Source organism: Limanda limanda, chromosome 12 (genome assembly GCF_963576545.1).
Source record: "Limanda limanda chromosome 12, fLimLim1.1, whole genome shotgun sequence".
In the NCBI taxonomy this organism is placed as follows: Eukaryota; Metazoa; Chordata; class Actinopteri; order Pleuronectiformes; family Pleuronectidae; genus Limanda; species Limanda limanda.
In genome coordinates this window covers 16007806-16240914 of record NC_083647.1, presented here as the reverse complement: position 1 = coordinate 16240914, position 233109 = coordinate 16007806, and the positions used below count along the sequence as shown (strand labels likewise).

General features: G+C 41.4%; 13 protein-coding genes across 13 annotated transcripts; 6 read left to right on the top strand and 7 right to left on the bottom strand.

Moving 5' to 3' along the window:
- The first annotated feature begins 4617 nt into the window (after positions 1-4617).
- Positions 4618-15543, top strand: ncmap (non-compact myelin associated protein). The gene is made up of 4 exons (XM_061083266.1): positions 4618-4867; positions 12458-12561; positions 12980-13064; positions 14420-15543. Exons 2-4 carry the CDS (start codon positions 12471-12473, stop codon positions 14691-14693), a joined length of 450 nt encoding a protein of 149 aa, XP_060939249.1. The 5' UTR covers positions 4618-4867; positions 12458-12470; the 3' UTR covers positions 14694-15543.
- Positions 15544-16034: 491 nt separating this feature from the next.
- tmem234 (transmembrane protein 234) lies at positions 16035-19101 on the top strand. Its single transcript, XM_061082900.1, has 5 exons — positions 16035-16053; positions 16345-16496; positions 17364-17430; positions 17920-18012; positions 18291-19101. Exons 1-5 carry the CDS (start codon positions 16041-16043, stop codon positions 18398-18400), a joined length of 435 nt encoding a protein of 144 aa, XP_060938883.1. The 5' UTR covers positions 16035-16040; the 3' UTR covers positions 18401-19101.
- A 1117-nt stretch (positions 19102-20218) lies between these two features.
- Positions 20219-25870, bottom strand: dcdc2b (doublecortin domain containing 2B). The gene is made up of 13 exons (XM_061082146.1): positions 25584-25870; positions 25405-25456; positions 23210-23280; positions 22408-22539; positions 22197-22331; positions 22026-22065; positions 21754-21819; positions 21458-21626; positions 21259-21368; positions 21060-21132; positions 20868-20932; positions 20407-20462; positions 20219-20273 (listed from the first exon to the last, which is right to left on the bottom strand). Exons 1-13 carry the CDS (start codon positions 25868-25870, stop codon positions 20219-20221), a joined length of 1311 nt encoding a protein of 436 aa, XP_060938129.1.
- A 1106-nt stretch (positions 25871-26976) lies between these two features.
- iqcc (IQ motif containing C) lies at positions 26977-30177 on the bottom strand. The gene is made up of 5 exons (XM_061083312.1): positions 30119-30177; positions 29128-29271; positions 28712-29045; positions 28030-28151; positions 26977-27212 (listed from the first exon to the last, which is right to left on the bottom strand). The coding sequence occupies exons 1-5, from the start codon at positions 30158-30160 to the stop codon at positions 27177-27179; spliced, it is 678 nt and encodes a 225-aa protein (XP_060939295.1). The 5' UTR covers positions 30161-30177; the 3' UTR covers positions 26977-27176.
- Positions 30178-30465: 288 nt separating this feature from the next.
- Positions 30466-52799, top strand: LOC133014929 (Fanconi anemia group M protein-like). Its single transcript, XM_061082145.1, has 5 exons — positions 30466-31219; positions 31369-31541; positions 32328-32405; positions 32510-32668; positions 52629-52799. The coding sequence occupies exons 1-5, from the start codon at positions 30526-30528 to the stop codon at positions 52797-52799; spliced, it is 1275 nt and encodes a 424-aa protein (XP_060938128.1). The 5' UTR covers positions 30466-30525.
- Positions 35403-45466, bottom strand: soul3 (heme-binding protein soul3). Its single transcript, XM_061082233.1, has 5 exons — positions 45217-45466; positions 39751-39845; positions 38019-38160; positions 37687-37870; positions 35403-37578 (listed from the first exon to the last, which is right to left on the bottom strand). The coding sequence occupies exons 1-5, from the start codon at positions 45464-45466 to the stop codon at positions 37410-37412; spliced, it is 840 nt and encodes a 279-aa protein (XP_060938216.1). The 3' UTR covers positions 35403-37409.
- A 267-nt stretch (positions 52800-53066) lies between the features above and the next one.
- fancm (FA complementation group M) lies at positions 53067-71399 on the top strand. Its single transcript, XM_061083410.1, has 19 exons — positions 53067-53188; positions 53326-53418; positions 53624-53728; positions 54244-54416; positions 55243-55449; positions 55546-55786; positions 55882-56030; positions 56765-56929; positions 63377-65225; positions 65332-65420; positions 66044-66109; positions 66254-66373; positions 66594-66759; positions 66911-67014; positions 67108-67607; positions 67686-67773; positions 68300-68642; positions 69587-69881; positions 70769-71399. The coding sequence occupies exons 1-19, from the start codon at positions 53071-53073 to the stop codon at positions 70893-70895; spliced, it is 4998 nt and encodes a 1665-aa protein (XP_060939393.1). The 5' UTR covers positions 53067-53070; the 3' UTR covers positions 70896-71399.
- Positions 71400-72057: 658 nt separating this feature from the next.
- On the bottom strand, positions 72058-78892 carry LOC133016093 (mitochondrial basic amino acids transporter). The gene is made up of 4 exons (XM_061083411.1): positions 78495-78892; positions 76618-76661; positions 75464-75547; positions 72058-74664 (listed from the first exon to the last, which is right to left on the bottom strand). Exons 1-4 carry the CDS (start codon positions 78526-78528, stop codon positions 73903-73905), a joined length of 924 nt encoding a protein of 307 aa, XP_060939394.1. The 5' UTR covers positions 78529-78892; the 3' UTR covers positions 72058-73902.
- Positions 78893-81034: 2142 nt separating this feature from the next.
- On the bottom strand, positions 81035-86020 carry LOC133015934 (tryptophan--tRNA ligase, cytoplasmic). Its single transcript, XM_061083227.1, has 11 exons — positions 85925-86020; positions 85521-85638; positions 84300-84522; positions 84081-84189; positions 83848-83967; positions 83576-83758; positions 83290-83390; positions 82707-82819; positions 82135-82308; positions 81897-82037; positions 81035-81713 (listed from the first exon to the last, which is right to left on the bottom strand). The coding sequence occupies exons 2-11, from the start codon at positions 85626-85628 to the stop codon at positions 81555-81557; spliced, it is 1431 nt and encodes a 476-aa protein (XP_060939210.1). The 5' UTR covers positions 85629-85638; positions 85925-86020; the 3' UTR covers positions 81035-81554.
- Positions 86021-86322: 302 nt separating this feature from the next.
- wdr25 (WD repeat domain 25) lies at positions 86323-106725 on the top strand. The gene is made up of 7 exons (XM_061083122.1): positions 86323-86391; positions 87072-87788; positions 92954-93101; positions 100980-101110; positions 103016-103186; positions 104254-104394; positions 106156-106725. Exons 2-7 carry the CDS (start codon positions 87084-87086, stop codon positions 106375-106377), a joined length of 1518 nt encoding a protein of 505 aa, XP_060939105.1. The 5' UTR covers positions 86323-86391; positions 87072-87083; the 3' UTR covers positions 106378-106725.
- Positions 106726-111151: 4426 nt separating this feature from the next.
- LOC133016087 (brain-enriched guanylate kinase-associated protein-like) lies at positions 111152-131895 on the bottom strand. Its single transcript, XM_061083404.1, has 6 exons — positions 131825-131895; positions 129787-129948; positions 128538-128604; positions 119132-119239; positions 115872-115955; positions 111152-112687 (listed from the first exon to the last, which is right to left on the bottom strand). The coding sequence occupies exons 1-6, from the start codon at positions 131893-131895 to the stop codon at positions 111152-111154; spliced, it is 2028 nt and encodes a 675-aa protein (XP_060939387.1).
- A 48186-nt stretch (positions 131896-180081) lies between these two features.
- On the top strand, positions 180082-188028 carry LOC133016123 (protein delta homolog 1). The gene is made up of 5 exons (XM_061083450.1): positions 180082-180133; positions 180319-180379; positions 180852-180982; positions 181716-181857; positions 187242-188028. The coding sequence occupies exons 1-5, from the start codon at positions 180082-180084 to the stop codon at positions 188026-188028; spliced, it is 1173 nt and encodes a 390-aa protein (XP_060939433.1).
- An 11468-nt stretch (positions 188029-199496) lies between these two features.
- Positions 199497-200285, bottom strand: dio3a (iodothyronine deiodinase 3a). The gene has a single exon (XM_061083228.1). It carries the CDS (start codon positions 200280-200282, stop codon positions 199497-199499), a length of 786 nt encoding a protein of 261 aa, XP_060939211.1. The 5' UTR covers positions 200283-200285.
- Positions 200286-233109: the final 32824 nt, after the last annotated feature.

Below are 233109 nucleotides of genomic sequence, written 5' to 3'. Positions count from 1 at the left end.
GGCACTACAGTGAAGCTGTCATGGTTATTGAAGCAGACTGCAGATCGGTGGAGCTGCTGAGGTGGATTATGAGGAAGAGGAAGCAGTGGGACACTTGTGGAGGTTTTTTTACTCTGGTCATGGTGTTTAAAACTGGGTGCATTTTGGTCACAGAGGAAATGAAAAAATGTATATTTGTGTACATATGCCAAGTTTTTTTGTTGCTGAGGCCAGTCCCAGTGTGCGGTTTGTTACGGCTTCTCTTTGCAATGTTGTAACGGGAAAAAATATGACATAAAAAAGTGTAACAATAAGTCCTGCTCGATCAAAAGCAACTGTCATTGTGTTGTGTTCAACAGTTCGACATGGACTCAGTTTGAAGGTTTCTTTTACTTTCGGGGAACGTCTACTAAAAAGGTCAATAATACACTTTGTCACTGTTGTACTGTTTCTGTTGAAATATGAATATTGTATCTTGTATTGTAGAATTCCAGAAAACAAAGTAGCAAAACAAGCAATAATTTACAGTTCTATAATACCGGTATCTGTATTTTCATGGTCTGTACTTACTTCTCAGAGATGGTCTCTGTCTCTTACAGTATCTGCTTCTATTTGTGTAGTATAATAGTCCTTTGTTTCACATACAATATACATAAAGACTTATTCTTAAAAGCCATGTTTTGTGTGGTTTATTTTAGGGCTTTCGAGAAGAAACGAGTGGAAACAAAATCTCGAGCAACAATGTCAACATTGGCTTTAAATGAAGACTTATTCCCCTGCAATTAATGTTCTGATTGCATAAAAATATATTTGCTAAGAAATGGATCTTTTTTGTTATATCAGAAGTTCTTTAAAACCCTTAAAGCTGTTTTAATGCATTTCCTTTTGTCATCAGAAATTAAACAAATATAGACTTTTTGCTATAAGCCTTTCCATCAGTTTGTATCTAGATCTGCATGTATGTACGTTATTGTCCACTATTTAATATATACATAAAACCTTTTATACTTTGTATGTTGTATTAGAAAAGCAGAGATAACACTTCCAGCCCCATCTTTATTTGAGCTAGCAAATGAAGTCTCTTGGAAAAGTAGGATAAGAAAAACAATGTTTAGTATGGAACTAGAGGAGTTTTAATTTGAATCTCACTGTTGATTGAAATCCAACCAAAACTGTAATCGTCCTATCTTATGGGTTTTTGGCCCAAAAATGCTATGTTCCTATTGGCAAATTCGTGCTTAGCTCTACTTCAATGTTGGCATGCTTGAGTAAAGCTTTACATCAGGACAATCATAAAAATAACATGTAATAAGTTGGTGACCATTTCAGACACAGTGCATTTCCAACCATTTATAATCTTCTCATCCCTCCTTAAAAAGTGTTTGCATTCCTTAAAATTTGTGACTGACTTCCACACAAAGCTATAACAAATACTTACCACTGCAATGACATTGATTTGAATATAATTATAAAATAGAGGAGTAGTACAGGCAATGGAAGTTGGCTCCTGATGTTAGGGTTAAAGTTTTGTCCGGTCTTGTTTCAATTAATGACTCGTTCAGTGAGCCATACATGACCTGGCCTGCTTTTCAGCCGCCTTTTGAATTTCACGGCTGCAGTTTCCTCTCGTCAGTCAAACAGAACCGACGACTGCTCGTGAATCCTTTAACAAAAGATTTCTCTCCCCCTGACAAGCTGCATGTCATTATTGCGTGAGGAGGGAAAAAACCAAAGGCGAAACAGTCGCACACTCTCGGCTCAGATTGCACAAAAAGATGTTTTGCAAGCGCAGGTTCGACCACAGAGGAAAGAGTATCTGTCTACGTGCTGAAAGACACAAATCACCTTGGTTTCAACTTCAAGCTTAGAATTTTTGCAAGTCATACTTAATGATTTTGTCTGTGTGTCAAACATGATCCACGATCATACATGTTACCTGTGTCCCTGTTAAATGATCTACAAAGGTCAAAACAATGGAGCACTGTCAGAGTGCGTCAGGTACAGAGGACTGATTAATGGCTGTGAGATGAGGCCTGCTCTGGATCACCCTGTGCCTTCTTCTCCGTGACACAAAAAGCCCTCTCTTCCTGGAGAGCAGATGGGGGAATTCCTCCTCACAATGCCCCTCGCTGTTGAACTTGACGATACTGTACGTGTGCAACTCGGGGCAGCAGATCAGGTTCTCGTGGTCCTCCAGGGTGTTAGTGGAGCCAGTGCCTCCAGATTCCTTTTAGACCGGTGCTCTCCAGGATCACACAGCACCAACGTCTCTCTTGCAGGAATGTAAAGTGATGCATTAGTCTTGAGCGAACAATACAGCCAGGTCCTTAGTAAAGTGGACCCTTAAAAGCACACACATATAGTTGAGTCAACATGTGCTGTTCTTAGATAGAGCTTCACACAGCTAATCTCAGAATCATTTAACCAGACAGGTAAAGATTAGAAGTTGTACATATAATTTGATTTGTGTAGACTCAAACTTTACAATTCATTGATTCAAAATACTGAAATATATGATTATTGACTATTGTACTGTTACTTTCACAATAAAACTTGACATGATCGGGACACTGTTTGTAAAAGGTACTTATGCAGACTAAGCTTGGTCTTATTTTCAGATAAGACATAAGATCAGAATTGCTGATACTTTTCCATCCTTTCTAAGGGAAACCTTTCACCCTTCACTGTGCAACCAGAGTTAACTTACCATGATTGCCAGAGAAAATTGATCTTGAAAATGACAATTAACAATTCGAAAAGCCATATACCACTAGTTATAATAATAATAATGATAATAATTTGGCTCTACAACAGGCCCCTTGACCCTCAAAGGTTAAGCGGTAAAGATAATGGATGGATAGATAGATTTTGGTCATGTAGTGCTTTTAACAAATGCTCAAAGACATTGAATATAAGTTTAAAATAATAAAAGCACATTAAAAAAATACTTCCTTAACCTCACATAACAAGAAAAGCCAATAAAAGTAAATAACTAGAAATGTACAGCACAAATCATTTATCACACATTAAAAGCAGTTCTGAACAGGTGTTATGAGCAATGTTTTGAAGGCTACACCCACTGATTAATATAAAATGTTGTTTTCAGGGATAAATCAAGCTGATTTATTCCCCTCATATAAACTAGGCACTCAGAGTAAATAGCCCTGCCAAGGACCAACAAATCCCTCATAAAACCACATGGGTTTTTATTTGGATCTGAACCAACAAACATTAAATAAATATCGTAAATATTTTGTGACTATCTTGCAAAGTTAGAGAAATTGTAAACAAAATTTGAATGGGTTCCCATACCCCATCCCTTCACCAAGTTAAGTCTATAATCTATTCAGTGCTTTTTATAAATAAAAATATAAGTAATCCTGTTGAATAGCACATAGACAAACAAACAAACCCAGACGCAAACATGAATTCCTTGGTGGCTCACCCAAAAGGTAATTGGGTGAACCACCTGTTGTTTAACCCTCCCTGGATATTTTAGCACACGGGTTGTTTACTGTACCACATTCACAGTAGACTGAAACCAACACAATGCCAGGAGGCCATTATGAAAGGTTGTATTCTTCTTTATGAAACCTGACCCTCGGTATTCAGACTGCAGCAATCGTCTTCCACTACAAGGAACCACAGGGACACGCATGGGGACACCTGTTCCTGTGCAAGTGCTAAGCCTGTAAACAGCCCCTTCAGCCCACTGGGCCCAGCTGAGCACTGTCTGCGTTTCCCAACACATGAAGTCTGGTTACACGTTCTCACAAAGCCACAACACTGACTTGCTTTGTGGTCGTGGGCACCACCCGGCCCCGGGAGGAAACATGAGGCCCGGTCCTGACGACTTGTTCGCACTGTGTGGGGAAAGCCTACCGGGGCAAGTGTGTCACAGGAGCCTGGGTGCCACAGAAGAAGAATGGCATGGATACTAGGACAGTTGGAAAGATGAGCAAAATATTACCAGTGAGAACAGTTGTGTTTGTTCAGGAGAAAAACTTTCACACAAACTTTATCCTTCCCATAAACACACCCAGTGCCCTTTGAACGAGTGCACCGCAATTCACAGTTAATCATCAACCACATGGATAAAACGCAGTTTTAAATACCTGAAGGGATTTGTGATGTCATGCTTTGTCCACAGAACAACACAAAACATGCACACACATTATTCATCTCCATCAATAGGAGGTAATGATTGGATTGTTTTCCATTTTAGTGACACACAAACCCAGAAGTGTAGCATATCCACTGGATGGAATTATCTTTTTGAGTTAGTTCCGTCTCTTTTTGACTGAATGCACAGGGACAAGTCCTGAGAACTCCATGTGAGACATCCTATCAGATGCAGACTAACAGATTTCGAGAGGCAGTAGTCATGGTGAGGGGCCGAGCGGTGGAGGCAGCTCTTTGATCGGCGGCGGTGTGCATGGCACGCCTAAGGGCCTGGCGGAAGGACCTGAAAAACCAGCTGCCTGAGATTATTACTCTTAGCGAGGAGCAGCGAGTGAACAAGCGTTGAGCCTCCTCCTTTTCCTCCTCAACCTCCTCCTCCTCCTCCTCCTCCTAGTCCTCCTCCTCTTCACATAAACACTCTGATTCCCACAGACACCACACACACATACACAGGTACAGAGGAATCTCTGCTTGTTTTTGGAACCCTTCTGTTTTTTACCTGTGGGACTTCAGCAGCACCTGGGACTTTACATTCCTCCCCCGGAGCAGCTCACACACTCTCCTCCCTCCCCACACCTGCTGTGATCTGTCGGCCCACCACCAGTGGACTATGCCCCCTTCTGTCAGCTGAGGGTGGGGGGGCGCCAAGCTGCTCAGGGTCCTGTCTGGAGAAGGCTTGGGCTGAAATCAAAGAGGAGACGGTTAGGTAAGTCACAAGGTTGATCACTGCCTCTGTGAGTTTCCCTCCACACAGTGGTGCCTATGAGTGTGTGTCACTGCAATGTGGTTGTATCAGGGTGTGTGTGTGTGTGTGTGTGTGAGAGAACGTATGCTCCTCCAGACAACATGGCAGGTGAGTCGCAGGTGAAAGGGAATAGTTCACATTCCAAAGAGCCCGAGGATTAATAAATCTCTTCTTACTCTGTGAACCATGTGGACCGACACAGATTTAAGTCAATTCCAGATCCAGATCTGTCTGTGTGTGTGTGTGTGTGTTTCTCTTAATGATAACAGACTGTCTGATGGAGTGGCTGCTGTAATCACCCATGTCATCAGTAGCCACGTAATAGGAAAATATGACTGCTATTTGTACAGTGTCGCTGCTGTAATTCAAAGCTAAACAGTGTCAGTAGACAGAGAGATGATGGTTTTAGGCTCTTAGCTCAGGTACAGCTGATTCCTGACAAATTGGCAGATTTCTCTGTGTAAGAATAGAAAAATGACTCGTTCTTCTATGTGTTTTACTCATTAAATTAGGCTTCAGGGACTCACTGAGCTGCACAGACGCTCCAACATTTGGCTAAAAATACAGTTTGGATCACTGTAAGATGTGTCAGTTTGAGTTAGGTAAAGTAGTAAGATTTTATTTAAATGCCTCTTTCATTTTATACCCCCTATGTGAGAGCTGTGGCCAGAGGCATTATGTTTTCTGTCTTTCCCAATATTGTGAGAATTAAGTCTCAGGGACCCTTTGAATGAACTTCTTGAAATTTGGCACAAACAAACTATTTTTAATTGTATATATCGCCAAATCATATCATACATTATCTCAAGGCACTTTAAGGTTGAGACTTTACAAAATGATTCTTAAAGTTTCCAGGCTGAACTGATTGGATTTCAGTTGTTTAAGAGTCACTGTGCCATCACTAAATCCCCTCTAAGACTATAACTCAAGAATTCATCAGCAAATGGTCATCACTACATGTGTTAAACGAGTCTGAACAGACATGAGACGTTGACAGAGGCGTACAACTGCAAGGTGGAAATCCTAGTTTATTATCTAGTTATTAGCATAGATGTTTTCAAGATGGACCTTAGGCAAAAGCTGAGTTTTTCAGACATGCACTGAAGTCCACACATTTTCCTTAAAATATTTGAGAACGCAAGTATCAGAGTCATCGCTCTGGACATTTTCTGGTACTATTCCTGTCAGCCCCCCTAGTAAAATTTCCAAATGACCCCGATACCGGATGTGCTGTAAAGAAACGTTACGTCCAACCTCTTGCATGCTCAACCCAGACACCACCCCCTCATCTTGACATGTTGTAAATCTTGTGAATGCGTCTGAACCGGACAATCTCCGGCTCCTTTCTTAGATCTTAGGTAAAAGGCAAAGTCCGAAGAAGGTTCAGACCCAATTTTCTGGACATTTCCTGGGGTTCCTGTCTGAAAATGGCGAGATAGACAATTGTAAAAAAGCAAAAGGAAACCCTCCAAACGATAAAAACCTTAAAGATTCTAAAAGTATACTGATGGGGATAAGTTTAATAAACAAACTGTTCCCTCTGTGAAGGTTTAATGATATGATAAGATCTCATTTTAATGAAAAAAGGATTCCTTTAAAGATTTTGTAAGCCATCAGATACAGGGTTTATCACAGCCCAGCCCTGTCTGAGACGTCTGAATGAACTGCCCACTTTCGCATGAAAGAGAAAATAATCTTCTGTCTCTCTCAGTCGCTGGGGAACACGCAGCTTCTTTGTCGTAATGACAAAGTGGATTTCGTCAGTCCTTTTTCATTTTAAAAATTCTTTCTTTAAACTCCACCAGGGATGTTATGTTTTTTTATCCAGGGGAGAAACCAGGGGGGTGGGGGGGCAGGGGGCACTAGCTCCAGCTGATATCTGATTGGCCGCTGAAGTACGCCTGTCCTGTCACTTTTGTCTACAAATAAAAATCTAGTGAATTCAAATGTGGATTCTTAAGGGTACTGTGAGGTACATGTTTTTTAAGTTGAGTTAATTGAGTTTGGTGTTTAATTATTGATAATAGTTATGCATTGAAATCATCATCTGGATATTTGTAAATCAGTCAGGGCAATGCAGGATTTACTTTAACGCTACATGCTGAGTTTAGTGCAAGAATCAACACTGCTCCTTCCAAAAGTCACTCTCACGCGAGCTGAGACTCAGATGTATCACAGTTTTACAACACACGTTTTATTAGTTAATCTCTGATATCACTTTGGTCAAATAAAGGCCGATGCATGTGGTGCCAAGCAATGTGAGTGCTGCTGCAAATCTCTCAGGGATTGACTGAGGTTGATGAAAGACGTACTTAAATGTCTCTCTAATGTGACGTCTGGAAAACAAGTATTAGCGTTTGGGATGTTTACATCTGACGTGATACAGACAATGCGTCCCTGTTCTCCCGGGCAGAGCCCACGTAATTGTCCCATCCGTGTCTTATTAACCTGTTTCAAATTGACTGCTCAAATATTGACTCCAAACCAAACGTCATTCGGCGAAGGTCAGGCTTTGAACGTGTTTACGAACAGGAGACCGTGTTTTCTGATGTGTGGAGAGAAAAGGTGCGGGGGGGGGGGGGGGGGGGGGGATAGTTGAGCAACTTAACAGCTTTGTCTGGTGTTTCCTCATATAGAGAGGGGGGGAAAAGAGGAAACTAAATTGTTCCTGCTCTCTCGACTCTCTGAACAAACCAATAAATGATTTGTTTACTGAGGGTGGAAGAGAGGATATTGAATCTGCGGTGCAGCTGAAGATCTGTGTCTCGTAGAACAACAAACCGACGTTATTACAGCGAAGAAGAAACAGACATCAGAGAAACGGATTGAGGCCACTTTGAGCTACAACTCCTTTAAAAGTTAGGCTAAATTAGAAAATAATAATTTAATCAAATTATAACTTAACCAGTAGATCCAATAGAATATATATATAAATATGTATATTTATATATACATTTCAATATGTATATAATCTAAATAAACATACATGTAAACAAATGACTGATTCAAGAATAAAGTCACATTTACCACATCATATATACTCTGCTGATTGATAGAAACATAGCAACTACACATATATAAAATCTACAATATTCTTCATATGTACAATACTGCCAAATCATAATCAATATGTCTGACTTCTTGGCCAGTGCAGTTACATTACAATATCAATACCCTGCGTTTAAATCTCAGTTTCCCATATTAATGTTGCTACTGGTTCTTTCTCACCTTTAGAAGTTATTACGTTCCATTATCAACGAAGCCATAAGGCTTTAGTGTCATATTTCAATTTCCCTGGTACTTCTTTGTTCCCTCATTGTGACAACAAAGAACGGGATTCCACCGCTTCCTGCGAGTCTGTTGCCGCGCTACATTTTTAACAAACCACAGAACGCTTTGTTCCTTTTAAAGCAATTTGTGGAGTGAAAATAAATAAGAAAAGACATTGATACACCGCCGGTCCCTCCATGGTGTGTTTTCTCAGAAGTCAGAGCTTCCTTAGAGTAGGATGGTTGTTTCTTTTGGCAGGTTTAGACGTCAGACGTCATCTTCAACAGACGTCTTTTACATGCTGAACCAGCTCTTTGTGTAGATTTGTGCAAGAAAGTATCGATGCCCACCTTTGCTCACCAGCAGAAATATTTTGTTTGTAATAATGTAGTTTGGCAGCAAGGTGAGAAGATTCTCTATATTTGAATCTGTGGCGTTACAAAATACCAGTTGTGTTAACTGTCCTGGAGGTGGGGTAAGGTGAGGGTTACTCGATCCTTATTGACGTGTACCACACCAAAGCTACGCCTAAATATGACCGAGAGTCAATTGGATGAATTACCCACTTCTGTTTGAACACGCTGTCCCGTGGGAGTCGACACACCCACCCATCCCTAATATGACGTCTGCCTTTGCCAAGGCCACAGTTAAATGTATCTCAAGCATCTCTACCTTTTTCCAACCAGAGCATTTCAGTTAAAGTATCTATTCAATATTTAATCTGACATTTTACCGCCTGCTCCTGCAGCAGTTTGTTTGGTTTGAACCTGTGTAGGCTTTGAAAACAAGTCTCACTCCGATCATGCCCTCACTTGACTGGCGCACACACATAATCCCTGTTAGATGACAGTGATTCAGAGGCATCAGTGCTGCATTGTTGTCATAGCACAATCTCATGTTGAATTGATACAGTTTCCAGCTGACATGATGTGATGTGTGTTGAAGCACAAAATTGTTCTTTCATCCATCTATAGTCTTCATAACCAAAAGGTTTTGCAGAAAACTAATTCAAATAATAAAAAACATTTTTAAATATGATGATATCATCTTTGATCTGCCCGATCAGCTTGAAAAAAATGCTAAAGACAGGTAGCCTACAGTACTGTCCACCATAAATAATAGTAACATATATCTTGTGCACTTTAATGTTACAGCACAAAGGTACAAAGTCCCTCTCATAGGGTCTCATCAGGTCTCATTAATGTGGTTACTTCACATTTCAACATGCTTCTTTGTTTGGATTCAATCAATGTTCAAATTCTCCCCTTCTCCTGTTAAACCTCAAATCTCTACATCTTCATATTGACTGACTGTACATTTGGTACGTTTAAGCTGATAACTGTATAGTAAATGAATACACATCACTTTCCACCGTATTGTGCAAAGCCCTTTGAGCATGGCATTGCCCCAGCACGCAGTAACCAAAGCAATGGTGTTATCAACCTCACACAGATCAGTTGGCCACTTATCAGGAGCTGTCACCTCTGCAAACAGCAAACCTGATATATGTCCGTGCTAATCTCTGTGCTTAATAGTCTGTCAACACAGGTGAGTTAGCTCTGTAATATTTGCTGTAGAGAAGGAAGCTGGATAAGATGTGCATGACACATGACGGGCGAGTACCGGCTTCGATTGTCCAGTCAAAATCCCTGGATGAGGTTGTAAAAAGGTCCCTACACAACGAGAGTCTATAGGGAAAATGTACACCTTTAGGCTCCATTAATGGCCGAGTCCATTACATGTTAAACACAATATCGTGATTATCATCGAAAGAGGAGTCTGAAAAAGAAATGTAATCTCATAATAATCTAGTGGATAGGCTATTTAAAAGCATTTAACACAAAGGGAAGCATGATTTTAGAAGAATTATTCAACATTCAAGCAGGTTAGCTAAGCTTAGCATAAATATTTGAAAAAGGGAAGAAAGTCCACTTACTAGCAACAATTATGCAATAAGATGGCCGACATGTCTGCTCTTCCTCCCACTTAATATATGATATATGCATACATAATATACCTAATATATGCATAAATGAAGCCAAAATATCGCAAATATGGGGACTGCCATATTTGCGCTGTTAACGTTGTCTGGAGCCATTGTCAGTATCTGTGTATTATCGGGAAAATAGCACTTGAAAATACATAAAAATTATTTGTAGTGTAGCCATCTACTAACGTGGAGTTCTAGATTGGTGATATGTACTGAAACCAGCCACCAGGGGAGCAATTTAGATGTTCACTTTTTTTTCGCCAACTGTCATGTCATACATCTTAAAACTGAACAGATTACCATGAAACGGATGTGGAAGGATGCGTTAGGGGTCAGGGAAGAGGACATTCAATTTTTTGCATTATGAGATCAGGTGTTTTTTAACATTTTTACCGTTTTCCCTAAACCATGCAGCTTCATTTGTTTTAAGGGGACCGTTGGGCCTCGGCGGAGGAATGCGCTGTTCTAGTTGTAATGTGTTTTAATGCTTAATAACCAAATCAGATTGTCCACCATAAATGCAAAGCCTGTTTTTCTCTGACAGCACCAAGTCTACACCCTGCATGATTCCAGGGTTAGTCACTGAAGCATTTACAGGAATAACGAAAACGTAGAAGCAAAAAAAGATAATTTCAGTAGTAAATTGTGATTCTAAGCTGAGCGATCAGGTCATATAATTAAATATAATTATGTGTGCCTTCGTTTTAATTTGATGCTTCTGCACTTTGTTTACCGTCACGTCGCGTGAAAAAGAGGATGAGGAACTCCGATAATTACGCTTGTGCAGTTCTGGCACATGAGAAATGAGAAACCTTTCTGTACACAGTGGAAATCTAAACATAATCACATGTAGGCATTGAACACAAAGTGACCGCCTGTATATTCATTTTATGGGAAGTTTGCATGACTTCCCGTCTATTTGCATGCAAGAAGTAACAGTAGAGGGGAAGGGGAAGTATCAGTTACTGGGACAGCCCCGACCCACAGCTCTGTACAGATCGTTTTCTGTTGAATATCAGGGATCCTCCATATCGTGAGAGGAAACCATCATGACTCATTACAATTACAACACAGCAGATTAGATGCCGATCTTGTAGATTTTATGAGTCAACCATTAAACACGTTATCAGGCCTGTGACCTGCCCGAACCCGACCGGCTCTCCCAGGCCTGGGGGGGCGGGAATCCTTCTCCAGGCTCACTCTGTCATGTTGAATACAGCAGCCCACTTCTTCAACCGGCTGTTAGAAGGAGCCAACTTCCCCTTGTGTTACCACCATGTTCTCGTGGATTCTCTGTAGCCGATGACACCGAGCAATGACTTGACATTTTCACCTGATCTAGAAATACGACAAAAGCCACTTACTTTAAACTTTCTGCATAATCACCAGAGTTGAATTTCATGTGCAAGTAACAGGAGCTGCATAATCCATCTCCTTCTACCTTAGGCCACAAACCTATTAAAAACCCTACCTAGTGTACAGTATGAGGTGTGACGCGATGGTGGTGATGTCAGTAATGATTATTGTTTCATACATGATCTTCCGGTGAGGCTCCACATTCTAGTGGTTTCTATAGAACCTAAGTGACCGGTGCCTCTCCCTCTGCTACTCATCAGAGTGGTGTCGCACAGCTATGTTTGTCTTCAAATAAATTATTCTCGTTTCCTTATTACCTTCGCCAAGGAGGTTACTTTTTTGTCTGTGTTTGACTGATCGTTGGCGGGATTACACAAATACTACTATACAGTCTACCACAAGACTTGGTGGAAGGATGCGCTATGGATCAGGGAAGAACCCATCAAATCTTGGTTTTTCTTTCTTCTTTCTTTCTTTGTTATTACGAGATAGGAAGAAAAATATCAGATTGTTTAATCTGTAATATGACAGCTTGCTCTTGCCTCCGCCGAGGAGGTTATGTTTTCATTACTGTTTGTCTATCTGTTAGCTTGATTATGAAAAAACTACTCAACCGAAACATTCAAAACATGGTGGAAGGGTGGGGTTAACCTTTGAAGTAGATTTGATTACGGGGGTGGACCCAGGATTTTTTTTTCACCTTCTTTCAGATTTAAGTTGAGTTTTTCTACATTTTTGTGAATTTCTCATGAAATGATGCTGACATCTTTCTGGAAAAAAAAACAACAATATCTAGGGGACTGATATCTATGAGTATTTGCTTTTTGATACAGGTTGATTGAATCAAAAGGGACTGTTGGACACTATTCTAGTGCTTGAGCCTCGTGTTTAACTTTATTTCACTAAAGTGGCTTCTTTCTTTTTTGTCTTTGTAGGTTATTGCTGAAGATGCAAGCCTCAACTGTCTCACCTGTGACCAACACTACTGCACTTTCAAACACCACCGTCACAAAGTCCCCAGAACAAATCCTCATCCAGAGTAAGGATACCCCACATTGCGTTCATGTCTGTGTTTTGTCTTCTTCAGTTGCATATTGATAAGACGACCATGTGAGGTGTTAGTTATATCAACCATCAGAGACGCATCCTCTCCAGGAACTTTAGTTTAAAAAATGTTATATGATAAGCCAAGCCTCTTAAATAACAACCTGTTGCATCATGAAGCCGTACATGGGAGCGGCACTCATGCATTTAATAAAAACATTAAACATAATTTGATGTTCCGTTTGCCTGTGCGTAATCTCGTTGCTAAGCATTGCTTACTTCTTCAGGAGTGTAAACAAAACAAGCTGCCTCATGTGGAGCAGTTAGATCGGAAATGCAAATTTTAAGAGGGATAAAAAAAACTAAGGCTCAACTTTTAAATGACTCATTCCTCCTCTTTCTGTGTCCGTCAGGTTCTGGGGCTATGATCGCTATCATCGTCATAGGTATCATCATCATTCTCGCCATTCTACTGATCATCCTGAAGACGTACAACAGGTAGAGGCGCATTCCTGTTCGACACCACAATTCCTGCCCTCTGAATGTCACAAGCAGTACAATTCCAGCCATGCTATTTTTATCGGAGGACAATGAACAGCGTTTGTATTATTATCTTTTCATTTGGCTCCGTCCGTGAGACCTAAAAAAATTAAATAAACATCACCCATTTTGTTAAATTGGTAATCACTCTATCATATTGATTTATATGTTTTGATATGTAACCTTTTAAAAGTAAACAGTCCTCTTCACACCACTCACATGAAAACAGTACCGCCAAAGAGGGATGTTCCACTTTTAGACTGTTAAGTCTGAAAGTTTAGAGAAAAGTCGTTGGCACATATTTTTATCTTGTTTTGTTTTTTAAATCATCCTCCAACCCCTTGGATTTATCTCATGACACCTTGAGTTGTATTGACCAGCAAGTCGGACACTTTGGACTCTACTGATCCATGATGTGTCATCGCTCATGTCTCTTAATCTAAAGGCCAAAAAAAGTCTAAGAGAAGAACATATGGCAGAAAAAGTTTGAAAGCAGTAGCATTCAATATAAAAAGATTTCCTGAGCAGATGAGGAAATTGATTCTTAATTCAAATTAAAGGCCTATATTATAAACAAAGTTTACTAAAACTATCAAGTCAATAGTAGAATAAACCTTGTCAGTTAATTTATGTGATGAATTTTATTTTGAATTCTAAATTCTTATTATTATTATGAAGCATTTTATTGTGTACTTCTCACAGTTTCAGCTGGTTATATCTACTTTCTTTTATGTCTGTATGTGTAAGTCATAACAATTCCTCATTTACGACAAGATGACAAATGTGTAAAGTTGTAAAGTGAAAAGTAACTAGTAACTCCAGCTGTCAATCATTATGTTTCGTAAAATGGAAAATGCTTGTAAAAAGTATCTCCTATCTTTTATTACCGTAGTTGTGACAAATGTAAGGAAATGGGCTCTGTAATGCTTTGCCACTGTAAAGCTCGGGGTCGGGAGCCCCCAAGGGATTGTATAATTAATCTAAGGGGTCACAAAATGATGAATGAGAATAGAACACAGTAACACATGTTAATTAAGATTGATATTAGGGAAACACACGGCAACAGTATATTAATAAATATGGATTATTTTATTCAGTTTTGTTTTACCGTTGTTTTCATTCCTATTTCATTTTGTTTTCCTTTCTTCAATTTTTTCGATGACAGATGTGTTTGGGATCTTTTGTAATTTTTCCACTAAAGTAAAAGGCCTACTTGCAAAATCAGACTAGAAGGCTTTCAAATATTTTAAAACAATGTCCTGCTAGATACGAGCGATGTGAGATCTATTCTAACATGACCTCATTGTTTCCAGGTGGACCCATGCATCCAGAGTCCTAGGAGGGAGCACCAAACCTCGTCCCAAGATGTCACAGTCCACAGTGCACAGCAGCGTGCCGCTAAGCACCCTGGGAATCAGCTCTGTGTCGAGCAGCATCCCCAATTCCATCCCAGCCTCAGAGAACAGCTTCCATCTGCCCAGAGCGGAGCTGACCAGCGTGGAGGAGAACCACTTAGAGCAGTTCAGCACCACCAGCAGCTCCACCGTGGTTACCATACATGAATCTCCGTCGTTAGGGAACACATAGCACCATGACTGCACTCTAGTCTCACAACAGGCATAGACTGCTGCGCCGTCCACGTCCGTGACCACCCACGGTGCGTGTTGACTGAATCCTGTGGAAACTCAACCCGTGATGTCAGAGTTATCACTGTCAATCCTCACCAACTGAGCCACTGCTGGTCACTACAGGGATACATGTCATTTTGGTGTACAAAAACACACAATGTGAACAAAATGGTACCAGACACAGACGAAATGTATCACATGAAGGATGTTGCATGAAGAAAGCGTGTTAAGAGTATAGACACCTATACACATATCAAGTTTCTTACTGTTTGTACTGTTTGTTGATGTTCTGTCAGTACTAAAACCATGAAGAATATGTATAGTAAAGGCTGTAATGGCTCGACAATGCTGGTCATAAGTGTGTACATTTCTGCATAAAGGAGAACTCTATATGTTCATGAGTAAATGTAGAATTTGTATAACAGAAAATAAAGACAGTGTGCTGGATGATAATCATTACCAGCCCTTTTCAGGTCATATCTTGATAGAGCAGATATATATCTATAAAGAATATTCTTTGATTAAACTGGTTCACATGACATCACACTGTCTTTGTCTCCTGACCCTCAGAATCTCAAAGATTAGTTTTACTTCAATGAATCTCTCAAATGTCAATGAATTTTATTTTTTACTATGTAGAATGAAGAGACCACAGAGAAATAGCTGAACACACTGATGTGAGTTCTCTGTTTTTCAAAGTTGGCACCAAAAGGACTTTGCACTTTATTTTCATTGTTCTCTGTGTTTGTATTGTTTGTGGCTCTTTAGTGAAAGAAAAGAGATGAAATAAAAAATGTCATATTTCTAAATGTGGCTGCTTGTCATTTGTGTGGAAGAAAGTGTGAAGTGAAGCTTGGGGTGAAGATTAAAAGGATGTAGTAAGCACAGCAGAGAAAAGAAAAGAAAAAAGAGAGGAAAATAAAAGAAGTAATGGTTATTAGTATTATTGTTATTTTTGTATTATTATTATTATGTTAATTATTATGATGGTGATTATTATTGTTGGTATAATTCATATTTTTCTTGGTACCTTTCATCCTCGTACTTTGAAAGGTTGCGAGGCTGCATTCAAGACAACTAGACGTGTTGTAGAATGCTACATTTCTAGACGAACTCTTCAGTAAAAGAAGTTCTGTAGCTTCATTCATTTGAATTTCTTGTTTATATAACATAATATATAACATTACATATATATTATATCATATGGATATAATTGAGGGTGTTCATTATTTCTACGAACGTTGAAGTTGACTCACAAACACGGAGCGCTCTTGAACGCGACCTCACAGCGGCTGTTTACATCACGATGGTGACTGTAGGTGAGTGAAGCTAACAAGCTAATTCATCCTCATATTCACTATTATCTTTAAACAACGTGTGAGTTCTGGTTGGGACCAGTTTCCTCTTCATTATCAGGCTTAGTGACGCAAAACGAACCAAACAGGAGCGAACACTATGCTAAGGAAGTTAGCTTACTCCTGCGAACGTCTGTAGCCCAGATGCTAACCTCAATGTGTATGCTGTTAGACATGGCTAAGCTAACGTTAAACCGATATGCTACACCACTAGCAGGTGATATTAGTGGTGACTGGTGTGTGTTCCCTTTCCAGTGGAGCTGCTCAGCCTGCTGCTGGTGTCGGTGCTGTGGGGGTGCACCAACCCCTTCCTGAAGAGGGGCTCCGAGGGGATAGAGGATGTGACCCGCTCAGGCAGAATGAGCCAGCTGCTGGCCGAGGTCAAGTTCCTGTTCCTCAACACAAAGGTAAAAGCTGACACCAGTTCAGTGCTGCACAGGTCGACTCAGAATGATCTATGTAGCAACTGGAAATCAGATAGATATATAGATACGTAATGGATCCAGAATCAACAGGTGCTTTACAAGTGTGACAGAGGAACACGAGCATGGAGAAAATATAAGATGAACATTGCTAGAAATAACAAATCTAAAAAGAGGCAGATACAAGAAAAGGCAGAAAAGTTAAATGGTCTGTATTAATCTAGTGCTTTTCACAGTCTGATGACCACTTAAAGCTCTTTACAGAACAGCTTTTCAGTCGCCTATTACCACACACATTCATACAGCGCATCTATGTGCAGCAATTTGGGATTCCGTATCTTGCCCAAGGACACTTCAGCATGTGGAAGACTGGGATCAAATCACTGCTGACCTTCTGGTGAGAGGATGACGGCTCTGACCTCCGAGCCACGAAATGATAAGCGTGACCAGAATCATAAAACAGACTCAAGCTAGATGATAAGCGAGATTGAAAAGGTTGGAGTTGTTATGACGATGACCTCAGTGAGCTGGGGGCAGGATGTGGAACCAGAGAGGACTGGGATGTCTTTATATCTATCTAGTGTTGGGATTTTTTGCTATATTAATTGAAACATTAGATGTAGGAATGTCTATCTATGTGAAGTCAACAACTGACTGACAAATCAAAAAAGTTAGAACAATAACAAAGCCTTTTGTTATATAAATAAAGTGCATCTTGAAAAGTGTGATTTAAGAAATATAATTAAAAAAGGGTTAGGGTTCTCAGCTGGTAAAAGCTACCTGTCACACGTGTGATATCGATGCTTTTCCTTAGAATTGGATTAATTTCACTCTCTCTGCCTTCTCCATCAGTACCTGGTCCCTTTCCTCCTGAACCAGTGTGGCTCTTTGGTCTACTACTACACACTCTCCACCGCAGGTGAGCCAGACACTCAAGGTTTTACTTCTTCACAGTCCTCTACTACAGCCCCTTCTCTCTAACAGCAGATGTTTTGACATATCACAGTAGAAGAACAGTTAGAAATGACTAATACAACAATATTTGCACTTATCCAGCCATGACACATTAGTACGTTTACATGGACAGCAATCTTCCGACATTAAACCGATTGAACCAAAGTCTGAATAAGACCGTGCAATGCAAACAGTATTTTCTGATTATCTTAACCTGAGACTCGGAATAAGCAATAATCAAATTAAGACATGTGGAGTATTCTGACCTTTAAAACATTACATGGACATGTTTATGTGTCAATCCCATCATAACGTCATACTGGAGTTTTAGTTCCTTAGTACTAAATTAGATATGTTGTGAAAAAATCTGTTTAACAGCAATATTGATCACTTTATGTTGAAATATTTTTGTTAGCAAATTGCTGCATCTAATATTCTCCCACTCTTTATCCAGAGTTATCTTTCGTTGTTCCTGTGGCCAACTCGCTCACATTCCTTTGCACTCTGCTTACCGGCAAGTTACTGGGTGAAGAGTTCGGAGGCAAACGTAAGTCTGAAATGTCGCTGATACTCATACAGAAGCTTGTTTTCCTGTATCGGGCCAGTTACACAGATCTAAGAATTAAGACACTCCAAGACACAAACTTTGGAAAATGTCTGGAGCAATCAACTCAAACATTTGCATACAGCCCCTTTGGAAAATATCAGGCAAATGTTTGTAGTTCAGAGCATGTGTGAAAGCAGCTTTGCTGTCCTGGTTTTGTTATAACTTCTCTTTTTTAACTTTTATGTTCTGTCTATCCTTCCCCTCCCCTCACTCCGCAGAGGCTGTTGCCGGGATGTTTCTCACCATGGCTGGAATCACTATGTGTGTGATAAGTTCCATCGAGGACAAAGACGCAGGGCAGCAGAATATAACCCAGTCTGTGCACTGACGGAGATCAAAATTGGAGCAAATTCTTTCGAACCTTCAAATGTTTCCTCGGCAGGAAGTGAAGAAGGCGTTAGACGCTGGAGCCAGACTGAAGGGGCCAATTTAGATTCAGAAAATGTCTCCTCGGAGCGACAGTTGTGTTGAATTGTGCCTAAATGAAGCTTCAGAAGACCTGGTCAGAGACTCTCAAACGGAGTTGGACGGGGACGTGAGTTCATGTGGAGTTCACCCCGGAGCTAGGTTAGATTTATGGTGCTCACATAGAGATCGGTGGTTGGTGGTTGTTAACTTTTACTCAGAGGCACCCTGCTGCCCCGCCATGGGACTGGCATCTGCATAAAAATAGAGAACAAATTCAAATAAGGGTGGTGTTTAAAATGGACCAAAGAGATGTCACCTCCTGGTCTAACTGGGACATTAACTGCTGAGCAGGAGGATAATACAGTTCTGTAATGTATATATGATTTAATATTGAAGTGAAGGTACCACTGTTACTGTCTCAAGTTCTTTGTGAAGCAGTAATAAAGCCCAACTAAGTACTTTGAGTGTGAGGGACCTTGTTTTCTCTTTCAACAGTATTCAGAAAGAATTCACATGTATCTTAATGTTTTTATTTTCACAGTTCATTTTTAAATTGACACAGAGCACTGTACAGATGACTGTTGCATCTATTCAGCTTGTCATGTAGTTGAAATAAAATTAAAAAAATGTTAGCAAAACATAATTTTTCATGTTTGTTCTTCACATATCAGACACAGTTAAGACTTCAAATGTCACAAATATTGTCTCTTATGTACACATCGTAAATTAATGCCATCTACTCACATCTAAATCAGAATTTCCCCCTGTAAAACAGTGTGGTCACAATATCATCTACACTTTTCAATATAATGAAATCAAATGCAAATCCCTGTAACAAATACAACCCAAGTGAAGCTTATGGTGTTAAGTTTTATATTAGCCATGCTAGTAGTGTGGCTCTGGGGATGACAATTTATTTACAACCGTTGGATGAATTGCTTTGTCAAATTTTATCCAAAACTATCACAACGTCAAAATTTCAGTTTCAACACTGGTTTATGTTACATCTTCCTCAGCTGTTTGCTGCTAGTCAGGAAGTGTAACTACTATCATACTAACACACTAAACTAGGCCAGTGAAAGCACTGTCACGAGGAGCATGCTAACGTGCAGAATTTGGCATTTAACACCACTGCGCCTGGGTACAGCTTGAAAGAGGTGCTAGCATGGCTGTAGTTCTAAATAAATATATCTAAATACTCTTTCGAAAAGACAGTTTCTATCATTATAGGTTTGTTCGAGTGCTCGTGTTTTTAATATTTAATTGATGCTTACAAAAACAAAATGACTGACGTCTGGCTTATTTTTGACCTTTGCCATCTCTATGCTCGAATGCACAAGATGGCAGCATTCATATCCGGGATATTTTGGCTTCATTTGTGGATAGTGGGAGGAAATGGAGATGTGATATCCATCGTTAAACATAGTCTATGATTTCACACATGATCATTAGTCTTTGCAAATGTATCGTACAACACTTTCTGATATTGTCTCCACTTCCTGTTGGGTTTGTTCTAATTACGTTTGAGCGAAGTCACATTCTTGTCTCTCTTTCTAAAACAAAACAACATAAATTGATGTTACTCGGCTCATCACCACAGTTTAAGTACTATTAACTATAACATTCATTCAGCTGCATAGGTTCTGTTGAAGCAGTAACTGCCTTTTTATCTGCTGTGGGTCAGGGCTCATTATGCTTTATGCTGACGGGACCTTGAATCCTCGGTGCTCCTTATTCACTAGTTGTCCTCCTGGTGGTTCTGTTCTGCTGTGTTTGATGGGACGTCCTGTGGGTTAACCTGTTAGAACAATTCATTAAAACAGTGAAAGCATCTTCACTGGGTCTGGTCATGGTGATGATGACAATGTCATGTGATTACATTGTGAGGTCGGTACACTTACCTTTTCTTCCGTGTTCTTTCCTTGAGAATCCTGAGAAGTGGATGATGAAGGTCTTGGAGGTGTGTGCTTCAGCTCAGGTTCCTTTAGAAACAAGATACAAGGTGACTGCTGACTTCTTGTGTCCATGTACAAATAAATGTAAGAAGTTACTTATACAAAAGTTATATTTAGCCCCTGTCCCTTTGTTAGTAAGTTAACTGGAAGGATGGAACATGTGCCAGGAAGGAATCCATTCAAATTTGGGGTGGATCTGGACAAAGGGCCAGATTCAAGGAGTTTTCTGACTTTCTTTAACATTGTGAGATTTTTTAAATAATGTTAAAGATTTCCTAGGGAATAATTCATGGGTCCCGATGAACAAAATCAGGCATATTTAGGGGACTTACATCTATGAGTGTGTGCAATTTGGTGCAATTGATTTCAAGGGGACTATGCCCTCCACTGAGCGGCATGATTGTTTCTTCAAGTGTGTGTTGCTCTGTGTACCTGTATTTCAGCAGACTTCTCCGTCCAGTTTTCTGTCGCTTCTACACCATTTTGTTGAGATGACTCTGCCTTCTGGAGTAAAAGAAAATATACAAACCCAATTACACAGAATAGATGAACTGAACCTGTTCATTAAGTGAATGAATGTAAAAGACAGTGATTTGGAGCAAAATTAAAATATATAATTGATGCTAACCTGCCGTGTGCTTTGCAGAGGATCATCTCTGTGGTTCCCTTCTTCATCCTCCACTGTTTCTGCCACTCTCTTTGAAAAGGACACAAGGGACAGGTTATTGTTTATTCGTCTTTCAGTGTTATAATATTTTCCCTTGTGCAATATTAACTATCTTTTAACTGCAGCATTGTGCAAAACACAGAGATGAACGTTAACCTGGTCAACAGGAATCTCTGTAGCTGTATTCTCATCCTCCTGCACCTCCTCAGCTCCTCGCACCTCCTCTCTCCTCTTCCGTGCCGCTCTTTTAAAGATGCTGGGCTGGACTGTGATAAACAGACATCAATATTACTCTTATTTTTACTTATTTTGAATATGAAGACATCAGACTATATATTAAGTCAATATCTGATACAGTTCCTGACCAGATCCATTAGTCTTGTCTGACCTCTGTTCTTGCGGATCTTCACCGGCCTGGCAAAGAATACAGACATCTCATCTGCTCCCAGTCTCCTGCTCCTCTGCTGGGAGGCTTGTGGAGGTCCAGCTTCGTCTCCTGTTGACTTTACCCTCCGACCATCTGACTGAGTATTACACATAGAGGGGGGGAAAAAGCCTTCTCACTTGTGTATTCATAGACACCAAACCAATTAACAGTTCCAATATAGATCCTGTAGTGTCAATAAATTCAGAGGATTGAATTGTTTTTACCTCTGGGGAGTCGAGGAGAGCAGAGTCGCTGTACTGGTCTGCTGGACCACTTCCTGTTTTCCTGTTCTGAGAGAGAAATATAATATACATACATATAAATAAAAAAGACGTGACAGATTCGCTTTTCAGTTAGTTTTTGGAATGTTGCTGCAGTAAAACAATGAAAAGAATAATAATCATTGGTATAAATGCAGATTCCAATGTGTTTAACAGTGCACAATTAAAAAAAGGAATAGACAATTGGAATGCTTTAAAGTGTTAATTGATTGTACCTCAGCTCTTCTCATCAGTCTTCTCTGTCCTGGGTAATATCTACATAATAAAGTGTGAAAGAAGTAAGAGATAAGAGTAAATACTATCTTTTTGTTCATTTTCGTTTGCAAAGAAGCTCATAAACATACACGCATACAAGGACTCGTATAGAAGACCCTGCATAACAATACCTGTCTGCAGAGTTTGAAACCAGCAGCTCCACATATGGAAGTTTCTTGAACCTCTCGGTTCCCACGGCAACGTAGCAGTGGCCGGTCTCCAGCTCCCCAGCTGAGGTCACAGTCACTCCCTCCAAAGAACACAACCTGATCACGCAGTATAGAGCTTTGATTTAGTGCATTTCTACAGACGTATACTTATAATTCTGTCAGTGTCACAGACCTGCGCACGGCTCCTGTTCGCAGACAGACCTTCTCTGTGACCAGACTCAGGACCTGCTCCAGATCCTGCTGCGTGCTCCGGGGAATGATGAACCGAAATGGCGGACATAGGATATCGCCATTACGGAAAACACTGAACACAAGAATCAAAGCAGAAGTTTGCGTTTTGTCTTTGAAAACAGGACACAGGAAGACTTTTGGTCTGTCAGTAATTCTTCATGTCTGTATTGACCACGATGAGATGTCCTGTGAAGTCCAGCCAAACATGACCTAATGATGGCGCTAGAGGAAAGGACTGATGGTCACCAATGTTACTACCAATGGGTCCCTACAGGCTTATGTTGGGTATCCACACTGCTTTTGATCCCCTGACTTGTTGATCACCGGGGCAAAGTTGTGTGAAATATCTAAAGAGCTACTTCCCCGGCACAGAACTGACACATTCATGGTCCTCAGAGGATGGCAACTAATGACTTTGATGGTCCATCCTCCGACTTTTCCTCTAGTTCCACCATGGGGATGACATTTACGGTTTTGAGAGAATTATCTAGACAACTATTGTATGGATTGCCATGAAATCTATTACCTAGTATCTAGTTCCCTTAAGGATGATCGGTAAAAACAATGGTGACCCTCAGACCGTTCCTCTAGCGCCACCATCAGGTCCAGTTTGGCTGAACTTTATGATGCATTTTTCTACTAAACTACAAAATACATATGTACATGGACATCCTATTTTAAGTCACTCTGAGATACAGTCTTCATGTTCTAATGTTCATTATGTGTGTGTCTGTCCAACTCACTGTATAATGCAGGGCAGAGGAATAAACTTCCTCCATTTAGCTGAAACATTTGGCCTCTGTGCTGCTTTAGCCTGGAGGAGACATTAAGAAAATCAGATGCGTGGTACGGCTCAACATCATAATGTCATCATTTCTTCAGCAATATTGAACATTCCCTCATTGGATTTACATCATCCATGTCCTGCACAGCAATTACACCGAACGTCCATCACTGCAAAATCATTTAACCCAAATCTGTAATGACTGACTAACTATTCTGCTCATGTCAGCACGAACGCTGCTGCCATGGAAACTGACGTCACGCTGCCACTTCTGCAATGATACTTTAACGAAGCGTATCTGATCCTCTCGGGCTCCGCTCGTACGTTGTCTCATATCAATGAAATCTGCTGCCAATATCCGTGTCTGCTTAGCCAGAATAGCTGGAACAATTCAACTCAGAGCAAAGCTTGTCATTGATAATCTTCCCTTATTGTTTTTGCTTTGAAGGGGCAGCGATTTAATGCATTTACAGTGTCTCCGAGCAGAGAGGCCTGCCCAGACATGCACGCGGCCTGATAACATTGTCCGGAAGTATTAACTCTTTGTTTCGCCGGCAGGATAAGACGCTCACTTATACGGACACACTTCCTGCATTGCTCCACAGCAACCGCAACGCAGGCATGTGAGACTTTAAAACCCCCATGACTCCAGATAAAACAAATCTGCTTTCCACATGGCTGTCACCCAAGGCACACACAATTACTCTGTACTCTTTTATGTTCTGCAGAAAAAGTAACACTGACGGTTTAAGACTGAGAACACAATCTGCGTCTGAAGAACCAGGCGGATGTTGCTGCCAGCTGGTCAGAATACAAAGCGAGCACTTGTGGACTTGAGTGGCTCTGAGTGTGTTCTTGTGTGTGTCGCTCTGAAATCAATTTGAATTTGAAGAGAGCTTACGCCGACAGTAATGCTACATCTTCATCATTTCTACTGGCAGGGAGGTTATGTTTTCTGTCTTTGTCCAAGTGATTGTTGGTTGATTGGTTTGTTTGATTGTTAGCAGGACAACTCAAAAACTACTCCAACAATTTCCATGAAATGTTGTGGAGGCGTGGGGCATGACCCAAGGATCTGGATCCAGTGCATGAGACTCCCAGAGACAGATCCGAATATAAATCTGGATTTAGGACATTTTATAGTGTTTCATAAGGTGAATGTATGCGCCATTTTAGTTAGCTGGAAGGACTTCATATCCCATCTGTCCTAGGAACGCCACGGGATCCCCCAGGAAGAGCTAGAAAATGTGGCTAGTTAGAGGGACGTCTGGGGTACTCGTCCTGGCCAGCTACCTCCACAACCTGACCCCGGATAAGGGCATAGACAATGGATGGATGGACTTTCTTTTACATTGTGGGATGTCTATTTGAAAATTCATTTTCACCAGTTTCCCAGCAAATAATTCATGGATCTTGAAGTCAGGCACATTTAGTGATCTGATCTATAAGTGTGTGCACTTTGTTGCCGCTACATTGAATTTAAGGGGACTGTTATCTGGAAGTTTGCACTCTGCTGAGTGCCATGAGTTGAGTTCAGATTCAATCAGTGAATTAAACATCTGATAATCTCTAGGATTTTCTGATCTCTGTCAATATCCAACAGAAAAACTATTGAAAAACTATTAGAGACATGGGCTAAGAAAGAATACATTATATTTATATATATGAATCCAAAATTCATCCCTTTCTGTTACATTATGAGATTTTTTGACTCAGGGAATAATTCATGTATATTAATGAAAGAAATCAGGCCCATTTGTGGGACTGATATCTTTGAGTGTGTGTCGGTGGGTTTCAGTTATCTCTGATAATCTCTGGGATCTCTGACGATAGCCGACTGTAATTACTGCGTCTAATGTCTCAAGAGAGGCTTGAAAGGCCACCACGGACAGCACAATCATTAGCCTATTATTAACGCTAATTTACATGACAGTCTTCGACACCAGGGGGAAGTTACGAGCAAAGAGTGACCTATGAACATGCACAAAGAAATGTAACTCGTGTCTCCGCCTTTACAGGTAATTGGAAACTTTTATCTGTAATGGAAAATCCTGCTGTCTGACTGGTGGCGCATTCCTCTTGGTTAGACTGGGATTAATGAATGATGGACTGTACTATTAAAAGGAAGTGGCCCATATGAGAAAATAAACCTACCTGGGGTTCTTCACGGGTGGCCGGCTGCTTTTTTGCTCCTACGCTCAAGTAGCTGTTCACAAAGACAACAGATATGATCAAGAAACAAACACAACAATACTTAATCTTTTTTACAAACAAGAAAACATCTGGTTTAAAGACTGTAAGCCTTCTATTAGAGAAATGTCTTCAGTTCTCACTCCAGTTTCTTGAACCTCTCAAAGCCAGCAGCGACGTACTGGGATCCCGTCCGAAGGTCCTGGAGGTCGGCGACCCTGTGGCCCTGCCTCGGGGTGTACAGGGTCCTGATGGCGAGCTGGGCACCGATGTTCTGGGTCACCTCGTTCAGAAAAGCCTCCATGGTGCCCACTTGTCGCTGGTTGACCACGAACCTCCGTCCACTGTAGAAGGGGTCACCATTCCTGTACACCACCACGTTCTTCACCGGAGGCAGGAGGGCGGCGGTGGCTGCAGTGCTACCAGCCATCTCTGAGCCAGCTGTGACACACACACACACACACACACACACACACACACACACACACACACACACACACACACACACACACACACACACACACACACACACACACACACACACACACACACACACACACACACACAGTTCAAAAGGCTTTTGAGAATTGTTCAGTCCACGCACACAATTGTTAAGTCATTTCCAAAGTGGCATTCACTGACCATTTCCACACAACAGATACACTCACACTCTCACCTTTTGGGTCAAACTTGTGCCGAACAACTCATTAATACAAACACATGATCTCTGATCCGTACAGAAGCAGCTCAGTCGGTCACAAGCCGTTGAAGATGAAGGTGGAAGAATAACCAGGGAGATCGCAGGATTGAAGGCAAAGGTGAAAATTGGTCCCCTCCTGTTGTTGTGGAGTGTCTGGACTCCCACTCACCACGTTCTGCTCGTCGCTGTTCCCTCTAACACACTCTCACTCACTACTCCACTGATGGCGGTGAGTATTTCCTGGTTGCCATGGCAGCGTGGCCAGCAATGACTGGCTTTGCGGGTCAAACCATCGGCAGCAACCACAACAAAAGACACAGATAGAGGAGGGGAGAATGGATGGGTGGCTGCGTTGTTAGCTCACTTCAATAGAAATATATCATGGACACAAGCAAGAGCAAGAACCAGTAGGGGACAGAGCCATTACTTTTATTTTGAATGAATGATTGTTGTAGTCTTTTTAAACTAAAACAATCAAAATAAGGCTTCTTTTGGAGGAAAGGGCATCTTGTGATATATTTTTAACCTTTAGTGATACTTTTTAACCTTTTAAGACACTAATAGCATATGAGAACAGCAGTTTAACAGGAGCCTCTGGTGTGAATGAGCGCCCTGCGATGAGTGAGGCGCTCATTCATTGGAGTCCACCGTCTACATGGGAAATTTGAGACTAAACACAAAGTTGTTGCTCATGGGATCCTCCCATGAGCTCCTTTCACTAGAGCTTCTTCCTACACAATAGCTAAGTACCTTGGCCTCTTGCAACTCATGCTACAAGGACAATATAAGTTAAACTAGTGCACTGACAACTAAAAAATAACACCAAAGAGAAACTGTTTCAGAAAAAGACATTTTGTTTTATTTACATTAACAACAAACACGTTTAATCAAACACACGACAAACTTTTTTATAAATAATTTCTTTAAATAATTGTAATAACAGTTTAAACTGCTGATATCACAGTGACTTCTGGTGATGGACAGATGTCCGGCCTATAGCCCCATATTATTAACTTCATACAGATGACTTGTGCTGTCAGGATATGGTCAGTCTGTCCTTCAGTGATAAGTACTGGAGGGGAAAAGAAAAAGGTAAAAATTATCATTGAACGGTAGAGTCCCCACCTTTCGTGCTGTGCTGAACTACAACTAAAATCATCTTGCTCTCGGGAAACAAATATTTCTAAGTGTCATTATTTGTAATTCTAGATTATTCTGTAATTTGTAATTTATGAATTTTACATTTACACTGATAAGTACCTATTAGTATTAAATAGAGCTAAACAAACATAACACAAAAACTGGTGTTCTTTTAAGTTAAAGATGGTGAGCAAAACACTCAAAATACATGACCAAAAATCTATATAGGTTTGGAGTTTACAATTCATATCATTACATACATAGACAAACATGTTTCACTGTGATTTTTCGTGTAGAGCTGCATAATTTTTTTTTTCAAACACAACATCCTGTTTTAACTGATTGCAAATCTAGAATACAGTGAATGTTGTCTTTGTGTTTAAATAAGTCTCATAACCTCTAGAGCGAATCAGACAAACACAAAGTAAACTTCAAGTCCTGTGCGGGTCCTAATAACTTTTGATTATTGATGGTATTTATTGTTATGGTGTAAAGTTAGGGCAGGTCAGTGGGGGAGGGGGGAGTGAGGAGAGAGGGCATGCGGCAACCCGACAGTTCGTGAACGCACGCAGTGGGGAAAGTTTTAACAGAATGAATGCTATTTCTTCGACCTTTTGTCCTGACTTATCTTCTGGGGCCACTGAATAAATTCTGCCTTGCACAGTCGAGGTAATTTTCTTTCAGCAGGAGACTGCCACTGCTGAATGACCGTAAGGAAACACTACATCTCCCCCCTTTCTCCGTCTCACCTTTTTCCTGCTTTCAATGGCCTGTTGAAGCCACACCAGCTCCATGGTCAGTGTGTTTCTATGGAGACGCAGGGCCTCCGGAGTGCGGGGCACCTCCTGAGCCAAGCAGTACTGCCGGGGACCTGAACAGGAGATGAGAAAATTCCAAATGACTGGTAAGGTCTCCTCACTACACCAGATGTGAAACAAAATGTGAAACTACACACAAACCATACAATTATTATGGTTAAAATCTTTACTTCTCCTCCTGTTTTTTTGCTCCACTAAACAAGTGAAAAAAACATCACACTGTGCTGAGACATCCGAACATGTTGACAGTACTTTTTTCAGTGTTTTGGTCAATTTTCTTGAGGCTATTTAAAAATGTAGACTAACTGATCTATGGCATACTAAACTATTCAGGTATCTATTTTTCCAGTGCTTAGACAAGATTTGTGTTGTTACTTTATCAAATTATTAGTCAATATAGACTTTATTTTAAAATGTTCTAGCTTCTAAAAAACTAAAAGTTCTATGCTTTTCCCTTTTATATCTTTGTACATTGCAGATCATTGGTTTCTGTTCTTTTGGCATAATCAAGCAATATGTAGACATCTCCTTGGGTTCTTAAACTGTGCAAGCTTTTTCCTCACACATTTTAATATTCTATACGTTTTTGAAAATAATGAAGGCCAACTCTCACCCTGGTGACAGTGACTGTTGTTCTCATCCAGCTCCAAACTGCTCCAGAGGGTGGTGGAGTCTCCTATGCTGTCCCCTGCCTCTTCATGTTGATCTCCCTCCTGCTCCCTCGGTCCAGGTCCCTCTACGTCTCTGTCACAGTCACTGGAAAGATGGGCTTGGCCTTTGGTCTCTGACCCATCTCTCTCAGCTTCTATCTTCTTCAAAAGGAGAGTCTGAGCTTCCTCTCTGTCCCGCGATGGTGCTGCTGTAGATCTCGGAGGACAGGTGCCGACATTGAGTCCTGGATCTGAAGCCTCGCTGGCATCGCTGCTAGGTCGTGGGAACCGGTCATCCTGATGAAACATGGACATTGAAAGTTTGAGAAACCAATCAAAAAGCAGATGAACGCCTCTTTCATCATGACATGTTACTTACAGTGTCTGTGAAGTGAGGGATGGGGATAACCGTGCTCGTCCACTGCAGGTGCTTCAGATCTCCATCGATCTCTTTCACTATGTCCTCAAAGTCTTCACGTGCACGACCTACTTCCCTTCTCACCAGGTATCCACGTGCACGCACCTAATGAGAAGAGGAGGGGAGAGCACAACTTCAATTTAACATTCACTTCACTAAGGGCCCCTATAGTTGTCCATGTAACTGCCGTTTTAAAAATCTGATTTTCCATGTTACGCAACAGGACATTATTTGTGTTACGAAAGTTATTTTGCTGTAAATACTAATAAACTAGTTTTGTGCATATTAAAACCTAATATTAATAAAGTCATACAATATAATGCCAAGGCAGTTATTACCTGCTCCAGATATTTCTGGTTTATTTTGTTAATATGTAAGTTTAATGCTTCACCTATGCTACGGTCACAACGCAGGACATTTTGCGTATTCAGCTTAAAATATAATCAAAACATAACAGATATTTCATACAAAATCATAAGTTTAAAACAAAGTACCATCATATGCATCACATCCATGTGTTGTTTAAGTGGTTAAATGCATCTAAATAAACATTCACACTTAATTACAGAAAAATCATGCGTCATGTAATCCTCCCAAATACAAATACATGTGGATCGTGTTGGTGATCGTTGCTCTCTGAGGTTTCTACGTGTTCACTGTCAATAGTGTTTGTTTTGGTAGTTGTTCCTTGATGAGGTTTAAGAACTGATGATGTTTCACCTCGTTAAGCCCCATGAGACAAAGTGTGATTTGTGAATATGAGCTATACAAACAGAATTTGACTGATGGACGAGTGATAGCTACAGACACTTGGTGCTAAAGCAATAGCTAACACCAGCAGCTGATTTCAAAGGTTAGCTTGAGTAGCTAAGTACAGCAAGATGTCCGGAGGTTTAAAGACGAAACTCGACTTTAAAGCATGTGAGTAACTTTACGTAGTTGACGTTATTACCTGAAAGTGTGTGAGTCTCTTCTCCCACTTCCTCCTCTCCATTGCTATGGTAACGTGGAGGAGCGTGCTACGGAAAGCGGGAGAAGAAGTCAAACTTTTGATTTGGTTCCGGTGTCAAACTTAAAAAATAAAAGCACCCCGGTGCGGAATTTAAACGTCTGCGTAAACCGGTTCAGTATTTAGCTCAATTTATCGCCGTAAACACAGTGAAATTACAGATTTACGGTAAAAACTGTATTCAATTGACCGAAATTACTCCAGAATAGGACCGTTGTCATGTACGTGGTGCTTTATTTTGGAAAACTGTAAGCGGAAGTGACCTCGCGTTTGTTGTATATTGGGTTTGTGATGTTGCTGCTCCTCACGTGTCGCTTTAAGTTAAAGTTTTTCGCCTCAAGTTCACAAACATGAGCTCCGGCTCCAACCAGAGGACTCTGTTCCAGACCTGGGGCTCCTCCGCGCCCCAAAACAAACCCGCTGCACCGAGGAAAGATGGCGTGAAAGCCGCTGGACGGCGCAGGACTACCCCGAGCAACTCCTCCCAGGTCCCCGCAGCACGTCCTCCTCCGAACCCCCTGTGGACTGAGGTGGGTCAGGGGTCCTCACACCCAGTGAGGACCCCCGCAAGGACAGAGGAGCCCTGTGCAGAGGAAGATGATGATGATGATCTCATGGTGGTGGCTGTCTACGAGGCTGAGAAGAGCCTGCGACTTGACAATGCGAACTCTCCCCAAGATGACAACCCTGCAGGAGCAGAGGTCAGTACCCGGTCTCCAGACCCCTCAGCCGGGCAGACATACCCGGAGCTCCCCGGCTTTGACAGCTCCTCAGCCAAAGTGTGGATCTACCCCACTAACTTCCCCCTCAGGGAGTACCAGCTGAAGATCTCCGAGGCGGCCCTGTTCCACAACACACTGGTGTGTCTGCCCACTGGTCTGGGGAAAACCTTCATAGCCTCGGTGGTCATGTACAACTTCTACCGCTGGTATCCATCGGGGAAGATCGTGTTCATGGCCCCCACCAAGCCCCTGGTGGCCCAGCAGATCGAAGCCTGCCATAAAGTGATGGGGACCCCACAGGCCCACATGGCTGAGCTGACAGGTATAACATGTGTTAATGTATCAAATGCAAACATCAATATTTGTGGACTCAAACACTTCACCCACCACCTCTATCGGCATAGTGGATAATTTTTGGGTGAACCATCCCTTTAAGGTATAACTAACAGAACAGGCTCTACCTACCCACAGGCAGCACAGCAGCCAAGCAGAGACAGGAGGTGTGGAGGTCCAAGCGCCTCTTCTTCCTCACCCCTCAGGTGATGGTGAACGATTTGTCCAGAGGCACGTGTCCAGCTCAGCAGGTGAAGTGTGTGGTGATCGATGAGGCCCACAAGGCGCTGGGCAACCACGCTTACTGCCAGGTACGCACGCTTCCCACTGATGAGCTCAGCTTTCCTTTCTGTTAACTGTCATGTCAGTGCTGACTATATTATTGTTGTATTTTACTCTCAAAGTCCAATTTCATAGTGAACCTGAAATAAACTCACGTGGAAGTGATAGTTCTTCTTCAAGTAAACCTCACTCTTGAAGTTTACATGTTGTCAAACATCTGTGGAAGCTGATGTCAGACTTATGGGGCAGATTTTAACGATCCATCCAATATCTATACTTCTTAATATCCAGAATTTATCAGTGGGAAAAGCATCTTGAACTCATTGTGAAACTTTTATTAATATATAATAGGATTGGGTGATGTTTGCCAGTGAAGCTTTCCCTGTATCCCTCTAGCATATATTTTTATGCTACAAGACCATTGTGGAAAAATGTAAATCAATGGGCTGGACTATCTACTGGCAATAATACAGAGTATAGTTTTTTTCATCAATGTAATTACTTACTTTAATTTGTCAGATTTCTCTTTCGTTTGTTATCAATTCCACCAGCTCATGTTAACTTTCTGGTTACTTTATCATGAACAGATTCTTAATTGGTTTTCGAGAAAATGCACTGCACTATGATTTAATGTTATATTGGGAAATAAAATGACACATACCATATTAGAGGACTTGAGCTACTTGCCAACTTGTGTTTTTGTTGCAGCGATGCCTCCTCAGGTTTGCATTGATACACTTAGTTTATTAAATCTTCTGTCCATTTATAAATGATGCCGGTAATGTCCTCTACTTACTCTTCTCTCTGAAACTCAGGTGATCAGACAGCTCGGCAGCCAGACTCTGCAATTCCGCATCCTGGCCCTGAGCGCAACCCCAGGGGGGGATACAAAGGTAAAAAGAATCTACAGTTATTTTATTGTTTTTTTGTCTCTCTCGTCTAATGTGCTGTAAACAATAATTATTAAATTAATTCCTCTTTTCTTCCATCCCTGCAGTCGGTGCAGTCGGTGATCTCTAATTTGCTCATCTCCCACATCGAGCTGCGTTCAGAGGAAAGCCCCGACATCCGGGCCCACTCCCACCAGCGCAGCGTGGAGAAAGTGGTGGTTCCGCTGGGAGAGGCCCTCTCTGTTCACCAGGCTCGCTACCTGCAGGTAGGCCCACACCATGCAGCTTCATATTAAGCAAAAGCAAAAGCAAAAGAAAACACCTGCATTGTCAGTCCAAGTTTAGAGAAAATAAATGGCAAGAATCAGCAAGAATTCAAAGTTGAACCTTGAGTATAGTCCATGATTCAAACGTTCCCCTGTTGGATTTACCATTGTGACTTTTGTTTTTTTGGTGCTTTGCTGCCACTTTGTGGTTAGTGTTTGCTGGATTCTGCTCTGAAAAATAATTTTCCCTGTTTTACACGTCTTCCCTCTCACTTAATTGGTTGTAAACTGTGAACTGGTGCCAGATGAATTGATTTGACTCGAAAGCGACGTCCTGTTACATTTGTTGTTGTAGCTCTCTGTGTTATTAGACCACTTGGATTATTAATGCACCCTGCAAACTCTCTCTCTCTATATATCTCTCTCTCCTCTCTCTCTCTCTCTTTCCCCCCCCCTCCCTCCATGGGTCGGTGCACCGCCTGATGTAGATTGTAAACGTGCAGCTACACTTTTAATCTGTCTCAGATGGTTGGGCAGCTGGAATGTGACGCCTGCATTCGGGAGTTTAGACCTGCTTTACATTCTTCCCTCCTGTCTGATTCCTCTCGGATCATTTTGTAATAATAGTGGGAGCTCGTCCTTTTCACTCCGCGGTCGCTCTGTCGTTTCATTGTTTTTTCACCTTCTCTTCATGTTACCTCCAGACTGGAAGGTGTCTGCGCCCTGCTCGTTAACCTTCATGTCTCTCTGCCCTCCCGTAATTCGACCAGACAGATCACAACACAGATATAACGTGTGCTCAGGTGTAAAATGAGCATTACTGTCGTTATTCAGGTGGAAATTAATGATTGGTGAGAAGATTGGAAAAATGAGCCATTCATGCAGAGAGGTTATTTGGGATTAGATTTGTGTTTTTCCTCCAGTTTGTGGCCTATTTTATCACAGCCATTATAGAGGAATTAGTGTCTGTGCATACAATCACTAAAGTAGCCTCAGCATTCTGGTTTTGATTGAGCGTCCATTGATCGAAAGTTCTTTTTATGTAACTAAACATATCCCCATGCCTCCGATACCGCCGATAAATGCTGGGTCAACTTCTTCACCTTTCTAAAACAGAAGTTGCTCTGCACTGCCACTTGCCTGTACTGTTTTCAGATTGGCAAAGAAGTAATTTCCCATCATGTGGCTTAAGGGTTCAGTGTGTAAGATTTAGGTGAAAGGATCTATTGGCAGATTTTCAATATAAAATAATCCTACTTATGTTTTCACTCGTGTGTTTCATTTAAAGTGTACAAATTGTGGTTTTGTTTACGTCCTTTTTTAAGTTTTGACGTCACACTAGATCATAAAAGAAGTTATAATTGTTTCCAAAGGGTTGAACCTGAGCCAGACCAAATAACATTGCTATCAATCGTCATTTCCATACAGCATACCGCTGTTAAAATATACGTTTTATAAGTTCTCTTCATGAATGCACTGTTATCGGCCGAGGTCCCGATATTGGAGACAGTAACAGGAGGGAGAAAATGGTTTCTACATGCAACTAGGTCAAATGTTTCCAACAGTGTACTGAGGTATGGTTAATTTTACACCCTGTGTTGTGTTGTAATGGAAACAGATGTTGTAACTTAGAGCTTAAGTTGCAGCTGTATTCAGTGGGTATTGAAAACAAACACGTTTTAACACATACGTTCCATATTAATGCTGTCACACATTTATTATTTATTCTCTTTCTCGTTTTCCTCTCGCCTCTTCATCAGATACTGTATACAGTGTCCTGTACTGTACAATGAGCATCACTATAGAGTGTGTTTGTGTCGATCATGTGAGAGGTCGTCATGTTACTGTGCTCCGGTAACTGAGCACTGGCTCTTCTTGTGACATGGGTAACACAACATGTCTCCAAACAAAGGAGGGTGTGGTCCCTTATGGTTTGACACATTTGATCCCTACACACGGATCTGTCTGAGCTACGCTCGTCTCTGCTCTGACACTGTATTTCAGTCGCTCTAATGTTTGGCGAAAATAGAGTGAAAGACAAAACGGGTTATATAAAATTTGATTTTTTACCATTATTTTATATTCATATGTACTATTTTATAAAGGGCCCGTATAAAGATCAAAATATTTATAGAACAAGCTATTGTACACAATTACAACCTTAAAAAAAAAATATATTGTATTGCTGGAGGTTCTTTCTTTTTTTCGTTTATTTTTACAGGTTTGTTCTTCATTTTCGCAGACAAACTCTCAGGCTGCTTTATGTACGTACTTCATTGTTTCTCTTTTGGATGAAACAAACTATGATTCACACTTATCGTGCAATCATCCCAGATTGCAGGGCCACCAGGGGGCACCCCAGTTGGCTCACTAGGAGGGGCCGCTCTGTTTTCATTCATATTTTCTGCCAGTTTTGTGAAGCTTTGACTTTCGTTAACCAATTTCCGATTTGAGTAATGTGTATTTTCAAAAGAGGTATAATGAATTCAAATATAAAAACCCATTTCAGCTTTAGGGCGAACTTTTCTCTTAAACCTAAGGCTCAATGTCAAATTATTATTAGTATTATATCATGCTATAAGCAAGTGCCTGTTAAAGACAAATTTAAGAAGACATATTTAATAAATGCTCTTCGACCCAAGAAGGTTAATAAAGACTAGGAAGCTAAAACCCCCTTTTTGTTTCGAACATGTGTGTTGTGTGTAAAAGTCCAATAAAATCCAGGATCACAGTAGATTTTTCAAAAGACAGGAGACAAGCACATTTTTATTTAACAAAGAAAACCACAGTAGCTCTTGTTGTTGCACTTGAACGTTCACAGTACTGCACAGTGCACACGTTTGCAAAACACTAAAAAAAATTAAGCAAAAGAAAAAAGGGAGAAACAAATTAGATCCTCACACTTGATGTTCCCATATAACCAGGCTCTTAAAAGGGAGAAGAAACCTACATGTATCATGGCTTTGTCAGTGTTTGCACACTACAGTTGTCACAGAGCATCATATTGACGCTTTAATCATTACATCAAAAATAAATTCTGTTTTGGACTGTAAAAGGAACTTTCCCAACTCCAATATAAACGTTCTTCTCTGTCAATTTACAAGTTTGTTGTTTAAATTAGATAAAGCAAGATTTCTCTCAATTTGAGTTTATTTTTTTTTTATTTGACACATTTAATAACATTTTATGTTGCTTTCTTTTTTTTTTTTTTAAATGCTCACACAAATAGGATTTGGTGTTAGTTGACTTCCAGTTAAATTTCATTGGCACCCAAGCAGTAACTGAATTTCCAAAGCAGAAACATTCTTGTATTACTGTGAGCTCTCGGTGTAGCTGGTTTGATGCTTTTGCATTCTTGATTTTTTTTCTTTTTGCATGTTACTGGTACGTTTTATTTCAAAATATAGCAAAGATAAACATACATCTTTCACTTTGTCTTCTTATATTGATGATAGAACATTAAATACAGCTTGAACTAAAAACAGAATTCAATGGCTGTCTATTTAGTAAGAGTATAATCACAGTAGAGGTATTCTTTGTGCTCTAATTTTCTTGGTAACACTGTTCCTACTCAGAAGCAGTGGCATTTGCAATACAGTAGTGAATGCATACTCACTAACATTGACACACAGTAGCAATAAAAAGAGCATGATAAAGAGGTACATATTTATTCCTGTGTGTGAATGTGCCTTGAAGCATGAGGAATGCATTGTTTTCTCTGAAGAAAAGAATGTACATATAATAAGTACTTAATGATTGTCATTCAGCAGTAGGATCAGTGAGTGTTTCAGCATTTGGTTTGGTAGAAGTGTTGCCAGAAGTGTTGCGTTTGTCCTCGCCCTCTCTCCCTGTAGCTATACATTCATGCACAAAAACACATGACCACGTTACATTCACGTGTGCGTCGCCTACATTGTTGTCAACTTATTGTGTGTGAGTGTATTTCTGGTTTAAGCCACCGGTTCTGTTCCCAACCCACAATACCTGCAACTGAACACACCCTTAAAAAGGGCTAGGTCAGAGGCCCAGGAACTGTTGTGACTAGCTTGTTTTTGCTGGTTGTCTTGTAAGTATTGCACTTATTGTTAAAGCAATAGTGTAGTGAGTTTATATCTGTAGTCGATCAATAGTGTCGGAGTTGAAATCAATTCAGAAAGCCTGAGAGCGACAGAGAAACATTTTTTTTTTGTGAATAGAATTTCACCCCATATGACAAGACATTGTAGCATTGCAACAAACAGAAAAGGGGGTATTAATAAGGCTGCATATCCACTGGGAGCCTGTTTCCGCAGTGGGAGAAAATAAAGACATGCTGCTGTTACATCTTTCTCTCGATGGTTACTATGTTCAATGAGTGCTAAGAGCTGAAACTGTTAGAGCGACTATAACGAGAGAGCACTGTGCTTAGGAAAGGTTCTAGTCATCTCTGAGAGAGCGGGAGATGAATGCTACACTATGTCCATGAGCGGATGGCAGTGGTTTAGTTCAGCTGTTAGAGGTAAGATGAGGACATAACTAAATGAACGTGACTGGAAAATTCCCTGGGGTTTGAGTAAGGTTTGAGTTTTCCTTTTTATATCAAGACTGGACTGCTGTGTAGTGGGATGGGCTGGTGGTGGTTTCACGTAGCAGTGGTGGGTTTTTGCACCTGAGGCTGTAGCTGGGTTGGGGGCAGTGTTAAGGGAGTCTTTATTAGGCTCAAGGTCACGGATACAAGGATGCTGCTGCGTCCTCCCGTACCTCAGCGCTCCAGGAACCAGATCTCGTTGGAACGGTTGCTGTGGGCAGGGTTGGTGTAGCCGGCCACAATGAATGAGTCGTTGACACACAAGTTGGGAGTGTCTAGCACCTCTACCATAGCGTTGATCTGGTAAATGATGGTCACTTCATTGGTGGGACCGGTGAATGGCCTGGAAGCAGAGAACACAAGCTCACTGTTAATTGTCATTGCTGATTATTAACGTGAGGAGGGACTGAAAATAGTGGAGCTGGCCATTTTCATTTCACTCTTTACTGACCTTGTGTACACCACAGTGATGGGCCAGCTTTCTATGATGATCTGGCTGTCCTCAGGTTGTGGGGGCTGGGCCTGATGCTCAATAGGAAGGTAGTACGCCACGGTGACGTCATGGGAGATCTTAGAGTGGGTCTGATCTGTGCGTACTATCGTCACGATGGGGAGCGTCATGCCCAGGTAGATGCCTGCATGGAGAAAATAGCAGATGTCATCTCTAACGGTTGGGGATGAGTTGAAAAAGTGTTGGTTTTGAAATGTTGTCTATAAATGAAAACACAGGAAAGCCGGGATTCAAAAGGCCGCTATGATTGCACGAGTTGATTGTGGACTTACCTAGAGCATTCTGCTTGCAGATGTATCTCATTATCTTCATAAAACCATAACAGATGCTCTGTTCGTAAGTGTCCTCATGCATTGTTATACAAGCCCAGTGACCCTTTTCATAGTGGCGTTTCTCGTAGAGCAGTTTTCCGCACTGAAAAGGTAGAGATGAGAGACAGAACGTAAACACTTGATGCAAACTGGGTTGAATTGAATTAAGTATCTTTATGAAACAGGTTTACTGTAACATTCTGCAAATTGTTCTGTTCTAAGAGGAGAGTGTTTTTTTAAAAGGTCAGTGAATGTTCTGTCTAATGGGAAAATAATTAGTCTATTAAACTTATGAACACTTGTACCACTCACATGTGGTACACTGTGTCCACAGCATATTCAAAAGGCGTAATGACAGAGTCTTAACTTGGTGTCTCAAAAATAAACATCATGACTGCTGCGCACTCACTGGAAATTACTAGTGCAGCAGGAAACTCGAATTGTTGCCGCGAATAAAGCTTTTCGCACCGAAGTTACATTTTTTTTCCTATATGTAAATGCTCCTTTTCACACCAATATGCTAATTATGCCGGCAAATGTGCCAAATACATATCATCCCTCCTCTACTGCACTTTGCACCAAATTGAAAATATGATGGTCAACCTCCCTCCGTCAACTAAATAGCCAAGATTGTGGCTGTTGAGTGTGAGAACTGTCCATCATTTTACACACGTGTTTAAGTCTTCAGAATAGCAAGAGTGAGTATGGAAGTTGGTAAATTGTGACCTTTGAACTAACTCTATTTGGACAGCCTACATTTAATAAATGGTGTAACGTAATTGGTAACTGGTTTAATTCTGTAAATGTATCCCGTTTGAAATCAACAAAACCAGCAAGGTTTACGTACTGACAATATTATATATTTTGCTCTACGGTTTTATTCGGTTATTTCCCCCCTACAGCTCAGGTGTATGACCCACTGATTCTGTACCGTTTGCCAACCACGTGCTTTTCCTTTTAACCAAGCACTGTAACCTGCTCCAAGAATAGAGTGCCATGATTGTCCTTTGTTCAACCGGGGTGTCCAGCCAACTTTTAATGGACTAATTAACTCAGGTTAAACCAATTAGCCCTCTTTATTTATACAGTCCCCTAAGGAGTTTAAAAGGCTTTGTGTTGAGTCACATGATCATCTTGTCAAAAATAAATAGCTGCGCCATACGCATACAGACGACCTTTGTGTTGATCGTAGACTGACAGAGATTATGGTCGTGTCCTCGCTCTAATGTTTATCAAGAGGCCTGATCTATTTGATGTGTGTGTGTGTGTGTGTGTGTGAATTAGAGGGTGTTGAAAATCATGGCGATGCTAGACTAATGTAATATAATATGTTCATGTACAGGTAATGTATGACATCAAACAAGTTCAATCAAATTTAACTGGAATGGCTGAAAAAAAAGAGTTTAAAAATATTGAATCTCATCATAACGTTATTTCTTTCTGCTTTTTGACTTATGTAGCTCAAAGTTGATTTTTATGGGCTACTGCATTTGGATATTGTGCATTGCTGAGAGCTTCTTACATCCAGCAGTTGATTGTTCTAGTATTCCAGTCAGATAGATCAGATAGATCTTTTCAAAGATTGGCTTTTTATGCAAGGTCTTAATTTGCAGATCTAGCCCCAAGTGCAAGGATAGTTGTCTGATCTTTTTCCTTTCCATATAAATGAAAATGTGCAGTAAAATTCAGATACCTTTTCTCTCTGTGCAAGCAGAGTGAATGGGATGTGTTCTCTGGTGCTGCGTCCTTCATTGTTGCTGGTCAGCTGCTGAATGGGTTCTGCCATGTCTGTAAACAGAGAGACAAACAGTACGTGGTCAGTTCAAACTGTCGGCCAAAAATAATGGATTGCTGTCTTGAGCAAAAACACATTTTTATTGTCTTGATGCGAAAAAATACTTTTGCCTCTTTGTTTGTTTACTGACATCCTGGTGTGTTTGTGTTGGACAAAGGCAGCCAAAACCATTTGTTAGGAATGAGATACCAACTTGGGCTGCTTGAGAGGGAAAGCAGATATTTTCAGACATTAAGAAAATGCAATAATGATTATTTTATTTTTGTTATTTGTATTGCCTTTAATGGATAGGACAGAGTAAGCTTGTGAAAAGGGGGATAGAGAGAGAGTGGGGGAAGACATGCATCACCTGTTTCCCAAATAATTATTCAAGAATCTAGTAAATACTGTGTTTTTTTGGGCTTGAATGTTAATACTTGTATTAAAGACAGTTTTCACAGGTTTTCGGAACATTGCACTTACTCCCATGCAACTCAGTTCCACTCACATCATATGCACAGTACCGTTGGAGTTCCACGTCTCTGTATAAACCAGCCTCACTTCCAGTAATCTGCTGGCAGGTGAGGTCTGTAGTTTGAGTGAGAAAAGGCTGCCAGATGGTTAGGCACACCACTGTTCCAGGATGTCGCAGAGAGTAATTGTTATTAAAGCTGATGGAGTGGACACTGACAGAAGCTGCCCAAGGCCAGATATAGACTGGCATTAACAGAGTGGTACCACAACAGCAGCCAGTCATAGCTGGGCTGTATTTTATATTCCTGCTATGTAGCTTCTCCCTCATTATCTAACCAGGAGGCATTTAAAGGTGTTTCAGATTAAATAACAGATAAAACACCAGCATTTTGTTCTGTTGTTGAAGTGACAAACACGGGGCACTCAAGGTAAACCCAATTCAATCACATTGTGTAACTCAATATCATTGAGGACAGCTGGCTCAGAGGAATCTGTGGTGTTTGGGTTATCAATATTCTGATCACGAACAAAGCATTGAGTTGCGGTGCGAGTGTATTTGTCTGAATTTGCTTAGCAGCATCTCATTAAATCAAGGTTACAATGCAAACTGTTGATTGAGGAAGTTGCTCGGGTGGCTAATAAGCTTGTACATTTGACCGTAAAACACAAGGTTCCTGTTAGCGTTCAGTTAGCTTCACTGAGAGTGACAAAGTTGTTAGCACACGCAGGCACGCACTGCATGCACATGAGCAGGCAGCACCCGACAGCAGCTTAGTGCTGTCTTACAGCGGTCACCAAGCCCAAGTTGACACATGCACCTGTTTTTATGTGTTGTTTTGGCCTGAAGCCACATACACGTAAAGTCTGGATCCTGTTCCACTAACCTGTTTTTTTTATTTGAATATAAGCAGCCTCAACAACTAAAGCATCCAGTGAGGTTTTCACTTTTCCCTGAAGACCATTTTTACCTCCGCTAGCACCACTGTCGAAGAAGATTGTTTGCTGTACAAACATCATTTATCGCAAAAATTTGGTGATAAACAAGGTTTTTAATTTCAGGGGAAATTTGGAGAGAATCCTTAGACTTTGAAATTCCATCTATGTTTAAACAGGAAGTTGCCTTTCATTTAGAGAGATTTTGTGCAAAATATGAAAGACCAGCATTGAAAAATAATGATGCTAAAATACATGCTAGAGCTGAAGTTTAGTCAAACAGCAGTAACCCTTGGCGCAGAGTTCAACTTTCCACAATAGGTAATGAGTGTGTATTGAATTTGTGGCCTTTTCTTATGTGTAACATTGTGTCTTGTCTTGCAGTGTTATGCACAGTTAAATACGTGTGTGGAAGTAGGAAATTATGTAAGAGCTACTGCACTACTGTCAATAAAAACACATCCACTCACACATGTACCAACTTTAGATACATTGCTGTGTAGACGAGCTTCAGGCAGGGACTTGTTCTGAATTAATTTGTCTCACAAAGTGCAATGGAAAATTGTCAGGATGGTCAGCATGCAGCCGAGTGGCGTTTTTCATTTGGCATGAGGATACTGCTCTTTAATTTGTCTGTAGTTTCTATGGTGTACTGAGGCACGGCTGTGGCTGAGGGGTAGAGTGGTCGTCCTCCAACCTGAAGGTCGGCGGTTCGATTCCCAGTCTGAACCATGTGCATGCCGAAGTGTCCTTGGGCAAGATGCTGAACCCTCAATAGCCCCCCATAGAATAACAAAGTGCTGCAAGTAGATGCACTGTATGAATGTGTGTGTGAATGGGTGAATGTGAAACTGTAAAGCGCTTTGAGTGGTCTTTTCAGACTAGAAAAGCGCTATATAAATACAAATCCATTTACCATTCTAAGCTGAAGGGCAGTTTGGTGCATCAAGTGTTAATTAGCACCCTTGGCCAGAATTTCTGGAGCGATGAATCCCATCTTGTTTTCAAGCTACGAGGGCTTCATGCACCCAGTTGATATCTGTCCTTTGACCTCCTTTTACTTTACAAAGAGCCCTTGTGGATATCCCTAGCAAATAATATCATCTTTGTTTCCAATAAACAGCTTTACTGAGAGGGAATGGAAATTGGAATCTGCTAAGGACTTGATTGCACCTCAAGAGTCAATTACAGCAGAGATGGCTTTTAAGCGTCCTAGATTTGCAGTCAAGACAAGACATGTTGCCATGGATACCGGTGACGAAAGTTGGTGGAATAAAGTAATTTTCTGTAAAAATTGTGGTTGTTAATGCAGCTCATACAGCACCATGCACTCGGCAGCTTGCAGTATTTGTGTATGACGGGCTGAACACGAACCCCGACCCTGCTCCACCTGACTCCATTCCAATTAGGGAGTTTACTGTAGCCAAGACCCGCGTTCGGAGTTACAGTTTGTGGCTCAGGACTTAGGAGCAGCAACCTCACTGCTAGTGCAGGCGAGGCAGCTAATCCCCCGGCTGAGTGACAAAGCCCCAGTGAGTGATTTCATACTAAGTCATCAATTAGTGCGGTGGTCTGAGGACGGGGGGTGTGTCAGTGTGTGTTTATTGAGATCTCATTGGGCAGAGCTGGACTTCAGATACCAGATAGATTAACCCGCCTAAAATGGAGAGGGGAGAATAAAAAAACTACATCTTCTTCACATTTTTATTTTATTTTATTTCCAGCATCTAAAAAGTATTAAAACCCAACAATTTCAGGAATTACCGAAGCAATAGTTTATGTTTGTATAGTCAATGACAGGTTACATGTAGATAGGGCTTCATGTTGAGGTGAGCCAAAAAGGTTGAAGAACTATGGCTATTACAATTAACATTTACCATTCAACATGTTGCAATAAGAAATAAGGCTTTTACATGTATTTGTCTTTGTAATATTTCCTTCAATGCAAAGTTAGATATCTACATGTGACCAATTTAATATCTACGTGTTTTGAAAACTGTGTTTTATTGCTTTGAATTGGAAATTAAAATGTGGATGCTTGGCTTATCACAATGGGTCCATTGTCCAGGTCTGTGTGCCTGAGATCTGTGATAAGTAGTAATTAATTAGATAAGGAAGTTTCCAGTGTCAAAACAACTGCTGATGCAGAATCCAGCTGTGCACAACCACTGGACTAGTGTGGAAAAGTCATACTCCTGAAGTAATACGTCAACAAAATCGATCTTTGAGTGAAAGCACAGAAATAAGTTTCACGTCTCGTGATTTCAGATACTTTGGAACTATTTGTCAAAAAGATTGCAGAGAAAGTGTTGGAATTGTTAGACTTTGGAGTCGACACCTGGAAATATCAAATGAGTTGTTTTTTAGGTTTCAGGATGAACATTTACTATTTATTACACTGTAAATAAAACTGTTTGTGAAAATAGAGGGAACACACCACAGACATATTTTTCATGCTCCGACAGTGATGCCTAGGGCTCAACCGCATGCTGAAGTCAGACTCGGACGCTAGACCGGACCAGTGGCCATCTTTTCTTTTCCGTCCAGTTTCCAAAGCAGTTCAATGTTGTGAAACCCGGACCACATTCCACTCAGCTTGCAATTAATAGAACACACATGCACCCTGACACACACAGACCCCATCTTCCCAGTGATAAGGATGTGTATGGAGCATACATCAGGCAAAATATCGTTGCATTCCTCCGTGATCCCTGTGTCATCCACATGAACGAGTAGATCAAGCAAAGTCTGATCCACCTTCCTATTTTTTTATTTTAACAATGTAGTAATCAGATCTGGGATTCTCTCTGATGTTCACAGGGCAATAATTGAACCTTTAAAGTTATAAATCCAGTCAATTAAAAAATAACAAAAACCTCATTCAATGCTGCCCCTGAAGCTGCAGTCCGAGACTGAAATAAAAAAACCAACATGATCCCAAATGTAGTCAAACAGAGCCCGCCATCATGGGAGGGGGAGTTTCCATCTTTCAGTCAATGTGACTTTACAAATTGTAGATCTGTGCTACCAGTGATGGTCTTATTGTACCATATTAGGCTAATATGCTTCCATGTATGTTTTGTTTTTCTGTGTTTTAGTATGTTTGGTGTGTTTGTGTGTAATTAGCCCCTGCATGTATTTATATTTTATAACACTTTTTTTATTTCAATGCTGCCTATCTTGACCAGGACTCCCTGGCAGAAGAGATATTGTATCTCAATATGTCCGTTCTGGTCAAATAAAGGATGATAAATACAGATGCTGTGAAGGTCAGTTATGGCTCTTTATGCATTTGTTTGGATATGAGCCAGATCTTGTTATGTTACTCCAACATTAACAGCACTACTGTAATATTATAATGTCTATGATACTGTGCTGTTATAGTGGAGTATTGTAATTTATGAGGTAAAATAGACAAATGCTTCCAGATTGGATCTGAGTGAAAGCTGCTCCTTAAAACCCTAAAATTCGAGCTTACGTGCAAACTAAAGGCTTATCCCACTATGCACTAGTGATCTCATGCTTTCTGTGCAACAGTGTTTTCCACTTTTTCAGACTTATTGCATTGATAATAATAAGAGGTATTTAACCTTTACACGTCTTTATGGAACCAACCAGGAAATCCCTCAGACCTTTTTTATATTACAGGCTGTCTAGATGCTGCTCTTCATTTTCCAGATCTGTGCTCCAAAGTTGTTTCGCCTTGTGTTCAATGCATGAATATGGATGTGTTGACCTGAGTGGAGAACGTGTGCCTCCCTGGAAACTAGGTCAGTGTGTAGGTTGGTGTGCCTTGAGGAAGTGTTGCTAAAGTAGCTGTGTGTCAGAAGCTCGTTGTTTGCCTGTTCTACTCACTTTATTCAGCGTGTGTGTGATAATAAGTCAAAGAAGACTTGCATGTGTTTGTTAGCCAACTACTCGGTCCGTGTTTAGCTTCTTGTTGTTGTTGTTTTTTTGGGTTTGTTTTTGTTTGTTTACCTTGAGCCACATCCACCTGGTGCCCCCTGGCCACGTCCTGCCAGTACTGCAGCATCTGGTCCGAGTCCTCGTCCTCCTCCATGCCCTCCGCATCGTCGTCCTCCAGGCTGGTTGACAGCTGCTCCTCGGAGAAAGACTCCAGGTCCTCCAGGGTGATCATGCCTCCTCGCTCGGGCCCGTCTACACCTCCACCTCCTCCTCCTCCACCTCCTCCTCCTCCTCCACTCATCTGGCAGCCACCTCGGTCCATTCCCCCCCCCCCCCCGTGAGACGAACCACAAACACGACTTGAGGCTTCGACTTGGAATCACTTGGTTTAAAAACAGAACCGAGCACCACCACGCGTGGATCGGAGCTGGTTTACGCCTCCGTTACTTTCCGGTCAAGCGAGCGGGCTGTGCGACGCTGTCCCCGCTGTTCCCGCTGTTCCAGCCATGCTCCCCGTCCCCTTGCTGTGCTCAACCCACAGGAGCCATGCTGCTCCGCTGCTTCGCTCCGTGGACTTTGAGGTCGTTCGGAAAAACAAACTGAAAGAGAAGAAGCGACTCTCTCCTCCTCTGTGCTCCCCTCGCTGAGCGGGGCAGCTCGTCACTCGGCGGCTGGAGCAGGAGGTGCCTGCGCTGTGTTTATAGGAGAGGAGGGCGGAGCATGTGACGCTGCGGCCTCACTCCCTCCCTCCCTCCTCCCCTGCTCCTCCAGACGATAAATAGAGACCTGAGACGTCCACCAATCCCCCCCACCACCTCCATCACTATCACCACCACCCTCATGAATACCTCCCACCACCTCCATCATTATCACATCCACCTTCATTAATACCACCACCTCCATCACTATCACATCCACCTTCATTAATACCTCCCACCACCTCCATCACTATCACCACCACCCTCATTAATACCTCCCACCACCTCCATCGATACATCCACCTCCACCAATCCCTCCACCATCACCTCTACCTCCGTTGATACCTCCCACCACCTCCATCACTATCACATCCACCTTCATTAATACCACCAACTCCATCACTATCACTTCCACCTCAATTAATACCACCAACTCCATCACTATCACATCCACCTTAATTAATACCACTACCTCCATCACTATCACATCCACCTTCATTAATACCACCAACTCCATCACTATCACTTCCACCTCAATTAATACCACCACCTCCATCACTATCACATCCACCTTCATGAATACCACCACCTCCATCACTATCACCACCACCCTCATTAATACCTTCCACCTCCTCCATCGATACATCCACCTCTACCATCACCTCCACCTACGTTGATACCTCCCACCAACTCCATCACTATCACATCCACCTTCATTAATACCACCACCTCAATCACTATCACATCCACCTTCATCAATACCACCAACTCCATCACTATCACATCCACCTTAATTAATACCACCACCTCCATCACTATCACATCCACCTTAATTAATACCACCAACTCCATCACTATCACATCCACCTTCATTAATACCACCACCTCCATCACTATCACATCCACCTTCATTAATACCACCAACTCCATCACTATCACATCCACCTCAATTAATACCACCATCTCCATCACTATCACATCCACCTTCATGAATACCACCACCTCCATCACTATCACCACCACCCTCATTAATACCTTCCACCTCCTCCATCGATACATCCACCTCCACCATCACCTCCACCTACGTTGATACCTCCCACCAACTCCATCACTATCACATCCACCTTCATTAATACCACCACCTCAATCACTATCACATCCACCTTCATCAATACCACCAACTCCATCACTATCACATCCACCTTAATTAATACCACCACCTCCATCACTATCACATCCACCTTAATTAATACCACCAACTCCATCACTATCACATCCACCTTCATTAATACCACCACCTCCATCACTATCACATCCACCTTCATTAATACCACCAACTCCATCACTATCACATCCACCTTCATTAATACCACCACCTCCACCACCATCACCTCCACCTCCATCAATACCTCCCATCGCCTCCACCACTTTCACCTCCACCTTCAATAAAACCTCCCAACACCTCCATCAGTACCTCCACTAACTCCACCAAACCCCCCACCACCTCCATCACGTCCACCTCCCCTCCACCAACCCCTCCAGGCTGAGCCCAGGTGGCAGCAATAACAACACTAGTATGTTTTTTGGAAAACATCCTTTGTGTGTGAGCGCAGACGCCTGTAGTTATTGTGACGCTGCAGCTATAATTCTATTTTCATGATCATTTTTTTCTCCTGTGTTTAATTCATAAATTGTTTTGGGAACAATCTCCCCGAGGAGGTCCTTGTGGTAAACGCCTTATCATCTTTCAAATCTCTCTCATCAACAGTAGATCTTACCTAATATTTAATGATTTCGTAACGTCTTATTTCCTCTTGCTTTGAACCTTTTGTCACCGTTGCCATTAGTGAGTTTAGTGCACTCGCAGTGTTGTAATATTATTACTTTCCACAGTTGCGTTTAAAGCTGATTTCCACCAATATTCGGCTATTAAAACACCACTAGTTTGCCCCAGGAGTGTGTGTTAATCATAATTTGATAAAACATTTTTTTTTTATTATATAGCCCCCTACGCTCCAAGGTGATCCTGGTGCTAGGGCTGGTTCGGAGTTGCTTCACCTTGTGAATCTTTTAAGAACCAGTTTACTATTCCATAAGATGGTGTCGCCATAGAAACACTTCATTGCGTCACTGTATTCATCACAGAATCAGAATCAAGGTTTATTGCCAGGTAGATTTTCACATACAAGGAATAAGCGGCGTTGTGTTTGCATTAGCAAAAATATCAAAAATAGGAAACAGATACACATTTTATAAACAGGAGAAAATATTTTGCAATATGAAAAATAGATATTTATATATATTTAGATATTTTTTGAGATTAATGCAGTTTGTCTGCAACACTTTGTTTCATGGAACAATTTTCCTTGATGACAGGACACCAAGTGGTAGAGGGGGGTGAAGAATGAGTCGGGGTATATGTGCATGTACTATAGACTGTATGCATTGACACATTTCCGCCTTTGTATGTACAACACGAGACAAAAGACCAACAGCAAAATACTGTAAAATACAAAATTTCTCTATTTTCTTTTTTTTTTTTCTCTGCAATTTTTATTATCTTTCATAAATAGTATCCTAATGTGAATAAAGATAAATGAATATTTTCCAGACAAATAGTAATGAAACAAATCTGAACTTGTCCTCTCGGGGACAGACTGATCGGATCTGGGTCACTGCAACAGCCAACCACCATGTTGCACCCTTCAACATGCACGTAGAGGGAGGCTGTTATATAATACTGTGTGAGTGTGTGTTTGTGTTTGTGTTTGTGTGGGTGTATGTATGGATGTCTATGTATGTGTATCTATGTTTGTGTGTGTGTGTGTGTGGGAGTCTCCCATGTATGCACACAATGTATACATACAAACACATACTCGGCATAATCTCCAGGGAGGTGGACCCAATGGCCCCCTGCATGGATGTATCCACCCGGGGGTCGTCTTTATCCTCATGTCTATTCCCTGTAAATCCACACAGACGGTTGTATTATCACATGATTTAACGTGATACGCTTTGAGATTCGAAATGAGACCCTTCATTTGAGCATAGCAACCTGCTTTTCCATCTATACCTGTATCCGCATACTGATGGCTAGGCAAGCTTGACCCCCCACCACATGCACATTTAGGTCCTCTGTATTGTTGACATACAGGAGGGAGAGTTCAGCTTAGTCTACTTTCAGTTATTAATAGCTGCCTACAAGCTTTTTTACTGATTCACCACGTCACTTAGCTCCATGCCCCCTCAACCAATCAGCTGCTGGCCCCTGCTGAGCATGCTCAAGCTGACGATGTTGTCACCTCTCCTCTCCTCTCCTCTCCTCTCCTCTCCTCTCCTCTCCTCTCCTCTCCTCTCCTCTCCTCTCCTCTCCTCTCCTCTCCTCTCCTCTCCTCTCTTCCCAACCCACATCATACCTCACTTTATTTGTGCAACAGTCTATTATCATAATTTTTACATTACCATTATTAGTGTTGACAAATACAAAATTATACCCTCTATCCCTGTAGTATTTGAAAGTGCCCCCCCCCCCCCCACACACACATAAGAAAACCAGGTTAGCTGTACCACTCAGACACAGGCTTCTGTAATTATTAACTGTGAAGGAGACGACATCAGTCCCTCTTTGCAGCACTAGGGCGTTCTTTACAGGGGGACGTTTTTTTAATCCCACTCAAGAATAATTTTGTTTTATCTTAAATTATGAATTATAAATAGTGATTATTACTAAGGTTTATAAAGCGATTATTCACTGGTAAGAAATACTAATTTAGAAAGTACTGGTAGACGAAAGCCAATGATTTACAAGCAAGAGGAAGTACCAAAGCTCCCGTGGACGAGATCAGTGTATTCGACAGGTGTCAATCTAAGTGTCAGAAACAAGTTAATACAGGTAGAGAAAGAACTTGTAGTTGTAGCAGTGCACAGTTTTGTGTCTGCACATTTTGTCATTTCATTCCAATTAGGCAAAAAACGCGACCTCACTAATCTGGTTGTTTATAATCTTATAATCTGGCCCTGAACGGAGTGCTGTACACACGTTCCCGTATTGTGCACCACCTGTCAATTAACTAGCGAGAGAGGAATGAGGGTTACTTGGTTTTTGTTGAATTTCTTTGGACCCGCTTTGCACTTTGTAATGTTTAGTTTTTTTCTTCTCTCACTTTGGAAATGTTAACCGCAACCACGAAAAATGTTGGCTGCGATCGGCACATTCAAGAAGATGTGTGCGGGTTGTTAGAAAAGGATCCTTCACAATAATTGATTGGATCTGATACCTTTGCCTTTTTGTCGCTCTCTAATATTTTGCCTCAAATCTAATGTTTTATGGTCTCAATTCATCTCGGAGCTGGTCAGTTCTGTTTCCAGGCTTTGAACACTCATTTTTTTGTTTTCCTGAAATGTCAAAGGAAAAAAATAAATGGGAAATTTATAGAGGCTGGTAGCCGTTCCGCTCTATTTCTTCTCCAGATTTCATTGCAATTCATCAAGTAGTTCAGTCTGAGCCACAGTGTTAGACGAAAGGAAAAATTACCCACATTACATTGGTGTCTCTAATACCAGGCTGCCAGTGAGGCTCAAATGAAACCAGTTCAAGTATTTAAGAGAAATAGGATGAACCCGTAGATTAAGCCATTAAACCTGCAGTGTTCATGTGTGAAATCATCATTGTTTCAGTCCATGCTAATTTAGATTCAGCTCATAATTTCTCACGTTGGTTCGTTGATGAAGAGGCAGTGAGATAAACATTTCCTTTCAGCAGCAGGGACTGTGGAACAGGTTTGAGGAGCATCTGCTTGTTGCGTCACAGGTTTTAATTTACACCTCAAGCTTCATTTTTCCATCTCAGCCACCCGACTCAAACGTAACCACTATCAAACGTAACAGAATGTAAACAGCTGTTTCAATATATAGTTTGGTTTAATCGCCACTCCTTCCTGTGGTTGTGAACACGTCTCATGCTGCATTCTGTACAATTCTGTGCAAAGCAAACTCCAGAAGCTGTCGGGCTCTTTTTTTAGAGTTCATGTCTGAAAACAGCTTACGACTGATACATCACGTAACTGAGGTGTTTTAATTGGCCTAGAAAGAGCACATCAATTGGAATATTTAAGAATAGAAAAATATTATTTAACCACAAGATAAAAATGAAAACATGGATTGAGAGAAAACAAAAATAGAGGTCGCAGCTTACATGCCTTTTGAAAGTACTACTCGTTATAGCTCTTGGTTTTCCAATATCCATTTTGTTAAATTAACTATTGTAGGTTCTGGTCAGGTCAGGAACATATTGATTGATATTAGAAATTTAATAAAAAAAACTCTCCATTTAGTCAAATAATCCTCTTTTTCTGTTCATATTCTAAAAGTTTTGCTGTGCTATATAAGTTGGTGAAGGTACTCCATTGAAAACAGTTTAAATGAAAAAAAAACTTGAAATATTTAGAATAATAACATTGTTCCTGTAGACTTTTTAAGCTCTAGTCAGTTCCTCACTTATTCAATTTATCTCCTCTGGAAATCGCCTCAAGCGATCTGTCTTCAGGCTTAAACCATATCATGTGTACTGAAAGGCAGAGCTAGGCAGAACATTTAGGGCTAGGTGATATAGCTGTTGATGTTTTCTGAAAGGTCAGTGGAATTAAACGTTGTTATATAACTCCTGGCTTTTGTCTTCATAAGCTGAGTGAGGCAAACTCCCATTTCACCTTGGAGAAACACACTCCGCTCAATATATTTTTTAAATCAGATTCTACTATTGATTATTGTCATTTGCTGTTCCACTGGTGATGGTGAAGGTGTTTAACTGTAAAAATTGTGTTGTGACATAATAGGTTAACAACAGCGCCTTTTATCATTAATGAAGAAAATATTGACAACTTTTCACTCAAATTACCCATTTCTATTTACAATTCTTCTTCTTCTTCTTCTTCTTCTTCTTCTTCTTCTTCTTCTTCTTCTTCTTCTTCTTCTTCTTCTTCTTCTTCTTCTTCTTCTTCTTCTTCTTCTTCTTCTTCTTCTCCTTCTTCCTCCCCCTCTCTGTCTTCTTCTTTGTTCTTCTTATTCCTATTCTCCCCATCTCTCTCCGTCTTCTTTCTCTTCTTCTTTTTCCATTTCTGCCTCATTTTCTTCTTCCTCTTCCTCCAGCCCTTCCGTCTCTGTGTTCTTCTTCTGTCTTCTTATTCCTCTTCACCTCACCCCCTCCTTTTTTTCTCCTCCTCATGCTTCCTCTCCTCCTTTCATCTTCTTCTTCTGCTAATTAAGTTTTGAGTCCATTTCATAACACAAAATAACACAAATCAAAACAACTAAATAGCCTCCTTCTTTTTTCCAAGCAGCCTTTTATTCTCTCTACTTATAGAGCAGCACTTCCACACGGCCCCAAATTGAAATTGTAATGACCCTTCCTCCCATTATCTGTGGTGCTGAGGATGAATAGATATTGCCAAAATTGGCTGTTTGATAAATTGCTTCTATCTCTCCTGCCATTATTAGGAGACAGGGAAAGAAAAAGAAAAAGCAAAAAAGAAAGAATCCAACACATAATAGCGTTATTCTGTGTCTCTGGCTGAAATAAGACGTCTATTCAAGTCTTTAATAAGAAAGGAACACATGGGTGTGTGTGTGTGTGTGCACACTGTTTCAGTCTTATGTAGTAAGGTGCTAGCTGCTCCCTCTGATGCATTACCCCTTAACACAGGAAATGGCCAATTACTTACCTGTGTTTGTGTGTTTGTCTCTCTGTGTGTGTTTGTGTGTGTGTATGTGTGTTGCTCTTCCTGACAGGTGCTGGAGAAATTCATGTCACGCCTGGTGCAGAACCGGGTGATGGCTCACAAGGACTTGAGGACTCTCAGCAAATACCAGCTCATCCTCGCCAGAGACCAGTTCCGCAAAAACCCACCCCCGCAACTCAAGGCACGGACCTGTGGCTGCTTTATGATTGGCCAGTGTTAATGTGACAAACTGTGTATTAAGTACCCCTGGTAGGCTGTTTTAGATATGAATGACAGAATTTTATTTAACTTTTAGAAGATACCATCATTTAAATTGCAAATGGAAATTCAAATTTGACTGCATTTTTAAATGGAGTAGAAACAGGATAAAGGATGATATTGTTACAGCTGATTTATTTCTCCAGCTTGTTCGGCACATTTTTGACCTCGGTCTCACAGCGGTGACATGGACTCCCCTGACCTATTGCTCTCCACAGGGTCCACAGCAGGGGATGCTGGAGGGCGACTTTGCCCTCTGCATCAGCTTGTACCACGGATACGAGCTGCTGATGCAGATGGGCCTGCGATCGCTCTTCTTTTACATCCAGGGAATCATAGACGGATCCAGAGGTCGGTGAATTAACCTCTGGGGTCATATTTGTGCTGTAACAGAAAACCTTTTCTTTTATCCTTGCCATTAGCAGCAATTCGTACACGATAATATACAGTTTATGATTTGTAACACATTTTTGCGATGCTTGTGTCAGAGATGTCCAGGGCGAGGAATGAGCTGCAGAGGACCCCCACCTTCATTGACCTCTACAATGAGATGAAAGGGATGTTTGTGAAGCCGTCTGCTGGTACCTGAGCACTTATTCATATCCTATCTGTCATATTTTTTAACTTTCCTTAATGGATGAGCCTGTGTTGTTTTTGCTTTAATCATAATGCCACATTTCTCCCAATCTAGAAAGAAGAAAATGCTTCAATGTACAAGTTGCTCTAAATTTTATCTATGAAGACACTTCCTTTTTGATTGACATCCACTATGATTCATATTTCTAGGTCCAGATGAGCCGTTTGTTTATAGTCACCCCAAACTGGAGAAACTGGAAGGGGTCGTGCTGCAGCATTTCATACAGTGGGCTGAGAGCTCAGCACACAATGATGGTAATTTACTTGTTATAGCAGTCGTATGCTGTGACTCATGTACGGAATGATTGTTCTGAATGAGGTCTGAATTTGTAATTCTATTCATCCTCTGAATACAGCAAAACAAAAGCATCTAGCGTTGCACTGAAGTAGTTTAATCCTGTTCTTATGAATTAAAGATGCAAAGTTGGGGTTTTATGTTTTTTTCCTGGTAAAAATACAGCACTGTGTTGTCCATAAAATTCTTCACCCTCAGATATGTGCAAACCCCTTGTCTAGAGCTCTTCTACATAAGCAAAAGCAGTGAAAATATCCACAATAGAGTAATTTTGTGGAGATATTCAACCTCATTTGGATCCTAAGCAAAAACCAAAACAAATTTTGATAAAAGTGTGTTCACTTTGAGTTTTATAAATCTGTAGAGGTTCACAAACCAATGATTCCAGCCTCTGAATCATACTGGCATATTATGAGTTCAAGCACCCTAACAAATAAGCCGTCACTGTTTCTGTCTAATTATTGTCCCGTTTCAGCTCTTGGGGCGGAGAGCACACGAGTGATGATCTTCTCATCTTTCCGGGAAAGCGTGCAGGAGATCGCCGACATGTTGAACCGCCAGGCTCCGATGATCAAGGTCATGACCTTTATGGGCCAGGCCTCGGCTGGGAAGGGCGTCAAAGGCTTCACCCAGAAGGAGCAGCTGGAGGTACGGCCTTCTGTGGTCCCAAAACTGCAAAGTGATGTGTCACTGAGGCTACATCCATACTACTTCATTTCATCCATACGACCGCTTTGGCTCCATATCTGTTTTAATACCCGTCCATAGTAACACACCTGAAAAGGTTATTTCAGAAGGGGGTATTGTGATGGGAGCCTGAAACCAGCGAAGGCTACGTCGTGACAAAGAGGCCCAGCCAGCAAGTGGTTGTGAGCATCTACGTCATCGTTTCCAAACATCTCAGTTTCGGCCTGTCCAGACTAAAATGCAGCCCTGTAGTTTTCAAACTAAAACGGACCTAGCGGCTCTTAAATTCCGGAGTAGTGTGGACGCCAGGCGTATCTGTAGCTGAGTTGATGCGTTTTCAAATGAAAGGTAGTAATGTGGATGTAGCTTTAGAGTTTCTGAACTTAAATTCTTTAATTATTTAATGAAACACATGAATGACCTCAATAAACTTAATATAAAGTATAGAAAAGTGAATAAGGAATGGAAATACTTGAGGCTTCTTCTAGTTAATATATAATAATATATATAATTTGTGGGCAGTAGAAATAACTAATCATGATTTGTAATTTTAGCCAGCTCAGTTGGTAATGAAACTATAAAAATAAATTAAAAAAATATATAGATTCTCTGTACAGACGGTATGTGCAACCTCCTTTGACTAAATAATGCAGGAATGGTGCTCATAATGTACATGTACATAGTGTCCTGCTGACTGCTGCACACACTTCATGGATTTAAAGTAGACCAGACACTAAATGCGTTATTAAAAGGGCCTCTGTATTTATATCTTTGTTGCATGTTTTAGGTGGTGCACAGGTTCCGTCAGGGGGGCTTCAACACGCTGGTGTCGACCTGCGTGGGGGAAGAGGGGCTGGACATCGGAGAGGTGGACCTCATCGTTTGCTTCGATGCGCAGAAGAGTCCGATTCGCCTTGTGCAGCGAATGGGACGTACTGGCCGTAAGCGGCAGGGACGCATTGTTGTCATCCTGGCTGAAGGACGCGAGGAGAGAGTGAGTGTGATCCCTGAATTAAATTTGAGTGGAATTTTCCCGTATCACACAAAATTCCATAAAAACGACCCAAATTTGAACTTTTCTTTCCCTCAGACGTACAACCAGAGCCAGAGCAACAAGCGCAGTGTGCACAAGTCCATCACTGGCAACCACAGTGGGTTTCACATGTATCCCAACAGTCCCCGCATGCTGCCGGACGGAGTGCACCCCACCCTGCACAAGATGCACATTACCTGTGGCCAGTTTGACCACAAGGAGAGCAGCAGGGCGTCAGTCGGGGGTCGACGGTCCCACTGTGAGAGACAGACCTCCCTCATCCACCCTCAGAACTTATGTAAGCAGCAAGGCAGGAGTGCACAGTATTTAGATTATTCCGAATGGGGATAGAGAAAAACTGATGTCTGAGTTTGTGTGTGTCCAATATTCTAGTTCGACAGAGCAGGACAACATCCGACGGGTTTCTGAGCAGTGCAGAATATTCCCTGTGGGCGTCCACCATGAGGCTGCAGGATGATGAGGCTCATCCAACCCTGAAGCAGTCGCACTTCCTGTCCATACCCAGTGATGTACCTCCTCAGGTTCTCTTTCTATATGTTTATTTCCGTCTTAGAGGTAGGGAGGACAATGTAGATTAAGATAAAGGAGACAATTTTTTTTTTGGACAAGAACGTGAAATTTTGTCTTGGTATACAAACACTAACTAATATTTGAGGTTACCACTCGTTGCTATTTTGACAACTCTAACAATTGGCTAATAGTCAAAATTACAAATGTTATCATGATGTCGATGATAAAACAAAACAAAATAAAATATGAGAAGAAGACAAACCTGGGCAGCAATAGAAGCAAAGCAAAAAATACACTAGCCAGAAAGAACAAGGCAAAATACAACCCAGCTTTTCATAACAAACATGAGTAAGAGCGGTTAACTTTAGATAAGATCAGAATGAATTTTTACTAAAACAGTTCCTGTTCTAAACCGGCCTGTCTTGAGATATGTGAGCCACAGACAGAAATTCCTGGTAAAAGTATTAGGCGTTTGTTTGCACCTTTCGTAAGAATCATCCCTAAATCAATCATACTGTGGTTCCAGTTTTCAGCAGTGTGTGGAGGCCGTCCCTGAATTTGCCATTACATCAGTGAGAAAAATCTTCTGCCCTAAGTTGGAAAATTACATATGGAAATGTCAGGAGTTTAAAAGTAGCACATGTGCAGGAACCATCATTCCGTCTGTGTGTCATCCATTAGTGGCTTGAGAACAACACTGCTATTCTCTACACCTTATATTTGTATGTGATTTTATGTCCCGAAGGAGGAACGTGACAATAGTGGTGCCCCCTCCAGAGTGCTGTCTTTGTGGGAATGGAGACACTGGCAGCACAAGGTGTTGCCCACCCATGTGGTCGATCACTCCCTCCGCTGCCGCCACTTCATCCAGGTGATGGAGCTCGTAGACGGCATGAAGGAGGAGAACGAGGTGAGCAGAGGAGCCGCTACTTAATGTGTGATCCCACTGTTTTGTGTTATCAAGCATCGAGGCAGAAGTGAATGGACTGTGTGACATGAATGAAAAAATATCGGAATTTAAGCCCCAAGTGCGTCATCAGATTATTAAGTTAACCAGATGACAGTGTAACCACGTCTTAAGGCTGTAGATCAGTTCACCAAAGTTCTCTGGTGTTCGCTAAATGGTTTAGAAAAAGAAAAGGCTTCAAACATCTTCAGAAATCTCTGGCTTGGTTTTGCAAAAGAAAGAAAGTACTTATGATTAGGCAAGGGAGAACCAAACCTAATAAAGTCACTCAGCTAAAAGGAGTCAGCTGAGGTGCATGTGAAAATATGATTGTGATTTGTGTTTAGTTATTACATTCATCATTTTGACCTGGAAAGCAAATTCCTCACATGAAAAACAGGCTCAATGGCGGAATTGTGGTTTTGGTAAAAAAAATTAAAAATACTACTTGTATTCAGTAGTGTGCGTCCAAGAGGATCCTCCTCTAGTCTCCTTTTAAACTCGATTTAACAAATAACTAAAATTTTACTTTTATATAGACACTAACTAGCTTTTCTTCTTCTTCTTCTTCTTTCGTCTCTTTTTCATCTCATCCCCCATCAGTTTTTTTTTCCTGTCTGCGTACCTAATAGCAGCCCGGTTCATGGTCTTAGCCATCTTGTTTTCTGTGGTTGTTTGTGTGGATTTGTTATATTAGCAAGGTTATCAGATCTATAGAAGTCACAGCAGTGCAACAACACTGTTGCTATGTTGCGCTTTAATAATATCTGAACACAAGGCCCCCTTGTCTCACCATCTGCTCCTTCACGAGATTGTCATCAGTAAGACCTTTGAATTCGACTAAATCCTTGAAATTGGGTCTGAGATTATGGTAAAACTGACGATTGGCTGAACTTTCGAGAGAGTTCTTATTACAATTTTTTTTCCACCGTGAGTCTGACCATGCAAGGGAAAGAAGAGAATTAGCCCACCTTCAAAAACAAAACAGGATTACAGGGCGAGATGATAGCCAACGTCTCACATGCCTCTGTGGATTAATTCAGGTCATGAATATACCAGTGAACCAAACCATGCTAAGTTTCAAAAATCGAATTTTACATGGAAAAAACAGCATTACTCAGTGTCCGAAAGTAAAAAAAACAAACAGTATGCAGTAGAACACAGACAAACACAAACCTGAGGCGTTAGGCAGCTGCGCTGCAGGGGCCCGGCTTGTTTTATGGCAGCGGGATGATGAGAATAATATTTTCAATCTGCAGTTGTTCGGCACAGTTTTTCTATTCAAGTTTTGCACTCTAGCTTTATTTGACATCCTGCCGCGCCTCTATTTCTCCATATAAGGACATCAGTTTATGAGACACATGTTTAATCCTGCCACACAACAGGAGACGTGACGAGCACATTCAGGAAATTGGGGTTAAAGTGACTAGAACGATACAGAGTCATGATCTGACATCAGCAATGACTAATTAAATACATGTGATTATCAGTTTGTGTGTAAAGAGTGACCAAGATGAGCACAGATAGCATAAGTTAACAAAATCATTGTAGTTTATTAACTATTTTTGTAGAGTTTTCATATATTATTCATCTAGTTAAAAGGGTGTTTACATTTTCCAGGACAGACAGTCCTTCATAATTTGCTCATACCCATGATCCGAGAAGGTTCTAAATTTGTTTGTACCCTGCAAACAAATTAAGGTAAGAACAAATTAATGAATCCCAGATTTGTGCGTCAAACTTTCATACGCACGGTTTAAGCTTAGTACAGAACCGTACTTTCCATACAAACAATGTTTCAAAAAGGGCTTTCCAGAATAAAAGCAATAAAAACAATATATATCTTGTCCGCACCCCCTCCACCCACTCTCATGGCAGCTCGGAGCAAAACAATAACAACAGGAACTGAGGAAATGCTATTGTAAGTCTCATAAAATTGCAAAGAGGAAATACCAAAGGCAGGTAAACAAAGAGACCCGAAGGAATGAAGATGAAATACTAAAAGAGAAGAGAAAAATATAAAGATGAAATAATACACATCACCAAAACAGACTTTTGAATACAGGGTAAATGGTTTAAAATGATCATGTTTATCATTCAACATTTCCAGGCAAAAGCCCTAGTTACTTTTTAATAGTTTAATAGTCTGCTTTGGTCTTTGTTTTTTCTTTATTTCAGTATTTTTTAAAGCCTGTTGATTTTCATCTGAAAATTTAAAACATATTTGTCTGCTGCTTCGTTGTCTTTTCCCTGAATTTGACAAATCCACAATCCTGCAAAAAAACTGAAACTTGAAAGTCATGGTTTGACATTAATTCTCCATGTCCCACATTCATCTGCGCCATATCAGGCACTGTTTATACTTGCTCGACCTGTATTTGCAGAGAGACGTTCTGACCTTTTCCTCAAGTTGCTCAATTAAAGCCCAAATTTTATTTTTTTAATCTTGCACACAAAACACACAAGCAACCTCATTTTAGGGTCATTTTGTGTGTTGAGGAGAGTTCAAAACCGTGCCGTGTTCTTCACTGTTCCGCCACCAGGCCGGTCTGATGAGGAGACACACGGCAGGCACGCCTCCTCCTGCAATTATGTAACGCTTCCATGAACTGTTACATAAATCCAGGAAGCTGGAAGTAGGTCAGGCTGTAATGACCTAGATGTAAAGTGTGCTAGGCTGACGTGTGGTGAGCCGCAGATCAGGAGCTGCTGTAAAACAAATAAAACAAATAGTAGAGGAAGACAAATACAAAGTAGCTTGATGAGAATGAAAGAAGCCCAGTTGTAGGGTTTTCATTTTCAAATGGATGTTTCACATATTTTCATGTTAGAAAAGGAATAAGATTGTGCTCGCGTTGTTTAAAGTGCCAAACAAAGAAAGACCTTTACTGCTTATATTTCAACTTCTGCTGAGTTATGATTCATTTATTTTACTCTAGAAAAAGAAAAAACACATCTAATAAAGTTGCGTCATTGTCTGCTTGTGGATTCTCCTTTCCTCCTAGATTTGTTTAGTTATACTCAGATTCCAGGGATTCTTCTCATTGAAAAAGCCGAAATTCATATGTGATTTCACACTGTTTGCAGACTGTGAATGTAGCTGATTCTACCATGTAACGTCTTCATAGCAACTGTTATCAAAATGCCTCAGTGTCTGCAGGAGAGCATTCGTTCGAATTAGTGCGGCTGTCGCTGCCGGTCAATCTGTCAACCGATCCGAGCACAGAGAAAACGCCTCTAATTGTCGACCTGTGCCGGAGCTTGTTTTGAAACAAACTCAAGCGGACTGATTAATGAGGATGAGGTTTTCTTTGTTCGTGTGCATGAGCATCAAATCTGTGTAATTGTTTCGATGCAATGTGTCTGTGTGCCTGTGTTCCATTTTTCATTGGGATTTTTACATTTAAAGTACGTGCAGTGCAACTTGGTCTTCGTGCAGAGTGGACAGCTATGAGCAAAGCTGTGTCTGAGGGTCACAGGAGTTTTAAGGATTGGTTTTAAGATGGATTACCCTAAAAAAAAACAAAAAAAAACAGTGATTTATTTCTCAGCTGTAGGGTGAAAAAAATATTTTACAAGTGCAGTCCTGATGCGTCAGAGAGCCTGAGACATTTTGTGAGAGTTTGTGAATGAAGTACCCGAACTTACTTACTCCTTTAAACCATCAGAAACACCCGGTAATGACGGCAGCACTGCAACACAAACTTTTTACGTGCACTCACATTTTTTTTGCTCCATCATTCAAACCTCGTCTCACCTCAGTCAGGTCTGTGTTCCACGGCCTGTATTGACTTACTACAGCAAGTTACACCCCAGTAATTATCCAATATTTTCCTAGTAATTAAGGCCAATTGTCTTGATTGACATTTGGACTTGTGACGCAGGTAAAACAACATGTTCCTGGAAACATTTAGAGGGTTCTGCATAATTTAAGTTACCCAGAAAGCCAATGTACAGTGAGTGATGTAAATAGAAGGAAGCGTCGGTGTCAAAATTCAGAACCTATGACTAGAAGATAGATGTTGAAATACATAAATAATATAGCTATTAATAATTATGAGTATATTTACCAATGCGTCTTTTGATTAAATTAATAATTAAAGACACAGTGCTGTCATTAAATAAATAAAGTATAATGATCTTCCAAAAAAACACAATTTCTGTGTGAACATTTTTGTAATTTACGTGATCAATAAATACAGTTTGGGACTTGAGTCATAAATGATTGAATCTTTAAATGTATTAGGAAAGTGTAAACTCTCCTGTAAACAGATCGATATCTTTCACAATGATCAGCTAAGAAAAGTACAAATTAAAATTTTGTATATGAGTATGTACGTACTTTTCATCATCAAAAAAACAAAAACTAGACTTAGATGTGAGTAATTCATATGGTGAAATACTTTAAATGTTTTCCCTCAGAAATTGATAAAATAGAGATTCTTAATGTAAACTATTCTTAATAATTAACAGATTATGTTTCATACACATGCATTTGGAAACAAGAAGAGCAACCTCTCCTTTAATCTCCCTGTACTTATTAGTTGTTATATGAGAATTGTTGAATTGATATGATGTCTGAAGATGACTGCAGGTGGGTTTGCTTTTCTTAAGTTTTCTATCATTTTTGCTCTAAAACGAACTAAAGCCACAGACCAATTAAAACCTCCTGCTGATTATTTTCAAAGCAGAACCCAGAATTTAGAAATGTAAACAGATGCCATATTTCAGAGGAAAGTATTCAGCCCCCTGCTGGAGCTGCTGAGTACTGTCTACAGCTCTTCAGGGTTTTAATGATCTCCTGCAGGCGTGTTTGTCTCAAGAAAAATAATTAAATTAAAGGAAGTCGCCCTGCAGACAAATATAATAATTGCTTTCACTTCTGACTGTTGATTTGTGTGTTTGTGACCTTGATTACAGAGAAACTACCAAACTAATTACCAAGAAACTTGGTCGAGGGATATTGCACAGTTCTTTTATTTATTTTTTTACACTAGGACTAAGTTTTATGACAAATACATTATTTATGTTATGAGAACACTTTCTTTTATAGTTTTTCTACATAATGGGTAATTGTTTGTCCTTGGCAGAAGTACTCGTCTATCCATCTTGTACATGGTGAACAATTGAAAAGCAGTTTCTAGGTATTTTGGCAAATGCTTCCTGGATCACAACAGAGTGCTAATTATACAAATTAGGTTTGTAATTTTAGAAAAACTCCTATTCCCTTGTATGGTCCTTAAGTAAAAAGTTGTAGGGGTTGTGTGTTAGCGATGAAAACAGCTGTTGTTACTTGTGTTGAACCTTTGGTGCCCGAGTGTTTCATTCTGGGTCAAAGTGCACCACGCTGCTCAGTGTGTTTAGTGGTTGAGGAGGTGTTTAGAGTTTTGCAAAATATGACTGAGATTTGCTAAGTGTCTTTAAGCAGATGAGCCTTGTTTAGAGATTGGTCAACTGTTTGATTGATTCGGAAAAGTCGTTTTGCCAGTTGACAGTTTGTACTCCGAGAATGGGGGGCAGTGTTTTGGCGATCGATGAATCTGTTGTATAAAGACACAGCGAGTGCCTTACAAGCTCCATCTGGATCAAATGGCACGGTTGGCCTGTCGTCAGTTTTATAATAGTGTTACAAGGAAAAGGGGAAACCTTTTTGGTGTGACCTAGGACAAATCTCCTCACTGCAGGAAGGTCTTTTACGCACAGTGTCTCATTTTTAGCACCTCCAGGGGCCATTTGTTCATATTTAAACCATGCCCACTCAAGTATGAAGCTTTATGTAATACCGTGAAATAAGGGCTGGTCTCAGTCCTGTTTATCACCCTCTGCTGAGACAAAACCACTTTTTTGCTCTCCATGAACATTCTGATTCTACACCAGGTCTTTTATTTGCTCATGGAGCGTCTTCGTCCTGCTGCTCACAGGTTCGATGACACCCTGCTGGCCCAAGAAGGGTACCACTTTCAATCAATCATTTCCAGGTCAAATGTTCTGTTGGATGGTTGCGATGTGTATCCGCTTGAGACAAAGTTAGAGAGATTACATGATTTTTTTTTTCTAGGTTTTATTCCTAGTTTTAATGTCTAATAAAGCTGTTTTCCTGGGAAACTTTGAACAACATCTAATTGTAACAAGACAAAGTCTGTTTTCTTCCATGCTTTACCAAAACTAATTCGGGAAATCAGACTTGTACGTGTGGCTGCCATGTGACGTCTCATTGGACACTTCTGATTATATTACAGTTTGATTGGGGAATTGGCCGGGATCATCACAGCTGATGTAACAGGCTGGCATGGATGATTGCAGCTCCTCGACCTTGGTTCTCCTGCTGTTAGATCTTTCCTTGTATAACTCCCTCTGTGTGTGTGTGTGTGTGTGTGTGTGTGTGTGTGTGTGTGTGTGTGTTTGTATTAGGGGGAGTGCCATTACGAACAGGAGCTTCTTCCTTACCTCCACAATGCCAACACAGGTGGTGACATGAGAAAAAGACAGAAGAAACAGAAGAGTGTAAAGACCAGCGTTAAAAAACCCAAACCGTCTCATTCGACATCATCTGATCTGGAATGTCTTGAGGAAGTCGAGAGCAACTTCACAGATCCCCCAGGGCTTGACGCTGTTTGTCCTCTCCCTTCAACAAATGACTGTCCAGAAGCTGACCTGGACGATGATTGTGTCATCATTAAAGAAGGTGTCATAAATTCCGACATTAGTTCCCAGCTGAGTGCAAACGTTGATGAGGAAGATGTTGAGCTTGAAGCCATGTTCTACCTTCCAAAGTGGGATTCAGCTCCTCCTGCCTCCTCGGCTGAGCTCCTGCCAGGGCCATGTGAGAGTCTGAAGGTCATCCTGGCCAACGTAGCCGAGCTCCTCTCTCGACCTCCTTCGTTGCCGCCTGCGGAGCTGGAGGCCGATGTGGCAGCTCTGTCACTTCCTCCCTCTCATCAGCAGCTTCATCAGCCATTTCATGTCAGCTTTACGTTGGATATAGACGACGACGAGGATGAAATGATGATGAGCGATGCCGACGATGCCGACAATGCCTCTCCGAGGACGGTCTCATTCCAGCATCCAACAGGTGAGGAGGACAGTAAAAACTGCATTGATCCCCCTCATCAGGAGGAGCGGCCTGTTCGTGAAGCAGCCAGCAGTCCCACCTGGGACGAGGTGTTCGGGGAGGAAGAAGACAACATGGAGGCAGACGAGGAAATGAACAATAACTTCAAGAAGCAACAGATTGGCGAGGAAGCTGAGAAGAGCAGGGACATTATTAATAACTCGGGCAACACGAGCGAGGAAAAGGTCAGCTGGGAACATGTGAGGACTGAGGAAACGCCACACTCGACGGTTGGAGGTGTGAGCGTCGACGGGGCGTCTCGGTGCAGCCCTCACATGGACGACAGCTTGGATCTGTTTGGGGACGACGAAGCCTTCCTGCAAATGACCATCCCAGACATCCCCACTCCTGGCGTCACACCCAGGAGGTCCACTTCTTCCGGAGACGTTTCCGACAGCAAAGAAAGGAAGTCTGACGCGTCACAAATGCAGAACACGACAGACCTGTTTAGCACGGTGGCCACAGGAAACAGCAGACAAAGATTACACACAATGCAAACGGATGATTTAGAATGCACAAAGCACGTTACACATACTCCGCATGACAAGCAAAAAACTCATGATGCAGCCGCTTGTAACAATACAGATAAGATCATTTCAGCTCACTGCAAATCTCCCACAGTGCAGCAAAACGCTGAGTCATGTGATGGGTCCCATGACTACTTCTCGGTCAACTTTGACCTTGGTTATTCCATGGAGGACTCAGAAGACGAAGCAGACGTAGAGGCCGTCCCTGCCTCGTGTAGGTTGTCCTCTCCGGAGCCCAAACAGCAGGCAGCTGACTCCCCAGCGTCGTTGAGGACCGTTTCCAACTCCTCCACTCCCTATAACAGCTTCACTGCACAGAGAATCCCCGCACAGTGCCGTGAATCTAAACTGTCCACGCCCCGAAGGTTTTCAATGCAGAGGCAGAGAGAAATGTCGCCTCTTCTGACGTTTAAGAGTGGCGCTCTCCCCTCTCCCATCCCATCACTGGGAGCGAGGAGGACGCTGGTGCCCGGTCCATTCAGGCCTCAAGCGACCTCTTTGCTCTCCAGCTCCAAACATGGACGACCGGAGGGATGCACCGCCGAGTTCAGAGGAGGGTCAGGTGCGGAGAACAAGTCATTTCAGGAATCGATTTTGGTGTCTGACTCACCCCCTCATCCAGGTTGGTTTACCCTCAAAAAATATGATTCACGAACGTCGATTTCTTTGTATTTAATCTTTTAGTTTTGTAAACCCGGTTGCATTTCCCTGTGTCTCACTTTTCTTAGAGGGATCCAACAGCGACAGTGAAGATGAAGTTGTGGTTCTTAAAAGAAGACATCAGAATGTATTCCACAACTTGTCGTCCCCAGAAGTGGTTAGCAATGCCTCATAATTTGTATATTATCTGATCTTATTTAATTAATCTGCTACCTGAATCATGTAGGTAGGTCAGTTCATGTGTTTGCTCAGTTAATTGATTCATTATTCAGTCTATAACTATTTTGTAATTGTAAAAAAAATTCAAATCAGTTTCTTGTATCCTGTGACCTTTTTCTAAATACCTGTCTGACCGACCCGGTCTAAAACCCAAAGATCAGGCTAAGACATTTAATTTGCCAAAATAATTTTATTTTTTATCAGTTCAGATTAAAATGTGGCTCTTTTTGATTTTTGCTCGATCTTTCATGTCAACAACACACGCTCACACATTGGTAATCATTAGCTCGCCTCATCCGTGTGATGCCACAAAAAACAGCAGCCTAGACAGGAGATATCTGATTCAGACGACCCAGGTTGCCGCTGTCCATCATTTCCAAAGGTACATGCAGTTGTCATGGCAACCAGTCTGTAAGAAGTTATGTGACTGAAATGTCACAGCAAAAAATATCCTCATTAAGGAAGAAACAGAAGCATTCTTATCATCAACAGTGATAAACGTGCATTGTTCGAGAGTAAGAAAATGTATGTATGTATGTGATAATGTTTTTTCTCTTTTAGTCCAAGATCAGTGATGTGGACTCTCCGGTGGTTGTGAACAGGAAACGTGCAGCTCCTCTTAACACTGTGAGAGTTCTTTTTGATTAGTATGATTTGATAAATTTCTTTCAATCCACATATTACCTCCACAATATTTTCTGCACGTCTTCATGTGCAGCATCACAAAGCATTCACTGTTTTCACTAATTTGCTCTGCTCCTTGTCCTCCAGTCCAGTGAAGCAGAGGGCGAAGCTGCTTCTGATGATGATTTCCAGAGCGAGAACGTGTTTGCACGCAGAACCCCGGCGCAGGGAGGCGAGAGGAAACGAGTCAGACGGGCTGAAGCCAAGGTCTGTGCAGCCACAGGTGGCTCAGTGTGAAGCTGTGACCGGAATCTGAAGCTCGTCATTTCCTCGCAGCTCCATGCAGTGAATGACACGTTTTCTGGCTCCATTATCAAGCCCAGGCCTTGTGTCTTTTTCCAAATACAGTCACAGCAAAGTTTCTGACGATATTTGTATATCTGTTGACACCTCCAGCATTGACATTCTCCATTGTTTCTTTAATCAGCAAGCCGCGTGTCGCAAAGGGCGTCAGTTCCTGCAGGAGGAAGCGGAGCTGTCGGGGGATGAGGAGGGTGCGGACGTGTCGTCTGATGAAGAGGATGGAGAGGACCAGAACCAGTCTCTCGATGGATTTGTGGTCGACAACACACACTTCTCCCAGGGACTGAATGGTACAGCACCAATGAATGTTCCCTTCGCTATAACTGTAGTGGATTATTCAAATCAGATTCCCTGAGCTGTGCCTGAGGGCTTAAGGAAGCTGTAGGAGTCCTGCTGTGACATTTCACACTTGTGCTTCCTGTCTATCCTCCTTTATATCAGACTCCGAGATGCATGGGGTTTACCTAAAGTCAGTGAGAAGCCCTGCAATGCACGGCAAGTTCAAAATGTCTTACAGAACCCATCGCACCGACATCTTCTCCCAGGTATATTTCATATTTTATACCCAGCTTTTTTATACTCAATGCAGTTAAAAACCTCCAAACAAACAAGCTATGCCCCTGACCTCTTCTGCCCAGGTGCCTGAGCAGGATGAAACGTATGCCGAGGACAGCTTTGTGGTCGGCAGTGAGGTGGAGGAGGTGGAGAGCAGCGAGGAAGAGGCCGAGGACGTCCAGCTCATGCCCGAGGACTCGTACGTGGACGGAAAGAGGCAGTACGCCACCAGGAGGCGTGTTCTACTGCACAACGTCAGAGCGAGAGCCAGACCCGGAGGTAAGACCGCGGCCGCAGCTTCTTCAGAGCAGACAGCTGAGGAGAAAACCAAGCGTTCCCGGATCATACGCGTGAATGATTCCAGTGACGAGGAGACGGGTGAAGTTAGCAGAGAGCGTCTTACAGCAGGGGGCAGTGTTGCTGTCACCTCGCGGCAAAAGGCAGCACAGCCGGAGGCCAGCAGGCATCACCATCATCAGCAGAAAGCCTCCTCATCCTCCTCGTCAGCAACCATAGCATCCAAGGTCTCACTGTTGAGTAAAGGACGAAGGAGCTCCGAGAGTGAAGAACAGCTAAATGAGAGGTATGGAAACCGTTTGATAGCTGCAAAGATCTTCAAACAGTTAGCAGCCATTTGAGAATTGTTTGTGCTTTCCTGCAGGTGTCGCCAGAGGTTAGAAAACCAGCATCTCCTCTCCGATGAGCTCGACTTTGAGAACTCAGTGTTAACCTCCAAGAATCCACCCAAGGTAAAATCAGACAAAATGAAACATATACCACAGATTGCAAATAAAGATGGACGACGTGTCTCCACTTCCTCCCATTATCCATAAATCAAGCCAAAATATCCTGAATGAGAACGCTGCCATCTTGCGCATTCGGAGCCAGAGAAGGCGGAGTAGCGATCGGATGATGGAGCTGCAGTAGTGAGCTCCTGTCGCAGACACGCTCCATTAATCACGAGACTGTCTCAGTTGTCAATCATGATGTTTCATCCTGTTTTTATAGCATCAAATAAATAATTCAAACCAAACTTACTGGAAAAATGAAAACTTGAAGATCAGTGTGATATGAACTACTTGAATTGAAAGAACCAATCCTTGAGAATAATTGATTTGAATTTTAGTTTCATCCATGTCTCATCCAAAACAGATGGTGAGCGCCTTTGGCTTCGCTTTAGGGCAGCTGTCATGTCGTCAATCTCTATGTGCAGTTTATGGTAAACAAACCTTTCCATAGGGAAGTAAATATCTACATTTGATTTCCTTTGTCCAGGCCCCACCCTCCACCTCCTCAGCGCCTCAGCCCCGGGGGGCTGCATCAGTCAGCGAGGCCCCTGCTGCTCCCGGGTCTGTTTGCATTCTGGTGGACAGTCGCTGCATCAGTACCGGAGTGGAGTTGATGACCAGCCTGCGTCAGCGGCACGCAGCCACCGTCCACGTCTGCTCGCTGGACGGCAGCTACTTCATCGTCAGCAACCGCATGGCGGTGGAGAGGCACAGCCAGTCGGATCTGTCAGCCGTGCAGAACCGGAAGCGATTGGTCGAAAGAGTGAACAGCTTGCTGGGATTGTTTGAGCGCGTTTGTCTGATCGTGGAGAAGGACCGAAGTAAGCCAGGTCAGTTTGTGTTTTAATACTATATAATATAATATATATAAATCTGACTTGTACTATTTTCAGGCTTTTATTCATGGTTTTTCAGAAAGTATATGAAAGCATGTTTATCTACACTTTATTCCATCCACTCCACAAGACAAGGCATGCCAACTGATGCTCCCACAAACTTTTTACTCACCTCCCTTCTTCGTAAGGAATAAAGGGCGTGAGTCAAAAAACGTTTCTTGGGATTATTTCTGTTAGTCTCAACTGCTGTGTGGACATTTCCTGTCTTCTTTTATTTGTGGTTTATAATGGAGAACTAAATGTTTAAAGCACAAGTTTATATGCTTTTCTACTAAGAGTTAGTTGAAAAGAGTGATACAACTCTCATTTAGTTTTACCAATTATGAAGCTCAGCTCTTGTTTGTTTCGTCTGTTTAAATACCCAGATGTAGCTGTGACAGTTTGTGGTGTTAAGGGAGGTTTAATGCTGTTTCTCAACCCTTTGTCTCCTTGGAAGCCTCACAGTCCGGCACATGACTCGCCGTAGAACCACAACATTTAGTTTTTAACATTTTTGTACAAATAGAAGAAAAGGAAATTGAATGTGCGAAACAGTGAGTTGTTGAGGTGCCGATGGGCAGGTGTTGTTACAATCAGACGGAGCCTGACTAGCTGTTATCTGCCGTTTCCAGGCTTGATGCTATGCTAAGCAAACTAGCATCGGGCTCAAGCTTCGTATCAAACACACATATGAGTGAGGTATCAATCTTCTCATCTATATGTCAACATGACAGAAAACTGTTCAAGCTATTAAATAAAGTAGCTTATTCCACAAATTTAGATAAACGCAGTAATGAAAAAGTATATGTTTGATACCCACGGGTAAAAAGATTAATAAATAAATTAACATGTGGTATAATGATTGTTTCTCATCTGTATGATAACTATCACTGTCTCAGGTGAAGCGTCACGTCCGTTTCAGCGCACACGTTTCTACGACGGCACGTTAGCGGGGCTTGTGGGCACCGGCGTTCGCCTGCTGTGGAGCGCCGGCGCCGAGGAGAGCGCCGGCCTGCTGGCGGACCTGGCTCGGCTGGAACAGCGTAAAGGTCAGGGCATCAGTGTGCCGCTGGAGGTCAGAGGGCAGCACAAGCAGCAAGCCCTGCAGCTGTACCTGAGCCTGCCTTCAGTCAGCTTCGTCCACGCTCTGAACATGAGCCACAACTTCAGCTCCGTCGCACAACTGATGAACAGGTAAAAGAAGAGCGGGTTCATCAATCGTGATTAGGGTTGCAAAATTTCGGGAATATTCAAACTTGGAAACTTTCCATGGGAATTAATGGGAATATACGGGAATTAACGGGAATTAACTGGAAATGTTGTAGGTAATTTATACTAACTGTTTTTACCTTGTCATATACAGACATAAATATAAACATTTGTTTTGTCATAGGCTGATTTGAGCCCTGTGGAAACTTTGGGCACTTGACTATATGCTTCTGCATCGTTGTGTCATTCTTAACATAGGTCTTTGAACAGTATTTGCAAATGTACACAGCCTTTCCTTCTACATTGGATGGGGTGTAATGTCTCCACACATGAGATAGTGCACGTGGCATTGTTCGGTAGAATAAGATGAGAAAAAAGTTTGTAAAAACACACTAATGCAATGCCAGAGATATAAATAGTTAGCCAAACAATTGGAATCGTCTGTAAAAATATTTTACAATTGATGGATAAATGAATGGAAATAGGCTAAATGAACAGAGGAACAATCCTCAATCAGCATGCTAATATATTTTCCCCAGTAATATCATCGATACTAACCTGACTAGTCCTTCACTCTACAGCAGGCCTCAATAGTGCTGTAGTGTGAAGGATGCTGGGAATGATCTGTGCATGTGATGGAAGAATGAACAGTGGAGGGTTTAAACTCAACATGCAACGTGTGCTGCATTCCATACATCTTTAAAATAGAGTTGTGAATGATGTTTTTATTGCTCAGCGTTTAATTTGCTTATTATAAATTTTTTCAAAAGTTTCCGAAAATTTACCGGAAACTTTCCGCCCCTTTGCAACCCTAATCGTGATGCCGTCTTTTCCTTCTGGTTTACTCATCATAACATCTCCTCTTATTGCAGCTCCATGGAAGCCATACAGAAAGGAGGCTGTATGAGCACGTCCCGAGCTGAGGAGATCTACCGCTTCCTGCGCTACCCTTGTGACACTTTCCTCATGAACGCATCAAAAGCAGGAAAAAACAGTTAGCAGCCTGGGGGGAGGGAGACTGTGGGAAATCCTTGACTGAAAACCATCTCCATCATTAATCACCATCAAGCTCCTTTTCTTCCTTCCCCCTTCTCCACTTTGTACAACATCTTTCCTTTCGGCCGTAGTATCTCAGTACTCACCAGGGACCGGAGGACACCAGTGACTCGGCTGCGTACAGTAGCCGCTTTATCTGTGGTTGGGTCTGAGTGAGAGAAGAGCCTCAGGATACTGACTCAACATTTTTGCACAAGAACTTGAAGGGGAACCCCGCTCAACTTTATAAATATAACTTTATATACCACAATGGGACATACATAAAGCACACTGTCTACTTTATGTTGTCGTACTGGCAGTAGTCCTGTCAGACAGCTTGAGGCAACACTGTGATCATAGGAAAATAAATCTGCATCTGACACTTGAATAACTTATTGTTTTTGTCAAAATAATGGACTCATACAGATATTGTGATGAATTTGTTAAATAAACAGTGATATTTTTGTATGCGATTGATTTTTTTATGCTTGAAATATGAATGAAAGAACAAAACTGAGTAAAACCTGTGATATTACCACCACTACAGTCCAGCCTTTTGTTACCTCATTCAAGAACGTTGTGTTTTAAGTGGTGTTTGTTACATTTCTTTGTAGGATTACGCACACAAGCTACTGAATTGATGTCCATGGAATTTTGTGGAGGGGTTGGACAAGACCAAAAGAATAACCCATCAAATTTTGGAGGGAATCCGCATCAGAGGGGAAATCCAGTTATCTTTGTTCTTTCTTTCCCGTGTGGAAAGAGGATGTTCTTCTTGTCGTATTCACCCATCTAGTTTGTTTGTCTGAGTTAGCTGGATTACATTATTTATACAAAAATGATTGGATGGAAAATTAATTTATTTTTTACACTTTCTTTTACACTGCAATGTTGAGTTCTCAGAGAAAAATGCATTTTGCATTTGGTGCAGATCCAAATAAGAACTCATTCAAATGTGGGGACTGGTTGGAAGTATACACTTTGAGTGCCTTTCACTTATTTAATGTGACATGTGGATCGGAGCATGTTGCAAACATCCATTAATTCTCTATTCCTGAGATCTAAAAACTTCCAAGGGTTAACATTGAATTGTATAGCTGCACTAAGAACAGTGTGATTCAGAATGTGAGGGGGAAAGTGGCTTTTATTCCAACATTCAACAGAGAGAACTTGCTGCTTTGGTACAAGACGAGCATAATTAAAGCAGCCTTTTCACAAAAATATCAGCAATCATATCATCCACCAGTAAAGTCAGGCAAACCCAAAATATATACACATTTAGTCTTAAAACAAAAATACAGAAAAGGAAATAAAATCAAACCTAAAGTTGAAAACCAAGAGATAATGAGAAAAGAAAGAAGCCAAATTCACAGTATGTACATTATTTGACCAACTCCAGAGCAGTTTGATCCAACAGGACCAGTGAGAACATGAATATGTGCAGGAAGAGTAAGAGCTGCTACAGTTCTGGTCTGTGTGGCGCCACCTGTAGGCAGGATGATGTCCGCTTGTCTTTTATTTGTCTCATTTGACATTTTTAACCTGCATGACGTTTTCACTTTTCAGTATTGCAACTGTTTACCGAGTAGTTCACAGAGTTCACACTTGACCGAGGGACACTGTGTGTGTGTGTGCCCTTTGTCCTGTAGGTTAACATGGAGAGGAAAGCAAAGGGGTCTCGGACAGATCTTAGTTGAAGAAGCCAACAGAAAACAGAATCATTAGAAGAGTCTGGTTCCGTCCTTGGTGCTTGAAGCTTTAGACTTCAGTTGTTTTGGTTTTGTGGCAGATGATAAAAAGTTAATGACAAGTGACAGTCTCTGAGGGTGAAATGTTATAATAATGTTACAGGTTCATCAATTTACAGACAGAGGTAAAAGATTAAAATCAGGTTCACGAGATGAATTGTATTTATACTTGACTATTTCATATCCTCTGGATGTGTTTGATCAGTATAATTTAGCTGACAGGTGGTAAAACTGTACTTTCATACACAAAGAAAAAATAGGCAGAAATTCTGAGCTCAGTCTTACAGGGGCCATTCCTCTGCCTCAGGTTAGTGTGTAGACACCACCCCCTAGTGGACAACAGGGCGCCTGATAAACAACAATCTCCAATCAAGGGGAACTTAAAAATTTAAAGGATTGTAACATTTTGCTCATCACAGATTCTTGCAAATATGACTGTCAAAAATGTAACCGTATAACAGTATCATACCATAAGGTACAATCTCCGAAGTAACAAGATTCAAAAACTGCAGATTGTTTCCAATAATTAACCATTTTACAGACATTACACGTTTATTCTGTATCCGACTTCTTCTCGGTTTGTGTCATACTGCAGTGAGTCATTGTCAGAGCCCTTAATATTTTCTGTATAAAATGTCAGAATCTAAAAGGTAGATTATTAAAGTAGACAAAGAACCGATGTAAAAAGATGGCTTCTGATTTCATAGCAAAGTTTAACTAAATACGCAGTTGTAACTTCAGAATATCTACATTTATGTACATGTATAAGCTCTCTATGTACATGTAACCACTAGAAAACAATGTAAAAATGTGTAAAGAGTAAAGGGGACTAATTGACCTGGACGAAATAGATGAGGAATATTACACCAGTGGTTGAATTAAGATCTAGGTATGAGTAATTTTGACCTGAACACTGCATCAAAATGAAAAGTGTTTCCTTGACTCAAAATATTTGGGACATCTGTAAGCGCCATTCTGTAACTGTCGAGTTTCCTGACTCTCAAGACTCCAAGGATGTTTTAAAAAGAGGCCTTATTTACAAGTGCAGATTTTATCTTAAAATACACTATATATTATTAAATACTAGGTGGACACTTTGCAGTAGCTCAGTGCACAGATGTGTTCTTAGGACCAGTTCATGTTTGTTGCTATGGAAACCAGCTGAGGGATCAGACCTGCGAGGAGCTGACAGTTCCATCTATATTTGACGGATGAAATGTGGCTCACAGGCTGGTCGGCAGGGTCTGTGGCTGCAGCTGGACGGACTGGGGCTCCGGGTCCTTGATACGACACTCTTCTCCCTCGCGCATGTATATTAGAAATAGAGTCACGGTGGCAAACGTGGTGGCGTTCACCGGAAACGCGCGGAGCAAAGTGGACGTGAGCCCACGTGTGAACACCCTCCACCCCTCCTTCTTCAAGCTCTGTCTCACACAGTCTCTGATGCCGCTGTACTTGTAGACTCCGCCCACCCCGTCCGCCTGGAGGCGTGACTTAATCACGTCCACGGGGTAGGTGGAGATCCAGGAAGCGATGCCCGACATTCCTCCGGCGAACAGCAGCTTGGGGATAAGGTACGGTTGTTCCGGCTCGCAGTCCAGGGCACGTGTCAACATGTCGTACGTGAGAAAATACACGCCGAAACCAGGTGTCTCGCGCATCAGGGTGGTCACCATGCCGCGGTTGATCCCTCGGATTCCCTCCCTCCTGTAGATTCTCACCAGACAGTCCAGGGAGTTCTTGTACAGCTTCGACTTCGACTTCTTCTCTCCAGTCCCCTGCAGCTGCATGCGTGTCTTGGCCAGCTCCATCGGGCAGCAGATGACACACTGGATGGTTCCTGCTGAGGCTCCCGCCAGGAACTGGTTGAGCGGCGTGTCGCGGCCCAGCTTGCGCATGGCGTTGCCCTGGACACCAAAGACTATGGCGTTGATGAAGGCCAAACCCATCATCGGTGAGCCGATGCCTTTGTACAGGCCGAGCGTCTACAGACACAAAGACACGTTACTGGGACCACCAACATTATAGAGACACCTTTATAATCATTTAAGTACACAAATTAGTAACTGATACTTTTGTGCACATACTTATGATTAAGATATACAGTTCATTGAATTACTGGTTGAAAGAGTAGGTAAAGCCCCTTTTCCACTGGTCAAAAAACCCAATACCAGCTAACATCTGGCTTTTGTCAGCAATGGGAATGGAAACAATCGGCATCAGAGTTAAGACAGCAAGGTGAGAGAGCGCCTCAGTTTTCAGTGCATTTGTGATGTTGAACTAAGCTGATTGTGTTGGTGTCTGATACATGTATTCACAGTTAATGCTTTTGTTGCAGTCACAGGAACAGATGCTAGAAATTATGATTAAATCAGTTTTCAAAGCCCTGATCCCTCTATCATCAAACCTTCAAGTTAACAAAATAAACCATTTAAGAATTTTTATATTGTCTTGGGGGAGGAAGACAAGATGACACCTCCATGACAAATCCACCAAGACCAAGCGCACCACACCACCTAGCTCAAATGGCAGGAAGTCCAAATCTTAATTTAGCCCACGCAGGAGTATGGTTATTGCTGACCCTGGCTAACAGACGCACCGCCTCCTCCTTTCACCCCTAACTTCCCATGTTAGGAACGCTGGCTGGTGCCGGGCTGATGGGACAGTAACTGGACACTTACACAAGTGCAGCCAACCCGTTTGCATAGTACAGTGCCCGGTGGAAACTGCACACAGGTCTAAACGCAATCCAGGAATCATGTAGTGTAGAGTACGAGAGCTTACCGACTCCTGGCGTATGATGGACTGGAAGCAGTGGATTGTTCCACGGTACAGAGGTTTGTCCACATTTTGAACTTGAAGCCGCACCTGTGGATGACAGCGCTGGAATTAGAGTCGTGCGACGGAGTAAAGAAGCCTAAGACAACGACAACACGCCACATACTGTCATATACGTTACTAACAAAGGAAACAAACGGGCAACAGTGTTTTGAAATGGTTTCAGTTCAGGGTTTAATAAAAAGGATGCTGGAGGGGGGTGGGGGGGGTGCAACATGAAGAAGTATAATTCAATTTAAAAAAAAATTCATTACATTTCTATAGCTCAAGACAGGACATAGGGTGAGAAGAAGAAAGACCTGGACCATACTTACTAGGTCACATTTCCGTGGAGAGGTTGTTTATTTCTCTCTCTCATCTACAACACAGTGACACTGTTGCTGTTAAAGACAGCCGCCCCCGGCCCCCACACACACACACACCAGCTCAGGCAGAAATGACATTTAAAGCAAGGCATAAAAGAGCTACGACCAATCACCGTCTTTGTGCTTCTAGAAAGTGAAAGCTGCAGATTGGCACAATCCTATGCTGTATTTAAACAGTTAAAAGGTCCCGGCCTTTTTAAAACTAATCACGTGGGTGAAAACAGGGAAAAAATCGAAAGAAAATCTTTCTGTAATGTTTATTTTTGACCTAAACACAAGGATTTAATGCCTATGACACTTTCTTTGCGCTGCAGTTAGTTGAAAGTGATGTCAGCATCGGATTAGGCTCTAACATCTATAAGGATATCAGGTGCATGTTTAATAATAAATAACAGCTAAGTAACAAGTATCTATTAGGAGGTTTTACTTTCTCTCTAAACGATATAAACAGAAGATTTGATCTGTTTAGTCATAAAGAACCAGAAAATATAAACACAACTTAAAAACACATGTACATTATTTAACAGTTCTACACATTTGTCCTGATGTTGCTATGGCGATCAGACCACTAATTCCTCTTGCTCAACTATGCCGCTCCTGTTTGACTGTGTAACTTTAGGTGTAGCTTAATGTGCTAACCCAGGCTGCCACACAGAGTGGGCCGATTTACAACAGTTTAACAGCACGGCACCGGATCATGTCGTTGCCCAACAGAAGTAATTAATTGGTACCCACCTTCACAGTGTCAAATGGATGCCCGACTAAAACACCAGCAGCACCTGAAGAAGAGAGGAGACTCGATTTAAAAACATATTCAGACTGGGATGATCCTCAGTAGAGCACGTTCCTCCGCCGAGGCCCAATCGTCCCATTCAGTTCAATCAAGCTGCACTGAATACACTCATAGAAGTCAGTTCCCTAAATTCAGCTCCATTGATCGTTCTGTGGGGAAATACTGAAAATGTTGAACAATGCCCAAATTGTTGAGAAACACCTGAATCTGGTAAAGTAAAATATGTGGAGAAAGAAAAAAAAAAACTTTCTGGATCCCATACCACATCTTTCTACCAAGTTTCATGGAAATCAGTTTGGGGGTTTTGGGGTAATTTTTCCTTACAAAGATGAAAACATAACCTACTTGGTGGAAGGGAAAAAAAAAAAATCATATCATATCTAATCCGTCACTATCTTCTTGACCTGATTATAGCACTACAACAATGTCGTGCATATCTAACACCACAAATTGTGAATGCAATGCAGCCCGATGAGCAAGCCATCACGCCAACACAGTGTGGTTTGGTTTTAGGGAAGGAACACATCTTATGATCAAGTGAAGGAAATCATCTCGCAACTATCGACAGCCCGCCCATCATGAGACGAATCAGCTGGTCACTGTGCGCGGTGATGAAAGCTCAACGGTGAACTGTCCTTGACTTTTTTCCAGGGAGTCAAAACTCCACTACACGGCAGCACAGTGTCCTGATAAATCCTAGAAAGATAGTGTCTCATTAGGTCATATTAGCCCAGAATCATCAGAGGCCGCTCTACACATGTAGAGCTCGTATTCTTCTCTGTTTAATGACATGTATGTTTGTATCATTATGGCAGATTTCAGCCCTGTAATCCATCTCGTCCACACGTTTACTATCTCGTCCGTGACCTGACATCTTGAGCACACATACCTCTGCAGGCCTCTGTGGTTAATCATACTGAATACACTCACCAGTGCACCTGCAGGTTTGGAATGGTATATTTTAATTTTAGTTTGTGGCAGTGCTTTAGTGAATCTAGAGAATTGTAGGGTAAATATATTTGTGACGATGATGAGCACAAATCAGGCCGTGCTGCACTTAAAGAGCCTGATATTTAGTTATAAGCACCATCGAGCTCCAGAACTCACATCTGGAGGGTCTTCACTTGGTTGAAATGAGACCGTGCAAACTTTAAAAAAAAAATGAAAATACAGTTACTCTTCTCTCTGGAGTTTAATCACACACCAGGAGTAAGTGGCTCTTATCCGTGGGTCCATGGGGTGTTCGGGTTTGGGAAGACGTGGCCTTGAGCAGAGACAAAACAGGTGACAAGTTTCCCAAAGGGTCTGTGATCAGGTTCTTACTGGAAACCACTGTGGGCTCCATTCAAACAGGAAGACGTGAAGTAATCCTACTTTAAGTAGTTATTTAGCAACACAGGTAATAACTATGAAACAAGATGATGCAATAATCTGCTCTAGTTTTAGGTTTTAACACCAAAACATCACTTATTTCTTTCCTTTTTTCTGCTGGAGGTGAACCTGGCTAACACACATGGTCCTGCAGGTTTCATTCATGCAGGTCCCACCACTCCCTGTGTGTGAGGTGAGGAATGTAACTCCACTAACTTCACCTTACATCCGGGATTCTACACGTGAATAACTGCTGCTTAAATCTCAGAGTTTGACCTTTGTGACCTGACACGTTTCATTTGTTTCTGATGCTTCACCACGGGGGCGATCGGCCACTTTTAATATCTCCGCTGGGTGGAAAAGTACAGGAGGGCAGCTAATGCTAATGCTACCTCCAGCTCGTTAACCCGTGGGGCTGCTGCTGCTGCTAACGTGGCGAGCGACTTACCTCCCACGCAGCCCGCGGCGAAGTCCAATGCCATTCCCCCCCAAGAGACACCCTCACGGCCGGTACGGGTCGAGCTAGCTCGGCGGTGGACAACCTGTGGCTCGGGAAGTGAGGATTTCAGACTAATGGGGGGGTTTTGATAGACAGAGCCCCGGCTTGGTGCTTGGTACCCTCCCTCTCTCTTTCTCTCTTTCTCTCTGCGGGCGTGGGACGGTGCTGGTGCCGGGCAGGCGGAAGGCGGAGGGTGGAGGGTCACCGGCGGAATGTGGATTGTCTCCCCGGGGCTCGGAGCTCGGGAGCAGGCTGACAGGTTTATAACTCTCCGCCGATGTATCGCGCTCTTTCTCCCGCAGCCGGAGCTCTTTTTTCTATTTCTGTACCCGCGGCGGTGGAGGCGGGGGCTCCGGGGGAAAAGAAGGAGCGTGCTCGGCCTTTTTAAAGAAGCCCAATGGGGACACTGGGTGGAAGACAACTCCCAGCGCCGGCTGTCCGCCCCCCGCGCCCATTGGCTGCCGCCGCCGGGCCGCTGCCGATCGTCAAAATCAACAGTGTTATCAACGGGTGGTCGTCATCGGCATGTGTCACCGTCCCACTGTCCAACTGGGAGACTGGCTTCACTTTCCACGGCCCAGTGCGGTGCCAAGTTCAGGACACAACACCACAAACCCCTCTGCAGAGTGGGGCAACTCACTGATCTTTTATCTTTCTCTATATTTTTATTTTATATATTGGTTATTTTTTCTCTTATATGTGTTGTATTTATTGTGTTTTTATGTTTTTATGTTCATTGTATGCACCAACAACCAGACCAAATTCCAAGTAGGTGTAAACCTACTTGGCAATAAACACATTCTGATTCTGCTTCTGAATGGTTGGAAGAGAGATGACTTGTTGTGTTAGTGGTTTGTCAAAGCTGGATCTCCTCCTGAGTGAAGTGAGAGACCAGCAACCCCTGTGCAGAGTGGGGCAACTCATTGATCTTTTATCTTTTATATATTTTTATTTTATATATTGTTCATTTTTTTCTCTTATATGTGTTGTATTTATTGTGTTTTTATGTTCATTGTATGCACCAACAACCAGAGCAAATGCCAGGTAGGTGTAAACCTACTTGGCAATAAACACATTCGGATTCTGATTCTGATTGGTTGGAAGAGAGATGACTTGTTGTGTTAGTGGTTTGTCAAAGCTGGATCTCCTCCTGAGTGAAGTGAGAGACCAGCCAGGGGCCACTGAAGCTTCAAATTGCTCCACATCATTTGTTTATTTAATTTCTTCATTTCACACAACTTAAATGTAAAATGCACAAATGCAACGTAAAGGTATCTGTGATCAAACTGTAACAACTGCACCAATAGCTGATAAAGAAGCAGGGAAGGAGGAGGTGCTCCAACATTTTGTATCATTAACTTTTCTACTTGAGTAAAAGTGACTACTTGCTTTTTAAATGTACTATAAGTATTAAAAGTAGAAGTACTTGCAGATGGTAGCCTATTCCCTAATGCATAAGATTACTGCATCATTAACTGGGCCTAAAGTCTGTGTAATGCATTCATAATACAGACTCATATTAATAAAGAATGCTGTAGGTGATGCTACCAGTTACCTGCCCGTTCTGATTGGATCATTGGGCCAATTCCCCTCTTGTTATTGATTATTTATATTTAACACAATGCATGGGAGTAGAAAGTACAGATATTTGCTGATAAAAGTAGTGGAGTAAAAAGTACCTGAAAATAAATCTACTCAAGTGAAGCAAAGATAAGTGTCAACTACCACAGGTCCCCCCTCCTCCACATTGAGTCCTTGTGTAGGAAGTCTGTGTTTGTTTTAGTTCACATTCAGCTGTTATTAACATTCATCTCTGTGTGGACACTGGTTTAGAATGAATTAGAGGCAGTTAAAAGAAAACAGGTTTTTATAAAGCTAACACAATAGATTCTTGGAAGTGGCTTTAATATGTGTCTGCTTAAAACGACTGGAGGATAATTTCCAGCAATCGAGTGCGCACTAAAAACCTGTTCAGTGTCATTTGTGGTATACTTGTTTTTTTTATTGCAAATTTGTCCTGACTTGTCTTGTAATCTAAACTAATCTAATTAAATCTTTTTTTTCTGTTTCATAGGGAAAAGAGACCTGTTATCTCACTAGTTATTGTATCACTAGATGCTTGTTTAATATACTTGATGTTTGGGATAATGTGGGGAAAATTGGTATTTTTGATGTTTGATCATAGAAATATAAAGAAAACTAGAATCACCACCTTGCATTCGTCCGCCTCACAAATCCCATTCTGCTCCAGAGTTATGATGTTAAATATTGGCCATGAAAAGGGATTTTGTAGAACATTGATGATGTCACAGCGACTATTTAACCACTAACCTTCTGGACCTTTGAACACCAAAATCTCATCAGGTCTTCCGTCAGTCCAAGTGGACATTGGTGCCGGATGTAATGAAATTCCGTCTGAGCATTACTGAAACATTCCTCTCATGTGGCGAAACCCTGAATATCAACTAGCTTTCAAAAGAGAGAGGAGCTTTAGGTTTTGAAGTGCAGTTTAATGTTTAGCCTTAGACAAAGTTTAATGAAAAGATTTGACTCAGTGTCACTTTTGCTTTACTTCTCTCTGTGAGGAGAGATGAAGACTTAATGGAATGCACTCAGACTCTTAAGTGATGAACTCATATTTCATTATCATTCTTCTAAGTCAGCACACCTTTTTTTCATAATCACAATGTGATGACAGTTATTGTTCTGTGATGTTACAGCAGCACCGAAAATACAAACACTTCATGATCGGGTACATTTAACAGGTGGCATGACGATTAGCATGAAGCTGCAGACAACGCCATGCTTAGTTTTAACACAGAGGAGCACATCATCTCCAGTAATTTACATTTACACTTTTCTCCAGCTCTGATGCAAACCATGAGCAAATGTCCACCTTCCATTTCGGAATGATGTGGATTTTAAATGGGAAACAGATGGATGCATTATTTGTTCTTGTCTTGAGATTCCCAAGATTAAGACCCCAGACATTTCGGAAGGTCAAACAGGCTAGATTTTAAAATTTAAAGGTCTCGGTGTCATGAACTGCTTGACTGTCTCGTCTGTGACTTGTTTGCGTCTCTCTTGGTGCTGGGTGATGATGGGCTGTAGGGTCTCAATCAAAAGCTTCTTCAGTTCTCCTGTGAGAAGATTTCCACTTGTGTAGTCCTGCAGCGAGAGGGGACGGGGTGAGTGTTGGAAAAGAAGTAGAAGAGCGGGGATGGGTGAGCGGAGGGTAATGATTAACAAGACGAAGAGGTAAATGAAAGACACAGAGAGCTTGTTGTACAAAGAACAGGGAAAGCAAAACACAGAAAAGAGTGTGATTAGCAAAGGAAACAAAGCCCTCACCTGTCTGATCTTCTCCAGCTGCTCATCATCTTCAAGGAAGAAGGTCAAGTACATGAAGGAGACGTCTACGTCTGCGTTTCCACCGTGCTTCCTGTGCTCTTCCACTGTGTCTTTCCCTCCAGAAAACGCATGTTTGTTGATCTGTGAGTATAACGTACACAGGTCAGATCAGCCATTCATTAGATATTGGTCATCTGACTGGTAACTTTTGACTTGTTATAACGACTAACAGCAGCACCTTGTTTTTGATCTGCTTGGGTGTGTCCGTGAGGAAGATGGAGGAGTTGGCATCACTGGCGCTCATCTTGGTCTGCGCCCCCTGCAGGGCGGGGAAGAAGGTGGAGTGCAGCAGAGCGGGTTTGGGATAGCCGATCCTTGGCGCTACGTCACGGGTCATCCTGAAGTACGGGTCCTGCGTGAGAGGGAAGATGGGTCCAAACACATCATGACATTGTAAACCATGAATATCAGTAAAGCTGCTTTCAGACATGCTCCTAACTCTGGGTAATCTACAGGCATTCTCCGGATGGGCGGAATGTAGGAACACTAGTGTCCATGTGAGATGCTCTGGACTTTCTCAGGCCTGCTCCTTAGTAAAAACTCTGGATAATGTCAGAATGTGTCAGAATGAGTTTTGAGATAATGAGAATTGTTGCAAAACACATCTGAGCACAGAATATCTTACTGTGTTCTTCATGTGGAAAAGGCTCCAGTAAATGTCCAGATCTAACTGTGCGTACATTCTCCATAGTTCATGTCTGAAAATGGCTTAAGTAGTACTTTCATGTATTAGTGCAACGCTGTGCTGACCTGGTCGATGGCACAAGGGATGAGACACTGAATATCCTTTCTGCCTCCAAAGATCTGTGGGAATGAGTTACTGAACGACGGGGCTGCCTGGATGGCCGGGAAGCTGATCTTTCCTGGGTGGATAAAAAATAATAAACATCATTAAAAACAAACGAAAATAATTCATACAACCACACTTCAGAATCAGGACATAATGGAGTAAAAACCTCAAATACAACGTTATACTGACACATTGTAGCCAAGTATAGGTAATAAACCTTTACTGGTACTTTGTTACATATATGCTGAGACTCCTTTATTTTTCTTGCTAAAAAAATCAGCACTTTGTAATATGTCCGACACTAACCTGACAAAGAGAATAACCTGAAAACACCTCTATAACCACTGGCAACTAGTTATGTTTAAATCATTAATTAAAATAGAATTAATGGGAACATGATGCAAAGAGACGCAATGGAAACTGTTATCCCTGCATCAAACTGTTTATTACATTTGACTTCCTCTTTCCAAAGTGATGAATATTTGAATGACTGTTCAAAGTCATATGGTTTGTTTATTTTAAGTCACTTTTCACTTGACTTACCGATGCAGTCACTGTCTGTAAAGCCAAAGATGCCTTTGACCTGGTTGAATGTAACGTGCTTCTGGACCTTAACCACGTTCCTGTAGAAATCGGACGATGCACTGTGGAAAACAAATGGAAATTAACAGATTAAAACACAAAAAACACTCCAATAAGATATCGTATGCTCACTCAGGTTACATGAACAAATATGGGGGATCATTCATTGCTAAACATTCATCCTAAGAAGCCTCAGCAGCAAAGTCGACCAGAGAGGAATGTGAGATTGTATTCTGTCACATTTTACCCCATGTATTCGAGGTCAGAGAAGATGAATGTCTTGTTCACATCGAAGCCACAGGCGATAATGTCCTTAGCGTTCTCCACAGCGAAGCGGTGGCAGTCCTCCAGTGAGAGATCCTTCCACAGATACTTTTCATCATCAGTCAGCTGGATCACCAGCGGGATGTCAAATACATCCTGAAGCCACCTGGAACAAGGAAGAAAGAATCAGTAAAAAGCCCACAAGTGAAATCAGGTGCAAAATAGTGAAGGATGAAATGAGGATGAAGAACTCACTTGGTGAAGATGAAGGGGATTAGATGGCCGACGTGCATGGCTTCAGAGGACGGACCTCTGCCCGTGTAAAGGTAGAAGGACTTTTGTTTCTCATAAGCATCCAGCACCTGATTCATGTCTCTGCCAAAAAACAACAATAAGAGGAAAGGGATTTATTGATGAGTCATTCTCCCACAAACTCTCTCCTTTCTGTCACTGGATGATGAAATATTTCCAGTTCCTATAATACTGACCTGTGTGAGAAGAATTTTCCTCTTCTTAGAAAGCGGTGAGGTTTCTGTCCAGAGACTTTCTCTACTCTGTCCACCAGCTCCTTGTCTATTTTACTGCTGCCAAACCTCACTGAAGAAAGACATGGGAAAGATAATGAGTCAGAATTATTCATATCAACTTCAGCTCTTTAAGTGAGAGCCAAACTTTGTTTTTTATATACGAGAGTTTTTAAATCTCACCGATGAGTTTGTCGTAGTCCACCCCCTTGGCATTGGTGGTGGAGACGTTCCACGGGTCAACCGTGTCGTCTCCGCCGGCGCCAACCCCACCTGCTGCTGTCCCGTTGTCAGTGACGGCAGCGTTTTCTGAGGGCGGACATCCTGCTTTGTAATCCTGACCCGTCGTCTGTTTGTAGTCCACTTTCAACTTCAGCAGCATCTGGACAGCAGCCTCGACTTCAGCCTGGGGAGCACAAACACACTGCAGTCAGAAGAACCCAGAGAATATAAAGCAGCAAAGCCCCACCAGAATCAAATATCATTTAAAACGGATCAGTTTTAAAACTAAAAACTAAATTTTTTGGAGTAGTGGAAGAAAATCCAATCTTATGTTTATCTCAAAATCCAAACTGGGTAATTACTAAAATTGCACATAGTAGATGTAGTAGTTTTTCTACTGATTTTTTGTCTTTTGAGAAACCTATGGAACCTATGGACTAGTCATATCTGCCTTAATACACGCGTGTTATGGAAAATTCCACTGACCAGTGTCTAAGGTAGTGGGAATCCCCTGACTAGGTGTCTCACTGCTGTGATACTGTCTACCTGACAGGATGGAACCCTTATTTGTTGATGTTTTTCTTCCAACTGGTACCGCAGACGGATGGACACAGCAGATAGGACATAGCTGATGATCTCATGTCTTTGATGTCTTTGATGTCTTCTTTTTTTCATAATATCTCTTGTGTAACGCCTCTTTGTATAAATTCTGGCTTTTGTGAACTTGCGTCCAGTTGTTCCATTTCGAGCACCCGTGCTTGTTGTAAAAACTCTGCAGAGCTTACTATTATGAAGACTCAAAAGCAACTCAGGTCTGAGAATATCATTATTTCAAATCTCAAGTTGAATTTCCATCACACACATTAGAAATAAATGATCGTCATATCATTTAAAGTTCTTTTCCAGCTCCACATTTATAAACTAATATTGAAAAATAACATCATCCTGACTGACTATAACAGTTGCAAAAAAGCCTATATTTTAAAATACTTTTTGAGCTGTTGCTGAGATACCAAGACTTGAAGAGGCATCACATCACTAACTCCTTAAGATATTGTTGAACAGCAGTCAGTGATCAGTACATGTTCAGACACATGCAAAACACCATCAAACTAAAAATACAACATGGGTGGAATCATCATTTATTCAAGGTTAATGTTATAATCAGCTTATTTCACTTACTTTCTCAGCTTTGGCTGTTTTCAAGCCTCGGACTTCTTCTCCTTGAGCTGTCAGTTTCTCGTACAGCTCCATTGGACTGGTCGCTGCTCCTCCCTGACTGTCCGTCATCTTCTTCACACTATGCGAGGAGACGAAATAAAAATGATTAGCAAAGTAAAGAGGGACACAGTTGAAATAGCAAACAGATCCAGGTGTCACGTTATCAGTGAGACCGGGCTGTGACTCCTTCCCCTGCAGTCTGAGAAGAATCACACATGTGAACACACAGCTGCTAACTTTAGCTACTGAGCAGCTAAGCGCTACATTTATCTACATTTATCTTCATCGCAATAGTAACCAGACATGACAAGGATAGAAAAACTTTACAACTTATTGAACGGCTGCCATAACAGGAAATAAAATACCGTAAAATCCTCTCCACAAAGACAGACTGACAGCTTGCATCAGCCTGAATGAAGTAGTGCTCGGATCAAATTGTTCCCCGAGAAACCCGGCTCCCTCAATAGTTCCGCTATGGATTTGATGTGCATAAAAAAACAAAGCACCACTTTTAAGCTTCATTAATTAAAAATAAATCTTCTTGTATTTTATCATATTCACTTTAAATTGAACCAAACGGTAGAATCCCACGTAAATAAAGCTAAAGCTGCATGTCGGAAGTGAGGGACAGCTATTGTGTTCCTACCGGCTACTTTCAAAATAAAGCTATTCACGCGTCAAGTGACCCTGGCACGATTGGACAAAACGGAAACATTGCTTTATTTTGAAACGTTGAATGTACTCAGGTGGCTCTGCGGGATGTTGTTAGCAGCGTGTTACTGATGGAAGTTGGACAAATGGTCGGTGTTATTCCGGACTGCAGGTGTAACAGGTACAAACACACTCACCGGGTAACTGTACTCTGCTTTTAGCATTAAATACAACTTGGAGTCCGAGAAGCTGAAGACCAACGTTAGCTTAATTTGCTACACTGGTAGCACTTGCAAGACTAATGTAGACGTATGGTTAAAGTTAAAGTCAAGGTTTGAAGTGACAGTCTCAAGTCTTTACGTTCAAATGTGAAGTAAGTTAAAAACTGACGGTATTAAACTAAACAACGATAGCTGCAGCTGTTTGTTTGGTTTGTATGAAGCTAATACATTTACCTAGCTGGCTTATCTGCTCTCTTTCCGCTGTTGGCAGGACAACTACGCATGTAGCGTTATAGCGTTTATTGCGTAGCTCTAAATTCTGCTCTCTCACAACAGTAATGTTGTCCTTAATGTTATTATTTTGATCCCAATCAGCACATAGTGGGGTTTCCTCTTTATATTTCAATCATCGGAAGTTGTACACTTCCCCTCATAAGTGACACTAAATCCCCAAAGAAAACATTAACACATTAGTGGTTAAACCTCCAGATCAGATCGTGTGTATGTCAACAAATCTACTCTAAAGTTACCAGTGTGTCTGCTGCTTGTAGGTGCAGTTGTCCAAGCCACCACTAGATGTCACCTTCGGGTATCTAATGGAATAAGTGCCCCTCACCTGTTGTCTCTGTGTGTTTGACAGAGTCACTAGAAGATGTCTTCATTAGTGGCCTACGACGACTCGGGGTCAGAGGATGAATCCTCAGCTTCTGTTCAAACTGGATCTAGTGAACCAAGCCAGGACGTTGTGTTGTATAGTAACTCAAAGGTGACACCCAGCGCTCAGGGGTTTCACCCAGCCCCCGACTGGACATCGTTGGAACATCATGGAAATATCTCAGAACGAAGCAGCTCCTCCCTGCACCCCCATCAACACCACCATCAGAGGACGACATATTGCAACAGCAGGGCAGCACAATATAAGCAGTTTGGAGATACTGCAGCTCCTCTGAGTTTACCTGCGACTCAGGAGAAGATCTCTCTGCTCCAGTCTCCTCCTCACATGCCACAAAGCTTTGCTGATGGATTGAACCAGGCAAAAAGACACCACAGTGTCCCGTATGGTATCAGACCGTACGTCCCCAAGAGACAGAGACTCGCCACTTCAGTAGAGACTTGTGACCCAGAGTTATCAGCAGAACAGGTCCCAGGGAATCGGGCCGGGGAAAGCCAAGTTCTCTTAGATGTGTCGGCAAGGGTGAAGCCGTATCTCACTCAGAAGCCCGACGCGGCGGGGATCCCGAGGAGGCTTCTGATGAGACTGGGAGGCCACCAGGGCCCAGTCAACACTGTGCAGTGGTGTCCTGTGCCTCATCTCAGTCATCTGCTGCTGTCTGCCTCCATGGACAGGACTTTCAAGGTAATGACAGCTCCAGCAAGGGTATCACTGTCTTTCATAAATGTTGTGCATTGATTGCTTAGACTGATGCAAGCCCAGAAAGAGTGTTTTCTGTAGTGCTGTTATGTCTGCACACTCGATTCTAATTTCATTCGAACTGGCTTATCCAATCCAAGTTTAAGTTATCCCTCTGATGTCTTTTTTCTTTGTGATAAAATCTTTGCGCATGCTGCATAATACGTGTGCATGGTGGTCTGGAACACGGAAATCTATCTATCAGCACAGTGCCAGGTAGGTGCCAAGTGCATCGGGGGAGGTCGAAGGGGATAATCACTTTACCTGACATACATTGTAATTGACATGCTGTTACAAGCAGGAGGATAATATCTGCCCGGCTGCCTCCATTTATAAGTGTACCATAAACCACTTTTTTAAAGAATCATATCTGTCACTGTCAGTTGAATGTATGTCAAGACCCGTGGGACTTCCTGTTTCCATCTCTCTCCTTCATTCGGATTCCCTCTCCCCAACTTCCTCTTCCTTGTCTTTTTTTGTATTTCACACCAGGAAGCAATCCATCATTTCCCTACTGCAAAGGTCAAGCAGTGCAGGTGTCTGCCTGTGACTACATTTTTCTACCCCAGTAGGAAATCTCCCAACCCTCCCGTATCCTGAAAGGAATCTGAATAATTTAAAAATTTAAATATTCACCAGATCATTTGCATAATCATACAAGTGCAGCAGCAGCATGGCAGCCACCTCTTCCCCACCTGGAAAGGGCTGCTTGGAGCAGATGGCGGAGACTCCTAGAGAGGGGAGGGAGAGAAAAGACTTGGTTGTTTTTATGCAGGGATTTCTCTTCTTCTCTTTCTCAAGCTGTGGAACCGGTGCTCTGTGAAACCAGGGCATAGGGGTGCATGTGATATGCTCTTACTTATCTGTGCACATGTCTCATGAGGTGTTTGCTCATTTTAAGTAATGGGGTTTTCAACAGGTAATTTTAGTTCTCCTCTTAAAGTTCAGACTGCACTCAGACTTTGAAGTTTCAGTTGTGAAAGCCCCTTCAAAACCCACATTTAGCACAGAAAATACAGTACAAGAAAGTGCAGGTTACCATGGCAACAATGTTGTAGCTTCTCACTGTGTTAACCATAGACTGTATATCAAGATGGAATACACGTCTCCACTTCTTCCCTCTATCCAGAAAAAAAGCCCAAATATCCTGGTTACGAACGCTGATATTTTGGATGGAGCCGCGGTAGCGAGGTCCTGCCGATGCATGCACTCGACCAATCAATATGTTTCACCCAGTTTTAATAACCAATTAAAGCCAAATTTACCAGAAAATTAACACTTGCATACTAGAGTGATAAGAACTTCCTAAAATGACAGAAACAATCTTTCAGAAAATTCTATTTCACATGTATTTTTACTTTTTGGTTTGGTCGATGTCCCCTCCACTAACATGGATGAGGCAGGACTTATGACCTATACTGCAGTCAGCCACCTGGGGGCAATTGAGACGATTTGGTTTCACTTTGTTGGAGCAGTCATGTCATCCATCTTTATATACAGTCCAGGGCCGGGTCTAGGCAGGGGCAAGAGGGGGCCTGGCCCCCTCAAATAAATGTTGTGCCCCCTCAAACTTAATCCCAATTTATAATAATAATAATACAATAAAGCACAATGCCCCCTCAAGATTTGTGGCTGCCCCCTCATACATGCCTGTCTAGACCCGGCTCTGATACAGTCTATGGTTGAAACCAGTAAACTATTAATCTAACTATTGACTATACTATAATAGTATACAATACTTAGAAAAAATGTAGAGCTGCAACTAACAATTATCAGTATTATCTATTATTAGAATATTAATTAATTATCTGATTAGGCAGTGAATAATGTCCGTAACATTTTCTCAATATCAAAAGTTTCTCAGCTAATGATTATTTACATAAATTGATTATTCTGATTATCTACACATTATATTCTTAATCACATCACAGCCCATGAGGACATGTCCAAACAGCTTGTTGGTCCTGATGGGCCACATCTCAAAGATATAGTGTTCTAACAACACTATGGAAGACTGGGGGTTAGTGACTGTTTTTCATTTTGGCTTGAACAATGACATAAATTATTCATTGAGTATGGTGTATTGATGCTTTTTCTATTCAAGTAGTTTTTGCAGTTCTAGTCGTATTGTTTCTATTGTACAACCTATTGTCCACAAGTTCAATATATTGAGTTTTCAAATCCTCACAAATGAAGAGTATTTCACCTGAATAAGTTGGACAGTTGATAGATATTTAAAATGGGTACAGATGAGCTAACAGTCTAAGATGGAAAATAAATCCAAATGTACATTTACACATAATTCAAAAGCAATTAATGTGTTACTTTTGGAAGGAGCCCTAGTAAGAGTCTATTAATGCACTGCTATGTCCTGGTACAGGAAAATTCTGGTCACTTGTGCAAATGTCACATTGTTTTCTTGCATCACGACATCTTGTCATACATTTTTCTTTTACTATCACTTCATAGTGATAATAATTATGTCTTTCAGAGAGCTGACACAGGCATTTCTGTTTCTTCTGTTGTGCTCGGCTGCAGACGGAAGAAAAGCGGGGGGTACACACACACACACAATGAAATCTTAACACACTCGCCCATGTGCTTCTTCACTGAAATCCTTCAGGCTTCAGAGTCCTCTTCTTCCATCCTGTCAGTCAGTCCCTCAGAGGCAGAGGCACACTATTATTATTCCAGCCTGTGTGCAGCCTCATGTCGCCATGGCTACGGCAGGTGTAATGCAGCGGGGTTTAGGTTGATAACACGAATACCAATTTAGTTTTAATTACCGACAGTCATTTAGGAAACAGATTACCCCAATGAGTCGGCGTCGAGGATCCGCTCTGTGTGTCTGTTAAGTGGCCGGTGAAATGAAGGGGGGTGCAAACAAACAAGCATTCGTTCACACCCATACACAGGTTTCATGTTGTACAGAATTAATGTGATTGTGTGCGCATTGAGTGGTGTTGTTCATGGTGTGTATTGTTTTTTTGTCATCATTCCCAGCTGCCTGGAGACTGTGCAGGCAAAACAACAAAGTCTGTGTGAAGTTCAATGTTTGTTATTTTGTGAGGATAGATCTGAGCATCAGTTGCTGTTGAACAGATCTCTATGTTACCTTGAGGTGGCAGCGTTTCCCCAAGATCAGACAATGGAGAGTCCAATTTTGTTCCAGGATGAATGGAAATAGTTTTAATAGATGAATCTCCCTGATATTTATCTTTTTAGAACTCTAAATTTTTTACTCTCGGTCTCTGTCACTTCTCTTTTCAGCCCGGAGGCATCTCAAGCATTCTGTTTGTTAAACCGCTGCCTGCTGGATTGATATGTCACTGTCCCCTCCGTCTATCTCTCACTCCTGTCGGTCTCCAGTGGGAGCCTCAGCACTTCTCTGTGTATTTCATATGCTGCATGGAGGAGTCGTCTTTAATAATGAAACACAGAAAAAGGCAGAGAGGGATCTGCTGCAAAAATCTTCAAAGTTCCTCTGCAGCCGTTAAAGCAAAAAAAGAAAAAGAAACGTCTTCATTAGTGTAATATCTCACATCTCACCACAGCGGGTACCGGACCAGACCACCCACTGAATTTCAGGGAGAATCTTCTGTGTTTTATGTGACAGAAAATAATTTATCTATATCGGAACAAAGTCAAATATTGACCAGCTTGTTTGCAAAATAATTGTTTTTTTAAACATTGTGGGGAAAAAAACCTGCCACAGCAATGAATAAATCTGAATCCAGCAGAATGACCCTCAAAAGAGCACATATCTCTGCCAAGGCCCAATAAATGGGCTTCGGAGCAAATTGCACACATCAGTTACCTAGGTTTGCCTGATTTGTTTTCCTCCAGATCCAAGAATGAATCCTATCTCATTATTGAAAACATTTCTTGAATCTTCCCCCTTATCTAGATCTGCACTAAAAAAAGAATGGAGTCTTCCTTGGGTAATGCCCAACACCTCCACAAATGTCATGGAGTGACAGTTATGGATGTCACAACGACAGAAGGCAGCTGGCTCCTTTTCTCCTCTGCTCTTTATGTAAAACCGTTAAAGCCATAACACTCCACATGAGGGGGATTTAAAGTGACATTCAAATGAAATTAGTTAAATACTTAATTACAAGCGTTTCTTTTGCTTTCAAATCTTTTTAAATATGTCTGATATGTATAATAACAACATTTTATTAGACATCTTACAATACATAATATGGGATAATCCACAGGCTTCAGAATCTACATGATTGAACTTGGATAATGCTAAGAGTGTGAAAAACTATGGCTGTGAGGCACAAGATCCCAATTTCTGTCAGCAACAGCTATATTTTTTTAGAGTTGGAGAGTCAGTCAAAAGCAATGACCATGAAAACCTCGGTCATCACAGTTATTATCAATTATTTTGTTTTATCAAGAAGCACTTTTGCTCAGTATTTTCATTTTCCTTCATTACAGTGGACTTCAGGAGAGGAGGGCTCATATTGAAACCTCCTCAGCTATCAAAACCAGACATCCTCTATTCACTAGTTCTTCGATTCAGAGGTGGAGGACACCTTGTATGCATCATTTGTGATAGATCGGTAGAAAGTATTTATTTATTTATTCCTTTTGTCTCTGTTCCCGAGCGGAGAGCAGTGGTTGCCAAGTCTGACCTCCGCGTGTGAACTGCCTTGAAACCTCGACCAGAGCACAACAGTCCTTTCCTCTTGTTTATGAGAAGAAAAGCTCAGCATGTCAGTGATCTTTCTGCTCTTTTTCAATGCTCTTATGTCAGACTGCACGTTGTTACATCAGGTGTCAGGTTGTCATATAGTTATATAGTTGTTTCAGAAATCTTAAAGCACATTTTCTCTCACATGAGCTTTGAAAACGGTATCTCACAAAGGCTAAGAACAAATTACTTTAATAATCCTTTGAATTATCTGATTGCTGATTTAGCAGCGGCAGCTCCTTTCAGTTGAAGCACACGCTGTGACTCCGTGCAGTGGAAGCAGAACAACAAAATCCTTCTTCCAGAACTACTCCAGCTTGTGCACCGTCAGTACAAACAAAACAAATGACTTTGTTGCCGCTGTCGATGTTTGTTTGTGACTCTGGCTCGATGTGTCTGTGCCTGGCAGGTGTGGGATGGAGCGGAGAGCGGACGGTGCCTCAGGGTTTACACCTGCCATTCGGGAGCCGTGCGCGACGCCTGCTGGACCCCCTGCGGGCGACACCTCCTCACTGGGTCATTCGACAACACGACTGGGATCACAGACGTGGAGACGGGTGAGCGGCATCACTCTTCTTTCTGCAGGTCTCTAGAACAAGACGTAGCGAAGCACTAGGTTTACGTTTTGAAGTGTGTCACTGTGACTTTGTCTTAAACTTAACTTGACATCGGACCCAACAATGCATGTGTCCACAGTCCATGGCTTCTCACCTGTGCGTATAGGTACAGGAAACCAGAACAGCTGCGACGGGCCTATATTCTTCAAATAATGAAAGTTAGAGTTTTACATATATTTCATTTAAACTCAGCTTGAACAAACATTCTCCGAGCAGATTGCCGTTATTTTGGGAAAGCAGAACTCCTTGGCAACTTTACTTCTTGCAAGTTTTAAGTTAGTTTAGTAATTTATGTGTGGAGTGTCTTTAAATTGCCTTGGGTCACAAAACTTGTTTAAACCTATTGTATAAATTGCAAAGCTCTCTCTCTCTGTAGCCATGACCCATTTCAGGCACCACCACTTTCTAAATCCACATTTCTTAAGTGAATACATCACAAAGACTGAGCCAAGAAATGACAAATGCTTTTCTCTAAATGCAAAATTTCTGTTACGATTACGATAAGATATGAATATAAAGATGGTAGTATATATATAAAGGTATTTACACCATGCAGTTGTATTTTAATTTCTTCATTTCATTGTGTGCTGGAACGACCTGAAAACAATCCAGTGACACTATTGGGAGTTGTCTGTCTCATGTAGGGAGGAGCCTCTAAATGAGGTTGGATGGAAGCAACATGTCTGCCTCAGTGGAGATGGACCCTAAATGGGCCACATCTCTCTCTTTCTCTGTCTTCTTCTGTGTCCCACACTTTGCTTTCTGAAAACATTTACTTTGTGACATTTTTGTCAACACAAATTCCCCTCAGAGTCAAATCCACAGGCTCATTATGTTTGCTCATGCTTCTGTGTGATCATAACAAGATTTTTCAAGGTGACATGAGATCAATACTTTGTTTGGTTTGTAAAGCATACAATATTCGAAGATGGGAGCATTTCATACGGACAATCAACAATTTTATTTCTAGACACCTTTAAATGCAAAATTGATCAGATTGAAGATCCACCAATATAATATACAGCCTCGTGTTTGTGCAGCATGTAACGGTGACAGTGGATTCACACACAAAGAAAAACCACCGCAGAGAAGCTCGACAAAACGAGCCCGACAGCACAGAACAGACCTTGTTTTGAAGCCCTGTGGCATCTACATCTCCAGGGTCAACACGATGCTGTGATGACTTGCTGCCGTTTGCACTTCCCCTCTCAGCACGTCTGTCAATACTGCCAATAAAGCCTACGGATAATAGCTTGGCCAGCCCATTAAACACACAGGCAGCTCCAGGAAGGAGATCAATAATGGATACATCACCACGGGAGCAGCCACTATGACCTTATACCGCCATGTCACCTACTACCACCATAAACAAACAAAGTGTTTATTTTGGGCTTACACTTTGGTAGCTGCCAGTGCTTTGCTCAGCACAGCAGGACGTCCAACTAGGCCTAGATGTACAGCTTTGAAGTAAAGTCACATGTCTAGAAAGCCCTTACAAGTAAATCACGCAACAGTCCTTTTATCATAACAACATTTTATTATTCATACTCCTGTTCCCTCACTCTGCCAAGGAGGTAATGTTTTGACACTTTAAATCCCAATCATACTCAATGATTTTAAAGAACCCAGAGGCCAGGCTAGATGCATAATTAGTTTCATCATAATTTGAATACAGACTAACTGTCCCTTCTTTCTAGAGCTATTACATTCTTAACAAAAACGACCAGGCTCTAAGGTGTTGGTGTAATCATGGATATTTGAACATTTAATGAAGCGCCCGACATTAATACAGCACATTTGTTGTCACTCTCTCTACCAAGCTTGATGGGACACTGATCCGGCTGAGTGTTAGCCAATGCCGAAGTGTAATCAGAGTTAATGGGATCTTTACACTCTTCGCAGTAATGTAGAGTCTCTCAGGTCTAACAAGGAACGCAGCTTGATTCCTGTTCTGTTCACGAGAGGCGGCAGGCCCTTTAATGATCAGCAGGAGTCTTAGTAAGACACCTGACGCCTTATTTCACCACAGAATACCCAACTAAATGCTGCGTCACTCAGTGTGTTGAGACATGATTGGAATTATTTGAGACCAGAATAGTGTTTGTATCTCTGGAGTTGTCCCCGTGTCCACTTTAGTTTGTAGAGTCTTATTTCCACTGCCTGCGGGCCACAGGTAAACTGTCAAAGCTGAATAGCAATTGTCGAGGGAGAGGACGATATAGAGAGGGAGTGCAGGTTAAAAGGAATAATGCAGAGAGAGAAAGGAAGGGGAGAGCAAGAATGCAGGAGGAAGAAATCAAAAGAGGCAGAATAAATCCAGAGAACGGGAGACGCGGAGAGTAGGAGGTGGGGAGTGGAATAAATGAATTTCATCTGTAGGGCATTAGTGTGAAGTGGCAGCTGTTGTCCGATGCTTTCCCTGCTGTCCTTGGAAAAGCTGATTGGTGGAGGTTGGCGTAGGAAAATATGCACATATACCCCCACGGGCTCCCGCAGTTTGGCGTGTCAGATCATGTATGTGTATGCAGGACCCGAGTCCTCTATCCAGATCCCTCCAGGCACTGGCAGAAAGAAAACTGTCCTTGCTCTTCCAAAAAATCCAACCAAACAATAATACACAAAGATGGTGGCAGGGCTGGAGCGTGCATTAGCCTTCCACCTCACTTTACCCCTGCTGAATCATATTTGATGAATGTTGCAAAAGGCTTTAACAATAGTTTGGTTTTCAGATAGAGCTTGCAGTGCATTGCTTTGAAAGATGAGCCACGAGCTGCACATGGCAGCTGCACAAGGGCAAAACAACAAATCACAGTCTGGTGTGAGTCTGGGGTCATTTCACAGAAAAAGGTTTGTTTAAAACATATGTCGGAGCCGGCTGTGCAATGCATGAGTTGCTCCTTGCTTTTCCAAATAAAACTCCAATTATGTTAGAGTTTGCACTGTATTTCTTATTATGGACACCTCCGGCCTCTCGTGCAATAACTGGGTCAGGGTTTTGCTGCACTTATGTCAGATGCAACACCATAAAAAAGTATTTGATACTTAATCGTTTTTTATGTTTTTTTTATAGTAACTACTGCCGTGCCCGTTTTAAACTTGTCTGCTTGGAATGAACTGTTTGCTTTGCCTGTGCTTATTCCTCAGGTCCTCAACAATACACATTACAAGTGAGATTAGATTGATAGATTGCTCAAATATAGTAGTTTTAACTTGCACAAACTAAAGTAATATATTCCTGTGATATAATTATCTTAGGAGGGACATAAGTTTAGTCATTTACTGTGTAATATTTTATCAACAGGAAAATGTCAATCTTGGGATTTTGTTGTCTCCCAAACTTGCCACCTGTATTTACAAGAATGATTCAATGGTTAAAGTTTTTCCATCCACTTTTTTCCACATCCAATAAAGTTTAAACAATACTTTTCATAAACACTGCAATAATACAGTGTGCACAATGAATGCATTTTCATTCCCATTTTTCATTTTGCCTTATCCCCACCTTCTGGCTGTAAACACACAGGAGAATTAAGCATAGCTCACCGGGAGACGATGCAGCAGCAGCTCACACACAGAAGCTTTTACTCCAAATGCCACCGGCAAAGCAGATCTGCATTGTGACCTAGTTCGAAGGCTTCGTTTGCAATGGTTACCTGCTCGGTTGAAACAGCTCTTACCCTGTTATGTGACAGAAAATAGAAGCAGACCCTTGTTTCAAAATGATGATAGGTTAATTTATAAGTTACATTAGTGCCAATCATCGACAACAGAGAAAACATGTGATCCAAGAAGCAGCCAACATGATATAGAGGAGGTTCTCAGAGGTTTATGTATGCAAGGTTTTTTAGCTTTATTTATTTTTTTGTAATGTAATTTCTACCTTTCAACTGCTCTGTCTCCCCACTGCCTCCAGGAGGTTTCATGTGTTCAGCACAGAAGTCTGTCAGTAGTCCCGTCTGTCACCCACAACTCTGGGGAAAAAAGAGTGAAAAAATTCCTCATATACATTTTAGACTTGGTTTGCTTGTTTTGAAATTGAAGGACACAAATTAAGCTCATGATAGTTGAAAACTATTCAAGCTCAAATAATCAAGGAAAAGATGCATCCATCTTTAGGGTGTTTATGATGCTTTGACTTGACTTTTGGTGAGAAACCAAGTCGTCCATCTTTACATGCAGTCTATGTTTGTGATCATTAGCCATAAACAGACTCACTGTTGCTACGAGTCGTGAAGTTTCCTTGGTTTATAAAACCTTCTGTAACCTTCTCTAACAAAAATACATGATTAGAAATATTTCTTATCCTCTCGTTTACCAGGCACAAACTTATTGTGGAAAAAATTAAAAAAATTACTTACAAACATGCCTTATTAAACCAATTTCCAAAAATGTTTGGATGTGGCTTTTCAAAAAATACCAAGTTTCATGCTCCCAACCTTCCTCTTGTACTGTGACAGCCCAGTGCTTTGGTGGATCTGGTAATGAGGCCGAATATCATTTCATCTGCTTCCCTCTGCTCTGAGACGCTCATCCCTGCTGTCCCAATCACCCTTAATGTCCTCGTCTCTGTCCTCCTCCGCTGTGTGTCAGCGCTGCAGTGTGATCACAGCTCTTTCCCCACTACAAAGTCAACTACAGCGAGGGAGGGACAGATCACTGCAGTCTTCCCTTATCGCCCCTCTCAAGCAAACTAATTAATCTTACTTAATTAAAACATGACAAGGCCCCAGTTATTATGGGGGGGGGACTGTTGGCTTCTCGTCATCTTGCCAAACATGAGTTTAAAAACTTGTGATGACAGATCTTCCCCGCCATCGCTAGGGCTAAGCCAATTAAGCAGGAGCCTGATGAAATTACACATTATAACTTTGGATCAATGCAGTTGAATCTGGGAGCGAGCTGCTCCGCCATTAAGCAAATGAATGTCCATTTCCGCCGTATCTTATTAACAGTGATTCGTTTTGTCCTCGTAACCAGACTTGGATGGTAAATCCTGGAACAAGTGTGTAATAAAGTGCATTTTAGGCGCGGCCTCAGACTGTTTTGGAGGTTGTTTCATCGAAGAATTAATGATGAGTCGTGGAGCCCTGAGGGTTCCTGCTTTGCATAGCCCTCGAAAGAGCTGCCGGCTCGGCGTCTGGTTTCTCGTGTAGCCGTCTTTCCGGCTTCCCACAAAACAAATTTTTTGGTCGCACCCTGTCAGGCCTAATTATATTTAATCCCCTTACTCTTTTTGTTTTGTTTTTAAGTGTGGCATCCTTTTAATTGATTTAGATAAAGCCGCCTGTAGCCAAAACAGTGGTTTCTTCGTTTCGACGTCACTGTGTCAGTTTACATTATCATTTTGTACCTGAGTGGAGTTTAAGGCAAGTTGCTTTTCAGACGCTGCTGTCCATGAAGTTCTGCTGTCACCCACAACTCCTCACAGGAAGAAAGAGTTACGATTCTTGTCGCTTACACTTTTTGGTTTGAATAATAATCAACCACATTATAGTTCAAACCTATTCGAGCTCAGATAATCAAGGAAAAGATGGATATACGTAGGTTGATTTGAGTTTGTGAAAGACCTAAGTGTGTGTGTGAAAACCACAGACTGTATATAAAGGTGCAAACATACATCCCAACCAATGTGGATTTATTGGGGCAGATAATTATACTGAAAAAAGTATTTTTCAAATACTTATGACAGAGAAATGTAATTGGGGCTTGATATTTTGAGTGTTTTTGATTTGAAGTCCTTCGATTGATTTAAATAAAGCAGCCTTTAGCCAAAACAATGGTTTCTCTCATTGACGTCATCGTGTCAGTTTAGATTATCTTTTGTCCTGGTGTTAGAGTGTTGGAGTGGTGTTAAAGTCAAGTAGCCTTTCAGACACTGATGTCTATGAAGTGCTGCTGTCTGGAAAACACAGACAGGCTCTGGCACATATCATGCAACCTGCACACTAAGTACCAGCAGCCATGCAGTCCTCTTGAACAGTCCTACTACCTCCCATCATTACAGAGAGTTAGACTCACAGTTCAGCTGCTGATCTGACCTCGGACATGGAATGATGAAGAATAAAAGCTGTGTTTTATTACAAGAAACTCTCCACGGGCTTGTGTGAAAGTCTCTTCTTGTGACGGGAACACTTTGATCAGAAAGTGAAGCCTTTAAACGAGCCGATCCTTCCTCTGACCTGACATGATCACAGAAAGCTTCTCCTCTTTCATTTCCACGTCATACATTCATGTCTTTCATGCATCGCTCTGAGTTGAGAACACTATCTTCAGCGGCAGATTTTCTGTATCTTTTTTTATTGGTTTGTTTTTGAATCACTCTCTTTATCAGCAAAGGCAGCGGCACAATTTAATTACACACACTGTTTACTGCTCAGGAATGTAATGGGTGCTCTCCCAGGCAGGAGTGTATCCTCACACCGAGCTCAATTAACTAAACAAAGAGAAGATTCAGAAGAATCGGTGTCACAAAGGATATGTAGTTGAAACATATTTTGTGTAGAGTTCAGTCTAGAGACCTGATAAACACATTAAATCAAACTTTTCATGATGCAAACTCTTCTAGTTTTTCCTAATTTGTTAATTTAAGAGTCTGAAGATTTTTTATTCTTTTTGAGTTTGCAGATGATGATGAAAGAAGTCTAACTTCATGTGGAGTGTAATGGTTTGTGCAGACAGGTGTGTAAACCAGCAGCAGTGAAGGGATTGCTTGGCGTCTCAGAGGACCAGAAACCAGCCAGGGGTCAGAGTTGAGCTAAAAATGTGTTCCTCACAGCTGAGTAGGCAACACACTCAGGTGAAATCACGGCTAAGACATCACGCCACGTACAAGGTGTCCCATTAGTTTTATATATATAACAGCAAGGCTGGTTGGATAAACATTAAATCCAAAATGTCTGCCTACAGGAGCTTCAATACGTAGTGGAGACAGAAAACTGTTCAGATCATTAAATTGTATACGGTATATGAAGAATTTACATTGACGCTTTTAAATCTCCTGTGAAGGATGTGGTCGTAAGTCATAAATATTAATGGTAAAGTGATAATATGTCTGATTTCAGTAGATTTTTCCTTTTTCTGTTTCATCTGGATTATTCCTTTCGATATGACATTGATGTACAAACAATGAAAACAAAATGGTAACGTGACACCAATCAGAGACTTCTGAAAATCAGTGGAAGTGATCACAGAGGCTACAGTTAGTTACAGGTTACAGGTATAACCCGCCATGGCTCATGCTGTATTCTTGCCATTTTAAAGAAACAAACAGAGAAAAGTACTGGATCTTCCCTTTTGTGTGGATCTGCTCTAAAATTAGTTTAATAGATTTGACCCCTCCACAAAATTTCATAGGAATTGATTAATTGGTTTTTGATTAATTCTGCAGAAAGACAAACAAACACACAAATGGAAACAACCTCCTTGGTGGAAGTAATGAGAGATTTGTGGTAATTGGCACTATATGTTAAATATTTTCACCTTGTCATCATGGGTTATTTAGAGTTGATGGAAACAGACAGTTTTATCCACTTAAAAATGAAATCACACCAAAATGTGGAAAATTGAAAGGATCTGACTATTTTCTGAATCCTCTGTATTGTTTATGAGGGTTGAATGTAGTGATTGTAGTATGGTGTAAACTACTCTTATCCTAAGAATGTTCGCTGTTATCGCAAGATATATGAGATATACATATATCTTCTTCCATCCCTACTTCAGTTCGTAGTACATCATCCAAAAGTTCAGAGCTGACGAAAGATGTATTGGTTCACAGAAGCATCGATCTTATTCTGCTGTCTTGTTTCTTCATGTGTGCAGGGCAGCAGAAAGTGAAATTTGACAACCAGTTCAAGGTGATGTGTGCGGTCCTGCATCCCAGCAGCCCAGACGTGTTCCTGTGCGGAGGTCACAGTTCAGTGGTGAACGCCTGGGACTCTCGCAGCAGCAAGGTCAAACTTATTAAACCTGCTCTCAGTTTATCATTTTTATCGACTATGGTTTGACCTTTTATAAATCTGAGCTGTATGTTCAACTCACGCTCCTGGTTCACGACTCCCTCCTGCACACACTCCCAGTTACACACCAGTACAAACAAGGTAGTCCATATTAGGCCCTGTGCATTGACCTGTGCTATATTCCACTTTGTGGATCAAACTGCTGCATACAGAGGAGGAACACTGCAGGTTATTGCACCAATTATTGAAAGCTAATTTCTAATTTCCTTCTGGACTTAAATTGTTCCTATAAAACTGCGAAATAATATTGCTATTAAGTGTAATGGGCTGTTTGATATGGTAATCCTATTCACATCCTCAGAATCTGAACACTCGCGTGTAATATTTTACTCTGTGGCAAACTGTACCGTCTCCCAGCAGGGTTTTAGATTTAATACAGCAGGGAATGCCTCTGCCTGTATGTGTCAGTGTGAATTGCAGAGTGTGCACAGACCAGTGCTCAGCAAATTGGTTGTTAATGTTGGAGCGTCTGGGCAACCTGTCAGTCTTAGCTCTAGCTTGTGTGTGTGTGTGTGTGTGTTTTTTTTTGCACAAGGATGAAATTACCCCCACTAAATAAACCAGAATGGTGCTCAGTAAAGCACATATCTCCTCCAAGGGCCTTAAATTCAATCAAGCAGCACCAAATGGATTTGTATTTATATAGCGCTTTTCTAGTCTGATGAAGACCACTCAAAGCGCTTTACAGTACAGTTTCACATTCACCCATTCATACACACATTCATACAGTGCATCTATTTGCAGCACTTAGTTATTCTATGGGGGGCCATTCAGGGTTCAACATCTTGCCCAAGGACACTTCGGCATGCAGATGGTTCAGACTGGGGATCGAACCACCGACCTTCAGGTTGGAGGACGACCACTCTACCCCTCAGCCACAGCCGCCCTAAATACACTTTTTATTTCTCCATCAAGTTCCATGATTTATTCCCTGCAGGGTTTCCACGGGGTCTTAAAAAGTTTAAATCCAATCATCTGAATTTTAGGTATTCAATCTTGTATATGTTAAAATTGTATTACTAGCAGGTCTTAATTATGTTAGGTAGTGTTAATTTATTTAACACTACCTCCGTTGTGCTAGAAAAATATTAAGCTCCCCCCCTCACAGACACAACGTTAAACAGTCAGTCTAAAAAGACAGGGTACAACTGGAGGCATGATATTACTTTTCAATGTTAATATTGAAAGTCTTTGTAAAGAGCAAAGATTTAAAAGTTCAGGTTACACAGCAGAACAAGACAGTTTGGGCTGAAGAGTCAAACGGTCTAAGGTACCATGCAGCTTCTTGTTGCTCGCTCTGTATCTCTGAAATTAGACCTAATCCGATCAAACACCCCGAGTTAATCTGTTCTGATAAGACGGTCGAGCAATGACGGGTGTAAATAAACCATTCTCTCCATCACCACTGACTCCCACTCGACGTCCTCTCTCATTTACTAAGGTTGAACAAAACAGGTTTTAAGATTCAAGTCGTTTGGTGAAGTCCATGTAGGTCAACAATATATTGTTTTCCTACACTTTTTGACGCACTGTGATTAGCTGTACTGCTGACTGATTGTTATAAAGTGACATCAGGTCAAGCTATTGTGATCAATAGTTGGTTCTAGTTTGATCCAAATCTTTCTCTTCTTTCTGTTATCTGCTTTTCTGAGCTGATACTCATGAACATTGTGCATTAAAACCAAGAAGATCCTGTGTTATAAAATCCTCATGAAGGACACCAGCAAATATTCTGATTAAATTAAATTGGACTAACTATACTGATAGTGGTACAGCATATTTGTAACAATTCCTACTGCAGAGAATGCTGATTTCTCCTGTGTGTGCGCGTGTTTCCAGATGGTTAAAACGTACAAAGCAGGGATCCAGCAGACATTGGACATCCTGTTCCTCAGAGGCGGTTTGGACTTCATAACAACTTCTGACTGTGTGAGCAGAGACTCTGCGGACCGGACCCTCATCGCCTGGGACTACCAGACAGCAGCCAAGCTGTCCAATCAGATCTACCATGTAAGGAAATGAGAAAATAAAACATTCAGCGCTGATTGGCACTAGTTGTTAAAATTATCTGCTTAAAGACTTAAGAAGCTGTTTGAATTTGAACAATCTACCTTCTAAGATAGAGACCTGAAAATGTGTGAAGCAAGTTGGTAATGAGGCGTGACGAGCTGGCAGACTTTGACAGTTACAGCAGTGGTGAAGGACGCGACTGCCTCCTGTTTTAAATATATGTTTTTAATAACCTCTTGCTTTTTTTGTGTTGAATAAATTCTCATTTCTAAATCAGTGTTACTGCAGCTGAACAAAGATTTTATTGAAGTCTGAGTACAGCTGCAAATTCTTCAAACTAGTCTGGATCCTAGACTACTTCCTCCTGTTGTACAACAATCAAGCTTAAACATTCTGCATATTTGTGCTGCTGCCATCTTGTTTATATAGGAACAACGATCACAAGAACAACAACAATGATAATAACGCTAATGATAATGATTATACATTTTATGTGTATGGCACTTTTTAAATTCCTCGAAGGCACTTAGCATAGGTTAAAAAACAGAAAGCACTGAAAAGCAAATTAGCAGAAACATAACATACAAATCATGAATAATTATGTTGCACTTTGGAGTCTGCGCAGTAGCGGCGTGTAGCTGTGTCTCACCCTGGTTTATAGCATCAAATTAAAAACAAACTTATAAGAAAAATGTATTCTCATCACTGTGATATCAGCTACATAAACTGACTTAACAATCTTCCATATGTGGGGGATTTGATGAATGATCAGCCACCAGGGGGCAAACAAGATGCTTTGGCTTCACTTTTGAGGAGCTGTGTTGTCGCCCATCTTTATTTTCAGAAGTAACAGAAACTTAATGCAATACGATATAATACAATCTGAACAGTCTTCTCACAGAATTACACTAAAGTGTTTATTCCCCTGCTTCTCAGAATGCAAGGCTTCTGCAGATAAATAGACTAGTTAACATGTGACCTACTCGATGGTGAGTATTACCGAGAAAAGGTCAAACAATGAATAAAATCACCCATCTGATTTTCCCTTCCTCTCATTTGGCCAACAGGAGCGGTACACGTGCCCCAGCCTGGCTCTCCATCCGCTGGAGGACTCCTTTGTGGCCCAGACCAATGGGAACTACATGGCGGCGTTCTCCTCCCAGCAGCCGTACAGAATGAACAAGAGGCGACGATACGAAGGACACAAGGTCAGTAACGACTGTTGCCTCTGGGATGAGGATTCACGCAGGGGCCTGATCAATAAAACACCATCGGATGTAAACAGTAAACACACAACTTGGGCACAAAACTGTAGAGGCAGAACAAACACAGAATCACTCATCATGATCTGGACAGCTCATGTAGATCCACAGTCTGCAGTGTTTCCTCTTTAGTCCCCTCGCCGCAAATGAAACACAATACTTACATCAAAGGGCAAACAGAGAATTTATCTGTAGATTATAAACATCACTGAAAGCATGTGGAGTCTGGATTGTTGATCAGGGATCATTTCCAGAAATGAAGAGGAAACTAGAAATAATATTTTTCACGCAATCCACTTATTTTTCTATTATTTGTGATTCTAGCTACAAAGAAACAGAAAACATGAATAGTTTAATTTTATGAACCACTTTCATGTTTTTAGTTTAGTTCAGTTTAGTTTACACAACATAAATTCAAAAATACATACATAAATGTTAAAATACTGGTTTGGTAGGCAATTATAAAAAGTATATAGAAAATGTACAAAATCTTCAATACATATATTAAAGATACTTGTGTATATATGCTACATGGAATCAATTACATCTAGCAGTATACAAGTGTTTGTATAAAGAGTGTATATAAAAACAGACGACACTTCTCCATTTCCTCCCACTACCCACAAATGAAGCCAAAGTATCCCGGATGCGAAGCTGCCATCTTGTTCTGATCGCGTGGTTTGGATCCAGAGCCTTTGCGGTAGCAATCCAAGGATTTAGCCAATCAGCTGTCATCATGATGTTTTACCCTGTTTTTAGCCTCAGATAACGAATTAAAATCAAACTTCTCAGAAATACAATCGCTTGTGTGATTTAAAAAATACCTCAAATGACAGTAACCGTCTTTAACAAAAATGTATCAAACGTCTACTTTTTAGTTTGGTCCGGGTGGGATTTATGAGCAATATGGCAGCCATCCACCAGGTGGCGATCGAAACTCTTTTCGTCCATATTTATGTACAATCAATGGCTTGTAACCAGGCAGAGTATCACACAACCTTCACTGTGACTGCAGCTGATCACACAACTATCTTTTCATGGAGACAAACATTTTATGTTTAAGGAATATTCAGATTTTTTCCTTCTTCTTTCATGTGCTCACAGGATCACGAAAGAGTCTTTGTTCCATGTAACAACTTCTCTCCTCCACACTGCAGAGATCGGTTCTTTCTGCGAATACAGTGGAACAGATCAAGAGCAGTATCTATGGCCTCAGCAGTTTGAGTTCAACAAATAAAGTTGATATAGATAGTTGACAAAAGTAGTCGTCACATAATCACATTTCCTCTTCAGACTGTTTTTACTTCACTGAAGAGGAAGCGACACCATCCAGCTCCTCAGCTCCATTAAGCTGCTGCGTAGATCCACTTTGGATTCACTCACTAAGCACATGTGCTTTCTGCCAGGAACACCGTGCTCCCGGTACATTCTCACCTAGAATCTGAACTTCACAGCCCTTACACAACCCAGTGAAGTAGTGTGGGTTTAAGAACCTTGCTCAAGGCCACGCCAGAGGTGATAATTAGGGATGTGCAAGTGAATCTCTTTTTATTCTCAAGATTCAAGCATTGAACTGACAATCATCTGCTCGCATTTTAGCTACAATCCACTGGATAAAGATTCCCTTCATTTACTGAGATTTAATTTCACTGCTGAAGGTTGATGAATTATAACTTATACTAAATAGTGTATATTTGTGTTTCCCAGGTGGAGGGGTATGCGGTGCAGTGTGGGTTTTCTCAGGATGGAACTATCCTCGCCTCGGGGAGCGCCACCGGCTGCGCTCACTTCTACGACTACCACACGGCTCGGGCGCTGCACACGCTGCGGGCCCACAGCCAGCCCTGTCTGGGCGTGGCGCAGCATCCCGTCCTGCCCGCCACTGCCGCCACCTGCGACTGGGCCGGGGAGATCAAGGTCTGGCACTGAGGACGGTGAAGGGACATGAGAATATGAAGCGCGGGGATACAAATTAAGACGGGTTTGCCAAGATGAAGATTGTATTAAACTCGTGTGCACATCCATCCTCGAGACTTGAGCCCCCTTAATCCGCTGGTATAGGATGATAAGAACTTTATCCACTGCCTTTGGAAAACAGTTTTTATTACTGTGTAATTGTAAAACCTCCCACACTCTCATTCCCATTGATATGAACTGATCCTATTGTGTTTACATGTTTTTTCTATATTTGGTCCAACTTGTATTGTTTTAAAATCCTGAAATCAGGAGGAGTCACACTGGGAGAAGTCAAATGAAGTTTCTTTACAGTTCAAAGACTGAATTGCTGTTATGCGTTTTATCTAAAGTGGTGGGCGGTGGCAAACGGGTCTTGCCACACACACACACACACTCACACACACACACACACACACACACACTTTCATTCTCAGCTTTCCACTCCAAACACAGCCAGGGGACATCATCCTCATCGTTGTTATGTTATTCTAGTTTTTGTCAAAACAGAAAGAAAAAACATGTCTTGGGGCATTTTTCTAAGCACAAGCATTTTTCACTGTGCATTCTGCGAACAAATCACTTCTCCTCTGTTTGTTCTCCCAAGCTCTGGGACCATTTTATCCTGTCGCTCTGACAGCTCAGAGAATCACTGAGAACGACCACAGATCTTCAAACTTTAGCAATAAAAAATAAGCTGATGTCTGTCAAAGCTCCGCCAGGTGCTTCCACAATCCTGCCAGTCGACAGCAGAGTGGTGCTGTGCAGACAGAAGCTCATGATTCACCATCAAGTGGAACAGGCTTTAAAATGCACATAGCTGTTTAGCGGAAGGCAACTTGTAATGGCTCGATACTTTTTTCCCTTTCCCAGCCCCTGCAGTTGTAAATAGTCAATAAGAGTTAAATTAACACTGTAAAGGACGACTTGGCTAATTTCAAACTGCGAAAACTGCTGCTTTTTATGTCGATTTATTTGGTTTGCAAATGTAGAAGAAGATCCTTGTTAAATGTATTCATTAAACATATCAGGAGAGAATTATGAAAAGGCCTTGAAACCTCAACCTAGGTTGAATAGTTCCTTGTAAATCTTGTAATGTTAAAGGAAGCAAATGTTGCGATGAAGGAAAAAAATAGATCTGCCACTTTGTCAGGATTCACACCAACGTTTTATGGATTCTGTGTTTCGGACCGTGTCTTGTTCTACCACCAGATTTGTGGAAATCTGCTCAGTTGTGTTTTTGTTATCAAACTGACACACAAACAAACAAATGGACAGGGATGAAAACTTAACCTCTTGAAGTGGAGATAATTCACTTTAACGCCATCAGCAGCAGAAAGAGAGAGGAACTTTGGAGAACCTCCTCAGGTAAGAAATGGAAGATGGACTTTTTGCATGGTGAGTATCCAGATTGTTAATTTTTTTTGATTAACCATGGGTCATTCCATTAATTGATAAGAGGATAAGTGGCAGTTAAAGACAAAAACACTGTTATGTTTAAGAGAGTGAGGAAGAAGTTTTAGGGAAAATCCCTTGAGTCGACTGATGCCTTTGGCAGTTAGGAGAAATCGTCTCTGTGAATGTATTAATATTTCTATCTCTATATTGTCCCTTTAAACTCAGTAGAAATTAGTTCTAAAAGGAACAGACTGAGCATCAGCTTCAAATCGTCACCACGGCTCAGTGGGGAAGGCTGGGAAGAGAAAATCAAACTGAATATCGTATTGAGTTAAGACGATAAAAAACTTTCAAGAATATAAAGAAGGGTTAGATTATGGGTTAAATACCATATGCCATATTCTGAAAGTAAAATATTGATAATGTTTTAAAGCTTTACATGTTTGTTGGTGGAGCAGTCTGTCAATCCCAAATGACCCAGTATTCAACCTCTGATTGGACGGTGCTACAGAGAGCAAATCAGTCCGTCTCCAGGTGTCCTTTTTTCAGAGTATCAGAATAGATAGATGCGGGACAGCACTGCTAAAAATCACATGATTCACAAGCTCGTAAATGAGTCGGACAATTTCTGAAAACCCAAGGTCCGAAATAACAGACTGCAATAGGAGAGCAGTTGAATGTCCACACAAATTCTAAATAAAGATTCGCCCTTTCAAAACTCCCTAACGTACGTGCACCAAGGTTCAGTTCAAGAGTTTACAAGGTTTCAAACCTGGGAAACAAACGGATGCACTGGGAGAACAGTGACAAATGTGACTCTGGAAATGTGTAAAAAGAAGAAAACTCAATATCTTAGATTATTTTTCAGCCTATTAAACCTGCACAGCTTCGTAGTTTTTTTCTTGTTACTTTGGGAATATAATAAATAAATGAATAAAGCCAAAGTGACATCAGTCCAGAAAATTCTTATATTTTGTAAAAACTCTTAACAATAACAATTGGAATTTCAAGAGTTGCTGTGGACAGAACTTTCAATAAATAGAATTTATTTTAAAAGTCTTGGATCATTTAGGTTTAAGGTCCTAAAGATAAGTCGGTTAAATACACAAGTAAAACAATATCTGGAGGTGTGCACTGTATTTCCCAACACCCGTCTTTATTAAGTAAATAAACGTACAGCAAAAATATATAACCATGCATCAGACAGACACACATGTTGACATTTGGACAGCTGGCCTGTTGTCATGGAACAGTGCTGGAGGTAGGACGGGACAGAAAAACACTTCAGCCTCTTCATTCAGGGTCAAAACATTCGATAAATAGAACATCAACTGAAAACTGCATAAAAAATAGTCATAGTATAATAACTGTATGCAGAATCTACATCTCTTTTTATACATCAAAATACCATATATCCTCTCACCTCACCCCCCCCCCCCCCTTTTCTGTACAGTGCTTCAATTCAACTTCAAAACCTTTACAGCAAACCAAGTATTATCTGATACTGTTAGTGGCCTGTGTGGAGCCGTTTCACCCTCATATACGTCACAAGGTCAATGAGAAGAGTTGCAGTATTGAAATCTGAATAAACAACCTCGAGCAAGTTTCCAGTTCTGCAGGAACGGGAGAGGAAGGAGCGCGGCGGCGGCGTTCAGAGAGAAAACACTCGAGGGCAAAGCCGAGTTCCTTCCTGTCGCCGTTCCTCTCAGATCTGTAGAGCTGCACATCCGTCACACTGAAAGAGGCAGCACAGACATATTGTATTTAATACTGTACTTTTGTCTCCATCTGTACTAGTGACAGTCAGGTAGTTGGGTTGCAGGGCAACCTGTCTTTACATTAAGTTCAGGCGACAAAGACAAGTAAGTCTTCGCCAAGTCTTGTCACAGTGTTTTCTCTAAAGTAGCCTAACTGAGCATGCTGGTGTAACATCAACACACTGACTGTACAGTTTTGTCTTTAATGAGCCTTGTTTCGTGTTTTTTTTTTAACTACCTGTTCAGTTTCCTCTGCTCCTTTTTGTGCAGATCAGCTAGTTTGCCTGGTGAGTTTTCCCTATTATTAATAATTCTGCTGAAAACAAGAAGCAGCAGTTTGAGTTTGAGTTTGTGAAACCGGTGCCAACAGTGATGAGGAGTCTGCAGAAATTCAGCCGAATGATTTGTATACGGGAATTAATCCTCGTCATTTTCAAGCTAAAACAGATTCCAGTGGAGAAATACCCTCAGTCTACAAACAAGACTTAATCCTCCTCCAAGAAACTGCACGTGTGTGTGTGTGTTATCTGACAGGAAGAACGTACGCTGTATGTAGTAACAGTAGTAACAGTAGTAGTAATTGTACACGTACATTAACAAAACAGCAGATATAGACCATATGTGCACAGTTGTTAGATGCTGTAAAGGAGACCAGTCAGTCCACTGAACAGGAATAAGGCAATTTCACAAGTGTCCTGGTTTATTTCTATGTTAGTAACTACTGTGCAATTTCAGTCCCACATTTCATCTTGCTCTGATATAAAAAATAAGATTTTTTTTTACAGCTGAGTTATGATTAAAAACGTTGCAGCTCATATCTGGATCTATTACTCTTTAATTTATTTGTAATCATTTCTACTGAATGTACATTGTTTTGTTTGTACACTATAATTAATCTATGCTTTTAGAAATACATGTTCAGAACTTTTAACCTGTGTAATCCAACACTACAAGAACTTGTGTTTTATTATGTGTCATTTTCTGTCTAGTGATATCTTTTAAGCAGCCTATAAAAAAAATAATCATCATAAAACATACCCTTCGTTTATAGATAATGACCCTATGAGAAACAATTCAGCTAAAATATTTGTGTTTTCATCGCACTTATGTGCATTGTTCAGCATCTTTAAGAGAAATTAGGATAAATCTTTGTAACTGCTTATTTGCTGGATACATTTAGATAAACTCTCCCAAACATGAGTAATTAATGTTTGTCTATTCTCTGTTCCGTGTATATCAGAGCAAGACTTTATGGTCTTCCGCTGATTTTACTAACAGTACTTAACACCAAAATAAGAGTAAATTGTCGACGGACCTGTGTTGAATGTGTCAGTGAACTTTATCCGAGTGGCTCTAATCATCGTCCTCAGATAAAAACATAGTGAATAGCTGGTCTCAGGGAGCAACACTGTGTGACACACGATAGAAAACTTGTTGCAGGCTGTATGAAACGTGCCTTGGCTAAGAGATACATAAAACAGCAACATCTCAATATCCCGTCACATCAAGTATGTTTGCTGCAGGGAGACGTACAGTACAGTACAGTAAGTTATGAATCATCGTCATGCATAAAATGGAAAGCTCCCTTCCTGGGTTCAGTTCAGCAGTGTACCGTACAGCTGGGCCTTGGTCAAACTGTCCTTCCTCGTGAGTCCCGTGCTGCCAAATTTTTGGTATCTGAGAGAGGTCTTCTTTGGGAGTGCTGGGCCGACGCTGAGGGCGGAGCTGGAGCTCGGGCGGGGCCGGACGCTGGGCCGGGGGCTCGGGTAGTGTTGAAGACTGGAGGCCTCGAGGGAGCTGTGATGTAAGGACTCGGCCGAGCTGTCCGCGCTCAGATTCACGTAGTCCTTCTTGGCGCTGCTGGCCCCCATGCTGCTCTCCTTGTCCTTGGAGCTCCCTGAGAGGAACAGGCTGCACTCTGAGTCCTGACTGTCGTCCTTGGCTCTGTACAGCATAGACGTTTTCTCCGGCTTGTGGTGCTCCATCGGTTTGGGACTGCGGCTGGGCGAAGGGGGGCCCACAGCAAAACACTGGTCCAGCATGCGGCTATGGAAGACGTCATCTCCATCTTGGAAGCTGCTGTAGAGAGATCCCTTGACCTTACTGGAGGGGCTCACGGCAAATTGACGTTCAGAGAAGCTGTACGGAGAGACCCGCCCACCCGAGAGGTTACGATAGGAAGAGGAGAAGCTGTTGATGTCTTCCACGCTGAGCTGTCTCCAGCGGCTGCTCAGGTCGTCCTCCGGGACCAGGATGTCACCCCGACTGTCCATAGCTCGGTCACGAACTGGGCCCAGTCCGGTTGTAGAGCCCATACTCTGGGAAGAGGCCAGTCGAAGGGAGCTGGATTGGTATGGTTCACTGAAGCAAGAGGCCGTCCGTGTGTACGCTGGGGACGTGCCCTTCGGTGGGCTCCTGGGGGCCGCCATGTGTTGGATGCTGTGGGACTTTGGGAAACTTGAGCTGTCTTTATCATAGGAAGACATGCTTTTACGCTCATAGTCTCCACTGCCACCGTCTCGCCAGTCCATGTAGAGCCCCTGGTGAGAGGAGGACAAAGTGCTGCTGGCAGTGCGCCCGCACCCGACGCTAACTCCACCCTTCTCGTCCGATGCCAGGCTGAAGCTGGAGTAAGAACTGGAAACAGGGAGGCTACCAGTCCCAAAATCGTTATGGTGTTGGAAGGAGGCTGGAGGTTCATGGTGGGAGAAACCTTCAGAGTTGTACGCCTCTTCCTCCGGGTTGCTGTCAGTGGAGTTCTGGGCGTGGAGCTGAAGCAGCGCGGTGCCGTGTAGGTCGACGCTCTGCCTGCGCTCCGTCTCCTGCCATCGTTCAGGGCAGTAGAGGGCGGTGTCGCTGCAGTACAAGTCCGAGGATTTGTAAGAAACGCGACGGTTCAGGTGCTCTGTGCTTCCCGATCCCGTAAGGAAGACTCCATCGGGCGGCAGCGGACTTGGCGAGCGCGTCACAGGGCAACTGCTTCCTGGCTCTGGCTTCTCAAGGACCTTGGCAATAACGGCCGTGGGCACGGCGTCGTTGTAATTGGAGTGGCACATGGCCATGGTGGAGCCGCTGCCACGATTATGTTTCTCCATGTGGGAACTGATGCGTTCCTGAAAATCAACCGGCAGCTGGAAGACAGAAGACAGAAGGAGCTTGATGAAGAAGGGAAATTAAAGAATGTCTACACAGATTGAGCCAATTTTGTTGCGGATCTGGATTAGGGGCTGGATCCAGGAGTTTTCACTTTCTTTAACATTGTGAGATTCAACATTTCTTTCAATTCATGGATCTTGATGAAAGAAATAAGGCATGTTTAGGCAACTGATAATATTGAGTGTGTGCAATTTGCTGCAGAACCTTATACAATTTTTATTGTGGTTCCCTGAGGGGAATGTTGGGTCTTGGCCGAGGTTTACACTCTGAGCCCCATTCTAGTTATTTATACAATCATCTCTTACTCAAACTTATTCCATGACCTGTTCCTCAAGGATTTCAATCTATAGTCCTGGTTTAGAAAATAATTAATTTTTTTATTCCGCCCACAGAGTCCAGACAGGTTACATATCTCAGGGGAAAAGCCGGCTCAGCCCCTGTAACAAACTTTCCAGCAAATTGTCCGTTCATTTATTTATTTGCTTTATTCCCAACACTATTGCATTTTACAGTTTGTACAGTTTTTTCTCTTGTTTACTTCACTGAGATCGACAAATCTCCAGAACATGAAACAGAACAAAAGGAGGTTGATTAATTATACAACAAAATGCTAACATCTCTACTTGACATTTCTTAACATTTCTTCTCTTCAAATGTTCCCTTTCTTGTTTCTCTTTCATGCTCTCTCGCTCTCTCTTTCTAACACACAGACACATAATCTGGTTTGATTGGCTCATGTTTGAGAAAACTGTTCCTGACAGGCCGCTTCTTTTCTGCCTATTAAAGCTGGTCGGGGTCAGTAGGAGCTTTTCTCTCCTCCCCTTCTTTATCTTTCATCTCTCTCTTCTTGCCTTCTCAACCAAAGAGCCCTCATTTCCTCTCTCTTCCTGTCTTTTTCCCAGTGCCTCCGTCTTCTTTTACCATCAAACACGTATCAGTTCCACAGGGAACGGCTTAGATTTAAATTAAACCAGTGCTCTGGGTCTCCAGCAGGGAATAGGAAAAAAATACATAAAATACTGACTTGGCTTTGTTAAGAAATAGAATCTCCCTTCAACATAAAATAACCTGTATCTTTTAAGTCCGGGCTATTTTTAGCAGCCGCTGCCTCCTCCAGGGAATAGAGATGGAAAGTAGGTGAGGCTGTGGGGGGAGACAAGTCAAGTCAGCTAGCTCAGCATGAGCAGCTATATGAGGCAAATCTTAATTAACAGTCACATAGTTCTGCAGCGTTAATCCATGTGTCCACAGGTCTTATTGAAGGAAGTGGGTTAATGGTGTCTAATGGAAGTGGCGTTTGCTATTTTAGGCGTTACAGCAGTTCAATGTAAAAGGTTTAAAAATACTCCACATTCGAAGCAATTTTATCTTCATTTTAAACACAGTGAAACGATGTAACTTCAGAAAAACAGGGTTCCTCTTACAAATGAGTTAATTTCACACTGTCATTTCTAAGCTTATCCCCATTATAGCTGTGCTCATGTCCAGAAAACTGCGTGTCGGGACATTTTCCAGAGATCGTCTGAGTCACCACATCAGGAAAATCTGGAAACATTCAGGGGGCGTGGCCTGGGCAGAGCAGCAGGACATGACGCATAAATTCTGCTACGAAAACCTCGTCGACATCTCACTTCTATGAGTATGGCTCCTCTTTTTCACTCGAAAGTAAGTGAACTTTTTTGTGTCTGTCGTGTGTCAGAAGCGTCAACAACACAGACCCTCACTCACTGGAAATGTCCTGCTGTATTCTCACAAGGTCTCAGACATTTTGTGGACATTTTACTTGGGGGGCTGGCAGGAAAGGCTACAGAGAATATCCTCATTCTCACATAGTGCCCTTCCACAAATCTTCAGGAACATATCCAGTGCATGGAAGCAGCAGTAACAGTAGTATTTCATGATAATGTGGTAGATTTAGCACAGTGGCAGTTATAATTCCACATAATAAAGCTTTAAGTCTTCAATTTGACACATATAAAAAAGGCATAATATAGTTTCTACAGAATGGTTTAACCTGTTGAAAAGACAAATGCTGCTTCCAGTTTCTATATGAGGCCAAGCTGTAAGTGCAAGATAAATCTATAGCTAAAGTCCCATGAGTTGATAGAAACTCTATCTCCAGTATTGAACTAGTCCGCTCTTGTTCAGTTTACTTCAGAATCTGTTTCAATTGAATTTGAATTATTAGAAAAGCATAAAACATGCTGTCTTCATATGTCCAACGAGTTGGGCTGATTCATCTCATCCCCGAATATTCAACGATGCAGATTGAAAAATGTGTTTGTGTTCAAGACTTCAATTATCAGCCCTGTTTCATAACATAACTTTTCTTCTTTTGTGCATCAGGTGTCACTTCAGTTCAGCCTCCATTCATCCGCTCTCTCATTATATGCGCAGCCCGGATGCAGACAGATGGGCCTTCAGACAGCAGACCTTCATCAGTCTGACTGAGGAGGCATGAGCACTGTGTCTTATTGTGAAACCCACTCGCCCAGGCTTTAAATGCTACAGCGACACGACGCAGGGAACATCTCTCCATTACAGGGATAATACATTATTATAAGCAGCATAAGGTCGGTGATGGATGATGTGATTTTATCGATTCTGGTCTTCAGCCAGGGTTTTAGAAATAATTAGGTCCAACTTCGGCAGGGAACCCCCCACCCTATTAAACTTTATACTATTTGGATAGGTTTCATAAAACACCGATTTTTTATACATTATATAACAAACTAAACGGTTTTAAAAGCCAAACAGTAAAAGATAAAATTCTCTAGAGATGCGGAACCTTTGATATTGAAACCTGCTCATTGAATCTATATTTGTATCAATTCACTTTTAAATCTGTTTAAAATCAAACAAATGTTCTGTGTACACTATATCCCATTTATTTATTATTTAACACACTGAGGAGTTTGATATATTTTCCTAAATCAAAAATGTTCAAAAACACTGTTGTATTCCCCAAGGAAAGGTTTCTTTTATACGCCAATTTGATTTGTGAGTAGATTGTGTCGAATCATACTGGAATAATTTTGTTTAATAAGAAAAAAAAGTTTTAATGGAGAAGTTTGGTTTTAAATCCCAATTCAAAGCCTTGTTGCTGCAGCCCAGATCTGAGCTGACACATTAATGCAGCAGCAGTGCAGGGGAGCTCACCTCAGACATCTTGTGAGCTCTGTAGTGAGACTTGGAGCAATGCAGCAGCTGGGCGGCCAGGTTGCAGTCTTTCCTGTACAGGTCCTGCAAAAAAAAAGATAAATCACTAAAATCGCGCTTCCCAAACTTGATTACTTTGGCAGCCTGATTGTTGAGGTAAGCTTTTGACCGAGGGGATTATGTCGGCGCTGCCCCTGTGAAAAATCTGTAACACTTCATAGCACAGCCCTTCTAATTATGGTTTAATTATAGCGTAATAATCCGGAACTTGTGGGGGAAACTATTTCAGGACCGAGCACTGTAGTGCTACAAATGAGCTGTAGCAACAATAGGTCTAAAAATAAATCACATAAATTTACTATTTATGAGGTTCTTATAAATTAATTATGGGTCATGGAGAGACAGAAAAAGGAACCTGCCATGACTGGGGTAACAATTATTTGAGATTTATAAATGTAAGAGGAGTTATATGGGTTTGTTAACCAACTAGAAAATGAAAGTCATTGATTTAGTGGCCCGTCAAATCAACGGAACACATTCATCCATTGAAGCAGGTCGAGATGAATTAGTCAACGTGTATTTTTCACTTGACATCAAGCGTTTGCATCTTAATAACCAAACGTTCTCATTTGTGATCTATCTTCTGTCTACACAGTCTGTGCTAATTTTAACAAAGTCGTCTGAAACAGTTCGCTCACTTATCTCCACCCTTCAGTCTACGCAGCTGCTGCAGCGTCGTTTATCTCTTTCTCCCATAACGGGTGATTTTGAGATTTTTTGTGAAATTTCATCCGGCCGAGCAGATACTTGGTTTAGTAGTTCTCCGTGGTCCTTTTCATGCACGTGTTTGTGTGGGTGGTTAGTCGGTTTAGCTGGTTTCTTTTCCTTCTCTCCCCTTTTGTTCAATCCGTGCACATATAAAGGTCAGTGCTAGCCGCCTCCCGACAATACCTCCAATCACATCAAAGTCTTCTCTTTGACAGTTTCAGCTCCCCTACCAGTGCTTTTTGAATCACTTTATTTCTTTTCACTCTGTAGCCAGGGGGACATTCGTGCTCCCTGTAGTTTCTGTGGCTGGTTCAAATAGACTTGTGAGACCTCAGCGATGTCTGAGTTAACGTCAGCTGTGTTGGTGCGTTTCTCCAGGGAGACACATCAGCCGGTTATTTCGACGTCTCTATATTACTATATGTAGTTTTCTGTTATGCAGTCTATTAGGTAGTAATAAGCATGGATTGATATCGAGACAATGGGCACCTGAGCACACACTTAAAAGGTCTCCCCCCAATCCTCCTCCTCCTCCTCCCACTCCTCCTCCTCCTCACCATAACCCCTACTGAAGCCATATTCAGACATGAGCTCCACAGATTGTCTTTCACATATGAAGAACGCATCAGGAGATTTTCCGGGTACACAACGTTCAAGTGAGGGGGGGGTGTCCCTTGGTAGAGCGAGCAGGATGCAGGTCACAACGTGATCACATGGTTTTGTTAATAGCACACGGACGCCATAATTAGCCCCTTATCACCAATAGCTCTCAAATACTGTGGTGTTTTCAAGTTGACATGTTTTTCTATGTTTGTGGAATATCCCTCTTGTTTTTCCAGTTTGTTTTGGGCTCAGTTGGACATTTTACTGGGGGGGCTGGCAGGAAATGTTTTCGGAAAAACATCTGCAGCAACAGACTCGGATGTTTGTGTTCTAACGTACAACCCCTCCGGTAAATTTCAGGAAGATGTTTGCATGTCTGCACAGAAGAGACATCAAATTACTATGAATAAAATATTTTTCCTTTTGGTCATTTTGAATCTGTTTGATGTCTATGATCGACTTTCGTAACACAAATGTCCGACATTAAATGTGATACGATGTATTGACTTCTCATGGATCTCAGGCATGACACATAGGAAAGGTTACTGGATTTCTTCACGTTGTAAGCTTTCCTGTCAAAGCTTGCTCTCTTGAGAACGTGCCTGTTTCGCTGCTGCTCCCTCTGATGGAACAAATTCTCCACCCACTCAAAATGAACCTTGACTCCAATCAGCCAGGACGGATCTGGAGGGATTGTCAAAATGCTCAATAGCTCAGATGGGCTAAAAACCACCGTAGCCTTAGAGACAAGAATCTAACCTAACCTGGAGCCCTCAGTAGAAATATCAGTAAAATCGCTCTAAAGAAATTGAGGCACCAGATTGCCACATGGCCCCTGAGCTGAGATCCACACGGCCCGGCTCTAACTTGTGGCAGCCCTGAGGATGCCCATTGATTTGAGGATAATCACGATAAAACACCCAGTGGCTTAGAGCTAATACCTCTATCTGTTGTGGCTCCTTGATGCACACATATCCAGGATGTTGCAGAAACACGGTCGATATGAGACTTTTGGCAAGATTTGGTTCACACAGGCTGCTGCCAATGTGGCAGGAGAACGTGTTTCTTTCAGGACAAACAGCTTTTTGAAGAGCTGTCACTTCAGACTTGCGAGCCAAGTGTTTGTTTGTGCTGATGGAGCCGGGTTACCGACCAAGCAAGGAAAGCAACTTCCCATGGCTCCAGATTTCTGTGGTAGCTTTGGTTGTTTCTTATTTCCTGCAATAAACTCAGCCTCTAGCAGTTGTCAGTCAGTGCACATTCATGTGTTTTGGGGTTGTAGCTTAGAAGAAACGGCTGATGGGAGGAGATGGGATGAATCGGTTGCATATTTTCAAGGTCTGTGCATCTCTTGCTAGCTGTTCCAGTATTGAAAACCCTAGCTTTCCAGGCTGCTGCTTAAACATACAATATGTAACTTCGGCCGCTAGAGGTCTCTGACAAAAGACCTTTTCGATGATGGCGTGACGCAGTGTGGGATCATGGGAGTTGTTGTCTTCATGACCTTTACCGCTTGTGCTTTAATGGGAGAGCTTCAGCATTGCGCAGCAAATGGCAATAAATAATCATGATCCATTACCACTGACTAATACAAACGAGAAGGGAAACACAAGCTAGCTGGTAAAAGGCGAAAACATCATAGTCCCTTGTATGAAATTGATTTCTCTGAGTTTGAATATTATTGGAAAAAGTTAGGCTAATGCAAATACACAAGTCAAAAAGATTTATAACATAGGAGTAGTTGTTTTTAGACACTTATATGAAGAATTGTATCATATAATATCTGTTGGCAGTATGAGTAATGCTTCAAGTAAAACTGAGTTACTACAAACTTATCGCACATTTGTCAGTCGGAGCAATTATCACACGACGCAGCGCTGAGAACTCACATTGTCCTCTCTGAGTTTATTGATGGTGAGCTTCGCCTCCATGAGGTGGTTGTTGAGGACGATGATCTCCCGGCTGAGGGATCTCTTCTCCTCCTCGTGGTGCTGGGACTGCAGCGAAGAGAAAAAGAGAGAAAGAATCAGCAAGGGAGAGGAGACATCAGAGAAATAAAAACAAAGGATGACAGAGGTAGACAGAATAGACGATAAGAAGAAGGGAACGGTGTTCGAGGAAAGAGTTGAGTGTTGAGATAACAAGCGGAGGAAGAGGGAGCCGGAGTTGGAGGAGCGACAGAAGAAAAATAAGATAATATAGAGGGGGAAGAAAAATGAGAGGAAGAGAGCTGTATGTTACTATCAGTCTGAAGCCAGTGCCAGCAGCAGGTCTTAATTAAAAGAAGATTACAGTTGCCAGAGTTCATATCATATCAATTACTCTGGGAGTAAGAGGAAGAAAAGTGGAGGGGGAGAGAGGAAAGAGGGAGAAAAATGAGGAGGAGAGAAAAGACAAATGAAGAAGAACTCGTTCCATTTTCAGTGATTACTGTCAAAGGAATGTAAAATGACTGTGCTGCAGTGACATTTCAGATCCGGGCCTGGTGATGTTGACGTCTGGCGGTCGGTCTTTCTGTGCGTCCACGTTTATCTCATTTATTTCATTTATCTCAGCAGCTTCTGCTCAGACGTCTCTGTAATGACTCGGATGGCCCTGACCTTTCATCCACTACCATCAGCCCAAATATGGAGGAGAACCTACACCATAAATTACACATGAACACGGACGACGAGACAGTTCCTCCAAAGTGAGGCCAAAGCATCTCCATTGCCTCCTGCTGGCTGGCTGCAGTGTAGCTCCTAAAACCCGCCTCCTCCATGATAGTGAATTGGACATGGACCAAACATAAGAGTGAAAGTATACGGCAATTAAAATGTTCTTAAATCCGGTGACTATGATATATTGAAGCTTTAAAGCTGCGATAGATTTTCTTGAGACGTCATTATTTTGTTTATTTTGTTTCCCATCAGTTTCATATTGCACACTGCAGTTAACATTGCAGCCTGTAATGGGTTCTGTTGGCTCAGAAATTATTATTTTTGAGTCTCTCTCTCTCTCTCTCTCTCTCTCTCTCTCTCTCTCTCTCTCTCTCTCTCTCTCTCTCTCTCTCTCTCTCTCTCTCTCTCTCTCTCTCTCTCTCTCTCTCTCTCTCTCACACACACACAAACACACATACACACAAGCACACGCACGGCAGTAATTGTGAAACCTGCCACACAGCAGCAGCTGACAAATGATACAGCTCTGAGCACACGGCTGGGCCTCCCACTCCTCTCTCTGCTCAATGGCGGTGATTGTTTTGAAATACAGGGGTACATAGCCAGTATGATAGGTGGCAATTAATGTCACTTTAAGCCATAGGCCCGCTTTGATATTTAAATCTAATTCTGTTATAGTCTCATTAATCAGCCGTCGAGACACGCGGCTCTGTGGCGCTCCTTCTCCAGCTCATTACACCGGATTTCTATTTGTATTTTCGTGATGCTGACTGTGCAGACGTCCATATCAGGCTGTTGTTATTTTAAATATGTATTTGCTCCCTGATCCGTCTTTCGAGTCAGTTTTGCTTAGAAGCTTTAACACTCATCCTTTGAGGGTCACTGGGGGAGGTGGAGCCAATCCGACCTGACACCATCACAAGTCACACTCTTCCCTGCTGGCACAGCTGCTAACCACAACGCCATTCTACTGGTGTCTTATTGTACGTAAATTTGTAGATTACGAAGTGGGGGAGGAGGGATTCATCTCCTTTACTGGAGTAAAAGTGCAACACCACTATGTTTAAAAACTCAAATTGGAACTCTACATAAACCTGCGTTAAAGTCCTTTTTATGGCAACTTGGGGGAAGTGTAACAAACTGTAAATTTAACATTAGCAGATTATCACTGTTCAGAAATTGAGATCAGCTAACGCGTTGCTATTTCGATCTCCAGCAGTTATTTTAACTAGAGTAGCTATTATACGAGAAACAAACACCACAGTGTCTATTTAAAATATCATATCATCTAACATGTCTCTTGTGATAAAAGTCTTTCAAATGTGAAATGATTTGTGGGAACTGGCGGTGACCACACATGTAAAAGTGTGAAACCAGTATAGTACATCTTTTAAATGAATCTACAACTTTGAAGTCAAGTGTAAGAATCTTTTTTACCTCCTTCCACCTTCTGACTCTGATAACTTTGAAATATCAAGTAATTGCTTGGATTCTCTAACACGCTGATTCTCCTTTTGCACATGATTAGAGGCAAAACTGTCGACCTATAGATTTAAAATGAACAGAGGGAAATTTAAATGGGCTTGATGAGATGAACACGATCTTGCGCTGGATTGTGGAGCAAGGGAGGAAGTGTAATTTTAATTACAGCGTTATATGGACAGAGGAGGAATCTCAATCACACAGTTTTTTTCCTCCTTCAGTCACATTGTGTTGGATACACAGGCTATCACCAAGACGTTCTTATCAGCTGGTGAACATAACAGCATCAAGGAAAATTAATATGCAAATTACATCTATCATATCTTAAGGAGATCAACCCAGGGGAGGAGGATATTGTTCATCAGAGACTCGCTGCAGCCTCTACATGTCCACGTGTCTTATTAAAGGTAAACATGAAGAGTGAACACACCTTTAAATCGGACACAGTTTACTTCTCAGTAACGTAAATATGTGATGAATTGAAACACTAACAACAAAAAACAAAAACCCGAAGAGCTTGTTTCAATTACATAATTTGTTGCAAAAAAATTCTGTGAGTGTTCCTCCGAGACGCCCTGGTTTTCATTGAGGTTTATTCTGCAGGATTCTGCCTCTTCACTGGACAAATGAAGCCTGAATCCCATGAGATGCAATTACTGCAAACGTGGGTTTAGAGCAGAGAGCAGAAACGCTTCACTCCAGCTAAATACTGTCTTCTTTTTTGGGGGCAAGAAAAAGAAAAAGAAAAAAAACAAATCAGATGTTCTCCACCTAATTAAAAAAGATTTTCAAATCAAAACACTGAAGATAATGATCCCCCCTGAACAAAGCAGATTCTGAGTCTAGTGAACAGCAGTTTTCCGTTGATCAGCAGACACAGTATTGTATTTTTCTATCCATATATAACTTCTCATGTGATGCTAACAATGTCAGTTTGTGATTAATCAGTCAGGACTATTCTGACTTTTATAAATCACATGCAATGTGTCTCATACAAGTGGTGATCATTTTCCAACCAGAGAAAGATGATTTTTACCTTTCAGAGCCAATAGGATCAGTGTGATTATCAACTGGACAAACCTCGCTGCACAACATGTAATCGATCATGATCAATATGTGCTCCAACGAATGAGGCTTTTCTTCAGGTCAGTGATTTTTGTTGTAAATAACATAGACAATAGTAATTGTATATTCTGTTTTTAGTGATGTTCTATTTCCAAAAAGCTTTGGATGCAAACATGGACATCGACTGGCTGTGTCCAGAATTCACTGACCCCTACTTCACTACATGGGGACTTGAATGTAGAATGTAGAGGACTATGTGGTGGGATCATCTGCAAAACAAAAAGAAAAGCTTAGAGACGATACTCGTTGCATTTTCTCTGCGTCAGTAACTAGGTCGCTGTTGCAGGATTGTGACGTACAACAACAACAACGGCGTTGGCCCAGTATTAATTCTCACAGTAGTTTTAAAGTTCAATACTTTAAGGTGAAAACATGTTGAATGTCCATCTTTAAATGTAGAAATAAACGTGTTGCTGCTCTGCTCTCCTCTTATTACATATGTTAACACAACAACTCAGGTTTGTCTTGTGTTGCTCATTAAATAACTATGTACCCCATAGGAAATATTAAACGTGATTAAAATCGGTCTTCATGATAATTCTGATACATTTGATGAGAATAAGGAGGAGTAGAATCGCCAGACAGAGAAAGCTGAGACGTGCTGAGACATGAGAACAATGCACGATGGTATATATTGCTCGGTTATTGACAATTAGTTGAACGCTACTTTTACGATGCATTACGGGAAACAATGAGTGCATTGCATAGGGTATACGAAATACCGAAAGTGATTAGTGAGGAATTTCAAAAACGGTCTATATTTCTTTATTTTTCCTCATAGTCAAAAATATCATAGAAATACCGAAAAACAGAAGTGTGTTATCCTTATTAGTGAATAGTGATACTGTTTTTTTTAACTTTTTAAATTCTCTACCCTGCTCGTAACACTTTGCCCATTGGGTCATACCAAGGATGTAAAAGTAAAAAAAATAGGCCGAATAGTTATTGAAAATATCGGGTCATTGCTAACATTACTCAAACTTTTGTTGGGGACTATTTATTTCTGTGGATTAATACATATTTTTGTCGCTCTGTTGAGTAGGATCATGAAGGAACCTTGTGCAACAGTGTGGATCATTAATGTGTATAATAGTTTTTTGAGAATATGACACAGAGCAGTAAACTTTATTAGGATATTTTTACAATGACAATAAGTGTTAGTAGATTATGTTTTTATCTTTATTTGTCGGTTTATTAGAAGGATCAAAAGTATTGATAAACTTGCAGAAATGTTTTGTTGCAGATCCAGATCAGGAAGGCATGCACTCTACTTACTGCCACACCAGCTAAAGCATGTACTAAAATGAAAGGATAAATGTCGGGAAAGATATGGAATTTGTGAGTAAAATACTATATTATATAACATTAACACAGGGAGTTACTAATAAGGGGTATTTGCATCTGCCTGGTTTCACTTTGCTGCTTCTGTCCATTGTGTAGTTTTCACACACGGTTATGATTTACGACTGTAGTGTGAATGGAGGTAATTAGTGGCCAGCCTCGCTGCTGCTCACTGGAGAGCAGTGAACCACACGTACAGGTACAATCCCAGAGCGACACATTCACACAAACACGACCCTCTGACACGTTTCTCATTCGCCACCAAGGCTGTTCTTCCCCTCACACATCTCACACATCTCACACTGGTAAACAAAGATGAGGAGAAATGGAGAAGCGATCATTTGCTATTTGGTCTGTCCCTCTTTGGGGAATCTGTGACTTCAAAACAACAACAAATGCCTCCCTACCTCAGGTTTCCATGACTACTCTGTTCCCCAACCACATATTTCTAACAGAACGATACATACAGTATTTATGAGCGTAAACCTCCATATTCTGTTTATTTCTCCTCTGTTTTTCTTGCCAGCGTATTCACGTCTCAGTGTTTTAGATTAAGATGTCAGCCTTACATATGCTCACTGGACTGATATCACCCTCCATGAAACTGTGTAACTCAAATGCATTGATCCTGGATTGCACAATATTGATAATTTAATGCTTTTCTTTATAAAAAGAACAAATCAGAGACTGAGCCACTGTGCTTTATAAATAAACATAAATAGTTCAGTATTGGTTATGACAGGCAATAGATTCATATAACAGGATCATATAAAGCACTCCAGGATGCTTAGAGGACGGCTGCCACTAGCAGTCATATATCATTATTGATTATCCTATTGATCAGTCTTTCAAAGTAGAAATAATTTAGTCTGTACAATATAGAAAAATAATGACAGATGCCCATTATCACAAGTTAGAATCGATAGTGGCGTCTTAAAATAGCTTCTTTATTCAGACTAATAGTCAGTTCGGAAACAGTTTCCACTTTCTAGCCCCCGAGGGACATGAACAAGTCATAAATCTCAATGTTTGAAAATAGGCTGGTTTACCAGACTGATGACTATTTTGTTATTCATACTGATCTTCGTGTTGTTTTTGATTATCTTTCCTTCTATTATGTCCCAGTGAATCGTTTTTGTTATAATTAGGAAATGATGTAGTTATATCAATCTGAATGGGATTGACCAGATAAAAAAAGTGCTGAAACTGAAATCAATTAATCTACGTCTTCAAGAAACACCAACCAAGTCCAGTTGCGTAGGTTCATGAGAAGAACTCCAGAAAAATAACAACAGGCCTGTGGTAAGTGGTGGAAGGCTGCTGGGGAATGGGACCTTAACCCTGTTGAGAGGGCAGTCACTGGGTAAGACTTTGATTTCCTGCCTGTTCCGGGCGGCTGCTGGTTCACTGACCCTGCACCAGACGGATTGTAACGAGGCTTCAGAAAAACAAAGGCCTTCAGCACCACGGACAGCTCCTTCCCGCTGAAGAACCACAGTATGACGTCTTGTTAAAAGACAGATGAAGATAATATCAAACACAATTGAGTCATTAGATAAATACAATCAAATTTGTAGTTGACATTTTGAGTAGATAATTATGCTCTCTTTGCAGTCAGTGTTCGGTGTAAATCCTTGATGTTTCCTCTATTCTGATTCCGTCTGTTTGGAACAAAAAGGCTACAAGCTAAAGTCAGATAACGTTTTATTCTGTCTGTGCCAACTGCTTCATCTGCTGCACAGTTTATCTGCAGATCAGATCCATGCTGACTGTGAGAACTTCAATGTCATCACAACACGCATCTTGTCAGCTCTTCCCGTTCTTAATCCCTGGCTCTTCTCTTTATGAAACAGGTTTTATTCTTCCCTGTTTTCCAGTTGACCTTGACGGTCCAGGCCCCTCAGAACCTTTAATTACGCGTCGGACTTGATTGAAGCTGCCTTTGTCACTGCCTGACTGCCTGTACTGTCTTCTACAAAGGAGCATAACCCCCACACCCCCGCCCTCCGCTTGAAATGCCATTGCACGACATGACATCAAAAGAAATGGCAAATGGCCTGCCTCCAAAAAGTACAAATAAAAGCATACTTTCTGAAGCCATGAAGACCGATTTGCTTCACAGAGACTCTGCTAGACAGACAATCCCTTTTGCAAAGCTACCAGTTTTCACATTGATGTATGCGTGTAGCATAGAAAAGGAATGAGCCGTGGGGGGAGATATTCCAGGCTCTCTGTCTACTCAGGATGTGACAAAGCAAGAAGCAGTACATTGGAACATCACAAATAATAGGCGGCAAATACCGTAAGACAGATGGTGTTGTGAGTGGCTGTCGTCTGGATGTACAATCCTGTATTCCACGTCCGGGTTGATTTATTACAATTTTCTCACCTGACTGGTTCACATGCACGAGTTCACTCACTGTTTATTCACAGCAGCTTCTGCCTACAAACTACTCACAGTGATGTCTTAGGGATCACTTTTGGAATTCTAAAAATATCTGGATTTCTAAAAATAACGTCTTGACCTGAAAATAAGAGCTTTTCTGCATAAAGAGCCAAACACCAGCACAAGCAGACAATGTTGGGGTATAGATTATTTTTAATAATCATTGTAGATTGTAGACTTATAACTTAGTTTATATCACTGTTAACAGCACTGAGAGTATTTAGGAATCCCAGTTTAACCTACACATGTTTCCTGTGATGTGTATTGCTGCCATGTAGGGAATGAAGTCTTGATGAGTGACAACAAGTTCAAAAAGACTTTTCCAATGTTTGGCAAATACATTGCTGGCCTTTGAGAAGCTTCCTTCACCTTTTTTTCCACCTCGTTAAATAAAGAGCAAACTATTTCCAGCTTTGTGAAATTATATTATATAGAAAAACATATGAGTAAAATAAATGGAGGTTTCATGTGGAGTAAGTTGTTGTATTTCTTGGTGAGGAATCTAGTGTTGATTGCTTAGACATGTGATCTATTAAGTGTTAATAAACCTGTAATAAACAGGCGACCGATGCTCTGCAGCAATGGCAGCATAAGTGACGTCATTGTTCACGACAACGGCAACAACAGCTAATTCTCCGTCCTGGGTTCTGTGTACTGAGTCAAGCTTCACAGCACTTTGAATAAACAGGTGAACAGCTCTTTGTGCAGCAGCAGTGGTGCAACTTCATGATTCAGTGAACTGAGTCCTGAAGTCGCTCTTTACTTGCTGTGATTCAATTACAGGTTACTTAGACAGTTTCAGAGAGAGAGAGCTGCAACCAGCATCAACACAGCCAAGCAAACAGCCCATTCCTGACAAACTGGTTTCAAACGGGCACTGTAGTCGTCACTGTAATGTCCCAATGCAACCAACAGGACAAACTGTTGTTCGTCAAAAAGTAGTTAAACATCCATACTTAACATATACATATGATATGTATCTTAAAATGTAAAACGACTCCTGCCGCTTTAAATAGAAACAGTTATGAGCATCATGAAAATCAGCTGAATACAGAAATGCATTCATCGCACAACGAGTCAATACCCGAGAGAGTGACGGCTTGTTCTCTGTTATCTTCACACACTCTTCTTCCATCAGTGTGTGTGCTGAGAGGACAAGCTCCGCGGATCAAACTTCTGATGAGATTAAGATCCACTTTAATCAAGATAGTGTAAGTCAGGAGGTCGGCCGTCGCTGTACAGGCGGCACATCTTCACAGATTCTGTCTGATGAGTCCTTAACCTGAGGCTTTGAAGGGGGGTGGGGGGGGGGGGGGGACTCTCAGGGAACCTCTCAACCTGATGTGATTGGACAGCCGCTGCTGAGGTGATCAGAACAGCAGTTAGTTGTAATAGTTTTCTAACAGGGCTGCATGGCAGAAAAGACCAATTACTTTGGACATTGATTGTGCTCCCTGACTGTGATCATGTAATTGCTCTGAAAGAGATGAGAGTGGTTATGCTGCTAAACAGGTGTGTTCAGATCGCGTTTCTCATCTCTCAGACAAGAGATGGAGAGAGAGAGAAGGAAAAAGAGAGAGAGAGAGAGAGAGAGAGAGAGAGAGAGAGAGAGAGAGAGAGAGAGAGAGAGAGAGAGAGAGAGAGAGAGAGAGAGAGAGAGAGAGAGAGAGAGAGAGAGAGAGAGAGAGAGAGAGAGAGAGAGAGAGAGAGAGAGAGAGAGAGAGAGAGAGAGAGAGAGAGAGAGAGAGAGAGAGAGAGAGAGAGAGAGAGAGAGAGAGAGAGAGAGAGAGAGAGAGAGAGAGAGAGAGAGAGAGAGAGAGAGATCATAGCTCTTAGATTTCCTAGTATGTGTGAGACCATAGCTCATCCTCATATTTTTGTGAAGTTGACCTTTGACTCTGGATATAAAATGTCATCACTTTTATCCTGCCAGATGTTTGTTTCAAATTTTGAGTCATGGTGAAAAAGGGTGTGTGTGAAGTTGTTGCCGTGAAAGAACTTACGGTATCTACAGGCTTTGTATTGATCTTCAGTCAAACATTGTTTATATTTGTCTAAAATCATGTCTCTTCAATATTGCCCGAAAAATATCACTTGACAAATTCAAATTAGTTTTAAGGGTTTCCCTTCACCATCACTTTACAAATCAAGACATACGTTTGGTTGGGTTTATGCCAGGCAACATGTTGACACTGATTTGTAATGATATGTATTTAAAACACTTCAGCGAGACTCTCTTACTGTCCCGTGCATCTTGTCCTCCAGATCCTGGTTGATCCTCTGCAGAGCTGCATAACTACTCTGGATCCTAGAAGAACAGAAAAAGGAAAGAAAGTCGTAAAAATGCAAATGACAACATATGAAGCAGCACTTCAGTTGAACAACAAGCATCATTCAGACTCAGAGGGTTAAAATTAGGCAGAGAGCAGGGGTTAGGCTGCCAATCAAAACAAAGAGAGGGAGAGGATTTGAGAACAGCTTGAGGATCAATCGCAGGGTGAGAAAGTCTCCTGGGCACATCTAAAAATGCTCCAAACTTCTGCTCTCTAAGTTTCAAAGTTTTTGTCCAAAAATTCAAAGAAGAGTTTCAAGTTTATTTAACCATTAGAATTATCACATTTATTTATAACATGACCACGGCTCACCAGAGGGTTTGAAGTATTTGCTGTTAGTTTATCATCACACTAAATTAAAACTGGTATCTGGAGGCCACTCAACTATCTATTACTATAATAAATTAAGAATTATATCAAAGTTATGAAAGATGATAAAATGCTAAAATTAGTTTTCTTTAAAAACATAATGTCCTTAAGTATCATTGGCAAGATGCCACATTTCACCCATTGCCTATTGATTTTTGTATATGTCGGCCAATTGTAGTGCCTGGGCTGCCCTTAAGGGGGCGCTAGTCAGTTATTTTGCCATGCCCATTCCTTAAAACCATATGAATGTCTGCAGGGGGGCAGCTGCTACTACACAAATGTAGTTTGAGGGAGGTTAAACCTCGAACACCAAAGTTATAGCAATTTTGTGTGTCATGGCAAGTTGATGAACTTTGACGCCACGCCACTATATTGGCGTTTGACGAACTTGAACAATTACTCTGAAGGCATGTTGTCTCCAATAAACTCTTTCGCTTATAAATCTGTTTGAAAAAACGAACTATTTAACTTAAAGTAAACAAAAGCATTAACGTTGACGTTTAGCTGTCGCAGTTTTTAAATGTCAAAGCATTTGAAACCACTATTTATCTTTCACTTAATCCAAACTTCCTCAGCATCACAGCACAACTTTGTTGGCGTGCCTCTTATTAATGGGAGATTTAATGATCTGATAATCTGCACAGCACATGCAAACAAAACCAGTCCACTGAGTCATGTGCAAACACACACACACACACACACACACACACACACACACACACACACACACACACACACACACACACACACACACACACACACACACACACACACACACACACACACACCTGCGTAATTTCTCTGTAAACTTCTCCAGCTCCTCCTGGGCCCGGCGCAGCTCCGTCTCCAGGTACTGCCGAGTTGAGTCAAACTCCGATTCCACCATTTCTAGTTTGTGGGTTGTGAACGACAGGCGTTTACGGAGGTCGTCCTTGTGATCGTGTAATGAGCTGAACAGAGAGTAGAGACGGAGTTTAGAACACAGGATTTGATAAGATTTGATGTTACCAAGGTTTGTCAGACTTAAAGAGCTGAGCGGAGAGAGGGAGGGAGAAAACAAATAGGCGATAGAGTGAAAAATGAAGTGTGCATGTGTTTGTGAGGGAGGGAGGGAAAGGGATGAAGTAGCTGGAGTGTAATTCAGTTTGGAGCGAGAGAGGTCCCAGGCAGGGGGAAGGCTGTGGGGCCGATGTGGAGGAGGAGATGGATGGAGGAGGAATACAAATCATGTCCCATTCACAGGGAGGGAGCAGAGCTGGGAGAGGAGCTCCCATCGGTCTAATGGTGAATTGGTTTATACAGCCCTCCCCACCAAAATCTCTGAAAGAAAAGGAAAGGGTTCTTTTGCCCCCAGATGCAGACCGAGGGTGATTCATTGACAAAGAGGTGGAAATATGAGAATGAGAGAACAACAATGGACCACATCTTTGTATATGAGCGAGCTTTAGAAGAGGGAGAAGAACAAAGACGATGAAAGAGTGAGAACAGAGATTCAAAACCATCACCAATAACAACTTACCACACAGGCAGCAATATTTTGGTTGTGCAGTTGAAGCATGTTCGAGCGTGGGGGATGAACACACACTGACAGGCTTCAATGAAGGAATGGATGAGGTAATGAAAGGTGAGAGACGGCGAGCAGGGGTATTGTTTGCTCTGGGACATTTAGCATTTTGCCCGATTGATGGATGCTTGGATGTCAATACATGGGGGCCACATCAGGCAGCTTAATCACAGTAAGCTTTACAGGTGTTGGTAGGCAGAGTTTAGCCATTGTGTTGAGGGTAAGGGGGAACCCACTCGTTTGTGGTCTGCCGTTTTGAGGCCACAAGTTTGGCTTTGTGTCCAGCGCCATCTGGGTTTTTGAAAACCAAAACTAACAAACACAGCTGTCAATCACATGGTGTCCGTGCCCCAATATAAATATTCTATTTGAGTAGAAACACACTCAAAGACCAGTAGAGTCATCCTCTGTCACTCAAGACAATTTTCACTCTCCCTTATTGGCTCCAATTTTCAGACCAGGAGTCTACCATCAGTAGCCTTTATGCTAAGCTAAACTAAAAGCTTCCAGAATCAAGAAATCAATCATCTAACTGTCAGGAAGAAACTGAATATATGTATTTTCACATATGAGGAGCTGGAGTTAAGATAAATTAGCAATAATGTGTTTTGCTTGTTCAGACAGGACATACAAATCTCTTACTTGTGGCTTGTGCAACACTCTAGTACTCATAGCCTACAACTGCCAATTTATTCATTAGTCTGCTAATCCTGCCCAGTCATACAAGAATCTGGTCAATTTCTCGATTTCTTAATAGGTTTCTCAATTTCCAGACAGATTTCCAGATAGATTTCTGGATAGATAAGCTTCAGCACATTCCGCCCGCTTGACGTTACAACTCAACTAAATCTTTACAACCTCTCTGTTGTCTAACAGCCCGCAAATGATGTTGTAAAGTCATATGGCCGAGGTCCAGAGATCTGTTGGAGCCATTGTACGTGTATGTGAAAATTGCTCTGGGCTCTTATCGCTAAGTGAAGCCAGTTTAATTAGGTCTGAGAACACAGCGATTGATTTTTTTTTGGGGGGGGGGTTATCAAAATTCAGTGCAGAGTTAACTTTGATGTAGATGTCAGCTGATACATGAAGAGAGAGATATGAAGACGAATGATGGTAATGAATACATGCCACATTATGTTTTAAATAGCTTTTTAATGGCCATGATCTCCCAATGAGAATCCATTGTCATTAGTCAAACTGAATGTGATGAATCCCCCAATAATGATGCTGATGTTTGAAATAAAATCCCCAGATTGACTCACCTTCTTTTCTGATGTTTGCAACCATTTCTCTGGGGTTTGAGGGCAGTTTTGCCAATATATATCTTTTTCATATTTTTCTCTCTGCGCCAGCTCTCATGTGTGTATCATTGTTGCCTCTGCTGCTGCTGCTGATGCTGATGCTGACACTGACGCTGGCCGGCTGAATGTTGCAGCCAAGTTTGAACACTAACCACAAACCAACAGTCAAAGCTCTAAGTCTTGCCTGGGGAGGCAGATAGGAGTTGGCTATCTGTGTTGACCCTGACAAGAGAGCAGAGAAAAACAGCTTTGAAGTCCCACAGATTTAGCAGCACATTTAGTTCTGTTGACTCCCGGAAAAAGGAAAAAGGAAAAAAAACACAGCGATTATGTATGCATTCAGAAAATAAGCCAGCTTGGAGCAGAGCTGGGGGATCAATTAGATAAGTTCGGTAAACAAACTTAAATAGTAGTTTGAATTATTGAATCTCCAGTTGAACTTTGCCCTTTCCATTCAATCAATCATCCCAAAATAGAAGCTCATCTGAATTCTAAAAACGTCACCGCGTTAAGAAACACGGACTGTAAAGAAAAACATACATTTTCCTATTGCTTGATCCTCCTTTTCATTGGGAACAATCAAATGTGGTCACCACAAAATGCAGCACCTAATGGAATCGTGAGTTATTTACCAGCTGACCACAGAGGTGACTGCTCAATAAATCAGTCCTATGATGAATAGGTGTGCGTTTCCATTTTCAATCCTTCATCATTGCTTGGTGGAGCTGTGGCTTGAACTCGGGTCTCGCCTGCATCGTAACAACTTAATAACCTGCCACAGGCAATCATGAAATGCCAAAATAAAACCCGTCTAGGTGCATGTCTCTTTTTATGCGGCTGCATTTGACAAGCCTTGTTGATATAATTGCGATACATATTCTCTAAGCCCCTCCTCAAGCAATGATTGTGCAATACAGGCGCCATTAAAAGAAGCCCTGTGGTATCTAACGATGCTATCAGAGTTTCGGGCTTGTGTCTCTGTCCTGCGCCTTACTGGATTTGGGGAAGTTTTCACTCCTGTAACAGCAGCGTTTCTGTTTTTTTCTTGATAATAAAACATCATTCAGACCTCACTGTGAAACATTTTCTCTTGTACTGTCGACCAATGTGTTTGAAAATAAGAACAATCTGCTTATTTCTGCCTTTCTAGTTCAAGCTAAACAGTTTCAAGTCAAAATACCAATCTGATCTTACATCTTTCCCTTTTTCCATGTCTGCTATTTGAGCCATCAACTTTAACATTTGCTACCTTTTGCTAGCTTCACTTTTGGGAGCTATCATATCGTCCATCTTTATCTACAGTTTGTGGTTCGGGCATTAGCTTATGTTAGCTAGCGACAGGTGAAAAAATCAGGTACTAGCAGATGTGTTGTATGTGTAAAATATTTAAGCTTAAGTTTTTTTTAACTACAGAGTGAAGTCAAAGACCCCTAACGCCCTAAATGTGTTGCTAGATACATGGTTTGTATCTAAGTTGGTACACAGAATATTAGCATTCAGACCATCTATCTTCCCCAAATATCACTAACTGTAACTGGCCACAAACATTTCAGTGAGTCGACATGTTTGGCTTCACAAACCCACCATATCCCTTGCTTAAGAGCTAAGTAAGCACAAATGCATGAGTACAGACTGGTTGCCTGCGGCGTCACTTTTATCAGTCCCTGCAGAGTGGCAGGGTAACAGTTCAACAACAATGTTGGAATGAATGTTTTGTCGCCTGCTGCAATTTCTAATGGCACCGGTGCTTTTTATTTTTAATCTCCCTTTAACACTAGCTCAGGAAACAATGGTGGTGTCTGAAAACACGGTTACGGTTGCTACAGCCATTTTCTTATCTGCAAGTCACAGAGAGAGAGGGAGAAAACGAGGGACAGAAATAGTTGTTGAATTGGTGGGGAAGTGCAGCTGTATTGAATCCATCCCCACATGCACACACGCACAAACACACACCCTGCAGCGGATATGAAGTACTGTACCCTCACTGTATCACAACACCTTTCCAGGGGGATAAACAGCAGAACTCAGTGCCTCTGGTGTTGTTGGGCAAGGTAAACACAATCCACCTGAAGGGAAAAAAATCTGAAATCCTCAGAGAACCCCATGATACGCTGTAGCTGCAGTTTCTCCATCGCACAGAGAAACTCCAAACAGTAAAAGATATGCAAATGACACACACGTTCCTCTCTTAAGAGTTCCCTCATAAGAATTAAGAGGAGTCTAAATATGAAAAAACACAAACCCTCTTTACCTGAAACACTTTCCCCAAGAGTTACAACCTGTCATAATAACAGACGATGCTCACTACAGGGAGAACAACAAACAGACTACTTACTTCAGGCAAAGCTTCACCATTCTTTTTCTCTTTTCATGAGACTGGCAAGTGACTCAGTTTTTATTAAGAAAACGACATAAATGTAAAACCTACTAAAGGTCAGCATCCATCTTGGATTTACAACAAGGAGCCTGTGTGGTGGTTGCAGGTTGATTTACGAGTAATGAGCCATGGGAGGTGAGCAGGGAAGAGCTACAGCCTGCCACCTATACTATTCACAGGAAAGTATAGTCTGCCACATATACTATTCACAGGAAAGTATAGCCTGCCAAATTTACTATGCACAGAAAAGTATAGTGTGCCAAATATACTATTCACAGTGATCAAACAAGGGCATTTTACTTTAATGGCCACGGTGCCATCCCTCACAAAGTCTTCTACTAAGTGGCACACGGAGACACACGGAGACCCAGGCAACCTATCTACTGTAAACAACAAGCACTTAATGTTACAGTTTGGAAGATATTATTATTAAGCTTTAGGCCCTAATCTCTATGGATCATGATGACAATGTATTTACCAAAGTATTGCTGAGCTCAAGGAAAATAGTGACATCGCTGCAGAGAAATGTGCTGGAGCAAAAAGACCAGAGACAAGACAACAGTCTCGCCAGATTGTCAACAAGTCCTCCAAGTCGCTTCTACACTTCTTCTCTTTCCTGTTCAGGACGAAAAAGTTTATTCTCATGTCCACTGTAAACTAACTGTAAGGTTACACCCAACCGCCAAGTAGCATAACTGAGCACAGAGCCTGGAAACAAAATCTGCCTTTGTATATGTTTAAAGATCCATGATTAAAATGCTATAAGTCATTTTTCTCATTAATGCCGAAGAACGTGAACCAATGAAAAGTATCAACGCAATCAGCCAAACATGAGGACTATTGCGTAATTACACAGGAAACCCAAGTTGAACCAGGATGTCATAAGCTGTGACAGCTTTGGTTAGATTTTATATTAATTTTTTCTTTTAAATAACTGACTCACCATGTTTCTTGCCCTGCTTCACTTATTTTTAGCAATGTGCATTCGCAGATCCTGGCAATTAAAACGCTGAATACAATGTTAGTATTACTTGTGGCCAAGACTACACAATTAAGATCCTAGTTTTAATGAAGCAGAATTGTCCCTCAGCTGCATCTGGACAGTTACATGACTCAGAATGATGGAACACAATGCAAAAGTGACCAAACATAAGAAAAGATAGTTGGCAACATTGTTTTTAAGTTTTTAATGATTTCCCTTTAGGCCGTACCACAGTGGATGAAGCTTTGCTTAGGAGCCATGTGTACGAGTATCTCCTCTGATGCAACACTCCAGAAATACAAGGGTCTCTTGAGCATGCTTCACCACCAGCGGCCAGAAGCACAGCTCTGTGGATTAACTCACCAGAGCAATGATGATGACTCGTCAACACATTCTGCCTGAAGACAAGAACGCGTGATCGCAGCACTGTTTATCCCCCCTATAATTTCTATCAGCATTTCAGGAGAGACTCCAACTTAAGTGGTTAAGAGGCATTTAGTGATTTTCCTTGAAACTAATAGAACTTATACAGTACTTTAACTTATTTTACATGAATGAAGAAATCTCTGTCCCTCTATATTTCAGCGAGTCAACGAGTCCTTTTTTGGGAGTCAGAAGTTAGCAGTACAGCTGAGAGAGCTGGTGCTGTAATGCTCGGTTTAGACTATTGGTCAGTAAATCAATGCTCGAGACCCAATGTTACGATTCTCTCGACTTTGCTGTCATATGCCATGGATCGTCAGCAGCTACTGTCAAATGTAGCTATGACAACTGTTTAATTCACTCTCTATTGCTGCCCCTGACCCACAGGATGCAGGCTTCGTGTCTGTGACATACCCCATGTCTGTGACGCTGCTCTGAGATGCTCTGTTCTGTTCACGGCCCGGCGCCGCAGCTCTGGTTGCCTTTGTGTAACACTCATGCACATGCCAGGGTTTTGAGAAACGCAGCACTCAACTGTGGGCTGCATTGTGTTGCGCGCACTAGACGTCTCACCTCTTTCACTGTGTTACGTTGTGTTCTCACATGCTCTTCAAATGCAAACTAAGCCATTTGGAGCGCATGGATTTGCAGGCGGCATTCACAAAGCCAAGGGCATGGACGGTGAATCCAAGAGCCCGGCTTTCAGACACACAGATTTCTGCTTAGGCTCAATGCCAGGAGTTAGAGAGAGTCGTGCATTGACCAGAAGGTCTGCGGTTTGATCCCTGGCACCTGCAGTTTCCAATCCTGAAGTGTCCTTGGGAAAGAAACCGAAACCCAAATTGCCCCTGACGCCTGTGCCAACAGTGTATGAATGAGGCGTGATGGAAAAAACGATCTGAAAACGCTGTATGAATGTGTGGGTGAATGTGACTTGTATTGTAAAGCGCTCCGATTGGTTGATGAGACTGGAACAGCACTATAGAGATATGTCATTCCATTTACCATTTACATCTTTTGTTCCCCCGCCAGCCCCAGGGGGATCTCCATACCACCATACATTCTGTTATGGGAAATATTCCATATACCAACACTCCTGAAAGGCACATTGTGAGTAGGCACTGCACTCGTATAATAATAAACACCTGAAGTGTCAGTTTTACAACTAAAGCCCAAGAGGTTGGATTGAAATACTTTAACTAACACAGGTTTCATTTGCATTGATTGACAGTCTGTGCTCGGGAACTCGATGTACAGTATTAGACAGAGTTATCCAACCTGACCATGTTGTTGTACGTCACGTCAAACCCAGGCTTCCAGCACAAAAAGCTCATGGGGATAAATTAACTGATAATGAATAGTTTCCCCTGCTGCACTATGACTCATCGGACTCCCTCCAGCTCCTGGATGTATCCTTGGCCCTTTAAAGGCTACGTCAGTCAAAGCCAGGATGTTTAATCTGTGCGAGTAGAAGCTTGTGTGTGTGACAACCTTCAGAGGAAACAGAGTTTGTCAATCAATTATGACAATTTGTAGGCAGCTTTCACACTATTCCTGATCCGATCAGATAACAGCAGGGGGCCACAGCAGGAGTCACTACAGGGGATCTCCCTCACATCACGCTGTGGTGAGTCTGTGCAGTGAATTGAATCGAATGGAACCCCATCTGTCACAGAACAAATTTCTGATCAACAATTGGGATTTGTAGACAGCACATTTTTTAAAGAGTAAAAATCAAGGGCAGAATGTTTGGGAGACATGGCATGGATGGTCTTAAGACAGTAGGTGCATTGTGGGTACTCCTTTGTTTGTTTAGAGCTCCACCAATACCAGGAATGAAAAATCAAGTTTTCTTCTCTGTCTCTTGCAAGTCACCCAACCTTTCAGCCACGAAATATTAAATTGTTTTCCAAACCTGAGTTTCTTCTTATAAAGGGAAGGTTAACTCAAAAGTTGACTGTTTGCCAATGACCTCGACTGGAAGTTTGTCGAGAGTTGATTTTTTACATTGATAAGATCTTGTTTGTAACCTCAGGGTTTGGGTTCGACTATTTTCAGTTATTTAAAAAATGTCTCTTTGTCTTTTTGAGTCTGCCAATATCAAAAGAAAATGCATGTGTGGGAAGATAGAAAGAGACACTGCAATGAATGAAACAAATAAAAGAATGTTGTGGGATTAAAGGGTGTCTTTCAGTCTCGACTTTGGCAGCACCAGTTTGGTGTAGTTAGGTTTTGGCCCGGTTCTCGACGACCCATTTTTTAGTTCTGTTGAGTCTATTCAAAGTCAGTAGGAAATTGGCCTTTCATGAAAACACCAACTCTTTTGGCGAGACTGTATGCCCTATTTCAAAAAATAACTTCCTCTTCGGTTCATTGTACTTTAAATAATGCCTCTGAGTTTTATATTTTTCTCGATTTATTCTGAAGAATACAAAAAAGCCTGTGAAAAAGAGTGAATGCACAACAAACAACAAAGCTCGACAATGTCGGTTCAGCTGAACCACCTGCTTGTCCTGATTTTACCTTTTGTCAGCAGCATAAAGGAATAACACTGTGAATAACATTGGGTTGTGAAAAGAATTCTTTTGGCATTGAGTTTGTTTCTTTAAGGAAGAAAAGCTTTTCAGAGTATGCTGAGGATGACAAAACTAAACAAAGCAAATAAATGCATGTTTCCAGGAATACCTTCTGTGCAGTAACTTGGCCAAGTGTCGCATTCAGACTTATCAGCCCAAATGAAGTTAAAGTCAGCTGAGTTTACTTTTTCATCAAGGAGTTCAGCCTTCCTTAATTCAATTTGTTTTTAAAGCCAAGGACATGATTGTGAGATCTCTTTCAATTATGACCCTGATTTTTACTTAATCCTCCCAGTAGTAAAAACAAAGGATTCATTTTAAAAAGCTGATATATTTTGCGTTTTATATTGCTGTATGTATATTTTTCTGTGTATATGTATTATCTGTCTGCTAACTGATTCCAGACATGAATCAAGAATATTATGTCTTCATATCTACACAGTGGCACAGTTCATTGTGCCCTTCACCCATTCATGACCTGTCTAACAATTGACCATAATCAGACCTAGAGAGAAAGACAGAGTGAGGCAGTGCACTCGGAGCATGATACACACAACTTATATGTTTGTGTGTCAAGAGCACTGCCTGAGTTAAGATTTCTAAATTTCTCCATTGTTGAAATTCTGTGAAAGAGAATGGGTTCAGTCCTCTGTGAGGTTGCCACGACAACACAGTCGTGACATACCTGTGTTCCCAGCCTGGCAGAGGAACAGAGGTGTTCGCCTCGCAGACTGTTAAGATACAACACTGCAGAGAGAGAGAAGAAGAAGAGCGCTGTAAAGAAATGGCTCTTTCTGACAGAGTGGTAACTATCATTCAGTAAAATGAATAAGATTCAGAAAATGGTTAATGGAATAGTAAATATTTAATACAGTGATATGATGCAGTTTATAGTAAAGGGTTAATACTTGGTCTTTGTCATGTTACTCTAAGGATGGCAGACCCAACATTCCCACAGAATTAATTCAATCTATGGGACTGCACCAGCACAAATGTCACTCTCAAAATTCCAAGTGACAGGTACACACTTGCGGGTCCGGGTATGTGCACAACTTCTGGTCTGACTGTCTGTGTGGACAGTAACAACTTTATGGACAATAGCTTGAAGGCACAGCAACTACGATTTCAACTAGCACTTCAGCTAAATACAATGCAGCAATGAAGCAAACACAGAGTTTGCAATCTCTTATGGGGGTTAGACACAAATTCAGTTTCTCTGCGAGGGATCAATACAATTAATCTTTTTTTATGTTTGCAGTGAGGTTGACTTTGGTGCTTCACACCTGCCCTAACTGACCTTTCGGCCACATGGGGGCAGTTGGGACGAGCTGTGAACCCGATGTATGATCACCTCTAAGGTTTTATGGCCAGCGTATCAGCCACCAGTAGCCTGTGTACACGTTAAGCCGATACTAAACAACATTAGCCTTCATTTGGAGTTGCTGCTGTTTCTGGTGGCATAATGAATGTTAGGCTCAATATTCTCCTCCTCTAACCCTCTCCATTTAGCTTGGCACAACCGCCTGAGGGAAATATCTGGCTGTTTAACAGCCACATGCTTCACTATGTTCACCAGCTAAATGCCAAACAGGTAGTGGACAGCTGATTTTTCCAGCTGTTTGGCTGCAAACAGCTGCAGGCAAATATGAGGCTCAACCAAAACAATCTGTGAAGTTCCAAACTGCAGTTCCGGGATGAGTCAGTCTGTGATTGTTTTCAGACACACAGCAGTCTTTGCTGACATTCACTACGGTTACATGATGGCAGAAACCCGATTTCGGCCAAAATCGGGTTTCTCTATCCATGGGGGGTTAACTGCTCTATCTCAGGGTACATGGCACTGAGAAATCCGACTCTTGTCCGAATGCATTTCATACCCCGCTACGATAGATGGCGCTGTTTTCATTACAGCTAGTGGTGATCCTGCCATTTCCGCTTGACCTCGTCACCACTAGCAACACAAAAACAACAACAGCCTTCAACTCAGCATGCGAGAAAGATGACGAACGGAGAGCAAGGTGAAGCTACGTCCCTCTACATGATGTTGTGCATGTTTACTCTAGGAGTACTGCGAATGCGAATGGCGCATTTGATTAGAATGGTAATGGCGAGTGCCGGCCGGCACCGGGCAGCGACATTTTATCTACGTGTCGACTTCCGGGTCACGACCAGGGAGGGAGGGGGGGGGGCAGGATCTCAAGCATGCGCAAAGACGTCTTCTCCAGTTGTTGTCTAGCTTCCAGAGTTACATGCGCGCGTTGTCCGATATACAGCCAGATCCGATCTACTTATCTGGGGGTGGTTATCCGACTTCAGTCGGACACAAGAAATCTAGATTTGTGGAGTTACATGACATGGATCTTCGATTGAAACCGGACAACGCCAGAAATCGGGTTTCAATCGGACACATGTAACCGCAGTGATTGATAGTGTCCACAAAAATGCTATAACATTTGTTTACATGGTTAGTGACTGGGTTAAATGCAGAATTCCCAAACAGCAACTCAACCCCCATCTTCATCTGCAAATTAAACCCATAAAAAAAATAATCTATCTATGCGCAACATTATATATATATAAAGAAATCACTGATTGCTTTTTTGAAAAGATTAAAATTAACCAACCCCTGAAAAATTACAGTTTATATGATACCTTCCCTCCTGTAGAGCTCAGTATAGTTGGACAGCAGAGCCGAGCAAAAGAGGTACAAAAGGCCATGAAGACCAAATTTAGAATAAAGAATCCTCTACTTTTTTCTCTTTATCATCACGGCCCAGATTGGACAACCGGAAATCCACCATGCATTGCTCTGCGGTGGGGGATCAGGGGTTAGTGAGACTGTGCATGTAGGCTGAACATACGGCGGCATGCACAGCCCTCCAGGGTGCAATAAAGTATTTATTGAGGTGTAATGGGTGCAATAGCTGAACAGTTTGTTCAACATGTAGCTCGTAACCACGCTGTTTGCTTGTTTGTATGTGTTTGTGTGTGTCTGTTGAAACAGCATGTTTTCTTCTGCCCAACACAACGGAGGCTGTATCAACAAATTATTTTAGCTTTAATAGGAACAGTCTCTGAACCATGACACTGAACAACAGAGATCAGGATTGAAGCTAATGAGCTGCATTAACAAAGCAAAAAAAACAAACATTCAGAGCTAAAATGGTCTTCGTGGAAACAACAAAATCATGTAGAAGCTCTTATTTTGCTTTCTCCATTTTATATGTGACATTAGAATGCCACACACATTCTTCACTTCTGACATACAGCACATGGACTTTGTGCTTTTATGACTCTTGAGGTCTACAGTATGTGGGCTCCAGAGGCTTAAGCTGCTCAGCTGACCCTGTCCTGTTGGCTTTGACAGAGCTGTAGAAATGCTCTGTGGCAGAGTGGTGTATCTCCAACGGTCCGGGAAGCCATGAGGGTGGTGAGGTGGGAAGTCAAAGAGACACAGAGTCTTAGGACTTAGACATGTGAATCACAGGGGTCTAAATTAGAGCGTACAGACACATGTACACATAAGACCACGCCAACCCCTGGAGTAAGCTCCGAGGCAGATCCCTCAACAGCAACATCCAGATGCTACAGTAGCCCACCCTCACCAATGGCTCCTGCATAAATCTCTGATTTCACTGTCTTGGAAATAATTAGACGAGCGGGGAGGTGGTAAAGTGCTCCGGGCTAACTTGAAGGGAGCCTTCCTATAGCATCTGCTTTTGGATGCTACATGCCTAGCTTAGGGAAAGACGAGAGATGAACAAACAAAGCCTCTTCAGGAACATTCCTCAAAGTCTGACTGAAGCAGAGTGGGCTACTGATGTCTCCCAGCGGCTGGTGCTTGAGGCAAAGGGATTCATTGGAAGATGCAGCTGATGAAGGTGGGATGAAACGTTTTTATAGACCTAATTAAAAGTCACAGGAAGTCAAGTCAAGCCTGAGAAACTTTCTTTTCTGGATTCATATTCACTGTTTGAACTGTTTTAATCACTTTCATGTCCTTGGTTTTTCCACAACTCATCTCAGCAGCTACGACTGTACCTTTGTTCGCTCAGATGTGCCCACGCAAACTTTCACTCGACTTGGACCACATGACTGACTGTATTTGGATGGACTACTTGTCTCCACTTCCTCCGTTTATCCAGAAATAAAACCAAAACTTTGTGGATAAGAATCCTGGAATCTTGCACATTGGAAACCAGAGTCTGTGCAGTAGCAATCAGGGGATGAAGCCACAGTTGAATGGGCTCAACCAATCTCGAGTCAGTCTCAGATTTTTCACCAAATTTTTTCACCAATAAATTACTAATTAAACTCAAACTTTTTTGGTCCATGTCCCATCTGCTAACATGGAGGAGGCCTATACTGCAGCCAGGGGTAAGTAATGAGCAGTACCGTTGTCAGTCTTTACAATCTGTCAGTGACAGACCCACAAAAAAGTCCAGATTTCTTTTAAGACAGGGTTCATGTTGACAGAAACTGTTGACATTTTAGAGATGTAACTTCTTCATCTGTCAGTACAGAGTTGTTATTGCTATTATTTGCTTATTATTGTCCTTGGAGGGCACAATGTCCCTGTACATAATGTGCTTCACTGGGTGTGTCACAGATTCAAATTTTAGTTTGACAGTGATGGTTGCATTGCAGTCTTTGCAAAGTTTATCATTTCTTTTGTCTGACTGGCATCGGTGAACACTCCCAGCAAATCACTTAATAATGAGGATATTAATCATTAAGAAATAAATGAAGAATAGCAATTAGAGAAATCTGCCGTACATGGAACCTTGGAGCAGAAAATTAGCACCAGGTAGAAAATATGATACTTAGTGAGAAGTTTCAATTATCTACGTTTCTCAAAAACTCATAAATCTGACTTTAATGTGGCCGATATTACCTAACTCGCTCACGTGTGTGCATCTGCATGTGAAGACAGTGCATGTGAAATGTTTTGTCAGCGTGCGCTAATTTCCATTTTGTTGCATCGATCAACTAAACGGCCCTCAGTGATAAGCTCTGGCTTATTGTCTATGACAAGAAGCATTTCAGAGAAGTGAGGCGGAGCAGTGCTGTGCTGCTGGGGGTTGAAGGAGCTAATGATTTGTTTGGACAGCCTTCAGCACTTATTATATCACATCTTTGGATCCATTTTAAGTATTTTGCCATCGAAGTCGTCACATATGTCTGTGGAGCATTCGCTTGAATCAGTAAACTAAACCCCATACTGAATTATTCATATAACTACTTTTATAGTGGGTTTGATTGACACCTGATATTTATAAAACAGTAAATGATCAAAGCTTGTTATTTTAAGCACAGCGTAACACAATGGAGATAATGTTTGTGCCATTTTCAACTCAAAATACCTGAAGACATCTTTACGTCAAATACTAAGATCTGAATAGGATATCATCTTACATTTATTTGTTCATCTTCCGAAGATTAAAACTCAACACTTCTCTTAAATCAGAAGGAAAAGGAGTGGGTGGAAATACCAAACCCTGTACATTCACCACGACAGGATATCAAATTACAAGCCAACATAACTTAAAGTGCTGAAAGGGTTAGCACCAATTGTTCACTTTTCTTTAGTTTTTATCCAACCATATTACCCAAAGCTCTTTCATCCCTGCAGTAAGTTTGAAACTCAAAGTTTCCCTCTAGACAGCCCCTTATCCGAAGTGCTATTTGCTTTAATTATCTAACACGACGCTGGGATCATCTCCACAAATCAATCTTTCCTCACTTGCTGGGGGTTAAGACCGGAGGTGGAAGCAATTAACTTCAGATGTTCTGATCATGTTATGCTGACATGCAGATTAAAAAGCCACCTCAAGGCATCACATGCAAGAATACTTCATGATTTAATCGCTGAATTATGAAGCAATCACTTTTTTCTCAACTCATCAAGTAATAGACAACACATTAAACATTTGGTTACCCATTATTCCTACGTCACGAACATCCATACAACAGTTAGATCAACTGAGTAATAAGAAAACCACAGATTCACTTAAACTCAATCCGATAGTCCTGAGCACATCCTTGCTGCAGAGATAACACTGACAAAAAGCTTCAGTTTACTCGCACACGCAGCACAACATGCATTCATATTTTCTTGACACACTGTACTGTTGAATGCACAACTGTCTGCCCACCCCTTTGTGTCAAGCCTCTCACACTACGCAACATATGGACACAACGGCACAACAGCCACAAAAGAGAACTCACAACAGTCATTTTTTTCACAAGTGCGGCAAAGCCACTACACACACTTATCACAGAGCTACTAATAGGACCAGGCATGCACTTCTCCTCTCTCTCGCCTTACCGTTTGTATGCTTTTCGCCTCATTTTCAGCAGATAAGATCACAATATTCATGTGCCTGTGCATCCCCTCAGAGCGGCATGCATTTAGAAAAAGCCTCCTCTAATTCTGACTGGAGACAAGCTGGTAGGCAGAGAGAGAGAGAGAGAGAGAGAAAGAGCGAAGGGGAGAGAGTGAGAGAGAGAGAGAGAGAAAGAGAGAGAGCAAGTGAGGGAGGGAGCTGAGGATTGAATGAAGCAGGAGGAGGTGTATGGGAAGAGGAGGGGTTATGGGAGTGATGGAGTGAAAAAGAAGAAGAAGATGAGGTAAAAGTGAAAGTGGCAAACCTTGTGTCATGCTGCATCTCGCCATCGGAGTCCTGGTGGGAAGAGAAGAAGGAGAGGAAGAGAGGGCGAAATGATTAGATTTATTCATCAAGCTGATTTATCTGGCGCCACCGCTGCCACTGCACGCTGCGGAGTGCCTCTTATCTGCTGTTTAACGAGCTCTCAGAGTGACTATGTCTCGGCAAACAAATATATCCATTATTTCTCACTCTCGACACACATACTATATCAGTATTGAGAGCATTAAGGGCAAGAGGGAGGAGGGAGACGGAGAAAGAAATGACAGATTAGCGGCGGTAAAGGAAAAATGCTGCGTACTGCAGAAATGGAGAGAAGCTGCCCGAGGGTGATAGAGGCAGACTGGCATAGTTGTTCAAATGTTGGGGAGAAAAAACGGAAAAGTTAAATGATAGGGCTTGAACAATGTAAGAAAGTCCACAAAGTCAAATGTGGGAAAGTCAATTTGAAAGAATTGTTTCACTTAATGGCAAATATGAAGCTAGCAAAGGAGGATAGGGACAACGTATTTGTTTGAAGACGCATCAACCCTTCGATTGATACGCCTGGCGTCCACATTACTGCAGAATTTAGAGCTGCTGAAATTGAGAAGTTTGTAAACGCTGCTTGACCCGTTTTAGTTTGAAAACTCTGGGCCTGCGTTTTAGTCTGGACGAGCAGAAACTGAGATGTTTGAAACAGTTACATACACACTCACAGCTGCTTGCTGATTGGGTGTTTTTGGTCACAACGTAGCATGTTTTCAATCAAAAACGTAGCAGGTGTAGTCTAGTTGTAGCATGAAGAGTGGAAACAAGGGGAAACAGCTCGGCCATGTCCAAAGATAACGTACGTCTGCCTAGCAGCGTCAGCAAGAGCTCACAAATGATCATGTTTCATCCCCTCCATTTAATCCTTGCAAAGATTGAAGTGTGAACATTACAAGCCAAGGGTTACAGGGGGTTTCTGTGTCGCAGCTAATCGTATCCCCATGTTTCCCACTCTTTATGCTAATCTTAGCTATGTAATTTCAGGTGTTAGATTCATATTTATCGTACAGACCCCAGAGTGGTGTCAAACTTCTCTTCTAAGTTGTGCCAGAAACCTGTTTCCCACAATGTCGACATGCAACATGATTTAAAGACATCAGGTAAATGGAGGCGACCTCCCACCTCATCATGTCTAGTGTAAAAATTACAATCCGAGTTTAACGGGGAATCTGAGTAGCAGCTATCTGTGTCTTTAAGATAATCTAAGCTATGTGGCTCCTGGCGTTAGCTTTATGTTTATGGTACGAACACGAGAGAATTGTCGATCCTGAAACATGTTTCCCACAATGTCGACACAGAACACGATTTAAAAATCAGTTGAAATGGATGTGACCCACACACACACATCACATCTTTCTCATGTGCAAACTCAAACGGAGATGAATGCGAGAACGGGTCCCTGTTGCATTTGTTAGCTACATATGCATTATGCATGACTCCGATTTCTCAGGAGAACTTACCATTTACATTTACATTTTCATTTAAGCTTAATTCTTTGGTGCAGAACCAATCGCTCAGTGCAGTCACTGGAGTTCAGACTAAACATGGAAGAGTGGGCGAATATGTGCGTTCAAAGTCCGCCACACAAACTAACAAACAAAAAATGTAAATAAGTTTTGTAACTGCAGTGGTCAAATCTGAACATGAACTACAGAGATGTCAGGTGTTGATTCAGTGAGTAGTTTCTCTCTAGCCTCAGGATTTATAGTTGCGGGTTCGATTTCAACATGCTGTTTGTGGGAGAGCCTTTTGTGTTTGTTGTGAGCACGTGTGTGCTGCGCTTTGTGCTGTTGTCAGGTTGTGTGGGTGTTACAAACAGTGCAAGTGATACAGCAGGATGACTCATACAGCTACTGAATGAGACAACGCTCAGTAATCCCCTCTGTCCATCCCTCCATCCCAGCATCCCTCTGTGTGTGGAGGGCAAGCCTAGAGAGAGGGAGGAGGCAAATTGGCATTCCTGGAAGGCATCACTGAATGACAATCTGCAGCCGCAGCTACTACACATGTACATTCATTCACTGAGAGGTGTCTGCCTTTATATTGCTGAATTAAACAGAAAGGTAACGCACCAACTTCAACCAACTGCCGGTTCTTGTTGGTTTATGTCAGTACAATAAAACATGTTCATGATGAGAAACGTGAAAAAAAGGTGATGTTTAATGATTGAAGAGGAAACTAAGTCTTGTTTTTGCTGACCTCCAGTGTTTGAGCTGCTCAGCTCACCACACCCATCACTGACGTTGGACATGTTCTGAGCTGCAAGGTTGTGAAACCTTAACAGTGGTTCTCATCCCCCGGGGGGCAGGTCAGGATTAGACATATAATTCTCCCCTCTCCCCTCCTCCCCCCTTACTCTGTCTCTTTTCCATCAACCACTCCTCTCGTCCCGTTTTTCCTCTGCTCACCCCAACCGGTCGAGGCAGATGGCCGCCGCCCACACTGAGCCTGGATCTGCTTGAGGTTTCGTCCAGTTAATGAGGGACTTTTTTCTCTCTGCTCATTGTGGGAACTGTTGGGTTCCTCTATAACTTTAAAGCTCTTGACTTTCTATGTAAAGTGCCCTTAGAAAATGTATATATATATATATATTAAATATATATATATATATACAGCATATATTATTGGTCGTTATACAAATAAAATTGAAATGTAAATTTAGGTACTGCAGGGGCATGGTTGACGTGGTGAAAAATGTTGTAACTAGTGAATGGATATGATTTATGGACAGGAAATAAACACGTGTTTCATTCTTGTCTTCTACTTTGCCTGCAAACACCCTTGTGCACAGGACAATGTTCTTTCTTTCCCTCCTTCCTTCCCTGAAAGAATCACACTTCTTGGCTTTTGGATGACCCGCTCTCAAGTTACTAAATGTGTGAATAGCTGCCATATGCTATTTTCTCTCTCGATATCAAATGTATTCCTCTCACTGCACACACTCAGGTGAACAGTTGCTAGGGAGCTGAGAGCCGGGGAAGCTTTCTCCAAACACCTCTCTGTTTCCTTACTGTTGGACACTGGTCAAGGTCCATCCATTTATCACAGTATTTGTAAAACAGTGCAGCATGGTGTGAGAGGGTAGATTACGATGGCGCCTGGAGCTCTTTAATACAGTAGAAATATAAAAAAGGTGGAGAACAGTGTTTAAATTATTAATGTATTAGCCACCTTTACACAGGCAGCCAAGCAGCATATGAGATTTGTTTGAAACCGAAGCCATCTTCCGATTTTCCTCTCAGCTCTGAGTAAATTTAAAGTAAATAAGGGTGGATGTTTTCTAAATATATCACATGCAAAAGGGATCAATACTTTTTCTTTGGTGTCTCGATCTTGGCTGGCTGGAGGGCAGAAAGATGCTAATGCATTTAAATGAGAGGTAAATAGATCTGTACAGGGGCACATCAAGTTGGAGTGAAGATATGTTCTGCCCTGAAACTCCACAATCAACTCTTCATTCAGATGTTTGTGTCACTGCTCATTTCAAACAAAGAGAACGTGGATCCATCTTCATCCTCAAAATTACAGCCCCACCTCCAAACTATACTCTGTCTCCAAAACTGTGGAAAAAGGTGTTTGCTGAGCAGCGCAGAGGTGCTATAAATTTTTCACCCTCGCTCTTGCAGTTGGCACTCATCATAAAAAGCAGTTCTCAAATGATATTTTTGTGCTGGTGACGCAGGAGGAAGTTTTTTGTCGGTGCTGTTGTTGATTCTATGGAGCGTCATGGCTGATGACCTCATGATTGTGTGGGTCTCACCTCCGTCCTCTCTGATTGCTGTTTTTGCAGTTTCACAACCTCATCTGAAACTCTGTATTGTAGTATCCTCGGTCCTATTCTGTTTGGTTTGTATATGCTTCCCCTTGAACAGTTAATTGGGCAATTATCTATTTTCACTGTTACATAGATGAAACCCAATTATATGTCTCAGTTAGACATGTTTTAAATGACTGCCTAAAACCTTCAAGGCTGGATGGGCACTTACAGCACGGCTAAATACTTTAAATACAGAAAGCTTAACTTCTGCACCCCTTAGTGATGATTTCTTTTTTTTTTCTCTCAGCTTGTTGGGTAAATTATCCATAAGAAATCTGGATGTTTCTATGAACCAGACATTGACTCTGCATTTTCATCTCAAGTGTTGTATTTGCTCTTTTCCCAGCTAAGTATGGGGGGTCTCAGGTCCATTGTGTCTCCAGCAGAGATGGACATGTGAATCCATGCTTTTATATCATCCAGTCTTGAGTAGCAGCTCCCTGTTATCTGGCTGGGCAACACAAGTTGTCCAAAATGCTAATGATATAATCTAGAACAGGTTCTATAAAAGGTCTCCTAAGACCCTGATTCTATTTGCTTTTCACTGGCTCCAAATAAAATTGTGAATTACATTCAAAGTCCTTGTGATCACCTTTAGATCTCTACACGGTCAAGGTCCGGCCAAACTTGCGCATACACTTTTTAAAAATGCATTTGTCTGTAAATGTTGCAGAAGACACAGCGACACCCTCATAAACACAGCTACACGTTGACGCCCTCATTTGCATTTTTATAAAAAAAATATTTCGTGATTACCCTCCATATCTGTATGTATTTATTTTCTCCTTTATCTCTGTTGTTACATCTCTGCTTCTGAAAGGTGCTATGTAAATAAAGTACTTTTCCTTCCATTTCTGTGTATGTAAAGCACACAATAACTTCTCATTCCCCATTCACATCACGTTAATGAATAATCATGTTTGCAAATTTGATTTTGTATGGCAAGTGGGTGATGTGACAGATACAATTAAGCAAAACACCAAACATGAATGATTCACGTCTAATAAATCTGAGAAGAGCAATATTCAGCTAACAAGGAGAAATGTGTGGCAATAGACGATCTCAAAGCCTTGATTAAAGATTGAGTGAAATCATCAGAGGCTTGTGTAATCTTATTCATTTAGATCCTAATTTCCCGCAATTTACATCAGCTCTTCCTGAATTACCGTGAAACATGACAAACAGCTGCACAGTGTATGTTTCTCTCAGAAATCATTTCTTAGAATTTCACTCATAATCCGACATAATGAGGCAACCGTGCATGATGTAATAACTGCATATGATTCCGTAAAATCTCAGCTACGTGTCATGCATACGTGCTGTCGTAAGCTTGAATATGGATGGGCAAGATTTAGAGTCGAACTGCAGTACAAGCCTGCAGCTTTTTAAAATGTGGTTAAAAATGCAAATGTAGATTTTTTGAACAACTTGTAACCTTGAACAAGAAACTTAACTAAGTCTGTAAGTATCTGAGTATCTAGCTTTGAGAAAATAGTTTACACTTTTACGTGCATGCATCCCTGTTTACAGCACAGCAATTTATCTGTAGCATACGTCCCACACAGATACACGTCTGGAAATGAAATGTGTCTTTGTGAATGGTAATAAAGGCAACATGAGAGGAGTGCTGATCATGTCATTGCAATAAAAATGCAATCAGGTCTCAAACATGTCTCTCCTCTTATTTGTTGACCTGCATTGTTACTGGTGTTTTTTGCCCTCAATATTTCCACTATGTTAATTAAATACGTAATCAAACTGTGCAACGTTGTGTGTAACTGGTGAAGGTCTCTTGTGGAGACAAGCGATATAAATAAATGAGAGACAATAATGAGTCTGCTATTGAAATAACATTTTAAATCCCTTAAAAAGCAGCTTTCCTTGAGTGAACTATTAACAGCAAAGTGCACTCTGAAAGGGTTTTTAATATTTATGTGACAAATTCCCATGTTAACAAACTATGTTTTTGTTTTGTGTCATTTATGAATTTGTGAAAAAGATTCCACCTATGGGATTTAGAACTCATTGCCACCAGTAAAACAATCAGACCAATTGTCCACAGTCTATCAATGGGAAAGGAAATGTTGCTGTCAAACTTTAACATTACATTTTCTATTGCTCTGAGAAAATTAAAATAAATAAAATGTACTGGGGAGTCACCAAAATAAAACCACTCACCACTCAAAGTTATGGAGAAAATATGAATTTGATACATTTAGGTTAACCAGCACTTCAGGGTACTCACAGGGATACTGACGGGTCTGGGCAGTGAGGTAGACCTGTACGACATTCTGGGAAATCCCTCTGGCCAGCTGAAGACAGGGCAGGGGTCACTCCATCGACTGGAAGGTGATTGAGGAACCGTCTGGTCATAACTCGTAGGTACCGGTTTCTTCTCCTTCTCCCTCCCTCTTTCAGCTCTTCTGTTATCCTCCCACCAAGGCTTTTCTCTCGCTTTCTCCTTTTCTTTTGGTTTCTCACCTCCTCTGTCTCTCTCCCAGGGGCTATCTTTTCTCTCCCTCTCCTTCCCTATCTCCATACCCAAGCCTCCATTTCTCTCCCATGCATTCCTGTTTTCCCTCTCCATGCCCTTCTCTAGTCCTTTCTTATTTCTTTCTTTCCCCAGAGTGCCATTAGCTACCATTTCATCAAGTTGCCTCACTCTGTCAATGTCTGTCTCTAAATAAAGTCTCCCAGTGAAGGGCTGTGTCTGGACCTTTGTACATAGCTCCAGGTCGTGCTCTTGGTATGAGTGACTGTCCCCTTTCCCTTTCCTCAATGCATCCCCAGGTTCCAAGATTTTACAGCTCGGTAATGTCTTGCTCCACTGGTGAATGGAAGTTGTGACGTCCTTTGAATCATACTCCTTGATGGTGTGGAGGTTTGAGCTTGTCGGGCTGTACCACATGTTTGTTGCTGATGCAGATGGAGGTAGTTGTGGGTTTATTGGGGTTGATGGTGGTGGTGGTGGAGGAGATGGGTAGCGATGCCGGAGGGTCGATTTCTGTTGCTGAGGACCACCGTTCGATTTTAGCACCCTGCAGGTAACCTCATTCAGAAACTGTGTGAACTTGCGTTTGTCGTTAGTCTTCTCTTCTCGCTGATGAACTGTGGAAATATTCTTACTCAGGCAAGATGAGGAAGGACTCTGAGTTTCCGTGTCTTTCCATTGTACTGTGGAAGCCCTTTCTGGAGCAGCTTCTTCTTTGCTTTTAGCTTTAGGAACCGGACGTGAGAAGATAAGATTTTGGTAAATTATTTCAGGCTCAGGAATCACAGTATTGGACTCCTGGTTGGTGGTGCAAGACTTTTCATCGAATTCCCCTGATGACTCAGTGCTGTCTTGCTGACCAGGAGTCCTTAGCAGGCAGGTAGCTCCTGAGCTCCAGCTGTTTGTGTCCCAGCTTCCATCATCATCACTGGAGCTTCCATTGCCGCTCTGTAGGCTTGGGCTGGGACCCCACTCAGTGGGGCTGGGGGTTGAGTTGTCAAAGCTGCCAAGAGATCGCCTCTTCATTCGAGACACGGATCCCCTCAGGTTGGGTGTGCCCTGGAAACTGGGCAGAGATCCTTGGAGACTTGGTAATGATCCTTGGAGGTGATCCTGTAAGCTTGACAGGGAACCTATGGAGCTTGGACTGGCAGACTTGTGGAGACCGGGAAAAGAACCCTTAAGTAGAGGAGAGGATAGGCGACGCATTGGTGGGTCCTCTTCATGGTCACTGTATGGTCCAGAGAAAACAGGGCAAGACGCAGTAGAAGAACAGGAGCCACGATCCTGCCGAGTTGAGGATGTTCTAGATTTAGTTTGGCGCCGCAGAGTTTCCATGTCAATTGCCTTCCTCCCCCTACTTCGCTCTGTCTTCGGTGATCCTCTCTGTACAGACTCGAGCCTAAGACCATCGCTTGAAATGGACACAACCAAGTGGACCATGTCAGGCTCAGGAAAACTGATTTCTCTTTGTCCTCTGGCTTTGCCCAATTTCAATTGTCTGCTCTAGTTGTCCGGGCCACCGACAGTGCACCCTATCTGTCGGAGTGTGGCATACCTTCACTGTGCAAGCAGAGCACACAATGCGATCCTAAAGGGGTTAGGGTCTGATAGTCATTTGGATGTCAGCTAACCTACATTCATTACCATTCATATGCTGACACTGTCAATTCAATTGTTTTTCCTTTTTTTTAAAGATAGCATTATAGATCAACAGCTGCATCACCAGTGCTTTGTCTGTGGGCATCATCTGTAATGAATTAGTGTATTGACACGAATAGTGTTGGAAAGCAGCTGCATCCAGGTCAGAGATATTGACCACAGCTACCATGTGACATCTGCTTTGTTGGTAGCAGGCAAGCAAAGTGGTTACATATCGATCGGTCACACATGGTACTCTCGGTAGTTAGCTTGTAGTTGTAATGCTGGGGTGCATAGATAAGCATACTAAATACCATGCTCATTAACGTTATTTTTAACTTGTCCCTGGAAAGGCCTTCTATTAATTTGCCACTTCTATGTGTGCTTTCATCTTAAGATAGAACATCTCTACGTTGGTGGTGCAGGGGCAGCATCTGTTGCCTCTTATTGGATGAAAAGGAACCTCCCAAGCAGATGTTTCCTCGTCCGGACACCTGGCCTGTAAAGATACAACTCCTATCAAAGGTGTCAGCTCTCCAGCTGAAAGGGTCATTCAGGTTGGTTGTTCTTTGAAGTATGAACACATCATGCCCTGAAGTCTCGCTCGACAACACTCAACTCTCTTATGATGAATTATTTCCAAACAAATATTATCAAAAATCTTAATGAATTTTGCACAAATAGCATAAATAAATAGATTGACATAGAAGAATATCAAACCAAAAATGGATAGGACAAAGGATTCCGCTGTACATAGTTTTGAAACATCAGTTAGAACATAACATCTTTGTCCCGATATCCATGTGATTGTTTTAAGCGTATGATTTCTCACAAACTGTGTGGGACTGATTACACTACAAGAGGAGGGTACTCAACCAAAGCAGGAAGAGCAATGGCTCGCTGTGAGGAAACAGTGTGAAGCTACTCAACATGGCAGAGGGAGGAACCATTAAAGAAATCACCACTCTCAACAGCTGTACACTATTTAATAAAATGTAGAAAAGTGAAAGAGGAGACATGCTGAGTGATGATGCAGAGACAGAGCCTGGGGGGGGGATTAAAATAAACCTTGGTGCATGTTAACATGTAGGAATAACGTGTTCTCTATTTCCACTGGACAAATTAATTATATCAAGTGAAGCTTCTGTAGGGTTCTACTTGTCTCCTTAAGTAATCAAATGTAAAATCCCTCTGGTTTGATGTTTGATTGCAATTTGTTAATAAACCAAGAGATGATCACTTAAACAACACTGAGCAACTCCTCTGTGATAACCTGTTCTCAACCAAAACAGAGACGACTTCTGCAGCATGTCTGTAGCTGAGCCAGTATTTTTTTTGCTTCATGAAAACAATCTACAGGTTTTTTTCTAAAATGAGAGATATTGAGGATGTTGTTATTTTAAAGATTCAATTTAAAAATCAAATGCTAGGAATGGCAATAGTCTGTTGATCTCCAATTTGATCTACCTCTTTGGTCAAGGCTGAATTATCTCAGTAACTACAGAATATTTGTGTAATATCATTTGGTAAAGATATTAATGTTCCTAAGAGGATGAATAAAACTTAATTTGTTTTTAGTTTTATGGATATTTGGTCCAAACCAAATGCGGCCACACATTCTCAGCTGTAGGCTACAGCTGAATCAAGTTATTAAAGGTAAGCATGCTAAGATTGTGAAAATGGCAAAACCTCAGCATGTTATCTTTGTCACTTGAGAGTATGTAAGCTGTTAGCCTTCAGCTTTTCTGAAGAACTGCTGACAGATCTGCTAACATGGCTATGAATTAATTTATTTCCCAATTTTTTTAAGAATTTAAGAATATAGTGTTTGTTATGATGACATTTAGGAATTCAAATATTTATTTTCCTCAAGAATAATAACTGGATAGAATTGAAAAAGTAGAACTCGATTCCAATTTGAATTGAATTGTGTGATAAGTTTAAAATCGGTGTTGTTTCTGCAGGTGTTTTTTCCCATTGTGAACCTACAAAGGAGCATTACTTTGCTTCTGCTGGCACAAGGAAGTGTGAGACAGCTTTTCCCTCCATGAAGGATGGTTCTGCGTGTGAAAATAAAGCAGGTAAGAAAGGAACAATATGAACAATTAGCATTTAGAGAAATCAACCAGCTCTTATCATGGCTGGCACTTAAATACTGCTTGGTCAAAAACCTTTTTCTTTAATTTTTTCTTCCACCATTTTAAAAAGTACTCTACAGCCTATTGGAATCTTATGACCAAATGAAACACCTCCATCACTTTTGAGCACAGGTGAAGTATTTATGTTCCTCTGCTGCGTCTTGACATTTAACACCTGCCATAAGCTGTCAAAACTAAAATTAAGTTCAACAGGATGGTAATACTTAAATCAGATGCAGCAACACAAGCATCCCCCAGCTCTTTGAATAATAGACACTGGTGGCTAATAAGATCTCTGCCGAATTCCCATATCCCCTGAGTACGCTCTGATTCCCCAAAGCCTTTAATACTGAAACAAAAAGATAAGATTCTTCATTTCATCCCTTCAAGCGGCTGCCTGATATGCTTCTCCATCTTACTAACTCTTTAGATTCCCTCTTCACTGGGAAATACGTATGTGGTGTTTCCCGCGAAATTTGTTTATTACAATAAGTCAAACCTGCCTTTAGGGTGATTAATAGTTAATTCTGTTGCTGAGCATGAAAACGGTTTTGTGTTATCTCCCTGTATTTGGTGTCAGGGAGTATTTAATCCTCTGGAACTGTTGGCTGTTATAGCTCAAACACGGCAGTTTGAGTTTCAGCTAAAATCAAGAGGTGGCTATTTGCTTTGGGTTTATGATGTCTTTACAGAGGCCTGCAGAAATCTGCATTAGGACCCACTGCGAATCCACTCCTGGCAAACCCACTCAGGCCCTGTGTGCATTTATACTTCCAAGACCGTCTGCTCAACTCAGCAGGAGACGATTCTCCCCAAAATGCTCGCCGAGGACAAACAGCAGATTGTGAGCGTGGCGACAATCACCCGTTCAAATGTAACGTCATTTGAGCCACTTCCAGTCGGTACCCACATGTTGTTTTCTTCTCCTCTTATTAATGAGCACTCCGACGAATGGCAGGACCCCCTCGTTTCCCTCTGGTGTCAACATCGATGTTGTCATGGAAACAGTGATTGTGATCCAAGATGCATCTTTCCCATGTCTCGCTATCAGCCGGAGAGATCTGTACAGCTTTCCCTCTCAAATGCCAAGGCAATAAAACAGACACCTATAGGAAATGTCAGCAGGGCTGTCTGACGGAGGATACGGAGCCTGTCAGGCCTGCCGAGCTGTACTTTTCATTTCCATGTCAAGGCGAACCCTGCGGTGATGCATCTTTGCCATTTAAGAGAGACGATTGAAATGAATGACACTGTGCTGAGAGCATTGGATATGAGATAAATTTAAATAACTATGCCCCATAGTTGTGTATGCACATGCTCACTCAACACACTTATTATATGTGTGCATGTGCAGAACACCTCCTTTATCTTTTTAGACATGGCCATTGTTTATGTATGAAACAGCGCTCTCTAGTGACCAGAGAGGGGAAAGCAGAATAATTTTTTTAAGCTTCTGTACATCGGCTTCTCTGCCCATTCACTACTACTACTACTACTACTACTACTACTACTACTACTACTACTACTACTACTACTACTATTACTACTACTACATTATTACTGCTCATTGACAGAGACACAGTCAGATGGGGGCAAAACTCCTGCATGATAACTAATGCCACAACTTTAAAGTCAGTCATAAGGAAGTCAAATTGAAATTGTCATTGATTAAAATATCTAATCATGTTTTTTTTTGTTTGTTTAAATTTTTTCCATTCGAGTTTTTTGGCCAGTGCCCTATTCCATGCTGTCAAATTGAACATGAAACTATATTTAAAGGGTCTATGAATAGCATATTGCCACAAGGCTTGTGTTTTTATTATAGGCTGACTTTGTCTGAATTTGTTTAGCATCAGAGGTTCTGTAAGAATGAAATAGGAAGTTGAAGCAGTACTTACCTCTGAGGGGAACCAACTTCTTGATGATTAGCACGATAAAAAGTGTGCGAGTGAAAGTTATGAACTCCCAGATGCTCTACGGAGCAATTTACATTTTAAATTTGCCGAACTTTTGAAGCGCATAAATTATATTATGTTTGCTTGTTTTCTGAAATGACAGTTGTATATTAATCTTATTTAATTGATCTGTTTACTCATTTTACACCTCTGATTCATGTTAATATCCCTCCTTATATAATTTGTCACTGATTTCTAATTATAATAGATAAATACAATAAAATATCTGTGTTCGTTTGCATATTTCTGTTACAACCATTGTCTTTCGTGTGTTGTTGGATGTGACAAAAAGACTGCAGGTATCTGCATACAGCTAGGATTTATCTCTGCTGGTATATAGTAAAAGGCTGACAATAAATATGTGCATGTATAAACAATTTAAATTACTGCAGGAGTATAAATGTGCAGCACAACAGCAAGGGGAGCTCTAACCCAATGCATTCACCTGTCGTTCTTACTCCTCCTTCTCCATCATGTTGCTTTAATGAGTAGTTTGCAGGGTGCATATTCTACAAGATCTGTTATTTTATGTGAACATTGTCTTTTAGGAAATGAAAAAATTATTTTTTGATAACCATCAACGGAAAATAGAAAGCTTCCAAACCTGCAGAAGATGGAGACACAAATGTTGAAAAGTAATAGTGTTCAGTTGTGTTTTTCACAGGTGTTAATGGTCAATTTATATGTCTGAGCAGGATTCATGAATATCATCAAGGGACCTACACGCGGCACATCCACACCACACAGGAGAAATCAGAGCGGCTGAGATGGAAAAGGATAACGCTGGGAAGAGGACAGATTGTTTCTTTATGCATGGAAACAGTGCTAAGCCTGAATGCTCGTGGGGGCGCTGAGATTAAAGATGATTTCATTAGTCTGTCTGGCACTGGGCCCTCATTCATAAAAGAATCAGGTTCACTGTTTAATTCTGTGCAAGGAAAGAATTCAAGTTTTGATTTGGGAAAATATATATAATTGATTTTCTCCCTTATAGAACCTCCACCACAACAACGAGCTAGAAACAAAAGGAGGTATTGCAATTTCTCTGTTACCTACTTTATACGGTGTTTCAGTCCTTCTCCACAGACTCAGACAATCAGACAATACTAATTACAAAATTCATTTGGAGAGAGTGACGCTGAGCAATTTGAATATAAAGATATTTCAGTGTTAAGATTCAAAACATGTTTCCGGCTAAGATTCCAAGATGTTTAAATGCCACAAGGTTACATCAGTTATTATAAACTCCATGATTAGATTTGAGACATGTTATTCTCTAATTTCACGGTTTGATATGACAGATCATTGGATTCGAACATTACGGCAAATTCTATTTTGTAAACGAGTCCTGGGGGCATCTGGTATCATCTGGCACAACTACAAAGAGAGTGAATCGCACACTGGGGGCAGGAGATGCGAGAGTGTGTTTATCCCTAATTAACTAATAACCGCCTCTGAGGGGCTCAGCTTCATAATCATTATCTGCATTAAAGAGACAAAACGACGGAATCAAATTGAAGCAGCTCCTGATGTGAAAATGCATATCGACTCTTCACGTGTGTTGTTGTCATGGAATTCCACCAGAAATGAGGAAGCGCTCACTCACCAGCTTCAGCTTGTTACAGGTTATTATTGATCAGATTTGCATTGATCTCAAGTCATTAACTATTCATTGGTTTTATAAAAGCTGCAGGAACGTCCCCTTTAAAATAATGATAATAAAAAAAATAATGTTCCCTTTGAATTCTTAGAATATAAGTTATTTATGTTTATGTTGTTTTTTCATCAGAGGTTTTTAGAAGTTTATAGTTTAAATGAAGAGCCTTTACTTCTACATTCTAATTAACATTTTGACCGTGACTGACTTTTACAGAATATTTAACTTTTTTATTTAATTGAATCTAGTCTGACAGCAACAGTCCATCCATCCATTCAATATCTACACAGTTTTATCCATTACGGGTCGCGGGGGAGACTGGAACCAATCCCAGCCTTCTTCAAGGTCGCCAGCTGACATCTAAAGACAAACTGAGATTGACTTTAAACTACGATCAATATCCATCCATTCATCCATCCATCATCTATAACATTTGTCCTTTCAAAGTCACAAATGGTCTGTCCATCACAGGCCTGACAAACAGAGACAAACAACCATTCACGCTCACATTAACACCTACAGTCAATTTAGAGGCTCCAATCAACCTAATTACCAATCTGCATGTTGTTGACATTTACATGTTCAGTGGGGGGGCAATGAGCTTGCGTATGACAACGGTAGATTGACACCTGTTGAAATATTGAGCCTGCACATGTTTGGGACATCAAACCCCTTCACTTTCTGTTTCAGAATGATATGCAGTATATTCCAGAAGCAGTCAGTAATTTATTCTGGACGTGTTCCTCATTAAACACGATGATGGTGTGTCTGGTCACCATATCCCTCGTAACTGGATTTTTTATTATATTGTCATTACTCAGAGCGCCCACAAATTAATAAACAGACGAGCTGACAGTGTTTTGTTGTGCAGGGTGGTTATGAATACTGGTTGTGTATGATGATGTCGAAGGATCTGACTGAAACGTGAATCAAAATGTTCTCTATAACTTCTAGATTTCTAGAGTGAAGAGTATACAGCATGTTTTTATTGGCACAACAAAGCACATTGATATTCTTACTTCATATTTTTATTTGTAAAAGAAAATAAGTGTGGTCAATTTAATGACCTGGTGGAGCTGGAGTGCACCAGGCTGTAATTGAGCTCGCTCTCTCGCTCTCTCTCTCGCTCTCTCTCTCTCTCTCTCTGTCTCTCTCTCTCTCTCTCTCTCTCTCTCTCTCTCTCTCTCTCTCCCTCCCTCTCGCTATCTCTCTCTCTCTCTCTTTAGAGGATTTTTCTCAGTAGTGATCTTACCTCCACAGTTGGTGCAACCTGCATCGTCAAGTCATTAATATCCAGATTTAACCTCAAATCTCCTCAGTCTGTATGTGGGTGTTTTATTTCTTTTTTGTTGGACATTTTATAAACAGCAGTCTCTACAAGAGACGGATATCTGAAGGACGGACACAGTGAGTGGGCGAGCTGTAAGGAAAGATACGCAGACACACACAGATGGATCCAGCAGCTTCATGATCTTATTGATGTATGTTTGCTCAAATAAAATTGAAGCATCAATGCATCTCCCGGTTGCCATGGCTACAGCCGATCCTCTCTGTGCATATGTAGTGTGACGACTAGTGTGCGGCCACAGAGGGACCAATTAGCTCTTTCTGAATAAATATGGTATATCATGCCATATTCCTCGGCACATACACAGATACATCATAAGGTCATAAGTAGTAATTGTGCAGATTATAAGGACGTTAGTGGAATGAGAATGAAGCAGAGAAAACATGGTTGGTAGTTTAGAACGAAAAGGTTTCAGGACTGAATGAACAGAGTTTTAAATGTAATTTTGTCAAATCGTTTCAGTTCTTTAAAGAAAATCTTTAATACAATATAATAATACAATGCTATTGCTGGAGCTAGTGTTACAGACAAGGAAGTACGCAAGTTTGAGATGTAGCAGGTGTGTAATTTTCTCAGGTCGGTGAATATTAGGAACGTTCAGATAATCATTCCCCATTCTTTCCTTCATTTCCTCTACCAGAGTCATGATCATTACCTTGACGGAAGCAATGGTGGGATTGAATAACTGCCTTTGTCACCGAGACAATTGAAGTGGGTTGTGATTGAAACAAGTGGTTCATTATGTTTCTGTTTATGACCTGGTTGAAATAAGCATTATTCGAAATGCTCCCTGTTCTAAAATAGGATTTATTCTTGGTTTCTTTAGCATGTGCTAATAACTGCTCAAATAAAGTAAAATAAATAAGTAAGATGCAGTTATTCCTTCACATCACTACCCTCTACAAAAGAGAACATTTCATGGAGCAAACAGACACTTCTCAACCCTCATTGAACACTGGGCGGTGCAACATGATCTAATGGAAACACTCAGGATGAGGCGTCTGTGTAATTATCTCGATGGGCATTTTGAGGAGAATTACTTGTCACATTTTGACTGCCGCTCAATAAAAACCTGCCTGAGACATGAAACTAATTTAAAAGAGAAGTAAATGTTTTCCTGGCAGGTCCTTGTCCCTATAAACTGAATAGGCAACCACATAAAGTTACCAATGCACCCAATGCAAATGCATCAAATACAGCTCAGGGTTCTGTCGAGTCAGTCCTTTCAAACCGGGGAGTCTCTTTCCCCACAGACTGTGCAGTGGATAGAAATATGTGGAATAATATAATATGCTATATTCATAACACTGAATTGATCAATTAGGACATTTTACTGTCAGCCAACCTCACTGTCCATACTGTACATAGGGCACTGATAATTCACATGTATTTACTCAGCAAATCAGCATGAACCCATTTATTGAGAGATGTGGTGATACTTATAATGATTTATGAGATCACTTGTGTAATTGGCAACACTGGTCCATGCCTTGTAACTGAAGTTTATAGTATATTGCCAAATAGCTGACATTTTTGCATATCTAGCAAACACATCCTTTTTTGCCCTGCCAGTGCCAGAACAGCCCAACTGCAGCAAAAAAGAAGTGATTTCTTTGATTTCTGAGTAAATCTATCATACTTTAAAGGCGAGTTATCGGATGGGCAGTTCTGCATACTCGCTGATGCTGAACTCAGCATTTTTGCCAGTGTCGGAGGCATTTCCGAAACTGTTATCTGTATTATAATATCTCTACATTAAATCCACTGAGAACCGATTCACATTATAATTGAATGTGAAGTCATGGGGACTCACCAAAGTTAATGTAATTCAAACGAAGAGGGATATGAATGTTTGAAGCAAATTCCACGGCAACTCATCCAATTTTTGGATGGATTGATTGAGCGATCGCCTCAAAAGCCATTGGCTGACTGGAGGAAATTAGAGGAAGGGGCTGCCATCCTTCCATTCTGTATCCACTTCCTTTCATTTACTACCAAAGCAAGGCCCCAGTGTGAGAAATAAAGGACAGCTTCTTTCTCAGCTTTGAATAAGCTGGAGATTAACACACACTCTCACCAGAGTTAATGGAACACCTAGAGACAACCTCCTAGCTGTTATCCTAGAGGGCATCTGGAGGGCTCATCACTGCACACAAAAGACTGGAGCCAGAGTGATGACATAGTTGAACGCAGTGGTGAAAATCCTCTGCTGCTGCTGAGGGAAGCTTTTTCCTCAGAGTCAACAGGGACACAGTGTTTTGTGAGTTGTTGACAGCTGTCAGTGATGGGCCTGCTCAAGTTTCCTCTTCAGCTGCTTTCAGCCATGCACTGAACTATTTTCGTGAAATTTTACTTGGCGGCAAATGTAAGTCAGGTGCTGCAGACATTTTCCTGCAACTTTCCCTCCCATTACACCAAGTAAACTTTAGATCCCACAAAAAAACAGCAATTTCCTGCTGTGTTCTTCATATGTGAAAGAACTTCAAAAATGTCCAGACCCAATTTTCTGGTCTGCATGTCTCAAAGCGGCTTTCCACTCGACCTGCAGGGCGTCTCCGACTTCCTGTCTATTTTTTAGATGCAGGAATAAACTGCATACATCGTGTTTTCTGCTCCTCGGATGAAATCAAAGCCGCCACAAAGAATTCTCTTTCCATGAGAGGCCTGCGGACACACCACCACTGCACACACATTGTGCCTTTGATGGATCAGAGAATGAACAACTTTGACTCCCCTGGGCTATACGGTCCTTTGTAGAGGCAACCGACCCGGCACACAGCGCCAGGAGGAGGCAACAGTCTCGGAAGCCAACTTCATTGCTGCTGGTAAGTCGTGGCTGTCTGACTGATAGGGAGGCACATGCTGCCCTGGTGAAGAAATCTCTGAAAGGGCGAGCAGGGGCATTCAGTCTATTAGAAGGACAGACAGGCAGGACTCAGGAGAGCTGCCCCCAAACTGGACCTCAATTCTCTGGAGAACCACAGAGGAATATCATTGGATGCTGTCCCACTATTGCTAGCCTTACACTCCACCCACTGAATGTCAACTGCAATGACCAAGACGTGACAATCTTCTGAAATCCTCATCCCTCCATGTCCTCTGTGGTACCGATGAAACTAGAAAAGCAAAGATCAATTTATGTTATTTATGAGGAGTGATGTGGCCTTTTTAAACAGGCAACCCTCCCCTCATGGGACTGAATACCCTGATATCTGTGTGAATGCAAATTCAAATACAAGTGGATAACCCTGCTCCTCTCTACTGGAGGCGGACGCCTGAGTGATATAGCTTTAAAAATAACCATATTGTGCCATACAGATCCTCAGTACTGAAACAGGAGGAATTTTCATGAAGAATCCAAATATTTATTCAACATCACTCCCCTTAGATTAGAATTCTCAAGAGGTGCAAAGCATTGATGCTGTGACACTCAATTGCACAAACACAAGAGCAGCCGTGAAGCTGAGAGCAGGCTAGATGCTGCATTAAGGTACAATCTGATACAAGTGTTTCTAAGCAACCTTTTCTTTGCACCACTTACTTTTATGTCGTGGCAGTGGGATCTATTTGTAATGTGTTGTCTCAGCAGCGAGTGTTAACCTGCTTTGAATCTTTCGCAGGTTTCGCACACATTTATCCTTGTGGAAAATTGACAAGTTTTAAAAAAGCCGTAACTTCCTGTGACACTCTTCCGACTAATTTCAAATGATTTTCTCACCTTTTCTTGTGAAACGAAACGCTCCGAGGAAAATCACCAGGGATCGCTCACATGAATAACGACGGATTTATTTTGTGCTCCATGACTGAGGAGATGGAAAGGGGCTCACTAATCAGATGCATGAACACATCAGTGTGTACAGGGCGAGTAAATACACAGGAACAATACATATGCTAAAACATTCTCTGGTTGAGTTGATGGCTGAATCTATTTGTATTATATCAGCATACTTCATGCCCAGTTCAAAGTAAGATAAAAGTGGGAGAGGATGATAAGAAATAGGCTGCATAACATGGATCAGAAGGAATATAATAATAATAATAATACAATTTATTTATAGGCACCTTTCCCAGCATTCAAGGGTACCTTACAAGTCAGAGATAAAAACAGAACAAGGAACAATGTATCAAAAAGATAATTTATATGAACAGAGAATATAACCTGTAGGTTGGCCAAATGGGAAAACAATCTGAGTATGCCAGTTTAAAAAGATGGGATTTAACACGGGATTTGAAAATGGAGAGACAGTCAATGTTATGGATGTGATGGGGGAGGGAGTTCCAGAGGTGGGGAGCAAAGCTGAAGGCTCTAGATCCCAGGGTTGGCAGGAGTTCGGAGAGGTATAGAGGAGCGGAATTATGGATGGTCTGAAAGGTGAGGAGCAGAATCTTAAAAACCATGCGGCATTTGACCGGGAGCCAATGAAGCTGCTGAAGGAGAGATGTGATTAATGGGGAGGGGGGCTTCTGGAAATGATGCGATCAGCAGAGTACTGGACTAGAAGAAGTGTATTGCAAGGTAACGCAAAAGTATTGTCGGGTAACGCAAAGTATTATGAGGTAATGTAAACTTTAGCAATGTACAGCAATATATGTTGTGAGGTAACATGAAAGTATTGCGAGGTAACGTTAAAGTATTGTGAAGTAACATAATATGTATTGTGAAATAGGCTTATTCAAAGGGATCGTGGGGTAACGCAGTAGTATTATATAATCACATAAAACTCTTGCGAGGTGACACAAACGTATTGCGAGAAAATGCAAATTTAATCCTGAAAAAAGTTCTCGCAGTGACCATTCATGGGCTCCATACTTCATGGCCAAATTTTTGGTGTTACATTTTTGTGTATTTTGTTCGTGGGGATCGGGCGACATTGAGAAATAAAGAGCAAATCCTCTTACCCACAGGAAAATACAGGTCATGTCATCACGAACTAAGGTCAGATTTTACTTCATAAGCATTTTATTTAAAAAAAGTATTTCCCATTTTATTGAGCGTGTTTTAGATATCACTTTTTTTCTATTTATGTCGAACTCCCACCTTCACAGTATATTCATGAGATGGAATGCAGCTGCCAATATGACAGCTTCTATTTCCTCACAGGTGTAATTTAAAGCCCTCACTATTATCTCTGGCACTCTTTACAGTTTTTAGAGCTGAGAAGGAATTCTTGGCTTCCAGAGCTGCCTGTTTCCAAGCAACAAAGTGAAACGGCTTCAACTTTACAGGAATTATAATTAGGTCATATGTCAATCAAACCAGTCTTTTTATTCCGGTCGCGGCACAAGGACTTGACAAAGGAAATGACACGCTGACTCAAGATCCGCTATCATTTCTTACTTTGGCCTTGAGCTCTATGTTTCATCTTCGATTGTGATTAATGGAAAGACAATCATCGCATTAAGCCAATGTCGTGTGTGATTATAAGCTGAGTGCAGAATTTCCAATGAAGGAGGCGTGGTGGGTACAGTGGTTAACGAGAAGGATCCTGACCGAGTTACTGCTGCAATGGACCTTGTTTTCCCACTTTCATGCTGAGACGAGAAGCAGCTTTCATCCAGAAAAGGGTTCACAAATAGTTTAATATCAACAGCAAACTACTGCTGCAAAGAAGGTGTTTTCTCTGCTGATTAACAATTAAATCTACAGGGAAGATATAAACAAGGCAACGTGTTTTCCACACACTGAACAATGACACGAATTCATTAAAAAATACAGCAGTGTCTGTGATTCTCAGCATTTCTGTGCCGGCACTGAGGAAACACTCAAAGGTCACCCAGCGGGGCGCACTGCCAAAGCTTTGAGCCGCTCGCTGTGAGGAAAACACGACTGCAGAGACAGAACCCCAAACCAACAAGCTCAGCGAGCACCTCATGGATGTGTGTGTGAACGCGTTCCTTCATTACCAATGAGGCCTAGCTGGAGTTTCTGCGATAATGAGGGAGACAGGAGCTGAAAATTAGGAGGTTTGCAAAACTCCAAATGCCATTTGAGAAAAGATTCTTCTCCACTGGAAAGACGACTGCTGGCATGAACATAAAACCCAGCGTGAGTCATCTGTGAGTTGATTTTTCTCTCCCCTGTAGGTTTATGTGACAAAAACTCAGCCAGAAAATATGATTTTCCAAACTCTAATAGCCCAGAAGACTGTGAGTTATTATTAGTATAAAGAGCAGAGTAAAAGAAGGATGCCATTGAAAATTTGAGTCATGTTTTATTCTGCAGAGGTAGACTTTTTTTTTTTTTTTACATTTCCCAAGGTTTCATGGTGTTTTTTTTTATTGTGCGTCCATAAATTCATCAGATTACTCATCGTTTGGCAGTTATTATGGGTTTTAGGAGAGACACTTATTAACTAATCTCTGGTTATTGATCAGCATAGTCAAGTGTAGAAATAAGCACACAGCAGGTCAGCTGGAGAAATGTTAAATAGTCTACATGCAAACTGTCATGCAACTGGTGAAATGGTAAACAGACTGTTTATGTAGAGCTTTTCTAGTCTTATCTAACGCTCAAAGTGCTGTACAGTGCACACTTAAAGCATTATTATAGGCTGCACTTATTCTATTACACATCCACGCCAGCACAGGGAATTCAGTGTCTTTCACAAGGTCAATACATAGTATATATTGGAGGAGTCGGAAATTGAGCCAACGGCGTTCTGGTTGGTAGATGCTCTACATCTTGGGATAGCTGCCAAACCGAAAAGCAAATGTTAAATACATTTTTGTCAAAGATGGTTTCAAAGTGCCCGAAGTGCTTTTTTTTACGGTAAAGTTTGTTGTAAATCTAACATATATGGGTTTTGAACTGTTACTTGCACAAAACTGTGTGTTTTTTCAGTTCTGCAGAATTTCTATTTTGAACTTTCCTGGTCAAATTTTATTGGCTTTGTATCTTTCAAAAAATGTACTCATGGGCGGCTGTGATTTAGGGTAGAAGAGCCAAAAGCTTGTTTTTTCTGTTAGTTTCACTTAATCTAATGTCAACTAATGCTGCCCAGTGTTATTATTCTGCCATAACAAAGCTTTTGTTGAAGATGATACTGTTACATGAGGCTCAGCTTTGTTTTGCAGGTTACCGAGGTTTCAATGCAAAGTCTTTATCCTGGAACGAGTAGAATCAGCTTAAACACTCACGAAATGGGAGAGTTAAGAGGTGTGTTTATTTATTCTGTTCACATAATGTTTTCCTCTCTCACAGTATGGCCATACTGGAAGTGAACCCCCTCCCCCTCTGTGTTGTTGCTCCTGATAGTGTATAGTGAATTTTCTCACACCAGGGGATTTGTGGCTGTACTTTGTTGGTTCTCACCACTCTCCTCTAAACAAGCTTCATAGTAACGGCCCATTCATTTTGTTCATCGTCTTTTCCGCATTAACATCCCTCCCCTCGGTTGGTAGAGAACAACCAATTCCTCCTGTACCTTTTCATCAAATTTTTCCAGGTTCAATCCATTCACTGGAGTCCATTTTCAGTCTTCCTCTCTTTTCAGCAGAGGTGAAAGAAATTGTTACTGAAAAGTAAAATGCGAGAGAGTGAGAGAGAGAGAGAGGTCAAGTGAGAAAATCTGAATTAATAGAGCAAGGTCAAGCTGTGCCTTCGCTATTATGCACATCTGTCAGCCTCTGTTTGCGTGATCCTGTCAATTAAGTGCAGTTTTCTCCTTGGATTTGCAATTTATGTTAAAGGTCTTGTTTCACTTTGTGTCCCTGAGACACTGAATAAACCTGATCCAGTGTGTGGATGCTTCTTCTTCTTCCACTGTAACCTTTATAGTGACTGTCAAGATTTTCTCATTTGTTTAAGGCGAGTGTCCTCCATGCAGGGGTGATGTTGTAAAAAATGAATTCCGGTGTTTGTATCGTTTTCGTGTAAATGCCAACCCTCACTGAGCACCTGACAGCACAGCTGTCCTGCTGCAACATGGGAGATGGGAAATGACAGAGGAAATTGGGTCCATCACGTCGGTCATAGTTGGAGGAGCGCGGACACTTTCATTATCCAGATCCGGTCTCTGTGAGGCAGAAAGTGATGGAAAGTTTCAGGAAGGTCATGACTATGATCTCTAAATGTCAGTGAACTGGAGCAGATCCCGTGTAAAACGGCCGTTTCATTCATAAGTACAGTATGAATTGGAGCTGGCGGAGAAGCCTCATAAAGCACCGGCAGCACGTCGAGCGCTACAGGCGAATGTGCTCTTCTCAGAAATGTTTTATATATAGTGGTTTCATCTAAGAGGCTGAGTCTATCTTGCCTGGCGTTGGCCTCTTTTCAGCTGTGACTGTACGAGTGAATAATTCATAGCTGGGTTAGTGAGTGAGAGCGAGCAGAGAAGAGGCAATATCAACACTGTCTTAACCTTGGGGCTGGCAGCCACAGGTTTCCGTTGAAAAGGGAAATTCAATTAGAAAAAGGAGAGGAATATCTTGTCCTCCGCATGATTCCTCCTCCGCCGCGGCTCAGCGGAGCACAGGAGGCCATCGTGAGGGGTTTACAACGGCAGCAGATAATCGATGATAAATAATGAGCATGTTCTGAAGTGCATCACATCGAGAAGCGCACCAGCAACATGGGAGTGTGGAATCTGGTCGATATTTTACGGTGTGATTGATTAAACAGCAGAGATGCTTAAATACATTTTAAAACACAATGTGATTTTCATCTGAAAACAACATGAGAGCGGTGCTGACAATTAAAAAGCAAAGATTTGTATGCTCCCATTAAATATTTAACCTGCTACATTAAAATATGTGATTTGTTTTATGTGGCAGCTCAATGACTAAACACTTTCATTTTGTCAATGACGTTTCTTATACAGGACAGACGCAAAACTGGAAGATCATTTCAGGATGAAAAAGAGGTGTCATAAACGTAGAAGAGGCCGATGAAGATGTCAACTGAGAAAAAGGACGAGATAGTCTTTTGGTGATAAGGGAAGATGCAGGTGTCGATTTGCTGTAAACAGAAACATCTGATGTCTGCAGCAGAATTGATTCGTCATCCCGCCTGCTGCTTTAATCAGGCAGCTCCGCTTGTCTGAAAGCACATTTTCCTGTTTTTGTGAAGCAGTCTGTGAAAGGCAAACTCACTTTTCATGTCTGGAAATGTCTTAAGTGAGTCTGTTCATCAGGGCTTTTAAGCATTATTTGCCGTTTTCTGATATTCAGTGTATGATTTACACTGGCTTACTTAGGCTTTGTTAACTCCAGCTGATTGATTAGTGGAGAAAGCCCATGTGATGCATTAGTGATTATTGATTACAATGAAATGGCCTAAAAGGCTTGTTGAAGAGACATCTGTTAACGTGTTCGTTTGTCCCAAATATCATCATGACAGTGCGATTTTGTGTTTTGAGAGAAAGGTTTTGTCTTTTGAGAAAAAAGATTATGTGTTGTCTGACGCCTTGTGCTTCTTCAGTAAGCATGCACAATCTAAAAAAAGTTATACATGAGAACAAGTTTCATATTTATAGTTCCCACAACAAGCAGCGGCTCTTATCAGACCTCTTATCAAGACAGGTGTGAGACTGAACTAAGATGTGACGCACACACAAGCAACAGTTTCTAAAAGTCACTTTGTGAGGGCCACATATTTCCTACATATTCAGCCCAAGCTGCTCCTGCCCCCACCCCCGTCTAACATACTGCATTTTGTTTAAAGTTGAGTTTCATTGCCATCTTCACAGACACACACACATGGATAATATAGATCTCAGTCTTAACACATCCCAGACTGTTTGTGTAGAAGAAAGCACTTTTCAGAGATCTCTATGGTCATTTTGATGACAGCTCAACTATTCATATCTTTATTACCTCACTAAGAAGGTTGTGTTTTTGCCACCCTCTGTTCCTTGGTTGGTTTGTTTTCTCGTCAGGATTAATAAGAAACATCTGAATGGATTTAACTAAACTTGATGGGAGGATGCAACATGGACCAAGAAAGGTGCAATTTTGGTGCAGATCTGGACAAAGGGCAGATCCAGGGTTGTATTGATCACGTTTTTAGACATTAACATTTTTCCCAGAGAATAATTCATGGGTTGTAATGACATCAACTATTTAGAGAACCATTATCTCTTATTGTATGTCATTTGGTGAGGCTTGATAAAGGGTACCACCTTGGCAAAGGTAACAGCTATACTTATATACTCAATCTAGTTTTGGTTGTTATTTCGTCAGAGTTCCTCTCAGGTTATTAAAGACTACAACATTTTGCTGAGAGGAACATTTCAGATTGACACTTTAAGCTGTTGCTGATCAGCTTCACAGGCTGAACGACTGCTGCTCTTGAGGTCGTCACTAACTCAGATTGCACAGTTTATCCCTGATTGCTCACAGTTACTGCCTTCTCCCACACTTGCAGCTGGCCTTAGGAGCGCTGTCAAGCACCCGCAAAGAGGACGCTCATTATGATGAGTGACGGCTGATGGTCGCCCACAATAAGGTGCAGAGAGGAGGGCAGCACGCACGTGACATGTTGCTTTTCGGAAGATGAACAGACTTGAATCTGGCTTCTAATGCCTGAGGATGCGCTGAACTGAATAATGGATTTTGCCGGGTTGAAGAATAACTCAAATGAATTGCGTGTGAGAAAAGATGTCGGATTATTTGAGATGAGTCATGAAGTAAACAGGAGAGAAGGTTGGATAAATGCAGACTCCCTGCGGTTGTTGTCCTGTGCCCCCCTCCCCCTCAGTCTGGCTGCTTTCCTCCCACTCAGCTGGATCTTTTAATACTCGGTGTACGTGTGGCACAGTAGGATGCAGGTTTGTAATGAGGCTGATGACAAAGAGTTGGGGGGGAAACAAAGAGAAGACTACAACAACACCATTAATCTCGATTATATTCCGAGGCGAACATACAGACACAGCGGCGGCAGCCGAGCAGCTCGGAGATACATAAACTGGATTCCCTTTAATAAAATAAAAATAGGGGTGCCAGCTTTATAGAGAGGGCAAGAGTTGTGTTATTGCACTAAGAGTCATAAAACGTTTTAATGCATTCACCAACAAATTAACTGACCTCAACAAATCAACTACATAAATCACAGAGTGTACCGCCGGTTGTTGTGTTTAAGGGCTGCGTCTAATCTGTGTGTGGGGAAAACCAGTTTCCAGCAGGCGCCCTCCGTCAGCAAGTGCTGTGAACTACTTACCTATTCTATCTGTCAGTCCTGGTATTTGTTTACTTCAGGGCCCGGCTATCAGCTCTCCACAGCGCAAGGGCAATTTTCTCTGTCAGCTTTGGGTTTTTTAGATAGGTCGGCAAGAAAGGGCTTCGGGGACCAGTTGAAGAGGTACACAATTTAACGTACATCCACCTTTGCAAGGACGCTCACATGTGGAGTGCTCACAGAAATGCAGGTATACAGAGACGTACACGAGCACAATCGATGCACCTGTCTGAGAATGAGGCTTTCAAGAGAGAGCTCAAAGCTTTTGAGAAAACTTAGCCATAGTCAGGTTTTGACTTTCGTTTGAAACTTTGAATGAACAGGCGACCAGCGTTCTGTAGCAGTGGGGGCGGGGCAGTGAGCCTTCACGCTGAGGACAGGGTTGAGCGTGTCTTCTTCAAAGTCCTCTGATAAAATCGCCACCACGTCATTTTAAGTGTGTGATTATTTTCATTTCACCATATCTCCATCTTCCAGATCTCTGTCATGGCAACAACAGCCATAGAATCATTTCAACATTTAGCAAATTGTCTTCAAAGTAAAAGCAGAACTTTTGATTTGTCACTGCAATGCTTTATATTGATATATTTAAAAATAAATTGAACTTAGGTCTAAAACTTGTGTCAAACTTCTGAAATAGCCAACATGCAATATATAAAATAATAACAGCAGTTAAGTGAAGACTTCAACTGTAATACAATTTATTCTTTATCATTTTATGAAAAACATTGACTTAAAAAATCTCTATAGCAAATAAACCAGGTAGGATGAACGCAAACTTCTCTTACTTCACTCTGCACCACAGTCTGTTTAATAAAAGCTCTGCACACAACTTCCACAACACAAACAATGTAAAGCATGTGATAGAAATTCATCTTGAGATTTGAAATAATGAAATTATCAGACTGGAGTTGCTTTTGAGTCTTTATAATATTAAGCTCTGCAGAGTTTATACAACAAGCATGGGTGCTCAAAATGGAACAACTGACCGCAAGTTCACAAAAGCAAGCACTTATACAAAGAGGCGTTACATAAAACACTGTGTCCGTCTGCTGTAGCAAACTCCCTGTTTGCCAAGGTCACAGGAGTGAGACACCTAGTCAGGGGATATCCACAACCTTAGACACTGGTTAGTGGAATATTCCATAACAAGTAACCATATAATGAGGACCTGTTGGAGGAGAACTCACTAATGATAAGCAATAATTCTGAAGTAGAATACGGAGCACTAACACAGGCCAAGAGAACAGTCCGTTCCAAACAGGCAGGTGGAGAACAGCACTTGTTTGATGAAACACATACTTTCCTAAGACAGTGAGGGATAAAAGCAGATGGAGGCATAAGTGAGATAGAGAAGGTGAAACCAACTCTCTTTGCTCCAGCTCGCCCAGAGAATCAGTTTCTTATCTTGGAGTCGGTGAAGCATTAAATCACTGCTAACAGGCCATCAATTTGCACCGTGACTAAAACCCACACAGAGAGGCTCAGCGGCGGCGGCGGTGTCTGTGTGATTTGATTCAGTATTAATTCACACAGCGATAGCCTTCTGTGTCTGGATCACTTTTTGATATCACACTTTCAGGTTGAAAAGGTGATCTCCTTGTTATATCTTGATAATGCAAGCCCAGAGCAAGGTGCAACATAGACGCACAAAGACAGCGTCATCCTCCCGTTTCCCATGGTAACAGAACAGGAATAACTGTCATCAGGTGAAGTCATTCCTGTACACTTGCCATTTCCCTCCTCCTCCTCCTCCTCCTCCTCCTCCTTCTGCCTCTCCCTCAATCTCTCCCCTCAGCCCCCGCCTCGCTTTTGTAAACTATCACTCTCGTCCATCTGCTTCCTCCTCGACCTTAGAGCTCTCCTGACAACGAGAGGTTACAGTTGCCATGGAGATAACAAGCACACTAGATCCATTAATGAATTAAGTCAACATCTCTATACGCTGGCTCACAAAACGAGCAGATGGCAAATTCCACAAATATGATTCAGGTTTCTGCCTCCGCACGTCTGCATTGTTTGTGCTCAGCAGCTACATAACTTATGAAGAGGCCGGGCATCGAAAAGCTGCAGGTATCAATACTACATGTGATTGGATGACTGAAACATTGATCATGTTGTATGTTTACAAAGCTGGTTTTATTGAAATCAGTAAATTGGGCCGTGCAACGTCAAAACTCTTCCTGAATAAAATACTAATATACTAATATTAGAGATCAGCATTCTGACTGAGTTTAAATAGTCTTTTCCAAATACAGCAGTGTTGTCCGCTACATCATGTTGATGTGTTCAATGTCAACAGAATAGATCAAGGGACTCACCACAAATCAATGGAACACTCTCATTCACTTCCTTAACATTTTGAAAGGGCGTTTAAAAGCCAGAAGATCGTCAGCTCTCAGCATTTTAAACGGCTGCAGATTAACGGGAGGGCTGCAGGAAAAAATCTTAGACATTCTATTCTCCAGAGTTGCCTGAGTTTGGATCTGTGTGAACAGTTTGCTCCGAGGGAGGCTGAAAAAAAGGACATTGGGGGGGAAAAAAACTAATCACACCTCTCTGCGCAGAGTTGATGTAACACCAGTGTAAAACAGCAGCATGGGCCATGCGCATTATCCCCTGCAGGAATAGTAAGGAGAGGAAGTATAAGCTGGAGTCAGGTCCATAGAGGTGACTCTAACCATTAACAATACAATGGGTCTGACCTGCAAGTCCCGAGGCAAAGGACGTGATATGAATCATCCTGTATGTAACAATTAAACGGCTCATTGGCTGCTGATGAGACGCCAATACCATCAACTGCACCAGTCGTCATTCAGGAGCTAACGTGTTACCGTCCTCGCGTGTCTCTGTTCTCATTTGCACGATGTCCTGCAGCTGAAGGTACTTGAAGTTCTGCCAACACGTAGGTCGAAGGAGAGCTGTTCTCCCTTAGCATAGTGCCAGGAAAAGGCTCGGTGTGCCAATGTTCAGCAGGAGACAGATCGTCTCCATTCCACCTATAATTGATTGGTACACAAAAGACATGTGCTCTAAGTTTCCAGCCACCGTCCCAGATTCATGCAGGAGTGCTTGGCAGCATGATGAGAATGAAGATTCTAATGTCTTCTCTGGATGCTCCTGGACTTCAGCAGGATTTGCTGCTGGAAGCATCTTTCACGCAGAGCTGAGGGCGTATTTTTGCTTGTGAGAACCGCAGAGATTCCTGAGTGTCTCGTTGACGGAGACTCCTGCGTCCTCTCTGCTAACCACAGGTATCCCAGCTGTTCAAATCAATGTAATAAGACACAGAGAGGAGAGAGGAAAGAGGTGAGGAGCCAAATCACTGAGGAAATGACCACGCCATTTTATCTTTCACCTTTCACCAATTAAATAAGCCACTCATCCCCGAGTCAGACGCCAGTTTCTCCTCTGTGACTAATTATGGCTTTTGGCGTTTGGAAGTTAAAAAGCCAGAAAATAGAATTAGCCCCAGATTTGACACATAGCAGTCAGCTCTCCACCTCTTCCTGTCACCCACAGAGGCAGAATGAGAGAAGCTAATGACACTGTGCCACAGAGAGGGTTTTTTATGAGATCCTCATGACAACGACAATGTCTGTCGAGAGACTAAAATGACAGCGAAAATTGCTTTTATGGAAGACGAATGATTTGTTTCTTTTTAAGTGATGAGACGTCACATCAGTGTTAATTACCAGTAGAGCTGCGACCAACATTTATTCATTATTATTCATTGTACAATTTCTTCTCGACTAATCTCTTCATCTACAGATTGTCACGAAATGTCCCAGTTTCTCAGAGACTTGATGAAGTTTTTCCAGTGTCTTGTTTTTTCAAACACTTCAATGTTCAGTTTAATTTCACATAAAATAGACAAGAGAAGGACGATTTCATATTTGAAAGACTTAAAACTGTGTTTTTGCCAATTGAGCTTTGGCTTCAAAAATCAGTTGATCATCAGAACAGCTGCTGATCGACTCATCGGCTGATTGTTAAAGATGTACAATGTACGGTTATAACGTTAGAAAAATATACATTCTTCAAAATATAATTATTAACATGGAATACACTATTGTAATGTAAATAAAGACGGACCATCATAGCAAATGTAATAAATAGGTTGGGGAAATGATTCAAAATGATAAAATACTGCAGTGATATAGTTTTTAAGTATCTCATAGTAAAAACTGATAGAAAGGAAGAATTCTTTATGTCCTGTGAAACCATCAGCTCATAAACAAGATTGACTGTGTTCAGTTAAAAGTAGTGAGGCTTTCAGGGACAGAGTGACACTCTTTCAATTATAATTTCTTGAATGAGAAAAAGATTTGATTACTTTTATGACCTAACATTTGCAAGAAGACACACTGATGTATAACGGTATTAATCATGAAATCTTAACACGCATCGGGTATTTAAAACTTTTAATGTCAGACCTAAAAGTAAATGTGATAACAAACTTCTTCCATTTACACATGTAGGTGCCCCGAGAAAATTCCATTGGTAAACGCTGTTATCCGAAGTATAACCACATATTGTGACCATTGACTGTGTATAAGATTGTGACCAGTGTTGAAATAAAGCTATTAAACCATTTGTATGCACGTGTGTGTCTGTATCGGTTGTGTAATGGCAGATGTACTGTTGTGTACCATGTCAGTGAGTGAACCACATCACGCTCCACCTGGCATGATCCCCTGTCTAATGATCCACCATCGAGCCGCCCTGGCAGCCGCACCACGCGTTATTATCCAGCTAATTGTGTTTAGAATTCTACACTCGAGATTCCTTTCCTGCGAGCCACAGTTCGCCAGCTGAAAGTTGAAATGAAATGATCTGTATCAAAACCCTCAGCATGACGGCTGCATATCGACAGAATGGGGGATTTCTTTAATCAGATTCCAGAGTGCGCTGATAGACTTGGCTGAGGATTCAGATGAAATTATTTCAAAGCTCTAGTGGACGTGAAATGAAATAATCGGCGGGGGGGGGGGGAATGTGCAGATCTAACGCTCTGCAACATGTGACGTCTCCTCACCTGTGTGTCTCCTCTGCTCAGCGTGGGACGAACCTTCACGGAGATTAGAGGTAAGACATGTGGGTTATTGAGATCAATCCCTGCAGATGTATAATTACTGGAAATAAGGTCTGACTGCACTGTACACACATGTACACACAGGTACACACACACACACACACACATTTGCATTCACACAGACTGGAGCTAAAACATGTGATTCATTCAGGGAGTCATACATTTCTGATTCTAATACATCAGCTGATATGTAGTTTTAAAAATATTGGCAGTGATTCCTAAACTGTCTTAGTCGAACCCTATGATAAACAAATTCAAGGAAATATTTTGAACTAGAATCAAGACTTTTTTTCAACCTTTTTTGATGTAAAATGTAAATATGAATGCTCACGCTTTGTTCATTCTGTAAAATGAAAGTTTTCATAATATTGCCAAACATGATCGCAGATTTGTCTGTGGGAGGGAGGCTCATAACGGCCAATTGTTATCGCACAACCAATGAATCTGTCAGCCTCAAATTTCCATTATTCACTATTGATTTAGTTGCTAATTCTTGATTAATAAGTTGACTATTCAGTCTATAGAGAAAATTCTAAGCAAAATTTCCCCAACCCTTTTTGCACTGAGTTTACTGTGACATTTGTGATTTTTAAGTGAAACATCTCGACAACAGACATTTATTATTTTTAAATTTCATTGGCTTCATTATCAGGTCAAGTTTGTGATTTTTCCAGTACACAAAATGAACTGAAAACCCATTTATTCATAATGGTCTTTCTCTCATCCTGTGTATTGTGATGTTTGAAACTTAAATTGTCTTTTATTGCATATATTTCTTTTTTATTTGATTAATTCGAAGCCCTTTGTGATTTTGCTCTAGGAAAGGTGCTAAGCATAAACGGAAGTATTACTTTACTACTTTAGTTTATCACTGAATCCTTTCAAAACCAATGACGTTCATGACCATCAGCTTCAGTGAGCTATACTCTCCATTCATCTCCTCAGCTCCAACAGCTCAAAGCAAAACACAGACTTTGTACAAACTTGATTTAAACAGGAAGCAACCTGGACCAGAGCAGGTAAAAAAAAAAAATCCATCCAATCAAAGACCAGATGAGATCAATGCGGCGGAAGGAAAAAGAAATGAAATCAATGCATGACTCCTTGACTTTAATCCTTAGGCTCACACAAACCTGAGACACTTCATTAACGAGGACGGAGTGATGTGGATCTCCGGCGAGAGATGTGAGAGACTCGGACTCCGGGCTCGGTCTCTAGAGGCTCCAAAACAAACACGGGAGAAAAAAAGTCGAGCCAGGGGATATGAGACTGGCGGCCTCTCAAAAGATTATATCACATCAGACGAGGCAGTTCTACTCTGCGCCCATCTGCTCAGGCCTGTCTGTTTATAGTGCCTGTGTCCTTGTTCTGGAACGACAGTGGATGAACAAAAGGGAGCTTCTTTGGCCTCGTTCGACTGGGACAAGAGAAAAATAGAATTACAGCTCATTTGCATATGTATCTCTTGTGCTGCTGCTCTTCTGACTGCAATCCCGCACACCTCATCTGTCCAGAAACATATTCTCAAGACAATATGACCGTGTTTATCTGTCGTTTATCATTGAGGCAACTATTCACCCTGTTTTTCTATCTTGATAAGACACAGGCTGCATCTTGCAATTGTTCACGAGAAGAGATAAACAATGAAGGAGATAAATAGGACCGAGGAGTACATTTCCCCCGATGACTGCTTCGCCACTATTTTCCACATCTTTATTTCTGATCTAATGTTGCCTGAGGGGAGTGCAACTCGTTATCAGGCTACTAGACTATAGGTTGTATAGTTAGTGGAAAAAAATACCATTGGCTGCACTTAGAGGGGAATAAGAGGAGATTGGAGATGGCAATAGGTGCACTTAGAGTAGAGAAGGGCATTATGATGGATGACATGTAGACAGTGTGTGTGTGTGTGTGTGGGAAATCACTAACTTTAAAGAGGAAAGGGGACAGAGTTACTTAGTTGAGTTCGATCAGGTTCAAGTTCGGATTCAGGATTACACAAAATCTACCCAACCGATTTTCTTCAAACTTTGTGGAATGGACCAAGGAAGCAGAATGGGTGAAGGGGGCGGATCTAGGAATAGTTTTGAACTTTCTGTAACATTGTGAGATAAAACGTTTAAAAAAATGGATGGTGAATAATGCAGAATAACAGGGGAAATTTGGTGCAGATCCAGATAATGGTCCAGATGTATTGTAATATAAATTTCAGCAATATGAATCTAACAATGGTTAGATTCATATTGCGATGTATTACGTATGTATTGTGTAAGCACAGTGAGAAGGAGGTTTAAGACATTGATCGACCTCAAATCTGTAAAATGTTTAAAAAATGATAATATAACATAAATATCTACATTATTTATTTTGATATCATTTTTGGCCATATCGCCAAGCCCTACTTTTCACTTGTGTTAGTTTTCTTAAGTCCATTACCACGGTTACTGTGGTTATATGCAGTATTGAAGTAGGGTGCACTAATACTATGAGTAATTGTGCTTTTCAGCTACTTAAAACCTTAAAACAAGACCTTAAATCAACAGTTTCTAGTTACTGATAAATACAAACACATGATCTCACTAGATAAGGGGAATGAGAGGAATGTCCAATCAAAATACCCCACAGTATAGAAAGTAATTACCTCTACTCGAAACAGCATATAATTATGACTCATTATACCATAATGATGTAATGATGAACGGGATCATTCTGATGAATTATAAATACTTAATACTTTGAGTACCTTAAATGACTTGGTCTTCACTTAATTAGATTTGGAAGGACTTATACTTGTATTGGAGTCTCTTCCCATTCCTGTGTTGCCACATTTACTCATGCACAGGATACTTATTCCACTGTGTGGCAGAGACTCAGACAAGAGCTAATTGGATTATGCATGAATACAGAATTAAAAGCGAAAGAAAGAGAGGAGGAGACGCAGACACGAGGACGAGGGTGAATAGGCAGAAACGAGCTGTTTGGGGGGAGTGTATTAACAACCTGCTGGGATCTGCTGTAGCTTGTTAATGTACAGTAACACTCCACCCCCCCCTCTCTCTCTCTCTCCCGGGGGGTCACTCAGTTTGGTGCTCACTCTCTCCCTCTGTCTCTCAGGTGGGAGGAGCGTGTTGCACTGGGACGATACACGATGCTGCAGTCCCGTCCAAACCTCCAGGTCCACCTCCAGGTCCACACCTCTAGTTCCACCTCCAGTTCCACCTCCAGGTCCACCTCAAGGTCCACCTGCAGCAGCAGCAGCTCCTGGTCGAGTCCCTCTCCTATGGCACGTCGCTCGGATTAAACACAACCATCCAAATGCATCGAGTATGAGCGCAGAGGCTCGGACACACAGCACCGGTGCCACATAAGGTATGTGTGTGTGTTTGTTTTTTTTCCCAGAAGAAGTCTGGAGATCATTTAAGTTAATGATGTCTCTGATAAGAAATTCTGTTTATTCTGAGGATAAGGATTTAGTCTTTTACTACATGTGCGTGCGTAATGGGAGCGGACGCATGTGGCTCAGACGCGCCAATTCTATTATATTCCCATAGACAATAATATTACAGTGTGAATTTATCTTGCAGTGTGATTCGCCTTCTGATAACGGTATCATGTCACAGCTATAGGTTTAATCTCCTGGTGTTTGTCTTCATCCCCACGCGCCTGAGAGAATGTGCCATATCTGTGAAGCGCCTTTTCTCATTTCTCATTTTAACGCTGTTTTCGTCAAATCAACTTTAGAGTTTCTGTGCCAGATGCCCGCGGCCACTGAGAGCTCCTTTTTGACGACTTTACTCGCTTTGTGTTTTGCAGGATCCCAAAAAAAAGGTATTTGCTGGAAATTACGATGCATCTCACAGCGGTGGTCTTAATTCTGTTCGTGGCAGGCATCGCCAAAGGTAATCAGTTAATTTTTTTTGTTCAATGTACCGAACGAAAAGATCTGAAAAACTATCTCTCCCTTTGAAGGGATTTACTCTCTGCCTGGAAAGAAAGTATAACACATGAATATTTTATTGTTCTGAGTGTTTGGTGTTGGTTTTAGATTCTGATGTCTCTCCCTGTCTCTCTCTCTCTCTCATAGGTTGGGATTGCAGAGGGTGCAACACAGAAAATGGGTTCTGTGAGAAGCCAGGGAAGTGCAGGTAACCTCCTCCTCAGATTCCTGTGTGGATGATGGGTCACATCATGTGGGCTTCAGCAGCCTAATTTCCATACACTGCTGGAGCTGTGAATGTCCCTCTCTGAGAAATGCAGTGGCAATCCAGCCAGCTGGATCCCCCTGCTTGTTCTAGATCTGTTTGGCCCGTTTATTGTGCAAAGAGCCGAATCAGACATTTGTTTGAACAGTAAAAAGCATTGTTATCCTAACAGACAGCTTCTGGTTACACGTCCTGCCCAGTTTTAAGTGTTTTTCTGGCAATGACTCCTGCTATGCACTCCAGAGCCAAAATGATTGGAAACATAATTCAACCAAATACTGTTTAACCGAGAGATAATCTTCAATTCCACCTTTACTGTGAGGATGCAGCCACGGCAAGGGACAGTCACAAGCCCGAGAGGAGCTGGGTGTGGTGTATTAATAGGTTGGGATTGTTCCCTTTTCCTCTCCTTCAGGTGCAAACCGGGCTGGCAAGGAGACAACTGTGACCGATGCCTGCTGTTCCCCGGCTGTCTGCACGGCACATGCGAGAGGGCATGGCAGTGCGTGTGCACGGAGGGCTGGGTGGGCAGCCTGTGTGACCAAGGTGAGTGTCATTAAACCCCCCAGACACACTCCTATCTGTGTCTGCCTCTAAACGAGGGTGAGTCACAGAGAAACACACACAACGCACCCAAATGAAGTCTGGGTAATACAGTTTAATTCTATTTTTAGATGGTCGAAAGTTAAGAGTGGAGGGGGAAAAGAAAGGATGGAGGAATCTGGGACACTGAAAGCTGAAGTCGCAAAAATAATCCTCATTATAAAATACCATCCCCTGCTTTCCAATTAAGGAAGGCATATTTAATAAAGTTCACAAGACCTCTTACGTTTTGTGTTGTGGCAGTGAGAATGTAAATGTTAAAGCCTTCCAAAAGTCACATTTCCATTTCTGTATACGCCTCAATTAAAATGTAGCACTAGAGTAATAAGTCCTTTAATATCGAGAGTTAATCTTATTGCACGGAAATAATTTGCTGGCGCTCAATCAAAGGTGGAAAGAGGAAACTTTTTGAGCTTCTGGCTCCGATTCAGCTACTTATCTTCTCTGTCGGTGAATCTCTTATTCTGTTGGAGCATGTGAGCTGCTCACGATGTGCAAAGTGGATGGTTATGTTCTCGCTTGTGCTGCTGGTGACAACAGGCTGCGGTGGGGGAGCGCGAGTGAGAAAGTGAAAACAAAGGAGGGGGAGGAAAAAAACAGGCAGAGAGACACAGAAGCCCACATCAAGAGAGAGACACGAAAGATCTAAATACAGCATGCTTCCTTTTTTTCACAGATACCCGCCTGTGCTCATCCAGGCCTTGTGTCGGGAACGCCACCTGCATAGAGACGGGAGAGGGGGGGTACCTGTGCATCTGTCCCCACGGCTACGCTGGAGAAAGCTGCCACCTGAAGACAGGAGCATGCCTCACAAACGGGTACCAATCTGCATTTTTATTGAAAGCTTAGAAAAATAAATCAATGGCTTTACGGCCTTAATTCCTTTTGTTCATCATTAGGAGCATTAATCAATACACGGTAGGACTTATGTCACCTCTCGCTGTATCATCGGGGCAGCCAATCGAAACCATCCATGTGTGCTGGTTGGGGTCGGCCGTTAGAGGGGTAAAATAATGGTTGTTCTTTTTCATTTCTGCACTAATGAGACGGTCTGGGTGTTGTGTGACTCGTTATAGGCAGTGTGGTGTTTGTGTATTTGTTAGACAAAGAGAAACACTGGCATTGATACAAGTCCCCAACAAACGTTTGCATGCTATAAAATGAAGAACTGGCAAGTCTCCAGGTCTGTGAACGAAAGCTTGAATGGAGCTCCGGCTCATTAATCCTGGTCAGAAAGTCAACTTTCATTTTATGACTGACGTCTCTATGAAATCCAATAAGGCAAAGAAGAACATGGTGTATGCAGTGAAGAACAGCAATAAAATCCTCATCTACGATTGTATAAATCAAATCAAAGCACCTGATGCAACTTGGAATAAATGCTGCACAAACTTGTTAATTGTCAATCAAAATGTTTAAAAATGACTGGAGCTAAGTTAAATATTTGTTGTCTGTAGGTGAGAGATGAGATTTTGGGGCTAGAACATTCTGATTTCTGTTTTCATGTGCAGAAAGCTATTAATGGAGATAAGCCAAAATGTTGTTTGGCCCTAAAACACCTTCAAAATGTGTTGTTGCTTGTGTTTCGTGTGGAGAAACATTCCCCTTTTGGACTGTAGACAGTGTACGGTGAACAAAATATGTTTGATTTTTTGGCCTGGATATCCACTGTCTACACTGGAAGCACCTCAATAATTGCTGTAACCCATCATCGTCTGATGATAACAAATGGACTCTGATAGTGATTGCATATTAAAACAGCAGTTAAGAAAACAACATTGGCACTTATTAGGAGTCGTGAGTCTGTCCACCTGGAAAATGAAAATCTAATATTTACTCTCTTACGAACTCCTGAGGGAAATATCTTCCTCTTCAGCTGCTCAATGCTCCACTTACGCTCACCAGTGAGTTATTAACCGTGCGTCCGCTGAGATGCTAGTGTGCACTGAGCTTTAGCGATTTTTGTGCTGACAAAAGAGCATTTAGAGGGGATCCCAGCAGTGGAGTTAAAGTTATAAATGATAGTGAACTGCATGTTGGTGCCTCCATTTAAAGTGGTTAGAATAGATATTTTTAATGCGGGAACATACAATACAATGTAGAATACCTTCCTACATGTTTAGGCCAATATTGTCTATATAGCTGTACAACATATACCGTAGTAAACTAGGCTATAGCAGAGTGGGACATAACCGTGCTTATGTCGCCAAAACAAACACAAGCTTAAATTTTTTGCTTTCACATCAAGCACATGGATCCTCTGATGTGGAAAGAATGAATTTCAGAAAATGCATTCCCCAGCTTCCCCTTGTCACAAATACAGCAGGAATTGTGTTGCTTGTGTTGACAAGCCGACACCTTCGCACGGCTGCCGGCGCCTTGTACCTGGGCAGCATCGTAAGCTGCGTGTCGGTTCAGAGGCTGCATCCTCCGAACGTCAACATTTCAAAACCCAATACCTCAGAATCACTCAACAGGGCTGACACATTTTTATACTCTCCTCTATAAAGCATATGACAAGAAAATCAAACGCCCTTTGCCGGCATTTGTAGGACACGTCGGAAGTGTGCTTCACATATCCCACAATCCACTGCTCCCAAGGCAGTAGTTTAATCACACGTCCAGGTAGTCCTTGCGAATTTGCCTCCAGGTGCTCATCACTCACTGACAAATATATCACATGAACAGAACCAATTATTCGAAAATGTCAGAGGAGGATGGAAACGATTGAAGGTATAAATATCACTGTTGATGTGTGTTAAGAGCCTGGATCTGTTCCCAGCGTCAGAGCACAACAGAAGTCACGATTACCCGGTAATCATCATTTGCCGTTTCTCCACTGTGGGGTTGTATTGAAGGGTTGAAGCACTTGATGTAAAACCTGTAATCAGGAGATGGCACTTTTATTTTTCTCAAGGGGAACCACGGTTATCTGTTGGCCTTTACCGCCCTGTTCGACTTCATGAGACGATGATGGAAAGCTGAATGCACCAGTTGCTCTGTCCTCATTTGGAGGGACGAGACGCAGGCTCAGTGATGAATTCAGGTCGTCTGAAAGGACACGCCTCCACGGGGCGGCCTCCTTTAAGGTGTCTCGCTAGAATTAGCATACACCCAAGCTTGGAAATACAGTCAAAACAGTGTACGATGAAAAGAGATGTTTTCCAATAGCATTTTGTCCCTTCCCAAAACCGATACCTGGACTTTGTGTATATTAAACAGGGCATTTGAAATAATAACTTCTAACCCTGTATTGAAGTGATGTCTGCCATTGTTGTTGTATAACCTATTGCTAGTGTTGTTACTGGAAACACTAGCGACACCCCTGAAGTCTTTCATACGGCACACTTCGCTATTTTACTTGTTTGACTCTCCGGCGGGAAATATTGCAGAATCACAGACATTTTAACGAGCTCTTGCAAACGCTGCACTCCTGGAAAACACTTCTTGTTTGCCACTCTAAAAACAGCACTGGACAGTTGCTGCTGTTGCTGGTTTGGAGCGGCGAGGAACAAGTGATTTCCGGGAAAAGAAAATTGCAGTTTCATCTGGATGAAACTAATATACTCTAAAGTCTTGGAATCGGATTGGTACATTGACCCGGCATGTCCAATGCTGCTGTCGGCATTGGAACCTCTCTAAAGCTGAAATTAAAAAAAGGAACAATAAATCATCTGGATTTTATTATTTTTTGCTTTCAGATTAGATTCACTATTGACTTAATGTCCACAACAAATCCAGAGGCCTATTCCAGTAGGCTCCCCTCCTGTTTCCCTTCCACCCACTGGGTTACAGACAGGGCTGATCCATGAAGCCGTTCTCCTTCTGCCCATCAGTGGAATATGAACGACTCTCTGGAGACGCAGCGAGCTGACACAGCCCCTGCAGACGCCGCACCCCCCACCCCCCATGTTCCTTCTGTCAGACAGCCTTGTTATTGGCTTGAAAGACACACCTTAAATTCAATAGCCTTCAGCTCAGTGTCAGTGAACTGACAGATCTCCTCTCGGAACAGAAAAAAAACATCATCTTTTGAGTCTTATTATTTTAACAATGAGACGACTGGAGCTTCACTCATACGCCAGCGGAATTCATCTCCATTAAAAACAAAAGGGCCTGCTCGAGGTTTCATTATTCAGCTCCTCAATCAGCCAACAGAGACGTCTACAAAATATACCAGAGCGATAATTCTTGAGACTTCTGCTCAGACATGGGAAGTTACAGAGTTGAATAATTACATCAGCTCCTATTAGAGTTATGGATTGTTTTTTATCAGTGCACTCACTCTGTGTAGCTTTACCGCGTCGATCACCAGCTGCACATGCAGGTGCAGGAGGATTATAACGGAGGCAAAGCTCAGAATAATGAATGTGTTATTACTAGGAGAGTTTTTTAGTATGCATAAAAGGAGCGATAGTGCTTTTTTATTATATCTGGGTGATGTGAAAATAATCAATAGCAGAATAAGGAATGTTTCTAAAGCGTAAACAGAGGATTCATTGATTGTTTGTGAGTATTTTAATAATAAATTAAATAAGTAATTTGTCAGGCATTACCATGAACAATTTTAAAGTTTAAAACTGTCATTTGTCACTATACTTTTTATTTCTGAATTTGTATTATGCATATCTTCATGGTCTCCTACTGTACTGAGGCTTTAGTGTTGTCCTTTAGTTTGAAATCCATTGAGATAAAATAATCTGCCAAATGGAGAAATGTAAAAGAGGTAAGAATATAATTACCAGATTAATAGATAATTAAATTAAATATTAGATGCAGTCCTATATTATTCAAGCATTAATATACTTTTTATCAAAATATGGCAAATCTACTCAACATTTATAAAATCTTATTAATGTTAAATTAAATCACTGTGACCTTCTGTTATGTATTATAATATATGTATTAGCAATCAAATATGTGATGATATAAGATATAAGACCATAGTATATGATGGTGGATGGTGCCCTTGAGCTTACATCAGTTTAATAAGAGCTATTGTAAATTACCATCTTTGAAAAACATTTATTTAACGTGTGTTTTGGCTATTTCGTTTCGCCAATGTCCCATCCACTAACATGGAAAATAAAGAGTCTATGACTTATACTGCAGCCAGCCACGAGGTGGTGATCAAGATGCTTTGGCCTCACTTTTGGGGAGAAGTCCTCATCTTTATATATAGTCTATACTGCAAATATGAAGGATTATTTCAATCATTGTCTTTATTAGAGAAATAATAAACATACATGTTTAGAATGTGTTATTGGCACCTACTTCTTTAACATCATATAAAGCCTGTCTCAGTCTAATGTTGCTGTAATGATCCTGTTTCGTAAAACAGCTGAGTGTGAACCTTTACCCATGGTGCTCACTGCTCAGCAAACTATAATAAAAAATAACCTAGGATCTGCAATATTTACAGAGCAGATTTATTTTGTTGGAGGTCATTTTAGTGCAATACTTATAATCTCATTTTAAATATACTGACTTCTGATGTTGATAAGTTTTGGACTGTGTAGGCAGATTGTGGCACTGCAGTCAGTGCGATTGAACTTGGTCCCCGACAAACATTAATGTTGCACTATCTACAGTGGCAGGGCTGCCTTCCTGGGCATGAATCTAGTCCTGTCAAATTAAGTGCTGTGTGTGCCATGGCCAACAGTGACCGCTGAGATCTCAAATTTAATCTGAATAATTAACATGAGCTGTTTGTGCAATAACAGCCTGACCGGCCATATTTACAAACTGAATATTTTCTGAGCCTGATCAGTAATCCATACATCTTGGCCTCAGTTTTTCCTAAATGAGGAAAAAGTTTATTTTCAGAGTCATGTTGAAATATTTTTGCATCTCAGTCCTTTAGTTAGTCCTTTGAAAAACAATCTAATGGATTCTTAACTGTTTTCTAAAGTTATTAATGAGCACATCACCCCTAAAAATCCAAACCACCATAGTTAGAGATTCATGATTCTCACTGGAGGGCGATTATTCAAGTCATTATCGATTGGGCACATTAAAAAACGATCACTTTAAATAAGAATGGCCCAAGGAAACTCCCCTGAGGGACCCCATAAATCACAAATTAAAAACCTCCGTCCCTAACATCTGCTTTTTAAAATTCTCAGTATCAAAGCTGTATTTAAAACTGTTTAAACTATATTTCCCCTGTTGAATACTCATATTCTGCTGCTCTGTCCTTCAGCTCTCCTTGTCAGAACGGAGGCACATGTACAGACACCGGAGGCTCAGCAGCTTCTTCTTCCTGCTCATGTCCCCCTGGATTTTCCGGAGACTTCTGCGAGATCAGCGTTGACAGCTGCCAGCCTAACCCCTGCGTCAATGGTGGCAACTGTACAAATCACGGCCTGGCCTTCACCTGTCTCTGTCCGCACAGCTTCACCGGGTTTACTTGTAACGACACCAGTAGCCTGTCGTCTTGCGCCGGCCAGCCCTGTGCCAACGGCAGCACATGTGTTGGTCAGCCTGATGGAACCTTCAGGTGTGTTTGCCAGAAACGGTTTACAGGTCCCACATGTTCCCTGCAGCACAGACCGAAGGCCAAGCCTAAACCTGCCAGTTCCAGGCCTGCGGAACACAAGGTGTTTGCACTGACCCCGCAGCATTACTCCCTTCCTGCTCACGCCTTCCACAGGCTCCTCAGACCGCCTGAGAGAGACCTGCTGAAGATCACCCTGAAGGAGACCGTCCACACCCCCGGCGTCCTCGTCACCCAGGGTCAGCTCATCTGCTTCGGCATACTGGCCCTGCTCACCTGCCTGGTCATACTGGGCACCACAGGCATCGTGTTTTTCGGACGCTGCGAGACGTGGATGGCTAACGCCAAGTACAACCAGCTTGTTCGGCAGCAGAGGGAACACCTGCTGAGGGAGAACGGCTGTAACCAGGACGAGCCGGAGCACTCAGTGAACATCATCCTGCCGGAGAAGATTAGACTCACAAGCTTTGGGAGACACTACACATCCATTTGATTAGATCGTCTCTTCCTCTTCCCGACTTCCTGACTGTTGCCCTGTCTTGTTTGTAAAGTTAGAGATTCTGGACGACATTGGAATATAACTGAATGTACAGTCGACCTGACTGGAGTGGACAAACATAACACTGGATTATAAATGTGCTTTTAATCTAAAAAGATATACATTTTACACAGGTATAAAATTATAAACCGTGTTGTAACGAATATCACCTTGATGGTTGATTTAAACAAAAAATTTCACAGTGTTGTATTTCTTAGAAAACAAATAATCTAACAAAAAAGTGATGGTTTTACTGCTCTTTTACTGGTGGATCTGGAAACAATAATGGTATTGAAAGAATATTCAAACAGGATTTAAACTGGATGACACTTCTTTGAGTATTTGTAATCAAACTAAGTAATGATACCACTGATTTTTCATTTGTTACCAAATGAAATGTCAGATTTTATTACCATTACTGGAGCGGCAATGATTAATCAGAGTCGACCTCCAGAAAATTAACTGGCAACTATTTTGATTATCTATTTATGATCGTTTTTTTTTTCTTGTAAAAATGTCAAACATTTGCTGCTATGATGATTAACTGAATGTCTTCTGGTTTTGGACTAGAAAATACAGCACGATGGGCTGTAGGAAAACGTGTATTGCTACATTCCAACAAAAAACACTGGACTTTATAATGCTTGAAGTCATAATTTCCCAGAATGTGACAGTTTAACTGTATTTATGTACTGGAAAAATGACATTCCCCTTATACCATTGAATTTTCTTTGTAGATGTAGGAATGAGCAATATGGCCAAAAATTATATAAAGTAAATCCATTATGTGTTACACCACCTCATTGTGCTGACGCAAAGAAATACATCCAGACATATACTGACCTTTTGTTATATTGCTACTGATGAAAATGATATTGCAAGAATTGTTGATATTGTTTTATTAGGTATTTCACAGCTCCTGGGGAAATGCCACCTCCTGTCTTTTTTTGAATCTGTTAATCTTCGCACCTTCATCTCTTCATCAGCTCTAGTTTCACAGATAACTCACCATGCATCTGTGAAGAAAAACACGTCTGTTACCCAGCAAAAATATATCGTTAAACAAGTGTCACACATTTCAAATTGTAAAATATTCAGAGCTGTGATATGAGGATTTGTGATGCATACGTTCAGCCTGGAAGCAGATGCTGTTAATAATGTGGTGATCTTTGTTTATCTTGTGCTGTTGACATCAGAGTAACATTCCAGGTTGTGTTTTTTTATTATGCTCATCAACCTGTAGACTGTATATAAAAACATCCAAAAACTAATGATTACATGTACAAGTGGCATTTCTACAGAGGACGGAGACTGTGCAGGACTTTTCAGTATTTTTTTCTCAGTCTACGATTCTTGTTGTGCCAGATAATGTTTCGTTGTTAATTCTACGTTTTTAATGAATATATATATATACAAAACTATCCACCAGATAAAAATGCTTTTTGTGAAGGTAACTCATAAACTTCACACAAAAGTCAAGATCAGGTACTTGGCACTGCTACATACCTGAGGTTTTCACAGTGGGACGTCCACTACACGCTGCCACCGACCTGCTCTGGAATCAGTGGAACATCTGCTCATATCATGCTTCAGACAAATTCCTACTAGAGCCAACTCACTGATTAGACCTGAAAGAAATCACCTCACAACTTCTGCCCCCAAGCGTAAGATACAGATTCAGACCACAGTCTCTGTCTCCACCTTGTGGTGCGAGTAATCTACTGACAACACTGCAGCACTCAAACATCTCTATGGAGAAAGACAGCTGGTTTTTATAGTGATGTCAGGTTAGGTCGTTAGAAGTTTCCCTTTCTGAGATTATAAAATGTGGAGGGATATAATAGAGCCCGATCAATAGGGATTTGTCGGGATGATACTGATGTTAGGGAGTAAAAGTTCCTGATACCAATGAATATGTTTAGAAAAAAAATTGCACAAATTCCTAGGATGACGTTTTTAAACACTTACGATATAACTGTAATTGATGCTGGTTATTGTACAGCTTAATCTTTAACTTAGCTGAAATAACTATTGATTAAAAAGGGAAAACTAATACAGACAAATATGTAGGACTTGGATGAATGAAATCAGAGTTTTGTGACATGAATGCAAATCTTTTCTGGCCCAAGAGAAAATAAATCTACAGAAAAGTGATTATACAAGCATTACATTTTAATCTTCTGGACAAATTATCTTTACTATCTGAACACATACATCATCCCGGCTTAAACTAATGTAATGAGTGGAATATGATAACGGTGGAATATAAACAAGTACTGAAGCTCAACCTTGTTTATGTTTTCTGACACTTGTAATATGAAAACATTTCTCTTCCCATTCATTTCTATGAAGAACAGGGGCAGACATATTTCCTTCGGGCCACAAATTTAACTGTCCTATTTTATTTAAACACAGGCCAAAGGGTGGGAGAGGGACTGAGCTCTCACACATTGAACACGTTTAGTACATTATCACAAATCTAGACAGAAAACTCATATATGCTCTTAACAGTTTGAGGTCCCTCTTATAATCCATCTACTGTATGTTTTTAACATGTATAGATAAACCTGACATTACGCTCTCTTCAGGCCTGAGTGGGGAGGGCACTGCGATGTGACGGCACCTTTAACTTAACTTGTCCTGACAAGTGCAACAAAACCAAAAGAATGATGAGGAGGATGTCAATCAAGTTTGGTCTGTATGCACCCACACTGTCCTGAGAAAAAAACTCCATGAGGCAACGTCACTGACAGCATCTGTGTAGGTGGAACACGTGGGCTTTAAAACATGGATATTTGTCTCCTCTGGCTGCTGTTGTAGGATATACGTACCACACTAAAGCACTGATGTAAGCATATAATCCATTTACTATTTTGTTTTTGTGCCCTTTGAACTGATTAAAATGTAGTTCTGTTGATCGAGCATATATAGGGTAACAAATCTATGAGTTTTTCAGCATCCTTTGATACAGGATGTTCGTAATGTTACTTACATTGTGCAGGTGGAAGAAAGCTGTCCAAGAGACTTGTTTTATATGTAAGTAAAATAATCTATTAAAACTGGTTCCGCACCAACATCCAACAGGAGGAGCATAGAGACAAATCCATTATCTGATGCCATTAAAGGTCAATGGTAACTTTTAACAGTGCTTCTTCTGTGCTGTGGTGATTCTAAATCCTGACTAAAAGTCTTTCAACAAACCATTACTGTTTAGGTAATCACACAGCTGGTTAGCAACAGCTTTTTCAGACAACGCCATTTTACTTTTTGTTTGACTTTGATACTTTGAAACACATTTAATACATAAGAGAAAACACACACTGTCACTGAATCCAAAAGACGGGCCTCAGCTGCAGGATCTACGTCTCCATAAGCGCCGGCATTATTGTGTGACGTCAGATAACTGGTGCTCGGTGAAGTCGGGGCAGATGACTCTTCCCTGAGAACACATGTCCGAACTCTGAATTTGAGTGGCGTCTTTTACTCTTTATTCAAGTAGGAGTTTGGAAAATTACAGCATCAACTCCGCTTTGCTCCCAGACTCAGAGGAGATGAGAGAATGACGTGCTATGTGTTTCCAGCTGCAGCCACGAGGTTGCATCGCTTTAAATTGTGGGACTAGATTTTCTTCTTCCCTTTCATCAAGGATGGTGTGGTGTTTCCTATGCTAAAGGTGATAAGTTAGGAAGCATTGAAGCTCCTTTCCTTATCATTCAGATTTCGGACAGCTCTTATAATAGACCACTAAAATACTTCAGGTCATTTCACTCTGAACCTTCATGAGTAAAATGTATTATTCTAACACAGCCATGGTCACATGTCTCTTCACTTTTTAAGTGTCTTTTCAGTTACGGATCAGTTAGCGCAGTGATTTAAAACAAACATATTTAATCATATGAACTGCTTAAGAACATACATATACATACTGTCTAAGGCAAACATTTTCACCATAAATACATGGAGGACATTATATACAATTAGTATATATATACTGTACATATAATATTAGGCATTAATCAAATCAGTAGAAACAGGGAATATAAACACAAATCTTTCATGTTATTCATGAGTTACATTTTCTAGGGACATAAACATTGTTTAACTCTGATAAAAAACAGGTGAAGGGGGATTTTAGATTCTCTATTTACAACAGTGAACTATAAATATATATAATATAAATAGTTGCTGACAAATATAAATTAATCTTTTGTTGCAAACGATGCAACTTCAATCTTTAACCACACAGAGCAAGTCAATTCATTCTCTCCTGGATGACTACTCATATGTAGTTAGAGAACCCATTAGTCTAAATATTTTACCAAACTAGGAGCAACTAAACGGTTTCTCTACTGTATGAATCCTCATGTGTGAAGTTAGACCACACTTTACTCTAAATCGTTTACCACAGTCATAGCAAGTAAATGGTTTCTCTCCTGTATGAATCCTCACGTGTGAAGTTAGAGTACCCTTGTGTCTAAATCTTTTACCACAGTCATAGCAAGTAAATGGTTTCTCTCTTGTATGAATCCTCATATGTTCAGTTAGATGGCCCTTGTGGTTAAAACTTTTACCACACTCGGAGCAACTAAATGCTTTCTCTCCTGTATGAATCCTCATATGTTTAGTTAGATTGCCCTTTAGTCTAAATCTTTTACCACAGTCATAGCAAGTAAATGGTTTCTCTCTTCTATGAATCCTCATATGTTCAGTTAGATTGCCCTTTTGTCTAAATTTTTTACCACACTCGGAGCAACTAAATGCTTTCTTATCGGTTTTACATTTCATATCACTTAGAGGCTGTTTGTTATTTTTTGTATTTAAACCAGACTGAGGTTCCCTGGTCTTCATCCAATCATCTTCACTGTCTTCAGTCTTGTCCTCAGTACCTTGTTGTAAATGTCCATCAGGACCTGAGATCCTGGCTGGTTCTTGTTCTCCACAATCCGCTCTGTTCTCCTCAGTCTGACTCTGATGAAGCTGTGACAACTGAGGTTTCTCTTCATCTTCTTCACTCTTCACAGTGACAGCAGTCAATGTGAACTTGATATCAGCCTGCTCAAACTGTTGAAGTTGCTCCCCCTCCTGATTGGTCCACGGTTCCTCCTGTTCCTCTTTAATGTGGGGGGGCTCTGGGTCCTCCTGGTCCACAAGGGGGCTCCGCTGCTGCTGCTCAGGGGGAACCTCTTCTTTATTCACCATCAGCCGCTGTACGTCTGCAGGACACACTGAAACACAAAGACAAACATTTATGTCTTCTTGTAGGAATGACGTCATAAGGAGGAAGGAAGATGGCTGCGTCGAGTCAAAGCTTGAATTCACCCAAAGAGCAAACTGAAGCAAAAAAACAAAAAGCCCACAATCGTCTAAAGTGTGGGAGTTTTTAAGACGGAGACCAAACAACATGTTTCTCTGTAAACTCTGCAAATCCAAAATGATCACAGCAGCACAACCGTAATGCGTCATGGGGAGATTTCTCAAGATGGCAGCTGGAGCGAGACAGAACCGCAAGTTCTGTCTCGCCTGAAACAAGCGTAATTAATTACGATTATCAACACGTGAAATGGAATAGGAATAGACTGGAATACCTGGGATCATCTTAACTGCACAACTCCAGTGACTGAATCAATCCACGTTGTAACCCAGTTTTTTAAGGTTAACCCAGATTCTCAAGTTCAGAGAAAGCGTTGCTATGACGTACAGGGATTTTGGTCATCTTTGTGTCACAGCAATCGTTTGATATCAAGTATATTGCTATTAATATGACAAAACAGTGATGTATCCACACATTTATTCAATTTAACCGACCAGATATCGTTTTAAACGTATCATTCCCTTTAAGGAGTGTTAACAGAGCCGATGCTAGCTAGCGTTAGCCTGTGAGCGGCTCCTCCAGGGACTTACCAACTCTGTGCAGCCGGAGTTCGGGCTTCACCACGGCATCGAGCAGCCTCCTCTCGCGGTAGATCTCCCGCTCTGAACGCTCCATTCTGTCTTCATACACCGCCACGGTTTCCTCAAACACCGAAACAATCTCCTCCGCCGCCGCCGCTAGCCGCTCGGTTAGCATCGCTCTCAGCGCCGGGACTTGAGTCGTTTCTCCTCCTTTCTCCACCTGCAGCAGAAAGTCTTCAGCGGCTGCGCTGATCCGCTCGTGTACAGACACCCGCAGCAGCTGCACGTCGCACATGTTGCTCCTCTTTGTGCACTTTGAGTCTCGGAGCGAACAAAGGGAGCAAGTGACTGGTAGACAGAGACACCGAGCTCAGAGCCAACAGTGACGCCTGCTGGACTGGAGGACGATGAGGGAAATAAATTACTTGTTTGAGTGAGAATGTTTGACTGAGTTTAGCAAACATGACACCGAGTGTGTCATGTTTCTCGAGTGTTTTCTACTCATTCATGTTTACATCACCTGTTTCATTTAGTCCCGGGGTGTCCAAACTACGGCCCGCGGGCCAACTGCGGCCCGCCATCCGTTTTTAATTGGCCCGCATCAATGTCTAAAAATATAATGTATACAACATTTTTTTTTTTTTTAAATATATATATATATATATATTTTTTTTAAACTCAAAATTTTGTAGCGCTGAAATGGCACTTACTTAAAGCACTTTGTTTTGCTTTATAGGGGCAGGCTTTGTCGACAGGGGAGAGGCCGGTGCATGCGTCTGCGTTTTCAGAGACACGCAAGCACGCAAGAGCCCCTTGCGTGCTTGCGTGTCTCTGAAAACGCAGACGCATGCACCAGTTTAGAAGATTTAGAAGAACGGATATGGACCAAATATAAGACCACTTGGCAGAAGAGATCTGAAAGTATGACCCCTTGTATAACCCGTCACTGACTAAATACAAGGACACGCAGATGACCTGCAATTCCTGGAAGGAGATCTCGGCTGACGTTGGTTTGCAGGTCGACGAGTGTACGAAGCTGTGCAGAATGATCAGGGACAAATTTGTCCTCCAGAAAAAGTAATATACAGTCGACAAAGACTGCCACACACAAAGAAGGTGTCTCTAAGGTTGTCTTTGACAAAAAACGTTACTCCACCTAGTGGTCTGGCGGTGAATTGCTTTGCTGACTTGCTAGCTGTCCCTCAGAACGCCACCACGCCACCACGCCACCACGCCACGCCGCCACGCCCCCCCCGCTCTGAGCGACGCGACTGTCAACAGTCCACTCCAGGGCAGGGGGGCGTGGCGGCGTGAATGGCCCAGTCCTTGGTATTTTTTTCTGTATGTGGCCCTCGAGACAAAAAGTTTGGACACCCCTGATATATATAGATTATTTGTGTGTGTGTGTGTGTGTGTGTGTGTGTGTGTGTGTGTGTGTGTGTGTGTGTGTGTGTGTGTGTTTGCTTTAACTGCTTGGATAGATATATTAAAATGGATTTAATCTGAAACCTTTACATTTAAAACACAGTTTGCCATTAACTGCATTTCCCCAATAAATTCAAAGAGGAAACGAGTGAGTCAGCTGTTCTGCTTTCATGTCACTCTCCAAATGGGCCAATAGAGAGCAGTGCTGCAGTACGTTGAATTACGCTGTAATTCTGACTCAATTTATAAGTGTTGATAAAATGCATGTAGTAGCTTACTGTGACCACACGGTGTCATCCATCTAAAACAGGACGGAGAAATGCTGTGGTGTGATTATGTCACTGCTGTGGAAACACTGGATTTTGGGGGTTTATTGTGACTAAGTTACTGTTTTCACACACAATTGGATCAACACTGTGGTTTCTAGAATCTCGATTCAAAATTCCAATTTTTTAATTTCTACCAATATCTTCTGTTAAAAAACTACATTATAACGTATGAGAGTAACAGTTGAATTGATGTGATAACAATTTCCCCATTTTCAAATTTGCTGCTTTTCTTCTGTCCAATGATAAAACTGTTACAGGAGACGAGGAGGATTCCCGCCCAGCCCACGTTACATCTCCTATAGTTGCTGGGCTGTTTTAGTTCAGCATTCGAGGGACATTTCTGTGTTTGTTTGTTTGTTTTCTGCCGCACTACATAAAACCGTTTCTCACTCTAGACTAAACATTATTGGAAAACGTCTCCGGGACTCCTGCTGCTTTATTGCACGTGTCTGACCTTCAAAAGCAGCCTTAAAAGTCTCTGGTGGTCGAGGGGCTCTGCACGCCGGGGATCAGTTACCTTGGTAAAAGGAGTTAAAATGTTAGACTGCGTATTAGTCACTCAATCAGCATGGGTTGTGCATGTATCAGTCTTCCGTAGATGCTGTAACTGGGCATTAAAAGCTTCTGAGCAGGGTGAAATCAGTACTTCAAATAAAGGGTGTTATTTCCTATAAAAACACACATACTGTTATTTCTATTCCAGGACAAAATGTCCATGGTTTTAAAAATGTCTCTGTATGTCTGTTTACACCAGTAGATAGATGATGTTTGCAGAGTTTAAAAGTTAACATGCAAAAAACTCAATGTTCTTTCACTAAAAACCTGTTTTTGTGTGCTGAGGCCCCCGTGTTCCCACCAAAGGTTAGATGTTCATTCGTGGAGTTATGGGCCCGAGGAGGGAAGGGGCCCTCAAAGCTGACTAGAGAAGCTACAAACAAAAACACCTCAGCAGACCCATTGAGCTTCCACCGAGTCATAAAACAAAGTCAGAACAAGTTAAATCTCCCCAGCCGGAGACCCTTTAACCCTTAGTTCCTGTTCCTGTGTGCCTCGCACTGACAGATGAGACCTTATATCCATGGAAAATCCCACATGGAAAGAATCCAGATCCAAACGGTTCCAGTAGGGGTTTGTTTTCAAGGGTGCACACTGGACAAACTGGAAGTTACACAACATTTTACTGAGGCAGGTACCACTCTGTCAATCTGTCAGCTCCGCACACAGCAAACACTCGATGTGTTCCAGATGAGCTGTAGAGTCAAGTCACTGTAAAACCCACACAGCTCTGAGAACACTGGACTTCAACACTCTTCTACTGGTTCCTCCGTCTATTTGGCTTGTGACCAATCGCATTCTGCAGGTCTGTTGTTTATGATCACGTCGAACGAGGTGAATCTTTTTCATTTTTCCTGTTTATATTAATAAGGTTAGAACCTGGTCTGAGTTTAACAGAGATAAACTGTTTATTTATTTGGAAGAAAATATCTCAAAATTGATATACATTTGTGTAGCATCCTCACTTTCTGCTATCTTAAATTGACTCACTTGGGGCTGCAGCTAACTTTCAAATGATGATAAAAATGAATAGTGAGAAACAATTTGAGGGGGTCTTTCCTGAGCAACAGTGAAATATCAAAATACAGTATGTCAAATGTATAAATATACCACAAAGAGAATAATCACATTTGAGAAGATAAATCAGGTGTTTGGTGAAGGCTGAATGGTTAATTGATATTTAAAATACCTTTAATAGACTGACTAAGTGATTAATGACTATTCAACAACATTATTCTACAGCATGTTTCCTCGACGAGCACCAATGTTGAGTGTGAACCTGCAGTAGGAGATGACATTTCCTGACAATCAACTGGAAGGATGTGGGACCTTTCCTCCCCCAATCTGAGAAGCTTTTCCATTCGAACATCGCAATCCTCACGTGAAGTCCAGTTTGCTGCAGACCGAGCTGTGAATCACACCCAGCGTTTTCCTGGTAAAAAACAAAAAGAGTACACTTTACCGACAGCGAGCATCCTTTGAGGGTCTTAAAACCCTCTGGTGTTTTTTTCCCTCACAGATTTATGCCCCATTTGTGAATGTGCCTCCTTGCTGGGACTCCGAGTCGACCATGAATAATGTCACATGTGCAGGCAGGAGGGGGGGGGAGGGGGGAGGCCTGGGGAACCAAAACCTCTGAGGAGATGTTGGTCCACACACAGGTTGTGTCAGTGTTTGTGTCAGATATCTGGTTTCTGTTGAGTCTTCACTGTGTCGTGACTCCTGAATCCACAGTGTGACTCATGGTATCGATTGTATGATTTACAGATATAATGAGGCCTCATGGGACCGATCAGTCAGCGTTAAATCACTGCTCAGAGTTGAGTGTTATTTCAGTATGTGCATTAGTTTCCACGGGAGTTCTGAACAAAGTTAAATGCCTCCACTCGTAACACTTGGAGAGCTAAGCCGTGAAAACATTTGTGTGTTTAGACCCTTATAGGTGGATATATCACTCAGCATAATAGGATCAAGTGTGATTATCCTCGCTTAATTGTAGGAGGTCAAAGGCTTAGGAAGGGGCTGTGGAGAACAAAGCGCGGCTTCTTCGCTGCAGCATTAACCGAAGACCTATAATCACCATCTATACAGTTTAAAAAGAGGCTGACCACTAATTAGATACAACACACTTCAGCCTGATTGAAGAGACCAGGCCGGATTTTTTGCTTTCAGAGAAACCTGAGTGAATGAAAAAGACTCGGAAAGAAATTTAGCAGGATAAAGAGTGTCACACAAAGGGAAAATACTGATGGAAAAAAGATTTCTCTTGCTCTTCACTTTGAAAAGATATCTTCATTTAGCCACAAATCAGCATTAGAATATTGCTATATTTTTTATATGTTTTAAGGGTCAGTGAGGATTTCTCATTTTAAAGTTATTTCAATTTTCCTGCTTCGTGCACACATTTCAGAGGCTGCATCTGAAAAGGGGTTTTTTTTCTGCAGGAATCCAGGGGAGGTCGGTTTGTCCTTTACTGGTCAGGAAATTACACATTCATCCTGTTTGTCTGCTCCATGTATGAGACTGTGAAATCTATACACTGCATTGCTGTTGTTACAACAAGAAAAAGAACACAACAGCCCCCTTGCACAGAAACAATTAAAAAAAAAAAAAATGCAACTTGCACAGTGGGAATATTTTATATAAAATAATAAAAAAGCTGGAGTAGATTAAATCATTTTTATTGTATGAAAAATATATCCATAAAACGTAACAATATTTACAAAACAGTTGAGAGCAGCAGCCTCACTGTGATCTGCAGTATGACAAACATCAGTATCGGTTCTCTGGACTCAGCCCGTTTAAAAACCGAACTTCACAACAGTACTGAGGAGCACAGTGATGCGCAGAACTCACCATCCTCCTGGCGGATTCAAGGAAGGCGCATTTACACACGGAGAAGAAATAAAAAACAGAACTTTAGACACACAAATACTTTTGTTCACAGACAAAACAATTTGCCTAAACAAACCTTTTTTTTTCTCTAAATGGATCCTACCAGGATGCATATGTCCAATAGGAAATGAAGGAGCCCACCTTAGCACATCCGACAATGTTGAACAAATTACTTTGATCCAATCATATAAAAAAATAAATACACGTAATAAACCATTAATGAGGGACACAATCTATCTATCTGGAGTTATATATAATATTGAAAAATCTGCAGCAGTGTTTCTCGCTGCTTTCGCCACAGCATCTGGTGGAAAGATGGACATGAATCTACACATGGATAACTAGATTACTGGATTGCCCCAGCCTCCCTCGGTATTGATCCAGCCAGTCCCGGAGCTCGGAGATCCGGTAGCCCTCGGGTCCTCTGCCGCCCTGGTAAACTATCTTTCCCTCCTGGAGAATATAAAGTCTGTCGAAATAAGCTCCGTACGCGGCGTTGGAAGAGTTCTCCATGCTGTCGACCACCAGCGGGCAGCCGGGCACCTCCAGGCGCATGAGCCCCGCCGCCTGCAGCCGGTCCTCCAGGCACCGGTGCCGGGGGATCTGATAGGGCGCGTCCGTGCTCATCCAGCCGTCGGAGGGATGCGCTTCCTCAATGTACACCACCACAGAGTCTGCGATGTCCGCGTTCTGCTGCACGACCCCCTGGAACGCCTTGAGCCGCGCCATGAACGGGGGTCAGGTGCAGCTGCCAAAGTTGAGGATGAGGGGTCTCTGGTCCTTCACGTAGTCCAGGATCCGGCTGCGCTTCTGATCCTGCAGCTGGACCACCTCGGTGTTGGGTGCACCGTGCCCGAGGTGAGCCGCCTTCAGGAAGTCCAGCTTGTGCCCGTGCCACACCGCTTTCAGGGACTCCAGGCTGAACAGGCGATTGGAGTCGGATATGCAGAGAGGAGGATCGATGGCATCGCCCTCCTGCTCCTGCATCCTGAAGAAGACCCTCTTCCTGATGCAGATGAAGTCCAGCAGCCAGAACATGACCGCTGCCACCAGGAACCGGGGCAGCAGCACCAGGCAGACTATGGCATTTTTAACAGCTTTGATAGTATTCATTATCAGCCCAGGGACAACCCGAGTGGTCCTGCGCTGTGCACGATCTTGTGGGTTTAAGTTGGGTTACTTGCAACTTCCCCTCTTTTTATAGCACCGGCAGATTTGAATGAATCACACCCCGCCTCCAAACTGGGGCCGAGGCCTCACATGGTGGGGATTACCTTCTGTCAACTCCACAGCTTTGAGTCCCAGCCAACAGCCCAGGGTGCGCCACAGCAGTGCGTCGTTTGGACAGCCACGGGTAGGAAGTTTTTTATAAACAAGCACCCTGTTAAATGTTTGTACTTTTAAAACAATCTTCTCGGGATGGAGGTGTGATCAGGGAAAGAAAAGTTGTCTATCACTGTGCTTCATGTGTGTGAGAGGAGTCTAAAGTTGGTGCTGGTGCAACAACAATGATCACAGTGCATCTGAGCAGATGCTGCCAGGCTACACTTGTAATCTACTCCAATTAAAGAACTGCCCTGTGTCATTGTCCTCAACTCATCCAGTCACCAACACACGTGGACTGTCTGTCCTGATGCCACTTCACTGTAGTCAATACCAGTGTGCGAGATAAAACACACATTTTATTACATCTACACAAGCCTAAACTCCTGTTTAAATCCCTCTGATGATTTAAGTTTTTACGCATTTATAATTAATACTTCATCACAGTGTGGTCTGTTCAGGAACGCCACATTTAATAAAAGTTGGAGATAAATTAAGATGGAATTATTTCCGGTTTTCTAGGAGGAAATCTGTGACAAGGATGAATTCTGATGACGTCAGAAATTTTCTTTCTTAGAATCGGGAGTTCTCAGATTACAAATTAATCTCAGCCTTTAAACTATTTATTTGCCCCATGTGACCATAATCCTCTTCCTCAGGTGCTCTGATGTAAGTAACCTTATAAAAAAATCCCCAAAAACACGCACACACAGACACACTAAGCTTCCTGTTGGGGAAAGGGAATACCAGTTCCTCTGCAGCGGCTCATGTAGCAACTCAAGGACCTGCAGGATATGAATCTGTACAAAAAACTTCTTGGGCAAAAAAGAAATAGAAATCTCCCAGGTTTCGCCGTAAAATATATCAAACTGTGTGTTGATGTGGCTTTTGCTACAGCGCAGCATAGTACATGTACACGTGTACTTCAGCAGTACAGTAGGTACGCAGGGAAGGTATAGTGTGCGCTGGCTGAATTGTTAGACACCTCATAAAATCGCATGACACCTCATACATTCGATGCTAACTCCCGGTTCAGCTGACTCAAACTGTAAGGCGAAGTATGTTGATGTGGTACATGTGTGTAGATTACATGTACATGTGTGCGTTTGTTCCATTAAAATCATGCGTAGCATACTTTACAACACGCTGGCAATTCATGTGAACGCCACATGTGTGAGAAACGAACAGCGGCCAGCGTGACATGTACGTCATGTGTGCAACACCCGTGTCTCCATTGTGAGTCTATGCTGTTAGCATGTGTCAGATGTTGGGTCAGATCTTAGGTCAGTTCTTGGACATCCTACAAATCCTGAACGTCACTGAGGTGTTGAACGTTACTTGGCTGAAACGTCTGACATGTCGTACTTCACCCACACAGCAATTTTTGCGAATCAATTCAAGGTTATATTGTTGCCTAGCATTGTGATTGGAGGCGACTTTAAAATTCAGATAATAATAATGTTTCTAATGCATTTGTTCAGCTATTATTGAAAGTGAATCTGGCATTAAAGACATTATTGGGCGTCGTTTATAAATCTTGGTAGAAATATTGAGTCTGTTTGTCTCAGGGTCTATTTTTTAATTTCTGATCCTAATTTTCTGTTTTGACTTGTCTTTTGATTATTGTTCCTCGTAACTGTGAGATCAACTCTTGTATCCTGAACCATCTCTCCTCAGTTAAACCTTCTGCCGACTTTTATGACAAAACAGAGATCTTGATTCTGAAGTACAATCTTTTAATGAGTGCTGCCCTTCAGTCCTGGATAAAGTGGCTCCTTCAAAGACAAGATTGGCCTCCGATAAATTTCTCTCCTTGGATGAAAGATGGCATTTCTTCTCTAGAATGAACCCTCCATAAAATGTAGCCTTTGAGGAAATCCACCAATCTACAAGTTCATTATCAGTGTTTAAAATGAGAGCGATATATTTCTCTGATCTTTGAATTATCCCAAAATCCAGTTGGACACCATCAGCAACATCATCTCTTCGGCTTTTTCAGGTCATGATAACTACAACATTCTCTTCTTCATTGGTGAGATAAATTACACACAGACAAACACCATTGCATAATTTTTCACCAGACTGGTTAAATCCTCTTCTTGTTTCTTTGACATGTTTAAAAATGTAATTGATTCAGTTGGCCCCTGTGCTCAATAATCAATGGCTCGTTGACATCTGATCATGTAACAGCTTATTTAAAAAAAAAAGCCCAGTTCAATCCTAATAAAAACAAATCATTTTTAAACTGCCTTCCTCGCGTGTGACTTAAGACATTGTTTCGGGGCGAGTAGATAATTATGACAGGAAGGAAATGATGCATCAAAATGGTATATGCAAGGCTGCTATACAGTCAACAGTATAACATTACTCAGCATTTAACGCCGACAATGCCGACCACATTAGTAACTCATGCATTTGGATCACGTCCACGACTCTAACACTGTGTCAATCTAATGATATCAGTGAAGCTGCTTTCAGACAGGCAATGAACTCAGGAGACCCTGAGCAGTTTCTCTCGAGGAGCTGTATGTGTGAACCCAAATGACTGAGCGAGAGACTCTGGAGTTTGTGCAGACTCTCTCTGCCTGGCCCCCTAGAATGAAGTCTGCAGATTCCGATGTGAGCACACAGCGGGGGGGCTCCCTGCAGAATTCACCTTGAGCGAGGGGGCGGGTGGTGATTTTTCTAACACGCATCGGGATGAAAAAGTGGAGCGATACCTGTAGAAGACACCGACACAGATGTCAAGGGAGTATGTGGTGATGAGAGCCCACGCCGATGTGGTGTAAAAAAAAAAAAGATCTCCACAGTGGAATTGATGTGTTATATCCTGCCTCTGCCTGCTGAACCAACCCTCACCTGAATCCTCTGGAGGATTGGTTGCTGTTGTGAACGCTTCTGAGCAGAGAATCTCCCGTTGTGTGGGTAGAGTCCAGACGCAAATCTCTGGAGATCCTCGGCAGGACATGTTTGGAATCTACTCAGTCAGTAAAGCCAGCAACATCCACTATCACTGCCCAAATATGTGACATTTTAGAAAAAATTGTAGGAATAACACTGACAAGGTGATTTCAGAATATTAACATACCCCCTTTTTTTAAGTGTGATGTTAAACTGCCTTGTTGTGGCATAACCCTTTTATCAAGATCTCGTTGCTGCTGAATGAAGCCAAGCGAAACTGCAGGAAGACGTTCTTCTCCTCCCATGTTTTTAACAATCTCTCTCTTCTGAGCACTCAGAGTTTGCACCACCTCAACTCTGGATACCTGGTCATCTCTCTTCAAACCGTCAAGCAATCAGAAGCTCTTCATGAGACTCGTCCAAATCCGTGCTCCATTCCTCATCACCATCATCGGGGAGGTCTCTGAGGGGCTTAGTTCATAGGACTGCTTCTCTGGTGTTCTACTTCCTGCTGGGGTCCAAGCGTCAAAGTCTATTATTCTCAATAAATTTTAGTCTGCGCGTTCTAAACAATTCTGCGGAGAGATCAGACATGTTTAGGGTTAAAAGGAGTTTTTAGGATCTTCTTTGTCACGGTTGCGATTATAGTAAACATTTGTCATCACGGTTAACAGAAACAGATGTTTATGTTTGTCAGAAGCGAGAAACAAATGCTCTCTGAGTGTTGAGGCCAAAAGTCTTGCTATCATAACAACACTTCCGTCATTTGTTGCTGGAGGGCGAGTCATAATTACTACAGGGCTGATGGAAGTGACTAGCGCTCTTGTTTGTCTGTGGGGGAAAACCTCAATTCATCAGCTGTATTAAATTTACTGTATAAACTAACTTTATAGTTTATAAACTGTACTTTCCTCGACAGACCAGCAAGAACGACCGCTAAAGGTTACGACAAACCAACCACACTAACTAGCTGTTAAACAGAACAAATCCAAATTACACACAATTGACCTGGTATTTGCTTAAAGAGTATTTATAATTGAGGATTTTGAAAACGTTTCTAAATATCTACCTATACTGAGAGAACTACAATGTGTAACTGATACTGACACACTATACATTCAGTCATAATAACTACATGGCTGGTGGAAGTGACTAACGCTCTTGTTTGTCTGGGGAGGAAAACCTCAATTTGTCAGCTGCATTAAATTTACTGTATAAACTAACTTTATAGATATATGTATCTATATCTATGAAGATATATTCAAATGACTCACTGAGCCGTTGGCCTCCTGAGATCAGGGATCAAATCAGGTTTTTTATTGTTGTGTGAGCTGTCCGAAAAGACAGACTTTAGTACCTAAATTACGGATTTCTGTCATAATCATTTTGTCGCCCAAGGACTTAAAAGGCAAAAGATTAAGTCTTGCCACATCTCTCTCAAAGTAAACTCATATTTCTTGCATCGCCAAAGTCATTAAATCTCGAATTTTTATCAGATCCGTCACGCACTATGTATTAATTGTATTTATCATGGCTCTGTTCCATGTTAAATTCTTCTAATCTCCAACTGATTCCTTTACGGTTTCCTGAGGCCGGTTGTGTGGACGTGCAGCAGCACAGGCAGCGGCTAGCGTATTGTTGACTGTATTGTTTATTTTCACGCTTCTCTGATTATAATTACAGAGTCAACACTTTTGACTGTGTCATTCTTCAGATTGAGTGTGGAGGTTTATAGTCTCAAGATAATTGGGAAAACAAAACATATTAAAGCTTTTTTCAAGGGTAATTTAAGACCATCTAAGCTTAGTTTGATTTATACAGCTCAATATCACACACTTGCTTCAGGGGGATTTAGGATCTGAATTGGATACAGCATGAAATCAAATCAGAGCAGAGCAGGAAAAAATAAACTTTAAAAAGTGGGGAGAGAATTGAAGAATCCTGAGGAAGAGAAGAGTGAGAGCATCAATTCAAAGAGAAAGAATCAAACTGAATCACGTATGCAAATTGAAATGATATTAATCAAATAACAGTACAATTCCAAAGCTGAAATTTATAGTCATTACTTCAATTCCTGCTGAAGAGGGCTGAGCTACACATTAGATAATGATGTTGCTGCATGTAGCGCACACACACTACATCGTCATCACACACATGTGCACGCACAGACTGAGGTTAATAAATCCGTGGTGGTGGTCCAGTGTATTGCACAGTGTTCTGTTCAGCGTCTGTGTCTGTGCTCCGCAGGGATACTACATCTGGCCACACATTACTGGCTAAATGCCATTCACTGGTCTGTCGAGCTTATTCAACAAAAGCATTCCAGGTTTAGTGTGCATACACTGTAGTTTATTGGTTAAGCCCTAATCTCCTGTTACAGTAAATCCTTGTCATGTTTGACTGCAGGGTGGCCGCAAGACATGTAGGGGAGATGTCACTCATCTGCAGCCCACAATGCCATGAGTCATAGAGCAGACGGCGGGGGGGGGGAGGGGGGAGTCGCACAGTAAATTAATATCTCAGTCAAAGGTTTGTCTCGGTTGTCTTCAGCCTGCAGATGAAGTTACGAATAGATTCCCCATTGCGCCACAGTAATAGAATACTGTCAAACAAGCATGTATGTTTCAGTCAACAATGGTCAAAAAAAAATTATGAAGATTGTAGTTTTTAGTTTAGGCTCTATTTTAGGATTAATATTTAAAATATCGTTAACGTTAATTTAAAGTTCTTATGATGCTCTTTTTTTTTAAATTTCCATTTGGATTAGAAAATTATGCATTTTTATCCACTGGTTATTAAACACATAAACATTTTTAAATAAACTTAAAATGAGGCAAACAAAGTCTTCATTCTGGGCTATGGTTGAAAAGTATTTGCGTCCAATGAAGCTATCAGGTAAAATTATGATAAATAAAAACTCATCACTTCTTTCTGCGTTTTCCTGGTGCTCTTTTAATCATGTGCTTTTCCTCGGCCCTCCTCTTCCTCGGTGTTCTGATTTTACCCACATGGATAATTAGCATCAGTAGATGTTTATCTTGATGAACCGACTCCTAATGTTCTCATAAACGTACCGGATACATTTGCATCTTATTTTACTAATTTCTCTGAAAAAATCGGATTAAAATTAAACTTGTCAGGATTCCTTTTTGTAGCATTAGTCTCATTAGTAATTATTATTACTGAAACTATTAGTCAGTTAATCAACTAGTCAACGGAGAGACAGAAGCTCTGGAAAAAGCAAATTGGCAAATCTATTAAGTCATTCATCAAACTAAAATGTCAAACTTTCCCTTGATTGAGCGTCTAATCAAATCATCTAATTAAGCATCAAACGTGAGAAATTACACACAACTGTTATTACTCATAGCAATTTCAAGATGTCAGCTCAGGCGAAAAAACAAAGACATAAGTTATGGGAATTTTTCCTTATCTGCTTATGTTTATTAAACCATTTCTGTGTTGTTAATATTATGTTTACCTAACAACCAAATACGGTTCCCCACTGGCTTTACACAACATTCTTGGTAATAGTGAGTCTGCCTGGTTTTGACCATTAGTGTATGGGATGACAGGAGGTTTCTTTATGAGGGCAGCTCATTTAGATTTGGAGGCAGAGAGATGAACGTTGTGGCTGTAATGACTTCAACAGCTGACTCATCATTCCTTGCTCTGCCATTTTCTTTTTTCGGGAGACATTTTAACATGTGCGTTATCTTTCTTCTTTTTTGTGTGTGTGTGTGTCCTGCAGTTCTTTCACTTTGAGGCAGTTTCTCCCTCTCCAATCCGTACCCCTCCTTTTTCCTTTCTCTTTTTTTCTCCGCCGCACAGAAACAGTATTAACACTCTATTATCTAAACCCTCTTTACTTTCTCACAGCAAGAAAACAGAAGGGCTTTGATGGGAAAAAGGCTCACCTGCTGTGCCTAAATTTGCTTCGAGGAATCACTCTTTTGTTGTTGCGGCTGAAAAACCACAGTTGCATTCTACCTGCTTACTTTTTACCTCCTATAAACGTTGCTGGATTCTTGGCAGCAGCGCCAGGTTCATCTGAGGACAATGCAGAACTGGGAAAACAGCCCTTTTTCTGCTGCTTACTTATTGAGATGGCGGGGTTCCAGAGACCACAACTGATGGAATATCATAAACACTAACCCAGAAAACAGATTTATGATAAGTTTCGATGCTGGCTCCTTCTCTTTCAAGTCACTGATATCTCACTCCTTGCCGCTGAATAGAATAGAGGATAAAAATCTACCTCGTCCCCATCCTCGGCTTCACCTTCCACGACCCCATCTAAATCAAAGAGCACTAGTGTTCATGCTCAACTTGAATGAACCGCTGTTGCCTGCCCTGTGGGCTGTTTGTATCTCAGCAACTGGCGAGCCAATAAGGGGTTGACTAACATGTTATAAAAATCTGTTTCATCCTGCCAGTCACATCACTCAAGGAACTATTCCGAGTTACGACTTTTGCTTTCCCCGTCAGACCAGCAAGAACGACCGCTAACGGTTACGACAAGCTGAACCAAACTAACTAGCTGTTAAACTGAACAAATCCCGATAACTACACAATTGCCCTGGTGAGGTATTTGCTTAAAAGAGTATTTATAAATTGCGTAAGAATTTTGGAATCTGTAAACGTTGCCAAATATCTGCCTATACTGAGAGAACTACAAGGTGTAACTGACACTGACACACTATACATACAGTCAGTGTGTTGGCATTGCGATGTCTGTACTGTAGCTGTAGGCTTTATGATGGGGTTACAAAAATAAACATTGGAGGAGTTAAGATCTGTCTGTCAGCAACACACCAGTCTGAGCCACTGCTACTGATCCGTTGTAGGTAAACGCATCTCCTCTTGTAAACAATTTTAACGCAAAAAAAACAACTTGTTTAGAAAATGGCCACAAAGGATGCTGCAAATACGTCGAAAGAATTCCTCTGACAAAAACTGTACTTCACAAAACTCAAGATGTTGGGTGTTTACAGACAGGGAGAGTCACAAGTGGGCACTAATAGAAGCAAATTTGCTCTAAGTGGAGTGAAGAGAGGCTAAAAGATCCTGTGATTTGAAATGGTTCCGTGACTTTGTTCTCCTCTTGGATCTTCATAAATTTATTCCATAAACATACAGAGGCGAAGGAAAGAAGGCGACTCTGGAGGGAAATAACAGACCGAAATTGAGTCAGTTCTGAGATCAGTCTGTCTGAGCTGAGCACAAACACACACACAGTTGGTGCACACATGGCTAGTTAGCTGCGGCTAATGTCTGCACAGCCGGCACGCTGGCTGTTTCGGGGGGGGGGGGGATAAACCCCGACTGCACAAAAGACTCCGTGCTCGAATAGCACAAGATAAAAATCAGCTTCCTGGTCCGTCTGTGCAGCACAACTGTCAAAACTGTAGGATTGTTATCGTTCTTTCTTTATTGCGGCACAACATCTGTGTCCACATCTGAAGTTACCTTGTGACATATCAGTGTTAGAGACGCCACAGGTGTAAATTCTAGACGAGTGCTGGCTGGATTCTATTTGGCTGCTTCAGTTTCAGGGTCCTGTTATAGTTCCTGCTGAGTCACTGTCACACCTCAGGACTCACTGGGACACTTGAAGCGAACAGAGCCATGTTTTTAGTGACACCTTTCCTGTCATGACGGGTCAAAATGTATGCTGTGAAGACGGCCTATAGGTGGCGCTGGTTGGATAATAGCCCCGGCTGCAGGGGGATGATTTTGGTTTGGCTTAGTTTCTGGTGGTTTTGCATCAGTGTTATTTATGTATTTGTGTTGACGTTACTTCATAACATTACTGCATTTTTTTCTTTTTCTTAGGATGTCGGCTTTTTTTGTTCTTTAGATTCATGTCTGTGGAGAAATTGTATCAACGACAGTGAGCATGAATGATTTGTTGTTTGATTTCTTTTCAAAGAGTTCTCTCTGGATTGACATACTACATATCATTAAATTTGACTGAAAGTCTCTTTGGACCGGTAGTGCATTATTAAATATTATGGATAGATTTGGCAAAATAATTCACAAAGAAAACCCCACAAAAACAACGTTTCATGTCCGTTTCGCAGACATCTATACCGTCTGTGGTTTGTGTGGTTCCTGGCAAGTCTTCACACAACTTAGCGTCTCCAATTGTCGCTGCCCTTATTTGCACTCGCCGAGTAATGATGATGGCGAGCATGTCAGAGGATGTCCTCATGTGGCTTCTCCCACTGCTGCCTGTTTGAGCTTATTAGTCAGTGTCCGTCTGTACAGTCATTGATGCCAGTCCCCAGGACAGATGGTGGCAAGACAGGGCGAGCGAGAAAACCTGTGGTGCGCATGCACTCACACACGTACCCAAATACACAAACTTGTTTCACTGTGCGTGAAAAGAAAAACACACACATACACCTTATTTCGGTTAAAAAATTTTCTTTATTGTGTCTATTGTGCTGTAATTTTGATAAATAAATAAAACTGACTGTGGCCTTTTTGAGTTTTGTTTGAATCACAGGACATCATCCAAAATTAATAGAGATAATGTTAAGCCTTAAATATTAGAGGGATGCTCTGCTATTGATCTGTTCCTATAGGAGAACTTCAGCAACTGTGAAGTCCAGTTTGTAATGTAATGTATTCCGGTTAGTAGTGAGGGAGAGGAAGTGCGTTATATTTATTAAATTTATTAAATTCAGATTTTGTTGGGTTTCGTTGTGTCCACGTGTTTAAAAGAACACAAAAGGTTAATATGAGGTTTGTGTGCTGACCAAAAAACTAAATCCCTCTGCAGTGCTGTCCTCATGAGGTCATTGTGCACTCAACAGTGTTTAATAGGATGTGTTTTCTGCCCTGAGTTGTCTCTGCGGGACACTGCTAAAGCAGTGGGACAAACATCAACTGGCAGCATTTGTGATGCTGGACAGGAAGGTGAAGCAGAACATTAAAGGCTGAGGTCTTCGGGCAAGCGGAGTAGGTTAACAAACTGAGAGACAACATCACTAAGATGTAAAACGTGATCGGCATGGATAGTTGTTTTTTTAATGAGGGGTTTGAAGATCCTGGTGATGTCTGGATCAGCAGAGTGAATGATTCCTTTCTCACATCGTGCTTGATTTGACAAATTGAACACCGACCATCTGGATAATTTGAAGAATGGCACTCAGAGCATATATCTCTGCCAAGGCCCAACAATCCGAGACATGATTTTCTAAATTGAATGGTAGAAATATAATAGAAAGTATATAGTATATAGACCAGTATATTTTATCTGATAGTTATATAAAGAGAAAAAAGTTATTTCTGGATCTGCCTCTTCATTTTTTTAAATGTTTATGTAATTGGTTCCTCCCCAGCCCAGGCCCTGATTCCTCAACCAAAATTGGTGAAGGCCTGCCGCACACTAGAGGATTTTCCCCTCTTAACTGATTTAAAAAAAACGTAAGAGACCAAATACATAATGAGAGATTTAACCGATCTTTAATAATAGAATTGTCAGAACACACACATTAGATGATTTGGCAGGAACACAAGACCACACACTTTGTGGGAAACAATTTCACAGTGACCATCGCAGAACAACTTTTAGGTGCATCACTGAAAACTTGCTTATTAAACCTGACATCAGACAAACATGGAGGAGGGCCGACGTGGTGTTCTGTGTTGCAGCAAAAAAAAACAAAAAGAGAAGGCAGAATTTTGCTTAAAAATTTTGCAACTGGGGCTGAGTTGGAAATTTGTTGTTGTCACAGCTGTGTTACTACACAACATTCGGTTGGTGACGCTTCCTGGTCAGCTCGCTGTCTTTGGCAATTGTGGGTTTCTAAAAGAAGCCGATAATCGCAAGTATAAAATAAGTTTGATATTCACAAGTCGAGAACAGGGAGGCTCAGACTCAATCAGTGGCATTAAGATTATTTTGTAAACCCCTCACACTTAATCGCCTGCGACTAGCTTCAAGTCGGAAACGCTGCCTAATTGTCAGAAAGGGGTGAATTCGGGTCAAAAATCGGATCCTGATAACAAATTAACAAACAAAAAAACATGGGTGAAAACATTACCTCCTTGGTGAAGTTGGCAAGTGCTGAAAAGCTTTGCAACGCTCATCTCTGTCAATGTTATACCTTCAGGAATTGCTATATATTATATTTTAAATAACATAATCCTATATTATTATTGCTTTGCTAAGCAATCATCAGATTGTTTTTGATATAGTTGGGAACACTTACCTATAACCTATAATACCTATAACCTCAACTGAGGAAATTCAACTTGTTATATTTTAGTTTATCTTACTTGTGTTTGCACAAAACGATTTGAGAATCTATGGTGGCTGGTGAGCTGTATAGATGTGCTTGGTTGTTTTCAGGATAAAAACAAACCTCTTGACCTGTGGGGTTACACACATATTGTCATCTTTCAAGGAAAATGTACGAAAAACATTTTGAGACTTTCTAATTATTTCCTTAAATTATTTATTTTTATCCTGACTTGGCTTCCGTAGAATTTGAGTAATGTTAATCAGATTTTCTACAGTACATGAAAAAAAACCTGAAAAGCACAAATTCCACATAAGTGATGTTCATGAGATTCTAAACTCTGGGCATATTATTTCCAATGGAAGATGATGGATGCTTTTTTTGTGTGCTATAATTGCAATACATTTTTGGGGGCATTTATTAAAAAAATGTCAAGATGAAAAATATGCCCCCCAATTTCTATTAACTTTTGGGCCACATTTGAACATTGCTGAAATGTGTCATTATGTAACCAGACTTCTTTAGATGTCCTCGGTGCCATATCTGAGATGGACTCAGTTCTCCACTTTGGTCAGAGGCATGAACACATGACTGGAGGGCGTGTTGTTCGGCGTTCCGCAATTATGTTATTAGTTCAAGATTGTCAGCTTATTCTTAGAGTTTGGAATTTGTGTGATCTCGTTTGTAGTGGAATCGTTATCAAGCAGGAGGTTCTTTTGTTTTAAAGAAATAAGATATGTAGGTGTGTGTGTGTCCGTGTTCAGAGTTAAATTTAAAAGGACATCAAAATAGTAATTTAAAAGGCAACATGGGCTGAGATAATTAACTGTGACTCCACTTGCGTTTGAATTGTCTGAATCATTTAACCAATATATTTAACCTGAAAGTAGATGGGGGAGGTTGTTTCCTCCAGAGTTACTTCAAAAGATTTTAAATTTCTGGTAAAGGGTAAAAAAAAGAAAAGAAAAGAAGCCAGGACTTACAAGGACTTTCACATTACTGGCTGTTATTGCACTTTATTTCATTTACAGTCATCTGCGGCTCCGAGTGATGCCTTTCATTTTCTTGTCCGTCTCCCTCCCCATTTGTTTCGTTTTCCTTATTTCCCCCTCTCTCTCACCAATCTGCAACTACACACCTCCTCCCTCCCCATAACTCTCCTCTTCATTATTGCCTTGGCTTTGTAAGACCCCCTGGTGAATCCTGGCATCACACTATACTCCCATTTCAAAGGAATGAAAATGCAGCACTGGTCTGTGCCATCAGTTTGCTCTCTTCCCCCTTTCATCTGCCTGGACATATTAAGACAAGAAATGCGAAGCTCTGCAGCAGCTCCCACATGAATCAGTCCAAGCCCCCCAGTGGGAACGTGTGCTGGTCATTCCAGGTCCCGATTCAGACGAGGGAGGGAGGGAGAGAGAGATTAAGTTAGAACAAGTATGAGTGACAGAGAAACAACTTAAAAAGAAACCGAAGGAGAGAGATAGACCATGTGGCACGTTTTTTTGAGGACACTGTTACTTTGGTGTCCTCGTTTTCTAAGGACACTGTTTTATAATCAGGTGTCTGTGTGTGATCCACTGACCACCCAACTGAAGTAGGGGCATCTGAGCGCAATATAAAGCTACAGTGTAACAATATTAAGGTTAATACAGAACTAATTTGTTTTCCCAATTACGTTGTGACGACAATCGTAATCCCTGCCTGGATTATGTTCACAGAAAACGTTTTTTTGTGAGCAAAGTGCTACATTGGCAATCCCCTCCAGAACTATTGGAAAAGCAAGTCTAATTCCTTGAAATTCGGGTTTAAGACAAAAAGAAAAAAAAGAGTTCAGAGTTTTATCTTTTTAACAACCTTTTCTTTGAATCCACTCATACTTCAAGTAAGCAATGTTAGAGTCTAACAGGTTTTTTTGTTTAAACATTAAGTTGTTCTGAATGTTTACTCTTGGTTGTAAACTTTGGATACACCTGTGAGGACTGTAATTGTTGGAAAAAACAACATGAAGAGCAGAGAGCTTTGTATGGGAGAAAAGCCATTCTGAAGCTGAGAAAGAGGGAACATTTATCAGAGCCAGTACAAAAATATTGGGCACAACCAATACAAAAATTGGTAATATCCTGTAAAAAGACCACGGTGCTACAACAAGGGACAACGGCAGTAGACGACAGACACATTGTAATGGTGTGAAGAGAACCCCAAAAAACAACAGTCAGTGTCATCACCACCTATCTCCACTGGGAAGCAGTGAAGGCATCACAACCCACCTCTCAAAAAAAGACAATAATTTAGAGGCCTTACCACTGATTTTAACTTATAAAGTTACAGTCCAGAGATGAGCCAAAAATAAGTTGTCTGGATGAGACCAACATAAATCTTGAACTCAAAAAAATTATAGAACGGCAAAGTGTGAACAAAAAAGAAGGAGAAAACCCTCAGGGCCCGTTTCAGCATGGAGCCCTGAACAAGTTAATCAGCTAAGCTTAGACAGATCTCTTCATCCAAAATGAAAGTGACCAGAGTAGGATTCATCCAAAATTAAAACAGATAAAATAAAGCAACAAAACAGAACACTGTGGTTTAAGACACTGTGCTCCAGGAGAACATACTTAGTTTTTATAGTACTCTACCATTAAGGCAGAGGGCAAGGTGTTTTGGAGAAGGGTTTTGGAGCTGTAAAACCAAGGTTAAGAGGAGCCAAGGCTTTTAAAGTAGAGATAACTGGGGAAGAAAACAGGCGAGGAGTCTACAAAAAGATGCTTGTATGGGCAGGAGGGAAGGATGCCAACGGTGCTCACAACATCCAAAGAAAATTAGCAAGGGGCTCTTAAGAAGATAGTATCACTGGACACAGTTATGTAAGGAGGTCTATGGATAGTATTGAAGTATTGTACACATGACGAAGGATTCAAGAAAAGCACATTAAGGATTGAGACTTCATAATGGATTATGATGAAAGATCAGGAGTAAAGGGGAAGTTGTGACACTATATGCTATGAACCATAGTACAAGGCTTTACACAAATAAAAAGTAAAACAAATTCTATAGTAGGAGTTTGTCTCTTTGATTTTAAATGTATGTCTCTTTCTCTCTCCACATTAGAGTTTGATTTAAATTCAACTACCTTTCTAAACTAGAGTAAACAGGTTGTTTTTCCAAATGACCCATGAGGCATTTACTGATTTGTCAAATATTTAGATTGATATAATATCTCAGAACCTTCCCAATTAATAATACAATTATGTATTGAAGCAGTTTCAGTCCCCCTCCATTTAGGGTTAAGGCTTGATTAAGTTTAGGCATCTAAAAACAACTTAATTCAATTTAATTTCAGTGAAAGGCGACCACATGGTTGAAACTGTGACTGCTGGGAGCAACAGTGAGCATCAAAGTCAGATGCTTGAGATTTTGCAGCACAATAACACAAAACTACTTGATCTTCTCAGAGAAAACATTATATACACACATAGGTCATAATAAAAAAGAGTATTTCTACAGGGTTATACGGCTGAAGTGTTTTCAATCAAAATGGAAACGAATGTTGTGACTTGCGCCACTGATGTAATTTGGAGCCAGGGTCGGAGGTGCTCCACTGTATCAAGGTCTATTGTTCAGCTGTCAATCCTGATGTTTTATCCCGTAATTATACAATGAAATTATTAGTTTACCCATATTTACCAGAACAAATGAACTCTAATTAAGTGGATTGACTGTTTACTTTTGGCCCATGTCCCATGTCCAATCCGCTAACATGGAGGAGGTAGGGTTTATGACCTATACTGCAGCCAATCACTAGGGGGCAATCAAGACGTTTTTGGCTTGACTTTTGGGAAGCTGTCATGTCGTCTATCATTATGTACGGTCTATGGCTTGGACTGTAAATGGCAAAGATGCAACTGACTCAACGAACAACTGTTTTTTAGGAGCACAAAGTATGCAGCATCTCTCTGACAAGACTTCCCTTCACAGTATGTCTCACAAAAGAGAGAGAGAAAACAAACTTCTCCAAACATGAGTTTCAGTCTGGCAAAAGATGCTGTCGATGTCCTCTGCCTCCTACACAGTCTACACAGAAACTTTTTGTTCAAACCATCACATCCTGACAGTCTGGTTGCATAAGGAGTCAAGTCAACGAGTCCACTTTCAATTTGTGATTCCATATTTAATGTGTTTGTGGGGGAGGTGAGAGGTTTTTTTTTAAGGAGTAAACACCCACCTACGTACCAGGCAATGTGTTAGAGATGTCTGGGATGAAGAGAGCGCCGTAAGAAAAGATGCAAACTAAGAAGTTTGAACTGCAGACGATTGATCAACTGAGGCTTGACAATTCACAGTAAAGGGACGACGATCAAACACGTTTTTACAGCACTCCTCGAGGCAATTAGGTTTAAAGCAGCAACCCAACTATCAAAACTTAATTATCTCTGCCAAGGAGGTAGTCGTTTTTCAGCAGGATTATGCAAAATCTATGTAACAGATTTCCATGAGGACTGATATCTAATAACATGCACAATTTGGTGCAGCTTTATTGAATTTAAGTAGACTGTTTTGCCTTGGCTCACTGTCACAGCTAAACATGGCAACAATTTGAAAGTGCTTACCGGTATACGAGTCTATTGTGTCAGAAAGTTGTTAGGTCAGTGGTGGGAAGAGTATTAAGTTTCTTTGTGTGTGATTATACATTTCATACTCATGCATATTGTACATTTCCACAGTGGACTGTGTGTTGTTATTGTGCGTCAATGGACTGATAATGTATCACATTTCAACATCTGAAAAAGAAAAATACATGTATCCTCCGTTTTGCCCCAAGCACATTGACAATGTGTTGTACGTTTCTTCTGAAACATAAAAAACAAAACAGATTTTTTACTAAATCTGGTTTTCAAAAGACAATACAAAACAAAGCAAAGAGTAAGCCACATATGGTCTTGCCACAAACTAACCCTGACATGGTAAATCAAACGACAGATGAGAAGAAGGAAAATAAAAATAAAAACCACAGTTACACCTGGTATTAAAGTGCTGTTTGAAGACAGATTCAAAGTGTGATCCGAGTGTGATCAGGCCTGCCAGACCTCCAGAGGTAGTCTGGCTCACACTGACCTGATCTCACCCAGAGTCTGCCAGATGTAATTTAATGCAATCCATTCAATGTGTTTCTCAGATTTGTAACAAAGCAAGGAGATAGGTCTTACAGTAACTCATTTTGAAGCTTTTGTAATCCCCTCAGACTTTGCATTTCTTGAAGGAGCTGCAGGTACAAACACTGCTGTGTCTCCAAATTATTTTTCATCACTTCTGCTGCCTCATATGAGAGTCAACCTCCTTCCCTCTCATGGACAGCAAATACATGCAAATACAAGCTATACAATAAAATGTCCAATCACCTCTTGTTTGATGGTGGCAGTGTCCAGTCGGTGGATTGGCAACAAAATGTGAGATGGTGAGGTTGCAGCACGTGTTTATATAAAAAACAACATTCTTAACAAGTTCAGATGCATAGGAAATTATAAATGTACGTACTTGGTTATATTTTCAAGCATGTCTAAGTGTTGGTTCATTTGCAGGATTAATGGAAAACTGAAAAACTAACCTTCATCTAACTTCCTTGATGATTTGGGCCTGGATCCGTGAAGAAGCCATTACATTTTGGTGCGGATGTAGATCAAGGGAAGGATCAAGGTAATTTCCCCCCCTTTTTAGATATTTTTTAAGGACATATAACTCATTTAGGTTTTCAGCCCACTTCCTTTTTGTTCTTTTATATTTCTTCTCTAAGATAAAGACAATGTGTAGGATTGTTCAGCCTTGGCAGAGATATGCATACCGCTGATCCCCGTTTTAAGTCACTTTAACTACAAGCAGGGATTCAGGACAAATCAATAAAGTTAGCTGCCAATTCAGATACAGTACAGAATTGTCACAGAGTAATATTTAACCATAAGAGCTCTTTTAAATGTCTTGAATGAGGAACCAAGGACGTATTTCTTGGACACGGCCCATTATTGTTATTGGCAGTGTCACCCATTCTTCTGCTTTGCATAGTGTCCACAAACAAATGGAGAACAAAAGGGAAAAAAACAGAAAACCACTTCCACGTAATATTTCACTCACAGTATATTCCACCGTTTAGAGTGTTTGCCATATTGTAGTGATTCATCCTGTTTGCAACAATCAGATAAAAGGTACTGTGACGTCCTGATGAGTGTCTGATGTTGTATTTATTCATATTTATCAACACTGCTGATTATATAAACTCTTTTCATTTGGACTATCGGTCTATCCAAACAACATACACTAAATGTCAATTCATGGTTTCCATGATGTAATTATGTGAATAAGACATTTTAATCACCTGCCATTTAGTTTATTATATTCTGACCATGGCCGTATCCCTAAATGTCTTGATCAAAGAATATCTGGGGGGTAACAAATGTACGCACAGCCACAATCTCATGGTTACTTTCCATCTTGAGCTAATAACATCACGGGACCCAGCTAATTGCATGTAGTCACATTACACTTCTGGTGCCTGTGGCCTTTTGCACTGAAAGGGTGTTGAACAGATTATTATGACTTTGCTGGAGCCTTATAAAGCTGCAGACAAAGTTTCTCTAGGAGATCACTGGTATCATAAGCATCCTGGTTTTGCACTTCCTTCAGGAGCATTGTGAAGACGGCTGTGGCTGTGCAAACACAACTCACTGGGATTTAACGCTATGACGCAATGCAGTATTTTTGGTTTTCCTGCTCCTTCTGTTGCACCGGTTGCCACGGAAATAAAGCCCCTTTTTTACATCCATGTCATCAGTGCACTTTTCATTAGGAGTGAGATGACCGGATAACTTGCGACTGCCTACTGTTTATACAACGTGGGTGTGCGTCAGTGTTTGTGTGTGTATGCATCTGTATGCATGTGCGTCTCTTGATTAGCCGTGTCCCTGTGCATCTCTGTCTGCAGCCGGGCCTCTGCCCGTCCTCCTCTGTGAATTCCAAATGGCATTTCTCTCACATATTTAGACCTGATACGAGGCAAGCTTGACTCAGCCGCATCTCAGATCTTACTTGTTGACATGCTGTGAGCAGGCGGGAGGCAACGGAGCAGAGCAAGCTAATGCTGAGTAGAGAGATACAGGGGGAGAGAAGGAGACGGAGAGAGAGAGGGAGGCTACGCAGCAGTAGGACTCAGCTGTGTGATTTGCCATTTCATCCACTCAAAGTTCAGCCGAGGACAGACTCGTGCACTCGCTGCCTAGAGATTAGCCACAGTTTTTTAGGAGGCAGCAGACAGGAGAGGAGGGTGAATTTTCACCGCACAAAATGTCTCCCCTTTTTAATATGAAATGAAATTTGCTTTATAAAAAAAAACTACAGCTTAAGAACTTGCTCACAATTCTGTCCTGTAATTTAGCTAAGACTCACAATTAATAGGTAAGCACCACAAGGGAGACCTTCAGGGCTCTCCAAGGATCACATATAGATCCATACAAATCAGAGCAGAAGAAAGGGCTACAGAGGGAGTATACGTTCATCGGAGACAGAGACGCTTCTCCGTGGTAATTCTGTTGACACACAAATGGCTAAAAGGCTATAGGACTGGGGGAAGGATGGCCTGGACATAGTGAAAAGCATGTAAGGGAGCATAATGAGAAGCAGAATGTATGTGGAGGGTACCTACGTGCTCTGCATGTGTGAGGCCCGGCATATTTGTTAAGTTGCTTATGTTGGACACCGCTCTCCTCCTGCTGTTTGTGTTTGCTCATTTTTTGCTCATTAGATGTGGCTCATCCTCCTAAATCTTGAAATTTAATACAAATGTTGTTCAAATGTGGAAAAGTTTTCCATCTTTGCGCCAGCCAATGTCCTCATCATGTCCTTCACATTTACCATGAGCTGTTCCCTGAGGTTTCCATAAAGTATGCAGTGGGGCCCTCTTTCTATAGCCTACAGTATGGACCCCTCCAAGAATCCCGCAGGGGGTGCATCTGTGTGTGTGTGTGTGTGCGCGGGGGGGATGTTAACCTAAAACAGCTTTCGTTTGCCAAAAGAGAACTATTGAATGTCAGCCCAGCGGAGCCTGAGTGAATGAGAGTCCACGGTTGATTTCCACATTAGCCTTTCGCCCAAAAAAATGTTCAGGTTTTCATTTGTGAGGTGAGTTTAGAAAAACGACAACAGTGTCGAATGGTCGCCGCTGCAGAATCACTTGTGTGCATGTGTTTTGATGGCTGTCCAGAAGGAGTTAGATGCTGTCAAATGAGAGGAAGAACAAACAAAGAACGATACTAATCAATTTGCAACAGCCAGTGTGAGCCAAGAATACACTGACCTACTTGATAAAAAAAATGTACAGAGACACTAACCATTTATAAGTAAAAAAGCTGAATGGACATCTTTCTTTCGTATTAAGAGTTCACTTGTGTGTCATAGGTCTCTTTCATCTGGCTTTGTGAAGCACTTACAGTAAAATTCGCATACAAGGCAAACTCATGACTAATCATTTTAACTGTCTGGAGGAAATTGTCTGGATTTGCAAGAAGACAAGTTTTTTTTTGAAAATGGGCATGCTTTTGTGATTTGCTATTGCATCAGCCATGTCTCAGCTTACAATGTAGAAGAAGTGATGCATTTCCAGTAGAGGCTTGGGACCAGTCAAGATTCTTTTACTGGAAGAATCAAAGAATGGTTGACAACACAATGACTCACGAAAGTTCAGCTGAAGTAACACTGGGTCTGGTATAATACAACGTCTGTTTCACAGCCAAGTCTCCTCTGAAGAGGTATGTTACAGCTCAGTCTAACCTTTTTACTTCCTTTGCTTTGGGCTTTTCAATTTACATTAATCCTTCTTAATTTTCCATGGTGTGCGACTATCTGACAACTGATTCAGCTCTTACCATTCAACGCTTTAAAAAAATATAACCTTATTGAAATAAAATATGAAAGCCCTTTTATTTTCATGCCAAAATGAAAATTGGCAACATGTTATTCATTAAATTTACATTTCTTTGCTGAAAAGCAATTAGTTATGTCACTGAAAACGGACGTCTGTTCTTGTAACATGGTCGTCAGTCATTCGCTTTCTCGGTGCAGGATTAACACGGACAAAAAAGAAGCGGAATTGTGGTATTTTTCTCTTCCAGTGATGGTATTTCAATTTCTATCAACCACACGTTTCTTTTTCTCCACTTGGATGCAGGAGGACAGGCAGAAAACATCGAGAACGCAGCTCTGTCAGTAACAATCTATTTGAGTTCAAGTCCCTGCCTACTTGTCAATGTCCACAGGCTCATGGGTAAAGTCAGAGTTGAGATTGAATAATCTGCAGAGATTCCCCAAATAAATAAATGGTGATTATCATCTATTGATAGTCAGCTCCTTAAATTGGCTTAAAGTTTAACTAGTTGTGACTTCACAAAATCATGCTTACACTTACATGTCTTTATTGATTCAAAGTAACTACAAAGAAACGTTTCCCCTGTAGCACAATAACCAATTTTCAATAGCAAACTATGATCATGCAGAATGTTTAAATGAAGCCTAACATTTTTGAAAGGAGGGAGACCAGTTGATCTCAGGATCCATAAAGTGAGAACGTTTGTGGTTGTACCAACATTGGCCTGTTGATGTCCTACTTTCCTCAACTTTATTGCAAATAAGAATCATGTTGTTGGAAAAATGATCGGGGGCCAAGTCTGTTTATAGTTGTGGTACAAATCTACCTTCAGATGAGAGCTGTCAAATGGTTCTGTAATTTCCCCCTTTTTACTACCAGTAAAAGTCAAGCCAAGAAGGCATTGACAGTGATATTTTAAATTTGTAAGGGGAATAGCAAAATACTGAATGTATAGGCAATCCAAAAGCTGTGAAAAATGATACAAATGTGTCAAGTTTCAGAGTAAAATAAACTGTTGTGTTTGATAGTTTGCAACTCATCCAATATCACGTTGGGTTTTTTCCCATACGAACCAACTTGAGCTCCAGACCATTTTTGAAACAAGCCAAAGAAGGGAAGAGAAAATCCAAACAAATTAAAATAAATAAAAAACGACCAGCACCTGCAGAGGCTCTGGCCTAACTCGGTTTCAGTCAAAACTGAATGACGTGAGAACAGTTTGTGGAATGACATCCTGCAACTGAAGTTGACTGTTTAGATAAAACAATGAGGCAACCACACACAGCGAATGATGAGCACAAATTATTTTACTCTCGTCTAATTTGTATCCTGTGGAGTTAGAATTTCATTGATTGATTACTGGCAATAAATGTTGACCCGAAACGCTTAATCAAATTCAATAAATTAAAAAAACAATTGTAATGTCTAGTGCATCGTCCCCAATTAATCCCAAACAAGCCCCAGCAGCACATATGGCATCAGGGTGTGATTTAGTGACTGGTAGCTCAACTACCAAGTTAGGGAGCTGAAAAATCTAGCGTAAATGCTGCGTACCATGTGCTCACTGAGGCCTGAGTTCAAAGGGCTTACAGCTTAATGTAATTCTCTAGCACAACAGGATCTGTATTAGTTCCAAACGGGTCAGTGGGGTTAAGAGCCGCTAAGTAGTAGTGTTTAAACCCCTCCTAAGCTCTGCTATGACAATGCAGGGCCCCCCACACCCCTCTGGACTCATTTCACCTCAGGGTGTGATTTGATGAAGGGAAGGTTTCACGGCTAATGCAAGCAGTGGAAGCACATATTTCTTCTCTATTTCCTGTAGCCATTACAAGACAGATTACACACATCCACCATTGAGGGTAGTTGATTTGGTATTGGTGCTTTGGTGGCCAATATTTGGCAACATTTCAGATTCAACCAAAATGCCAAACTGGGAACACAGTGAGCCAATCTGTCCATCCAAAAGTAACACATGCAAAGGAACCTTCGCGGGCACCACAAGAATAATGGTGCCCGCAGAAAAATCTAACGTTACAGATCAAAGTGAGTGCTCTTCAGATATTGACCAGACACATATTTTCTTCTTTTCTTGTAAAATGTAAAATAGACCTGGCCGTGGCTAAGCAAACAATGCATCTTTTCATGCTACATTCCATTGGTTGGCTCGTGGCCTACACATTTCTGATACCATCAGAATTTTTATACAGGCTAACTTGACAATGGATTCTTCAAACCTCTCACAGACTGAAGTAGAGCTACCATTTTGAAGCCATGACCAAAGATATTGCCACATTCGATGTTGGTTTTGTCTTTGTCTGGCACAACCAAAGATGACCAAGATTCTGGGGCCTGCAAACTATTTCTGCATCTATTTTTCTATCTACAATCCAACTGTTTGGCATCAATAGCTGAACTATTGTTGCCATTGTTCCAGATCTAGAACATTGCCAGTCCTAATAACACAAACTAACTAATGTCTGTTTGTTATTCAGAATTACAACCGGGTGCCACATTACACAACAGATGTTTGTCGTAATGGTGGGCAGATTCACTAGAGATGCAAATCTCATCAGACATTTGGCACCGGCCAAATGGGCATGATCACAGAGGTAGTGAGGATAGTGACCTGGTCACGGATCTGTGCCTTCAGGTCTGAGGACAGGGCGTCACAGTGCATTAGTAGAATCACTTGGGGACATGACATAGTGCCGTGTTAATACTATCACAGCTGCAGGAGATGAGTCAGTAGTAAAGCTCTGCAAATACATACTAAAATAAATGTAATCAATAGAATAATAGTCATACCAGCAGGGATTATTCTATGACACACAATGTTTTGTGCACATTTTTTGAAAGCTAGCAGCAGTCTAATCAATGCCAGCCACTGGCTTGTTTGGTCCAACAATCTGGTCCAGACTGAAATATTTGTATTATTAGATGGATAGCTGTGAAATTTGGTGCAGACATAGAAAATCTCTAAAGGATCAAGCCCGCAAGATTTATTCAGCATCACCAACTGGTCAAAAATGTTAGGTACTTCCTGCTAAGGTTAAATGAGTACAACTTGAAACCAACTCCAGAATGTTTGGTGTCAATATCTTTTGTAATTCATGGACTGACAGGGAGTCGTTTTGATGAACATAGACAGCTGTATTTTACCTTAAAGGTTACATATATTAAATATTTAATAACATATCCATCTTTGACAGTATGACAATTGTTCAGTTTGAAAAACCTTTTAATATATTGGTCTAAAATGTTTCCCCTATGATGGTGATTGTTTATCCAGTGCAGAATTACCTTGGATGAACCGAAGCCTATTTGGCTGCGGGTAGATGTGGGCGAGTGAGCGAGCGAGAGAGAGAGAGAGGGAGAGAGAGGAAGAAAGAGAGCGAGAGAGAGAGACCTGAGCAGACTGAGCAGCAAGAGGTTGATTTATAATTAGAGTGAATGTCTGTTCAATACCCCTGCTGTTCTGGTGATGGCTCCATTGCGTAGAGAGGCCGCTTTGCTGCTGTGAGATTAATTTGAATTCTGAAGCACCATGCATCTTTCAGAATTTACAGATACCTTTGCTGCTTTGCGTGTCTGGGATGAAGAATTTAAAAAAAAAACGAAAAACCATACAGTTTTGAGTCATCACATTGTACTGTGCAGTTATCATCTGTGCGTTGGACTTTGTCGATTATGGTCAGACATGCTCTGCTGTAGAGAAATATATATACATTTTCACAACATTTAAGATCTTATGCTTGATGATGCTTTTAACAACTGTATTCAACTTGCACATTCATACGTAAGGTTTCAATGACTGCACCAGATGATGGTGTGAACCTTAAACATCCTCATCTGTGAGTCTGCGAGTATTTGATTGAAGCATCATGTTCAACAGCTGTCCAAGAACGTGCTGGACTTTTTATAAGGAGATTACTGCCATTCGATCTCATTACCCTGAAATCAATTTACGAAACACCAATAACTACGTGCTGCAGAGCGGAGTCATTAATACTCCCAGTAGCAGCCATGATGTTTGTTTGTCTATTACCTGCAGTCATACATAAGTACTCCTTATACCTTTCTGCATGTTCCTGTTGGTGTCTGAACATACTGGAGATAAACTGTACATTCTCTGTTATTATGGATATGAAAGTTCATTGCCAAAGTTGCAGCAGTTACAGTAAAGAATGTGTGCATGTTAACTTTGGAATTCTTTTAAGAGATTCATAAACATTTAATAACACGCAGCATTAAAGACAGTTGGTGAAGTCGGATATTTCCCTCCTTCTCATGATTAGCTCTCTCAAATTGGATTAAAATCTCCGGGATATTTGGCTCATAAAAGGAAAATGGTACCCTATTACACCTAATAAAAAGGCACAAATTCACCCACATTCTCATATTCCAGGAGAAAGTGAAGCTTTCACACTCAATCAGAAATTGTCAGGAAGCCAAACCATGCAGGAAGTGTATGGTTATAATTATATCAACATAGCTATAATTTATGTGGCAGTAAGAGCATCATGCCTTGTCATTAAAATGAAAAGTATAGCTTACGCCATGAAGCTTCCATATTTAACAATATTCATAAACATGTTTGCAGTAACACACCTTCAGATGTGTCACTCTGATGTCTTGTAAAATGTACAGGCCTCTGTGTGATTACAGATTTAAACATTGTTGATCGGGGGGGGTGGGGGGGTCAGTAACTTTCTCTCCTTTAAGCTTCTGTTTTATCTCTTACTGGAAATTGACTGAGACGGAGATGTGTGAAATATTTGACCGGCTGGGTAACAGAACATGTGCAGGTACTCACATAAACCATAAATGAACCATATGGAGAGATCGGTGGGAGACATGCAGGCCATAACAAAGGAAATGTCTGGAGAAAGAAAAGCAGCTTGCATGGGGTAGGTTAGCATACCAGACAATCATTAGTCAGCATGTTGGACATTTTCTCAATCACTGCTTCTTCAGCTACAGAAACTGCTCACAAATAGGTTTATAATCTCCACCAGTGTTGATAAAAACTACGATGAGCTTTTTTCGTGCAGTTGATCAAACACATGCAAAAAGGCTGAATGGAATGTGGTCTGCAAACAATTTGCAACAAGCTCCTTATCTTTCTGCCTTTTCCAGTCACATTTTAATGATAAAAGTATTTGAACTGACTGCAAAATATCTCAAGTTAAAGAAAGTGCGATTTCCTATTAGTTCTCCTGGCGCTGCCTCAATCACTTTAAATCAATCGCCTGAATGGTTGTTAGGGCCTCTCAACAAGAAGCAGTCTCTGCACTGAGTATTTATTCAAATCGTGTTGCATAATATGTTAAAGACGAAGGTGTATCGTCAGTAAGAGCCATTTAAACCCATAATCAAAAAGAATGTCCATACACTGGCATATATGTTAAAGTACACCATCACAGCACCCCACACCTAATGATTCAGCCGCAGGGTTACACACAGCATCCATTAAAGGAAAAACAGCATTGAAATAATCTGGAGACAGCTCATGTACATTTCATGAGGTCCTGCTCCACCTCCTCCTTCGTCCAATCAGTTTACTCTTCCAGGTTGTAAATCAAGAATAATTGAAAGACTGCAAAAGGCACAAAGAGGTTAAGCTTCCATTAGGGCAGGGTTTTCCTGACCATTATAAGTCTGAGGCACAGGACAACGTATTTGCCCCAAGAACAATTCGATGAAGACATTATTATATTTTAGGACTAGACGATTATCTGATATATTATTGCAAAATATATCCTTTTGAATGACAAGAGTGATATTCTAATTATAGTCGTTTTATTATGGGCTGTTTGATGCTATCACCTCATCAGTGAGCACTGTAATTGTATTAGGCCTATATTGTTTTTTTATAAATTTCATAATGATAATGGTCCAACGTGATGTGAAAATGGATATTTTCACAAAGCATAATTATTGTTTTTATCGAAAGATGAACAACTGTACAAGCACAGAGCTTTAGTTGAATTCAATATTAGACTCTGGGTGAATTATGGATGAACTTTTGTTCTCACCTGCAACAGCAAACACTTTTGAATTCACTTTGATGGACACCTCTGACCTGCTTCTTTGCCCAATAACAGTGGACAAGAATTGTCTGAAACATGTATTTTGAGCAGGACGCCATCACGATGAACAAAACATACCAACTTCAAAACTGGTGTTCACAGCATTACCAAGAGAATTTTGTGAACATCAAACATACTCTGTATTCGGTAAGTTAGAATTATGTCATGAGACTCCTACACTTTGTGGCCATTACTACCAGCTCAGGCATAGTAGCTTAACGCTGTCAGTTTAGTAAGTAAACAAGAGGTTTACATAATAAAGGAAATACAAGGCTGAGGGGGAATGAGGCCAGTGGGAATATCATGTATTTAACAATTGCCAAAAAAATCTACATGAGCACATATTCAAATAACTTATCTTCAAATGAAGAATTACTTCTTCAAAGGACTCTGCCAGTCGTAGAAATGTCAGAGAACATGTTACAGCTCGTGGACTCAACGCTTCCAAAATTCCAAGGCTGTGAATAGTACAAGAGGGGAGAGTTCAGTCCAAGATGGATCCAAAAATAAAACACTGATATATGGTCACCTAATTCGGGAAGCAGCTGAGTGCAAGATAATGACTGATTCCAGCATCTAATCGAAAAGTCTCAAAAGTAAAAGTTCCATTCTTTAACTCTTACTAACAAGATGTGCAGAGAATTGTAGATGCTTAGGTCTCCTCCTGACATTTGGTGAAACATCTTGGCCGAACTTGACTTACTTGATTACTCTTCACTGCTTCTGTTGAGGATTTCGTGGTGTGTGTCACATTCTAGTGAGTTAAAATAAATATACACTCAAGATGCTTTTAAACACAATACAAAGACATTTACAAATATGCTTCTTATTTGTTCCGCCTAGAATTGAATGCTGGATATCCTGGTTTGCTGCTACAGAACATAAACCAATGAAGCAGACTGTAAAACAAATGTTCATTAAAAATTTAGTTTTGCTGAACCTTTTTAATCACAGAGTTCATCGATTCTATGTAAACTGAAAAAAGATTGTTTAAAACACATCTCATTGTTTTTTCATTTTAAAACATGTTTATATTTTTTCTTTTATCGTAACCTAATATTCTCGGTGCCGTCACTTCTAACCCCCCGGTGATACACATGCACTGCTGGGCATCCACAACAGAGTGAAACATCCGTGGAAACATCTTTGACTGATCAGGCCCTGGTTTGTCACAGATTTATAGTGGAAGCATGTAAAAATAAGTATCACTTTTAGATGAGTATAGCCTGAATATTATTGTAAAATAACCATGATCAATCGGCATCATAATTCAATTTTCATTGTGAAAAGAACATCTAATTAAAATCACTAAGAAGAAACAACTGTGGTTCGAGAGACCTAGAATAAAGACAAACTTAAACGACTACAAATTCAAAGATTAATTGAGCCATTTGACATTAAACAGGAATTTATCTTTAGAACACTAAGACGTATTGAAGATTGACTGCAGACTTGACATGTCTGAAGATAGTTGATGCAATGAAAATATGCTTTTAGAAAGATTTATTGACATTGCGGTGTAAGACATGTCCTAACATCAAGTCATTGATCTTCGTTGATCGACATGGGCAAAGACAAGCCACTGCAGGAAAACAGTCAATATTAGCCTCACCATTACCTGCAGCAAAATTAAAGTGATGTACACATTTAACTATCAGTGATCACAATCCAATGAATTCAGAATACATTATTCTAAACTGTGCCATTCTGCAGCATGACTATATTTTATCACTAATTTGTTTCTTCTCTGTAAAATATTGCTACTTAAGTGAACGATCTTGATTGTAACCTGCATGAGGGTGTGATTTAATGCAGGACTGTCGTATCAGAGGAGTAAATAGAGGCGGCGCTCTTTGCCAGACACTGTTTCTGAATGACCTAAAATCTGTTCAGTTGTTTTCACCATTTCACAAACTTAATTCACATAACAGCTGAGGGTTTAACATTCAAATATGGTCTCTGATATATTGACCTTGAACTGTCTCTGGCATTGTCAACCAATGCCAGAGCCAACTGGATGGTGACCTCTGACCCACTTCCGGTCCAGAGGTTCAAGTTCAGGTCCAGTTTCCTGCCATTTTATCGACTCCCCCTTCCATTTAGTTATTGCTTCTGATTCCAGGTAACTTCGAGTTTTTGTGTCACTTCATAACTCATGCAAGATTTTCTTCTGTCACGTTTACCAGAGTCCATTCTGCCTCAACCTTAGCGGAAGCAGGAAGTCGATCCTTTCTTGAAATATTTCACCCTTCACATGTCAAATAAAATCCTTCGTGTGTAGATAATTTAACAGATTGTGTGTTGTTTGCCGAACACAAGTCCAAATCCTTTCCAGTGTGATGGAGTGATCAAGTGACTCGTTTGGAGAGTTGCATGACCAGAGGACATAAGCTGTCTTTTTGTCGCCGTGCAGCTTAGTCAGTACAGATGCTTCTAAAATGAACTGAGTTAAAACGAGACATTTTCTGGTAAATATTTGAGATTTTGCTATTTAATTGCCTCATTGTTGGCAAATCAAAGCTGCTTATAAAAAAGCATATTTTATCCACTCTTAAGCTTGCTTCTCTGGCTGCATTATTGTTCATCTATAGTGGATTTCCGGTGGCTCTGCAAAGTTTTAACCCTGGTTTACTCTCCTCTTTTGATGAGAGGATGATATTATGTCAACCGTCAGTGCTGGCCAGTTGTGTAACTGACATTTCTGAAAGTACCAAGGATTTAACCTTGTGTGTGTTTCCATTTTTTATAAAGTAGCCCCCGCTGTGCATCGTAACTGAAATACTAGAGCCAAAGATATTGCCTGAAAATCAGATAAGGTGCAAAAGAGAATGCATTCAAAGTAAATCTTGCCAGAAAGAAGTGCAACTTCAAAACAATAATGCCAAGAACACTAAAGTCATTCATTTTGCACTAAAGTGGTTCATAAGCAAGAGGAGTCGTTTTATTAGAAAACAGCTGTGTAATAAAAACATCTGAAGGAGCCAGAATGCCCACAAGGCAAACAAAGATTGAATTCAACCACAATCTAAATGCAACAAAACCACATCAACATGCAGGGAAAAAACCCACCTGTGTTCTTCAGTTGTTTTCAAACTTCTTCATACCTGATTGAAGATAATGAGATGAGGCACATCACTCCAAAATGAGGCGTGAGCTTCCTCTCCATTCCCAGAAAGTGAGCCAGAGAGAGATGCAGGGCCCAGAAACAGCTGATTAGATTACGCTGCTGGGGCTGTGGTGAGGCTTTACTCTGCGGCTGCCACCCAGTCACTCACCTCAGCTGCCCTCTTCCCTCAGCTCTCATCCTCCCTCTGGCCCAGACTCCAGCCGCAGACTCGGCAGAGTAACACCTCCCCCTGTAGGAGCAAGGAAGGATTTCCGAAGCCTCAAATATCTGGAGAGAAGATGTCACCAGGAGAGAAATAATGTGGTTTCTGCAGCGGGTTGAAGACAAATCATGAGAGAGAGATGATGCATGTTCTCCACCTCATGGAGCCGTTTTACTGGTGACGTCTCTGATGCCAACATTCATATTTCGGAAAGATTATTTCCAGACTTTTACCTCCACCATGGAGGTTATGTTTTCACCCCTTTCCATTATTTTCTTAGTTTATTTGAATATTTGTTTGAGGGAGGATTGTCTAAAAAGTACTCAACGGATTACCATAAAACTTGGTTGAAAGATGTGGTATGCCTCAGGGAAGAACCCGTAAAATGTTGGTACATATCCAAGCTCGAGTTTTAAATTACTTTTTGATTCTTTTTTTTTACATTTGCACAGTTTTAATTCTCAAAATCCAGCCCTCATTTAGGGGACAGATGTCTAATTTGGTGCTGCTTGATTGAAGAAGAAGTCTGTTGGGCCTTGGTGGAGATATTCACTCTACTGATTGCCAAGTTTCATATGTGGTACAAGCACCTCGTTGTCAATATAGTCCCATTTGAGAGTTTATCAAATTCTACTTTGCAATTCAGAAGAAGTTTGTCAGTTGTTTCCAAAAATCTGCCTGTCAATTGCTGTCAGGAAAAGAAATTTGAAAAGATTGAATGACAGGGAGTGTGTGTGTGTGTGTGTGTGTGTGTGTGTTTGTGTGTGTGTGTGTGTGTGTGTGTGTGTGTGTGTGTGTGTGTGTGTGTGTGTGTGTGTGTGTGTGCCTGCCTGATCAGGTTAAAGTTACTTTAGAATTATGCCACGATCTCAAAAAGTCTTCCAGACAGACTCACGATCGAATTAAATATGTCAGAACACAGCCCAGATATGTCAATGGAATCCCAAGATGGTTACTTGCTACTAAACTAAACTATATGGATGTTTAGAGGTAAATTATTAATACATTTCCATGACAAAACTGGCTCTGCTAAAAAAAATAGAGTTCAACACAGCCTCAGACAGAGTGGGCTGTGAAATTAATAACCAAGATTTGTCAATCCTCCAAATTTTATGTTATCTAAGCTTAAAACCATCCTCCATTAAGGGCTTACTATAGCTCTATAATGTCGGAACAGAGAATAGGAATATACATTTTCAAAAACTGTATACGTAGCTAGAGGAACCTTGTAATTGGTGAGAGAAAATGCTAAAACCAATCAGATATGTGATCCCCCCCCCCATAAAGGTTTGTACATCATGGGGAAAGTTCCTGCAATCAAAACAGGCCCATAACACTTTAAGTCTTTCCTGGCACTGTCATAGATTTAGCAGATGGTCTCTTTAAATCAAAGAGAATGACAGAGACACTACAGCTCCTGTCTCAATTTACATTATAAACTTAGTATGAGACTTTAAGAGCAGAGGTAGCAACTTTTCCCCTCTGCTTTCACCCATTGAAATAAAGTGTCTCACCCCTTCTCAGGAGAAAATAGTGTAAGATGAACATATTCAATGAAAATACTCCCCGACAAAATGCAGCCAAAAACCTAAAAACATCTATGTGCACAGGAGAGTTCTTCCATAGAACCAAGAACAGACATTGAACAAGATAATAATACACTGAAAACAAAGATCGTAAACCGAACCTAAACCACCTTGACCTATATAAAATAAAAAGCTTAATTTTATACTTCAGGCAGCTGGAGCTCATGAGGTAGTAGAGCGGGTCTTCCAGTAATCAGAAGGCCGGTGTGATGCTTGTTTGTGAATGATAGACATTAAGGTGATAGTTCTGTATAGAGGTTTGTATTGAAAGGGGAATGTAAGCTGTAATGTAAAGCACTGTTAGGACCGGAGAAGTCCTTTATAAATGCAGTTCCATTTACCATTGGCATGTGGCCTGATTCTCCTCATTCCCGCTGTGTTTCCTTTAAATTGACATTTATATTATTTAAATCCCTTTCTTTGAACATCCGTTATCGATGTTCATATTAACTATGCAGCTCATTTCTGAGGTCACTGGGATTGCTGTGGAATAAAGGTAAATTCACATGGACCGAGTTTTTTCTCCACTACATTTCTCTTTAACATTATATACTTATGTTCTGCAAAGTTGCTGTTGCATATTTCTTGAACCTTATCCCCAGTTACATATCAGAATATTAACAAGCCACCAGCGTATCAAACTTAACTTTTTCTTGTCTTATCATTTGTGTAAATGCAGAATCTCTGGGTTTGGGTCTGGTTGGCAGGACAGAAAGGACATTTGCAGGTGTTGATAATGAAAAGACTCATTAGCTGCAACCCTAAACTTTATTGTAAACCTTAAAATAAACCTCACAGTCAATCCAACAGTCAATGGAACTGAATTAAATTCATACTGTACCTCCACATATAGTTTGCGGCTTCAGATGCAGGCAAACTGTGCCTCCAGGCTGCCATTCCTGTTGTTAGAATGGGAGTCTAATACAGTGCTGAGATATAAATATATAGAGAGAGGGAGAGGGAGAAAAAGATAGAGATACTGATTGATTGATAGACCACATAAGGATGTTAATCTGGAGTCGTTGTAATCTCTCTCGTGAACCACAAATCAAAATCTTTTTTGCTCTTTGTTGGGAAGGTGGGAAATGTCATTTTTTGCAGCAGACAGGATCTCGACACGGTCTCCAGACAGAGGGCCGGGCACGTAGCATTTTGTCAGTGAGTCGGCCCTGGCAGTTATACCAGCAGCCTGCGATGCTCCAGATGGTGACAGGTTCCCCCTCCAGTAGCCTGCCAGCCTTGGCTCTCAGCCACCTGTGAGTCAGGTAGGGCAGGTGAGGACAGCTTGGCAACTACACACTGACTGCGGCACACAAGCCCAGGTGATGCTGTGCGATTTGAGCGAGCAGGCTGATCTCTGACCTGGATCAGCGAGAATTAACGCTGGTATCGTCAGTTTGTGTAATGTAACAGTGTAGATATAAGGTTGTATACCAGCATCTTTATTTGTGTCCCTCCATGATACTGCGTGTGTCCTTCCAGCATATAGTAAGTACACATTTACGATACTTTCTCCTACTTTAAATCACTTCACTTTGCAGGAGGATTTAAGTGTCAT

Bases quoted from the DNA above. Each gene is read 5' to 3' on its own strand.
- ncmap (XM_061083266.1), top strand. From the start codon at position 12,471: ATGCAAGCCTCAACTGTCTCACCTGTGACCAACACTACTGCACTTTCA. The intron at 12,562-12,979 runs GTAAGGATACCC...TGTGTCCGTCAG, and splicing joins AGAACAAATCCTCATCCAGA to GTTCTGGGGCTATGATCGCT. The intron at 13,065-14,419 runs GTAGAGGCGCAT...CATTGTTTCCAG, and splicing joins ATCCTGAAGACGTACAACAG to GTGGACCCATGCATCCAGAG.
- tmem234 (XM_061082900.1), top strand. The intron at 16,497-17,363 runs GTAAAAGCTGAC...CTTCTCCATCAG, and splicing joins TCCTGTTCCTCAACACAAAG to TACCTGGTCCCTTTCCTCCT. The intron at 18,013-18,290 runs GTAAGTCTGAAA...CTCACTCCGCAG, and splicing joins TGAAGAGTTCGGAGGCAAAC to AGGCTGTTGCCGGGATGTTT.
- dcdc2b (XM_061082146.1), bottom strand. From the start codon at position 25,870: ATGGCTGGTAGCACTGCAGCCACCGCCGCCCTCCTGCCTCCGGTGAAG. The intron at 25,457-25,583 runs GTGAGAACTGAA...CTTTGTGAACAG, and splicing joins GAGAGGTTCAAGAAACTGGA to CTACTTGAGCGTAGGAGCAA. The intron at 22,540-23,209 runs GTGAGTTGGACA...TCTTGTGTTCAG, and splicing joins CCTCTGCCCTGCATTATACA to TGTTTTCCGTAATGGCGATA.
- iqcc (XM_061083312.1), bottom strand. From the start codon at position 30,160: ATGGAGAGGAGGAAGTGGGAGAAGAGACTCACACACTTTCAG. The intron at 29,272-30,118 runs GTAATAACGTCA...TCTTCTCATTAG, and splicing joins AGAGACTCACACACTTTCAG to GTGCGTGCACGTGGATACCT. The intron at 28,152-28,711 runs GTGAGAGTTGGC...TCTCCTGTTCAG, and splicing joins CAACAGTCACTGTCACCAGG to GTCCCCGGCAGTACTGCTTG.
- LOC133014929 (XM_061082145.1), top strand. From the start codon at position 30,526: ATGAGCTCCGGCTCCAACCAGAGGACTCTGTTCCAGACCTGGGGCTCC. The intron at 31,220-31,368 runs GTATAACATGTG...ACCTACCCACAG, and splicing joins CCACATGGCTGAGCTGACAG to GCAGCACAGCAGCCAAGCAG. The intron at 32,406-32,509 runs GTAAAAAGAATC...CCATCCCTGCAG, and splicing joins CCCCAGGGGGGGATACAAAG to TCGGTGCAGTCGGTGATCTC.
- soul3 (XM_061082233.1), bottom strand. From the start codon at position 45,466: ATGGACCGAGGTGGCTGCCAGATGAGTGGAGGAGGAGGAGGAGGTGGA. The intron at 38,161-39,750 runs GTATCTGAATTT...CTACCTTTTCAG, and splicing joins TGCTTGCACAGAGAGAAAAG to TGCGGAAAACTGCTCTACGA. The intron at 37,871-38,018 runs GTAAGTCCACAA...TTCTCCATGCAG, and splicing joins CTGCAAGCAGAATGCTCTAG to GCATCTACCTGGGCATGACG.
- fancm (XM_061083410.1), top strand. From the start codon at position 53,071: ATGCTGGAGGGCGACTTTGCCCTCTGCATCAGCTTGTACCACGGATAC. The intron at 56,930-63,376 runs GTGAGCAGAGGA...TGTTTGTATTAG, and splicing joins GCATGAAGGAGGAGAACGAG to GGGGAGTGCCATTACGAACA. The intron at 66,110-66,253 runs GTGAGAGTTCTT...CTTGTCCTCCAG, and splicing joins GTGCAGCTCCTCTTAACACT to TCCAGTGAAGCAGAGGGCGA.
- LOC133016093 (XM_061083411.1), bottom strand. From the start codon at position 78,528: ATGGCATTGGACTTCGCCGCGGGCTGCGTGGGAG. The intron at 76,662-78,494 runs GTAAGTCGCTCG...TCTCTTCTTCAG, and splicing joins CGCCGCGGGCTGCGTGGGAG to GTGCTGCTGGTGTTTTAGTC. The intron at 74,665-75,463 runs GTAAGCTCTCGT...TTGTGTCTGTAG, and splicing joins CCATCATACGCCAGGAGTCG to ACGCTCGGCCTGTACAAAGG.
- LOC133015934 (XM_061083227.1), bottom strand. From the start codon at position 85,628: ATGACGGACAGTCAGGGAGGAGCAGCGACCAGTCCAATGGAGCTGTAC. The intron at 84,190-84,299 runs GTGAGATTTAAA...GTCTTTCTTCAG, and splicing joins GGACTACGACAAACTCATCG to TGAGGTTTGGCAGCAGTAAA. The intron at 83,759-83,847 runs GTGAGTTCTTCA...TCCTTGTTCCAG, and splicing joins ATCCCCTTCATCTTCACCAA to GTGGCTTCAGGATGTATTTG.
- wdr25 (XM_061083122.1), top strand. From the start codon at position 87,084: ATGTCTTCATTAGTGGCCTACGACGACTCGGGGTCAGAGGATGAATCC. The intron at 101,111-103,015 runs GTCAAACTTATT...GCGTGTTTCCAG, and splicing joins GGGACTCTCGCAGCAGCAAG to ATGGTTAAAACGTACAAAGC. The intron at 103,187-104,253 runs GTAAGGAAATGA...TTTGGCCAACAG, and splicing joins TGTCCAATCAGATCTACCAT to GAGCGGTACACGTGCCCCAG.
- LOC133016087 (XM_061083404.1), bottom strand. From the start codon at position 131,895: ATGAAAAAGATATATATTGGCAAAACTGCCCTCAAACCCCAGAGAAAT. The intron at 129,949-131,824 runs GTGAGTCAATCT...CTCTCTGTTCAG, and splicing joins TGCAAACATCAGAAAAGAAG to CTCATTACACGATCACAAGG. The intron at 115,956-119,131 runs GTGAGTTCTCAG...TTTTTTTTGCAG, and splicing joins ATAAACTCAGAGAGGACAAT to GACCTGTACAGGAAAGACTG.
- LOC133016123 (XM_061083450.1), top strand. From the start codon at position 180,082: ATGCATCTCACAGCGGTGGTCTTAATTCTGTTCGTGGCAGGCATCGCC. The intron at 180,380-180,851 runs GTAACCTCCTCC...CCTCTCCTTCAG, and splicing joins GAGAAGCCAGGGAAGTGCAG to GTGCAAACCGGGCTGGCAAG. The intron at 180,983-181,715 runs GTGAGTGTCATT...TTTTTTTCACAG, and splicing joins GGGCAGCCTGTGTGACCAAG to ATACCCGCCTGTGCTCATCC.